The sequence below is a fragment of the Osmerus mordax genome, chromosome 15 (assembly GCF_038355195.1).
Source record: "Osmerus mordax isolate fOsmMor3 chromosome 15, fOsmMor3.pri, whole genome shotgun sequence".
Lineage (NCBI taxonomy): Eukaryota > Metazoa > Chordata > Actinopteri > Osmeriformes > Osmeridae > Osmerus > Osmerus mordax.
Genome location: NC_090064.1, coordinates 2177892 through 2466249, shown reverse-complemented (window position 1 = coordinate 2466249; position 288358 = coordinate 2177892). Strand labels below are relative to the sequence as shown.

Sequence of the window (288358 nt, the reverse complement as noted above, 5' to 3'; positions counted from 1 at the left end):
ATAAAGTTTGACTAATCTGATTTGTTGATTTCTGTTGCTATGAAAACCAGTTTAGCCAAGCTATCTAACATTGTTTTTAGCTAGCTTGTATTACCATTCAATTGCTAACAAAACATTAGTAAAAATAGCTTGCTAATCGGGCAGAAGTTGAACTCGGGCAGGAGACTCTGAGACCTCAGCGCGCCACTAGCATCTCGTCATATCACGCAGTTGGAGCACAGCTAGATAATCAGCGTCAGCGCTCTTGGGTACCCAGCATGCAGTGCGGCATTTAAAAAAACAACAGCTACGCAAGGGATTTCAGTTGTTGTGTTCGTTCAGTTAGATGTTTGTAATGTTATTGTTTGTTAGTTAATATAATCTTGTTGGTCACCTTGAGTGTGCATGCTGTGTAGTTTAATGGGAACAGAGAGTCGGCCATTTTACTATCACAGGCTATACTTGCAAGGAGCTGAACGTGGGCTGTGCCCTAGACCAGACCAATTGCCTATGAGGCTAATCTTGATTCTGGATTGACTGAGATTCTGGAAAGAGATCTACTCAAGAAGAGAGTCAATATCTGTGGTTTTCAAGCCATCTTTGAGAAAATTTGAAAACAATGTTGCGGTTAATATGTTTTGATTGTGGGAGGCAACTTTTGGACTACACCTAAACCTCATGCGGCCACCGCACCACATGCACTGGGAAAGAGGGAAACGGCATGGATGGGGAAAGTGTGTGGGCAGAGCAAGCAGTAGTAGTACATAAACTACACACTTCCTTTACTAAAGTGTATTCTGACTTTCATAAAGTTATTGTTGTAATCAAAGCTTTTAAAGAATGGATCTCTGCATGATGGGCCTGACCAGAGCACAGGTGGCCTGACAGAACACGCTTCAAAGTTGTCACTTTCAAAAGGGTGGCATTTTAACCCTGTCAGTCCAAAATGTCTAAAAGTTGGTACGCATGCCATATTTACATTTACATTTAGCAGACGCTCTTATCCAGAGCGACTTACAGTAAGTACAGGGACATTCTCCCCGAGGCAAGTAGGGTGAAGTGCCTTGCCCAAGGACACAACGTCATCTGGCACGGCCGGGAATCGAACTGGCAACCTTCTGATTACAAGCCCGCTTCCCTAACCGCTCAGCCACCTGACTCCCATATTGCCAATGGGGAACAAAGAAGTCTCAAGAAACCATAATGTCGGCAGCATGGATATTTCTCTACAGTGACAATTTGTGAAGAATTTCAAAAAATGACTTCAAATCAGCCATTGATCCAATTGTCTTGAAATGTTGTGTACATGTATGAAATACATGTCTGTGTCATGTCAATTTTGTAATGGTTTGCAATGCTGAGGAGGAACCCGCCATTGCTGCCTGCAGCTATATTTATTATTATTATTATACATCCTCAATGGGAGTCTATGGCAGCCCCTAGAACCACATGGTCAGAAGTTGTGAAATTTGGCACACTCTTTGGGACTTGTCCCCTCATCACTTTCACCAAGTTTCATGTCTCCCATTTCAACCCTCTAACGCCACCAATGGGTCAAAGTTGAAGGTGTGTTTACACACGTTACCTTTGAACCACATGCCGCATTTTCCAAAATGAGGTATCATTGGATTCCCTGGATCAAGACAAGTTCAACGCACACTATGACGTCATACCTAGTCATATAGATTCTCCGCCATTTTGAATGTTAAGGAGAAACGTTTTTTCACTACTCCTCCTACAATTCTTAAAGAATCTTCTTCAAAATTTCCACAGATGATCTTCAGACCAAGCCTCACAAAAGTTATCCCCTGGAGCTTTGATTTTCGCAACCGTTTGTTAGAGACAGCCAATCAAATTCAGCAGCTGATCCGGAAAAAGGGAAGTGAGGTCATATCTTAGTGAATCTTTGATGCATTGACTCCAAACTTGGTGTATGGATTCATGACCCTGTTATTAAGAGGTCCGAAAAAGGTAGGGTAATTTGAGCTCTAGGGTGCGCTACAATAGGCAAAACTGTTTTGACCAATAACTGTTGATTTGTTTGTTGTATTTCAGTGATTCCTATGTCTCGTGATATCTTAGGAGATCCCATGTCTGACGCATGTTAATGCCTGATACCAGACGAATTGATGAGGCCGCCATTTTGAATGAATGAATAAAAATAAAAATTCCCTACTCCTACACAATGTATCCAATATTCACCAGATTTGGCACAGATTATCTTCAGACCACAATCACCTTGACATGTCAAAATAGGACTGAATTACAGCTGTTGGGGCAACAATTTGGGCCAAATCTGACCACGCGTGCCACAGGAGAAAGGGCTTACTTTTTGTATACAGTAACTGTACACAGCAATGCCCAGCGCTGAAAATGGCTCACTGGGATAAGACGGGCTCCTTTGAAGTGCAAGGTTGTAGGTTCGAATCCAGCCGAAGTCTCAAGCATGTCATGATACTGGTTTATCTGTTTAGTGATGCCAGGTATGCGACAGTAGCTGTCGAACAGTATAATCATAATGGTCACGATAATGTTTCATTCTCACAGGATTTATACTCAGAGTCAGATTTATTGTGCTTTGTCGATATAGTGATGCTACATCTAGCCAGTGCATCGGATTTCTTGCATCATAACTTCTGAACATATTTGTCATAAATCACAAGATTGGTCTCTTCTGATTCTAAGTGGCATACTAAGTCGAAATATATCACACTGTCCCGTGTCTGCCATTTTGGGTGTCAGCCATTTGGAATTTTCATAAAAACAAACTCCTCGTTCGCCATTGCTCCTATTTTCATGGACATCATTTTCAGACCACAATCACCTTGACATGTCAAAATAGGACTGAATTACAGCTTTTTATACTTGGGTCAAATCCAGAGGCGGACAGAGTACACAGATTCCTTACTTGAGTAAAAGTACAGATACCCCTTGCTAAATTTTAGTCAAGTACAAGTAGAAGTACTACAGTCAGATGTCTACTTAAGTAAAAGTACTACAGTACTTGTTTTTAAAAGTACTTGAGTATCATGAGTACAAGAGTACATTTTCTAAATATTGCATTACTACTGCCACGGTGCTTACAGTACATTTATGTATAGAAATGTCCTACATGGAGTTATGAAAATTTTTATGTTAATACCTTGGAGAATGTAAAAGGAATTGAAAGTAAAATCAAGTCATTTTCATCTTTTTACCATGTTGCTTTATTTAACATCTCACTTGCCTAACAAGTGCGTAACACATGGCTTCACATGTTGTGACAAAGGATAATGCGTGGTGTCTACTCGCACTATATTTCATCGGACACAATAATTGGCTCACCACATGGGAAAGACACTCATTTCAAACACAGCAACTCATGACTCAATGACTCATGCTACAGTGTCAACATATCAAAGATATACAGCACAGTACTGCATTCAACATACCTCTCAAGTACTGCTCACTGAAAAATAACCATGTTACTTACCCAAGAAACAATACCAAAACAATGTAATTAAGTAAATGATTTCAGTTATGAGAACAGCATGGGCATATTTATATAACACTGTACACTGATATATGAAAAGTAATATATAAATAATTGGTATGAAAACTAATTAGGCTGAAAATTAGGCAAACAGCTGTCATTCAAATCAAATAATGTACAACACCAGTATAATTATTATTTGTATTATTATTTGTGTGTGTGGTTGGGTATGTGGGTGTGTGTGTGTAAGTAGCACAGGACATTTTGTGTGTGTGTGTGTGTATGTGTGGAAGTAGCACAGGACATTTTGTGTGTGTGTGTGTGTGGTTGTGTATGTGTGGAAGTAGCACAGGACTTTGGGTATGTGGGTGTGTGTGTGTGTGGAAGTAGCACAGGACATTTTGTGTGTATGTGTGGAAGTAGCACAGGACATTTTGTGTGTGTGTGTGTGTATGTGTGGAAGTAGCACAGGATTTGGGTATGTGGGTGTGTGTGTGTGGAAGTAGCACAGGACATTTTGTGTGTGTGTGTGTGCGTGTACTGTACTTCAGTTCAATCAAATGTCATGAAGTCCTTGTTCAACTTGAGGAGAAGTTGGTTCTCAAAATTCTGTGAATGAATTGATCCCCTTCTTGGGGTGAAGAGCAAACTGGCAATGCTAAAAAGCCTTTCACACGCTGCTGAAGCTGGCAGGGCTGTGTTGAGCTTTAGTAAGGGGTTACGCACAGCTGGATAGGGGGCCAGTGTATTCACTCCATCAGCTGTAGCGGCTAGGTATCCATCAAGTTGCTTACTTATCTCATGGGAATGTGTCTGCTTGACATTGGAGAAGAAGTCATCATCTTCATCAGAAGAGGATACTGTGGTACCAGGAGACCGAAGACCTTCATCGTGTTCTGGCAGATGTGTCTTGATGTAACTAAGGCCTTGATTAGAAACAGCAGAATCACACCAACAAACACACCTTTTCGTTATTATTACTCTGTAAGTAAGCAACGGCATAGAATCATTGTTGGATGTAAAGGTTTTTGAAAAAACAAGCAAACAAACAAAAAATGTTTTCCTTACCAAGCTGTAGGACTGTGTCATTGCTGGTCCAGGAGGTTTTGAACCTTGGAACAAGTATGGCTGCTTCAATTAGCACTGGCTCTGACATCATGCTCTCAAACCGCTTCCTCAAACCTTCAAGAAGAGCATCAACAAGTGGCTTGCAAAATCTGAGTGACGGTCTGTACTTTTCAAGCTTGGTTGTGAGGGTGGTGATTGTCGGGAGCAGCCAGCCCATCTGAACGTTGACTTCACCTTGTAGTATGTTCAAGGACTTCGCAACTGGACTCATGGTGGTGACATATTCCCCTAAAAAGGCTATGTCAGCCGGACTGTACCTAATAGAAACAGAAGAAAATAAACAAACACATATTTCAACAAAATGTATACAGAACCACTGTGCAATGCTGGACATTTATTAATTTGTTTATGTACCTACAGCAGATAATGTGGTAAGCATTATTCTAACAAATTAAGAACACAATTATACATTAACATAAGCTACTTACATTGGAACATTGAGTGCAGCACAGACCGTTCTCAGAGACCCCAGTCCTTGGTCTCTAATGATTCTGACCACACATTCCACGGCCATGAAAGACGAGTTCCATCGAGTTGAATTAGGCTGTACCAAGTGAAGCTTACAGTGTTCCTCTATAAGCTCTGCATTTTGAGGAGACTTCGATGCTTTATTCCAGAGTGCCTGACACTTAGAAAAGGCTGATCTGGACAATTTCTTGTAAGCTTCTGTCGTATTAGCCCGATCAACATCGACTGTGGAAACTAAATTTAGTAAGTGACATGCACACCGATGATGTTTTGGCAGCTGATACTGAAGCCCATCATCTTCCTCCAGAATGGCTTCCACATCAATGAGTTCACCTCTTCTTCACCATCAGATGCATCACAATCTTCTCCTACTTCTTCTTCGATTGTGCCTTCTGCAACTAACTCTTCATTGTTATTTTCGTCCTGCTGACCAAAGACGCAGAACGCTTTGACGAAATTCGACCCGGTGTCTGTTGTAGTTCTAACAACCTTTAGACTTATTTCATACTCTGCATGAATGTCGGTCAAAACAGCTGCCAAGGCATCGAATGTGTGGGAGCCCCTCAGTTGACGGCAAGCAAGGGCAGCTGAACGGCGTTCAAAACTGCAAGGATCGAGCCAGTGGGCTGTTACACCTATAAAGCTCCTTCTCCTGGCCGTCCAACAATCAGTAGTGGTGGCAATGTATGGTACCTTTTTCATTTCTTTCTTGAGACTTTCTTTCATTTTAGATGTAGCTGAATCAATCTTACGCCGCACAGTTGTGCGGGACATGACAGGACTTCTAGGTTGCAATTCTACAATAAGGTCTTGAAAGGATGGTTTCTCAAGCAGGGAGAAGGGCTGGAGACCTTGAACGATGAAGCGGAGGATAGCCGATCAACCGTCTTCTGAGACACCTGCTTGGTCTCCAACAGCTTCAGTTGCTTCGCCTTGAAGCCTGTTCCACCTTCTGATGGCCTCTTGCAGGCTGTTGAAGTCAGTTGACAGTATTCCTCCAGATGTGTCTCATGCCTTCTCTGTAAAACACAGTATAATATTTCAGTTTACACTATAAAAAACTCATAGATATTAGAAAAGATACCCATCATGTAGTCTACATAGCAGTATTATTAATTATGAAGTGCTGGTTGTTCATAATTTTCCAATGGCTCCAGTCTAACTTTTTAATTGGTTTTACTGGTGCAACTAACTTTAATTTACGGGGACCAGCAAACAGGGATGCAAACACATGTATAGTCAAAAAAGAGAGAGGTAATTGAAGCCCTCGCCCCGCGGCAAATATCCATATAATCAGGATGCTACTGAGGCACACATGCACACTGCCTCACACACGCGCAGTCTGTAGGTACCTCTCCCTCTCTGTCGTGCGCGCGCTACACAGATGCTAACGCGGTTTGGAGCACGTGTGTTTCGTGTGTGCGGTCTTGCTAGCTCGCTGTAGATTCCGGTAGAGCAAAGTATTTAGGTGCTTCTGTCTTTCTAACAAGTCCTGCAATATTAGGTCAGGCAAATACAAGACTTTGGGTAGCATATATCTCATGTATTCAAACACTATTGTAATTCTGTCTAGGCCAGCTGAACTGTTACTTTTTTTAAAGCCAAATAGCCCCTTAGACTAAACTGTAGGGCTAGCTTTAGTTATTCACTCCGGTGAAACAAGAGAGCTGAAATGCCCTGCTTGCAACTAGCATAGTCTACGACTGAACTAATTAGGCTTTTACTTTTGTATGGTAAAAAAGACGTTTCATACTCGATCTTAGACTAGAAAAGATACACTGTATGTTCTTTCTATTTGTCAGGGGCATGTCAAAACATGAAGCTGAAAGGACTTCAGTTGATTATCTGTGTTACACGATTAGCTTGCCTCGGCTTATGCTAACTTTTGTCAGGCTAAAGTTAGCTATCTGAATGGCTAGCTACAGGTGGCAAATTGGCGGGTGCATGTGGCTTCGACTACTCAAACGTAACCGAGAATGGCTAGATGCGATAATGTAGCTTTTTACAATCATTTAGTGCACTTTCCTGTAGCTAGAATCTAGCTTAGAAATGTAAGGAAGTTGAATGTACGTACCTTGACATGCTTCCGCAAGTTGGAGGATGAATTTTTGTAGGCGGTGATGAAGTTCTGTTTTGGTAAACAGAGCAAACACTTAAAAAACGAAAACTATCATTCACTTGTTCGGAAAATTTAAATAGGCTGGCGAGGTGGGGCCACGGGTTAACACATTCCCGGGATGGACCTGCTTCGTCTTCTTCCATTGTTTCGTCCATGGTTAACGTCTCTCATCTAATCTGACAGTTGACTTTGGCGGAAAACTGAAGGTGATTGCTGATTGGCTGTCCCAATCAGTGGTGCCTGCACAATCCAATCACGTTTGAGAGGGAAACGACAAATTGAGGATTTAAAAAAATAATAATATTTGAAGTAACGGCTTCTCACGGTTATGGATAGAAATGTAGCGGAGTAAAGAGTACAATATTTGCCTCTCAAATGTACTTGAGTAAAGTCGTGAGTACTCCCCAAGAATGATACTCGAGTAAAGTACAGATCCCTCAAAATTGTACTTAAGTACTGTACTCAAGTAAATGTACTCCGTTACTGTCCGGCTTTGGTCAAATCTGACAACGCTTCCCACAGGAGAAACTGCTTACTTTTTTTTATACAGTAACTGAACACAAGCATTTCCCTGCAGTGAGTATAGCTCACAGGAATAACACGGGTTCCTCTGAAGTGCAAGGTCATAGGTTCGAACCCAGCCACAGTCATCAAGCATGTCATGATACTGGTTTATCTGTTTAGTGAAGCCAGGTATGCCACAGTAGCTGTCTAACAGTATAATGGTAATGATAATGTTCCATTCTCAGGGGATCTATACTCAAGAAGAGTCAGATTTATTGTGCTTTGTAGATATGTGTCCTCTAACCTCTAGGGGGACGATCTCAGCAAATCTTTGATGGATTCACGCCAAACTTGCTGCGTGTACTCGGAACACTCTTCTGAGGATGTCGAAAGTTTCTTCTGGGTCATCTGACCTGCTTGGCCACCCCATTGCTGCTTGCAGCTATATTTATTATTATGTTTGTTTTTATTGTGTGCGGATGTAAAGTCCTTATGAAAAGTGCTGCTTACTTTGTTTTATACAGTAACTGAACACAGCATTTCCCTGCAGTGAGTATAGCTCACAGGAATAACACGGGTTCCTCTGAAGTGCAAGGTCATAGGTTCGAACCCAGCCACAGTCATCAAGCATGTCATGATACTGGTTTATCTGTTTAGTGAAGCCAGGTATGCCACAGTAGCTGTCTAACAGTATAATGGTAATGATAATGTTCCATTCTCAGGGGATCTATACTCAAGAAGAGTCAGATTTATTGTGCTTTGTAGATATGTGTCCTCTAACCTCTAGGGGGACGATCTCAGCAAATCTTTGATGGATTCACGCCAAACTTGCTGCGTGTACTCGGAACACTCTTCTGAGGATGTCGAAAGTTTCTTCTGGGTCATCTGACCTGCTTGGCCACCCCATTGCTGCTTGCAGCTATATTTATTATTATGTTTGTTTTTATTGTGTGCGGATGTAAAGTCCTTATGAAAAGTGCTGCTTACTTTGTTTTATACAGTAACTGAACACAGCATTTCCCTGCAGTGAGTATAGCTCACAGGAATAACACGGGTTCCTCTGAAGTGCAAGGTCATAGGTTCGAACCCAGCCACAGTCATCAAGCATGTCATGATACTGGTTTATCTGTTTAGTGAAGCCAGGTATGCCACAGTAGCTGTCTAACAGTATAACGGTAATGATAATGTTCCATTCTCAGGGGATCTATACTCAAGAAGAGTCAGATTTATTGTGCTTTGTAGATATGTGTCCTCTAACCTCTAGGGGGACGATCTCAGCAAATCTTTGATGGATTCACCCCAAACTTGCTGCGTGTACTCGGAACACTCTTCTGAGGATGTCGAAAGTTTCTTCTGGGTCATCTGACCTGCTTGGCCACCCCATTGCTGCTTGCAGCTATATTTATTATTATGTTTGTTTTTATTGTGTGCGGATGTAAAGTCCTTATGAAAAGTCTGTATTAAAGGTACTACAGAAATAGTGTAATATTGTTATAAAAATGGGCCATTGTTAGAAAGCAGCACACTTAAGCAACATGTTTAAATATATATTCAAATGCTGAAATTCAAGAAAATGCTGTAATGAATTTGCTCTGTATCATTCTTGTTATGAATTGTATATTAACAGTAGGTCATATTCTAAAACTAAATAAAAGGTCTGTATTAAAGGTGCTACAGAAATAATTTAATATTGTTATAAAAATGGGCCATTGTTAGAAAGCAGCACACTTAAGCAACATGTTTAAATATATATTCAAATGCTGAAATTCAAGAAAATGCTGTAATGAATTTGCTCTGTATCATTGTTGTTATGAATTGTATATTAACAGTAGGTCATATTCTAAAACTAAATAAACAGTTATAACACTTGTTGGCTTGAATAATTTTGACCCTGGAGAAGAACAAGATAAAGACTTTCAGCAGGCATCAATTAAGAATGCGTGGTTGCGGAAAGGTTTGTTTTCTACAAATTGCATGGCAAATAATATTGTACAGATTTTTTTAAGTTATGCCACCAATAACATTTTATTGGGTTTGTTAGACCAGTTAACCAATTGTATTCATTTAAATTGGTTAACTGGCCAGTTACATCCTATTGGTTTCAACTGGACGGAACTGGTGAATCAGGTGCCACCCATAGCTCAATTGGTTTAAATGTGTTTTGATTGGTTTTAACTGGTATTCTTAACTGGTTTAAACCAGTAGATTTTTAAAACCCAGTTGGATCCAGTTGAATCCAGTACAAACCATTTGAGACCAGTTCATTCCAATAGACTAGCTACTGGATTTTCACCTGGAATTTCCACTACGACGGAGGATCACTTGTTACCGGGGTAGATCGCCATGGTAACACATGCTGAACGGCTAATGGCCGATTTATACTTCTCCGTTTTTACGGAGACGGACACAGGGAACGCCCTCTCCGACGAGGAACTCCCTCTCCGAGCCCCTCGGAGAGCTCTACGTGCACCTCCTTATTTTCCTGACTATCCGTCTGTCATTTTACGGATACCCCTTGGCTGTGATTGGTCCGTATTAAGAACCGCTTGGGTCAGGGGCGGGGTTGCCGTGACCAACAAGACGGAACAGAATCCTTTGACCGCCATTGCTGTAAGTTTACAACATATTTCAGCTAAACAGTACTGTAAATCAACATCTGAATTAAAATGTGAATAGAAATGGGCAGTGTAGTTGCTGAAAATGTGCTTATTTTATTGACGAAACGGCTAATTTGTACATTTGCTCCGACTTTTCGATAAACTAGCTAGCATCGCAGTGCAGTGCCACCTACTCTTCTGGCAGTGAAGTGTTTTCAGCACCCACAGCCTTCGGAGTACTATAAATTCAACCAATCCGTCCGACTCCGTCCGTCTGTCCGTCACAGAGTCGGAGAAGTATAATTCGGCCTTCAAATTGGAGATCAACCGGTATAAAATCCCCGCCCACTAACTCTTGAGGATAATGCCGTCACCGTTCATAGAAGATCCCGTGGAGCTTAGTGCGCGGATATTGACAGGTGCGCTCCGCTCAGAAGAGTCAGAACATTTAGAGACCGTCAAAACCCTTTCGCATTCCCTCATGAGTATCTTTATGAAAGATATAGATTCTCAGCAGAGGGAATTACGTATCTTTGCCAGCTTCAGCCGTATGTTGCCAATGCGACACATCGAAGCCGTCCGCTCACAGTTCCACAGACTATATATACACCGTTTCGTTATTTTGCTACCTACTTTTATAGTGTGGGTGATGGAGAACCTGAGCAAGAACACTGCCTGCCGCGCAATTTGCAAAGGATTTTCTTCAACGGCTGTTGCCACCATAATCTGATTAATGGAGTGATGAAAAATAAATAGAAAAATACAAAGTTCCCTTTGTTTGGACTCTTAATATGTTGACAAAATGAAACAAGGATTTTCATTCTGTCTTCATGCAATGTTCTGATTTCCGTTCTGGAAATGTATGCACATTATATCATATTTTACAACTTCATGCATCATTTGCTCATTTAAACATACATTTACAGGAAACTAGTAATGAAAACAATATTTGACCTAATATTAGTTATCAACTGGGGAGGTTTCATGTTGATATGTTATCCCTATTCACTGGGGTGTCTCCCCTTAACCCATTCTGTTGTCCGTGGGTTGCTTTGCGCCTTTTCCTAATCCTTTCCATATCCGAAATGTGTGTTTCTTTCAACCAAAACATTTCAAACCAAAAATAACAATGTGTATGGTACCATACAATGCTCTTCAAAAGTTAAATAAATGATCATTTCACTACTTTCATTGAATTTGGATGTTTCATTCACTTTTAGAGCATTTTTCAAAAAGAATAAATAGGACATTGAAAGAAAGAAATGGTGTAAACCCCCACAAAAGACTCAAAATGCACAACAAAAAAGCCACAAAAAGGTATAAAAAGACCAAAACATAGAAAAAAGTTTAACAAATACATCCTTATGTGTTCTCCCTTCCTATAGGAAGACCAGACCAAAAAGCCAGCCTTGTTGTTTTAATTAAAAGCCTCTTATACTCTATATCGAGCTACAGGGTTCTTTTATACAGGGCCCTCGCATTGTCTGCTCCAACCTGAAACAAATAAATAACATTGTCCCTTTGCAAGGCACACTTGGAGAAAGTTGAAGGTGTCCATTTGACTTTGTTTCAAGGTTCATTGCTTATAATTTGTGTCTTTGTCTTGGCCTTGAAGTGGAGGCCCTAGGCTCAGGGCTGAGTTTAACACCATATACATTTAATCATTTGAGTCATATTTGAAATGAGCACTGTAAGGACTTGTTTCTCATGTTCAGACCACCACCATTAGCAAGTCATTACAGACACTTCAATCACAGCCACACGTTCACACACTCACCATCTGTGTTGCAAGTGGTAAATAAAACTCAAAAGTGTACCCCCAAAATGCTCTCTGAGCAGGCAGACACAGTTTCCTGATCATCTAGGACCTCCACTTGAGAAAGTAAATGGCATATTTGATCAATATTCAGCAACCACATATGGCATACATACTGGCGTATGACTATTAGTTTCACTGTTACCTCTGTATGGCACAGTGGGACGACAGTGGGTGGTGGCAGCAACACCACCGTATTTCCTGTCACTGCAGAGAACAGTAATACATTTCACTCCTACAATATTCATCAATAATTGTTGAATGAACATGGTCACATAGATTAATTGAAACATACATATGCTTGGGTTTCCGAGCTGCTGCAACCAGGGTCTGAAGAAATGTCCCCTTCCACTCCTTCCATCATGGGGCGACCCTGATAGCTGGAGAGGGCCAGCTCCTCAGCAGGAGTGAAGTCCTGTGGAGGAGGGTCCCCCCAGTTTTCTTCGCTTTATGTTTCTTCCTATGGGCTGCAAGCAATTTCATTGTTCTATAGGCCCTTTGTAGCTATACCAATATCCTACAAAAGGGACTGACACAGGCAATTCAACCTTGTACTTGTTAGCCTTAAAATATGTGCAAGTATTGCCTACTGCTACTTACCGTTTTGAATTATGGTTATATATTTTTTATTTTATTTGCTCCCACGATCGTTTGCCACTGCCAGGGTTGCAAGTAAAATAATACAGCAACAAAAGTTTAACGTTATGGAATGCACACGTGTAATTATGGTCACATCTTGTGCCTCCACATCTTTTGCTCCGACTTCTCGATAACCTAGGTAAATAAACACTCGACAACGACTTACAAAAACCCGTTGCGCCACCTACTCTTCTGGCGGTGAATTGTTTTCAGCGCCCACAGCCTACGGAGAACCATAAACGCAGTCTATCCGTCCGAATCCGTAACCCCGCCCATCCGTTAACGGAGTCAGAGAAGCATATTGCGGCCTTTACTCTCATTATTCTACTCATTCTGCTTAACCATTTTGTACTCTATTGTTCCTCTGAAGTTGAAACAAGCTAAAACAATGAAATCCTACCATTGGCTAGATGATAATTCCCGATCTCTGCTATCTGCTATCCTGTCCTATAGCTGAGAGGAGATGGAAGAAGGACCGACTTACCGTCTCTTATGAGATTTTTAATGACTGTTTGAGGAGCTTTCAGAGTGCATGATTTAAGATTTAATGAATACACACTAATAGACCTAAGATTTTATTTGCTACATTTAATTCTGCAATTAATCCGAGCTGTCATTATAAAGTAGCTCCTTCTGGTTTAATCTGTGACAAATTTATGTATTTTTTCCTGGACAAAATTAAAACCATTCGCTCTTCTCTTGATAAATCCCCTGTGGTTAATGTTCTGCCTTTGGATGCTGTTTTTAATGTTCTTTCTAGTTTCCAACACGTTTCCCTTCCTGCTCTTAGTGACATGGTTAGTGGTATGAGGCCGTCGTCCTGTCCTCATGACATTGTCCCAGCGATTATTCTGAAATCTTTTACATCACTTGGACTTAGTGTCCAGTCAATTATAAATGTGTCCCTGGATCATGGTGTTGTCCCAGCTTGTTTTAAACATGCTGCTGTTCAACCTCTACTTAAGAAACCATATTTGGATCAAGCCAGCCTGAACAATTACCGACCTGTGTCTACACTGCCTTTTCTGTCTAAATTATTAGAGAAAGTTGTGTTTTCTCAAATATGCATTGTGCCAGGTTCCAGCAAATTGCTATTTTCCACCTGCAGTCCCTGGGCAGGTTAATGGAATGGTACATAGAAACATTTGTATAAGAAAAAAATAATAATACATTATTAAGTAAAATAACAGAACAAGGCCAATAATGATATAAAATAGATAAATACAATCATGGAAGCTGATTCAACAAGACAGGTCAAGCTGCCCCCAACACACACACACTGTCACAAATTCAACAATTCATAAATGTGTACACTTGTCTTGAATGTAGCCAATACTTTGCGAGATGTGAGAAAGCATGGGGAGTTCTACATGAAATAATGCCGGTTGGCAGAGTATTCCATTGAGTCATGGCAGTGCAAGAAAATGATGACTTCCCAAATGCAGTTTTGCGTCGGGGTATACTACATTCACTCCTTGTAACAGATCTTGTTGTTCTTGATGACTTCTCAGAGCCGAGTACAACATATTTTTTCAAGGGGGGAGCTACAGCATTGTGAATCATTTTAAAAAGTAAGCAGACCTTTGAGTGCTTTATCAGATTCTCAAAGTTTTAAATTTTATATTTATTGAGTATATGACAATGATGGTAGCGCCGTGGCTTTTTATCATGGATTTTGAGGGCACTTTTTTATAATGATTCATGTGGTTTTAGAACTGTTTTGTTGGACTGGGACCAGCTTGTAATACAATATAAAAAATGTGGTATAATCATAGCATTCAGATACATACTGGAAACCTCAACTGTTAGTGAATTCCTTATGTATCTAAAGTTAGCCAAGTTAAATTTCAGTGTTTCTCAGTTTTTTAACGTGGTATTTAAAGCTAAGAGTTCGGTCAAGGGTAACGCCCAAGTACTTGAATTTATCCACATTGTTGAGTGTTTGCCCATTTACTGAGACATCGGGCCATTCTTTCAGTGTGAGCCTGTTGGTGAAAAACATGGTTACAAGTTTAGGGTAAGGCAAGAGTTGTGTAGCCAGAAAGCAACCTTTTGCATTGCCTTTGTTAATGTCTTGAGATAGCACCAACCACTCCTCCTTGGTCTAAGTTGGTTTTAAATTCCTCAAGGAAGTAGCAGCAGGCCGTGTCAGTGGAGTGTTTTTTCTTGAATCCAAACTGCAGAGGGTGTAAAAGTGCCTTGGATTCAAGGTGGGCAATGAGTTGTTCTGCCAGTACCTTTTCCAAGACCTTTGAGGCTGCTTGGAGTATACTAATGGGGCGGTAGTTACTGACCTCCTGATCGTCACCAGATTTATGAACTGGAGTTACTATAGCTGTTTTAAAAGTACTGGGAAAGATGCCCTCATTTATAGATTTGTTTATAATTGTAGTAAGTGATGAAGAGACAGACTCTTTATGTAGCTTTAAAAATGCTGTGTCCACGCAGTGTATATCCTTGGCCTTGCTGTTTGACAAGTTTGATCAAATTGTATCCACTTTAGCCTCATTTATTGTGCTCAGGTCAAATACAGGCCCTTCACAAGTAAATGGTTGCGGAGGGTCTATTGCCGGAAATTTCTGACTAAGTTGCTACACAGAATTAAAAAAATAATCATTAAAATGAATAGAAATAGCATGGCTATCATTTAGGATAGAGCCATTGACCGGAATGCTCTCATTTGTGTGTTTTTCCTTCCCAAGTAATTTATCAATGCTATTCCATAATTTATTACTAAGGGAGTCAGTTGGCTGAGCGGTTAGGGAATCGGGCTAGTAATCAGAAGGTTGCTGGTTCGATCCCCGGCTCTGCCAATTGACGTTGTGTACTTGGGCAAGGCACTTCACCCTACTTGCCTCGGGGGAATGTCCCTGTACTTACTGTAAGTCGCTCTGGATAAGAGCGTCTGCTAAATGACTAAATGTAAAATGTTATTGTTTGATTTTAATAGACAGGCCCCTTCATATATCTCGGACCTCTTAAAATTGCACGCACCCATTAGGTCACTGAAGTCTGCGGACAAGCCGCTTTTGTATACTCCCCGATCACGTTGTATACGCACAGGTGATAGAGCCTTTTCAGTTGCCGGTCCTAGGCTGTGGAATCAGCTTCCCCTGTCTATTAGGCAGGCTCCTTCATTGTCTGTTTTTAAATCCAGGCTTAAGACCCACTTATATGTTCTGGCGTTTCCCACTAGAGTTGTGATGTTACTTGTTTTGCTGTTGTTGACTGTTTTTACTATGTATTTTATAGTGTCTTTTAAATGTATTTGTATTATTTTTGTGCTTTTGTTCGGCACCTCGGTCAGCCTTGCTTTGTTGAGTGTGCTTTATAAATAAAATGTACATACTTACTTACTAGGGACAACACTTTCGGCGCTGATTGGACGCACAGTAACTAACAGGAAATAAGAAATTGATCGACAGAAGTACGAAATGCCATAATGACAGAGTGGACCAGGATAGTTGTTTGGCTATCGATTTTTACGTGTAACACACTTGCTACATGCTTTGATGGCCAAAAAACTGTCCTGGTGCACGTAACTCATTATTGCATTTCGTACTTCTGTCGATCAATGGGGAGTGTTTTTATTTGGGGGATGTACTCATATTAGTGGGTGTGTTTTGCACTTCAGGGCAACCATATAAAATAGCTAGCTTGTGTGATGGAATTTTAGGACATAGTTACAATGTGTGTGTTTTAAGTAGACAGTGAAGTGTAAGAGGCTGAAGCTCTGTAGGGTACTCTATTCTGTAGAATGGATGTAACAGATTGTCATAAGGTATTTATGACCTATATCTAACTAAGAGCCAGAGGCCTGGAGGTAGGGGGGATTGTTGCATTCTCGTGACCTCAGTTGACCCAGCTGACCTGACCTTTTGGCCAAGGAGATGGCCAAGTCAGACATCCTGTTTGTGTATCATTAACCATCTTCTCATTTAAAGAGAGAGCTGCTACATCAAAGGACTGTGGGACACAGTTCATTGTCTTAGACTGTCACTGACCAGTGCTAGCCAATCATGGAGACCGCTGTATTGATTGACTATGACCATCTGTTCTCAGTTCATTATAAGGCAGTGTTTTATGAATGTTCTCCATCATTCTACCGAACGACCTGTAGTACGTCCTTCGGTCATGACTGATCAGAGTGCTCTGTTAAACTTAAGTTTTACAAACCAAATAAATTGTATTGAAACCGCCATTCTTGACTATTCAGATCTACAAAGTGCCACTAGAATTTTCTTTCACACTTGGCAAAATTTGCCTACACCAGCTTTAAGAATTGTCGTTATTTTAGATTTAACTTATTTCTTTATAATGAGACTTGAATCAAATAAATGTTAGATTGTCAAAACTTGTACACAATGCCCAAGGCAGATAATTAGTTGAATCCTCTAGACAAAATTTCTAAGAGATCAAACTGGTCAACCTGCAAGAATCACTTTAATAACATGGTTACGAGCAAGATAAAATTGACAGGCTATGTCTAGTAAGAGCTGGTTCAGTTTAATAAACTGAATGAAAATGCTTTCATATTTTCCCTTCAGCGTGCCCATAGACTGGAATTTTCATCTTCCACACTTTACAACCACATTTTCCTCCACTTTTAAGCATGTTTTGGAGCTTTTTGAACTTACCTCCAGCACATCGGTAAATGTGTCTATAAAAGGTAATCTATCTTTAAATCATAATTATTATTATATTGCGAAATTCATGCACAAATTAGTGGCAATATCATTGTTCCTATGGATGAAAATGTAAAAACGTCTGGATTTCCTAGGAGCAAATGGCAGACAAAGTAAGGGGTTTAATCCTCGACTGTGTCCTTCTTGCTGGTCTCCTGACCCTCAAAAATAGGATACTTGCTTTCCACTTCTGCCCAGGTTTTAGTATTGTTGGCCAGGTCACGCACAATGCCTGGTAATTGATTGACCTAGGAGGCAGAGAAATTCATTTTTAATAAATTACATTCAATCCGCTTCTTGTATTTCAATGTGTGGATTATAGAAACTTTAAAAATTGGTAATTGGAAGTTTATATTTGTTGTCAGAGATTGTATTATACCTCTGCTCTTATCTGTCTCATTGAATCCCGGTCCCTCAGAGTGGCGGTATGAGGAGTTTTATTCACTGTGTCAAAATCAATGGTGATGCCAAAAGCTACTCCAATTTCGTCTGTCCTGGCGTAACGCCTACCGATGGATCCTGATGAGTCATCCACTTTGTAGGACACAGCGTTTTTTGTCATGGCTTCAGCTTCAGAAAGAGACAGAGACAGTGGGCACATGCCGTCAACTCATATATAACATTAGTCTGCCAAAAATAGAATGTGTATACTGACTGCAAACACTTTTTACTTTAAAGACTACACTACACATTCCTCTTCCCACTGGCCTAACGTGACTAGCTTCGACTAGCAGTTAAGTATGCAAAAGTTGTAAATTAATTTCATTGACTTTTTCCCCGATTTTATTTTTCATGTTTTAATCTCCCACTTTCCTTGACCCCCAAAAAGTATTTTGTACAATTTTGTCTAGTACGTACATAGTTCACGAACAAAAGGCATGAATTCCGGGTTTTGGCTCAAAGGAAGGATGGAGCATTTGTATGGAGCTACAGTAGCAGGGAAGCTGAAAAACTGAAGGAGAGTACAAGGAGGTAAATAGAAAGACATACTCATGATTATAACTACTTCAGCTTCTTATTGGCCATACTCCTACCGTTCTCTGTTCGTCTCCCTCTCTGACTTTGAATGTGTGTTCAAAGATGGAGTACATGATTCTTCCGATGCCAAAAGAGGGCTCAATTACATTGGGAACGACTTCTTCAACTGTTATGAGACAAGCAAACTTCAGTACAGCCCAACGGATGATGGATCTATCATCACATAAAGATCAGGCTACATTCTCACCATGCAGGGTCTTCTGGAACCTCTTTACACTGACCATGTCCTTGGTGAGTTTGAAAGACTTGCCATCTGTCTCAATGGTGAACTCTCTATAGAGAAGTAGATGGTTACATTCCATTAGCATTCCTGTATATGTTACACAGTGGATTTACTATTACACATAAAATATACCCCCACTTCATGCAGACCAACATTCACCCATTTTCTGTGAGCAACTGCTCCTGCTCTGTGATGTAGCACTCATCACAAATAGCCAGGTATTCCATAGCTAGCTTAGCATCTTTCTTGTAGGCCTTGCCAATGGCCCCTTTGTTTGTCTCGAACTGGACCACATTTATAACCTTGTGCAAAATGGTTAAGGAGAAGGACTGCAAACGTTTAACAACAGTTGACCTAAAAAGACCACCATTTTCATCGGCAAAGACATAAAAATGTCACAGCTACATTTCCCTGGTAGTTAAATCGGTTTCTATTCTATTCTCGCTGATTCTAACACCGTTTTCACTGGCGGTATCTCAGCTGGAATCCCTAATCCAACATTACCATCTGCAAACTGAAAATATGCCTCCAAAAACGTAAATAAGCTTGAAATGTATTTTTGTAAAACTGGTTAATATAAGTTTACTGGAAGCGATACTTGACAGCAACAACATCCCTGATCTGAAGACTTGGCGCTCATGTGATCGGCTATCCACGTTTTAAGTAGGGAAAAGCGCATTCAAATTTATCAACTTCTCTCATACTCCCTCTACATCAGCCTCTCTCAATCCTGGTCCTTGGGTCTACTGTAACCCTGCAGGTTTTTAGATGTTTATCTGCTCCAAATGACTGGGTTGTGAAAACAAAAGAAGGAAGCAAAATAGATAGCCTACAACTAATAAGCCCTACAAATCCCCCCACCTGTCACTAGTCAGTCACTGTTGGGGATTGTTTGAATGCGCCGGACATGAAAAATGTTTCTTTATGTATATTTGAGTCCACACATTCACAGATATAGATATATGTTTCAACTATATGGAAACGGATTATGAGGTCGATCGGTTTTAATGAGCGAAAACAAGGCACAATTTTCCCTCATCTGTCCATATCTTTTTAGTGCTGCAGATGGGAGAGAAATTCCTGTGGCAAGCTAACTAGCTAGATAGAGCGAAGGGCAGTTTTGTAATACTCAGAATGCACTAGCTACTCTAAAAAGTGCACTCGTAAGACATAAATCCCTACCTACAGTACTGGGAAATGTTAGCCGTTTTCACAGCCCTGTAGAGAAGACATTCATGAACAGGCTGTGGCATTGAAGTTCAGGTTAGTAGTCAGATAGTTTCACCAATTGTAAAACGAATCTGGGACTTAAAACCACAGGTAATGATCCTTTCACAAACTAATTGTTTACTTGTAATCTGATGTCATAATAAATCCTAAAACGAACATTTATTTGTGAGGAAATAGGATTTCCGCTGCTAAACTAATGTTCTACTATAGGTAGTCACGCGTGTGTTTGTGACGTTAGTAAAGTTTCTGAATGTGGCTAGCTAGTACGCCTCCATTAGCTTCACTTTTCTCCACAAAAACTGAAACAAAACCTTAACTGTCAAACGGAATGTTCGCGCGAATTGAAGGAGAGTGATGCTAACAGACTGGATAAGCTGGTGAGGAAAGTCCGCTGTATTCTTGGTGACCAGATAGACAATAACTGGGAATAGGACTGCAGAATAAACTGCTGTCCATCAGCTCTTCAGATATTGCTTGTGAAAAGGGCTATTCAAAAGGTTTGATTTTAATCTTACTATGATATTATTAGGTGTGCTTGCCCTCGGCAGCACAACCTATTGTAATCTCACATATATATTATTAATATTATTTATTTTTCCCACCCCCTAATGATCTCTCAATATTTGGACTACATAGACAGCGTCAGTGTCAAAAGGTTCATCTTGGTAGCAATTGCATTGCTTGTATTTTTATTTACGTTCCGTTGCACGGTTTAACGTTTTAGTGGCAAAAAGTGCCTTGTGTGCACCAAGGGACCTCAGTGCTAGCCTAACGTCACAACGTCAGCACACGTTGGAAACGACGCATTGATACGCTCTTCTAGTAAGACAGACAGCGATATTAGTGAGCCCTCAGCATTAGTACCGTAGCTAAAAGTCTAGGAAAGTTGAGGCTACTTTTCGCTAGGTACCTACGAACATGTCTTAATCTGCTAGACAAGTGGGTTCCCCTTCGTTCTTTTGGTGAGCAGTCTCACAAGCCCTACTTACCCGGCATCATGGAGCCGACTTGCTAAATAGTTATTTAGCACTAGCGTTGCTACCTGCATATACCTACAGCTGGCAGCTGTGCTTCATTTTGCTCCTAGATTCAGTCAAGCTAGCTAGTGACTGACTAGTGACAGGTGGGGGGATTTGTAGGGCTTATTAGTTGTAGGCTATCTATTTTGCTTCCAACTTTTGTTTTCACAACCCAGTCATTTGGAGCAGATAAACATCTAACTACTAAAGTTCTTCTGTGTGGAAATCGCAGGAGCTAACCAGTCGAAAGGCGTACAAAAATAAAGGGTGTTGATATTCACAGCCTTCTACGCTGGAAGCTACCCTCTCCTCTGCTTGCTCTCTCGTTTATCCTGCTCTCCCTGAACAATAAATTGGACTATGGCTTGTGTCTTTATATCAATGAAATGTACCGTATTTCTTTGATTAAACGCCGCCCTCAAATAAACGGCGCACCAAAAATGAACATTGTGTAATAAATGCCGCCCTCAATTAAACGCTGCACCCAAAACAAATCAGAAAACGGTTATTTAACTAGTTAAATTAAAACACAGTATTTATTACACAAGTAAATCACAAGTGTACTATAATTCCCTCGAAGCACTGGCAGACACTGGCTTTTTTTATAACTGGATCTAATTAGACCATTGAATGTTTATGATGTCCCAGTGTGTTTGTTTATACTTTTGACTGGGGACAACAACGCAACCTTGTCAGCTAACTATAAAATGTTTATGTCGGGCTACAAGACCAACTGCCGTCTAGCCTAACCCGCAACGTGTTTGACATTCTGAAGCCAATAAATTACATATTTGCTGAATGATTGAAGGGATAAACACTCTAATGAAATAATCACAGACTAACACAGAAATAAATGAAAGATTGACGAAGACACTTTCATTTTAAAACCGTGCCTTTGCTTTGCGCAACAAGCGCCATCTAGCGATCATTACATGTCAGTAACATCGCCACTGTCTAGAACTATGGGTCAATTTGACCCCTAACTGCGCTATAAGTGGGGGGAAATTGCTCAGCGCTTCTAGTGTTAAATAATTATATTTGGTCACATTCTTTTTCAGTAACCATTCTATAATTTGGATGAAAGGAATGTATTTTGTTTAGTATTGGCCAATACAATTTAATGTAACACTATACAGAAGGCATGACAATTATCTCCTTGGAAAATGCATTTGCACTTATTGCACGGTATATCTGCCAATCATAATTCATAAATGTGGATGTATTTGGAGGATGAAGGAAAACTTGAGAACCTTGACATCACCTTTTTTCCCCTGTGGCAGTTTCTGAATTGCATGTACATTATTTCTCCTGAAATAGCGAAGAGGAAACAATGATCTTGTACAACTTGTGTAGTAAAAGTTCGAAAGGATATGGGTTCTTTGAGGGGTTTCTCTGCAGCTAGAGGGACCTTGGTAGCCCGTGCATGGCATTTAAGATCATAGCATGAGCGATCAGCACAGCCCACAATCTCAATCCAGCCCTGCAATTAACACAGTTATGGGAGAATAGGTCAACATCTTACCACAAGGTCAACACAAGAGCTAAATACTGGACTTCTACAGAGTGACCTACGTAAGAAGTTTTTGTCTCTGCATCCCAGCAATCACAAGCATAATGGGCCATCTCGTTGTCCATATGCTGGCGGAAGCGAAGCTTGTCTTTTGCCACGCCAACTTTTATCAGGTAGAGGTAGATCCTGCCAATGAAGTATCCCAGGACGGAGTTATTGATGATTCCCTAAAATAGATGAAGAAAATACTTTAGAGAGACTTGCTGCACAATGACATAGACCTCGCTTAAATAGTGTTTTAAATCCTTTCAAAACACTTTCAGCATTTTTTGAAGTCTACTTTGTGCTCTGAGGTTTAAATTGTGCCAGATCTCTGTAAAAACATGCATTATTGTGTTTCAACATTGAGCTCTGTGGTTGTAAGGCAAAACATTATAATTCAATGATCAGTGTACCATGAGCAGCGCTTGACTAACTCCTTTGCTCTCCAGCCACTGTTTTGCTCTTTCAGTGTTTCCGCTATGTTGATGATGTGATTTGGCGGCTCTCCAGCCACTGTTTTGCTCTTTCAGTGTTTCCGCTATGTTGATGATGTGATTTGGTGGCGGCCCGCCACGGCAACATTTCTGCCGCCACGGTATCATTTAAATTTTACATTTAGTCATTTAGCAGACGCTCTTATCCAGAGCGACTTACAGTAAGTACAGGGACATTCCCCCGAGGCAAGTAGGGTGAAGTGCCTTGCCCAAGGACACAACGTCAGTTGGCTCGGCCGGGAATCGAACCAGCGGCCTTCTGATTACTAGCCTGATGCTCTAACCGCTCAACCACCTGACTCCCTTCAGTTTTAAATATGTGAAGGCTCACATGCTATTTTACTCATCATCTATAACTACTTCACCTATCATTCTAACTTGAATTGATGAGATGTGCAGCTTTTATCAGGTAAACAGAACAGAACACAGTTAACCTTTTCATAATCCTGTTAAATTTGCCTGAAAACGCCTAAACAGCATACCCAAAGTAAATTGAAAGCTGTTCTTGAACCATTTGGAGTACATGCATGTAAATGATCTCTTTTGAAAGCTGACACTCTCAAGTTATTTCCCCTGTTGTCAGGACCCCTGTCAGTCCTACTGGTGTTGAGTAATAGAAGCTTGAACACAAGGAAAGTGAAAGTTTCTATTTCCGCCTAGATTTTGTTTTGAAAACAGAGGCCTAGATGTGGTAGGTATTAGCTGGAAGACTAAATTGGACCACAGGTTGAAGCCTTATCCAATTCAAATCAAAAGTCAAACATAATACCACAATATATTCATATTTGACACATGTTTTTATAAGAGTATATCCAGGTGTTTTCTAAAAGGGCCTTTTGGAGACTCCAAAATGACCCTTTGTAACCAAGGTCAAATACTTAGGATAAAAAGGTATTATTTTTCATAATTGTTATCTCTAATGAAAGGTGGTACTTAGAACTATCATATATAATAGCTAAATCCCTAATTAGTATTACTGAAACACAAAAACTGAAGCATGAACACATTGGAGTGCTTTATCTGATTCCTAGGATTGGCGCACAAAGAACACCGATTCTGTCAACCATATTGCGCAATCGACTTTTATTTTGACGGCTCCACAGACACATACAAATGAGGTATTGGCATTTTCAGCTAGCTGTCAGCTACAAGGCTAACGAGCTAATTTCAGAGCCAGTCGAAGCCAGTTCGAGAAATTAGTTTAGAACGAGTGTGTGTGAGGGGGGGGGGGGGGCGGGGGGGGGCAGGACGCACAGACCTAGTTGGCTTTAGAGGGCTGTCAACGGGGCATGGAAGCTCCTATTGGGTCAAACAAGGTGTCAATCAAAAGGGGAGGGTTCAACAGCCATTTTGATGCCTTCATATCGTAAATACTCCGTTGCTAACCGGAGAAAAGAACACTTTTATGTGAACAAGTTGTTTCTTCCGTCGGCTAACTTGAATAATGAAACAAAGGATAATGGCTATTCATGAATGTAAAACATTGTATTTGGACGAATTACTTTACATGGTTAGATACTTTGAACCCTTGGGAATGTACGCAGATCAAGTTTTGATGTGTTGTTTGCATACCTGGACGACACGGAACCTTTGAGGGTAAGTAGAGACGTTTGGCTTTGTAAACAACACCAAAGTGGTGACTGGACAAAGACGTTGACTAAACTTGTTGTTGTGACTCGATCTTGAAATGGTTTACATATCTACAAGCACAAGAATCGTAGCTTTCCAATGATGTATAACATGTGTAGTAGTCAAAAAAATATATTTATTAACATTTAGTGCGTAGTAACGGGGGGGGGGTAGGGGGCAGTGTTTTCGGTCCCGCGGGCGGGCCCGGACGAAAAACAGGTTAAGGGACAGTGGTATGCAGTACAAAATGTATTCTTCTGTTGAAGTAGCTCATTATGGCTGCCCTAATGTCTGCCCCTTCCAGCTCACTATGCTCAGGCAATGCCTGACCTGGAGGCTGAATGTTGAACTGCCCGTCGTGCTCCTCAATGAAATTGTCACAAGTACACAGCAGGTCAAGGTCATCATCTTGCTCAGCTCCAGCTTGCAGTCATTTCTTTTGAGGAGACATCTCTATCGCCACTTTAGTCTCCCAAAAGCCATCTCTTCAACTGACCGCGCACTGCTCAGTCTGTAGTTGTACGTATGTTGCTCTGCTGACAGTCTGCCCGTGTCGGAGAAGGGCTTCATAAGCCAGTTCTGCATGGGGTAAGCCGGGTCACCAATTAAATAGTGTCCAGCGTTAATGCCAGAGATGGCCATTTTGTTCTTTCGAAGTAATTCCCCATCATTTAGTAGCTCCCATAGATGGGACTGCCTTAGCACTCTAGTATCATGCACACTCCCTGCATAGCCCACACACACACACACTCCAAAACAGGCCTTTCCCATCCACAACTCCTTGTAACACGATCGAGTGCCACCCTTTCCTGTTAACCCTATCTAGCCGGCCCATTCAAATATGGGTCGAAAAAGACCCATAAGACCCGCCTTAATATCTTTGCCGTCCAATCACCGATTTTATTTCTGAAAACTGCCAGATACTCATGACAAGTTAAGCTCAAAGTACATATCATTGGTTAAGGGGTTACTGGGAGGGGGAAATAAATGTATCGTCTGCAACGGCAGCCATTGTTTTTCGAGGCGGAGCCAGAGCGGAGACCATGGGAGATTGCCTACAGTGTTAGATTTACAGCTTCGAATTGAAATCTGAGACGATATTCTGAGTAAAGACAAGTTTATTAATATGTGTTGTCAATATTGTCAATTAAAAGTCTAAACTTTTTACATACGAAGAATTTGTTTGTGGGAGTGATGCGAGTTTTTTCCAGAAAAAAACTCGCGTTCTGCCGTGTCCGGCAGGACAGGCAGTAATGACGTTAGTAGCACTGTTTAGCCTCGATTTGAGCAGATTTCTAAAAAACTTAGAAAAACAACATTAACTAGCTAGATTATATACACTGTAAGCTAAATGTACATGCCTTGTTTGGCCAATTCGGTCGATTGTGGAAGAAACTCCAACGTTTTTTAGTTATCGAGAGGAGTATCCAGCCATAGCGCTAGCTACTTTTGGGGCAGAGAAATGTAGGTTTCCCCCATGTTTCCACGTGTTTCCATGTAGTCACTAGAATGGTCATAACTTTTAATCAAAATATGATATTTCTAATCTGTCTTCTGTTCCACATTGCCCACAGATGTGTGGATATTCCACCTGCTCAAAGTTTTCCTCCATCTTGTAATTAAAGTGGTTAAAAATGAAGTTGTCTGATGAGGTATGGTGGATGGAGAAGTTTTTGTAAAAAATGGCTGCCTGAAATCACCTTGATAAAATATGATTTGCCTTAAGTAATCATATATTTATTCACATCATAAAAATCCCCTAGTTCTGTTCTTCAATATGGTGTCAACAGTTAAGGTGTATGATTTAATATGAAAATTCATAAAATTTGCATATTAATATGAATATCATATTTCAACAGCATATGGAATGTTTGGAATGTTGGCTTAGGCAGCAAAAGGTTAAAGTAGTCCCGGGGATACTCCTCAGGTGCAATGATAGGGATGTGGCTTCCGTCTATTGCGCCAACATACTGTGGTATTCTCCAGCGGTTATGGAAGAATGTGGCCATTTCAATGATCTTGGCAGCATCCGGAGTATTGATATGTTGAGGAAGCAGGACACTTATGACAGCATCGCAGAAATCCTCAACACAGTTGAACACTGTGCTTAGACCAACACCAAAAAGGTGTCTAATGGACCTATATTCGCTGCCGGTGGCCAGCTTCCAGAGAGCAATTGCTACACGTTTTCTCACAGGAATAGCCAGAAGGTAATTTGTGTTCACTCTGCCCATGAGATGCCTGACCTGATCGCAAATGTATTCAAAAGAATGGGCAAGGGCACAACCTTTGTTCTCTCACATATATTTATTATTATTTTTATTTTCCCACCCCTAAAAAAAACGTGAATATTTGCACTACATACATAACGTCGGTGTCAAAATGTTCGTCTTGGTCCCGATTGAGTTGCTTGTATTCGCGCGAACGTTCCGTTGCATGGTTTAAGTTGATTGTTTCAACCCCCCCCCCCCCACGCATTGACCGTGAGAAACACGCATTTCAGCCCCTTCACAGTGGCTTGAGAAGCCTGTTTATTCATTCATTTTTATGTTTCATTAGGCTATTTTATTTGGATGGAACCGGTAAGGTTGGCTTGTATCTAATGCGCCAATGTCCTTGTCTAATGCGCCACCTGGCTTGAGAAACCCGTTCTCAAAGACTTTTAAGTCATTATTTGGGTAGCACACATATTCTGAATGCCTTTGGCGGAATTCAAATGAGCCATTTTAATCTAGATTAACGCCAATATTACAGTGAGATTATTCTAGATTAAAAAAATCTATGCCCACCACTAGTTCCAACACAGGAATCAGCTCACAAAGTACAGAGATCCAAAAGAATGACTCTCCGATATCTATAACGATATATCAACCAATCATCCTTGTGGGCCAATAAATATGCACAATCCCTGAACTCCTGCTCGCCTTAATCTCCCATTGGCAATGTCCTCCAAAAGCATTGCGCACAAATTGTATAATATTTAGGCTATCACAATTGGCATAACTCATCTGTGATCCAAATTCACAAAAAATGTTCTGGCCTCATAGCCCAATGCATAATTGGCATCATTTGTAGAATGATGCTTACATAATTTACTCCCATTGTAGATCACGCTGTCGCTGTGTCACATCTCTAAACATAGCGTATGCATGGGTTCTAAAGTGCAGGGGATAAGCAGATTCTCACGCCAAGTGTTTTAATAAATCTGAAACTGTGTAGAAACACCAGTACACGTTTCTGCGCACATTTTCATGCGTACACGCTTGTGTACATTTAGCCCCAGGAGTTACATTATATGTAACTTACGGACAGCTTGTGTTCTATTCATCTTCTGTTATCCATTGTATTTGGTGTTGTTGGGTGTCACAAAACGGAATATAATACGAAAAAGTAGCTACTTTTTGCAATGATTCTTCTTTCCCCACAATGCATAGCATTACGTCCCGTTGGGGAGACGACAGACCAAAGCCGCTTTGAGACCCTTGAAATCGATTAGAAATAAACACTTGGCTAGTACCAGAGAATGTCTAATATGGGCTCTGCTAGTACCATCAAAACGTGGGACATCTAATCGGAAATGTGTTTACAACATCAGGGAAAAGATTTAATTAGGGATGATCTTGGGGGGGATTTTACAGGTGGGACTGGCAAGCAGCCCATAGCTAGCCCATAGCTAGCATGATGTCTTCTATTTCTATATATAGATAAGTTTACCGGGAGTACTAGTCTACTTATCTGAACTAGAGCTAACAAAGTGGATTTTTTTTGTAGGGCAAGTGGAAGACAAATGTACTTGCCCCACAGGACAAGTTAAAACAAAAACAAAAAAGCCATGTTACTTGCACTGGCCAGCTTGCAAATACTGAGGATAGCCTACCGAAGTTGAATTAGCCAATGTCGTTAGCGATGCTAGCTAACATTAGTTTGCTAGCTGTATATAACATTTCACTGGGTCTTGCAGCTGTTTTATTGACTGAAATTATTATGAAATGTTATGTTCTACTAGCCATTTGCCTACTATAGCAAGTCACAGTATTTCCAAGCCCCGATAGTGTAACTGAGACGACACAGTAATTAATTCATGTTTCAAGTAATAAGCCCCCGTGTTGAAGTGTTGAGCATTAAATTAGCTGCACGGTCTGTAGACATCTTGGGACGAAGCTGCAATACAGTACATAACATAAAGTGTTTCATTCTGCAGAAATTGTGTAAATGTTATGTAACAAATACAAATGTTAATAACACCTCAATTGTTATCATTTGTATAATATTACAGCTCATCTTCGTTGGTCAAAGGCACAATCTTTACCCGGACGTGACATTAGTGCATGGAAAAGTGAAACGCAAATGTAGGCTACTTGTCCAAAGGACAAGTGCTTCAAAAAGTTAATTTCAGGCCCTGAATGATCACTGTCACTAGATATAAAGAAAACGTTGACTCACTCGGTGCTATCCACCGACAGTAAAAACAAATTGTATATGTGCACTGCTGTTCGTAGACTAGCTCCAGCGCTCGTTGATGCGTTGCTAAATGAGAGCAACTCATCAGGGGTCTCATTTATAAAACTGTGCGTAGGATTCTTACTAAAAGTGTACGTACGCCCAAAAGCCTAAAATGGCGTACGCACACAATTCAGATTTATAAAACCGTGCCTATGCAGACCTGTACGCAATGTTCCCTTTATAAATCACAGATTACCCACAAGTGTGCGTACGTGAATCAGCATTGTACCCCGCCCTGAACAGGCCAATTTTTTACGATAAATAGTCAATGCCAAGCACCTCATGAATGCTAATCTAGTATCTCATCATGACCCTGGCATGCGATTGTTCTTTACGGTGAATCATGACAACCTCTCAGACACTGTTAGCCTATTGGTGGAGCCCGAAAACTCAGAAAATGTGGTGGCCGGTAGATCACCAATTACAAAAACTGTGCGAGTGGCGTCAACTGTGCCAGTGATACCGCGAGTCGAGATACAATTTGAAAACAAAAGCGTTTTGTTATGAACAGTAATCTATTAAAGTCTGGACTGATGATGTGGAGTGTAGCGATTGCACGGGAGCTTAACGACTATTTCCAGTTTTTGACATATGATGATATATGCACAGTATTAAATAAATATATTTAGTTATACACTGTATTCTGCAGTTATTTAAAGGTAGGATATGTGATGTTATCTGCATTCCATGCAGTCGGGCATTTCCCCCTCCTGCACTCCGGTAGTGGACAATATGATGGTGAGACAGCGCTGAATTTTCATTTAAAATTTGAGTTGATTGTACAAGGTGTTTATGGAACAATTATCACTCAGTACAAGTTAAAATAATACTGCTGGATTAAACCTTCATGATAATGATGAAATCGAGTGAAAAAAGTGTGTGAGGAAAACAAAATATATAATTATTACGAGTAATTGTTTTTTTCAGTCATTTACTTTCTGCAGTCTGACTACAGTACGGTCATCTGCGTCGCCAATTCCAACTGTTTCCAAAATGTGCGTAGGCCTACGGGAGGGTCAGAGTTTGCGTGGAGGACCGCACATTCTCCCGTCAAGTTAATTTTTTATAAATCACAACCTTTGCGTGGAAAGTGGCGTACGCACATTTTCAGCCCCGTTTTGTGCGTACTCAAGCTTTATAAATGAGACCCCAGGACACTTCACCAACTCTCAACTCATTCTCTTCGCACCACCCATTTAATTGGCTTTGACGGCCATCAGGTCACGGCAATTCCTCATTTGCCCTGTCACGTCTACTTGGTTTGAAATTATCCGGCTGCGGACCATCATACATATTAGTAGTTCTTGCCACCTCTTCCTCATCCCAGTCAGTCGCCATAGTTCTAGTACTAGGCTGAGGCTACTCTCCTCCACGACTCCTCAACGTGACGTCATCACCAAATTGCACTAATATGCTAATGCTAACACCAAAAACGACAAAAACTGGTCTTTAACACCATTTGGAGACACCATTTGGAGATATTTTAAATTATATACATACCTTGTGTGCTTCATGTACCCATTAATCAACAGTGGTGTTTAACCTGCAATATGGCCTTTAAGGTTATGTAGAACATTGGACCGGTCACCATCAGCTCACAGTAGGCACTTACTGTGTAGTGATTAGCGAGCGTTTTGTAGAGAAACGAAAAAGGGTTGCATCACAACAATTATTTGCACTCGCTCAAATGCTGCCAGATGTATTGAGGTCGCACAGAATACGTTTCAGGAGAATGAGACTGGTTGCAATTTTGAGCCTTGACAAAAGATACATTTTTCAAGTAGCCTATATAATAAAAATGTAATAAGAAATTGGCCTCTCCATGTAGTCCTTTTATACAGACTATTTGTTCATTGAATTTACAGAAATGTGCTATATCGTGATATGTATCGTTATTGGGATATGAAAGGACCTATATCAGAATATGAGACTTGTCATATTGCACAGCCTTAGATTACAGCCACCTAAGCTATGACTGCTACCGGAGCATCCAGGCACCACTCAGGTTTCTTACCCCATGCCGTCAGGCTTCTCAATCAACAATATTAAACTAAGTGAAAATTGATTTCATGATTACCTTAACGGTTACTGTATTCACTTTAACTTGTTTAAATATCCACCAGCACTCAACACTTTATTGTAATATTTGCTATTTTTACTGTTATATTCCTTTTTGCAATTTACTGCCATTTCACTGCCCTCTGTTGGTTGGCTGTGGCAAACTTTGACATACCGACAGTGACACTGACTTTTCATCCCATTGTCTGTGTATAGTAACATGACAGTTATTAATAGTTTACTGACCTGCTCTACAGCATCCCCCAGTTTCATGATGTGGGCAGACTGGCCGCTGGTCTGGGCCTTCGAAGAGTATAGCATTATGTCAAGGTCGGCCACATTGGGGAACTTCGGGTGTATCTTCTCAGTTGGGTCCACAAAGTGCTCAATCTCAGCCATGGTAAACTCTCTGTGTGTAGCAAAAGCAAGCAACATTTATTTATAAAGCACTTTAAGATCCAAAGTGAAACACAAAGTGCTGTACAGTAAAACAATAAAATACATAAAAGCCCTAAATACAAAGACTCACCCGTCTCATACAATACAAAAACAAAAAAACTGTAACACACCATACAAAGACCCAATACCATCAATATAACCAGACACCAATTTCATTTCAGTTTTCAAAGGCCAAAGCATAGAGGTGGGTCTTAAGAAGAGACTTAAAAACAGGTAGTGAGGCTGCCTGTCTACGGTGTAAGGGTAAAACATTCCACAGTTTAGGAGCTGCTACCGCAAAAGCCCGATCCCCTTTTAGCTTGTACTTTGTTTTGGGCACACTTAGGAGCATTTTATCTTGGTGTGTAAGATGTTATAGGATCAGCTGGTTACTTCCGCAATCTTTAACCTTTACATAATATTCCCGATTATTATCAACTTCCAAAACTACACACCAAGACACATCAAGCAGAGAAATGACACTTAAATTGGTTAGGTTTGAGTCATTGAATCCCTCACCTGACACGTATGAGTCCAGAACGGGGTGAGATCTCGTTCCTAAATGAGTTTCCAATCTGAGCAGCAGCAAATGGAAGCTTGCCCTGGTTGAACTCCAAAAGTCGCTTGAAGTTGAGGAAAATTCCCTGTGCAGTTTCAGGCCTCAGATAGCTGCAAGTATTCAGTCACATTTAGAGAAAAACTAAAGGTACTGAAAGGTGTAAAGTTATGCAGCATCAAACTTGCACCTTACCCAGTCATGTTCCCTCCAGGCCCAATAGATGTCTGGAACATGAGGTTAAAGGAGATGGGGGGGGTTAGGTCATTTCCTGTGGTGGGGGACTTGACATTGTACTTCACAAAGAGGTCTGTCAATTCTAGTTGGGTGTAGTTGTCCATCTGAAAAGAGAAATGTACTTCTTGGTCAATAAATTGGACTTCCTAAACACACACACGTACAGTCTGTTGTATATTTGCAGGCGATATTGATGTTAATTGCAAACCTGAGTGATGACATCTTCCATTTCAGCCTTTTTTGAATCTTGACACTTTTTGTCAGACATCAGTTTCTGTATATGGGCTGAGTTTGGTGATGAAAAAAAATGAAAAAAAGACTTGATTAGATTTAAATCTACCTTTTAACGCTCCACTGGGAACTGGTGGCAGATATGGAAGAATCAACTTTGATTATATTCAAATGAACAGTGACAAGCCCCTGCCAATCCTTAAAATTGGTTGGGTTTTTTTTGTAAAGGAGAAGGAGCTTTTTGACGAGGCTTTCCATGCGAAAGAAAAGGCGGATTTCTGAAAAGATTTTGGACTTTCTGGAACGGCGCTGGGCGTATAATTTAGTAGGGTGAAACAATGTTTGTAATACATATAGCTCAAAAAAATAATATTTCCGCTCTAGTTAACTATTGATGTCCCTAGCAAAGCTCAGATCAAACCTATGCCCTTGTTTCATATCACCACAATTTTTTATGCATCAAGGGCACTGCACCATCTATAATTCTAGATATTTGTGTGCGTCACTGACATAATTGCGGGCACTGTGCCCCTAGCCTGGTCCTAACCAGACTCTCGTACATTGCATTTGTACATAGAGTCTGGGCTCGATCCATTGACAAGCGTTAACTTCCTTGAAGGCGGGTACTCTATTGAAGTTTAAAACTATTGGATCTGCCCAGAGCCACTCTGGATCTGGCATAACCAATCGCTAGCGTTCGCCTTAGCCAACTCCTTCACCACTAACGGAGCTGGCTGTAAAATCAAACGAACCCTGTGGGGATCAAAGATTGTTCTTGCTCCGGCTTTAACTTCTGGACATTCGGCAGGGTTGCCACAACGGACCGAAAGGCTTCGCTCGCATCTTTCTCCTCCGCCATTACGTAACTACAACTCAAACTACCGCACGACATCAACGTCGTTCTAAGCCACTCCCTCTGTTCACTGATGGACCGGTAAAATGTTTACCGGAGACATCTGACCAATGCCTCAAGCCCAGACGCAGTACAGAAGCACAATGAAAATTGATCGGAAGTACGTAGGAGGGCAGAGCCAGGCTACTGTGCCCCATGTATAATTCCAGGAATCTGTGTGCGCCACCAATTTTATCATGGGCATTATGCACTGTAGTGCAAGTGATCTGTATTTGTGTGTTTCATTGACATCTTAATCACTGACTGCATCATGGGCACTGTACACTAGTTGACATAATTTTTATGACCTTCTCAAGACGACGGACAATGTGTGATGACGGACAATGACACGTTGAGAAAGAGGGGGCTTGTTTGTTCCAACTGCAGAGGCTGACCTGTGTCAGCCAGGACAATACCAAAAATGTATTTATTCTACATACATCCAATTATTTATCAGTTTAAAAATAGCTTACCTTTGAGAAGGTGGTCAGCTCGGAAGCACTCTCCATTTTTGACATCTTTTACCATGTAGTCAGCAAACTTATCCACATGCCCTGAAGTCCTGTAATAAAACATTTACACACTGTTTTTTACAATAAATAGGCTGCTGAGATGCCACTGGGCTATGAAATTAAAGTTCCCATGTCTTAATTGCAGTTTAATATGTGTGTCAATTAAACCCATAGATCAGGGCTGCGTTTCCCGATAACGATGGATCGTAGCAACGATCGAGCAAAAAACGAAACCATCAATATTTCTTACGTGCGTTTCCCAAACATGCTCGTAAGGAGTAGGCTAATCTATGCACTTTCAAGAGTTACGAATTTTCAAGAGACACTTTAGCTACGATGTCTTTAGGAACGGCCCGTAAAACTAAGATTCGTCCTACGATCAACTTAGGCTTACGACGCTTTCAGGAAACGCACCCCAGGCCAGTCCAGCTGTCTCCCGGAACCACTAGGAATTCCCAACCCATTTCAGAACAATGTAATTACCATGTCCTCTAACAACATTAACCAGCATTTGACTCTAGCATGAATCATAATATAATTATAAATCAACATAATCCCTGCAATTCACACATCCTGGAAAAAAGGAGACAACCTTTTGTGGTACGATCCACAGAACACATCTGATGTTTTTGTGGTTTAAGTGGCTAGAAGGGTGTTTATGAAGAGTGGTCAGATGTGTGCATGACGCAAGATTAAACCCAGGAGAGGGCAAATGACAGACGAAGCAAGACAAAGCAATACAAAAAAGTGAAATTAATTACACAAATGACACTGGGTGAGCTACAGTGCATCCGGAAAGTGTTCACTTGTTTACACGTTATGTTACAGCCGTATTTCATAATTGATTAAATTCAATATTTTCCTAAATTTTACACAACAACCTATAAAGATATTGTGAAAAAAGTGTTGAAAATTTAGCTAATCTATTAAAAACAAAAATATAGCTGCAAGCAGCAATGAGGTGGCCAAACCGGTAAAGCAGGTAAAATGAACAAAAAAACATTTTAGACATTCTCAGAACAGGGTTAAGTAAATGCAGCTTTTAATCCATTAAAGATTTGCTGAGATACGACCCAACTTCCTGTTTGCCGGCTTTGCCGCAGATTTTGATTGGCTGTACCGATCAAACCGTTTCGAAAATCTAAAATTATTTTGATAGTTTGTGTGAGGATTGCCATGACTATATACAGCTAGACTACAGGTAGCTAGCGACTGTGTTGTACCTAGGGATGAGTATTGATAAGATTTTAACAATTCTGATTCCATCAATTCCTGCTTATCGATTCGATTCCTTATCGATTCTCTTATTGATTCTTATTGGCAAGGGGGGGAAAAAAGAGCACAAACGGGTTAATAAACATACATTTTCTTTTATATAATTTTCTATAATGCTACACACCATATACAGTATGTATGCATACACATTTACATTATGTCGTTGCTCTTCACTTCTATTTGACCTTGCCTGAAAATGGAAGATTCTATAGCTAAGCTATGTCGGTTATAGCTACGCTAGCTTAGCTATAGAATCGTCCATTTTCAGCCAAGGTCAAATCATATAATATGACAGTGTCGCTCAGTTTAGCTAATATTGGGTTAACACGACAACGCAAACGTTTGCTGATAACACACGTCCTCCGATAATTAACGTGAAGTGATCAATAAAGGGAGACGAATGTCGGAGCAAAAATGTATGCTTCAAACAACGGGACAGAAGATAACTTGATCGACTACACAAAATAAAGGCAAATTGCTTCACACAGTGGCAAGTGGTTGTGATCACTTTTGAGGAGTTTAGCTCACCTTTATGAAGCGCGAACGTTAGCTGCGCTGCTGTGTGCATCTAACACATGACATTCCAGTAAATTCATTCCATGCTGTGTGTTCAAATGCTTCTTCATATTTGTGGCATTTCCTCCCTTCGACGAAATAGACTTTTTACACGCGTTACAAGTGGCGTTGTTGTCATTTTGTTGTGTGAAATACAACCAAACTTTAGAACACTTCTGCCTAGTTGCCATGTTTGCTGCAGTCTGAATAAACTATAAAAGTTTGCGCATGCGCAACGGCACACAGAACCGTTAGGTGAATCGTTAGAATTTGGCTGATTCCAAGGAATCGGTTCACTGGGAACCGGTTTCTAAACAAGAACCGGTTCTCGATACCCATCCCTAGTTGTACCTGGCTTCCTTTGCAGTGGCTTACAGTCTCGCTAAACAAAAATCAGAATGGGATTTATTCGCCATGAAAGTTTGCACAGACAAGGAATTTGCTTTGGCAGGAAGGTGCAAACAATAAACATATAGGGACCTAAAATGTAAATATGTGGACTATCTATACTAAGGGTACATAAACTAGCAGTACTAGTGGGATTAAAATTAAATTAAATATACAATAAAATAAAATATAAGTTGCCGTAAATTACAATATAAAAATACAAATATTACAAAAAATACAAATGTACAAGATACAATTTTGTAATGCAGTGCAAAAAGCTGTGTGTTTTAAGCAGGAAGTCATTAGAGTCAGTGTGGTCCCTTGGCCTTGTTGAAGAGGCCAACAGCGGAAGGGAAGAAACAGTTTTTGTGGCGTGAGGTATTGGTCCTGATGGACAGCAGCCTTCTGCCGGACGGGAGTGACTGAAACAGGGAGTGTCCAGGGTGGGAGGAGTCTGCCACAATCTTCCTCGCTTGCCTCAGGGTCCTCGAGGTGTGCAGGTCCTCAAGGGCAGGCAGATTGCAGCCAATCACCTTCTCAGCAGTGCGGATGATATGCTGCAGCCTGCTCTTGTCCTTGGCAGTGGCAGCAGCGTACCAGACGGTGATGGAGGAGGTGAGGATGGACTCAATGATGGCTGAGTAGAAGTGCACCATCATCGTCTTTGGCAGGTTGAACTTCTTCAGCTGCCGAAGGAAGTACATCCTCTGTTGTGCTTTCTTGATGAGGGAGCTGATGTTCAGTTCCCACTTGAGGTCCTGGGAGAGGATAGTGCCCAGGAAGCGGAAGGACTCCACAGTGTTGACTGGGGAGTCACATAGGGTGATGGGGGTGAGTGGGGCTGTGTTCTTCCTGAAGTCCACAACCATCTCCACTGTCTTAAGAGCATTGAGCTCTAAGTTGTTCTGGCTGCACCAGGTTGGCCGCTTCCCACCTATAATCAGACTCGTCTCCACCAGAGATGAGCCCAATAAGGGTGGTGTCGTCCGCAAACTTCAGGAGTTTGACGGACGGATGACTGGAGGTGCAGCTGTTGGTGTACAGGGAGAAGAGCAGAGGGGAAAGGACGCAGCCCTGAGGAGATCCGGTGCTGATGGACCGGGAGTCAGAGACTTGTGTTCCCAGCTTAACGCACTGCTTCCTGTCAGACAGGAAGTCTGTGATCCACCTGCAGGTGGAATCAGGCACGTTCAGCTGGGAGAGCTTGTCCTGAAGCAGGGCGGGGATGATGGTATTGAAGGCAGAGCTGAAGTCCACAAACAGGATCCTGGCATAGGATGCTGTGACATGACAACCAGTGACATGGCAGGCTCGTTGGCTTTGGCTGGATTTGAACTTCTTACGTTGCCCTATCCTGAGGGGGACAGGGGGAGAGGAGGAGAGACCTATCCTCGTGAGCTATTCTCAGTGCTGGAAATTACTGTATTCAGTTACTGTGTAAAAATATAAGCAGTTTTTCAACTGGCAAGCAGTTGTCAGATTTGGCCCAAGTTTAAACAGCTGTAATTCAGTCCTATTTTGACATGTCAATGTGATTGTGGTCTGAAGATAATCTGTGCCAAATTTGGTGAATATTGGAAAATTTTTGTTGGAGGAATAGGGAAAACACTTTAGAAAACGTAAAATGGCGGTCGCATCAATTCATCTGTTATCACAAGTTAACATGTGTCAGACAAGGGATCGCCCCCTAGCGGTTAGATGACAACCTTTTGTGGTCCTCTTTGGAACAGGGTCCCGAGCACCTGTACCAAGTTTGATGTCAATTCAGCAAATATTTCCTGAGATATGATCTCACTTCCTGTTTTGGCGGCTTCATCGCCGACTTTGATCAGCTTTACCGGAAAAAGAGTTTTGACAATCAAAAACCATGTGAAAACGTTTGTAAGGCTTGATTTGAAGATAATTGGTGCCAGATTTTTGCTTATTGCAGCGCCACCTAGAGGTGAAATGGCATGACCTATTGGACCTCTTTAGAACAGGGTCCCTAGTCCTTATACCAAATTTGGTGTCAATGCAGTAAAGAGGTGCTGAGATATGACCTCACTTCTTTTATGGTGGCTTGGTTGACGACTGATTGGCTGTTCCAGTCAAAAGGTTTAGAAAATCAAATGTCTTTTGTGAGGCTTGGTCTGAAGAGGATCTGTGCCAAATTTGGTGAAGATTGGACCACTTTATAGGAGTGGTAGCGAAAAAACGTTATATTAATTCGAAATGGCGGCCACATCAATTTGGCTGGTATCACAAATTAACGTGTCAGACACGGGATCTACTAAGATATCACGAGACAAAGGAATCACTTAAATATGACAAAACAAATCAACAGTTATTGGTCAACACACAATCCTGCCTGTTGTACTGCCCCCTAGATGTCAAATGTCACTACCTGTCTCAGACTTCTTAATAAGAGGGTCCTGAGTCCATACACCAAGTTTGGAGTCAATGCATCAAAGACTGACTAAGATATGACCTCACTTCCGTTTTTCCAGATCAGTTGCTCAATTTGATTGGCTGTAACTAACAAACAATTTCGAAAATTCATACGATAACATTTGTGGGGCTTGGTCTGAAGATGATCTGTGCCAAATTTGGTGAAGATTGGACAAACTTTATAGGAGAGTTAGCGAAAAAACGCTATATTCAAATGGCGGCCACATCAATTCGATTGGCTGTAACTAACAAACGATTTCGAAAATAAAAAATCCATACGATAACTTTTGTGAGGCTTGGTCTGAAGATCATCTGTGGCAATTTTGAAGAAGATTCGACAAAAATTGTAAGAGGAGACACGAAAAAACGCTTTTCCTTAACATTCAAAATGGCGGAGAATCTATATAACTGGGTATGACATCATAGAGTGCGTTGGACTCGTCTTGATCCAGGGAATACAACGATACCTCATTTTTGAAAACGAGACATGTGGTTAAAAATTTAAGTGTGTAAACACCTTCAACTTTGACCCATTGGTGGCGCTAGAGGGTTTGAAATTGAGACATGAAACTTTGTGAAATTGATGAGGGGACTGGCCCCAAAGTGTGCCAAATTTCACAACTTCTGACAATACGGTTCTAGGGGCTGCCAGACTGCCATGGCAGAAGAAGATGTATAATAATAATAATAATAATAACTAGAGGGTGCAATTTCTGGGGAAATTGTAGGGTGTGCTTGCTTGCGTCGGTTGCACAGGGGTACGTTTTTTAATGCCATTTTTACAACTGATATTTCTGTATATTTTATATAAAAATGCATACTTATTATTTATAAAGATTACATATATTTAAAAGCATCTTTTTTTTGCTGCTCATTTACAACTCAAAGTACAAGTGAAGTGTAGAATAAAATAGATGTCTTCTCATTTCCCCTGCAAGAGGCAGCCTCATCGTTGAATCAAAACAAATACATTTGGCAGACCGGTGTAAAAAATGACCTAATCTCTATGACTTAAACGTCCTTTTAAGTTTTTCCCTTATCGTGATATTTTCAGGCATTTAGCCTACTCATATTGCATTCATTCATGAATAAAGAACCCCCTTTGAAGATTATTCTACGACGTTACCGGCAGTAGAAGATGGAATCGCGATTCAAACAGTACCATCTGCTAACTGAAAATATGCCCCCCAAAACGTTAATAAACTTGACATTTATTTAGTGGAAAATCGCTCATTCATAAAAAGTTCACTGGTAGCGATCATTGTCAGTAACAACGCAAAATGCGATATAGCCCTGTGTGTAGAAGCTGCCCCGGTAAATTGTACTACTACGGTACAGTACTAGACTACTGCTGTGTTCGTCTTGGTAGCGATTGCGTTGGTTGAATTGGATTTAACGTTCCGTTGTACGGTTTAGGCTGCAATTAATTATTTTCATGAACAGATTGACAAAGTTTAGGCTGTGGCAATGAAGTTCAGGTTAGTAGTTAGATAGACTTTTGATTTAAGTAAGGGGAGTGCCGAACATGTTCTGTCGCCGTTTGACTTCCTAAACAGCTGTGTAGATGTTTTTGTAGTGTGTCTCGCGTAGGCTACAGCGTTGCAGTGAGCAACACTGGTTTGAAACCACAGGTAATGATAATTTCACCAACAAATCGTTTACTTGTAATGTACTGTCATAATAAATCGAAATACAACGAAAATGTATTTGTGAGGAATGTTTATTTTAACGATTACATTTACATTTATTCATTTAGCAGACGCTTTTATCCAAAGCGACTTCCAAGAGAGAGCTTTACAAAGTGCATAGGTCACTGATCATAACAACAAGATAGCCAAAAAACATCGCGAGTAGCCAAAATATGAAGCACACATTGTGAACAACCAAAGTAAGTGCCAAAGGGAAGAACCATAAGAGCATGTAGTTAACCCTTGTGTTATCTTCGGGTCTTTCTGACCCATCAGTCATTGTGACCCACCTTCGTATTGCGACAAATTTACCTCATACAAAAACAAAGTGAAGCATTTTCTTTTAACTGTCGGGCTGTCTCAGACCCCCCACATTGGAATGGTTAAAAGAAAATTATTTTTATTTGTTTTTGTATTGGGTAAAATTGGGTAAACACAACGATGGTTCGTTATGAACCTTTGGGTCATGTGACCCGAAGGCAGCACGAGGGTTAAACAAGTTACAATTAAACAACATGAACAGCTATAAGTGCAAGTGTACCTGAGGAAAAAAAGCAAGCAACAGTAATAAAACAATATATCACAGCGAGAACAAAAATTTAAATCAGTTACCACTAACCACAAGAGCAACAAGTCTCTAAGCAAGAGTCATTGTGATCCTTGAGGAAACTAACATCGGGTCAAGCGAACCGTTCCTAAGTACCGTTGTACTCCCGGAACAAGTGCGTCTTGAGCCTTTTCTTGAAGGTGGAGAGACAGTCAGTGTCTCTGATGATTAAAAACAGATGCATCATAGACCACTGTAGTATGTGTTGCCCGGGCAACAGAGGCTAATGTCATGATGCTAATACTTCAGTGAAATAGTAGACTACTGTTTCCGAAAGTAGATGTACTTCCTTAATAATATCAGCTTATATTGTACATTACACATCACAATTGTTTGTCATATAACAAAGTAAAATTAGTAAATAGTTATCACCCTGGCCTCTTTGCTTGTGGCGTTTCTGCAGCTGCCTTGCAGTAAAGCAGATAGCTTAGCTATCTCCCAGAAGTTAACGAGCTGCTAAACTAATGTTCTGCTAGACGTAGTCACGCGAGTTTTCGTGACGTTAGTGACGTAAGTAGCGTCATTGACTGTGGCTAGCAAGTTAGCCACCGTTAGCTTCACTTTTCACCACAAAAACTTAATTTCTACTTAAACCATGCAACGGAACGTAAATCCCAATAGAAGCAACTCAATCGCTACCAAGACGAAACTTTTGACACCTAGGTTGTCTATGTAGGCCAAATATTGATTGAGTTTTAGGAGGGCAAAAAGAATAATAATAATAATAATAATATATATGTGAGAGAACAAAGGTTGTGCCCTTGCCGAAGGCAAAGCACACCCAATAACTAGAGAGGGTACAATTTCTGGGGAAATTGTAGGGTGTGCTTGCTTGCGTCGGTTGCAGGTGGGTCCGTCCTCTAAGTTTTTCCCTTCCAGTGATATTTTCAAGCATTTAGCCCATTGCATATTTCATTAAGAACACCCTTTGAAACAGCTGCGAACCCCCTTTGAAACAAGCTACTGTAACAACGTTGTCACTGGAAGTATATTTCAGATGGAATCGCGATTCAAACAGTACCGTCTGCTACTGAAAATATGCCCCCCAAAACGTAAATAAGAAGTTTGACCTTAATTTAGAGGGAAATGGCTAATTCAAAATAAGTTTGCTAGAGGCAAGCTAGCTGCTGTTACTCCACATTTCACTGATTGTTTGAAAGCGCCGGAAATGAGTATGTTTCTTTTGACATGAAGTTTAGCTGTGGCATTGAAGACAGTACTACACACTCGTGGGCGAGGCGAGTCTGACTGAGGCTAACGTCAAAACAAGCCGCGGTGTCACTCAAATTCCAGGTTTTACACAAATCACAAAAATATGCTGACCCGCTGGCCATCTTCGCAATCGCCATATCTTTAAAACACTGCCCTCCTGATTTTTGATGTAGAATTGACCCTGGTACGAAATTAAGAAAACACTCATCCAAGATCGACAGCTGACGCAATCGTCAACGGAGGCTGACGGGGCTCTCACGTAGCAAACCAATCAGTTTTTACAGCAACCTACATTGAAATCTCACCATCTGGCTGTCTTCACAATAGTCATATCGTCATAAAATTGCCCTCCTTCTGTCAGTGAGTTAATCTGTCCTAATTGCGCAGGGACAGGCCTTAAAATTAATATATATAATAATATATATATTAATATATAATTATAATATATAATAATATAATTAATATAGATCCGCAGAATCATGGGTTCTGCAGCAGTTTACTACTTGAGTGTAGTCTGTGTGAGAGAGAGGTACCGCAAAAGTGTCTACACATGTACGCGTCTTCAAGACGGAACCAGGAACGACATCGCGTTTGATGTGAATGTGCGAATGGTGCTCTTAGGGCATGAGTTAGGGATGGGGTATGCTGCTCTAAAGAAAATAGGTAAAGTGTTAGGGATACCTGACCTGATAACTTCATCTGAAAACCTATCAGAGACATGACAAGAGAGTGACAGGTATGGAAACAGGGTTTAGATAAAGAAAACCTTAAGTTATGGTGGAGCAATAAATGCATCTCTCTCACTCAAGCTGTAAAATTGGTGGCACTATTGAAAACTTATGAAGTGTGGCATTGTTGTGTTTCTTCTCCCCCCTCCCCTATATTACTGATGGCTCCACTGTAGCCTCAATCTATTTGGTTACAAAATAATAAAGTAATATTTCATTCATAAAAGCATTATGTGGTCAGTTTTACTTTTATAGGACAGACTTTTCCTTTCGATGTCAAAGTGAAGGAAGATGAAACATATTTAAATAATGTGGCCTACCAGTACACATTTATTTTTCCTTTTGTGGCAGAAACATAACACACAATTAGTATGTGATTTGGATAGGACATGGAGGCAGCTTACAAAGGATGCGAGGGAGAGAGGTTATTCTTATTGTGTGTCATACTTCTCCCACAAAGTAAAAATACATGTATACTGTATCAACAAAACTTAACCAGGTGAACAGTTTGTGATACACTATACATTTCATTTTAGTGGCAGAAATTGTGAGAGGGCTGGAGTCACTTCACAAGACCAGGGAGCAGATCAGGCAGGCTTACGCAGATGTTGACCCAGAAGTGGCAGAGTTGCTGAGGGAGGATGCAGACGCAGTAACCAACATCAGCGTGTCTTTTGACGGCACCTAGCAGAAAAGAGGCTTCACCTCTCACTATGGGATTGGTGTGTGCATTGACCTCCTTTCAGGACTGGTGATAGACTATGAGGTCCTATCCTCTTATTGTCATGCTTGTGCTCTGAAGGACAATGCCAAGCGAGAGAATAAAATAACAGAGCAGGAGTTTGACAGCTGGAGAGAGACACACAATGACTGTGCTAAAAACTTTCAGCAAAGAGGATGTGGGCCAGGTCTGTGACTCGCCACCAGGTGCGGTACACTGAGATGCTGTCAGATGGGGATAGTGCAGCATTTAGGCAGGTAGTTGCACTGAACCCATACCCTGGGCATGAAATTGTCAAATTGGAGTGCATCAATCATGCTCACAAGCGAATGGGAACAGCATTGAGAAAACTTAGTGCACAGGCGAAGTTAGGAGGAAAGGGTGTGGGAAAGCTGACTGCAAGTAAATGTAAAACATTACAGAATTATTACAGGGGGGCAATACTGAACAACCAGGGTTCAATAGATGGGATGAAGGCAGCAATATGGGCAAGTCTCCTCCACTGTATGTCCACTGATGACAACCCCTTGCACACCAGGTGCAATCCCTCCTGGTGTTGGTACAGGAAGGCAGAGGAGAATGAGGAAACACCAGGTAGCCATACACACCATGCTGGAAACTTTTTAACACGAGAGGTGGGGAAGCAGCTTATTCCAGTATACCACCGCATGTCGAGTGACAGCCTGCTGCAGCGAATGCAGCATGGAGGCACTCAGAATACAAACGAGTGCCTCAACTCCGTTATATGGGCGCGGTGTCCAAAAACAGTCTTTGTAGGGAAAAGCAGGGTTGAGGCAGCAGCCAGTATGGCCATCTCTACTTTTAATGAAGGTGCCTCTGCCATGCTCGCTGTGACGGAGAGGTTGTGGCTTCAGAGCACTAATGTTACTGTGGATGCAATGAGGGAAACTGATCGTTTCAGAATTGCAAAAGCTGAGGCTGTTACCGCCAGCATGAAACATAGGCGCAAGTGTCTGAGCACAGAAAAAAAACTGAAAAGACAAGCAGGAAGTGGATGAGGGGGTTACATATGGAGCAGGCATGGAGAACTAGGCTGCAAACACAATGATTAGGCTAACTAGGTTAAGTTAAGCAGGATGGACAACCACCAAATCAGTGTGGCAGTTCTAGTAGCAGTGTGTGTCTGTGCGGGTGTATTTTACTACAGTTCTGTTCAGTTAAAGGCCAATGCTGGTTCAGTTTTCAGTTTTAATGTGTTTGGGATGTTGTCTGTTGTTGCTAAGATCTTGATGAGATAGTATGTCTGTAAATACTGCTTTCAAATACATTTGTATAAAATCTTACAACACATTTTTCAAAGGCCGTTTTCTCAAAATGAGGTTTTTCTCATGCTCTGAGCGTGAAATCTCCACTTATGTAGTACTTACATAAACTTTATATTTATATTCCTATTTACTTTGTCTAGGGATTTACAGAGGGGTTTGTTAATAAATATTTCAGAGCCTGATTTATTGGGAGTTTTATTCAAAAAAAGTGGCGAAAATCTTTTTTTTGAGTGTTGACAGTATTTTCTGATTTCTGAAGTGATAAAAAGAGATATAAAAAATATCCTCAGTAAAAAACGTCATATTCAAAGTATCAACAAAAGGACACAAAAAGTTTTTACCTAGCTTTAACCAATAATCAGATTTCAGTTATGGAAAAGTACGCATATTTAATTAGATTATGCCGCATTTGCATACAATTTGCATATCCAAATAAAATATTCAGAAAACTTGTAATGCAAAAAAACATTGTCTTGATATAAGTAATCAACTGGGGAAGTTTAGTGGTGATATCTTTTAGTTACATTTTTTACCCTATTAACCTGTGGCGTCTGGCCTTAAATGTACATGTGCTGCTAGTACACCACAGCACAATACTCGCTGTGCAACTGCACATCAATCTATGCGTCGTTGCTAACGTGTGCTGACGTGGTGACGTAGCTAGCACTGAGTACCCTTTGTTGACTAAAGGCACTTTTTGCCACAAAAACATTGTAACCTCCTAAACCGTGCAACGGAACATAAATAAAAATACAAGCAACGCAATCGAGACCAAGACGAACATTTTGACACAGGCGTTGTCTATGTAGTCCAAATATTGACTGATCCTTAGGGGGGCGAAAATAAACAATAAAAATAAATAATAAATATATATGTGAGAGAACAATGGTTGTGCTCGCCGAAGGCGTGAGCACACCCAATAATGAGAATACGTAGAAACACTTAAGGTGGCTTCGCGGCTTGGCCACCAATCACAAGTATTCACAGCATTTGCCATGATGCTCAAAATTTAGCTCAGGTGCATCCTGTTTCCACTGATCATCCTTGAGATGCTTCTACAACTTGAAATCCACCTGTGGTAAATTCAGTTGATTGGACATGATTTGGAAAGGCACACATCGATCTAAATAAAGTTGCACAGTTGACAGTGCATGTCAGAGCACAGGCACAGATCTGGGGAAGGGTACAGAAAAATGTCTGCAGCACTCTGAAGGTCCCAAGGAGCACAGTAGCCTCCATCATCCTTAAATGGAAGAAGTTTGGAATCACCAGGACTCTTCCTCGAGTTAGCCGTCCGGCCAAACTGAGCGATTGGGGGAGAAGGGCCTTTGTAAGGGAGGTGACCAAGAACCCCATGGTCAATCTGACAGAGCTCCAGCATTGCTCTGTGAAGAGAGAACCTTCCAGAAGGACAACCATCTCTGCAGCAATAAACCAATCTGGCCGGTATGGTAGAGTGGCCAGACGGAAGCCTCTCTTTAGTAAAAGGCACGACAGCCTGCCTGGAGTTTTCCAAAAGGCACCTGAAGGACTCTCAGACCATGAGAAACAAAATTCTCTGGTCTGATGAAACAAAGATTAAAACTCTTTGGCCTGAATGCCAAGCGTCATGTCTGGAGGAAACCAGGCATCGCTCATCACCTGGCCAATACCATCCCTACAGTGAAGCATGGTGGTGGCAGCATCATGCTGTGGGATGTTTTTCAGCGGCAGGAACTGTGAGACTAGCAGGGCTCCAGACTAACTTGTTGCCTTGGTTGCACTGGTGTACCTAACATTTTTATTTAGGTGCACCAGCACAAAATTTAGGTGCACCCAAATTTTTCCTTGCGTCGCCACAATTTCAAGGTCACCTTTTTATCACGCTCCATATACATTCATATATATTATGTAAATGATCTTAAACAAGAATAAGGTGTAGGTAAATATTTTTTTAATTTGAAGCACAATCATACTGTATATATATAAAAAAAATCTTTTAAGTGCTTCACTGAGCTACCAAACTAAAACATTTTAAGCAAAATAAAACATTTCAAAATAGAAAGTGCTACAGTTTAAAAGTGCTTCCCTGAACTGAGACCTAACATTTCATGGCTCAAAGTCTTATAGCGGGTCCCACCTTGCTGTCCCATGCCCTTCAGATGGCCAACACCTGTAATTTGGCCTTCTTGCCCTATGGCCTTGGCTAAATCATCTTGCCACACTCTCCCTAGCATCAAAATCCTAGCTCCATGGGTTAGCTCCATGGCCCAGCTTCGTAACTCAGGGGTCCGCAATTCATTTTTACAAGGGGCCACATGAGAAACCTGAAATGTGTTGGAGGGCCTCATCAATTTGCTCACTATTCATTTTCTCCCATTGTAAAAAGCAGTAAAGTATATATTTTGATTAGCTGCTACTGATTATCAGAAGAATAAGGATATTCTGTAAATATTTATATAAATTTACATTTACATTTAGTCATTTATCAGACGCTCTTATCCAGAGCGACTTACAGTAAGTACAGGGACATTCTCCCCGAGGCAAGTAGGGTGAAGTGCCTTGCCCAAGGGCACCACTGGCACGTCATCTGGCACGGCCAGGAATCGAACTGGCAACCTTCTGATTACTAGCCCGCTTCCCTAACCGCTCATCCATCTGACTCTAAATATTTTAGATTTTGGTGTAGGTCAAATAGGAAAGATATTTTTGCAGTATGTTAAAGATGTGGAATTGATCAACTTTATACAAAAAGCAATACGTTTTTTCAGTTAATTTTGTTCTGTGAGAGAAATCCACTGGGCTTGAACAAGTGCATGGAAATCTGCCTGAATGTCTGAGGTGGATATGCGAAGGACAGCTGACAGGTAATGATCAGGGTCTGCAGTTCAACTAGCAAACCATCAGCCCGCGCCCACTGAATCAGTCAAGTTCTTATTATGTTCGCGTTAGTTTTTTTTCTTCACAGCTTTCACTTTGACCTCAGTAAACAGATACTTAGAAGTCCATGTCTTGTTAAAAGTTAATCAGTGGCAAAGTTTTTCATTTTCGAGGGCTAACCAACAGCTAACTCTCCTGTCGGTGAGGTTGCGCAAGCGCACATATGTAAATCGCCTGATCACTGTAGTCTTTCAGGACTACATATTTACTACCGCTCAACACATTTATTTATTTTAAATTTTTGATTTACCTCACGTGGGCCGGATTGAGACAGCCTGTGGCCGGTTATGGCCTGCGGGCCATACAATGCCCAGGTCTGCTAAACTGACTCTGGTGCTCAGGTCGTAATTTCAATCACACAGCACGGAGCTACAGGAATATCTGGACCACAGCCAATCAGAGGCAAAGACCAGCCCCATCTCTGTCTCTGATTGGTTTAGACCACGATATGATCCAACCATGAGTGTCAGTTCCGTCTTAGGATAAAAAACGCTTCGTTTGTGTAGAGACAGCGGATGCGAGGAGGTTAGGTGCACCGGTGCGACCTAGGAAAAAATGTTGTCGCACCCGCACACATTTTGGTCGCATAGTGCGACCAAATTGGTCGCACTCTAGAGCCCTGACTAGTCAGGATCGAGGGAAAGATGAATGCAGCAATGTACAGAGACATCCTTGATAAATCTGCTCTGAAGCACTCTGGACCTTAGACTGGGGCAAAGGTTCATGTTCCAATGACCCTAAGCACACAGCCAAGATGACAAAGGAGTGGCTTCGGGACAACTCTGTAAATGTCTGAGTGGCCCAGCCAGAGCCCAGACTTGAACCTGATTGAACACCTCTGTAGAGATCTGAAAATGGTTGTGCACTGACACTTCCCATCCAACCTGATGGAGCTTAATAGGTCCTGCAAAGAAGATGAGAGAAACTGACCAAAAATAGGTGTGCCAAGCTTGTAGCATTCTAATTAAAAAGACTTGGTAAGACAAAAGGTACTTCAACAAAGTATTGAGTAAAGGCTGTGAATACTTAAGTATATGTTGGCGGTCGCCTCCGTAAATTTTGGTGCTGCCTCCAGCTCTCAACAACTCCAACGGGTGTCTTCTTAGAAAACCCTATTTTCAAACGAGCATCGCTCTCGGTGAATTTCTGCAATTAAGGCATCACGCCATTTGGTGGCACTTTAACGAAATTAGCAGTCTTCCGGGAAAGGCTCTGCTTAAACTGCCAATGAGGAAGAAAAGAGCAGCGATTTTCAACAAGGGATTTCCCCCAACAGTCTTTTATCCCTACTGTAGAAAAGGAGTTTGTCAAGCAGGACCCTGATATTTTGTGGCTGTGCAACAGGTTAAATATGCTTTATTTTGCATCCAAGCATGTCCAATGTCTTAAGGTGTCCTAAATAAACAATACATCCCATCAGTGAATACAGTTTTGTTTTACATCTTAGTTTTAGTTACCAATGCTGGTGAGCTAGATAGCTAAGTTTTTAGCCAAGTTTAAGCTTCGCTGATATTGCTCGTCGAATAAGTGATTTCTTTACAAGATGAGTTTGCGAGGAAGATGGTAATGAAAGCAAGTGAAACAGTGCAGATATCATCTTGCGGCAACTTTGTCACAGGGCTCTCAAGTCTCATGCATTCACCGGGATACTAATTTCAGCCATTTCTCAGGTTCTCACCCAACACCTAGTATTTCTCACGCATTTCAACCATTTCTCATGCTGGGTAATAAGGGAGGACTTGTCCCGCTATATAGCCTACAATTAATGAGGGGCAGATTCTGCTGAGTTGATAGATGCCTCCATTTATACAGAGTTAAAAACCAGCCCATCAGAAACATCACCACCAGCTTGGATGTGTTGAAAGGTGGCCATTGATGGACCAGACCAGACAAGGAATGCATGAAAAGGTTTTCCCTAATGAAAAACTGTTTAAATGTTCTGCCTCTGGTTGTGAACTGCGTAGATAAAAACAATGGCTTTCATGTCATTTATGTTGAAATTATTAAAACAATGCTTTAGCAAGTCATTTTCTTCAATCATCAATACTAGAACAAATGTTGCTTGTGATAAGTGCTTGCTTAACCCTTCTGCTGCCTTCGGGTCACATGACCCAAAGGTTCATAACGAACCATCGTTGGGTTTACTAAAGAATATATTGTGCTTATTAAAGTTATGCATTGTGATTATTAAAGTTATGAACTTAGAAGTGTGCTCAGGCTTAAACATTGGGCAGGCAGGCTGTTCTTTGTGTCTCTATCTCTTCATTTTCAGAAACAACCTTGAAACCGGGTGGAGACGGCACCCGAGCAGGTGGGACGCGTAGGCAAGAACAACTTCCTGATGCATGAGAGAACAAGCTCAACCCTTTTTTGATACTTGTGTTTCAATTGCACTGTATAAATATATGCTGGGGAGGGACAGATAGCCAGTTGGACTTCGTGAACCAGCCAAAACTCTATTGCGGGTAGGGAAACTTAGACAACCCCAGAGCTCTGTACTTGTTGATTTCCAACTGCTGCATTAAAGCTGATATTATCGGACCTCTGCGACTCCAGACCACTCTTTCTAGAACACAGATTTGTGTAATTGAATACCATCATTACATATTGGAATAGACACACAGATTATGAATCCTTCATTACCCAATTTTAACCAATACAAAAACAAATGAAAATAATTGTATTTTAACCTTTGCAATGTGGGGGGTCTGAGACAGCCCAACGGTTAAAAGAAAATGCTTCACTTTGTTTTTGTATGCGGTAAAGTTGTCGCAATACGATGGTGGGTCACATTGACTGATGGGTCAGAATGACCCGAAGATAACACAAGGGTTAAGCCAGTTGAAGACACAGTACACATGCTTGTGTGTGCACATGATCAGGATGGTACAACCTCCTCCTCCTCATTTTGAGCCAGGAAAAGCCATGGTATTGTGTGTATAATAAAAAAAAAATGAATTGAATCAATTTTGGAATAAGGCTGTAACATAACAATATGTGGAAAAAGTGAACAGCTGTGAATACTTTCCGGATGCACTGTACATACATTCTAGTCTTGAAACTCAAATTCCAACTAGAATATTCAGTGGGTCATCACAATATATTCCTTTACACACTAGAATTATGCTTGATGTACCTATGATTGTGTAGATATATTTAACTGTGTAGCTGAGAGGATTTTAGAAATACTTTGGGTGAAATGATTCATATCTAAAATGGCAGAGTAATGCAAGATGTGGGCTGAGAAACACCCACTTGAGGACCGGCTCTGGGGTCAACATGGTGCAGTCAATCTCTAGGATCTGCTCCTCCTGGATGAAGTGTTGCCTCCAAGCCTGCAGGATGTTATTCTTCAGAGCACAGCCCACAGGGCCAAAGTCATACAGTCCACTAACACCTGATCAGGATCATTGTTGTGTCACTGAATTACTCTGCTTTATAAATATAATATGAATATAATTTATCATTAATTATACTAATGACATTAATCAGTCTGTTCAGATTCCTTATCGTTTGTTGGCTCCTACCTCCATAGATAGCAAATGCCTGATCATAGAAAAATCGCCTCTTCAAGGTATCTTCCATCTTGGTTCTGTCTACTATGTCATCGTTGGGCTGCAAGGCCAGTTCCTGTAAAATGAACGATAAAGCATGCTTAGAAATGCAGTAAAGGTCAGCCGTTTTCAAGGTATTACTGTGACGTGTGAAGTGACGGCACAAGACATACCTTAGCCTCCAGAGTTTTCTTCCTTGCTTTTAATTCAGACACAGCTTTTGTGACATCTACGTCAGGGGCATTCTCCTGTTTCATTTTCCGCACCAATTCACCCTAAAAGACACGAAGTAAGCCGAACAAGCAACGGCTCAGCAGTGAGAAGCATTTTAAGGCATCTGATTTACATACCATTACATCAACTTGGTCAGATTCATCTTCTTAAGTCTGCTAATATTGCAGTAAAATGAAATGCACCGTGATTGTCTTGTTAGCCAGGCCAGACACTTCAAATGACAAAGAGAATCTGCAAGCGTTGCTAGTGAAACGTGGCAAATAATTCGAAACAGCTAGCTCTACAGTAGCTGTTAGACGTTCAGACCTTTCTAGCAAACTTAGCCAGGTAGCAGGCTGCGTAGCGCTTAGCTTGTGTAGTGACAGCCATTCATTCATTCGTGGTCAAAACTGAATTTGATAAAGCCTTACCCATTTTCATCGTGAAGAAGTTTACTATAGTAGTGCGTTTCAGACCTTTAGTTCCTTTTAGGCGTGCAGCACAGGACAGTCCTTGCTGACTACTATACTCGACAAATAATGCGATGTAGCTTGCTAGAGCTAGCTAGCTACTGTAGTTAGCGTACCGGCTGCAAGCCAGGCTAGATGTGATGATTAAAAACATTTAAGGATTGAGAATGTTTGAGGAAATCTGTGAAACATAGCAAACCAGGATAACTTAAGTAGACAGGAGAAAGACAATTCAGCCACATAACTTTTAAAACTACCAGTGAAGTTGTACACGTCCGCAAGACTGCAGTGGTATTAGCTAGGTTACCTGTTCTTTGACTGCAAGCCTCAGTGGGGCAAGCACTTCTTCAATATTGCCATCCATGTTTTGTCCTTCAAAGTGTTGCAACCAAAGACTTTTCTTTTTCTTACACAAGCAACCCGACAAGGAGAAATCCCTGTATGGGACTTGAGAACGACAGGTGAGCGGTAAAACCTGGACCCTCGGCACCAAGAACAAGGTAGTTATCTCAGTGCTGGTCCTCAGCAGTGCTAATGATCCGCTACGAAGCATGGACAGTGAGACTGGGTGGTGATTGAAGAGAATGATGAAATCAAAGGAAATAAGTAAATGTCACTCCCGCCACTGGTCGGCACTTTCACTATTCTTGCCAAAACACTCAAACCGCAGATTCGTTATTCGAATATTGATTGTGACTAGAGACTGGATTATGCATTAATCAAAACATCTAAAATCTATTACTATAATTCCAGGAATCTGGCTGTCAACATTTCTGTGTAAAAATTTTTTTTTTCATAATTGGCAAAACGTAATGCATTCTATTATTGTGAAGCTTTTGTATCTTTTTTTGTTGTTGCACTTCGCAAATTTGAAACAGAATTCTTTTAGCATTAGATTTTTTTTAGCGTTTGAAAGTTTTTGTTTAATTTGATTGATTGAAACAATAGTTCTTCGTTTGCACTTTCAACCCCACAACTTTGGGGGGGCTTTAGTCAAGCCCCCACCCTCTCGCTCCTCGGTCTTGAAGCAAATGCCCAAATGGATCTTGGCGGTATTGCATTTCTTATTTGGTACCCGGCCAGCGGCGTAAGGGAGTTACGACCAAACCCGCACCCCTCGCTCCTCGGCTTAAGGCAAAGGCCACAAGAAGGATCTAACTGCAGACCTCTCTCCTCAGGGCCCTCGGACCGGACCTCTCTCCCATGGCTGCCGCCGTCAGTATTTCCAGTATCGCCATGGCAATACTACTTCTCAATCAAGTAGTACTCTTTTGCAGACCTTCTGGCGTTTATTTCATTTAGAAGACTAAAGTAAACTGTATGAAAACCTAATTTCATGTAGTGAAGAATGTAATAAAATCTGCTGCGATAAATGAAAACATTTGACTTTTGAAGGCATTAGATTGGCTCCTGCACGTTGTGTTAGCGTTCTCTATGGTATCTCTATGTTCTCTATGGTGTGATTTTGAAAAAAAAAAATACTGGGTGATAAAACACACATATCTAGGAGAAGTCAAGAAAGCAAGGTTCTGGAATTTCATACAGTGCGAAGATACCATTTATTTTCTCTTCACTGGGGTCAAATGACGCATGCTCTGCACTTCCAGTGTTAATAACTTACGTTGATTTTTGGTTCGGTTTTATCATGAATCAATAGTGTTTAACATGACTAAAATTAGCATTGTAGCTAGCGTTACAAACATTATCACAATTTTATTTTTTATGATTAAAGTAGCTGGCTAGACCCACATTTATGCCATAAATATAGTGTGTGAAAATCAAGGGGTAGATAATGTTTTGGTTTCGTTTAGCGGACTTTGAGAGGTTTTTAGCATAGATTTCAGCTTCCTGTGTAGCTGCAGGCAGTGATTGTAGGACTAATCCAAACACAGTGGGTTGTTAATAGTTGCAAACAACTGTATTAACGTAATTTTTAGGATTCCTCCGTTAGGAGGAACCCTATTGTAATTGTTGGTATTATTATTAGGGTTCCTCCGGTAGGAGGACACCTATTGTTTTTGTTAGTATTCTTATTAGGGTTCCTCCGGTAGGAGGGAACCTATTGTTTTTGTTAGTATTTTTGTTAGTATTCCTATTATTATTATTTCCTCTTCTCCGCTAAATGGCTCAATAGCTCAAAAAGTCCTTGACCCGATTTTTTTCAAATTTGGCCCAATGATACAACAGGTCACTCACTACTCCCAGACGGCTAGTGGCCCATGTACGCCCATAGGTGGCGCTATAAGCCACGCCCAAAGTCTACGTGATTTCCCCAGCGCCCCATTACTCCAAAATGGCTGAAAATTGGTATACTTGCCTTTATTGGGAACCAAAAAGCCTCAAGGACCCATAAGGTCCGCCATGATAGATTTTGCTGTACTGTCCCAATTTGGTACAACCTTCAAAACCCTTCTCCTCATGAACCATAGATCCAATCGACTTGAAATTTGTTACAGATTTGTAGAATACATGTCTTTCTATAGGGTCAAATTGAATAAGGAATGTAATACAAAATGGCTGAAAGAAGTGTATTTATGTAAATGTCCACATTGCCACAATATCTTTGTGTTAATAAATCAAATATAATTTAGACTGATGGTTTTTCAAACGTTAGTGCCTTCAAGTTGACATCATTCTGAAGTACCATATGCAATTTCACCTTGATATGTCAATATATGATTGAATTCAATTGAATGGCTCCACACTCATCCTGCCCCTTGACACACGAGCGAGCATGGCGATACACACACACATGCTTTCTGAAAATTGTGTGCTGACCAAGCCCCAGTAGCGGTTAGAACCGAAACTGTACTGTACTGTAGCGAGTGGTACATGACAGTGGAGCGAGTGGTACGTGACAGTGGCTAGTGGTACATGCCAGTGCCTCCACTGGCACGTGACAGTGGCTAGTGGTACGTGCCAGTGCCTCCACTGGTACGTGACAGTAGCTAGTGGTACATGCCAGTGTCTCTACTGGCACCTAGTGGTACGTGCCAGTGGAGCTAGTGGTACGTGACAGTAGCTAGTGGTACATGCCAGTGCCTCCGCTGGTACATGACAGTAGCTAGTGGTACGTGACAGCGCCACCACTGGTACATGACAGTTACTGTTCTGTTGATAGTGGTATGCAAGTGTGTCGTGGCAGTTGCATTGGGTGTCTTGCAGCTTTTGTTTACTGTCATGTAACTGCCCCACGGCCATTTTAGAATAGGAGAACAGGCTATAAACGTTTATTAAAAAAAAATAAGTTAAACAGTTCGTGCTAACAGACTCCAAACCATACTTTTGATGTCTCACTACAAGCTCACCATACAAAGTAGTCGATTTAAACATTATATTGCATATAGTGTAATGGTGTGACTGTAATGTAAAGCAGACTTGTACACACGTAATGAATTAGCAACAAATTATTTTACTCAGAGTAACTGAATTTAAGCGTGCACATGAGCTACCGTTGTAGACTCTCGTCTCTAATGCACATCGTTGTGTTGTTATCAGCGCCTCCTAGTGGCGGATATCATTAATTGTAATAACTGAAGTCAATATAGGTAGCCTACATTTGCATTTCGATACTCTGAGTAAATATAGTTGTTAATAATAGTTCATTATTTTCATATGAAGAACCTTGTCAATTAATGACACCCTATGATTGCAAATGTACTTTCTGGGTATTATACATATTGGAAACTACAAACTCTCCTGGATACAAATCTGTTTAAATCACTCAGATATCTTTATCACAACTTAAGTTACATCATTTTAAAGTCGACCTGTGTCAAAAAGTGATATGGGAGAAAATTCTTTTGTTCGTAATGACGTTGTAAATGTAAATGTCAGTTTAAGTATAGGCTACATTAATAACTTCTCAGCAAGTTATTTCATTGATCAGTTGTTATGGGCTGCTGCAGCACTCAAAAGAGCAGGCAAACTAAGCATTTGATTTGACATGGCTTGAAAATCTTGCTAGCTGACATGTCCAAAAAACGTTGAAATTAATAGTTTTTCATAAGTAATCATATACTTTTTGTACATTACAGTGAATTTTAGGGTGTTAACGATACAAAACATCAAAAATCTCAATTTTGACAGAAAACGATTTTCGATCTTTTATGGCTTATAGTCAACAATGAGCGGCCACTACATCCATGGGTTTCCGCAGGCCGCCACACATACTTAAACAATTCTATTCTAAAATGGCCGCGGGGCAGTTAGGCTACATGACAGTAAACAAAAGCTGCAAGACACCCGATGAAACTGCCACGAGACACTTGCATACCACTATCAACAGAACAGTAACTGTCATGTACCAGTGGAGGCGCTATCACGTACCACTAGCTACTGTCATGTACCAGCGGAGGCACCGGCATGTACCACTATGGGGGGTGATTAGTGCCCTCACACACTCGGACAACATACACTGCGTACTAGCTTTGCCCACAATGTGCGTGTCGTCTCAGCCTTTTTATCATTGGTTCTCAATGGGGGTGATGGCGGTGATGTGGCGACGTAGTACGTGAGGGAACTTTGATAGCGGCGACATATATGGCGATGTTTTCTTTGTAAACTATGGCAGGCCTAGTGGGCAAGTATTAAGACGCCCCCGTGTGTCAACCACACGGCCTGCCATTAATTAACGCCGACTTTGCATGCAAAGACGGCGTCCATTACGCCGACTTCCATATAAAGTCGGCGTCTTTTTTGTCTCAAATTGAACCGTGTCATGTGACACGTTCAAAGCACGCGTCTAAATAAACGCGTGCTTTTTTAAGACGTGTCTAGCAAACCACACAAAAATAACGCCTGGTTTGGCTCAATTAGCGTCTGCTTTTCCAAAATTAAAGTCTGCTTGCTTGAATCTCCGATGGGAAGTTATGACAACAATTGTACCATCTAATACGTACGTAAAGTAGGTCTTAGGATGCTCGTGCGAGCTAGGCTACTATCAAATACAACGTTGGTTAGCTAGTTAGCTATTAGTATGAAGTTGGTGGTCACAATTGCAATACTCTATGATATAACAAGGGGTGCAAAGACAAATAAATGCAGTAATATCAGGCTGTCTGTCTGGCTTGGAGCTTTGTGAACTTCCCTTGCACTGCGATTGCGTTGCCTCAGTATTGTGCGCAAATGCGCAAACTTAGTTGGTGGCAATATACAACTGTTGTTAGGCTAATCTTCAAGTCAAGTGTATTTTATTGTCATTTTCAATTGCATATGGTAGTACATAATAAAAACGAAACAGAGTTTCAAGTTCAAGTCTTTTAATGTCAGATGCACAGACCAACACAGGGTCAGACTGTGCACTGAAATTCTTAGGACAAGACAACGCAAAGCAACCTGGCATAACATGACATATAAGTACTCAGAACAAGTCTAAACCTATGACAAGCTAACATATAATAAACCTCCTAAATAAATACAAAATAAACACTAAACCTATTCCCCCAGGACCATGATGCCACATAAAACAACATATAACAGTAATTGGTGCCAGTGCAAACGTATGTATCCTACAGTTACAGGACAGTATGTTCAGTGACAGGACAATATATACAGTGATTGGAGGTAGCAGTTATGAAGTGATAGGTTCTCGTGCCAATATATTGTGATGCCAATTTGTTGAGCGGTCATCTTCCTTGTACAGACCTAGAAAAGTGAAATACACAGCCAAGGTGACAGAAATAAAGGTTCATCGGCAGTCCTTCACATTCACACACTGTTGTCTTTATACTTAACAGATCATATACTGGACTGGGGGTCAGATGGCTGAGCGGTTAGGGAGTCGGGCTATTAATCAGGTTGTTGGTTCGATTCCCGGCCATGCCAAATGACGTTGTGTCCTTGGGCAAGGCACTTCACCCTACTTGCCTCGGGGAGAATATCCCTGTACTTACTGTAAGTTGCTCTGGATAAGAGCGTCTGCTAAATGACTAAATGTAAATGTAAACATACAATGTCCCAAAGGCCCAACTCCTTCTCAGGTCACCTTCTGGCAGCAACCTTGCAGCTGGGTTTCACTGTGCAACCAGGGGGGTATTCCAGGTAGCGGGTTTAACAAACTCTGAGCCTAACCCTCAACTCTGAGTTGAGTTACTTTAAAATTGGAAACTCTGAAAACTCGGTTCCAGAAAAGCTGATTTGAATTTGTTAACTCAACTCGGAGTACGTCAACTCTGAGTTAAGCGCGCGCATGAGAACTATTAAAAGCCAACATCAATGGAGCTCCGATACTGGGATCAACCATGGCACCCAGCAACAAAAAACCTTGTCGTACTTCACCACACTTCAGATATAAGTTTTATTTCGTGTTCAATCTGAGCACATATTACGGAGAAAAAGCAACACGGCTGTAGCAGCGTATACAATTGTCGTGGGAGACAAACTGCCAAGTCAATGCATACATTTGATGTAATAGCCAGTACATACCGTTAATATTACAGAAGACAGTGGGAGACTTAATAAAATAGCATGTTCAATGTTATATTAAATATAAAAACATACTACAAACAGGTAAGACATATTTTGCTTAAGCTATACGCTTGTGATTGTAGCCTCGAAGTCACCTTGGTTTTAATCATATATCGACATGATACAAAGTAAATATCAATTGGTGCCTATTTCAACTTGTAATAGCAGTTTCCCCCAACAGAAAGCTTTTCAAATCAAATCAAAATGTATTTGTATAGCCCTTTTTACACGCAAGCATGTCGAGGGGTTCACATACGCCCATTGTGTGGAATTGTCAGTTACACTGACATTATGAGAGTAATGAATATAAAAAACGATTTGCACATTCTGATCCTGTTGAACAGAGCATGGATGCAGTATACAGTGATATGTTCATTTAATGGCAGGTGAATTCTGCATGTGGAACTGTGAAATGTAATGCAATCCCATGTATTCCCAGTTACAAGTAAATGAGTTGTACAAATTGCACCTCATGAAGAATTGCCAAAAACTGACCAAGAGATGGTGTAGGCCTACTTAGGGTAGAAGAATAAAGGATAATCTTGAAAAAGATTTACTGGAACACCAGTTACAGGAGGATGCATGTAACAGGTGATGTTAATTGTAGAAACAATAATCTATATCAATATTAATTGTTGAATTTGCTGAATTTCTATTTTGACCAAGAGATGGTGTACTTAGGGCAGAAGAATAAAGGATGATCTTGTAAGGCTATCAACCTGCCCCCACCTCTCATATGGTTAAATCTGGAGTTACTCGATGGAGTCTCAACTTGATGGCTCTCACACATCATTGTGTAACTTACTGTGGCATTGCTAGTCATGTTGATAAGTAAGGGTCAAGATTGTGGTGTTATTAGTTGTTTTGGGTATAAAAAGAATTGTGAAGCATCTGTGGATTCTTGATCTCCTGAGACCTTCTCCTCAGCTCTGGCTTGTCCTACTCCTTCTTCCTCACCTCTTGCTTTCTATTTCTAGTTTACAATAATCATGGTAGAGTAGGTAAGAGTTAACCTTCATTGATTTCATTCATTTGCAATATGATTAAATTATTATATTATTTAACCTTACTTTGACCATTCTTGCTCTGATTTAACCCATAGAGTCGAATAACTGTAATTCCATTGGTATTGGCATTATTTGGTTATTGTTAATACACTGTTTAGTTTCCCATCTTCCTTCAAGCCATAGGGGAATTAGTTTCAGTTGTTTGGCCAATATTGACCCCCTACAATGTTGAAATAGATTTGCTGAAACACCAGTTACAGGATGGTACATGGTCACAGGTGAATCATGTAAATTATAGGAACAATAGCCAATAAACATACTCATTGTTAGATTTCTATTTGTAGGCAATGAAGAAGACCAAATACAATTTCAATTATTTGTCTTTATTTCAGTGCCAAAAAGCATTTGGTCAGTTCTGAGTGCACGTCCACGGCGAGTAACATTAGCGATGTTGGCCTAAGGGCTGACAATGTTGCTAAAATACATTACAGATTGTGACGGGAAACGGTAACGTTAACCTAGGTATTCATCAGGGAATTAAAGCACATCGAATCGCAGTCTTAAAATCCTCTCCCGGCGTATAACTAAGCGAATTACATTTTATTCGAGATCGGTTGGCTGAACCAGGAAAGGATATCCCTAGTCTGCCAACGCTATCAGGCTCAGAAAGAGGGAGGGGATAGATAAAAACGCAGAGTTTGGCATGGAAAACCTTCTAGCGAGCAGGTTAGTTTCACGGAGTAAGTTACCATGGAAACTTACCAAAAGGTTTCGTTACCTCTTTTTCTGGAACGGAAACCTCGGAGTAAGCCTCTTTTCAGGGTTAAACAACTCAAAGTTTTCACTAAACCTGCTACCTGGAATACCCCCCAGGTCTACCAAGCTGCTGTTGGGCCAAGGGCTGATTGTAATGGCACACTGGGACTTGAAGATTACCTGAAATAAATATTTGTCTTTCTGCTGTGTAAGATGGAGGCCTACTGCTTTTAACTTGAGTTTAACGCTGTTAAACACTGCCATGGTCAGCAAACACTTGCCATGTCTACTTCAGAAAGGATACTGTTCACAGCTGTATGAGTCAATAGGACATTACCATTACCTGAATGACTTGTAGTGATCGGGAGGTTATGCCTGTTCTGATGATGGCATAAACCATGTTAGATTGTTGGCTCTATGTGCATTGTTTGGGTCTCCTCTCTCTGTGTTCTGCTTCTGTGTCTTTGGTTCTGTTGCAGGATGGCAGGCAGGTAGAGGAGCTGTGAAAGAAAAATATGTATTTCAGGTCATTTGCAAGTCCCAGTGTGCCATTACAATCAACCCTGGACCCAGCAGCAGCTTGGGTAGGCCAGGTTGCACAATGAAATCCAGCTGCATGGTTGCTGCCAGAAGGTGACCTGAGAAGGAGTTGGGCCTTTGGGACATCATGATCTGTTAAGTATAAAGACAACAGTGTGTGAATGTGAAGGACAGCCGATGAACCTTTATTTCACGAGTTCAGTAATCACACCATAGATTGAATAGATAGCTTTTATTGAAGCAGAGCTGGTAGCAGAGCCAAGCCCGATGGTGGAGGAGGCCGGTAGCAGAGCCGGGCCTGGTGTCCGGGCGTGGACTCGGGGTGTGGCGGAGAGTCCTAATGAGTCACGGCCGAGCAGCAGCTCAAGCAGATCCCCTGGGAAGCCTGGATAGATGACAGGGAGAAGCAGAGAAGAAAGGGAAGGGTGGGAGGGTGACAACAACATGCTAGCACAGGGACCAGAGGAATGGAAGATACTTTATACAGAACTCTTAATTGACCAAAGGGAGTTTGGTTGCATTCTTCCGTGCTTTACTGGGCTGATGCGTATTAGTTTGATTGGAGAAGGAGGAGTCTTGGTGTGCCACCTTCCTCCCGAACTTTAGTTAACCCTTTCAGGCCTAACTCCATTTCACGAGTTCAGTAATCACACCATAGATTGAATAGATGGCTTTTATTGAAGCAGAGCTGGTAGCAGAGCCAAGCCCGATGGTGGAGGAGGCCGGTAGCAGAGCCGGGCCTGGTGTCCGGGTATGGACTCGGGGTGTGGCGGAGAGTCCTAATGGGTCACGGCCGAGCAGCAGCTCAAGCAGATCCCCAAAAGGAACAGACTCACCTACGGGCTGCAGCGAGGCTGATGCAAGCATGACTGTGGTGAAGGTCGGGGATGTTGGTCCTGACGTATGAGCGGTATGCCTGGGGAGGACCAGCGACCCAGGAGCTTGATGGTGTGGTCAGCAACGCCCTGGCTGGAAGCAGAGGAGGCCGTACCGATCCTGAATGAATGTGCGGAATAGTGTGAAGGGTCAATACCTGATTTGGCGAGGATGATGGTGGAACCAGAAGCGGGAGGCGACATGTCCTGATTCCGTGAGGAATGGTGGGCTGGAGGGGAGGGCATGGCTTCTTGGTTTGGATAGAGCCAGATTATCCAGGGACTCATAGGTGCTGAGGGGAGAGTTAAGGCAGAAGAGGAAGATCGGAACAGCTGGCCTGTTCTGATTTGCTGCTTTTTAGGGTGAAGATGAATTTGTCTGGGGAATGTAGCGTGATGCCAGAGACACATGGGTGAGCGTAGGGGTTGAAGGTGGACGTGAACTCAAGCACCTCAGGGAGCCAAAGAAGGCCAGGAGGAGCATGGCCTCTTGGGTGGAATCGGTGGAAGGGGAGGAGTAGCCAGTGCGCGGTGTGTATGCAGGCGGCTAGCAGGTCGGCAGTGAGGGGGAGCCGTGCAGAGGGAGAGCAACTTGCAGAAGAAGTTGATGAAGCCGATGCTGCCAAGGTACAGGATAGTGGAAGTGCGGATGGAGAGGTGTATGTGTGCGTGGAATGAAGCTTGGAGGATGGCCTCTTGGGTGTGGAGTGAAGGGGTGCCATCATGGGAAGATGGTACAGGAAAACGGAGGATCCGGAAATAGGAAGTGGTCCGTCTCTTGTGCCAAGAGGCAATTTCTGGATGGAGAGACGGGAGGGGGAGTTAGTGTAATAGCGAGGAGGGGCTGGTAGAGAACAGAGCCTGATGTGGTTGGTGTAGGCGGTTGGTGGAGGCTGGTAGCAGGCCAAGCCTGATGGTGGAGGAAGCTGGTAGCAGACCCGAACATGATGCAGTGTGGTAGAGGCTGGTAGCAGAGCCAAGCCTGTTGCGGTTCATCAAGGCTGGTAGCAGAGCCAAGCCTGATGCAGTGTGGTAGAGGCTGGAAGCAGAGCCGAGCCCAATGCAGTGAGGTAGAGGCTGGTAGCAGAGCCAAGCCTAATCCAGTGTGGAGGCTGGTAGCAGAGCCAAGCCTGTTGTGGTTCATAAAGGCTGGTAGCAGAGCCAAGCCTGTTGCGGTTCATAAAGGCTGGTAGCAGAGCCAAGCCTGTTGTGGTTCATAAAGGCTGGTAGCAGAGCCAAGCCTGATGCGGTGTGGTAGAGGCTGGTAGCAGAGCCAAGCCTGATGCAGTGTAGAGGCTGGTAGCAGAGCCAAGCCTGATGCGGTGTGGTAGAGGCTGGTAGCAGAGCCAAACCTAATGCGGTGTGAAGGAGGCTGGTAGCGGAACCAAGCCTGTTGTGGTTCGTGGAGGCTGGTTGCAGAGTCAAGCCTGAGGCTGGTAGCAGAGCCAAGCCTGTTGTGGTTCGTGGAGGCTGGTAGCAGAGTCAAGCCTGAGGCTAGTAGCATAGCCAAGCCTGAGGCTGGTAGCAGAGCCAAGCCTAATTCAGTGTGGTGGAGGCCGGTAGCAGAGCCGAGCCTGATGTGGTTGGTGGAGGCTGGTAGCAGAGCCAAACCTGATGGTGTGGGGGCCCTTGCACCAGTGGAGATGAAGGGGGGCCGGACGGGAGGAGAGCGGGTGAAGGGCGGACAGCGAAACCCGACAACAGAGGACAGGGCCACGGCGCACGGCATTGGTGCGGGGGGCAGCAACCCGGGACGGGAGGAGAAGGACGCCAGGACCACGTAATCACCCTGGGGGATGGCCACCCGGAGGGAGGCAGACACGGGGGTGGGGGGTGGGAGGGGAGGAGGCCCGGAGGCAGAGGGGTCCACGGAGCGGGCAGCGCAGGGGTGACAGGGCCCCATCAGGAAAGGCAGCAGCCGGGGCGGGCATGATGGCCGGAGCGGAGCCACCTGCAGGAGGGAAGGCACAGGGCAAGGGCAGAGGGGCGCAGCCCGGAGGAGGCAGGGCCAGTCCAGAGCAAGCAGGGGCTGGGCCAGGCGCAGGGCAGAGGGGTGGTGGGGAGCCCATGGAGGCGACAAACACCGCAAACAGGGCAGGAAGGTCAACGAGGGCAAGAGCCGGCCCAGGGGAACAGGGGCCGGGGGTGAGGCAATCCGCCAGGCACAGCCCAGCAGCGGGAGAGGCGGGGCGGGAGCAGGAGGCGGGAGCAGGCAGGGAGCCGACGGGAACGGCAGCGGCCGGAGCGGGCGGGTGGCCCGGAGCCACCTGCAGGAAGGAGGCACAGGGAAAGGTTAGAGGGTCGCAGCCCTGAGGGGGCAGGGTCAGACCGGAGCTAGCAGGGGCAGGGCCGGGGTCGGAGCGCCCCGGGAGGCGACGAACGCCGCAACGGCAGGAAGAACGGCAAGGGCAGTAGCCGGGGCAGGAGAACAGTGGGCATGGGCTAGGCAAGAGGCAGGAACCTGCCAGGCGCGGCCCGGCGCCCAGCAGCGGGAGAGGCAGGCCAGGAGCGGGCAGGGCACCGACGGGATGGGCAGCAGCCGGAAGGGGCGGGCGGTCCAGAGCGGAGCCGCCCATGAGGATAGCGGCCCAGAGGGAGGGAGACACGGGGAAAGGCCAGGAGGCAGGAGCGAGTGGGGGGAGGCGCATGGCCAGCGTGAAGGCGGAGGCAGGAGCGGGCAGGGACCCAATGGGAAAAGGGCAGCCGCCAGGGCAGGGGGGGCATCAGGGGGGGAGCCACCGGCATGGGAAAAAGCACAGGACACGGACAGGGAGGCATGGCCCGTAGGCGAGGAACGCCGGGAACACGGCAGGAAATCAGGGAGGGCGGGAGCCCGAGGCCGGGGCAGGGAGAGGCGGGCGAGGCAGGGTGCAGGAACCCGTGGGGCGCGGCCCAGCGCTCGGCAGCAGTAGAGGGGCAGTGCGGGGGGGAGCGGGGAGGTACGCCTGCCCCCAGACTCCCCAAAACGGAGGGAGAACAGCCGGCCAGGCTGTTCCGTGAAACGGATCCCGAGCCCAGAGGAGGTGCTGCAGGCCAGCGACGGTCCAATCTGAAGGCAGCGCCGGGAGGCCCGAGGTGTACAGGGGGCCACGGAGCAGGAGATGGGGGGCCATCCGGAACAGCAGCCAGGGCGGGGGAGAAAAGCACAGGACACGGTCAGGGGTGGCACGGCCCGGAGCAGGCGGGGCCGGAACAGAGAACGCAGGTGCGGGGCAGGGGGGCACCAAGAAGCCGAGGAACGCCGCGAACAGGGCCAAGAGGACAGTGAGGGCGAGAGCCAAAGCTGGGGCAAGAGAGGCAGGCGAGGTAGGGGGCGGGAACCCACGGGGCGCGGCTCAGCGCCCGGTAGCAGGAGAGGGCGGAGCGGCGAGTGGGTAGGCGTGCCGCCCCCCCGGACTCCCCGGAGCAGAGGGCGAACAGCCTGGCCGTCAGACAGACCGGCGGAATGGATCCCCCGAGCCCGGAGGAGGCGCCGCAGGCCGGCGACGGTCCAAACCGAAGGCAGCACCGGGAGGCGTGGAGCGGGCGGAGTCAGTCGCCGCGAAGCAGAAGACAGGGAGCAGCGTGAAGAGCCGGCGGAGGAGGCGAGGACGGGAACACCGAGTAGAGGAGAATCCGGGGCCAGCACGGGCAGCCGACCGGCCGAGGAGCGACACCCGGAGCGATTCCAGGTAGAAGGCCTGGTAGGCGGAGACCATGGGGGACGGCCAGGCCGAGGCCCGGGACCCGGAGGTGGAACCGTGGGACCCAAGGAAGCAGAGGAGCCCGGAGCAGCACCACTCGGGGACGCAGCCAGAACGCCGTGGGCAGGACCGTCTCACCAGCCAGGAGGGAAACACGTGGTCGGCCGGGTGGAGGTCCAGGACGTCCAGCCCCCACCGCAGAAGACGAGGCCTGGAGGCGAACAGCGGGAGCGAGCAGAACAGCAGCGGAGCAAAGCGGGCAGGCAGGCAGGGTGATAGCAACAACAGGGTGCACGGAAGGTCGAAGTGACAACAACATGCTAGCACAGGGACCAGAGGAATGGAAGATACTTTATACAGAACTCTTAATTGACCAAAGGGAGTTTGGTCGCATTCTTCCGTGCTTTACTGGGCTGATGCGTATTAGTTTGATTGGAGAAGGAGGAGTCTTGGTGTGCCACCTTCCTCCCGAACTTTAGTTAACCCTTTCAGGCCTAACTCCATTTCTGTCACCTTGGCTGTGTATTTAATTTTTCTAGGTCTATACAAGGAAGATGACCGCTCAACAAATTGGCATCACAATATATTGGCACGAGAACCTATCACTTCATAACTGCTACCTCCAATCACTGTACATATTGTCCTGTCACTGAACATACTGTCCTGTAACTGTAGGCTACATACGTTTGCACTGGCACCAATTACTGTTATATGTTGTTTTATATGGCATCATGGTCCTGGGGGAATAGGTTTAGTGTTTATTTTGTATTTATTTAGGAGGTTTATTATATGTTAGCTTGTCATAGGTGTAGACTTGTTCTGAGTACTTATATGTCATGTTATGCCAGGTTGCTTTGCGTTGTCTTGTCTTAAGAATTTCAGTGCACAGTCTGACCCTGTGTTGGTCTGTGCATCTGACATTAAAAGACGAAACTCTGTTTCGTTTTTATTATGTACAACCATATGCAATTGAAAATGACAATAAAATACACTTGACTTGAAGATTAGCCTAACAACAGTTGTATATTGCCACCAACTAAGTTTGCGCATTTGCGCACAATACTGAGGCAACGCAATCGCAGTGCAAGGGAAGTTCACAAAGCTCCAAGCCAGACAGACAGCCAGCCAGCCTGATATTACTGCATTTATTTGTCTCTGCACCAATTGTTATATCATAGAGTATTGCAATTGTGACCACCAACTTCATACTAATAGCTAACTAACTAACCAACATTGTATTTGATAGTAGCCTAGCTCGCACGAGCATCCTAAGACCTACTTTACTCACGTATTAGATGTTACAATTGTTGTCGTAATTTCCCATCGGAGATTCAAGCAAGCAGACTTTAATTTTGGAAAACCAGACGCTGATTGAGCCAAACCAGGCGTTAATTTTGTGTGGTTTGATAGACACGTCTCAAAAAAGCACACGTTTATTTAGACGCGTGCTTTGTGACACGTTAAAAGCACGCGTCTAAATAAACGCGTGCTTTGAACGTGTCACGTGACACGGTTCAATTTGAGGCGACTTTGTATGGAAGTCGGCGTAATGGACGCCGTCTTTGTATGGAAGTCAGCGTAATGGACGCCGTCTTTGCATGCAAAGTCGGCGTCAATTACGCGTGGTTGACACACGGGGGCGTCTTAATACTTGCCCACTAGGCCTGCCATACTAGTTTCGTCTTGGTAGCGATTGAGTTGCTTCTATTGGGATTTACGTTCCGTTGCATGGTTTAGGCTCAAGTTTAGTTTTTGTGGCGAAAAGTGAAGCTAACGGTGGCTAATTTGCTAGCCACAGTCACTGACGTTACTAACGTCACGAAAACACGCGTGACCATATGCGCGTAACTACCTGTAGCAGAACAGTCGTTTCGCATCTGTTAACTTGGGGGATAGCTAGGCTAACTATAGCTTTACTGCAAGGCAGCTGCAGAAACGCCACAGGTAAAGAGGCCAGGGTGATAACTATTTACTCATTTTACTTTGTGATGTGAAACACAATTGTGAAATGTAATGTACAATATTAGCTGATATTATTAAGGAAGTAGGCCCACATCTACTTTCGGAAACGGTAGTCTACTATTTCACTGAAGCATTAGCATCATGACATTAGCCTCTGTTGCCCGGGCAACACATACTACAGTGGTCTATGATGCATCTGTTTTCAATCGTTAAAATAAACACTCCTCACAAATACATTTTCGTTGTAGGATTTATTATGACATTACATTAAAAGTAAACGATTTGTTGGTGACATTATCATTACCTGTGGTTTCAAACCAGTGTTGCTCACTGCAATGCTGTAGCCTACGCGAGACACACTACAAAAACATCTACACAGCTGTTTAGGAAGTCAAACGGCGACAGAACGTGTTCGGCACTCCCCTTACTTAAATCAAAAGTCTTTCAATAGGTGAAACTATCTGACTACTGATGAAGAAAGTGTTTGTCCGTCTCTTCATAAACGGAGTGACTAAGTTCAGTTGAGTTCTGGATTTTAATACGTATTTATCAATCTGCAGATTGGGAGAGAAAACCAGTCTTCTGACCATAAATGACAACACAACACCAAGCTTAGGTCTCAACCAGGTCTTTCTCAGCTCCGAAAGCCGGAGGACCATCTTTTATAGGGCACAGGAATGTAAACATAGATAGTGACAGTCAGGCAGTAATGACGTTACAACAGTCTCAGAGAAAAAGATTCACTGCTCCCAACACATGACAACTCTCACACTAGAGAGTTCATAGTTGGAGCTCTCCTTGTAGTCATGACAAGGACCATTTAGCCAGTACTTTCTCCTGACCCCGAACATCTATTAACCTGACACATAGACACAATATACTGTTATTAATAGCAAGCTTACATGATAAACGTACTAACTAGTATCCAATGACTAGTTCTATTGATTAGTGATTAATGTAAGCACACAGGAAATCCCAATTTCTTCCACACTACTAACATGAACTTCATTGCCACAGCCTAAACTTTGTCAATCTGTTCATGAAAATAATTAATTTCAGCCTAAACTGTACAACGGAACGTTGAATCGAATTCAACCAACGCAATCGCTACCAAGACGAACACAGCAGTAGTCTAGTACTGTACTGTAGTAGTACAATGTACCGGGGCAGCTTTTCCACACAGGGCTATATCGCATTTTGCGTTGTTACTGACAATGATCGCTACCAGTGAGCTTTTTATGAATGAGCGATTTTCCACTGAATAAATGTCAAACTTATTTACGTTTTTGGGGGCATATTTTCAGTTAGCAGATGGTAGGCTACTGTTTGAATTGCGATTCCATCTTCTACTGCCGGTAACGTCATAGAATAATCTTCAAAGGGGGTTCTTTATTAATGAATGAATGCGGTAGGCTAAATGCCTGGAAATATCACGAGAAGGGAAAACTTAAAAGGACGTTTAAGTCATAGAGATTAGGTCAATTTTTACACCGGTCTGCCAAATTTGTTCGTTTTGATTCAGCTGAGGCTGCCTCTTGCAGGGGAAATGAGAAGACATCATATTTCATTCTACACTTCACTCGTATTTTGAGTTGTAAATGAGCAGCAAAAAAAAGATGCTTTTAAATCTATGTAATCTTTATAAATAATAAGTAGGCCCTATGCATTTTTATATAAAATATACAGAAATATCAGTTGTAAAAATGTCATTACAAAACGGACACCTGTGCAACCGACGCAAGCAAGCACACCCTACAATTTCCCCAGAAATTGTACCCTCTCTAGTTATTATTATTATTATTCCTTTTGCCCCCCTAAAACTCAATATTTGGCCTACATAGACAACCTAGGTATCAAAAGTTTCGTCTTGGTAGCGATTGAGTTGCTTCTATTGGGATTTACGTTCCGTTGCATGGTTTAGGCTCAAGTTATGTTTTTGTGGTGAAAAGTGAAGCTAACGGTGGCTAATTTGCTAGCCACAGTCACTGACGTTACTGACGCCACGAAAACACGCGTGACTACCTGTAGCAGAATATTCGTTTAGCATCTGTTAACTTGGGGGATAGCTAGGTTAACTATAGCTTTACTGCAAGGCAGCTGCAGAAACAAGCAAAGAGGCCAGGGTGATAACTATTTACTCATTTTACTTTGTGATGTGAAACACAATTGTGAAATGTAATGTACAATATTAGCTGATATTATTAAGGAAGTAGGCCCACATCTACTTTCGGAAACGGTAGTCTACTATTTTACTGAAGCATTAGCATGACATTATCCTCTGTTGCCCGGGCAACACATACTACAGTGGTCTATGATGCATCTGTTTTCAATCGTTAAAATAAACATTCCTCACAAATACATTTTCGTTGTAGGATTTATTATGACATTACATTACAACGCAAACGATTTGTTGGTGAAATTATCATTACCCGTGGTTTCAAACCAGTGTTGCTCACTGCAACGCTGTAGCCTACGCGAGACACAGTTGTTTAGGAAGTCAAACGGCGACAGAACATGTTCGGCACTCCCCTTACTTAAATCAAAAGTCTTTCAATAGGTGAAACTATCTGACTACTAACCTGAACTTCATTGCCACAGCCTAAACTTTGTCAATCTGTTCATGATAATAATTAATTTCAGCCTAAACCGTACAACAGAACGTGAAATCGAATTCAACCAACGCAATCGCCAAGACGAACACAGCAGTAGTCTAATACTGTACTGTAGTAGTACAATTTACCGGGGCAGCTTCTCCACACAGGGCTATATCGCATTTTGCGTTGTTACTGACAACGATTGCTACCAGTGAGCTTTTTATGAATGAGCGATTTTCCACTAAATAAATGTGAAGCTTATTTACGTTTTTGGGGGCATATTTTCAGTTAGCAGATGGTACTGTTTGAATCGCGATTCCATCTTCTACTGCCGGTAACGTCGTAGAATAATCTTCAAAGGGGTTAATGAATGAATGCAATATGAGTAGCTAGGCTAAATGCCTGAAAATATCACGAGAAGGGAAAACTTAAAAGGACGTTTAAGTCATACAGATTAGGTCAATTTTTACACCGGTCTGCCAAAGGTATTCGTTTTGATTCAGCTATGAGGCTACCTCTTGCAGGGGAAATGAGAAGATATCATATTTCATTCTACACTTCACTCGTATTTTGAGTTGTAGGCTAAATGAGCAGCAAAAAAAAGATGCTTTTAAATCTATGTCATCTTTATAAATAATGAGTAGGCCCTATGCATTTTTATATAAAATATACAGAAATATCAGTTGTAAAAATGTCATTAAAAAACTGACCTCTGTGCAACCGAAGCAAGCAAGCACACCCTACAATTTCCCCAGAAATTGTACCCTCTCTAGTTTTGCTTCCAATCGCAGCTCGCCATTACGAATATGAATTCTTTTTCGGCGGCCATTGTTGTTTTCAACTGGAGTCGCCTGATAGCCGTGTTGGAGGCAGCCACGTTGTAAGTCCTATTTTTACACATTTGAAGATAGAATCAATGATTGGGTTTGTGAAAGTATACTACTCTTGAATTATGGTGAAGGTTTGAGCACTTTTAGACCTTTAGATCGTGAGTCTGAAGTAACGGAAAACCAAACTCGAAAAGTAGCTCTAGCTTTTTTCCTTTGTGTTTATGATTAATGAATCATTTTGCATCTCGGCGAATTCTTCACCCAAAAGGTTGAGGAGGGCAGCCTTTTCGGAGAAAGGCGATTCCCCACAGACCTGTAGGCTCAGAATTTTGATTTGGGTCGTGAAAGTCTTTGTAATTGGAGTGAGTTCGGATGCCAGGGAGACCGCATAGGCTTAGGCGGCAGCCATGTTTTGGTTGCATCATGTTCACCATTTTATTTACAGTTCGGTAAATTCTACCCCCGAAAAGGGCAGGGCAGCCTCAAGAGATGTGGGAATTGTGCTTTTAGCCAGATGGTCCTATTATTTTTGTGATTTGTGGAAAACTTGCAATTTGAGTGACAGTGCATTGTTTTGACGTTAGCCTCAGAGTTAGACTTGGTTCGCTCACTGGCAGTGACTGTATTTGACTCAATTCTACTCCAAAAACGTCAGGGAGTACTGCTTTTTGTAGACAAGAGCCTGCTGAAGATAGCCAGTATCTAGGATTTTTCAAAGCAATCCTGTTTCCTTCGTCATTTGCCTGAGAAAGCGACCTACGTTAGCCATGCTAGTTTCACTCGTCAGCCTATTTAAAGGTCTCTGGCAGTCAGAATCACTGATTACAGGCAAAGGTCGAGCTGGTCTTTGGTCTAGGGTTGCCAACTGTCCCGAATTGTCCGGGACATCCCGAATTATGGGTGATTTTGATTTGTCCCGTCAGGGACAGCTCCTGTCCCGTATTCCAATCACAGCCTCACCGAACAATAATAGGCTACTGTAAACGTGCCAAAACTCACGCAAACGTTGCTATGGGACACGGTTGTTGCTTGTTGGTGACAGTGTGTGTGAACTGGCCACTGGTGAGGTGAGCGTTATTGTGTGTCAAAAGGAAAAACTTGTAATAATTGTCTTGACTATTACTATGAACAATACATCCAAGCGAGTAGCTATTAGCGGTTTGCCAAAATTACTCTGAAATGAGTAGGTTTATGGTATGGCTAATGAAAGCTTGCGATTTCCGTTATTGTTGGTCAGCTGTTGGTGCGCGCGCATGTGCGTGTGCGCACCTGGAAGAAAGTGTCCCTCATTTGGGGTTGAAAAGTTGGCAACCCTACTTTGGTCAGATGTGTATATTGACCAGTTTAGAGCTAAATACTCTTTCCAGAGCCTGGAATCAAACCCGTGTTTTGAGTGACTTTGCATGGGTCTCCATCAGGTCAACACATTTGGATTCAAGTTCAAGTAATGCCACTGCATTTCACAGTCAAAACTGTAGTTTATGTCAAGTGTAGATGGAAAAAGCTTCGTTTTTCACAACTGAACTAACATGGATCCTTTCTTCACTTTTACAGGTCTGGAGGGTCATGCAGAGGTCTGCTCAACAGAGTTCAATAGAGGATGCTGAGAGCAACAACGGAGAATGTTGAGAGCAACACAGACCCCTTGCTGGACTATCCCTCTCTAGCTGGACAGCTTCATTCAGCTGGCCTGCCCTGCTTGCCCCGCCCTGCCCGCCTGCCTGCCTGCCCTCCAGAGACAGACAGTCACCCCACAGACACAGTAGCTCTGCAGACTGCTTTTTTGAGGACATTGATGAAAAAGGACAAACCAGCATTTCTTACTTTGATGTTTTTTTGTTATTATAGTGTTTATACATAAAACATATTAAAAAATATCTAAAATTTAATTTACATATATGATATTTCATTTGTATCACATTTGATACATCAGGCATATTCGTCAATGTATTTATCACAAAACTATAAATATATATAAATATTTAAACAATAACAAATGATTTTCACTGCTTTTGGAACATTTGAGGTGGTTTGGTTCTTATTTTTTCCCAAACAGGAACCTTTTTACAGTCTTTGTAATATACATATACCATCAGAAGCTGAACTTGTAAAGTGCAGATAGTATATCTGGGAGGTCAACACCTCCCATGAACTTGTTTTATGTCTCAACAATGGCTGGTCTGGGAACTATTATGTGAGTTTTGGATTTTCAATCACAGTGTTTCACACTTCCCAGGGGTTTAATGCCAAAAAATGAAGAAAATAGGTCCACAGATTTGTTTTTGTATATAAAAAACACATAAATTCCAATCTAAATATGTCTTACTATGACATCCTTACTTTTAATTAGTTTAAAATATAACAAAATAGTGTATCTGGCATTGTGATATGACAAAATCCAGATTGCGTCATGAAATACAATATATTGGCTCTGCGGGAAACTTGGTAAAATATTACTTTACAAACCTGCTGTATCATATTTGATACATACATTTTCAACACGATTTTACTATAAAACAATGAATGAAACATTAAGCAATTATAGGCTGCTTAAACACAGTAAATATTCATATTGAAAAATCAGAAACACTATAAATGTTATTCTTACTGTAACCTTTTCAAAATTAGCAACGATCGTCCCTACCGAACACGAACGAGTCACTTTGTGACGGCGGCCATTTTGGAAATTGTATTTAAATGCCTGATACTGCCTGTAGTGCATTGAAAATCTACCAATTGGCAGAAGACATATCTAGGATTGTATGCAACAGTTTTTTTTAGGAAAGTATTGCTCATGATAATGCTGTAGAGGTCTCTGAAACTCATGTATCAAATATGATACAAATGGCGCTACAGGGTTAACCTTTGTCCCAAAGCTGACCAAAGCTCTTACTCTGCCCTTTCTACTCATACAATCTCAACAGTTGGTGTGTAGCAGAGAGGATAGAGAGACTGACTTGTGACCTTATGCTCATGAGTTCAAATCCCCATTCAGCCTATTGTTGTTGGCCACACATGAAGTAGTTTTGCTCTCTTGTTGTCCAACTCTCCATCTTCAACAGTGTACATGTTTATAATATTTTGCCATTTTGCGGAGGAACCTGCATCGCTGCTTGCAGCTATATTTAGGGTTCCTCCGGTAGGAGGAAACCTATTGTTTTTGTTAGTATTCCTATTATTATTCTTTTTCCTCTTCTCCGCTAAATGGCTCAATAGCTCAAAAGGTCCTTGACCCGATTTTTTCAAATTTGGCCCAATGATACACCAGGTCACTCACTACTCCCAGACCGCTAATGGCCCATGTACGCCCATAGGTGGCGCTATAAGCAATTTTAAATCCATAAGTCTAAGTGATTTCCCCAGCGCCCCATTTTTCCAAAATGCCTGAAAATTTGATGCCTATACATGCCTTATTTCTCATGGCGAACAAAAAAGCCTCAAGAACCCATAAGGTCCGCCATGATATATTTTGCTGTACTGTCCAAATTTGGTACAACCTTCAAAACCCTTCTCATCATGAAATATAGATCCAATCGACTTGAAAATTGTTACAGATTTGTAGAATACATGTCTTTCTATAGGGTGAAATTGAATAAGGAATGCAATACAAAATGGCTGAAAGAAGTTTATTTATGTAAATGTCCACATTGCCACAATATCTTTGTGTTAATAAATCAAATATAATTTTGACTAATGGTTTTTCAAAACTTTGTGCCTTCAAGATGACATCATTCTTAAGTACCATACGCAATTTCATCTTGATATGTCAATATATGATTGAATTCAATTGAATTGCTCCACAACGCGCGTGCTCCAAATTCTCAGACTCATCCTGCCCCTTGACACTAGGGTGACCACCTGTCGCGCTTTGCGTTGTGTCGCACAGCATTTTCACCCCTTGTCCCGCACGTCCCATATTGAAAATGCTGTGCGATACAGCGCAAAGCAGGACAGCTGGTCACCCTATTTGACACGCGCGAGCTTGGCGAGACGCACACACATCCTTTCTGGAAATTGTGTGCTGACCAAGCCCCCACCCTCGGTTTTTAGCCCCTGTTTCATTTCACTTCCAATCGCAGCTCGCCTTTACGAATATAAATTATTTTTCGGCGGCCATTGTTGTTTTCAACTGGAATCGCTTGATGTGTTGGAGGCAGCCACGTTAGGTAAGTCCTATTTTTACACATTTTAAGATAGAATCAATGATTGGGTTCGTGAAAGTTCGGAAAACCGAACTCGAAAAGTAGCTACTGTAGCTCTAGCTTTTTTCCTCTGTGTTTTTAATGAGTGAATCATTTTGCATCTCGGCGAATTGTTCATCAAAAAGGTCGAGGAGGGCAGCCTTTAGGAGAAAAAGCAATTCCCCACAGACCTGTCGGCTCAGAATTTTTATTTGGGGCGTGAAAGTCTTTGTAATAAGCTTGTGCGGCAGGGAGACCGCATAGGTGCTTAGGCGGCAGCCTTGCTTTCGTCGCGTCATGTTCATAAGTTCACCATTTTACAGTTAGGTCTACACAAAAAATGTCGAGGAGGGCAGCCTTTAGGAGATGTGGGAATTGTGCTTTTAGCCAGATGCTCCGTTTTTGTGATTTGTGGACTTGCAATTGGAGAGATACTGCGTCCCGGGGGTACATTGTTTTGACTTTAGCCTCAGAGTCAGACTCGGCTCGCCCACTTGCAGTGTGTAAAAATTTTGTATTTCACTCAATTCTACTCCAAAAACGTCAGGGAGGACTGCTTTTTGTAGACAAGGGCCTGCTAAAGATAGTCAGTATATCTGATTTTTCAAGGCGAGCCTGTTTCATTCGTCATATGCCCTGAGAAAGCGACCTACGTTAGCCAGGCTAGTTTAGCCAATTTTGGTAAGTCAGGCTATTTAAAGGTCTCTGACAGTCAGAATCACTGTTTACAAGCAAAGGTCGAGCTGGTCTTTTGTCAGATGTGTATATATATTGACCAGTTTAGAGGTAAATACTCTTGTCAGAGCCTGGAATCGAACCCGTGTTTTGAGTGACTGCATGGGTCTCCATGAGGTCAACACATTTGGATTCAAGTTCAAGTAATGACACTGCATTTCACAGTCAAAACTGAAGTCTGTATCAAGTGTAGATGGGAAAAGCTTCATTTTTCACAGGTCTGGAGGGTCATGCAGAGGCCTGCTCAACAGAGTTCAACAGAGGATGCAACAGACTCGAGGATGGTGAGATCCACACAGACCCCTTGCTGGACTACCCCTCTCTAGCTGGACAGCTTCTCTTCAGCCCTGACCCCAGGACAGCTTCATCCAGCTGGCCTGCCTGCAGGCCCTGCTTGCCCCTGCCTGCCAGCCCTCCAGAGACAGTCACCCCACAGACACAGTAGCTCTGCAGCCTGCTTTTTTGAGGACATTGATGAAAAAGGACAAGCCAGCATTACTTTGATGAAAGTCTAAATGTTTAATCCTTTCCATGTGCCAGTATGCCAAGCTGCTGACTTTGTGTCTTAAGTGATGAAACTAGTTCAAGTGATAGACTTTTGACCTGAATCCAATGATTATTCATCTGAATAAAAACCACTCAAGAGAAGTACTGCTTCTTGGATCATTTGTGCTCCACATCAGTACATCTCACACATTTGCCTTTGTTTCCATGGGATTCATGGAATTGTTAGTTTCTGCTCCACCATTTCCACCCTAGTGTAATAATAAGTATAATTTAGGACAGCAATTACATTTTTGTGTTATCCTTTCGCATTACACACATTTAGTCAATGTTCTTAAACTCAACCGATTATTGTCATTTTACCATACTGTTCATATTGAACAGACATCAGTGTTTACTTGGAAAGATGACTGTATATTTCCACTTTTGATTTGTATTTCCATCGTAAGTTTGGTCTTTAATTTCATTTGGAAGTGGTATTAAAAGGTCTTACATTTAACTTGTTTATACCTGTAGACACCCTGTGAAGCCCCCAACCCCCACTCCAGAGACAGTTGGTGACAGAGAGGTGCAGACATTAAGTTAAACATGCCTTAAGAGTAGAGTAACAAATAGAGACTAAATGTGTAAATGGCTGTTGAAACTCAGTTCTCTGAGTTGGTGCATGTCAGTTTAGGTAGCCTTTTAAACCTCTAGGTTCAAAACTAATTCAGATTTGATTGGAACTCTCTCTTTTATACATTTATAGTTGGATTTGACATTTAACAGACATTTAATTCATTTAGCGAGTTGTTTAACTCAAACAACCATAACACGGTACATATGGTATACAAAGCTGCAGTCAGATTTGGCGAAATTGTTAGCTTGGATGTTATCTTTACATATAGACAAGTTTATGACCCGTTTCCGCTCTACTTCCTAAACTCCTCCCTTCGATGCAATTCACTTCCGTTCTGGCGAGCTGGGTTTGTTTTGCTAGCTAGCTCCGTTGTGCCGACAAAGCACTGATATCGCAGTGACAAAGAGGATATACAATTTACAACATGAAGAAAAGTGGTTCGGGAACGACGTGTGCGGTAGTTGGTTGCAAACACTCGAGAAAGCACCTGAACGAGTGGTTAGATAGAGTGCTACGACCACCAGTTTTAAAACCTAGAATCGCCTCTAGCCTGTTACAGTTATACTACAGTAGTATGGTTATTGTTTGTAGGCTATTCACATTTTGTTGGTGTTCCTTTGTAGTGGATTTAATAATTATACATTGATATGTGGATATAATAATTCAAACCTTTCAAAGTGCCAATACACACATCTGTAAAAGCCCGGCATGAGGTGTGTAGCCAACCGGTGCTTGTTTAAAGCAGTCATAACCGGTTCATAGGAAGAATAGATAGATAAGTAGGCACTTCAGGCAGTGACAAGCCACTTAAATAAGGATAACAGTGTACTGCCTGTCTTGTCCTTCTGAAGTTGTTAATAGGCTGAACATCAACATGTAACATCAATAGCCTAGAAATTCCAAACGAATTAGCTTTCAATGTTATGTATACCTAGGCTACTTGGACCGTGTCCTGGCAATAAATAAAGAACATTATGCTACATGTTTTGCCAGGATAACTGGCAAGACCATTGAATGTTCATGATGTTCCTGTGTGTTTATTCCTTTGACTGGGTACAACAACGCGATCAGTCAACCGACTATAAATGTTTTTAACAAATTTATAGAACAACTTCTGTCTGATACGTGTGGCATCCTTTAGCCAAATAATTAGCCTACATTTTGCTGAGAGATTGAAGAGCTAGACAACAAATGTTCTAATGAATCACCGACTAAAGTCATCTTCTGACACTGCCTTTTCTCCATGTTAAAAGCTACAAAATGATGGACTGGCAAAAGCTTTCTAACTATAAATCTACTCTAAAATGTACTTAAAAGTATGGCGACGACGTTGGCAACTTATCCAGTAGTAAATGTCAAACGACAAGTATGTCAAAGTAGTAGAACCGTGATCCCAAGCTAGCATCAACATCGCTGTGTTTACACCGGCAGACGCTTTGCAAACCACTTCCGGCGGAAATGAAATGCATTTGTGTAGAGTTATGGCGGCCCCTTGGGATTTGGCGCGTAAACTTGTCTATAGATGGGGTCTTGTTGATGCGCACGCAGCTTCAAGGCAGAAAGACGCGTTCCATTTCACTTTTACTGTACCTACACCTTTAATGTTCCCGCCATCCCCCCATTTCTGAATAAAGTTCGACTGATCTGATTTGTTGATTTCTGTTGCTATGAAAACCAGTTTAGCCAAGCTAACTAACATTGTTTTTAGCTAGCTTGCATTACCATTCAATTGCTAACAAAACATTAGTAAAAATAGCTTGCTAATCGGGCAGAAGTTGAACTCGGGCAGGAGACTCTGAGACCTCAGCGCGCCACTAGCATCTCGTCATATCACGCAGTCGGAGCACAGCTAGATAATCAGCGTCAGCGCTCTTGGGTACCCAGCATGCAGTGCGGCATGTACAAAAACAACAGCTACGCAAGGGATTTCAGTTGTTGTGTTCGTTCAGTTAGATGTTTGTAATGTTATTGTTTGTTAGTTAATATAATCTTGTTGGTCACCTTGAGTGTGCATGCTGTGTAGTTTAATGGGAACAGAGAGTCGGCCATTTTACTATCACAGGCTATACTTGCAAGGAGCTGAACGTGGGCTGTGCCCTAGACCAGACCAATTGCCTATGAGGCTAATCTTGATTCTGGATTGACTGAGATTCTGGAAAGAGATCTACTCAAGAAGAGAGTCAATATCTGTGGTTTTCAAGCCATCTTTGAGAAAGTTTGAAAACAATGTTGCGGTTAATATGTTTTGATTGTGGGAGGCAACTTTTGGACTACACCTAAACCTCATGCGGCCACCGCACCACCTGCACTGGGAAAGAGGGAAACAGCATGGATGGGGAAAGTGTGTGGGCAGAGCAAGCAGTAGTAGTACATAAACTACACACGTCCTTTACTAAAGTGTATTCTGACTTTCATAAAGTTATTGTTGTAATCAAAGCTTTTAAAGAATGGATCTCTGCATGATGGGCCTGACCAGAGCACAGGTGGCCTGACAGAACACGTTTCAAAGTTGACACTTTCAAAAGGGTGGCATTTTAACCCTGTCAGTCCAAAATGTCTAAAAGTTGATACGCATGCCTTATTGCCAATGGGGAACAAAGAAGTCTCAAGAAACCATAATGTTGGCAGCATGGATATTTCTCTACAGTGACAATTTGTGAAGAATTTCAAAAAATGACTTCAAATCAGCCATTGATCCAATTGTCTTGAAACGTTGTGTACATGTATGAACTACATGTCTGTGTCATGTCAATTTTGTAATGGTTTGCAATGCTGAGGAGGAACCCGCCATTGCTGCCTGCAGCTATATTTATAAGGATTCCTCCGTAAGGAGGAAACCTATTGTTATTGTTAGTTATTGTTAGTTTTATTATTATTATTATTATTATTCTAGTTCCATGGGAGTCAATGGCAGCCCCTAGAACCCTTGGATAACTTTTTGTTAAATTTGGCACACTCATTAAGGACAGTTCCTTCTATACCTACACCAAGTTTCATGTATCCCATTAGACCACTCTAGCACCACCAATGGGTCAAAGTTGGACTTGTGTTTACACACGCAACTTTTGAACCGTATGACTTATCTTCAAAAATGAGGTACCATTGGATTCCCTGGATCAAGACGAGTTCAATGCACCCTATATCCGGTTATATAGATTTTCCGCAATTTCCGGTTTTATCAAAAACCTTTGAAAGCCTACTCCTCCTACAATTTTTGTCATATCTTCTTCAAAATGACCAGAGATGATCTTCAGACCAAGCCTCACAAAAGTTATCCCATGGCGTTTTGATTTTCTAAACCGTTTGTCCGGCACACCCAATCAAAATCAGCAATAAAAGAAACCAAACAGGAAGTTGGGTCAAATCTCAGCAAATCTTTGAGATATCAACACGTAACTTGGTATGTCACAAGGAAGACACTACAAGATGTTACCATGTGCAAAAGCTATTTCATATCTCCAAAAATGGTTGATATTTATCGCTGACGCTAAAATAATTTCTTACACATCCGCCGGTCAAAAACTGATACTTTGATTCAATCACAAGTTCATATGAAGACTCTTGAGATTGTTTAGTACACAAATCTGAGTAAAAGTTGATTGTAACATGAAAAGTCGATTTGTGGTGAATATTTGAAAAATGCATGCTTGGCTAATTGCTAACGAAATTTCCAATGAAATGTCTCCCCTGCTCTTCAGCGCGCGCGTGCTCCACATTCTCACACACTCAGCCTTTCCCTTGACACACACGCGGGCTTGGCAAGACGCATACACAACATTTCAGGCAATTGTGGGCTGACCAAGCCCCCACTCATTCCTTGGCTTGAAGTGAAGGCCCTTGTGGATCTTGATGGTAATGCATTTTAGAAAAAGTTCTCAAAATCCTGAAACATTGATAGTATAGGCCAGGAGTAACTACCACACCACAAATGACGCACCATTATCCATAGGTGGCGCTACGGCCAAGCCCCAATTTTCCATTTACAAAGTGATGCCATTCGCATCCCATTTGTCCCAAAAATCTGAAATTCATTAGATATGCCTTATTTCTCATGAGGAACAAAAAAGCCTCAATAACCTATAACGGCCGCCATATTGGATTTTTTTGGACAGTAAAGATTTAGGAAACACGTTTTTTTGCTACTTCTCCTACAATTTTTGTCCAATCTTCCCCAGAATTGGCATGTATCATCGTCAGAGCAACACTCACTGAATTCTTCAACAGATTTTTGAGTTTCAAAACCGTTTGTCCGGTACAGCCAATCAAAATCGTCAACAAAGCAACCAAACAGGAAGTTGGATCACATCTCAGCAAATCTTTGAAATATCAACACCAAACTTGGTGTGTCACGTGAAAGACACTACATCATGTTCCCATGTGAGAAGGCAAATTAATATCTTAAAAAATGATTGAAATAAAGTAAATCTAATTTATTTTTAACGTTAAAATAATGCTTTACACAAAGTTGACTGTAAGATGAAAAGTTGAATTTTGGTGAATATTTGAAAATTGCATGCTTGGCTAATTGTTACGGAAATTTCCAATGAAACGTCTCCCCTGCTCCTCAGCGCGCTCGTGCTCCACATTCTCACACACTCAGCCTTTCCCTTGACACACGCGCGGGCTTGGCAAGACGCATACACAACATTTCAGGAGAGTGTGGGCTGACCAAGCCCCCACTCAATCCTTGGTCTTTAGCAAAGGCCTTGTGGATCTTGATGGTATTGCATTTCCGATTGTGTATGCAATGGTAAAAAGTTCTCAAAATCTTGGGACATTGATAGTATAGGTTAACAGTAACTACCACACCACAAATGGCCCAACATCACCCATAGGTGACGCTACTGGCCACGCCCTGATGCACAAAGATACAAGGCTTTCTGGAATGGGTAGGCTCACTAACCCCCTCCCTTCACTTCTTGGGTTGAAATAAAGGCCCTTGTGGATCTTGATGGTATTGCATTTCAGATTTGGTATCCCATTGGTAAGTCTGCAGCATGGATTTTTATATACAGTGACAATTTGTAAAGAATATACATTTTTCAATGGTTTGCAATGTTTGGAGGAATCCGCCATTGCTGCTTGCAGCTATATTTATTATTATTATTATTATTCTTAAGACTGGGTGTCTATGGCAGGCCCTAGAAGCGCTTGGTCGAAAGTTGTGAAATTTGGCACACTCATTGGGGACAGTCCCCTGGTCCAATTCACAAAGTTTCATGTCCCATACTTTGGCACTCTAGCGCCACCAATGGGTCAAAGTTGGAGTTGTGTGTACACACGCAACTTTTGAACCGTATGACCCATTTTCAAAAATGAGGTACCATTGGATTCCCTGGATCAAGCCGAATTCAATGCACACCATGGCGTCAATTTCCGTTTTATAGATTTTCCGGTTTTATCAAAAACCTTTGAAAGCCTACTCCTCCTAGAAATGTTGTCAAATCTTCTTCAAAATTACCAGATATGATCTTCAGACCAAGCCTCACAAAAGTTATCGAAAATAATTTTGATCCTCACAACCGTTTTTCCGGTACAGCCAATCAAATTCTGCAGAAAAGCCGCCAAACAGGAAGTGAAACCATATCTCAGCAGTTCTTTGAGGCAGTGACACCAAAGTTGGTACGCCTACTCGGAACTTTATTCTAAGGATGTCCTCCAAGAATTGTGTCATGTGACTAAAAGGGGGCGTGGCCGGAAGCATAAACGTGTTTTAGCTAATAACTGTTGAAGTTTTTACCTTAATAAAGTAATTTATTTGTCTGTTGATGTCTTGTGAGATATCAAGCCTGACTATTAATAACTTTTCATAAACTTCGAATGGACGTGGCCGCCATTTTGGATTTTATGGAAAAGTGTAAAAACCTTTTGCACGCCCCAATTTTTGTCCAATGTTTACCAAATTTGGCAAAGATGATCTTTAGACCTAGTTTCACAAAAGGAATGAGATGAATTTTCAATTTTCAAAAACGTTTGTTCGGTAGAGACGATCAAAAGCGGTGGCAAAGCCGCCAAACGAGGCGCAAGAGCATATCTCAGCAACCATTTGCGCGATTGTCACGAGACTTGGGTTCCATTGTTCCCATGAGGAGCAGAGGAGGCCTGCAGTGTTATACCAGAAAAATAACTTTGAACTCTCAGTACTCTTGAACGCAAACATATATTTCAACCAAACGTGGTGTGTTGCATGAGTGCAACAGGTTGTTGTGACTTAATTGTTGCACAAGTGCTATGGAGGCCATGTCCTGCTCTGGACTGCTTGGCCCCTCCATTGCTGCTTGCAGGTATATTTATTGAGTGTGCTTTGCCTTCGGCAAGGGCACAACCTTTGTTCTCTCACATATATATTATTATTATTATTATTATTCTTTTTGCCCCCCTAAAACTCAGTCAATATTTGGCCTACATAGACAACGTAGGTGTCAAAAGTTTCGTCTTGGTAGCGATTGAGTTGCTTCTATTGGAATTTACGTTCCGTTGCATGGTTTGGGCTTAAGTTAAGTTTTTGTGGCGAAAAGTGAAGCTAACGGTGGCTAATTTGCTAGCCACAGTCACTGACGTTACTAACGTCACTACGTCACTAACGTCACAAAAACACGCGTGACTACCTTTGGCAGAACATTCGTTTCGCATCTGTTAACTTGGGCGATAGCTAGGCTAACTATAGCTTTACTGCAAGGCAGATGCAGAAACGCCACAAGCAAAGAGGCCAGGGTGATAAATATTTACTCATTTTACTTTGTGATATGACACACAATTGTGATGTGTAATGTACAATATAAGCTGATATTATTAAGGAAGTACATCTACTTTCGGAAACAGTAGTCTACTATTTCACTGAAATATTAGCATCATGACATTAGCCTGTGTTGCCCGGGCAACACATACTACAGTGGTCTATGATGTAGCGTTATCTGTTTTCAATCTTTAAAATAAACATTCCTCACATATACATTTTCGTTGTAGGATTTATTCTGACATTAGAAAACGATTTGTTGGTGAAATTACCGTTATCTGTGGTTTCAAACCAGTGTAGCTCACTGCAACGCTGTAGCTTACGCGAGACACACTACAAAAACATCTAGCTACAGTACACAGCTGTTTAGGAAGTCAAACGGCGACAGAAAATGTTCGGCACTCCCCTTACTTAAATCAAAAGTCTAACTACTAACCTGAACTTCATTGCCACAGCCTAAACGTTGTCAATCTGTTCATGAAAATAATTAATTTCAGCTTAAACCGTACAACGGAACGTTAAATCCAATTCAACCAACGCAATTGCTACCAAGACGAACACAGCAGTAGTCTAGTACTGTACCGTAGTAGTACAATTTACCGGGGCAGCTTCTCCACACAGGGCTATATCGCATTTTGCATTGTTACTGACAATGATCGCTACCAGTGAGCTTTTTATGAATGAGCGATTTTCCACTAAATAAATGTCAAGCTTATTTACGTTTTGGGGGGAATATTTTCAGTTAGCAGATGGTACTGTTTGAATCGCAATTCCATCTTCTACTACCGGGTAACGTCGTAGAATAATCTTCAAAGGGGGTTCTTTATTAATGAATGAATGCAATGAGTAGGCTAAATGCCTGAAAATATCATGAGAAGGGAAAAACTTAAGATGACGTTTAAGTCATAGAGATTAGGTCAATTTTTACACCGGTCTGCCAAATGTATTCGTTTTGATTCAACGTTGAGGCTGCCTCTTGCAGGGGAAATGAGAAGACATCTATTTCATTCTACACTTCACTCGTATTTTCAGTTGTAAATGAGCAGCAAAAAAAATGCTTTTAAATCTATGTAATCTTTATAAATAATAAGTATTCATTTTTATATAAAATATACAGAAATATCAGTTGTAAAAATGTCATTCAAAAACGGCCCCCTGTGCAACCGACGCAAGCAAGCACACCCTACAATTTCCCCAGAAATTGTACCCTCTCTAGTTATTATTATTATTTTACTTCTGCTATGGGAGTCTATGGCAGCCCCTAGAACCACATGGTCAGAAGTTGTGAAATTTGGCACACTCTTTGGGACCTGTCCCCTCATCACTTTCACCAAGTTTCATGTCTCCCATTCCAACCCTCTAGCGCCACTAATGGGTCAAAGTTGAAGGTGTGTTTACACACGTTACCTTTGAACCATATGCTGCATTTTCCAAAATGAGGTATCATTGGATTCCCTGGATAAAGACAAGTTCAACGCACTCTATGACGTCATACCCAGTCATATAGATTCTCCGCCATTTTGAATGTTAACGAAAAGCGTTTTTTCGCTACTCCTCCTACAATTCTTGACGAATCTTCTTCAAAATTGCCACAGATGATCTTCAGACCAAGCCTCACAAAGGTTACCCCCTGGAGCTTTGATCTTCGCAACCGTTTGTCAGTTACAGCCAATCAAATTCAGCAACTGATCCGGAAGAAGGGAAGTGAGGTCATATCTTAGTGAATCTTTGATGCATTGACTCCAAACTAGGTGTATGGATTCATGACCCTGTTTAAGAAGAGGTCCGAAAAAGGTAGGGTCATTTGAGCTCTAGGGGGCGCTAGAATAGGAAAAACTGTGTTTTGACCAATAACTGTTGATTTGTTTGTCGTATTTAAGTGAGTCCTATGTCTCGTGATATCTTACGAGATCCCGTGTCTGACGCATGTTAACGCATGATACCAGACGAATTGATGAGGCCGCCATTTTGAATGAATTAAACTTTTTTTCCTATTCCTACACAATGTATCCAATATTCACCAGATTTGGCACAGATTATCTTCAGACCACAATCACCTTGACATGTCAAAATAGGACTGAATTACAGCTGTTTAAACTTGGGACAAATCTGACCATGCGTGCCACAGGAGAAACGGCTTACTTTTTGTATACAGTAACTGTACACAGCTATTCCCAATGGCTCACTGGGATAAGAAGGGCTCCTTTGAAGTGCAAGGTTGTAGGTTCGAATCCAGCCAAAGTCTCAAGCATGTCATGATACTGGTTTATCTGTTTAGTGAAGCCAGGTATGCGACAGTAGCTGTCGAGCAGTATAATCATAATGGTCACGATAATGTTTCATGCTTAGGGGATTTATACTCATGAAGAGTCAGATTTATTGTGCTTTGTATATACAGTGATGCTACATCTAGCCAGTGCATCGGATTTCTTGCATCATAACTTCTGAACAGATTTGTCATAAATCACAAGATTGGTCTCTTATGAGTCTACGTGGCATACTAAGTCGAAATATATCACACTGTCTCGTGTCCGCCATTTTGGGTGTCGGCCATTTGGAATTTTCATAAAAACAAACTCCTCGTTCGCCGTTGCTCCTATTTTCACGGACATATAATCAAATCATTTTCAGACCACAATCACCTTGACATGTCAAAATAGGACTGAATTACAGCTTTTTATACTTGGGTCAAATCTGACAACGCTTCCCACAGGAGAAACTGCTTACTTTTTTTATACAGTAACTGAACACAGCGTTTCCCTGCACTGAGAGTAGCTCACTGGGATAAGATGGGTTCCTCTGAAGTGCAAGGTCATAGGTTCGAACCCAGCCACAGTCATCAAGCATGTCATGATACTGGTTTATCTGTTTAGTGAAGCCAGGTATGCCACAGTAGCTGTCTAACAGTATGATGGTAATGATGTTTCATTCTCAGGGGATCTATACTCAAGAAGAGTCAGATTTATTGTGCTTTGTAGATATGTGTCCTCTAACCTCTAGGGGGGCGATCCCGTGTCTGACACATGTTAACTTGTGATACCAGCCGAATTGATGCCGCCATTTTGAATGAATTAATAAAACGTTTTTGTTCACTCCTCCTACAAAATGTATCAAATATTCACCAAATTTGGGACAGATTATCTTCAGACCACAATCACCTTGACATGTCAAAATAGTACTGAATTACAGCTGTTTCAACTTTGGCCAAATCGGACAACTGCTTGCCACAGGAAAAACTGCTTATATTTTTACCCAGTAACTGAACTGTGATTTGCAGCACTGAGAATCGCTCACTAGGATAAGTTGGTGTCCTGGCAATGGCAATGTCAGAGGTTTGAATCCACCCAAAGCCGACAAGCTTGTCATGTCTCTGATTATCTGTTTATCAAGACTGTAAGCCACTGCAAAGGAAGCCAGGTACACCGCAGTCGCTAGTTACCTGTAGTCAAGCTACAAGCTATAGTCAACGCAATCCTCACACAAACTATCAAAATGATTTTAGATTTTCGAAGCCGTTTGTCCGGTACAGCCAATCGAAATCGGCAGCAGAGCCGCCAAACAGAAAGTTGTGTCGTATGTCAGCAAATCTTTGATGGATTCACGTCAAACTTGCTGCATGTACTTGGAACACTCTTCTGAGGATGTCGAAAGTTTCTTCAGGGTCATCTGACCTGCTTGGCCACCCCATTGCTGCTTGCAGCTATATTTATTATTATTTTTATTATTTATTTTAGCCCCCCTAAGCCTCAGTCAATATTTGGACTAAATAGACAACCTAGATGTCAAAAGTTTCGTCTTGGTAGCGACTGAGTTGCTTGTATTTTTATTTACACTAAAGGATGTTACAACGTTTTTGTGGCAAAAAGTGTCTTCTGTCAACGAAGGGTACCAGTGCTAGCCTACATCACTACGTCAGCACACGTTAACAACGACGCATGGATACAACGTGATAGAGACGTTCTAGCACGCAAATTGGAGCTTGGATTATGAGTGAAAAATGCCAACCCCCCAAATTACCAACCATTGGGTTTTGTTGAGAAAGCAATTTCAAGTGGAACTGCAATCTCAGATTTTTTATTTAGGTCGTGAAAGTCTTTGTAATTTGAGCGAGTGCGGGTCGCCCGTGAGACTGCCTAGGCGGCAGCCATGCAAGCGTCATAGTAGTTTAGTATTTTCGTAATTTTATAGTTCGGTCGAATTCTACACCAAAAAACAGAAGGAGGGCAATGTTATGACGATATGACTATTGTGAAGACAGCCAGATGGTGAGATTTTAATGTAGGTTGCTGTAAAAACTTTGATTGGTTTGCTACGTGAGAGCCCTGTCAGCCTCCGTTGACGATTGTGTCAGCTGTTGTCGATCTCTGATGAGTGTTTTCTTAATTTCGTACCAGGGTCAATTCTACACCAAAAATCAGAAGGAGAGCAGTGTTTTAAAGATATGGCGATTGCGAAGATAGCCAGCGGGTCAGCATATTTTTGTGATTTGTGTAAAACTTGGAATTTGAGTGACACCGCGGCTTGTTTTGACGTTAGCCTCAGTCCGACTCGGCTCGCCCACTGGCAGTGTGTAGTACTGTCTTCAATGCCACAGCTAAACTTTACATCAAAAGATACGTTCTCATTTCTGGCGCTTTCAAACAATCAGTGAAATGTGGAGCAACAGCAGCTAGCTTGCCTCTAGCAAACTTATTTTGAATTAGCGATTTACCCCTACATTAATGTCAAACTTATTTACGTTTTGGGGGGCATATTTTCAGTTAGCAGACGATACTGTTTGAATCGCGATTCCATACTGCCAGTGACAACGTTGTTACAGTAGCTTGTTTCAAAGGGGGTTCGCAGCTGTTTCAAAGGGTGTTCTTAATGAAATATGCAATATGAGTAGGCTAAATGCTTGAAAATATCACTAGAAGGGAAAAACTTAGAGGACGGAACCACCTGCAACCGACGCAAGCAAGCACACCCTACAATTTCCCCAGAAATTGTACCCTCTCTAGTTAGTATTATTATACTGCCTGGGAAAATAAGTTCTGTGTTTAGATAAAATAAATGTTTTATTTTTCCAGTTAAGGAAATCTGGTCTGCGAGTTCTCAGGAAGGGACGGGGTTGTTAGGGTGAATACATAGTTATTTAGGTTAACACATCACTGACCTGAACCCCTATTCCTTTGAGATATCTGACGGGGAATTCTCACCCGTTACAGTACTCTTAGAAAAACATGTGTAAAACATGAATATATTGTGGTATTATATTAGATTTTTGACTTGAATTAGGTAAGGCTTCATGCTGTGGTCCAATTGTGTCTTGCAGCTAATACCTACAACCTCTAGGCCTCTTCAGGCATGTGTTTTCAAAACAAAATCCAGGCAGAAATAGAAACTGTCAATTTCCTTGTGTTTAAGCTTCTATTACTCAACACCGGTAGGACTGACAGGGTTCCTGACGACAGTGGAAATAACTTCAGTGTCACCTTTCAAAATAGACCACAGTCATGCATGTACTCCAAATGGTTCAAGAACAGCTTTCTATTTACTTTGGGTATGCTGTATAGGCGTTTTCAGGAACATTTAACAGGAGTCTATCCTCACTTTTTTTTTTTTCTTCTCCCGAGTCTGCTGAGTTTGCTTGCCTACTAGTGATGGGGGAAACGAAGCAACAAGTTATTTGAATCAATTGTGTCAAAAAGGTATTGCTTTTTCGAAGCGTTTGATACATCTTCTCCATAGGGACATCTGCTGGTCAGTTCATGGTATGGCGACTGTATCCAGCGATTGAAGGAATCGAGTGACGTCAAGTCCTCGAGACGTTAGCAGAGAATGTCTAGTCTCACAATCGTCATCAATTTGATAAATAAAGGTTAAGTGACAAATGTTTCGATGTGCAAGTGTCAAAAATAAGATATGGACAAGATATAATCATATATCTTGTACATACTTTACATTCATAACATTTAATTTTAGGTTCTGATAGCATTAATCACATTTACAGCTAGGTTGAGTATGGCCTCGTGGTAAGAGCGCTGCCCCTCAGTCCGAGATAGAGAGATCGGAACCTTGGACCTTGTTTTAGTGGAAGTATATGCTAAATGAATACATTATTATTTGATAATGTAGGCTAGCGGCTAAGGTTTTGGAACATGCTTTTGCAACCGGGAAAGGGATGGCCACATTTGAAGGCTGGCAAAACTAGAGAAAGATGTATGTGCTTGTGTACACCTACTCTCTCACATCTGTATATATCTCTGTCTATCTAGCTCTGGCAATCTGTCTGTATATCTGGCTCTGTCAATGAATGTATTCTATAGCGTCCGTAAATATGTCTCCTCTATAACCTACGAATATTACAGTTTTTCTCAGTCGCTTTGGTGCAATTTGATCACATCACTATTTACATTTGCACAACAGTTAGTTCAACATTTGTGCACATCATAGTAGCAGTTTCTCATTCCTTCCAACAAATTGCAAGTGCGTTTGGACATGCATCAATTGCTTTCATACAACTCTCTGCTGTTTTATAACATTATCATTTGCTTATGTCATGTCAGTCAAAATTAACTATACTTGTGAATGCTGAATAGTCATTCCATATAAAACTAATAGTCCTCATTTCATTGTTTGAGTCATTATATACAAAAATGTTGAACTAGTTGTCAAAATCTGTCAAGCTAATTTTACAAAGTTTTTTTAAATCTTTTTTTTCCTGAAAATGTCTCCTAAATTGAACCATTTCTCTCAGGTGAATCTCAGCTTTCACTGATGAGAAGGGGTGTGTGAAGTATCAGTTGCAACCAATGATAAGCCACTTCTCTACAATCACTGTCAGAGCTGAGTCCCATAAACCCCCCCTTTACAAGCATATATGAACCAAGCAGGACATACTGTGTACCATTTCTACAATACTGTGACACAGAAATGGAAAGTCAGCTTTGAGGAAGAGGGGTGAGGGTGAGGATGAGGGTGCGGGGAGTAAGGGGACAAAACAGTGGAATAAGGAAGAAGAGGCCAAGTACATAGGCGGATCCCTGATGTTGTTGTTGCATGTTGTACTGCAATATTGTTTACCGTTGTGCACAGCTGTACCCAAAGGGAGTTTATATTTGTTATAAATAAGGGTGTATTTTTTCGTTTGCACAATGCTGTGAACAAATTAGAATTGCAAAGAGCATATGCAGTAAAAATGTGAAACATACATATTCAGTGTCTTGTACTCATTTACCTCCCTAAATACAGTAATGTGTAACTTTACTGTATTTTTCAAATGGCTGTGCAAATAGTATATAGTGCTGTCTTGAGCATTTTCAGGTAGTGTCACCAAAATATTACTTTTTTGCATTGGAAAACATTTACAGAGTAAACTGTCATAATGAAAACATGACAAAGCCATTTGACTATCTTGTTCATAAACAATGGTGTCGGGACTTTTCATCTTGATGACACTGACACTTTCATTGAAATGAATACTTGCTTTTGAGGAATGAGTTATCCATTTTGAGCAAGTGACACGCTTTTGCAGGTTATCAACTAGGTTTTGCAGTTTGTACTAATTGTTTTGACAACTGCATTAACTGTTGTGCAAATGTAAATAGAGATGTGAGAAATGCACCAAAGCGACTGAGAAAAACTGTAGTGATTTCTGATGTCTTTTAAGCGTTTGAATAAAACGCTGTTTGTCTCAGATCCTATTAGACTGTCGTAGGACACTGTCAGCTGCTCGTGTGACGTCCGAAGCTTCGACGGGTGATCACGTGTTGTTTGCCAATTTAAAGCCACGCTCGACACTTTTGTATCGGTACCCATTGCTTCGAAAGGTCGATACCGCTTCGTGAGCACGGCTTCGAGCGTAACATCACTATTTCCTACCACCTTCCTGGACATTTGAGCTACACTACCTCACAGGCATACAAATAATTCAGATATGATATATTCAACAGAAAAATATTTAAGTTTTATGAAATTCGACATACAAATATTTCAGATCTTTCATATTCAAATTCAGATACTTTTGTCAGCTTTCTAGCTCGATAAGGCAGCTGTAGCCATCAATGCCTCATGGATGACTATCCTCCTGAAATCACAAAAAACATAACATTGGACTTTGTGTTCATATAAGCATGAATATTTCAAGGTGCAACTACTGTATCAATAACAGAAGTAGCAGCAACAACATAAAACTATTCGTATCCACATATCCATGTCCGTTCTTGCTCTAGTTGATAAACAAGTGAGCTACCTGAAAGCATTTGAGATGTTACAACCTACGGTTTCAATAACAAAGATATACCAATATAGTGAGTGAGTGTGCCATAAAGAATTCAGACCAGCAACACTGTACCTTCTGTGCAGCGTCTGCAACATTGATCAGAAGGCAGCTGCCCTCAGGTTAATGCAAAGTGCCTGACAAGACAGAAAGAGTGACAATGCCCAGGTGAGATAATGTATCACTAGAGTACTTGATTATTGACAATCAATTCATATCTAAATTGTGGAAATCATGCATTTAAAAGATTTGCATTTCATAGCAGTTAACCCCAAGCACAATTGACCTTAGACATGGTTTGCGTGTAGAATGGAACACTGTTTGGTCCGGATTTTACCATTAGCGGAACTGAAGGTGTCAGAATAAACACGCAACACACATGATGGTTGTTGTTTGTGTGTGGCCAATCATGAAATAGCTGTGTCGTCATGAGAACGCGTGCAGTTGCTCTCGAGAAAATGCGCTCGGTTACACAGCCGGCAGTTCTCGAATTGATCTCACGGTACTTTGATGGCATACGTCACAGTGACCTAGCCGCTGGCGCTGCGTGAAGTTGAACATACCTTTTGGATAATTTTTCTCATGATCTGCATAGGCTCAGAAGAGGAACAGAAAGGATTTGTTTACCTCATTCACTTTCACATGACTGCCAGACTTAGTATAGTAAGACATGAATGAGATTTGTTCATAAGTGATAATTACAGGTTTTGTTATTTTAACTTTTTTTTACTTCCAGGCAGTGTTGTAGTCAAGACCACCTAAAACGAGACCAAGTCATGACCAAGACCAGAGTGTATCGAGACCGAGACAAGACCAAGACTTTGAGGGGTCGAGACCGAGTCAAGACCAAGACCAAGGCAGGGCGAGACTGGGTCAAGACCAGACCACTCAAAATACACAAGCAGTACTGGTTTTACTAGGTAATAAGTTAGATTTGATTTGTAACTGTCGCACTGTAGCACTCTTAAAGTAGTGCCGTGTGCTTATGGCCAGGCAAAACACGTTTAACTTAACATTATGAAGTCGGGAGAGGTATGCAGCTGACATGAGTAAACTTTGATGTAACATAACTTTATATTCATCATTAGCTAAATAGCTTTATGTAGCCTGGCTCGTTATCACAAACAAAATCTGGCAAGCAACTGAAACTAACACCCGTCGCCCTGAAACATACAGTATGTTACATAGCTAATACTAGCTAAATCTCTTTGCGTAAGCACATTGCAAACATTAGTCAGCTAGCTTTGCTAGCATCACTTACGCCTAGCTTACCTTTTTTAATGTTTTTTTTTCTAAATGCTGTTAAAGGTTTGATGTTGGCCTAGTGCCAGCCGTCTCAGTGAGCGTCTTGTTGCAGAATTTACACAAACGTGTAATTATAGCTGCCCTGCAAACACGTCCAGTTGGGGCCCACATGGGCCTCACTTGGGCTAGTTGGGCTTCGGCTGGGCATGGGCTGTGTTGCCACAGGGGCCAACTGCTTGATACTCCTCATCCACTATCCACACCACTGAGACTGGAAGGGCAAGTAGTGGAACAGGTTGAAAGTTTCAAGTACCTTGGTACTTTGATTGACTGCTGTCACACCTTCACCCTGCATGTTGACACAATTTGCAAAAAGGCCCAACAGCGCATGTGTCTTCTCAGAAGGCTTAAAGGATTTGAAGCGAGACAGGTCATTCTATCCAGAGTATACCAGTCACTGATAGTCTGTCATCGCTTTCAACATCACATCTTGATATAGCTTCCTACCAAACAAATGCAAGAGAAAGCTGGATCGGATAGCCAGGCAAGCCGTTAAGATCATAGGCATTCCACAAAAACAGCCATCTGATCTTTATACACAAGCAGTGGAAAGAAAATCCAACTTCATCATCCAGGATGCCTCCCACCCCCTCCACCAAAGCTTTGAGCTATTACCATCAGGAAGAAGGTTCAGAGTGCCTCTGGCTAAAAAGTCATTATACAACAAATCCTTCATTACCAATGCAATTGTAAGGCTGGGTGTCAAACCTGCCCCCACCTCTCATATGCTAAAGTCTGGAGTTTCTGGACGGTCTCAACTTGATGGCCCTCACACCCCATTCAAGATTTGGACTGATTGGTTGGTCTTGTGTATAAAGGGAATTGTAATGCATTGTTCTGTGGATTCTTCATCTCCTGAGACTTCTCCTCAGTTCTGGCTTGTCCTACTGTCCTACTCCTTGCTCACCTCTTTCTTTCTCTCTGATTTGCAATGATCATGGTAGAGTAGGTAAGATTTAAAGCTTTCATATTGTAACATGTTTGCCTTGTAATTGATTTCATTCATTTGCAATGTCATTAAATGCGTATTTAATTTAACCGTACTTTGACCATTCTTGCTCTGATTTAACCCATAGAGTCAAATACCTGGAATTCTATTTGTATTGGCATTATTTGGTTCATGTTAATACACTATTCAGTTTCCCATCTTCCTTTAAACCATAGGGGAATTCGTTTTGGTTGTTTGGACAATATTTAACCCCCTACACAATACATATACAAAACTCATGCTACTGATACATCACACACACTCTGCCTTCAATCAAAAAAAAATGTTCTAACATGGCAACATATTAGACAATAAAGCTTTTTTTGAATTTTGATTTATATTTTTGTTGGGCCCCACATGGGCAGTAGATGGGCAAACTAAGTGGGCTCCAGCTGGGCTCCACTCCTAAGATATTCAAAATGGATTATGTCAGACATGGATGCTATTTTTAACAATAGCCACTGGGCTTGGTCCACTTTTTATACACATTTTATTAGGCTATTAAGTTATTTAGAAGGGTAGCGAAAGCAATTTAATAGTGGTCTTAAGCACTATACTACTTTCAACAGACAAGTTTGATAAGTTTTGTCTGTTAATTCAGTGTTCTGCCAAGATTTCCGGGGTTCTCTAACTAGAGAAGTACTTCTAAACATCAGGACTACAACTCCTGTGGATTTATTTCCCACTTTTCTGCTTCCAGCGGCAGAATTAGTCAGAATTATAGTCAAAGCCACCCTCGGCTTTGTTCTAGCAGCGAAGCGCCGTAGGAGAGGCAAACGAGCCGGTGCTCTGGTGCGACTCCGTCGGCGTGGGGCACGCACAGCGTTACCGGGGATATTTCTCTCCAACGTGCGTTCACTGAGCAACAAACTGGATGAACTTCAGCTACTGGTGTGGAAAAACAGAGACTTTCATTCATCTTCCGTTTTGTGCTTTACGGAGACATGGCTGAGTGAACTGATCCCAGACTCTGCGCTACAGCTAGCAGGTTTCAAACTGCTGAGAGCGGATTGTGACCCTGTGCTCTCTGGCAAAACGAAAGGCGGTGGTATTTGTTTTTACATTAACAGTGGCTGGTGTGAAGATGTGACAGTGATTCTGCAGCACTGTTCTCCTGATCTGGAATAATTTTTAATTAACTGTAGATCTTTTTACTCGCCACGAGAGTTTGCATCATTCATTCTGGTTGGCGTCTACATGCCTCCGCAGGCTAGCGTCAACGAGGCTCAACGTGTGCTCGCCAGCCAGATACTGAGTGTGGAGCATGAAAATCCGGATTCCTTGGTTATTGTGCTAGGCGACTTTAACAAAGGCAATCTCACTCAAGAACTCCCAAAATATAGACAATTCATCAAATGCCCTACCAGAGAAGGAAACACCTTGGATCACTGCTACTCTACAATCAGCAAAGCATACCATGCGGTCCCCCAAGCAGCACTGGGTCACTCTGACCACGCCATGGTCCACCTGATTCCTGCATACAGGCAGAAGCTAAAGCGCTGTAAGCCTGCTGTGAGGACATCAAAACAGTGGACCAGTGAAGCTATGTTCACGACTGCCACCAATAGTCTGGATGAGCTCACAGAGGCTGTGACATCATACATCAGCTTCTGTGAGGACTGCTGTATACCAACACGCACCAGGGTAAGCTACAACAACGACAAACCCTGGTTTACAGCTAAACTCAGAAGGTTGAGGTCAGAGAAAGAGGCCGCGTTTAGGAGTGGGGACAAAGACAGTTTCAAGGAGTCGAAGAACAGGTTTAGCAAGGCGGTGAGGGAGGCTAAACGACTGTACTCAGAGAGACTAAAACACCAATTCTCTGCAAACGACTCTGCTTCTGTCTGGAGAGGGCTTAGGCAGATTATCAACTACAAGCCCAGAGCCCCCCACTCCACTAACGACTCCCGCCTGGCCAACGACCTGAATGAGTTCTACTGCAGATTTGAAAGACAATTGGACAGTCCTGAACTACCCCTTCCCACCCAGGAGGCCTCCCACCTCCCCCCCTCTACAGTGACGACTTTCTCCATTCAGGAGGGTGAAGTTAACAGACTTTTCAGGCAGAATCCCCGCAAAGCAGCTGGGCCGGACTCTGTCTCTCCAGCCACCCTCAAGCACTGCGCTGACCAGCTGTCTCCGGTGTTTACCTACATCTTTAACACCTCCCTTGAGACATGCCATGTGCCAGCCTGTCTCAAGTCCTCCACCATCATCCCTGTGCCCAAAAAGCCAAGGCCAACAGGATATAATGACTACGGACCCGTCGCCCTGACCTCTGTGGTAATGAAGTCTTTTGAGCGCCTGGTTCTGGCACACCTTAAATCCATCTCTGACCCTCTACTGGACCCCCTGCAGTTTGCCTACAGAGCCAACAGGTCTGTGGACGATGCAGTTAACATGGCCCTCCACTTCACCCTACGGCACCTGGACTCCCCAGCATCCTATGCCAGGATCCTGTTTGTGGACTTCAGCTCTGCCTTCAATACCATCATCCCCGCCCTGCTTCAGGACAAGCTCTCCCAGCTGAACGTGCCTGATTCCACCTGCAGGTGGATCACAGACTTCCTGTCTGAAAGGAAGCAGTGCGTTAAGCTGGGAACACAAGTCTCTGACTCCCGGTCCATCAGCACCGGATCACCTCAGGGCTGCGTCCTTTCTCCTCTGCTCTTCTCCCTGTACACCAACAGTGGCACCTCCAGTCATCCGTCCGTCAAACTCCTGAAGTTTGCGGACGACACCACCCTTATTGGGCTCATCTCTGGTGGAGACGAGTCTGATTATAGGTGGGATGCGGCCAACCTGGTGACCTGGTGCAGCCAGAACAACTTAGAGCTCAATGCTCTTAAGACAGTGGAGATGGTTGTGGACTTCAGGAGGAACACAGCCCCACTCACCCCCATCACCCTGTGTGACTCCCCAGTCAACACTGTGGAGTCCTTCCGCTTCCTGGGCCCTATCCTCTCCCAGGACCTCAAGTGGGAACTGAACATCAGCTCCCTCATCAAGAAAGCACAACAGAGGATGTACTTCCTTCGGCAGCTGAAGAAGTTCAACCTGCCAAAGACAATGATGGTGCACTTCTACTCAGCCATCATTGAGTCCATCCTCACTTCCTCCATCACCGTCTGGTACGCTGCTGCCACTGCCAAGGACAAGAGCAGACTGCAGCGTATCATCCGCACTGCTGAGAAGGTGATTGGCTGCAATCTGCCTACCCTCGAGGACCTGCACACCTCGAGGACCCTGAGGCGAGCGAGAAAGATTGTGGCCGACTCCTCCCACCCTGGACACTCCCTGTTTCAGTCACTCCCCTCCGGCAGAAGGCTGCGGTCCATCAGGACCAATACCTCACGCCACAAAAACAGTTTCTTCCCTTCCGCTGTTGGCCTCTTCAACAAGGCCAAGGGACCACACTGACTCTAATGACTTCTTGCTTAAAACACACTGCTTTTTGCACTGCATTACAATAATGGTATCTTGTACATTTGTATTTTTTGTAATATTTGTATTTTTATATTATAATTTACGGCAACTTATATTTTATTTTATTGTATATTTAACTCTATTCTAATCCCACTTAGTACTGCTAGTTTATGTACCCTTAGTATAGATATAGTATAGTCCACATATTTAAATTTTAGGTATATGTTTATTGTATGCACCTTCCTGCCAAAGCAAATTCCTTGTCTGTGCAAACTTTCATGGCGAATAAATCCCATTCCGATTCTGATAACGGTTTCTCCACAAAATGTTCAAACCGTAAAATAAGGAGTGCGCACTCCACTGTGCCGCGCACATCTGGAAAGCTCCGCCCACATCACCGAGCTCAAGAAAGAAGTCTGCCCAGCAACAACTTTGCCGCCTTTGAGAAGTACTCTACTTTCCGTTGGATCCTCAAGTTCAAGACGGTGTCGTGTGGACAAAAGGCAGGTAAGAATCTGCCTCTATGTATAATAAACAGGGGATGATTTTATTTATTTTTACCGCATGATGTTAACCAAAAGTTTTTTTGCAGAGTATTAGCTAGTTAAGAGGACAGGAATTAGCTAGTTTTTAGCGAATGCGAACAAGTGAGGTAGCTAGCTGTGTAGCTAGCTAGCTGTTGAGGTTGTTTTAGGCCTAGGAATGAGCGGGCTGGTAGGTCCATTCTGGAGAAGGGGTGCTAGTGCAAAGCAATAGGCCTTAACAGAGACTAATGCTATCTTTCAAATAGTGTACTGATCACATTGAAGGCTACTAGAAGAACAGTTGGTAAAATCAGCCACATTAATACCAGCTTCAACAAACTATATTATTTGCAATTGTACTCTAGAGTTAGCTAAAAACTAAAATGCTTTAAAAAAAAAAATTATAATGGAGTGCTAAAAGGAGGAAAATATCAGCGAAGGTGGATGTAAGGCAGAGTTTCTGGGTACATGTACAGCGTGTGTCTCTGTAAGGTCAAGAGGTCATACAGCAAGGCTCCCTCTGAGCAGAATATAGCATGCAGTCCAGACAGTGGGGAGACAGTGAGGAAAATCATGTACAAATAAGGCTTATGTGATTAACGACCACTTCACCTGCTGAACGTTCTAGTGTATCAGTGTACTGACCACTGAAGACCCGTTAAGGAAGCGATTCTGTGCATTCTATGTTTGAACATGTCCAGATACTGTATTTAAGCACTCTTGTAAGAGAGAGTCTTCACTCATGCTAGCCACTCTGTTGTGGATTGGTGGCATGATCCGACGTCGAGCTAATAAAACCGAGTCAACCCTTTTTATAATTGTTGTGACTCCTTCCGGCCTGCCTTCTCCAGAATTTACATCTTATCAGTGGAGGAACACTTGCGTCTCCTTGAAAAGGAGTCTATGATTGCTGATTTGTTGGCACAGGATTCTGAAAAGGAATACCCACTGGATTTGTTAGAGCATACTGAAAGCGAAGATTCCACTGACACTTTCTACGATGCTTGTGATCAGAACTGTTTTGAGAATTCATCAAATGATTTAAAAGATGAAAATTCCTCATATTTCTTTTAATGATTTTAACATTTCCTCATTTGATGATTTGGATTCTGAAAACGGTGTTAAGGAAATTCCAGGGTGTAGTGTGTTTGTAATTGGAGTGTACTCAGGTGCATCCAAACCCGCAAACGTGCAGGAGTATTTACAAGAATTCATTGTAGATATGAAAGCCATTTCTCAGAGTGGTATTGTGTACAATGGTGTACGTTTCAGAGTTGCATTACCCAATGCTTTTATTTGTGATGCACCTGTTCGTGCCTTTCTTAAATGCTCCAAAGGCCATACTAGCTATTATGGGTGTGAGAGGTGCACTCAAAAAGGCCAGTACATGAATGGGAAGGTGGTTTATCCTGAAATATCAGCAGAGCTCAGAACAGATGAGCAATTTGGTAGGCAAGGCTATCAACAGCACCAATGGTCAGCCTCCCCCCTAAATGATCTGGGTTTAGTTACCAGTTTTGTGTTAGATTATATGCACCTTATGTGCTTGGAGGCAATGTGAAGTTAATATTTCTTTGGTTGAAGGGAGCGCTGAAATGCAGTCTATGAAGTTTTTTGTTGTAATGTCAGCATATATGGTTTCTATCAATTTACTTAGCAATTTTGCAAGGAAACCACGATCCTTGTTTGAATTCAGCACATGGAAAGCTACAGAGCTTCGGCAATTTTTACTTTACTCTGGCCCTGTTGTACTCCTGAATAATATACCCACTTGAATGTACAGAAACATTTTACTTCTATCTGTATCTATGAGAATTCTTCTGAGTCCTGCCTTATGTTCTCCTGACAATTGTGACTATGCTGAGGAGATTTTGAAACTCTTTGTCACAGATTTTGCAGCAATTTATGGCACTGTTTTTTTCAGCTATAACATACATTCATTGATCCACCTAGCTCAAGATGCATGAAAATTTGTCCCTTTGGATAGTGTTTCAGGTTTTCCCTTTGAGACATTTTTAGGTAAACTGAAAAAACTTGTCTGTCAGCCTCAAAACCCTGTCAGGCGGATCCACGAGAAGCAGAAAGTGGCAAGCCAACAGACCACATCAGTTTTCAGCCCACTTAAACAGCTCCACTTTTCTGGACCAATGATTAATTCAATTGCAACATGGGAACAATACAGCTGTTACAATGATGGACAGACACTGATCTCCTCCTCTCGTGGCGATGACTGTTTTTCTGTAGGAGGAAGGATTCTTATTGTGCGGAACATTTTGTCACATTCTGGAACTGTTCTGTATAATTTCTTTGAAACTGCCCTGCAATGCTTTTTCACCAATCCAATGGATTCATCATGTCTTGGGATTATTTTTGTTTTAAGCATGTTACCTTTCGCGATAGTTGAATTTATAAATGGTGGATGATTGGCAGTTGTACCGACCAAATGGTTTATCGTGCATGAGGAGTATGAATGCAACTGGCCACCAGCAAGGATGAACATGGCAAAGGCGGTCATAGAGCAACAGGACCCTCACACTGACTGGGTGACATACAAGTTGACTGTCAAGAGAAAAATCGGTAATGTGTCCATGTGTATGATATTATCTGACATGATGAGTTCACTGTTGATTTGGTTTAAATTTGCTCTGAATGAAACTAATTGCCACTCATTTGTCTGTTATGTCGAGTATAAACAACACAGATGTACCAACCGCATCCGATTCTACAGAGAATATGGGAAAGGGGAAGTGCAAAAACAGGTCAGGCTATTTGAATTATGGAATGGGAGATACTAAATGGAAATGTGTACAAACCCTGTGTATAGTATTTACACCCTGTGTCGCTGGTCTCCCAGCATGCGCAACCTGCCCTCTCCAGAGGATTCAGAACACGGCGGCCCGTCTGGTCTTCAATCTACCCAGACGCTCCCATGTTACCCCGCTCCTCATATCCCTCCACTGGCTTCCCATCACGGCCCTTATCAGATTCAAGACTCTGGTACTGACCTTCCGAGCGGTCAGCGGGACTGCACCCAACTACATCAAGTCTCTCCTCCAGCCTTACACCCTCCCCCCGCCACCTACGGTCTTCTTCTGACAACCGTCTGGTGGTCCCACCGCTCAAGAGCGCCCGGTCCCAACACAAGCTCTTCTCCTGTCTGGCACCCCAATTGTGGAATCAACTCCCCACCTCCATCAGCAACACTGACTGTCTCCCCACCTTCAAGAAAAGGCTCAAGACACTTGTTCCGGGAGTACAACGGCACTTAGGAATGCTTGGCTGGACCTGATGTTAGTTTCCTCCAGGATCACAATGACTCGTATTGAGAGACTTGTTGCTCTTGTTGGTTAGTTGTAACGGTTTCAAATTCTTGTACTCGCTGTGAAATATTTTTACTGTTGATAGTTTTTTTTTTCTACAGGTACACTCTTGTGGGGAGTTTCATGTTGTTCAATTGTAACTTGTTTAACTGCATGCTCTTATGGTTCTTCCCTTTGGCACTTATTTGGTTTTCCACAATGTATGCTTCATGTTTTGGCTGCTCGCAATGTTTGGGGCTATCTCGTTGTTATGATCAGTGACCTATGCTCTTTTGTAAAGCTCTCTCTTGGAAGTCGCTTTGGATAAAAGCGTCTGCTAAATGCATAAATGTAATGTAATGTAATAGTGGTGTCACCTGTTGTCCAAAATGTATATTTTTTAACCAATCGTTTTTAAAATGCTATAATTCATTGATTGTGCTTTTATATTATACATTTATAGGCGAGAGATATTGTCCAGTGAGGATGAGGATGATGACAATTGGTCTGGCAGCCCCATCAGGCCTACACCTCAATCCACCCTCAGCTCATCACCTTAACCGGCTCCATCCATCCTCAGATCTGTGCTGACACCTCCACTTGCTCCATCCAACCTCAGATCTACGCAGACACTTCCACCGCCTCCATCCACCCTCAGATCTGTGCTGATACCTCTACTTGCTCCATCCAACCTCAGATCTACGCTGACACTTCCACCGCCTCCATCCACCCTCAGGTCTTCACCTTCACTGCCTCCATCTACTAGGCTTACACTTCCACCACCTCTGGGTAACCTTAGATGGCCCGATGTTTCAACCCGTCACCACGTCACCAGAAACCCCTCGAAGACCAATCAGAGACAACATGTTTGTTCGCATCTTAACCCCCCTTGAGGAGATGAAAGAGACACCAAAAATCCAAAGGAGGATGCTACAAACGCTTCTACAACAGCGTGGCAACATTGGCACCGTTGTCTCTTCTACCCCAGAGGGGTTCCCCCTAAAAAGAGTTAGGAAAAGGAAAAAATGGAAGAAAAACTGGAAAACCCAAACTTCATGTCCGAACTGGTATGTATTTTAAGTCTAGGATAGTGCAACTCAATTCAAATTTATTGGGGGGCTAGCAGTGAATTTTATCTGAAACTTCCCAAGTGTGCTCACACCCATGCTTCTGGCAGTTCTTTCATGTTGAGTGGTTTACTCCAGTGAGCAATATAGATACATTTGCTTTGTATTGCCTTTGTTCCCCCTCAGGTTGCAGCTGTGACTGACATAGGGGGGGGAACTGTTGACGAGGCCACAAGAAGGATGATGACCTTCCTCCTAGACCATAGCCTATCCAGGCAGTACAACTTTGTGGGCCAAAACGGGAAGAGAGAGTTCAAGGCCTTAAAACTGTATGAAGTAAATATATGGTAGGTGTGCATGTGGATAATGTTTTAAGTTGTACCAATACAAGAAAGGTTTTAAATATGGTGTATGGAGCGTTTGTTGTCCTGGCTGGGCAGTGTGTTCGCACGTCTCTCAGTTGCCTAACTTGTGTGTTCAAGAGTATGTGTGTAGTTCTAATAATAATCTTAATTTATATAGTGCTTTTCTTAACATAGTTGCCTTTACAGTCCTGGCTGAGAGTTTCGTTGGCACATATGAAGTAAGTGACCGTTATATTTGTTTCTTGCAGGAGGCTTAAAAAAAACTGCTACCACTCCTGCTACATTGTTGTTTGTGTCGCTGAGTGGTAGGTCTATGTATATACACGTGACGTGACCCTCGTGCTGAAAACGTGACTTAATGTCACATAGGCTTAACTCCCAGAGACGCAAGAAAAAATCAAATATATATTTTACTATTAATGACAAAATAGTAACGCACAGTGACTTGGACAAGTAACTTTAATCTGATTACTGGTTTGGAAATAGTAATGCATTAGATTACTCGTTACTGAAAAAAGTGGTCAGATTACCGGCATCACTGGACATGGGTGTGTTGATAGGGTGATTTGGCCAACATCTTCAGATAGCCACTGTTTCGCCAATCTTCCTCATTGGGTGTGCTTTGCCTTCGGCAAGGGCACAACCTTTGTTCTCTCACATATATATTTATTTTGTTTTCCTGTTTCTCTTTATTATTGTGAGAATGCTGTTAAGCATTCTCACTATTGTTTTCCTGTTTCTCTTTATTATTAAGTTCCTCCGGTAGGAGGGAACCTATTGTTATTGTTGGTATTCTTATTAGGTTCCTCCGGTAGGAGGGAACCTATTGTTATTGTTGGTATTCTTTTTAGGTTCCTCCGGTAGGAGGGAACCTATTGTTATTGTTGGTATTCTTATTCTTATTCTTATTATTTTTCTTCTCCTTGCGCCCCAATATCTCAAAAAGTCCCTGGTCATAAATTTTCTAATTTGGCACATTGATACTACATCCAAGTGGGTACCCCCACACCAAATATGGGCCACATCGAACCATAGGGGGCGCCACAGGCCACGCCCAAAAGTACGATTTTCAAAGTGATGGCATTTCCACCCCATTACTCCAATTCTTCTGAAACTTGGTGTGCATGCCTCATTTTTCATGAGGAACAAAAAAGCCTCAAGGGTCCATAAGGTCCGCCATGATGGATTTTCCTGTACTGTGATAATTTGGGAAAACCTTCAAAATTCCTCTTGAAGTAAATTGATTGTTCAGGTGGATCCCTTGCCTGTTGCACAAATTCATTTCAGTAACCTAAGCCAGGACACATTCCCACTAATGCTAGGCATGATTTAAAATTCCCTTCCATGACAAGTTATGGCACTCCAAACAACCTGTTTAAAAAAACGATGAGAAAGTTATTCTTTACAGCAGCAACCAGTCATCCCGTTGTCCGTTTTTATAGGAAATGTACAAGCAGTTTCAACTTAGGCTGAATCTAACAACGCTTACCACAGGAGAAACAGCTTACTTTTTTATACAGTAACTGAACATGACAATATTCAACACTGAGAATAGCTCAATGGGCTGGCATGGTGACCTTTAAAGTATAAGGTAGTTGGTTGGATTCCAGCCATTATCTTTTGGCCTGTCATAATTTTGATTATCTGTTTAGTTAAACAGGATGACATCATTCTGAAATACCATGCACAATTTCATGCAATTTCACCTTGAAATGTCAACCGTTTCTTAACCTTTGTCCCAAAGCTGACCAAAGCTAATACTCTGCCCTTTTACTTCATACAATCTCAACAGTTGGTGTGTAGCAGAGAGGATAGAGAGACTGACTTTTGACCTTATGCTCATGAGTTCAAATCCCCATTCAGCTTGTTGTTGGCCAAACATGAAGTAGTTTTGCTCCCTTGTTGTCCAACTCCCGATCTTATACAGTGTACATGTTTATATTATTTTGCCATTTTGCAGAGGAACCCGCATCGCTGCTTGCAGCTATATTTATTATTATTATTATATCAACTTCTTAGTTCTTCCGCCGTTTTTTGGCCTTTAACTAGTTCTGCATACTTTCACCGATTCCTACAATTTTTGTATCAAAACGTTCAGCTCCTTCAGGAGATGTTGGCTATGACTTTTGGTATTTCTCACTTTTATACTTTTTAAGACATTAAGGTTTTTGTGCAAATTATTCTCCCATTAAAAGTAATGGTAAATCCTTTCAAATCATTAAAAAGCTTCCTCCTCTTTCAAACGTAACTACTTCAGCATACTTTCAGCTAGAGACACCATTCAACCTTTAAAATGTTCACAAGACATTCAGCTATTCCCAAATGATTCAAATTTGTCAAATATTCAGCCAATTTTGAATTATGACAGTTTGAAATACATTAAAATGTTTGCTCCTTCATGATTTTTATGAATGAGCAGCAAGCAGAGTGGCACACTCTGCTGGCTGCTCTTTTTCTGATATTCAACTAAATTGTCAAACAAATTCCTCTAACGTTCATATAGTTTAACTTACAGAAACAAGTTATACCTTAAAATGTAGGAAGAATTGTCCTCTTTCAGCCAATGTAACTACTAAAGAGCTCACGTTGACAGATTTTCAGCTATGAACCTTGAAGCGAGAGCAGCCTTTCAAATTCTCTCACTAACTTCAATGGAGAGGTGGGTAAAATCCGTCAGAGAAAGCAAGAAGGAAGACGATTTCGAAACTGCCGGTAGAGACATATTTCTGACCGCACAGACATATAAAGGACATCTCTAGTTTCGGCAGAGTCTTGGGTCTCGGAAAATATCCTCATTTTATTGATTTGACGTGTAGTTTTGCGTCTAGGTCAACTTGTTTGAGGTGTGGATGCTAGGTAAATGTTCGTTTTTCTCTCTGCCTAGCTCGTTAGCTATCACAGCTGCGCCATCACCGTGGCAACCAAACAGACACGCAACATGAAAGCAGAGTTGGGTACACGTTTTCGAAACTGCCAAGAGTTGTATTTCTGACTGCGCAGACATATAAAGGATATCTCTGGTTTCGGCAGTCTTGGGTCACGGAAAATATCATTATTTTTTGCATTGGACGTACAGTTTTGCGTCTAGGTTAACTTGTTTGAGGTATGGATTCTAGCTACATTTCTGTTATTCTCTCTTATAATCAAGCTAGCGCGATGGCTCTCCATAACTAAAAACGGGTTGACTTTTTTTCCACAATCGACCAAATTGGCCAAACAAGGTATGTAGCTACATTGAGCTTAAAGTGTACATAATCTAGCCTCCATTCTAGTGACGCTACGACTGTCATCATATGGCGAAACCAGGTCACATAGCTAGCTACGTTTTTCCAGACATAATATTCGATACTTAGCTACAAATGCTTCGTAACTGAACAGTATTTACTTTGTATTGGCGATATTGACAACAGAGGTTAAGGAACTTGTCTTTAATTGGGTGTGCTCAAGCCTTCGGCGAGAGCACAACCTTTGTTCTGTCACATATATATTATTATTATTATTATTTTTATTTTTATTTCTTTTTGCCCCCCTAAAACTCAGTCAATATTTGGCCTACATAGACAACGTAGGTGTCAAAAGTTTCGTCTTGGTAGCGATTGAGTTGCTTCTATTGGAATTTACGTTCCGTTGCATGGTTTAAGCTTCAGTTAAGTTTTTGTGGCGAAAAGTGAAGCTAACGGTGGCTAATTTGCTAACCACAGTCACTGACGTTACTAACGTCACTGCGTCACTAACGTCACGAAAACACGCGTGACTACCTTTGCCAGAACATTCGTTTAGCATCTGTTAACTTGGGGGATAGCTAGGCTAACTATAGCTTTACTGCAAGGCAGCTGCAGAAACGCCACAAGAAAAGAGGCCAGGGTGATAACTATTTACTCATTTTACTTTTTGATATGACACACAATTGTGATGTGTAATGTACAATATAAGCTGATATTATTAAGGAAGTACATCTACTTTCGGAAACAGTAGTCTACTATTTCACTGAAGTATTAGCATCATGACATTAGCCTGTGTTTCCCGGGAAACACATACTACAGTGGTCTATGATGTAGCGTTATCTGTTTTCAATCCTTAAAATAAACATTCCTCACATATACATTTTCGTTGTAGGATTTATTCTGACATTAGAAAACGATTTGTTGGTGAAATTACCATTACCTGTGGTTTCAAACCAGTGTAGCTCACTGCAACGCTGTAGCTTACGCGAGACACACTACAAAAACATCTAGCTACAGTACACAGCTGTTTAGGAAGTCAAACGGCGACAGAAAATGTTCGGCACTCCCCTTACTTAAATCAAAAGTCTAACTACTAACCTGAACTTCATTGCCACAGCCTAAACGTTGTCAATCTGTTCATGAAAATAATTAATTTCAGCCTAAACCGTACAACGGAACGTTAAATCCAATTCAACCAACGCAATCGCTACCAAGACGAACACAGCGGTAGTCTAGTACTGTACCGTAGTAGTACAATTTACCGGGGCAGCTTCTCCACACAGGGCTATATCGCATTTTGCGTTGTTACTGACAATGATCGCTACCAGTGAGCTTTTTTTGAATGAGCAATTTTCCACTAAATAAATGTCAAGCTTATTTACGTTTTGGGGGGCATATTTTCAGTTAGCAGATGGTACCGTTTGAATCGCGATTCCATCTTCTACTGCCGGGTAACGTCGTAGAATAATCTTCAAAGGGGTTGTTTATTCATGAATGAATGCAATATGAGTAGGCTAAATGCCTGAAAATATCATGAGAAGGGAAAAACTTAAAATGACGTTTAAATCATAGAGATTAGGTCAATTTTTACACCGGTCTGCCAAATGTATTCGTTTTGATTCAACGTTGAGGCTGCCTCTTGCAGGGGAAATGAGAAGACATCTATTTCATTCTACACTTCACTCGTATTTTCAGTTGTAAATGAGCAGCAAAAAAAATGCTTTTAAATCTATGTAATCTTTATAAATAATAAGTATTCATTTTTATATAAAATATACAGAAATATCAGTTGTAAAAATGTCATTCAAAAACGGCCCCCTGTGCAACCGACGCAAGCAAGCACACCCTACAATTTCCCCAGAAATTGTACCCTCTCTAGTTATTATTATTATTTTACTTCTGCTATGGGAGTCTATGGCAGCCCCTAGAACCACATGGTCAGAAGTTGTGAAATTTGGCACACTCTTTGGGACCTGTCCCCTCATCACTTTCACCAAGTTTCATGTCTCCCATTCCAACCCTCTAGCGCCACTAATGGGTCAAAGTTGAAGGTGTGTTTACACACGTTACCTTTGAACCATATGCTGCATTTTCCAAAATGAGGTATCATTGGATTCCCTGGATAAAGACAAGTTCAACGCACTCTATGACGTCATACCCAGTCATATAGATTCTCCGCCATTTTGAATGTTAACGAAAAGCGTTTTTTCGCTACTCCTCCTACAATTCTTGACGAATCTTCTTCAAAATTGCCACAGATGATCTTCAGACCAAGCCTCACAAAGGTTACCCCCTGGAGCTTTGATCTTCGCAACCGTTTGTCAGTTACAGCCAATCAAATTCAGCAACTGATCCGGAAGAAGGGAAGTGAGGTCATATCTTAGTGAATCTTTGATGCATTGACTCCAAACTAGGTGTATGGATTCATGACCCTGTTTAAGAAGAGGTCCGAAAAAGGTAGGGTCATTTGAGCTCTAGGGGGCGCTACAATAGGAAAAACTGTGTTTTGACCAATAACTGTTGATTTGTTTGTCGTATTTAAGTGAGTCCTATGTCTCGTGATATCTTACGAGATCCCGTGTCTGACGCATGTTAACGCATGATACCAGACGAATTGATGAGGCCGCCATTTTGAATGAATTAAACTTTTTTTCCTATTCCTACACAATGTATCCAATATTCACCAGATTTGGCACAGATTATCTTCAGACCACAATCACCTTGACATGTCAAAATAGGACTGAATTACAGCTGTTTAAACTTGGGACAAATCTGACCATGCGTGCCACAGGAGAAACGGCTTACTTTTTGTATACAGTAACTGTACACAGCTATTCCCAATGGCTCACTGGGATAAGAAGGGCTCCTTTGAAGTGCAAGGTTGTAGGTTCGAATCCAGCCAAAGTCTCAAGCATGTCATGATACTGGTTTATCTGTTTAGTGAAGCCAGGTATGCGACAGTAGCTGTCGAGCAGTATAATCATAATGGTCACGATAATGTTTCATGCTTAGGGGATTTATACTCATGAAGAGTCAGATTTATTGTGCTTTGTATATACAGTGATGCTACATCTAGCCAGTGCATCGGATTTCTTGCATCATAACTTCTGAACAGATTTGTCATAAATCACAAGATTGGTCTCTTATGAGTCTACGTGGCATACTAAGTCGAAATATATCACACTGTCTCGTGTCCGCCATTTTGGGTGTCGGCCATTTGGAATTTTCATAAAAACAAACTCCTCGTTCGCCGTTGCTCCTATTTTCACGGACATATAATCAAATCATTTTCAGACCACAATCACCTTGACATGTCAAAATAGGACTGAATTACAGCTTTTTATACTTGGGTCAAATCTGACAACGCTTCCCACAGGAGAAACTGCTTACTTTTTTTATACAGTAACTGAACACAGCGTTTCCCTGCACTGAGAGTAGCTCACTGGGATAAGATGGGTTCCTCTGAAGTGCAAGGTCATAGGTTCGAACCCAGCCACAGTCATCAAGCATGTCATGATACTGGTTTATCTGTTTAGTGAAGCCAGGTATGCCACAGTAGCTGTCTAACAGTATGATGGTAATGATGTTTCATTCTCAGGGGATCTATACTCAAGAAGAGTCAGATTTATTGTGCTTTGTAGATATGTGTCCTCTAACCTCTAGGGGGGCGATCCCGTGTCTGACACATGTTAACTTGTGATACCAGCCGAATTGATGCCGCCATTTTGAATGAATTAATAAAACGTTTTTGTTCACTCCTCCTACAAAATGTATCAAATATTCACCAAATTTGGGACAGATTATCTTCAGACCACAATCACCTTGACATGTCAAAATAGTACTGAATTACAGCTGTTTCAACTTTGGCCAAATCGGACAACTGCTTGCCACAGGAAAAACTGCTTATATTTTTACCCAGTAACTGAACTGTGATTTGCAGCACTGAGAATCGCTCACTAGGATAAGTTGGTGTCCTGGCAATGGCAATGTCAGAGGTTTGAATCCACCCAAAGCCGACAAGCTTGTCATGTCTCTGATTATCTGTTTATCAAGACTGTAAGCCACTGCAAAGGAAGCCAGGTACACCGCAGTCGCTAGTTACCTGTAGTCAAGCTACAAGCTATAGTCAACGCAATCCTCACACAAACTATCAAAATGATTTTAGATTTTCGAAGCCGTTTGTCCGGTACAGCCAATCGAAATCGGCAGCAGAGCCGCCAAACAGAAAGTTGTGTCGTATGTCAGCAAATCTTTGATGGATTCACGTCAAACTTGCTGCATGTACTTGGAACACTCTTCTGAGGATGTCGAAAGTTTCTTCAGGGTCATCTGACCTGCTTGGCCACCCCATTGCTGCTTGCAGCTATATTTATTATTATTTTTATTATTTATTTTAGCCCCCCTAAGCCTCAGTCAATATTTGGACTAAATAGACAACCTAGATGTCAAAAGTTTCGTCTTGGTAGCGACTGAGTTGCTTGTATTTTTATTTACACTAAAGGATGTTACAACGTTTTTGTGGCAAAAAGTGTCTTCTGTCAACGAAGGGTACCAGTGCTAGCCTACATCACTACGTCAGCACACGTTAACAACGACGCATGGATACAACGTGATAGAGACGTTCTAGCACGCAAATTGGAGCTTGGATTATGAGTGAAAAATGCCAACCCCCCAAATTACCAACCATTGGGTTTTGTTGAGAAAGCAATTTCAAGTGGAACTGCAATCTCAGATTTTTTATTTAGGTCGTGAAAGTCTTTGTAATTTGAGCGAGTGCGGGTCGCCCGTGAGACTGCCTAGGCGGCAGCCATGCAAGCGTCATAGTAGTTTAGTATTTTCGTAATTTTATAGTTCGGTCGAATTCTACACCAAAAAACAGAAGGAGGGCAATGTTATGACGATATGACTATTGTGAAGACAGCCAGATGGTGAGATTTTAATGTAGGTTGCTGTAAAAACTTTGATTGGTTTGCTACGTGAGAGCCCTGTCAGCCTCCGTTGACGATTGTGTCAGCTGTTGTCGATCTCTGATGAGTGTTTTCTTAATTTCGTACCAGGGTCAATTCTACACCAAAAATCAGAAGGAGAGCAGTGTTTTAAAGATATGGCGATTGCGAAGATAGCCAGCGGGTCAGCATATTTTTGTGATTTGTGTAAAACTTGGAATTTGAGTGACACCGCGGCTTGTTTTGACGTTAGCCTCAGTCCGACTCGGCTCGCCCACTGGCAGTGTGTAGTACTGTCTTCAATGCCACAGCTAAACTTTACATCAAAAGATACGTTCTCATTTCTGGCGCTTTCAAACAATCAGTGAAATGTGGAGCAACAGCAGCTAGCTTGCCTCTAGCAAACTTATTTTGAATTAGCGATTTACCCCTACATTAATGTCAAACTTATTTACGTTTTGGGGGGCATATTTTCAGTTAGCAGACGATACTGTTTGAATCGCGATTCCATACTGCCAGTGACAACGTTGTTACAGTAGCTTGTTTCAAAGGGGGTTCGCAGCTGTTTCAAAGGGTGTTCTTAATGAAATATGCAATATGAGTAGGCTAAATGCTTGAAAATATCACTAGAAGGGAAAAACTTAGAGGACGGAACCACCTGCAACCGACGCAAGCAAGCACACCCTACAATTTCCCCAGAAATTGTACCCTCTCTAGTTAGTATTATTATACTGCCTGGGAAAATAAGTTCTGTGTTTAGATAAAATAAATGTTTTATTTTTCCAGTTAAGGAAATCTGGTCTGCGAGTTCTCAGGAAGGGACGGGGTTGTTAGGGTGAATACATAGTTATTTAGGTTAACACATCACTGACCTGAACCCCTATTCCTTTGAGATATCTGACGGGGAATTCTCACCCGTTACAGTACTCTTAGAAAAACATGTGTAAAACATGAATATATTGTGGTATTATATTAGATTTTTGACTTGAATTAGGTAAGGCTTCATGCTGTGGTCCAATTGTGTCTTGCAGCTAATACCTACAACCTCTAGGCCTCTTCAGGCATGTGTTTTCAAAACAAAATCCAGGCAGAAATAGAAACTGTCAATTTCCTTGTGTTTAAGCTTCTATTACTCAACACCGGTAGGACTGACAGGGTTCCTGACGACAGTGGAAATAACTTCAGTGTCACCTTTCAAAATAGACCACAGTCATGCATGTACTCCAAATGGTTCAAGAACAGCTTTCTATTTACTTTGGGTATGCTGTATAGGCGTTTTCAGGAACATTTAACAGGAGTCTATCCTCACTTTTTTTTTTTTCTTCTCCCGAGTCTGCTGAGTTTGCTTGCCTACTAGTGATGGGGGAAACGAAGCAACAAGTTATTTGAATCAATTGTGTCAAAAAGGTATTGCTTTTTCGAAGCGTTTGATACATCTTCTCCATAGGGACATCTGCTGGTCAGTTCATGGTATGGCGACTGTATCCAGCGATTGAAGGAATCGAGTGACGTCAAGTCCTCGAGACGTTAGCAGAGAATGTCTAGTCTCACAATCGTCATCAATTTGATAAATAAAGGTTAAGTGACAAATGTTTCGATGTGCAAGTGTCAAAAATAAGATATGGACAAGATATAATCATATATCTTGTACATACTTTACATTCATAACATTTAATTTTAGGTTCTGATAGCATTAATCACATTTACAGCTAGGTTGAGTATGGCCTCGTGGTAAGAGCGCTGCCCCTCAGTCCGAGATAGAGAGATCGGAACCTTGGACCTTGTTTTAGTGGAAGTATATGCTAAATGAATACATTATTATTTGATAATGTAGGCTAGCGGCTAAGGTTTTGGAACATGCTTTTGCAACCGGGAAAGGGATGGCCACATTTGAAGGCTGGCAAAACTAGAGAAAGATGTATGTGCTTGTGTACACCTACTCTCTCACATCTGTATATATCTCTGTCTATCTAGCTCTGGCAATCTGTCTGTATATCTGGCTCTGTCAATGAATGTATTCTATAGCGTCCGTAAATATGTCTCCTCTATAACCTACGAATATTACAGTTTTTCTCAGTCGCTTTGGTGCAATTTGATCACATCACTATTTACATTTGCACAACAGTTAGTTCAACATTTGTGCACATCATAGTAGCAGTTTCTCATTCCTTCCAACAAATTGCAAGTGCGTTTGGACATGCATCAATTGCTTTCATACAACTCTCTGCTGTTTTATAACATTATCATTTGCTTATGTCATGTCAGTCAAAATTAACTATACTTGTGAATGCTGAATAGTCATTCCATATAAAACTAATAGTCCTCATTTCATTGTTTGAGTCATTATATACAAAAATGTTGAACTAGTTGTCAAAATCTGTCAAGCTAATTTTACAAAGTTTTTTTAAATCTTTTTTTTCCTGAAAATGTCTCCTAAATTGAACCATTTCTCTCAGGTGAATCTCAGCTTTCACTGATGAGAAGGGGTGTGTGAAGTATCAGTTGCAACCAATGATAAGCCACTTCTCTACAATCACTGTCAGAGCTGAGTCCCATAAACCCCCCCTTTACAAGCATATATGAACCAAGCAGGACATACTGTGTACCATTTCTACAATACTGTGACACAGAAATGGAAAGTCAGCTTTGAGGAAGAGGGGTGAGGGTGAGGATGAGGGTGCGGGGAGTAAGGGGACAAAACAGTGGAATAAGGAAGAAGAGGCCAAGTACATAGGCGGATCCCTGATGTTGTTGTTGCATGTTGTACTGCAATATTGTTTACCGTTGTGCACAGCTGTACCCAAAGGGAGTTTATATTTGTTATAAATAAGGGTGTATTTTTTCGTTTGCACAATGCTGTGAACAAATTAGAATTGCAAAGAGCATATGCAGTAAAAATGTGAAACATACATATTCAGTGTCTTGTACTCATTTACCTCCCTAAATACAGTAATGTGTAACTTTACTGTATTTTTCAAATGGCTGTGCAAATAGTATATAGTGCTGTCTTGAGCATTTTCAGGTAGTGTCACCAAAATATTACTTTTTTGCATTGGAAAACATTTACAGAGTAAACTGTCATAATGAAAACATGACAAAGCCATTTGACTATCTTGTTCATAAACAATGGTGTCGGGACTTTTCATCTTGATGACACTGACACTTTCATTGAAATGAATACTTGCTTTTGAGGAATGAGTTATCCATTTTGAGCAAGTGACACGCTTTTGCAGGTTATCAACTAGGTTTTGCAGTTTGTACTAATTGTTTTGACAACTGCATTAACTGTTGTGCAAATGTAAATAGAGATGTGAGAAATGCACCAAAGCGACTGAGAAAAACTGTAGTGATTTCTGATGTCTTTTAAGCGTTTGAATAAAACGCTGTTTGTCTCAGATCCTATTAGACTGTCGTAGGACACTGTCAGCTGCTCGTGTGACGTCCGAAGCTTCGACGGGTGATCACGTGTTGTTTGCCAATTTAAAGCCACGCTCGACACTTTTGTATCGGTACCCATTGCTTCGAAAGGTCGATACCGCTTCGTGAGCACGGCTTCGAGCGTAACATCACTATTTCCTACCACCTTCCTGGACATTTGAGCTACACTACCTCACAGGCATACAAATAATTCAGATATGATATATTCAACAGAAAAATATTTAAGTTTTATGAAATTCGACATACAAATATTTCAGATCTTTCATATTCAAATTCAGATACTTTTGTCAGCTTTCTAGCTCGATAAGGCAGCTGTAGCCATCAATGCCTCATGGATGACTATCCTCCTGAAATCACAAAAAACATAACATTGGACTTTGTGTTCATATAAGCATGAATATTTCAAGGTGCAACTACTGTATCAATAACAGAAGTAGCAGCAACAACATAAAACTATTCGTATCCACATATCCATGTCCGTTCTTGCTCTAGTTGATAAACAAGTGAGCTACCTGAAAGCATTTGAGATGTTACAACCTACGGTTTCAATAACAAAGATATACCAATATAGTGAGTGAGTGTGCCATAAAGAATTCAGACCAGCAACACTGTACCTTCTGTGCAGCGTCTGCAACATTGATCAGAAGGCAGCTGCCCTCAGGTTAATGCAAAGTGCCTGACAAGACAGAAAGAGTGACAATGCCCAGGTGAGATAATGTATCACTAGAGTACTTGATTATTGACAATCAATTCATATCTAAATTGTGGAAATCATGCATTTAAAAGATTTGCATTTCATAGCAGTTAACCCCAAGCACAATTGACCTTAGACATGGTTTGCGTGTAGAATGGAACACTGTTTGGTCCGGATTTTACCATTAGCGGAACTGAAGGTGTCAGAATAAACACGCAACACACATGATGGTTGTTGTTTGTGTGTGGCCAATCATGAAATAGCTGTGTCGTCATGAGAACGCGTGCAGTTGCTCTCGAGAAAATGCGCTCGGTTACACAGCCGGCAGTTCTCGAATTGATCTCACGGTACTTTGATGGCATACGTCACAGTGACCTAGCCGCTGGCGCTGCGTGAAGTTGAACATACCTTTTGGATAATTTTTCTCATGATCTGCATAGGCTCAGAAGAGGAACAGAAAGGATTTGTTTACCTCATTCACTTTCACATGACTGCCAGACTTAGTATAGTAAGACATGAATGAGATTTGTTCATAAGTGATAATTACAGGTTTTGTTATTTTAACTTTTTTTTACTTCCAGGCAGTGTTGTAGTCAAGACCACCTAAAACGAGACCAAGTCATGACCAAGACCAGAGTGTATCGAGACCGAGACAAGACCAAGACTTTGAGGGGTCGAGACCGAGTCAAGACCAAGACCAAGGCAGGGCGAGACTGGGTCAAGACCAGACCACTCAAAATACACAAGCAGTACTGGTTTTACTAGGTAATAAGTTAGATTTGATTTGTAACTGTCGCACTGTAGCACTCTTAAAGTAGTGCCGTGTGCTTATGGCCAGGCAAAACACGTTTAACTTAACATTATGAAGTCGGGAGAGGTATGCAGCTGACATGAGTAAACTTTGATGTAACATAACTTTATATTCATCATTAGCTAAATAGCTTTATGTAGCCTGGCTCGTTATCACAAACAAAATCTGGCAAGCAACTGAAACTAACACCCGTCGCCCTGAAACATACAGTATGTTACATAGCTAATACTAGCTAAATCTCTTTGCGTAAGCACATTGCAAACATTAGTCAGCTAGCTTTGCTAGCATCACTTACGCCTAGCTTACCTTTTTTAATGTTTTTTTTTCTAAATGCTGTTAAAGGTTTGATGTTGGCCTAGTGCCAGCCGTCTCAGTGAGCGTCTTGTTGCAGAATTTACACAAACGTGTAATTATAGCTGCCCTGCAAACACGTCCAGTTGGGGCCCACATGGGCCTCACTTGGGCTAGTTGGGCTTCGGCTGGGCATGGGCTGTGTTGCCACAGGGGCCAACTGCTTGATACTCCTCATCCACTATCCACACCACTGAGACTGGAAGGGCAAGTAGTGGAACAGGTTGAAAGTTTCAAGTACCTTGGTACTTTGATTGACTGCTGTCACACCTTCACCCTGCATGTTGACACAATTTGCAAAAAGGCCCAACAGCGCATGTGTCTTCTCAGAAGGCTTAAAGGATTTGAAGCGAGACAGGTCATTCTATCCAGAGTATACCAGTCACTGATAGTCTGTCATCGCTTTCAACATCACATCTTGATATAGCTTCCTACCAAACAAATGCAAGAGAAAGCTGGATCGGATAGCCAGGCAAGCCGTTAAGATCATAGGCATTCCACAAAAACAGCCATCTGATCTTTATACACAAGCAGTGGAAAGAAAATCCAACTTCATCATCCAGGATGCCTCCCACCCCCTCCACCAAAGCTTTGAGCTATTACCATCAGGAAGAAGGTTCAGAGTGCCTCTGGCTAAAAAGTCATTATACAACAAATCCTTCATTACCAATGCAATTGTAAGGCTGGGTGTCAAACCTGCCCCCACCTCTCATATGCTAAAGTCTGGAGTTTCTGGACGGTCTCAACTTGATGGCCCTCACACCCCATTCAAGATTTGGACTGATTGGTTGGTCTTGTGTATAAAGGGAATTGTAATGCATTGTTCTGTGGATTCTTCATCTCCTGAGACTTCTCCTCAGTTCTGGCTTGTCCTACTGTCCTACTCCTTGCTCACCTCTTTCTTTCTCTCTGATTTGCAATGATCATGGTAGAGTAGGTAAGATTTAAAGCTTTCATATTGTAACATGTTTGCCTTGTAATTGATTTCATTCATTTGCAATGTCATTAAATGCGTATTTAATTTAACCGTACTTTGACCATTCTTGCTCTGATTTAACCCATAGAGTCAAATACCTGGAATTCTATTTGTATTGGCATTATTTGGTTCATGTTAATACACTATTCAGTTTCCCATCTTCCTTTAAACCATAGGGGAATTCGTTTTGGTTGTTTGGACAATATTTAACCCCCTACACAATACATATACAAAACTCATGCTACTGATACATCACACACACTCTGCCTTCAATCAAAAAAAAATGTTCTAACATGGCAACATATTAGACAATAAAGCTTTTTTTGAATTTTGATTTATATTTTTGTTGGGCCCCACATGGGCAGTAGATGGGCAAACTAAGTGGGCTCCAGCTGGGCTCCACTCCTAAGATATTCAAAATGGATTATGTCAGACATGGATGCTATTTTTAACAATAGCCACTGGGCTTGGTCCACTTTTTATACACATTTTATTAGGCTATTAAGTTATTTAGAAGGGTAGCGAAAGCAATTTAATAGTGGTCTTAAGCACTATACTACTTTCAACAGACAAGTTTGATAAGTTTTGTCTGTTAATTCAGTGTTCTGCCAAGATTTCCGGGGTTCTCTAACTAGAGAAGTACTTCTAAACATCAGGACTACAACTCCTGTGGATTTATTTCCCACTTTTCTGCTTCCAGCGGCAGAATTAGTCAGAATTATAGTCAAAGCCACCCTCGGCTTTGTTCTAGCAGCGAAGCGCCGTAGGAGAGGCAAACGAGCCGGTGCTCTGGTGCGACTCCGTCGGCGTGGGGCACGCACAGCGTTACCGGGGATATTTCTCTCCAACGTGCGTTCACTGAGCAACAAACTGGATGAACTTCAGCTACTGGTGTGGAAAAACAGAGACTTTCATTCATCTTCCGTTTTGTGCTTTACGGAGACATGGCTGAGTGAACTGATCCCAGACTCTGCGCTACAGCTAGCAGGTTTCAAACTGCTGAGAGCGGATTGTGACCCTGTGCTCTCTGGCAAAACGAAAGGCGGTGGTATTTGTTTTTACATTAACAGTGGCTGGTGTGAAGATGTGACAGTGATTCTGCAGCACTGTTCTCCTGATCTGGAATAATTTTTAATTAACTGTAGATCTTTTTACTCGCCACGAGAGTTTGCATCATTCATTCTGGTTGGCGTCTACATGCCTCCGCAGGCTAGCGTCAACGAGGCTCAACGTGTGCTCGCCAGCCAGATACTGAGTGTGGAGCATGAAAATCCGGATTCCTTGGTTATTGTGCTAGGCGACTTTAACAAAGGCAATCTCACTCAAGAACTCCCAAAATATAGACAATTCATCAAATGCCCTACCAGAGAAGGAAACACCTTGGATCACTGCTACTCTACAATCAGCAAAGCATACCATGCGGTCCCCCAAGCAGCACTGGGTCACTCTGACCACGCCATGGTCCACCTGATTCCTGCATACAGGCAGAAGCTAAAGCGCTGTAAGCCTGCTGTGAGGACATCAAAACAGTGGACCAGTGAAGCTATGTTCACGACTGCCACCAATAGTCTGGATGAGCTCACAGAGGCTGTGACATCATACATCAGCTTCTGTGAGGACTGCTGTATACCAACACGCACCAGGGTAAGCTACAACAACGACAAACCCTGGTTTACAGCTAAACTCAGAAGGTTGAGGTCAGAGAAAGAGGCCGCGTTTAGGAGTGGGGACAAAGACAGTTTCAAGGAGTCGAAGAACAGGTTTAGCAAGGCGGTGAGGGAGGCTAAACGACTGTACTCAGAGAGACTAAAACACCAATTCTCTGCAAACGACTCTGCTTCTGTCTGGAGAGGGCTTAGGCAGATTATCAACTACAAGCCCAGAGCCCCCCACTCCACTAACGACTCCCGCCTGGCCAACGACCTGAATGAGTTCTACTGCAGATTTGAAAGACAATTGGACAGTCCTGAACTACCCCTTCCCACCCAGGAGGCCTCCCACCTCCCCCCCTCTACAGTGACGACTTTCTCCATTCAGGAGGGTGAAGTTAACAGACTTTTCAGGCAGAATCCCCGCAAAGCAGCTGGGCCGGACTCTGTCTCTCCAGCCACCCTCAAGCACTGCGCTGACCAGCTGTCTCCGGTGTTTACCTACATCTTTAACACCTCCCTTGAGACATGCCATGTGCCAGCCTGTCTCAAGTCCTCCACCATCATCCCTGTGCCCAAAAAGCCAAGGCCAACAGGATATAATGACTACGGACCCGTCGCCCTGACCTCTGTGGTAATGAAGTCTTTTGAGCGCCTGGTTCTGGCACACCTTAAATCCATCTCTGACCCTCTACTGGACCCCCTGCAGTTTGCCTACAGAGCCAACAGGTCTGTGGACGATGCAGTTAACATGGCCCTCCACTTCACCCTACGGCACCTGGACTCCCCAGCATCCTATGCCAGGATCCTGTTTGTGGACTTCAGCTCTGCCTTCAATACCATCATCCCCGCCCTGCTTCAGGACAAGCTCTCCCAGCTGAACGTGCCTGATTCCACCTGCAGGTGGATCACAGACTTCCTGTCTGAAAGGAAGCAGTGCGTTAAGCTGGGAACACAAGTCTCTGACTCCCGGTCCATCAGCACCGGATCACCTCAGGGCTGCGTCCTTTCTCCTCTGCTCTTCTCCCTGTACACCAACAGTGGCACCTCCAGTCATCCGTCCGTCAAACTCCTGAAGTTTGCGGACGACACCACCCTTATTGGGCTCATCTCTGGTGGAGACGAGTCTGATTATAGGTGGGATGCGGCCAACCTGGTGACCTGGTGCAGCCAGAACAACTTAGAGCTCAATGCTCTTAAGACAGTGGAGATGGTTGTGGACTTCAGGAGGAACACAGCCCCACTCACCCCCATCACCCTGTGTGACTCCCCAGTCAACACTGTGGAGTCCTTCCGCTTCCTGGGCCCTATCCTCTCCCAGGACCTCAAGTGGGAACTGAACATCAGCTCCCTCATCAAGAAAGCACAACAGAGGATGTACTTCCTTCGGCAGCTGAAGAAGTTCAACCTGCCAAAGACAATGATGGTGCACTTCTACTCAGCCATCATTGAGTCCATCCTCACTTCCTCCATCACCGTCTGGTACGCTGCTGCCACTGCCAAGGACAAGAGCAGACTGCAGCGTATCATCCGCACTGCTGAGAAGGTGATTGGCTGCAATCTGCCTACCCTCGAGGACCTGCACACCTCGAGGACCCTGAGGCGAGCGAGAAAGATTGTGGCCGACTCCTCCCACCCTGGACACTCCCTGTTTCAGTCACTCCCCTCCGGCAGAAGGCTGCGGTCCATCAGGACCAATACCTCACGCCACAAAAACAGTTTCTTCCCTTCCGCTGTTGGCCTCTTCAACAAGGCCAAGGGACCACACTGACTCTAATGACTTCTTGCTTAAAACACACTGCTTTTTGCACTGCATTACAATAATGGTATCTTGTACATTTGTATTTTTTGTAATATTTGTATTTTTATATTATAATTTACGGCAACTTATATTTTATTTTATTGTATATTTAACTCTATTCTAATCCCACTTAGTACTGCTAGTTTATGTACCCTTAGTATAGATATAGTATAGTCCACATATTTAAATTTTAGGTATATGTTTATTGTATGCACCTTCCTGCCAAAGCAAATTCCTTGTCTGTGCAAACTTTCATGGCGAATAAATCCCATTCCGATTCTGATAACGGTTTCTCCACAAAATGTTCAAACCGTAAAATAAGGAGTGCGCACTCCACTGTGCCGCGCACATCTGGAAAGCTCCGCCCACATCACCGAGCTCAAGAAAGAAGTCTGCCCAGCAACAACTTTGCCGCCTTTGAGAAGTACTCTACTTTCCGTTGGATCCTCAAGTTCAAGACGGTGTCGTGTGGACAAAAGGCAGGTAAGAATCTGCCTCTATGTATAATAAACAGGGGATGATTTTATTTATTTTTACCGCATGATGTTAACCAAAAGTTTTTTTGCAGAGTATTAGCTAGTTAAGAGGACAGGAATTAGCTAGTTTTTAGCGAATGCGAACAAGTGAGGTAGCTAGCTGTGTAGCTAGCTAGCTGTTGAGGTTGTTTTAGGCCTAGGAATGAGCGGGCTGGTAGGTCCATTCTGGAGAAGGGGTGCTAGTGCAAAGCAATAGGCCTTAACAGAGACTAATGCTATCTTTCAAATAGTGTACTGATCACATTGAAGGCTACTAGAAGAACAGTTGGTAAAATCAGCCACATTAATACCAGCTTCAACAAACTATATTATTTGCAATTGTACTCTAGAGTTAGCTAAAAACTAAAATGCTTTAAAAAAAAAAATTATAATGGAGTGCTAAAAGGAGGAAAATATCAGCGAAGGTGGATGTAAGGCAGAGTTTCTGGGTACATGTACAGCGTGTGTCTCTGTAAGGTCAAGAGGTCATACAGCAAGGCTCCCTCTGAGCAGAATATAGCATGCAGTCCAGACAGTGGGGAGACAGTGAGGAAAATCATGTACAAATAAGGCTTATGTGATTAACGACCACTTCACCTGCTGAACGTTCTAGTGTATCAGTGTACTGACCACTGAAGACCCGTTAAGGAAGCGATTCTGTGCATTCTATGTTTGAACATGTCCAGATACTGTATTTAAGCACTCTTGTAAGAGAGAGTCTTCACTCATGCTAGCCACTCTGTTGTGGATTGGTGGCATGATCCGACGTCGAGCTAATAAAACCGAGTCAACCCTTTTTATAATTGTTGTGACTCCTTCCGGCCTGCCTTCTCCAGAATTTACATCTTATCAGTGGAGGAACACTTGCGTCTCCTTGAAAAGGAGTCTATGATTGCTGATTTGTTGGCACAGGATTCTGAAAAGGAATACCCACTGGATTTGTTAGAGCATACTGAAAGCGAAGATTCCACTGACACTTTCTACGATGCTTGTGATCAGAACTGTTTTGAGAATTCATCAAATGATTTAAAAGATGAAAATTCCTCATATTTCTTTTAATGATTTTAACATTTCCTCATTTGATGATTTGGATTCTGAAAACGGTGTTAAGGAAATTCCAGGGTGTAGTGTGTTTGTAATTGGAGTGTACTCAGGTGCATCCAAACCCGCAAACGTGCAGGAGTATTTACAAGAATTCATTGTAGATATGAAAGCCATTTCTCAGAGTGGTATTGTGTACAATGGTGTACGTTTCAGAGTTGCATTACCCAATGCTTTTATTTGTGATGCACCTGTTCGTGCCTTTCTTAAATGCTCCAAAGGCCATACTAGCTATTATGGGTGTGAGAGGTGCACTCAAAAAGGCCAGTACATGAATGGGAAGGTGGTTTATCCTGAAATATCAGCAGAGCTCAGAACAGATGAGCAATTTGGTAGGCAAGGCTATCAACAGCACCAATGGTCAGCCTCCCCCCTAAATGATCTGGGTTTAGTTACCAGTTTTGTGTTAGATTATATGCACCTTATGTGCTTGGAGGCAATGTGAAGTTAATATTTCTTTGGTTGAAGGGAGCGCTGAAATGCAGTCTATGAAGTTTTTTGTTGTAATGTCAGCATATATGGTTTCTATCAATTTACTTAGCAATTTTGCAAGGAAACCACGATCCTTGTTTGAATTCAGCACATGGAAAGCTACAGAGCTTCGGCAATTTTTACTTTACTCTGGCCCTGTTGTACTCCTGAATAATATACCCACTTGAATGTACAGAAACATTTTACTTCTATCTGTATCTATGAGAATTCTTCTGAGTCCTGCCTTATGTTCTCCTGACAATTGTGACTATGCTGAGGAGATTTTGAAACTCTTTGTCACAGATTTTGCAGCAATTTATGGCACTGTTTTTTTCAGCTATAACATACATTCATTGATCCACCTAGCTCAAGATGCATGAAAATTTGTCCCTTTGGATAGTGTTTCAGGTTTTCCCTTTGAGACATTTTTAGGTAAACTGAAAAAACTTGTCTGTCAGCCTCAAAACCCTGTCAGGCGGATCCACGAGAAGCAGAAAGTGGCAAGCCAACAGACCACATCAGTTTTCAGCCCACTTAAACAGCTCCACTTTTCTGGACCAATGATTAATTCAATTGCAACATGGGAACAATACAGCTGTTACAATGATGGACAGACACTGATCTCCTCCTCTCGTGGCGATGACTGTTTTTCTGTAGGAGGAAGGATTCTTATTGTGCGGAACATTTTGTCACATTCTGGAACTGTTCTGTATAATTTCTTTGAAACTGCCCTGCAATGCTTTTTCACCAATCCAATGGATTCATCATGTCTTGGGATTATTTTTGTTTTAAGCATGTTACCTTTCGCGATAGTTGAATTTATAAATGGTGGATGATTGGCAGTTGTACCGACCAAATGGTTTATCGTGCATGAGGAGTATGAATGCAACTGGCCACCAGCAAGGATGAACATGGCAAAGGCGGTCATAGAGCAACAGGACCCTCACACTGACTGGGTGACATACAAGTTGACTGTCAAGAGAAAAATCGGTAATGTGTCCATGTGTATGATATTATCTGACATGATGAGTTCACTGTTGATTTGGTTTAAATTTGCTCTGAATGAAACTAATTGCCACTCATTTGTCTGTTATGTCGAGTATAAACAACACAGATGTACCAACCGCATCCGATTCTACAGAGAATATGGGAAAGGGGAAGTGCAAAAACAGGTCAGGCTATTTGAATTATGGAATGGGAGATACTAAATGGAAATGTGTACAAACCCTGTGTATAGTATTTACACCCTGTGTCGCTGGTCTCCCAGCATGCGCAACCTGCCCTCTCCAGAGGATTCAGAACACGGCGGCCCGTCTGGTCTTCAATCTACCCAGACGCTCCCATGTTACCCCGCTCCTCATATCCCTCCACTGGCTTCCCATCACGGCCCTTATCAGATTCAAGACTCTGGTACTGACCTTCCGAGCGGTCAGCGGGACTGCACCCAACTACATCAAGTCTCTCCTCCAGCCTTACACCCTCCCCCCGCCACCTACGGTCTTCTTCTGACAACCGTCTGGTGGTCCCACCGCTCAAGAGCGCCCGGTCCCAACACAAGCTCTTCTCCTGTCTGGCACCCCAATTGTGGAATCAACTCCCCACCTCCATCAGCAACACTGACTGTCTCCCCACCTTCAAGAAAAGGCTCAAGACACTTGTTCCGGGAGTACAACGGCACTTAGGAATGCTTGGCTGGACCTGATGTTAGTTTCCTCCAGGATCACAATGACTCGTATTGAGAGACTTGTTGCTCTTGTTGGTTAGTTGTAACGGTTTCAAATTCTTGTACTCGCTGTGAAATATTTTTACTGTTGATAGTTTTTTTTTTCTACAGGTACACTCTTGTGGGGAGTTTCATGTTGTTCAATTGTAACTTGTTTAACTGCATGCTCTTATGGTTCTTCCCTTTGGCACTTATTTGGTTTTCCACAATGTATGCTTCATGTTTTGGCTGCTCGCAATGTTTGGGGCTATCTCGTTGTTATGATCAGTGACCTATGCTCTTTTGTAAAGCTCTCTCTTGGAAGTCGCTTTGGATAAAAGCGTCTGCTAAATGCATAAATGTAATGTAATGTAATAGTGGTGTCACCTGTTGTCCAAAATGTATATTTTTTAACCAATCGTTTTTAAAATGCTATAATTCATTGATTGTGCTTTTATATTATACATTTATAGGCGAGAGATATTGTCCAGTGAGGATGAGGATGATGACAATTGGTCTGGCAGCCCCATCAGGCCTACACCTCAATCCACCCTCAGCTCATCACCTTAACCGGCTCCATCCATCCTCAGATCTGTGCTGACACCTCCACTTGCTCCATCCAACCTCAGATCTACGCAGACACTTCCACCGCCTCCATCCACCCTCAGATCTGTGCTGATACCTCTACTTGCTCCATCCAACCTCAGATCTACGCTGACACTTCCACCGCCTCCATCCACCCTCAGGTCTTCACCTTCACTGCCTCCATCTACTAGGCTTACACTTCCACCACCTCTGGGTAACCTTAGATGGCCCGATGTTTCAACCCGTCACCACGTCACCAGAAACCCCTCGAAGACCAATCAGAGACAACATGTTTGTTCGCATCTTAACCCCCCTTGAGGAGATGAAAGAGACACCAAAAATCCAAAGGAGGATGCTACAAACGCTTCTACAACAGCGTGGCAACATTGGCACCGTTGTCTCTTCTACCCCAGAGGGGTTCCCCCTAAAAAGAGTTAGGAAAAGGAAAAAATGGAAGAAAAACTGGAAAACCCAAACTTCATGTCCGAACTGGTATGTATTTTAAGTCTAGGATAGTGCAACTCAATTCAAATTTATTGGGGGGCTAGCAGTGAATTTTATCTGAAACTTCCCAAGTGTGCTCACACCCATGCTTCTGGCAGTTCTTTCATGTTGAGTGGTTTACTCCAGTGAGCAATATAGATACATTTGCTTTGTATTGCCTTTGTTCCCCCTCAGGTTGCAGCTGTGACTGACATAGGGGGGGGAACTGTTGACGAGGCCACAAGAAGGATGATGACCTTCCTCCTAGACCATAGCCTATCCAGGCAGTACAACTTTGTGGGCCAAAACGGGAAGAGAGAGTTCAAGGCCTTAAAACTGTATGAAGTAAATATATGGTAGGTGTGCATGTGGATAATGTTTTAAGTTGTACCAATACAAGAAAGGTTTTAAATATGGTGTATGGAGCGTTTGTTGTCCTGGCTGGGCAGTGTGTTCGCACGTCTCTCAGTTGCCTAACTTGTGTGTTCAAGAGTATGTGTGTAGTTCTAATAATAATCTTAATTTATATAGTGCTTTTCTTAACATAGTTGCCTTTACAGTCCTGGCTGAGAGTTTCGTTGGCACATATGAAGTAAGTGACCGTTATATTTGTTTCTTGCAGGAGGCTTAAAAAAAACTGCTACCACTCCTGCTACATTGTTGTTTGTGTCGCTGAGTGGTAGGTCTATGTATATACACGTGACGTGACCCTCGTGCTGAAAACGTGACTTAATGTCACATAGGCTTAACTCCCAGAGACGCAAGAAAAAATCAAATATATATTTTACTATTAATGACAAAATAGTAACGCACAGTGACTTGGACAAGTAACTTTAATCTGATTACTGGTTTGGAAATAGTAATGCATTAGATTACTCGTTACTGAAAAAAGTGGTCAGATTACCGGCATCACTGGACATGGGTGTGTTGATAGGGTGATTTGGCCAACATCTTCAGATAGCCACTGTTTCGCCAATCTTCCTCATTGGGTGTGCTTTGCCTTCGGCAAGGGCACAACCTTTGTTCTCTCACATATATATTTATTTTGTTTTCCTGTTTCTCTTTATTATTGTGAGAATGCTGTTAAGCATTCTCACTATTGTTTTCCTGTTTCTCTTTATTATTAAGTTCCTCCGGTAGGAGGGAACCTATTGTTATTGTTGGTATTCTTATTAGGTTCCTCCGGTAGGAGGGAACCTATTGTTATTGTTGGTATTCTTTTTAGGTTCCTCCGGTAGGAGGGAACCTATTGTTATTGTTGGTATTCTTATTCTTATTCTTATTATTTTTCTTCTCCTTGCGCCCCAATATCTCAAAAAGTCCCTGGTCATAAATTTTCTAATTTGGCACATTGATACTACATCCAAGTGGGTACCCCCACACCAAATATGGGCCACATCGAACCATAGGGGGCGCCACAGGCCACGCCCAAAAGTACGATTTTCAAAGTGATGGCATTTCCACCCCATTACTCCAATTCTTCTGAAACTTGGTGTGCATGCCTCATTTTTCATGAGGAACAAAAAAGCCTCAAGGGTCCATAAGGTCCGCCATGATGGATTTTCCTGTACTGTGATAATTTGGGAAAACCTTCAAAATTCCTCTTGAAGTAAATTGATTGTTCAGGTGGATCCCTTGCCTGTTGCACAAATTCATTTCAGTAACCTAAGCCAGGACACATTCCCACTAATGCTAGGCATGATTTAAAATTCCCTTCCATGACAAGTTATGGCACTCCAAACAACCTGTTTAAAAAAACGATGAGAAAGTTATTCTTTACAGCAGCAACCAGTCATCCCGTTGTCCGTTTTTATAGGAAATGTACAAGCAGTTTCAACTTAGGCTGAATCTAACAACGCTTACCACAGGAGAAACAGCTTACTTTTTTATACAGTAACTGAACATGACAATATTCAACACTGAGAATAGCTCAATGGGCTGGCATGGTGACCTTTAAAGTATAAGGTAGTTGGTTGGATTCCAGCCATTATCTTTTGGCCTGTCATAATTTTGATTATCTGTTTAGTTAAACAGGATGACATCATTCTGAAATACCATGCACAATTTCATGCAATTTCACCTTGAAATGTCAACCGTTTCTTAACCTTTGTCCCAAAGCTGACCAAAGCTAATACTCTGCCCTTTTACTTCATACAATCTCAACAGTTGGTGTGTAGCAGAGAGGATAGAGAGACTGACTTTTGACCTTATGCTCATGAGTTCAAATCCCCATTCAGCTTGTTGTTGGCCAAACATGAAGTAGTTTTGCTCCCTTGTTGTCCAACTCCCGATCTTATACAGTGTACATGTTTATATTATTTTGCCATTTTGCAGAGGAACCCGCATCGCTGCTTGCAGCTATATTTATTATTATTATTATATCAACTTCTTAGTTCTTCCGCCGTTTTTTGGCCTTTAACTAGTTCTGCATACTTTCACCGATTCCTACAATTTTTGTATCAAAACGTTCAGCTCCTTCAGGAGATGTTGGCTATGACTTTTGGTATTTCTCACTTTTATACTTTTTAAGACATTAAGGTTTTTGTGCAAATTATTCTCCCATTAAAAGTAATGGTAAATCCTTTCAAATCATTAAAAAGCTTCCTCCTCTTTCAAACGTAACTACTTCAGCATACTTTCAGCTAGAGACACCATTCAACCTTTAAAATGTTCACAAGACATTCAGCTATTCCCAAATGATTCAAATTTGTCAAATATTCAGCCAATTTTGAATTATGACAGTTTGAAATACATTAAAATGTTTGCTCCTTCATGATTTTTATGAATGAGCAGCAAGCAGAGTGGCACACTCTGCTGGCTGCTCTTTTTCTGATATTCAACTAAATTGTCAAACAAATTCCTCTAACGTTCATATAGTTTAACTTACAGAAACAAGTTATACCTTAAAATGTAGGAAGAATTGTCCTCTTTCAGCCAATGTAACTACTAAAGAGCTCACGTTGACAGATTTTCAGCTATGAACCTTGAAGCGAGAGCAGCCTTTCAAATTCTCTCACTAACTTCAATGGAGAGGTGGGTAAAATCCGTCAGAGAAAGCAAGAAGGAAGACGATTTCGAAACTGCCGGTAGAGACATATTTCTGACCGCACAGACATATAAAGGACATCTCTAGTTTCGGCAGAGTCTTGGGTCTCGGAAAATATCCTCATTTTATTGATTTGACGTGTAGTTTTGCGTCTAGGTCAACTTGTTTGAGGTGTGGATGCTAGGTAAATGTTCGTTTTTCTCTCTGCCTAGCTCGTTAGCTATCACAGCTGCGCCATCACCGTGGCAACCAAACAGACACGCAACATGAAAGCAGAGTTGGGTACACGTTTTCGAAACTGCCAAGAGTTGTATTTCTGACTGCGCAGACATATAAAGGATATCTCTGGTTTCGGCAGTCTTGGGTCACGGAAAATATCATTATTTTTTGCATTGGACGTACAGTTTTGCGTCTAGGTTAACTTGTTTGAGGTATGGATTCTAGCTACATTTCTGTTATTCTCTCTTATAATCAAGCTAGCGCGATGGCTCTCCATAACTAAAAACGGGTTGACTTTTTTTCCACAATCGACCAAATTGGCCAAACAAGGTATGTAGCTACATTGAGCTTAAAGTGTACATAATCTAGCCTCCATTCTAGTGACGCTACGACTGTCATCATATGGCGAAACCAGGTCACATAGCTAGCTACGTTTTTCCAGACATAATATTCGATACTTAGCTACAAATGCTTCGTAACTGAACAGTATTTACTTTGTATTGGCGATATTGACAACAGAGGTTAAGGAACTTGTCTTTAATTGGGTGTGCTCAAGCCTTCGGCGAGAGCACAACCTTTGTTCTGTCACATATATATTATTATTATTATTATTTTTATTTTTATTTCTTTTTGCCCCCCTAAAACTCAGTCAATATTTGGCCTACATAGACAACGTAGGTGTCAAAAGTTTCGTCTTGGTAGCGATTGAGTTGCTTCTATTGGAATTTACGTTCCGTTGCATGGTTTAAGCTTCAGTTAAGTTTTTGTGGCGAAAAGTGAAGCTAACGGTGGCTAATTTGCTAACCACAGTCACTGACGTTACTAACGTCACTGCGTCACTAACGTCACGAAAACACGCGTGACTACCTTTGCCAGAACATTCGTTTAGCATCTGTTAACTTGGGGGATAGCTAGGCTAACTATAGCTTTACTGCAAGGCAGCTGCAGAAACGCCACAAGAAAAGAGGCCAGGGTGATAACTATTTACTCATTTTACTTTTTGATATGACACACAATTGTGATGTGTAATGTACAATATAAGCTGATATTATTAAGGAAGTACATCTACTTTCGGAAACAGTAGTCTACTATTTCACTGAAGTATTAGCATCATGACATTAGCCTGTGTTTCCCGGGAAACACATACTACAGTGGTCTATGATGTAGCGTTATCTGTTTTCAATCCTTAAAATAAACATTCCTCACATATACATTTTCGTTGTAGGATTTATTCTGACATTAGAAAACGATTTGTTGGTGAAATTACCATTACCTGTGGTTTCAAACCAGTGTAGCTCACTGCAACGCTGTAGCTTACGCGAGACACACTACAAAAACATCTAGCTACAGTACACAGCTGTTTAGGAAGTCAAACGGCGACAGAAAATGTTCGGCACTCCCCTTACTTAAATCAAAAGTCTAACTACTAACCTGAACTTCATTGCCACAGCCTAAACGTTGTCAATCTGTTCATGAAAATAATTAATTTCAGCCTAAACCGTACAACGGAACGTTAAATCCAATTCAACCAACGCAATCGCTACCAAGACGAACACAGCGGTAGTCTAGTACTGTACCGTAGTAGTACAATTTACCGGGGCAGCTTCTCCACACAGGGCTATATCGCATTTTGCGTTGTTACTGACAATGATCGCTACCAGTGAGCTTTTTATGAATGAGCAATTTTCCACTAAATAAATGTCAAGCTTATTTACGTTTTGGGGGGCATATTTTCAGTTAGCAGATGGTACCGTTTGAATCGCGATTCCATCTTCTACTGCCGGGTAACGTCGTAGAATAATCTTCAAAGGGGTTGTTTATTCATGAATGAATGCAATATGAGTAGGCTAAATGCCTGAAAATATCATGAGAAGGGAAAAACTTAAAATGACGTTTAAATCATAGAGATTAGGTCAATTTTTACACCGTTCTGCACTAATGTCACGAAAACACGCGTGACTACCTTTGGCAGAACATTCGTTTCGCATCTGTTAACTTGGGGGATAGCTAGGCTAACTATAGCTTTACTGCAAGGCAGCTGCAGAAACGCCACAAGAAAAGAGGCCAGGGTGATAACTATTTACTCATTTTACTTTGTGATATGACACACAATTGTGATGTGTAATGTACAATATAAGCTGATATTATTAAGGAAGTACATCTACTTTCGGAAACAGTAGTCTACTATTTCACTGAAGTATTAGCATCATGACATTAGCCTGTGTTGCCCGGGCAACACATACTACAGTGGTCTATGATGTATCTGTTTTCAATCGTTAAAATAAACATTCCTCACATATACATTTTCGTTATATGATTTATTCTGACATTAGTAAACGATTTGTTGGTGAAATTACCATTACCTGTGGTTTCAAACCAGTGTAGCTCACTGCAACGCTGTAGCCTACCCGAGACACTAGTGTGAGTAGCTAACAAAAACTCCTCAGCTGTTCAAGTCAAACGGTGACAAAACATGTTCGGCACTCCCCTTACTCAAAAGTCTTTCAATAGTTGAAACAATCTGACTACTAACCTGAACTTCATTGCCACAACCTAAACTTTGTCAATCTGTTCATGAAAATAATTAATTTCAGCCTAAACCGTACAACGGAACGTTAAATCGAATTCAACCAACGCAATCGCTACCAAGACGAACACAGCAGTAGTCTAGTACTGTACTGTAGTAGTAGAATTTACCGGGGCAGCTTCTCCACACAGGGCTATATCGCATTTTGCGTTGTTACTGACAATGATCGCTACCAGTGAGATTTTTATGAATGAGCGATTTTCCACTAAATAAATGTCAAGCTTATTTACGTTTTTGGGGGCATATTTTCAGTTAGCAGATGGTACTGTTTGAATCGCCATTCTATCTTCTGCCGGTAAAGTCGTAGAATAATCTTCAAAGGGGGTTCTTTATTAATGAATGAATGCAATATGAGTAGGCTAAATGACTGAAAATATCACGAGAAGGGACAACTTAAAAGGACGTTTAAATCATAGAGATTAGGTCAATTTTTACACCGGTCTGCCAAATGTATTCGTTTTGATTCAGCCTGTCAGCTGCCTCTTGCAGGGGAAATGAGAAGACATCATATTTCATTCGACACTTCACTCGTATTTTGAGTTGTAAATGAGCAGCAAAAAAAAGATGCTTTTAAATCTATGTAATCTTTATAAATAATAAGTAGGCCCGATGCATTTTTATATAAAATATATAGACCCCTGTGCAACCGACGCAAGCAAGCACACCCTACAATTTCCCCAGAAATTGTATCCTCTCTAGTTAAAATATGGTCTCCGTTTTCAATTTGAAGCAGTAGATGTAGCTTATGTAGGAAATGTTCCATTGCATCCTCTCTCTAGCTTAGCTTCGGCTACAGATGGACGACAATCACGATGCATGCATTATTCACGCCTACGGTGATAATACAGTCTGTAAAAATACCACTTTGACACACTTGCAAGATGATCCGCTGGTTAGATGTAGCATGATCTTATTTACTACCCACAATAGTTTTAATCAGTTAGCTCCAGGTCATCTCTAAAATACAATTCAGACCTTTTGAAACCTGAGCAAATGACTTTCTACTAAATTTTCAAATTCTTCTGAATTATTTCTCTTTTTGCATTGTTCTTCTCTTTTCTGTAGTTTTATGCCTTCGTCCAGCTCCTGCCCCTTTCAAAAATACCTTTCAGGCGCTTTGAAGCTTCAGCTTATAACTTTCTACAAAATTGTCACTATTTTCAGCTTTTTTAGCATGGTCAGCTATCCCCATTCAGGTTTTCAGCATTCTCACTGCTGTTTCGCAGGAACAGCCTTTTCTAGTTATTATTATTATTATTATTATTATATCAACTTCTTAGTTCTTCCGCCGTTTTTTGGCCTTCAACTAGTTCTGCATACTTTCACCGATTCCTACAGTTTCTGTATCAAAACGTTCAGCTCCTTCGGGAGATGTTGGCTATGACTTTTGGTATTTCTCACTTTTATACTTTTTAAGACATTAAGGTTTTTGTGCAAATTATTCTCCCATTAAAAGTAATGGTAAATCCTTTCAAATCATTAAAAAGCTTCCTCCTCTTTCAAACGTAACTACTTCAGCATACTTTCAGCTAGAGACACCATTCAACCTTTAAAATGTTCACAAGACATTCAGCTATTCCCAAATGATTCAGCTTTTTCAAATATTCAGCCAATTTTGAATTATGACAGTTTGAAATACATTAAAATGTTTGCTCCTTCTTGATTTTTATGAATGAGAAGCAAGCAGAGTGGCACACTCTGCTGGCTGCTCTTTTTCTGATATTCAACTAAATTGTCAAACAAATTCCTCTAACGTTCATATAGTTTAACTTACAGAAACAAGTTATACCTTAAAATGTAGGAAGAATTGTCCTCTTTCAGCGAATGTAACTACTAAAGAGCTCACACTTACATATTTTCAGCTATGAGCCTTGAAGCGAGAGCAGCCTTTCAAATTCTCTCACTAACTTCAATGGAGAGGTGGGTAAAATCCGTCAGAGAAAGCAAGAAGGAAGACGATTTCGAAACTGCCGGTAGAGAGAGATTTCTGACCGCACAGACATATAAAGGACATCTCTAGTTTCGGCAGAGTCTTGGGTCTCGGAAAATATCCTCATTTTGTTGATTGGACGTGTAGTTTTGCGTCTAGGTCAATTTGTTTGAGGTGTGGATGCTAGGTAAATGCTCGTTTTTCTCTCTGCCTATTTCGTTAGCTATCACAGCTGCACCATCACCGTGGCAACCAAACAGACACGCACCATGAAAGCAGAGTTGGGTACACGTTTTCGAAACTGCCAAGAGTTGTATTTCTGACCGCACAGACATATAAAGGATATCTCTGGTTTCGGCAGAGTCTTGGGTCACGGAAAATATCATTATTTTTTGTATTGGACGTACAGTTTTGCGTCTAGGTTAACTTGTTTGAGGTGTGGATTCTAGCTACATTTCTGTTATTAGGTTCCTCCGGTAGGAGGGAACCTATTGTTATTGTTGGTATTCTTATTATTAATTTTCTTCTCCTTGCGCCCCAATATCTCAAAAAGTCCCTGGTCATAAATTTTCTAATTTGGCACATTGATACTACATCCAAGTGGGTACCCCCACACCAGATATGGGCCACATCGGACCATAGGGGGCGCCACAGGCCACGCCCAAAAGTCCGATTTTCAAAGTGATGGCATTTCCACCCCATTGCTCCAATTCTTCTGAAACTTGGTGTGCATGCCTCATTTTTCATGAGGAACAAAAAAGCCTCAAGGACCCATAAGGTCCGCCATGATGGACTTTCCTGTACTGTGATAATTTGGGAAAACCTTCAAAATTCCTCTTCTCTTGAACCAAAGGTGAAATTGACTTGAAATTTGGTACAGATATGTATCATTGACGTATTTAAAAACGTTACTTAAGGCAATTGAATCAAGTACAAAATGGCTGAAATGGGTGTATTTATGTAAATGTCCACATTGCCTCAATATGTTTGTGTCACTAAATCAAATGTATTTTTGAAGGATGGTTCAAACCTAATAAGCTTTAAGGTGACATGCCTCTGAAGTACCATGCAAAGTTTCACCTTGATATGTCAAAATATGACTGAATTACAGCTGTTTGAACTTGGACCAAATCTGACAATGCTCGCCATTGGAGAAACAGCTTTTTTTAATTATCCAGTTATTGAACTTTGTGTATTCCATGCCTGGAAATGGCTCAATTGGCTGAGATGTTGTGCTGGTAATCAAGGTTCAATACCAGTCAGAGGCATAGTTTTTAATGTTTTATTCTGACCAAACGGTTTCTAGTCTCCCGATAAATCCTCCGGTTGTAAAACATAGCAATGCGTGTTTATTTGAGCCCATCACAACACTCTGATCATCTGTTTAGCGAGACTGTGTAAACCACTGCAAAACAAGCCAGGTTCACCACAGTAGCTAGATACTTGTAGTCTATGCATGGTAGAGATAACTCTAATGGTTATCTCTAATGAAGTAAATTGATTGTTCAGGTGAATCCCTTGCCTGTTGCACAAATTCATTTCAGTAACCCGGAAGTCAGGTGGCTGAGCGGTTAGGGAGTTGGGCTAGTAATCTGAAGGTTACCGGTTCGATTCCTGGCTCTGCCAAATGACGGTGTGTCCTTGGGCAAGGCACTTCACCCTACTTGCCTCAGGGGGAATGTCCCTGTACTTACTGTAAGTCGCTCTGGATAAGAGCGTCTGCTAAATGTAAATGTAAAATGTAACCTAAGCCAGGACACATTCCCACTGATGCTAGGCATGATTTAAAATTCCCTTCCATGACAAGTTATGGCACTCCAAACAACCTGTTTAAAAAACCATGAGAAAGTTATTCTTTACAGCAGCAACCCAGTCATCGCCGTTGTCCCGTTTTTATAGGAAATGTACAAGCAGTTTTAACTTAGGCTGAATCTAACAACGCTTACCACAGGAGAAACAGCTTACTTTTTTATACAGTAGCTGAACATGACAATATTCAACACTGAGAATAGCTCAATGGGCTGGGGTGGTGACCTGTAAAGTATCAGGTTGTAGGTTGGAATCCAGCCATAGTCTTTTGGCCTGTCATAATTTTGATTATCTGTTTAGTTCAACAGGATGACATCTTTCTGAAGTACCACAAACAATTTCACCTTGGTATGTCAAAATATGATTGAATTAAAGCTGTTTCAACGTTGGCTGAATCTAACAACGCTTAACACAGGAGAAACACCTTACTTTTTTATACAGTAACTGAACATGATAATATTCAACACTGAGAATAGCTCAATGGGCTGGCATGGTGACCTGTAAAGTATAAGGTAGTTGGTTGGAATCCAGCCATTATCTTTTGGCCTGTCATAATTTTGATCTGTTTAGTTAAACAGGATGACATCATTCTGAAATACCATGCACAATTTCATGCAATTTCACCTTGAAATGTCAACCATTTCTTAACCTTTGTCCCAAAGCTGACCAAAGCTAATACTCTGCCCTTTCTATTCATACAATCTCAACAGTTGGTGTGTAGCAGAGAGGATAGAGGGACTGACTTTTGTAACCTTATGCTCATGAGTTCAAATCCCCATTCAGCCTGTTGTTGGCCAAATATTAAGTAGTTTTGCTCCCATGTTGTCCAACTCTCGATCTTCTACAGCGTACATGTTTATAATATTTTGCTATTTTGCGGAGGAACCTGCATCGCTGCTTGCAGCTATATTTCTCTTTTATAATCAAGCTAGCGCGATGGCTCTCCATAACAAAAAACGGTTCGACTTTTTTCCACAATCGACCAAATTGGCCAAACAAGGTATGTAGCGTCACTGTGTCCAATCCCGACCGGTTTTTAGCTAACATTCTGATAAAATGCCACTTCAAATATTGATAAAATAATCGTATCACGTTTTCAGCTGATTTACTGATTTCACGTTAAGCTTTAACTTCTTACCTTTCGAGCTAAATTTTGTTTAAAAATGTATAGTTAGCTTAGCCTTTACTAGAGCCGGTCAAAAGACGCTGGCGCCGGTAAATTAGCCGTGCGCTACCCTTGTCCAAACCCGACCGCACTTCTAAACACTGGCCGCTGCTGTTTTTCTGGGGATATTAACTTGATCCAGGGTCACCAAACTGACCATCAATGCTGTCAACATATCCGGGGACGTAGTTATGTCCTCCACAATAACATATCACGCTTCAACATCTCCAAACTATGCGATAAAATCTCAATTTGACTGTATACCACCACCTGCTGGATGTTTTGTTGAACTCTTCTTAAAGTTTGCTAGCCCTTCCTCCCCTCGACTACAGATCACGTCACACATGATCGTGTATTTTCATTGGCAAGACAAAGTAGTGTTAAGCTAGCATTGAAATACACTCATATGCTAACCCATAGTAGCAGTACGATGACAACACAGACACACTTGTCAGAGTAAAGATCGTCGCCCAAGCGTCGCCCGAGTGTCGCCAAGTGGTCTTTCGGCCAAAGTAACTTTCCTATATTATTTAGACATGTAGACGTCCATATATGTTCATGAAATTTTACATGTAGATTGGTTGGTATGCCTAAAATAATACTACTTACAATTTACTGGCGATAGAAAAAGAAAATGCTGGCAAAAAGACCGGAAACTGAGTGTCCAAACCCCGTTCGGGTTTGGACAATAGTAGTTTACAGCGGTCGGGATTGGACACAGTGACGTTAGCTACATTGACCTTAAAGTGTACATAATCTAGCCTCCATTCTAGTGACGCTACGACTGTCATCATACGGCGAAAAAACATAGCTAGCTACGTTTTTCCAGACATAATATTTGGTCTCCGTTTTCAATTTACATTTACATTTATTCATTTAGCAGATGCTTTTATCCAAAGCGACTTCCAAGAGAGAGCTTTACAAAATGCATAGGTCACTGATCATAACAACAAGATAGCCAAAAAACATCGCAAGTAGCCAAAACATGAAGCACACATTGTGAACAACCAAAGTAAGTGCCAAAGGGAAGAACCATAAGAGCATGTAGTTAAACAAGTTACAATTAAACAACATGAACAGCTATAAGTGCAAGTGTACCTGTGGAAAAAAGTTTAATAGTGAGTGGACAGGCTCTCCGTAGACGGGCTCTGGTTGTAGGCTAACCTTTTTGTTATAGCGGTATTTGACCAGTGCCGCCGCTCCCACAACGCGCATTACGTGCTGTGCATAGGGCACCAAGTGCTGAGGGGGCACCAAAAATAGCCTAATGAAAAATCATCATAGTCTTAATAATTATAATGCAGATAGTATTTCTGTATATAAATATTAGGAACTTTTTAGGCATGTATATCACAATACAGGCAGAACACGAGATATTTAATTGCTCAAGAAAGTAACGATGGAGACCGCCCCCCCCGCCCCCCCCCCACACACACACACACACACTTAACTTCCCAAGCTCCCCATGGGTGCCCTTCCGTATGGTCTGTTGGATTGCACCTGACGAAGTTTGACAATAGGCTTACATTTACATTTATGCATTTAGTAGACGCTTTTATCCAAAGCGACTTCCAAGAGAGAGCTTTACAAAATGCATAGGTCACTGATCATAACAACAAGATAGCCAAAAAACATCGCAAGTAGCCAAAACATGAAGCACACATTGTGAACAACCAAAGTAAGTGCCAAAGGGAAGAACCATAAGAGCATGTAGTTAAACAAGTTACAATTAAACAACATGAACAGCTATAAGTGCAAGTGTACCTGTGGAAAAAAGCAAGCAACAGTAATAGAACAATATATCACAGCGAGAACAAAAATGTAAATCAGTTACCACTAACCACAAGAGCAACAAGTCTCTAAGCAAGAGTCATTGTGATCCTTGAGGAAACTAACATCGGGTCAAGCGAACCGTTCCTAAGTACCGTTGTACTCCCGGAACAAGTGCGTCTTGAGCCTTTTCTTGAAGGTGGAGAGACAGTCAGTGTCTCTGATGGAGGTGGGGAGTTGATTCCACCACTGGGGGGCCAGACAGGAGAAGAGCTTGTGTTGGGACCGGGCGGTCTTGAGCGGTGGGACCACCAGGCGGTTGTCTGAAAAAGACCTTAGGTGACGGGTGGGGGTGTAAGGCTGCAGGAGAGACTTGATGTAGACGGGTGCAGTCCCGTTCACTGCTCGGAAGGTCAATACCAGGGTCTTGAATCTGATACGGGCCATGATAGGTAGCCAGTGGAGAGAGATGAGGAGCGGGGTACCATGGGAGCGTCTGGGTAGATTGTAGACCAGACGGGCCGCCGCGTTCTGAATCCTCTGAAGAGGGCGGGTTGCACATGCTGGGAGACCAGCGAGCAGCGAGTTGCAATAGTCCAACTTGGAGAGGACGAGTGCTTGGACTAGCAGCTGGGTGGAGTGCTCAGACAGGTATCTCCTGATCTTCCGGATGTTGTAAAGGGTGAATCTACACGACCGGGAGACCGCAGCAATGTGGGCCGTGAGGGAGAGCTCGTCGTCCATGGTAACCCCAAGGTTCCTGGCAGAGGATGAAGGGGTCACCGTCGCAGATCCCAGGGTGATTGAGAGATCGTGGGAGATGGAGGGTTTAGCCGGGATTTGAAGCAGTAGATGTAGCTTATGTAGGAAATGTTCCATTGCATCCTCTCTCTAGCTTAGCTTCGGCTACAGATGGACGACAATCACGATGCATGCATTATTCACGCCTACGGTGTTAATACAGTCTGTAAAAATACCACTTTGACACACTTGCAAGATGATCCGCTGGTTAGATGTAGCATGATCTTACTTACTACCCACAATAGTTCAACTTTTTTTGCTGCAGCATTTTAATCAGTTAGTTCCAGGTCCTCTCTAAAATACATTTCAGACCTTTTGAAAGCTGAGCAAATGACTCTACTACATTTTCAAATTCTTCTGAATTATTTCTCTTTTTGCATTGTTCTTCTCTTTTCTGTAGTTTTATGCCTTCGTCCAGCTCCTGCCCCTTTCAAAAATACCTTTCGGGCGCTTTGAAGCTTCAGCTTATAACTTTCTACTAAATTTTCACTATTTTCAGCTTTTTTAGCATGGTCAGCTATCCCCATTCAGGTTTTCAGCATTCTCACTGCTGTTTCGCAGGAACAGCCTTTTCTAGTTATTATTTATTTTTGCCCCCCTAAATCTTTGTCAATATTTGGCCTACATAGACAACCTAGGTGTCAAAAGTTTCGTCTTGGTAGCGATTGAGTTGCTTGTATTTACGTTCCGTTGCATGGTTTAGGCTCAAGTTAAGTTTTTGTGGCGAAAAGTGAAGCTAACGGTGGCTAATTTGCTAGCCACAGTCACTGACGTTACTAACGTCACTACGTCACGAAAACACGCGTGACTACCTGTAGCAGAATATTCGTTTCGCATCTATTAACTTGGGGGATAGCTAGGCTAACTATAGCTTTACTGCAAGGCAGCTGCAGAAACGCCACAAGCAAAGAGGCCAGGGTGATAACTATTTACTCATTTTACTTTGTGATGTGAAACACAATTGTGAAATGTAACGTACAATATTAGCTGATATTATTAAGGAAGTAGGCCCACATCTACTTTCGGAAACGGTAGTCTACTATTTCACTGAAGCATTAGCATCATGACATTAGCCTCTGTTGCCCGGGCAACACATACTACAGTGGTCTATGATGCATCTGTTTTCAATCGTTAAAATAAACATTCCTCAAAAATACATTTTTGTTGTAGGATTTATTATGATATTACATTACAAGTAAACGATTTGTTGGTGAAATTATCATTACCTGTGGTTTCAAACCAGTGTTGCTCACTGCAACGCTGTAGCCTAGGCGAGGCACACTACAAAAACATCTACACAGCTGTTTAGGAAGTCAAACGGCGACAGAACATGTTCGGCACTCCCCTTACTTAAATCAAAAGTCTTTCAATAGGTGAAACTATCTGACTACTAACCTGAACTTCATTGCCACAGCCTAAACTTTGTCAATCTGTTCATGAAAATAATTAATTTCAGCCTAAACCGTCCAACGGAACGTTGAATCGAATTCAACCAACACAATCGCTACCAAGACGAACACAGCAGTAGTCTAGTACTGTACTGTAGTAGTAGAATTTACGGAGCAGCTTCTCCACACAGGGCTATATCGCATTTTGCGTTGTTACTGACAATGATCGCTACCAGTGAGCTTTTTATGAATGAGCGATTTTCCACTAAATAAATGTCGAGCTTATTTATGTTTTTGGGGGCATATTTTCAGTTAGCAGATGGTACTGTTTGAATCACGATTCCATATTCTACTGCCGGTAACGTCGTAGAATAATCTTCAAAGGGGGTTCTTTATTCATGAATGAATGCAATATGAGTAGGCTAAATGCCTGAAAATATCACGAGAAGGGAAAAACTTAAAAGGACGTTTAAGTCATAGAGATTAGGTACATTTTTACACCGGTCTGCCAAATTTATTCGTTTTGATTCAACGTTGAGGCTGCCTCTTGCAGGGGAAATGAGAAGACATCTATTTCATTCTACACTTCACTCGTATTTTGAGTTGTAAATGAGCAGCAAAAAAAAAATGCTTTTAAATCTACGTAATCTTTAAAAATAATAAGTATGTATTTTTATATAAAATATACAGAAATATCAGTTGTAAAAATGTCATTAAAAAACTGACCCCTGTGCAACCGACGCAAGCAAGCACACCCTACAATTTCCCCAGAAATTGTACCCTCTCTAGTTCACTTTTGGGGTGCGAGGAGGGGTGATGGGTAATTTCAAATTAGAAATGAGTCAAGTTATTGGTTGCATTTGAAGCGTGACGTTTTACATCCAATAACAGTAATGATATTAACAAATAAATTAAACAATGTACAGGCAATTTAGTGATATTCCTGCAGTTGTGGTCTTGACCAGTATTGAAATAAAATCCAGAGTCCTCTTTGTCCGAGACAAGGTTGAGTAAAAATGCGGTCGATTCCAAGACAAGACAGAGACCTTCAAAATGTGGTCTTGAGAGACCAAGACTGGTCTCGAGTACTACAACACTGCTTCCAGTTCAGAGCAGTGTAATTGTTTGCCGTGATAATGAAACAGTCCCGTTGCATTGCCACGAGAAAATGAACGAATCACTCTGAGACTACTGGTTACTCCCGAATCATACTAAAGATTTGTTCAAAACGAACAACACATCACTAGTGTGAATCATTTGTTTGAACATCTTAAGACAACGAGAGGTGGTAGGACATGGGGCTGCACTCAACTCATACTACTGTAACTGTTGTCCTAAATAACTGTAGGCTCAGGCCTATACAGTAGTTACAGGCTATACAGGCTTATGGGTAACAAACATGTAGCCTGTCTTGTCTCTATCTAGTTGTTTGATTGACACGCTCTTGTTATATAACTCCGCCCCTCTCTGACAACTTCAAAATATAAATACTTCCCATGATCACCTCTAACAACTCCCACTACAGGAGTAGGGTCCCGCTGTACCTCCCACACGATCAACTTTGTAGATATAGAGCAAGCGCTTCAGCCTAGTTACTTGGCAATGTTTATTTTCTAATACAAAAAGAGGAACAGTTTTGGCTGTGTTTTTAATTTAATTTTTAAACTTGTTTTCCCGTTTACCACTGCATTGCTGCACTCAAGGTCAGTACCATAACAGGTGTGCCAAACTATTTGAAGTGTAGACAACATGACATTTAGACAGCTCATAGCTTGCAAAATTATTTTGAGAATATATTGTCTTTATTACAAAGCAGTACATTGTTGATTTAAATTCACATAAAGCAGAGGTGTACATAAAAGTTCACTGTAGATATGAAATGCAATAAAAGAAAGTTAAAAAAAATCACCATCTCTTATTCAACTTAAACAATTATAGAGAGGAACCGATCATCTGAATGTGTGTTTTACAATTCAAATTATATGTGAGCTGACAATTGAGGCACAAACCTAAATCCTAGCTGCATGTAGTACTAGTCTATTTTTAGCCACTACTTAAATTGTATTGCATTTGACATTGAAACAGTAACATTAGACAAGCCACTTACACTGTGAGTGGTTGCAAATAAACTGATGTCTTTACAGATAGTCAGAGAAAGTGTTCCGTTTCACTTAGAACAAATTATTAGATTTTAAACATTTTAGTGGTGTAATGCAGTCTGAGCAAATGTGAAGTCGAAGTATTTCAACACAATCAGAAAAGAAAACTATTGATTATTTCAATAATCCATCAAAATGTATTTGAAAGTTCACAATTAAACCTTTCTGTTGTCCCTCCTGAGCTGTAGGTGTGTACATCATGGGAATCAAGGCAGCCCTCCCTAAGTATGAACTCTACTTCTACAACACGGTGCTGTATCTTGCCATGTTCTGGGCTGCCAGCTGGATCTTTGAGGTGTCCAACTGTGAGTCTACCTCCACCCCCACTCCCACCTACCCCAAGACACACACACACACACAGTGGTAGTTTTAATTTAGTGTCACATAGACTGTCTATAAATCCTAAAATGGATTTCTTTCTTTCTTTGTTTCTGAACATGAACACATTTACAATATGTGACTTTCTTACCTTACCACGGTCACACGTAGTAAATGTACCAATCGCATTCAGATCTGTCTAAAATGCTCTGGCCTTGACACTAATCTGTAATTTTTCTAATTCCTGTCTTTGTTACCCTAAGGTGTGCGAGTAGCTAGTCACAGTGTGTTTTGCACATGTGTTTGCCCCCTGCCCTCATAATCGTACAGGAAGCATAAATCAGATGCAAAATATGCGCTTGGAGATGGAAAGAAGCATGGACAAGCCTTCCATCTCCCATAGATCTGTCCAGCCAATGGCTGTCCATCCAATGCACCCGAGGAACAATCATGAGATGTATTTTATAATTATAAATAATGAATCGTTGTACTTTGAATTGTCAACATGAAGAGAATTCTAGCAGCAGTCATTGTTGAAGATTTGATGCATAATTCCCAAGTGGAGTGGTAAAACCTTCTTTCCGAAATAGGTTATACTTAATATGGCCTTTAATTTGTAATAATACATCATAGTTTGTTAGGATGTTAGCTTCTTCACTTTTTAGAGATATTTGTTATATTATTAGTGTTTACCAAAAAGGCTGTGATTAATCTTCATGGTAATTCACATCAAGTCAATGGCATTAACACAAAGATATTTACATCTGACAATTCATCTTGTCAAATTCATGTTTAGTTTATTCCCCAATGCAAGTATAAATATTAGAACGTTGATCAGACTGCTTCTCTCAATAGTTTCTTATCTGCCTACCCTAAATACCTAGGACCAGTAAGAAAGTAATGAGAGCTAAGCACTATGTCCGCATCTTCAATGGCGACTTTGTTACTCTTTCCTGCTCTGTTACTTGCTCTCTCTTGTACCCTGTTGCATCTGCGGTACTAAGATAGGGCCAATTACATTTTGTGCTGGTACGGTAGTTACATATGCACAGCATACATCATAATCTTTGATACATTTACACATGTCCAGTAAAGGAGGCCCACTGGAGAGAGGAATACAGTATTGTCTTTGGGTAAGGGTGGCGTGCAAGACATTCCACTGGGCACAGACCCAGAATGTGAACTTCCCAGACCATGCATGGCAGAACAGGTGTCTGTATTTATACCACAGAAAGAGAGGAAGAAAATAGGTGTGAGACCTTATTTATCACCTTGGGTTCTGTCACCGGTAACAAAAGGCCAGCTAAGCTTGCGCTCAAGGACAACAGGAAGAAAAAAGGGGTTTGGTTGGAAATAATGTGAAATCTTGCAGTATATGTCTGTAGTTTAATTGTCTTAACTGTTTAATTGTAACATATTGTACAATTGTTGAACTTGTAACTGATTTAGCTGATTCTTCACTCTTAATTCAGCAAATGCAAATAGAAAGACCTTCAAAACCAGTGTGAAGCCAGGATGGTACTACTTTGGGAAAAAAATGGTGAGAATGTTGACCGTGTCCGTTGTTGATTAAAATTGGTTTGTCACTCCCACTGAATTTGAACCATTGCATACTATACTACCTCAGACTGATGATGTCTTCTGCAAATACATTTATTTTATTATGTTTGCTCTGCAGGAAACAGCTGATTTTGAGTGGGTCATGTGGTTTTCTACATTTCGAGAGCACATCCTCTTTGCCCTGTCTGGTCATGTGATCTTTGCCAAGATATGCTCCATGCTGGCTCCACAGGTAAGTCTACTCTGGGATCAGGCCTCTTTCAAAGAGGTTTGTACATTATGTTAAGAATAACTGTGAAAATGTTTAAAAGTTAGTAAAATCATCTTTAAAAATCTTTACATTTAAGTTAGTGTATGTCTTGTGATTGGCTTTACTGGTCATAGTTTCTACAATAACAGCATGTTTCAAGTCAAATTAGGTCAAAAGGCTATTTAAACAACTTGGCAGAAAGTATTTACAAAACACATACATTTTTCATGATGAGGTACTGTACCAAATCTGAAATAGATAATTTATATTTACATTATTACATACCTCTTAGCTGTCTTTACATGAGCAAATCAATGTTACGTCAAAGGCAAAAGATGCCATAATTATTTAAACTAGAGAGGGTACAATTTCTGGGGAAATTGTAGGGTGTGCTTGCTTGCGTCGGTTGCAGGTGAGTCCGTCCTCTAAGTTTTTCCCTTCTAGTGATATTTTCAAGCATTTAGCCTACTCATATTGCATATTTCATTAAGAACACCCTTTGAAACAGCTGCGAACCCCCTTTGAAACAAGCTACTGTAACAACGTTGTCACTGGCAGTATGGAATCGCGATTCAAACAGTACCGTCTGCAAACTGAAAATATGCCCCCCAAAACGTAAGTAAGTTTGACATTAATGTAGGGGGAAATCGCTAATTCAAAATAAGTTTGCTAGAGGCAAGCTAGCTGCTGTTGCTCCACATTTCACTGATTGTTTGAAAGCGCCGGAAATGAGAATGTATCTTTTGACGTAAAGTTTAGCTGTGGCATTGAAGACAGTACTACACAATGCCAGCCGAGTCTGACTGAGGCTAACGTCAAAACCAGCCGCGGTGTCACTCAAATTCCAAGTTTTACACAAATCACAAAAATATGCTGACCCGCTGGCTATCTTCGCAATCACCATATCTTTAAAACACTGCCCTCCTTCTGATTTTTGATGTAGAATTGACCCTGGTACGAAATTAAGAAAATACTCATCAGAGATCGACAACAGCTGACGCAATCGTCAACGGAGGCTGACGGGGCTCTCACGTAGCAAACCAATCAAAGTTTTTACAGCAAACTACATTAAAATCTCACCATCTGGCTGTCTTCACAATAGTCATATCGTCATAACATTGCCCTCCTTCTGTTTTTTGGTGTAGAATTGACCGAACTATAAAATCAGGGCTCTCAAGTTTTGAAGACAGGCAAGAGTGACATTCTCCCCCCCCTTCAGGGGTTCAAAATTAATTAATTAATTAATTGCTTTTTACCTGACATATTTGAAAGGCAGCAATGATTAATGCATCCATGGCCAGGATATAATGATAAAATCTGACATTATTTTAAAAGTGACCTATAACATCGACTATGCAAAACACTTAAATGTATTTAGTGCTAATAAAATTATTACGCCTATTTGGAAAGAGATGTTTATAATGTGACAATATGTCAGTCATTGTGTGATGACAAAAATAATACTAGGCCAATTATATATAACCGACGAAGTATTGCAAGCTCCGTCAGAGGTATCGGGCCTATGTTCGTCCCGCACTGGGTTCGAACTTGCCACCTCTGACATCCCAAGCGCCACCACTACCAACTACGCCAACGAAAAGCTAGCAATCCGTTGATGCGGGTGGCCTGTTACATACCTGAGGAGTGAGTTTCACCGATACACACTGGCTACATCTATGAACGACTTGTTCTGAGCAGGTGTTGTCAGTGAACAGGCTGTAAAACTGTTGGTTAAGACACTCATGAAAAACTGATGCTAATTATCTGGTAAACATTTTTCTAACAGCAGTCAAGTTGTCATTGTTTGTGTCAAACAACTTGTGAATATGTTGTAACAGTAAAACAGGAGATCATGACTGTGCTCAAAGTGATGCTCGAGCTCCAGTGGTTTGGTTTGTAGGTGAACAAAACTTTCAGAAGACGTTGTAGCAGAATCACAAACAATTACAGGATATGCTTTTTTCCCATTGGTTGTTGCATTAAATCTTACCCAGATACAATGGTGCTATTTTACTTTTGGCTATTGTATAGACTATTTCTTTTTTTTCTTTTTTTATATATTATAAATATTTTTTCTGCGTGAGAAATACAATGTGTGGCGGGAGGGCGTGACAAAATACCGAAATGAGTGACTGTCACGCTCAATGCGTGACACTTGAGAGCCCTGTATAAAATTACGAAAATACTAAACTACTATGACGCTTGCATGGCTGCCGCCTAGGCAGTCTCAAGGGCGACCCGCACTCGCTCAAATTACAAAGACGTTCACAACCTAAATAAAAAAATCTGAGATGGCAGTTCAACTCGAAATTGCTTACTCAACAAAACCCAATGGTTGGTCATTTTGGGGGTTGTTTTTTTTTCACTCATAATCCAAGCTCCAATTTGCGTGCTAGAACGTCTCTATCACGTTGTATCCATGTGTCGTTGTTAACGTGTGCTGATGTAGTGACGTAGGATAGCACTGGTACCCTTCGTTGACAGAAGACACTTTTTGCCACAAAACGTTGTAACCTCCTAAACTGTGCAACGGAGTGTAAATAAAAATACAAGCAACTCAATCGCTACCAAGACGAAACTTTTGACATCTAGGTTGTCTATGTAGTCCAAATATTGACTGAGGCTTAGGGGGGCAAAAATAAATAATAACTAGAAAAGGCTGTTCCTGCGAAACAGCAGTGAGAATGCTGAAAACCTGAATGGGGATAGCTGACCATGCTAAAAAAGCTGAAAATAGTGAAAATTTAGTAGAAAGTTATAAGCTGAAGCTTCAAAGCAACCGAAAGGTATTTTTGAAAGGGGCTGGAGCAGCATTCCAACAATGATTTGAAAGGATTTACCATTACTTTTAAAAGGAGAATAATTTGCACAAAAACCTTAATATTTTAAAAAGTATAAAAGTGAGAAATGAGAAAATACCCGCAAGCTGAAAGCTGAAATACATTTAAAAAATGTGTGAGTCACACAAAAGAGGCAGTGTGGAAGCTGAACTGCATCATCTAACAAAGCTAAGTGCTTAAATACAATGAGGGAGAATAAGTTTGAACGTTGTGAAGCAATCGAAGAACTAGAGAGGGTACAATTTCTGGGGAAATTGTAGGGTGTGCTTGCTTGCGTCGGTTGCACAGGGGTCCGTTTTTGAATGACATTTTTACAACTGATTTCTGTATATTTTATATGAAAATGCATACTTATTATTTATAAAGATTAAATAGATTTAAAAGCATTTTTTTTTTTGCTGCTCATTTACAACTGAAAATACGAGTGAAGTGTAGAATGAAATAGATGTCTTCTCATTTCCCCTGCAAGAGGCAGCCTCAACGTTGAATCAAAACGAATAAATTTGGCAGACCGGTGTAAAAATGTACCTAATCTCTATGACTTAAACATCATCTTAAGTTTTTCCCTTCTCATGATATTTTCAGGCATTTAGCCTACTCATTGCATTCATTCATTAATAAAGAACCCCCTTTGGAGATTATTCTACGACGTTACCCGGCAGTAGAAGATGGAATCGCGATTCAAACAGTACCATCTGCTAACTGAAAATATGCCCCCCAAAACGTAAATAAGCTTGACATTTATTTAGTGGAAAATCGCTCATTCATAAAAAGCTCACTGGTAGCAATCATTGTCAGTAACAACGCAAAATGCGATATAGCCCAGTGTGGAGAAGCTGCCCCGGTAAATTGTACTACTACGGTAAAGTACTAGACTACTGTTCGTCTTGGTAGCGATTGCGTTGGTTGAATTGGATTTAACGTTCCGTTGTACGGTTTAAGCTGAAATTAATTATTTTCATGAATAGATTGACAACGTTTAGGCTGTGGCAATGAAGTTCAGGTTAGTAGTTAGATAGACTTTTGATTTAAGTAAGGGGAGTGCCGAACATGTTCTGTCGCCGTTTGACTTCCTAAACAGCTGTGTAGTGTAGATGTTTTTGTAGTGTGTCTCGCGTAAGCTACAGCGTTGCAGTGAGCTACACTGGTTTGAAACCACAGGAAATGGTCATTTCACCAACAAATCGTTTACTAATGTCAGAATAAATCCTACAACGAAAATGTATATGTGAGGAATGTTTATTTTAACGATTGAAAACAGATAACGCTACATCATAGACCACTGTAGTATGTGTTGCCCGGGCAACACAGGCTAATGTCATGATGCTAATACTTCAGTGAAATAGTAGACTACTGTTTCCGAAAGTAGATGTACTTCCTTAATAATATCAGCTTATACTGTACATTACACATCACAATTGTGTGTCATATCACAAAGTAAAATGAGTAAATAGTTATCACCCTGGCCTCTTTGCTTGTGGCGTTTCTGCAGCTGCCTTGCAGTAAAGCTATAGTTAGCCTAGCTATCCCCCAAGTTAACAGATGCGAAACAAATGTTCTGCCAAAGGTAGTCACGCGTGTTTTCGTGACGTAAGTAACGTCAGTGACTGTGGCTAGCAAATTAGCCACCGTTAGCTTCACTTTTCGCCACAAAAACTTAACTTGAGCATAAACCATGCAACGGAACGTAAATTCCAATAGAAGCAACTCAATCGCTACCAAGACGAAACTTTTGACACCTACGTTGTCTATGTAGGCCAAATATTGACTGAGTTTTAGGGGGGCAAAAAAATAAAATAATAATAATAATATATATGTGAGAGAACAAAGGTTGTGCCCTTGCCGAAGGTAAAGCACACCCAAATAGTAGAATTTCAAGAGGCAGTGTGGAAGCTGAACTGCATCATCTAACAAAGCTAAGAGCTTAAATAGCCTACAATGCGGGAGAAGCTGAAAGCTGAACTGTTAAACTGTAGAAGTAGTAGAAGTAGTATATTCGTTTTAGTAGCTGAAATTATAGTGCTCTTAGTCTTTTAATGAGACGAGTTGACTGAATAGCTCTGTCTTGTGACTCCACTAATCAGCTAATACAAATCACCTGGGTGAGAGACTGAGTGGTGCGTGTCTGTCGTTGCCACGGTGATGGTGCAGCTATGATTGCTAACGCGCTGAGGGCAGAGAATAACAGAAATGTAGCTAGAATCCACACCTCAAATAAGTTAACCTAGACGCAAAACTATACGTCCAATCCAAAAAATAAGGATATTTTCCGAGACCCAAGACTCTGCCGAAACCAGAGATGTCCTTTATATTTCTGTGCGGTCAGAAATACGACTCTACCAGCGGTTTCAAAATCTTGTTCTTTTTGCTTTCTCTGACGATTTTGTCAACAGATTTGCATTGGTCTCTATGGGGCGAGAGTTGGACTTTGTCTCGCTTTCGTGGGGCTCTGAACAAATGTGTACGTCTGTTGGATTCAAAAGACAACTGTCTACGACCAGCACAAAATTCGCTATCTATTGATCCAAAAATGAAGCATGAAGAGCGAAAATTGTGGCAATGCTGGCAAACTAGAAATATTTGTTCAACGACATCCGAAGCTCAGGCCTCCACTCTAAGCGTTTCAGTCTGCACGCTAGGGTTTCACTTACACACCCATGTAAATCTCAGAAACGGCTTGAAAAAGTCATGAAACATAATCAGTGATATTGAAAAAGGTTGAATAGATATCAAAAAGCTGAATTATTAAAAAATAGTTTAGGGTTTTGTCAACATTTTAAAGTTTAAATGGTGGCTCTAGCTGAAAGATTGAGGAAGAATAAGGATTTGGAAGTTGAAGAAGTTTAAAGAAGTTTGAGAGGATTTGAAAGAAAACTCCATTGGAAACACGTTACAAATATTATGAATATTGATTTATATTAATTCAAGCATAAGAGTTACAAAGCTGAAAAGTCTCAGCACCCATGGCCTGAAACTGCCGAATTTTTTGATAGCTGAAGATTTGAAGGCGCTGAAAGGTGCCATGGAAGAAATAGAAGATAAATATTAAGAAGTTGAATAAAGATTCAAAGAACAATACTTGCAATGCGGAAGCATTCCAACAATAAGTTGAATAAAGATTCAAAGAATAATACTTGGAATGCTGAAGTAGCATTCCAACAATAAAGAGAAACAGGAAAACAATAGCTGTGAGAATGCTTAACAGCATTCTCACAATAATAATATATATGTGAGAGAACAATGGTTGTGATCGCCGAAGGCGTGACACACCCAATTAACTAAAACAGTCAGAAATGCGTTAAAAAGGTATATATTATTTCAGTTCACAATAATCACATTGAACCTTATGTATACCTAGCACACAGACAGACTGCTTGTCCTAGGCTAAAGAGTCTCTGATTTTTTTAAACCCTTGTGCTGCCTTCGGGTCACATGACCCAAAGGTTCACAACGAACCATCGTTGTGTTTACCCAATTTTACCCAATACAAAAACAAATACAAATAATTTTCTTTTAACCTTTGCAATGTGGGGGGTCTGAGAAAGACCAACGGTTAAAAGATAAGGCTTCACTTTGTTTTTGTATGCGGTAAAGTTGTCGCAATACGACGGTGGGTCACAATGACTGATGGGTCAGAATGACCCGAAGATAACACAAGGGTTAAGGCGGCTCAAAAAAAATAAAAAGGCAAAAAGTTAAAATCTTCTGCAAAAAAGGGCCTCTTCGTTGCTAATCAACCAAAACTAGTCTTCAGCGACACTGCAATCAATGCACGCAACAAATCAGACAGCATTCATTAATGTTACACAGCTAACTGTTACCATGCAAACTGTTCCAACTAGCTTTTAAAAAAACTCCTTTGTTGGACTCCAAACATGCAAGGTGGATATTTCTGGAGTTTTGGTCTTCTCGGACCATCCTGAGCGTCCATGCTAATGTCACTGATGCTGCTATAGCACCATGCACCCTCAGTCGTGGTGGAGGGTTGACCTCCTTGACCACAACGTTCCTCTCCTTAAAAATCCACACCAGGTGGGTGTTCCATCAACATCGATTAAAGAAAAGCTAGACTTATCTCGCCAAGTCTCACTTACTTTAGCGAGAGTTCCGTTCCATTAAGGTGGCTTATTTTAGTCCTAGCTACGTAACCAAGGTAACTTATACTTCGGAACTAGCCTGATCCGTGTCAGGCTAAAAGTCAAGCTAAACTAAAATATGTTGCAAATAATTTCAAACAGGCGGAAACAGAATCTCAAAAGACAGTTCCGTCGAGTAAATTCCTGCGCGCAAACCACTTTAGTCCGTGTTCGGAAACGTAAATTCAGACCTTTTGAAGTGCAGACATTAATGATTTAGCTACATGTTTACTTAATCTCCAAAAAATATATTAATTTAAATAAACAAGTTAAGAAATAATGTCACTTTTGTTTTCAAAAGCCATTGGTTAATTGACATAAAATAAGGACTTAGAAACTAAGCAGAGCGTCTAGACAAGTTACAATCAATTATGGCGTATCCGTTCTTTGACAACCCTGTGGTGGATGAAGGTGCTCAGATTATACAAAGAACGTTTATCCCACCAGCCCCAAGGGTCTTCAGAGACAGAAGTAATGGTTCCCTGACCAGTATCTGTGGAAGAAGTATAGGTTCAGCAGGCCCAGCATAGTTTATCTAGATAAATGTAATTGTCATTCTTAAAAAAAAAAATACATAAATATATATATATATATATGAAATAACACTTTAGCAACTCTTAAGGATGGCAATGAACACATAAGAGCAGCCTACCATCCTTTGTAAAAAGTAATAGAAAGGAGAGTAGACTATAATAGTAGAAAGGAGGGTAGTAGACTGCAGTCTATGTAGGTAGGCCTAAACTATGTAGTCTGCTGGAATCACACACAAGGAAGCAAACCCACTGTAGCCAAGCCTTGACACTGTTCAGTCTGTCTGCATCTGTCTATGTCTTTGCATGTGGGACATTCTTGAACGGGCAACTATGCCAGGAAATATGAAGGGTATACCTTGCTTCAAAGCAGTACCTGAATACTATCATCAGTTTTTCAGGTAATCTTGAAACACAAAGAATCAAGGAGGACTTTGTATTCAATTGTATAAAGTATTTTCATTGTTTAAAGTAGTCTATATGTTGACAAGCCTGTATATTACCTCTCCTCTGGCTTCCCCAATATTATAGGTGCAATATACTGTCCCCATGGGTATATCCAGGCCCATTGGAAGACTCGGGGTGACTGCCTGGTGCCCCCATGGTTGAAAGCGTTTCTAAAATGCCCAGAGTGGCAAAAATTAGACCAAGTGCCCTACTGTCTGCCATTCACATTGTGAAATATGCTTGAGTGCACAGGATGCCCCATGCAATAAATGACAGTGTGCCCTCTATAAATGTAAAAAGAGTTCCTTTATAGTATAGAAAATGTGATGCAGTACCCTATAAGGTGCCCTTACAATGGCCTAAATTGGACTGTTCCCATGCCCTTACTTCCAATGGAAAAAGGTGCTGTTATGAAGTGCCCTTTATGCTGCCCCTACATGACAGTGTCCCAAATGTTGCCCTTTCCAAAGAAGACAATTAGATTCTGTGCCCAACAGTCTCCCCTAATGTTCCCAGTAGGGCATGCTTTCCCAAAGTGAGGCTGTGACAACACTTGGCACAGCCACAGTCTGTCACTGTCCAAGCCCCCTCTGGATCTGTGGAGGCAGACTATGTTCATTGGAAATACTCGTAATATAGCAATACTAGTCATTTCAGTGAATCCCCATTTAAGTCATGGTTATCTTTCCCTTTTATCTTAAAGCTCAGCATTTAGCCTATCAGTTAATAAATGTGTGTGGCAAAGTTATTTTGAAGTATTTTTTTATTTTGTTCAAGATGTGAAGACAAAAACATTATTAGCCCACATCAAGTGCAATTAACCATGGCCTTCTTCAGTGTTTTGAATTTTATCCTACAATTTTCAATTGCTGCCACGTTCTTTTTTGGGCTATTATTCTCAATCTCCTGTTGAGAATATCGACCATAGGCTAGCCTGCCAGAACGGTTTCAGACAGCTCATCAAATTACGCTAATTATCAGTAGGCCTAAATGCATATATATATATATATATATGTTAAGTAGATTTGGTAGGTCTACAATTTACGCATTTTAACGGTCGTGATGGTTTGACAAGTTGTCTCCCTTGCCATGTTAATTGCGGCAACATTGCCCTTTTAGGGAACAAAAAAACTCAAAAATTCAATTTACGCTGCTGAAACAACACACCTCTGCTGCTTTACGCTATACTTTTTGCGACATAACTCCTCTTTTCGACGATCGCCTGATCTGGGCTGCACAGTCTAAGCTTATTGAGGTCGAGCTTGAATTAGCGTTTCCTATTAGTGGAACGGAACGTTAGTGGAACGGCTTGAGGCTTAAGTCTAAGTTGACGTTTACCCAAGTGAGACTTATTCGTGTTAGCGCGACTTGCGTTAGCGACGTTGATGGAATACCCCTGCCATTTCTTCTTCTTCTACGTCACTCTCGTTTCTTAATCGTTCTTCCAACCGTTGACATTTAGTTAGCAAAAACCGATGCATTGTTGATGTTAACTTGAAACTATCATGCACTAGCTCGCTTTCTCCTTCAACCGTCCGGTAACGTCAACGTTTATGCGTGCAATGTGAAAATCGGGTCATAGGGTATGACAGAAATATTCCTCTGTGTCTAAAACAATCTGTTAATTTCAATAATTATAATTTCAATAGTTATAATTTTATTTTGTGAGTTAAATATTATTATCACACAATAAATAACGCAGAATGACGTTGATCTTAAAATGATACTACAACACACAGAAAAAGTAATTAGCGCGCTGAAAAAGGTCTGTTACTGTCTGAGCAGTATGGAGCTGGCATTGATTTTCTGGACATTCTAAAGACAATCACCAACAACTGCCAACTTTAGAATGTTGGGATTTGTTGGAGTTTGTTGGGACAGTGTGCAAGCTGCTTAACAAAGAAGACAATCACTGCCACCGCTACATTGCTCTGCTATTATGTGGATAGCTAGCTCGATAAGGCACCTAGCTATAACTATCTAGCCTCATCATTATGCCATGCCGGTATTACCATTTAGTGAGACGAGACCTGAAGTGAAGCCAGACCATTCAAGACATTACCCATACCTTTGGATTTACAGTACTGCTTCAAATTGAAGTCAAGTTTCTTAACGCTTTGTTATTATTGGCAATTTGAAGTTGCAACTAACCAAGATGTGTCCAGACCAAGACCCATTCAACACGGTACACAATACCCAAACCCAGATATTATAATTTATGTAATTATTCAATATTAAATCAAACCACTACCACTAGACTCGTTTTGATGACCAGTCAGTGACAAAATGGGTTTGGTTGTTCAGGTCTGTGCCAATACAGCACAACACTAGCTCTACAGTAGCTAGCTCTAGCTGAAATGGCCACACTGACGTCGTCCTTTTATTATTTCGCCGGCTAGACAGCCACTTGGCCTACAGTTGCCGACTTCGAGACCGGTGATAGCCAACATACTAGTGATGTGTCGTTCATGAACGATTCGTTCATTTTGAATGAATCCTTACAAGGACTCGGGAGTAACGAGTCCTCTCAAAGAGTGATTTGTTAATTTTCTCGTGGCCGCGCATCGGGACTGTTGCATAGGCTTGTCCAAGTAAACATAAATGATTCGTTCATTTCCCGACTCGGTCTTCGGGTACGAGTATTTGGATCATTTTTCATGTGACCTGCATAGGCTCTGTAGTGGTAGCTAGAGGAAACGCTAGAGGGAACGATTCGTTCATTTCCCGACTCGGTCTTTCTACGAGTCTTTGGATCATTTTTCACGTGACCTGCATAGGCTCTGTAGTTGTAGCTAGAGGAAACTAACGATTCATTCATTTCCCGACTCGGTCTTTCTACGAGTCTTTGGATCCTTTTTTCACGTGACCTGCATAGGCTCTGTAGTGGTAGCTAGAGGAAACAAACGATTCGTTAATTTCCCGACTCAGTCTTTCTACGAGTCTTTGGATCCTTTTTTCACGTGACCTGCATAGGCTCTGTACTGGAGGAAACAAACGATTTGTTCATTTCCCGACTCGGTCTTTCTACGAGTCTTTGGATCCTTTTTTCACGTGACCCGCATTGTATTTTTTTGTAGAGGAAACAGTTTCCTCATTCCCTTTCCGCTGTTTTAGTAAGACGTGAATGATATTCGCTCCAGTCATCATACTGACTGGTTTTGTTATTTTCACTTTACATTTACACTTACAGTTTAGTGCAGTGTAATTGTTCTTTAAAAATGAATGTTAATATGCAAATGAGCTAATAGCCAAATAGGCTTAATTTTTTCCTTTACTCCTACCACAATAAAACTTAACATAGTAAAAGTATACATGAAAAGAAACTTTTTTTGTATTACAAGTTTCTTTTGAAATTAATTTGAATATGCACATGAGCTCCACACTTATTGAATATGCTGTAATTTGAATAGGCAGAAACACCATTCATATGATAAATACATCAGCCCAATCTTCATCCAATCATCCTTCTGCCAATGACCTGATGGTCATTATTGGCATAAATCACCCATCCAAAACATGCCACCCCCAGTCTTTTGGTCCATATGTTCACTTCCCCCTTTCCGCTCCATCATTTGGTAAAAGCTGTTGACGTTGGAGGGATAGTTACATTTATGCATTTAGCAGACGCTTTTATCCAAAGCGACTTCCAAGAGAGAGCTTTACAAAAGTGCATAGGTCACTGATCATAACAACGAGATAGCCCCAAACATTGCGGATAGCCAAAACATGAAGCATACATTGTGAAAAACCAAATAAGTCCCAAAGGGAAGAACCATAACAGCATGTTTAGACAAGTTACAATTAAACAACATGAACTTCAGAAGTGCAAGAGTGTACCTGTATAAAAAGCAAGCAACAATAATATAATTCACAGCGAGTACAATAACTTTAAGTCAGTTACAACTAACCAACAAGAGCAACAAGTCTCTCAATAAGAGTCATTGTGATCCTGGAGGAAACTAACATCAGGTCCAGCCAATCATTCCTAAGTACCGGAACAATTGCGTCTTGAGCCTTTTCTTGAACGTGGGGAGACAGTCAGTGTCTCTGATGGAGGTGGGGAATTGATTCCACCATTGGGGGGCCAGACAGGAGAAGAGCTTGTGTTGGGACCGGGCACTCTTGAGCGGTGGGACCACCAGACGGTTGTCAGAAGAAGACCATAGTTGGCGGGTGGGGGTGTAAGGCTGGAGGAGAGACTTGATGTAGTCGGGTGCAGTCCCAGGGCTCAACATTAACATTTTTTGGCACTGGCCCCACCGGGCCAGTGGGTTTGAAACTTACTGGCCCCAAGACAATTTTTACTGGCCCCCCCTCCAAAAGTTGTAATTTATCATTGTTACAACAAAACCAAAGACTTATAAGTTGTGTTATTCTGTTAACATGTTTAACCATTTATTAAACACATCCTGGATATAAAAAGAACAAAAATTGAATCACATTTCTAGTGATAAAAAATAAAAAGGTAATAGTCAGCAAAACAATTGACTTTTAACCTCAAACGTGACGTGCTCTCTTCCCTGCTGACAGCCATCTCTCTGCACAACTGAAACCTCTGGTCCCTCAATGCTAATATATAAAAGCTTCCATAGCATTTCATCAGTATGATACTAAGTACCCAAGTCGACACCATTCTTCTGCTGCAGTTCAATAGCCTGGGGGAACGAGGCGAACGGCTGGCCCGTCTTAATTACGTGATATGCCGTTGTTATAAATCGTGCAATAACACGATGGGCATCTACATTTAAATTCCTGACCAGCATAGTCAACGGCCTGGAAGATGGATTGTCAACCATCCACTTAGCTGTCATGCAAACCAGGTGCTGTCTGCTACTGCTAGCATGGCTGGTCAGGTATTGTTTTCGAAAATTGTCGGTGCCTCTGTAAAATGTAAAAATATCCACTTTTGTCTGCTTTAGACGGGAACATACGACAAACGACACAGTGCATCTTCGTTCCATAAAAAAGTTGCTTCCGTTTGAGCTCGTAGCTCTACTTTGCTGCCATCTTCACTTTATTGTCTCGTGCCAGTCTCGCGCCAGTTGTTAAAAAATTTATCGAGATTAGAGAATTACAATTTGACAACCACTCGTCACTCCTCAACTCTTGATTTGCCAACTGTGCGCCCCACGAGCTGCAAAGTTATTTATGCATTTAGCAGAGTGCAAAACATATGAAGGATGTTAACTTTTACAATGCAATTTTTTTTTTCAATCAATAATTTGCAGTGGCCCGATCGGGCCAGTGAGTTGCTAGTTTAACGGTCCCGACGTTACTTTTTACTGGCCCCGGGCCATCGTTATTGTCGAGCCCTGAGTCCCATTTACCGCTGGAAAATAAACTGAGTCTCCACTATATTACGCTGCACCTCAAAATGCTTCTGACCTTAGATCACAATACTTTCTTTTAGTAATTTACAATTTTTATTGCTGCATACATAGCCTAACTCTTACATACATATACAGTACATTTGCCTCAACCCTTACTGTAGTTCTGGGCTTGTGCTATAGTTGTTCAGTTTCTGTGCAGGCATGAACAGGGGGGACAACCTGGATATTGAGCTCTGAGTAATGAGCTGTCTGAAAGAGCAGTGCAGCAGTGTCATTACACACTGCTGTGCCAGCTTTGCACGAACACTGACTGGAGGTCATGACGACAGGTTCTGAATCACGTAGCACTATCTGTGTAAAATACACAAAGAGACAATTAGACAAACATTGATACTGATGTATCCTTTGAAGTGTTTTTGAAGTGAATTTTGCTACTATTCAGATACCGCTGAATTAAGAATTGGCCAAGTAAAGTTGCTGGGGTAGGTTTGTTGACAAGGGGTTTCCTACAAGTCTATTACAATATGAGGTGAGGTATACCATACCAAATATGTTGCAATAGAAAGATTTACTGTCAATCAACTTTGCCCCAATTACCTTCTCCACTAACAGGTAGACTATAGCCATTTATCAAGTGTCTCAGAAGAATGTTTACATAGTCGAGAACATGCTCATGGTCAAATGAAAGCAGTTGTAATGTATGCATGATGAACGCATGCTATGCTGCAGTCATTGAACTGGAATAGACTGCAAAATTGAACAGAATACCCAAACCCATCCCTAAACATTAGCCTACTCTCAAGCTGTGTGGTTTTTTATTCTTCTGCATGGACCTGTGACAAGCTGCTCTGACACTGATAGTACCGGTCAACCTGTCTTTGTTTGAAACTGGTGGACAAGAAGATACAGCATTCATCCATTCAGTACTTTTATCATAATTCTAACAATATTTTAGAAATCTGAAACACCTGCCAGAACAGCAGTCTACATTAGACCTACAGTCGACACATTAGACCTACAGTCAGATGGATTACATAACGGTTGACCAGCATAAACACACAGGACATCGTAGTAATTATACTGTTGGTACTATAACCCCATCGCTAAAATGCAGTCTTCGTTTGACTGTTTTAATCGTCTACTGATAGCATACAAGTCTAAACTAACTACTGATAGTTAGCTAGGCTAACACTATCGCTATATCCGATGCCATTAGCAAAAGCTACATATATTACATACCTTTATAATTATGAATAAATGAGGAGGCGTAAAACTTAAATACCTTGTCTAACAGAGTACTCAGGGCTCTGGACGTCCGTTTGGCAATACGGTGTACATCGGAAATTGTAATTAAGGGTAGCTCCTGTAAACACCAAAGGTGGCCATTACTACGCTGTGTTTACCTCAGTAGCGGACGGCCGGAAGTAGTTACATCTGTTTTGTAGAACCCGGAAGAATGTTGCGCATAACCCATAGAGTTAATATAACTAGAGGAAGCAACTTTTGTCTTCCAAGATGGCGTCCCCATTCATTTCTATGAAAAGTGCTCAGTGGCAAGCGAGAGTACGAAACTGGACCGCGCCATCTTTCCACTTCCGACTTTTCCGGTCTAGCTTTAAACAGTGGCTCTTTTTTTCCCAAGCTCCGAGACCTCGTGCACGCTTGCAACTAGCTGTACACGTCATACTTTGCGACAACCAGTCATGAGCATAGATTTATATGGTTGCGAGCGTGTGAGCTAAGGCATTGCAGTGGCAGAATGGGGTACAAGTCCGATAAGAATCAGAGACATGATGCAAACTTTACGGAAATGTATGCTGTCACTGTATAGTATTCCTTTCACTTGTTTTTTAGAAATAGGCTATAGGGCTATTCTAGATGGAACTCATCACATATGTTGTTTTTTTTCTTCGTGATTTGAGTATGATTTCCAACGCATTGTATCGGATTAAATAAACTGTTAACATGAAAACTTAGCTCCGTTGTTGTTCTCGCCAGGCAAAGAAAGCTTAATAGTTGTACTTTAATAGTACTTTGTTCTCTCACATATATATTATTGGGTGTGCTCAAGCCTTCGGCGAGAGCACAACCTTTGTTCTCTCACATATATATTTATTATTGTGAGAATGCTGTTAAGCATTCTCACTATTGTTTTCCTGTTTCTCTTTATTATTGTGAGAATGCTGTTAAGCATTCTCACTATTGTTTTCCTGTTTCTCTTTATTATTATTATTGTGAGAATGCTGTTAAGCATTCTCACTATTGTTTTCCTGTTTCTCTTTATTATTATTATTATTATTATTATATCAACTTCTTAGTTCTTCCACCGTTTTTTGGCCTTTAACTAGTTCTGCATACTTTCACCGATTCCTACAATTTTTGTATCAAAACATTCAGCTCCTTCAGGAGATGTTGGCTATGACTTTTGGTATTTCTCACTTTTATACTTTTTAAGACATTAAAGTTTTTGTGCAAATTATTCTCCCATTAAAAGTAATGGTAAATCCTTTCAAGTCATTAAAAAGCTTCCTCCTCTTTCAAACGTAACTACTTCAGCATACTTTCAGCTAGAGACACCATTCAACCTTTAAAATGTTCACAAGACATTCAGCTATTCCCAAATGATTCAGCTTTTTCAAATATTCAGCCAATTTTGAATTATGACAGTTTGAAATACATTAAAATGTTTGCTCCTTCTTGACTTTTATGAATGAGCAGCAAGCAGAGTGGCACACTGCTGGCTGCTCTTTTTCTGATATTCAACTAAATTGTCAAACAAATTCCTCTAACGTTCATATAGTTTAACGTACAGAAACAAGTTATACCTTAAAATGTAGGAAGAATTGTCCTCTTTCAGCCAATGTAACTACTAAAGAGCTCACATTTACAGATTTTCAGCTATGGGCCTTGAAGCGAGAGCAGCCTTTCAAATTCTCTCACTAACTTCAATGGAGAGGTGGGTAAAATCCGTCAGAGAAAGCAGGAAGGAAGACGATTTCGAAACTGCCGGTAGAGACATATTTCTGACCGCACATACATATAAAGGACATCTCTAGTTTCGGCAGAGTCTTGGGTCTCGGAAAATATCCTCATTTTATTGATTGGACGTGTAGTTTTGTGTCTAGGTCAACTCGTTTGAGGTGTGGATGCTAGGTAAATGTTCGTTTTTCTCTCTGCCTAGCTCGTCAGCGATCACAGCTGCTCCATCGCCGTGGCAACCAAACAAACACGCACCAGGAAAGCAAAAGGAACACGTTTTTGAAACTGCAGGTAGAGTCGTATTTCTGACTGCACAGACATATAAAGAATATCTCTGGTTTCGGCAGAGTCTTGGGTCTCGGAAAATATCCTTATTTTGGATTGGACGTACAGTTTTGCGTCTAGGTTATCTTGTTTGAGGTGTGGATTCTAGCTACATTTCTCTTATTCTCTGCCCTCAGAGCGTTAGCAATCATAGCTGCACCATCACCGTAACGACAGACACGCACCACTCAGTCTCTCACACAGGTGATTGGTACGTTTACTTGACCATGAGAAACCCGATTACTAGCAATTGTCGGTTTATACCAATAATACGATTACTCCGTTTACATGTGTAATTAGTTATGCGATTACTCAATGAACACGTCTACATGATTCTTTTTTATTAATCGTTGTGTGCTCCACGGCCAAAACTTGCACCATCATCCTTCTGCAACAAAGTGTCGCCGTGTCTTCCTGTATCGGCTCTACTGCTGTATGTTTCATTCCATCAACACATTGAATCCTACTAAGAAAGCCGAGTAAACACACTCAATGGTAGGCTACATCTGCTACTGCTATTACTATCCCAACTATAATTTCAGCTGTTAAAACGATAATATTCTTGTTACGACTAGCTAGCCTACTTCTTCTGTTTAACAGTTCAGCTTTCAGCTTGCGGGTATTTTCTCATTTATCACTTTTATACTTTTTTAAATATGAAGGTTTTTGTGCAAATTATTCTCCCTTTAAAAGTAATGGTAAATCCTTTCAAATCATTGTTGGAATGCTGCTCCAGCCCCTTTCAAAAATACCTTTCGGTTGCTTTGAAGCTTCAGCTTATAACTTTCTACTAAAGTTTCACAATGTTCCGCTTTTTTAGCATGGTCAGTTATCCCCATTCAGGTTTTCAGCATTCTCACTGCTGTTTCGCAGGAACAGCCGTTTCTAGTTATTATTGTGAGAATGCTGTTAAGCATTCTCACTATTGTTTTTCAACTTCTTAGTTCTTCCGCCGTTTTTTGGCCTTTAACTAGTTCTGCATACTTTCACCGATTCCTACAATTATTGTATCAAAACGTTCAGCTCCTTCAGGAGATGTTGGCTATGACTTTTGGTATTTCTCACTTTTATACTCTTTAAGACATTAAGGTTTTTGTGCAAATTGTTCTCCCATTAAAAGTAATGGTAAATACTTTCAAATCATTAAAAAGCTTCCTCCTCTTTCAAACGTAACTACTTCAGCATACTTTCAGCTACAGACACCATTCAACCTTTAAAATGTTCACAAGACATTCAGCTATTCCCAAATGATTCAGCTTTTTCAAATATTCAGCCAATTTTGAATTATGACAGTTTGAAATACATTAAAATGTTTGCTCCTTCTTGATTTTTATGAATGAGCAGCAAGCAGAGTGGCACACTGCTGGCTGCTCTTTCTGATATTCAACTAAATTGTCAAACAAATTCCTCTAACGTTCATATAGTTTAACGTACAGAAACAAGTTATACCTTAAAATGTAGGAAAAATTGTCCTCTTTCAGCCAATGTAACTACTAAAGAGCTCACATTTACAGATTTTCAGCTATGGGCCTTGAAGCGAGAGCAGCCTTTCAAATTCTCTCACTAACTTCAATGGAGAGGTGGGTAAAATCCGTCAGAGAAAGCAGGAAGGAAGACGATTTCGAAACTGCCGGTAGAGACATATTTCTGACCGCACATACATATAAAAGACATCTCTAGTTTCGGCAGAGTCTTGGGTCTCGGAAAATATCCTCATTTTATTGATTGGACGTGTAGTTTTGCGTCTAGGTCAACTTGTTTGAGGTGTGGATGCTAGGTAAATGTTCGTTTTTCTCTCTGCCTAGCTCGTTAGCGATCACAGCTGCTCCATCGCCGTGGCAACCAAACAAACACGCACCAGGAAAGCAGAGTTGGGTACACGTTTTCGAAACTGCCAAGAGTTGTATTTCTGACCGCACAGACATATAAAGGACATCTCTGGTTTCGGCAGTCTTGGGTCTCGGAAAATATCATTATTTTTTGTATTGGACGTACAGTTTTGCGTCTAGGTTAACTTGTTTGAGGGGTGGATTCTAGCTAAGTTAGTTATTCTCTCTGCCCAGCTCGTTAGCGATCACAGCTGCTCCATCGCCGTGGCAACCAAACAAACACGCACCAGGAAAGCAGAAGGAACACGTTTTTGAAACTGCAGGTAGAGTCGTATTTCTGACTGCACAGACATATAAAGAATATCTCTGGTTTCGGCAGAGTCTTGGGTCTCAGAAAATATCCTTATATTTTGGATTGGACGTACAGTTTTGCGTCTAGGTTATCTTGTTTGAGGTGTGGATTCTAGCTACATTTCTCTTATTCTCTGCCCTCAGCGCGTTAGCAATCATAGCTGCACCATCACCGTAACGACAGACACGCACCACTCAGTCTCTCACACAGGTGATTGGTACGTTTACTAGTGATGGGTCGTTCGTGAACGATCCGGCTCTAAGAGCCGGCTCTTGAAGGTGAACGCTGGGAGCTGGCTCGCATATCTGAAGAGCCGACTCTATTTTTAATAGATTAATACAGCCTATAAAAACTAAATGATTATGAAATAACTAATTTTAATTGTATTTAAAATAATTGACTAATTCAAAAAACAACAAAAAAATAATTGTAGGCTTAAAGGCGCACACGATCATCCTCACATTCTGTTCCTGTCAATCCTGCATGATGGAGGGCCGAGCCAACTCACACAGAGAGTAGTCAAAACTCGGAGGAGAGCCATGACAAATCAATGCATTTTTAAAGATATGTGGTTACAGTCGAGTATGATTTCATTTCATAATTTAATTCAAATTGTTTTCACACCCATCATAGTCAAATTCATAGTTAAAACATGTATTTTTTAAAGAGCCGTTCGGGAGCCAAAAGAGCCGGCTCTTTTTGGTGAGCTGAGCCATACGAGCCGGCTCACGAAAAAGAGCCGGAATGCCCATCACTAACGTTTACTTGACCATGAGAAACCCGATTACTAGCAATTGTCGGTTTATGCCAATAATACAATTACTCCGTTTACATGTGTAATTAGTTATGCGATTACTAAATAAACGCGTCTACATGATTCTTTTTTATTAATCGTTGTATGCTCCACGGACAAAACTTGCACCATCATCCTTCTGCAACAAAGTGTCGCCGTGTCTTCCTGTATCGGCTCTACTGCTGTATGTTTCATTCCATCAACACATTGAATCCTACTAAGAAAGCCGAGTAAACGCATAGGCTACATCTGCTACTGCTAATACTATCCCAACTATAATTTCATCTGTTAAAACGATAATATTCTTGTTACGACTAGCTAGCCTACTTCTACTGTTTAACAGTTCAGCTTTCAGCTTCTCCCACATTGTAGGCTATTTTAGCTCTTAGCTTTGTTAAGATGATGCAGTTCAGCTTCCACACTGCCTCTTTTGTGTGACTCACACATTTTTGAAATTCATTTCAGCTTTCAGCTTGTGGGTATTTTCTCATTTCTCCCTTTTATACTTTTTTAAATATTAAGGTTTTTGTGCAAATTATTCTCCCTTTAAAAGTAATGGTAAATCCTTTCAAATCACTGTTGGAATGCTGCTCCAGCCCCTTTCAAAAATACCTTTCGGTTGCTTTGAAGCTTCAGCTCATAACGTTCTACAAAATTTTAACTTTTCAGCTTTTTTAGCATGGTCAGCTATCCCCATTCAGGTTTTCAGCATTCTCACTGCTGTTTCGCAGGAACAGCCTTTTCTAGTTATTATTTATTTTTGCCCTCCTAAATCTTTGTCAATATTTGGCCTACATAGACAACCTAGGTGTCAAAAGTTTCGTCTTGGTAGCGATTGAGTTGCTTGTATTTTTATTTACGTTCCGTTGCACAGTTTAGGCTCAAGTTAAGTTTTTGTGGCGAAAAGTGAAGCTAACGGTGGCTAATTTGCTAGCCACAGTCACTGACGTTACTAACGTCACTACGTCACTAACGTCACGAAAACACGCGTGACTACCTGTAGCAGAACATTCGTTTTGCATCTGTTAACTTGGGGGATAGCTAGGCTAACTATAGCTTTACTGCAAGGCAGCTGCAGAAATGCCACAAGCAAAGAGGCCAGGGTGAACTATTTTGTGATGTGAAACACAATTGTGAAATGTAATGTACAATATTAGCTGATATTATTAAGGAAGTCTACTATTTCACTGAAGCATTAGCATGACATTAGCCTCTGTTGCCCGGGCAACACATAGCTACTACAGTGGTCTATGCATCTGTTTTCAATCGTTAAAATAAACATTCCTCACAAATACATTTTCGTTGTAGGATTTATTATGACATTACATTACAAGTAAACGATTTGTTGGTGAAATTATCATTACCTGTGGTTTCAAACCAGTGTTGCTCACTGCAACGCTGTCGCTTACGCGAGACACACTACAAAAACATCTACACAGCTGTTTAGGAAGTCAAACGGCGACAGAACATGTTCGGCACTCCCCTTACTTAAATCAAAAGTCTTTCAATAGGTGAAACTATCTGACTACTAACCTGAACTTCATTGCCACAGCCTAAACTTTGTCAATCTGTTCATGAAAATAATTAATTTCGGCCTAAACCGTACAACGGAACGTTCAATCGAATTCAACCAACGCAATCGCTACCAAGACGAACACAGCAGTAGTCTAGTGTACTGTAGTAGAATTTACAGGGGCAGCTTCTCCACACAGGGCTATATCGCATTTTGCGTTGTTACTGACAATGATCGCTACCAGTGAGCTTTTTATGAAAAGCGATTTTCCACTAAATAAATGTCAAGCTTATTTACGTTTTGGGGGGCATATTTTCAGTTAGCAGATTGTACTGTTTGAATCGCGATTCCATCTTCTACTGCCGGGTAACGTCGTAGAATAATCTTCAAAGGGGGTTCTTTGTTAATGAATGAATGCAATGAGTAGGCTAAATGCCTGAAAATATCATGAAAAGGGAAAAACTTAAAATGACATTTAAGTCATAGAGATTAGGTCAATTTTTACACCGGTCTGCCAAATGTATTCGTTTTGATTCAACGATGAGGCTGCCTCTTGCAGGGGAAATGAGAAGACATCTATTTCATTCTACACTTCACTGGTATTTTCAGTTGTAAATGAGCAGCAAAAAAAAAGCTTTTCAATCTATGTAATCTTTATAAATAATAAGTATGCATTTTTATATACAATATACAGAAATATCAGTTGTAAAAATGTCATTCAAAAACGGACCCCTGTGCAACCGACGCAAGCAAGCACACCCTACAATTTCCCCAGAAATTGTACCCTCTCTAGTTATTTTTGTAACAGAAATATTTCATAATGCAGACTTACCATAGATTAATGTCAACTTTATATTCAAACGAAATGCCACGAAAATCACACTGCCTTCAATTTAACATCAGTGTAGAAATGTGGCGTGTGTCTTATATGTTCAACCTACAAAACCAATTGGTTTTGTAGGTTGAACCCTAACCCAAAACCAATTGGTTTTGTAGGGTTAACCCTAACCCAAACGCCTATTAATGGATATAACGTGATCTAACAAGACTTGGTAATAATGTAATAAATTGAGAAGTGTGTCTAAAATCTAATCTATTTTATTGAACGTGCCTTAAGGGGCATATTAACAGAACTATACAAGACGTTTCCATCAGATATAAATGGGGGTGAAACATAGAGTCACTGAGGACCTTCATTGTTCCACAAAAGCAGTCTGGCTTTGACACGATCAATAAAAGAATAATGAGTGTGTTTAACAAAAGCTTCTGAAGGCAAGACTAATATTATTTAAATATATATATCATTTCCTATTGTGGTTATCAGTTAAAGTACTATTAATCTTCGTCTTTGCTCCAGATAGACATGTCAACAATATGCTCACGCTTAACATAATATAATATTTGCCATCATGTCATGAACGTTTTTACGAAAAATCAAATCTTTTTTGAAATAACGGGAATAAACTATATTAACAACATTTCATGTATGTGTGACAACCATTTGCTAAACTTGCTACAACAAGGCAGGCAACTCAAGCCATTTCTTTCAGCTCCAGGTAAATCGGCTATCGGCCAATGTGAACTTTTGTGCTTGTGCCCTGTTAGTATCCGTGAGCACATTTGCAGGCAACTTTTATTGACGTAATCAAATAAATGGGGTGCTAGTTTACCCATTTCGGATTGGTTTCAAACTTAGCAAAAATCAGGAAAAATTATTCTATGAAAAAGCTAGTAGTATGAGCCAGGTTCGAGAATCGAACAAAAATTATTGGGGGAGATAGTTTTGTAAATGTTGACTGGAGTTAATAGAATAAAAACGACCTGAAGAGTCGGAAGTCAAACACGAAATGCAATACCACCTACATCCACCAGGGCCGTTGCTTCAAGCCGAGGGGCGAGGGGTGGGGGCTTGGCATAACATAATAAGAAATTAAAGTAAGTTAACTAACGCTATATCATTTTGTAGCTTTACTGTATATGGTTACCTAGCTTGCTACCCTTAGAATGTGGCTGTAACATTAGCTCTGCAGCTAACAACTGAGTTACTGTCGCTAATGGAAAGGTAGATAGCATCAAGTATGTGTGTGAATACACATGCTGTAACGTGAGTGTTGTACACTTCTTTGTTATTTGGATAACCGTTCTACTGTAGGTGTTATGGCGCGCGCGATATCCGCCTTTCCCCTCATTGAAATGAGTGAGTGTGTACGTCTGCAAACCAGGGTTATCAGATGAGAATGGGAAAATTTGAGGCATCTTACAGCAACAGGGCTACAGCCATTGCAATACATCCATTGTAAACATTAGCGCATGGTGCCGCCCCTCCGTTCCTCATTAGCATTTAAAGCTCCAGACACCAAAACAGCGCGTTCTGAGGAAAGCTCCTTGTGGGACTGCTAGTAGTGGCTGTAATTCAGCATCAAGGCTGAATTTCGGGGAAAGAGACTTCTGATACAGTACTAGGGGACCACTAAGGCCTATATAAAAGCATCCAAAAACAGCATGTCATGTCTCCTTTAACTTTACTTACAGTTCAGTGTGGTGTATTTGTGTGGCGTGATAATGAAATGCTAGCGTGATAACGAATGATTTCAAATCATACAAAGTGTCATGATGCTTAGTTTTAATGCGGTAATTTTTATTCATTTTATTTGTATCCCCCCCATTTTTATAAATGTTTTGGTGACATATATTTAGTATAGTTTTATCTAAAATGTGTAACTTTTTAAAAGTAAAAAAATTAAATAAAATCATTGCAGAGGATGATCCTCCACTACATTAACATTTAGTCATTTAGCAGACGCTCTTAAACAGAGCGACTTACAGTAAGTACAGGTACAACACTGCTTGTCTCTCCCACAGCACAGGTCCTTGGTTTACATGGTATATGGCGTGTTGGCTGTGTGGACCACTATGGGCTGGACCTATGTCACTCTCATCCTGTCCCACTGCATCCTGCTCTACAGCATTTCCTTAGTGAAAATCAGGTGGCTCTGCTTTGTGATGGGCCTCACCACCCTGGCAACTTTCAAGTGTGAGCCCTTTGTGTCGTGGCAGGTGTGTTATGCTTGGGAGAACATCTCAGAGCAGTTCTGCACAGCACAGCAAGCACATACAAAATATGACCTTACATATTTGCATGAACGTATACATGTATGTTGATCATTTCAAATGTTAACCTTTGTGTAATGTAATTTACTCATATTGACTATTAATAAGTCCCCTTTTCTTTCTTCTGCAGGCTGGCTTTGTGACTGGCTCGTTTGAGCTGAGGCCTGTATTGTTCTATGGTGGCTGTGGATTTACTATACTGCGCTGTATGAGCTTTGCCCTGGAGAACTGTGAGCGGAGAGAGGGGAACTATAGCATCTTGGAGTTGCTCAAGTTTAACTTCTATCTGCCGTTCTTCTACTTTGGACCCATCATAACCTTTGACAAGTATTACATTCAGGTAAATAGGATTTACAGTACCTTTCTGTGAGATACAGAGTGTTCCTAAACAAAATTCACTCAGTTATAATACAGACATGCATAGTTGACTAGCTTATGGGAACCCATTATCAACTGGCTAGCTCTCAACACTCGTCAATATTTTTTTTTAAATGTTTTATATAATACAAATAGAAAATGTTATGTCACAGCATTGTACTTTAATATGTAGATACACACCTAGGTCAAAACATTGCGTTTTGCTTCAGTCAATATTTAACAAGTACAGTTTGTTCTTGATCTCTATCCAGGTTGACATGGGTGTTGTGAATGATAGTCAGATTGGGCCAGGCTAAGCAGAGGGCGCAGTCTGGAACCTGACTCCCACACCTAATAGGTGTGTTCATCTTCATGCGGCTCTGGCGCCAATAGGCAGCTGATTTGAACCAGTGCATGCCGGTTCTAATTTTTGTCTGACTTGAGACGGCGCCAACGCCATGTCACTGTGACATATGTCATCAACATACCGCAGAGCGATTCGAGAGCAGCTGGCTGGGTCAGCCAGCGCATTTTCTCCAGAGCAACTGCAGGAGCTCTTATGACGACACAGCTATTTCATGATTGGCCAGACTCATACACGACAACGTTGATGTGTGTTTTGTGTTTATTCTGACACCTTCAGTTTCGCTAATGCTCAAATCTGGCCCAAACAGTACAATTGAATTAAAAACAACTTTATTGACAGACTGAAATACTATTGTTGAAGAAAATGTTGCAGTCCGCCTCTTCACTAACGGAAAGACTAAGTTTAGTTGAGTTCTGGTTGTATTATCAATCTGCAGATTGGAGAGAGAGTTATAGCCCAATACATAAAATGACCAATTTCAGTGCACTGGTCGTGCAAGTTCTAATGCGAAAACAATTACATTTGCGACCATGCAGTTCGTCAGCGAAACAGAAAGCAAACAGCGCTTGATCAGCCATGATGAATTCAACTGTAACCCTTGATAGAAAAGTCACCCTAAAAATCACTACATCTTATACAATACATAAAAACATTAAGTAGACTAATTAAAAAAGGTACAACGTAATTGATTGATATCAAGCACACTACATCATTTAAATACATTATATACAGTCAGGAAAATAAGTATTTGAACACCCTGCTATTTTGCAAGTTCTTCCACTTAGAAATCATGGAGGGGTCTGAAATTGTCATCGTAGGTGCATGTCCACTGTGAGAGACATAATCTAAAAAAAAAATCCAGAAATCACGATTTTTTTAATATTTATTTGTATGATACAGCTGCAAATAAGTATTTTTAACACCTGTCTATCAGCTAGAATTCTGACCCTCAAAGACCTGTTAGTCTGCCTTTAGAATGTCCACCTCCACTACATTTATTATCCTAAATTAGATGCACCTGTTTGAGGTCTTTAGCTGCATAAAGCCACCTGTCCACCCCATACAATCAGTAAGAATCCAACTACTAACGTGGCCAAGACCAAAGAGCTGTCCAAAGACACTAGAGACAAAATTGTACACCTCCACAAGGCTGGAAAGGGCTACGGGGAAATTGCCAAGTAGCTTGGTGAGAAAAGGTCCACTGTTGGAGCAATCATTAGAAAATGGAAGAAGCTAAACATGACTGTCAATCTCCCTCGGACTGGGGCTCCATGCAAGATCTCACCTCGTGGGGTTTCAATGATCCTAAGGAAGGTGAGAAATCAGCCCAGAACTACACGGGAGGAGCTGGTCAATGACCTGAAAAGAGCTGGGACCACAGTTTCCAAGGTTACTGTTGGTAATACACTGAGACGTCATGGTTTGAAATCATGCATGGCACGGAAGGTTCCCCTGCTTAAACCAGCACATGTCCAGGCACGTCTTAAGTTTGCCAATGACCATTTGGATGATCCAGAGGAGTCATGGGAGAAAGTCATGTGGTCAGATGAGACCAAAATAGAACTTTGGGGTCATAATTCCACTAAACGTGTTTGGAGGAAGAAGAATGATGAGTACCATCCCAAGAACACCATCCCTACTGTGAAGCATGGGGGTGGTAGCATCATGCTTTGGGGGTGTTTTTCTGCACATGGGACAGGGCGACTGCACTGTATTAAGGAGAGGATGACCGGGGCCATGTATTGCGAGATTTTGGGGAACAACCTCCTTCCCTCAGTTAGAGCATTAAAGATGGGTCGAGGCTGGGTCTTCCAACATGACAATGACCCGAAGCACACAGCCAGGATAACCAAGGAGTGGCTCTGTAAGAAGCATATCAAGGTTCTGGCGTGGCCTAGCCAGTCTCCAGACCTAAACCCAATAGAGAATCTTTGGAGGGAGCTCAAACTCCGTGTTTCTCAGCGACAGGCCGGAAACCTGACTGATCTAGAGAAGATCTGTGTGGAGGAGTGGGCCAAAATCCCTCCTGCAGTGTGTGCAAACCTGGTAAAAAACTACAGGAAACATTTGACCTCTGTAATTGCAAACAAAGGCTACTGTACCAAATATTAACATTGACTTTCTCAGGTGTTCAAATACTTATTTGCAGCTGTATCATACAAATAAATAGTAAAAAAAATCATACATTGTGATTTCTGGATTTTTTTTTTAGATTATGTCTCTCACAGTGGACATGCACCTACGATGACAATTTCAGACCCCTCCATGATTTCTAAGTGGGAGAACTTGCAAAATAGCAGGGTGTTCAAATACTTATTTTCCTCACTGTAAGTAGGACATTTTATCTAAACTCACATGACTGACGTAAATGCAGCAAACCACGGGAAGCAGAAAACATCCGACTTGACGGTTCCTTTTTCAACTCCCCCTTGACTGCAAGCAGCAACTCTCACAGATTGGTGCAGCCAGCCGCAGCCGATGTCGAACACAGCTAATGACTCCTTCCGAGAAATCTACATCTGGGAATAGATACTCATATTACACAGGATCTCCTGAAAAACACTCCTTGGCACTATATTAGAGACTTACACCACTTATCCTAATGAGTCTGGCAGGAAGGAGGTCGAGAAGGCAGCTAGTGGGCTTACCCCCTATTCACACAGGACGTGTCTGCGGCGCGTTATGGCTGCAACACGAGTTTGACGCAACCTCAAATCACACCGGATGTGTTACGGCTGCAACGCGACCAGGCTAGTTGTCCTTACAACAGAATAGAACCTGCGAAGCAGCTGTATTGGTGAGTTCATGAAATACAAATATGTGCAGGCTATTTCTGGATTTGTGGTGTCATACAACTAGTGTTACATTTACATTAACATTAAGTCATTTAGCAGACGCTCTTATCCAGAGCGACTTACAGTAAGTACATTTAGCAGACGCTCTTATCCAGAGCGACTTAAAATAAGTACAGGGACATTCCCCCTGAGGCAAGTAGGGTGTAGTGCCTTGCCCAAGGACACAACGTCAATTGCACAGCCGAGAATTGAACTGGCAACCTTCAGATTACTAGCCCGATTCCCTAACCGCTCAGCCACCTGACTCCCTAGTGTTGCTCAACTTCTAGGATGAATCACTCGTCGTCCATTATATAAAATCCTTAGATTTCTGGCCTCTTGCCACCGAAGTAGAATCAGAATCAGAATTTGGTTTATTTGCCATGTATGTTACACAAACACATAATGTACTGTAGCAGGAAGGCAAACAATAAACATATACAGATCTTAAATTAAGTAAAAGTACAATAATTTAACTAATTCTAAGAACTAAACAGTCTAAAAATAAAACAATTTAAAATATATATAAAAATAAGAATAGAATAAAAGAGTGAGCAGCATGAGTGGGCAACATAGTGCAAATGAGATACTGAGATAAAGGTAGCTTGTGCGTAGTGCAATAGGTGTCAGATGGACTTATAATAGTTAAATAAATGTCAGTGGGTGTCCTTGGCCTTGTTGAATAGGCCAGTAGCAGATGGAAAGAAAGGTTTCCATGAGGTTGAGGTTTTGGTCCTGATGGACCGCAGCCTTCTGCCGGAGGGGAGTAGCTGGAACAGGGAGTGTCCAGGGTGGGAGGGGTCGGCCACAATCTTCCTCGCTCACCTCAGGGTCCTCAAGGTGTGCAGGTCCTCGAGGGTAGGCATATTGCAGCCGATCACCTTCTCAGCAGTGCGGATGATACGCTGCAGCCTGCTCTTGTCCTTGGCAGCGGCAGCAGCGTACCAGATGGTGATGGAAGAGGTGAGGATGGACTCAATGATGGCTGTGTAGAAGTGCACCATCATTGTCTTTGGCAGGTTGAATTTCTTCAGCTGCCGTAGGAAGTACATCCTCTGTTGTGCTTTCTTGGTGAAGGAGCTGATGTTCAGTTCCCACTTGAGGTCCTGGGAGAAGTCCTTCCTGGGAGGTGCCCAGGAAGGACTCAACAGTGTTGACTGGGGTGTCGCACAGGGTGATGGGGGTGAGTGGGGCTGTATTCTTCCTCAAGTCCACAACCATCTCCACTGTCTTAAGAGCATTGAGCTCTAAGTTGTTCTGGCTGCACCAGTTCACCAGGTTGTCAGCTTCCCACCTATAGTCAGACTCGTCCCCGTCAGAGATGAGCCCAATGAGGGTGGTGTTGTCCGCAAACGTTAGTTTGACAGACGGATGACTGGAGGTGCAGCTGTTGGTGTATAGGGAGAAGAGCAGAGGGGAAAGGACGCAGCCCTGAGGAGATCCGGTGCTGATTGACCGGAAGTCAGAGACTTGTGTTCCCAGCTTAACGCACTGCTTCCTGTCAGACAGGAAGTATGTGATCCACCTGCAGGTGGAGTCGGGCACGTTCAGCTGGGAGAGCTTGTCCTGAAGCAGGGCGGGGATGATGGCAGAGCTGAAATCCACAAACAGGATCCTGGCGTAGGATGCTGGGGAGTCCAGGTGCTGTAGGGTGAAGTGGAGGGCCATGTTAACTGCGTCGTCCACAGACCTGTTGGCTCTGTAGGAAAACTGCAGGGGATCCAGGAAAGGGTCTGTGGTGGATTTGAAGTGTGCCAGCACCAGGCGCTCAAAAGACTTCATTACCACAGAGGTCAGGGCGACGGGTCTGTAGTCATTCAGTTCTGTTGGCCTTGGCTTTTTGGGCACAGGGATGATGGTGGAGGACTTGAGACAGGCTGGCACATGGCATGTCTCCAGGGAGGTGTTAAAGATGTTGGTAAACACCGGAGACAGCTTGTCAACGCAGTGCTTGAGGGTGGCAGAAGAGACAGAGTCTGGCCCCGCTGCTTTGCGGGGGTTTTGCCTCTTGAAAGGTCTGTTAACTTCACCCTCCTGAATGGAGAGAGTAGTCACTGTAAAGGGGGAGGGGGGAGGCCTCATGGGTGGGAACAGGTAGTTCAGGACAGTCCAATTGTAGCAAGAGTTTGATGGATGGATGACTGGAGGTGCAGCTGTTGCTATATAGGGAGAAGTGCAGAGGGGAAAGGATGCAGCCCTGAGGAGATCCGGTGCTGATGGACCGGGTCTCAGAGACGTGTGTTCCCAGCTTAACACACTGCTTCCTGTCAGACAGGAAGTCTGTAATCCACCTGCAGATGGAGTCGGGCACGTTCACCTGGGAGAGCTTGTCTGGAGCAGGGTGGAGATGATGGTATTGAAGGCAGAGTTAAAGTCCACAAACAGGATCCTGACATAGGATGCTGGGGAGTCCAGGTGATGTACGGTGAAGTGGAGGGCCATGTTAACTGTGTCGTCCACAGACCTGTTGGCTCTGTAGGCAAACTGCAGGGGGTCCAGGAGAGGGTCCGTGATGGCTTTGAGGAGTCTTTGAAGACTTCATTACCACAGAGGTCAGTGCGACGGGTCTGTAGTCATTATGTCCTGTTGGCCTTGGCTTTTTGGGCACAGGGATGATGGATCTGCCTCTTTAAAAGTCTGTTAACTTCTCTCTCCTGAATGGAGACAGTCGTCACTGTGGTGGCGGGGAGGCCTCTTAGGTGGGGAGGTGCAGTTCAGGACAGTCCAATTGTCTTTCAAATCTGCAGTGGAACTCTTTCAGGTCGTTTCAGGTTGACCAAAAAGCTATTGAAGTTTCAAACTTTCAGAAATTCACTGACAATTCACTGACAATAGTTTGAGGTGAAAATGGTAAAACCAAAGGCTGTGCAACATGTATGCATAGTCAATAACATTTACATTTAGTCATTTAGCAGACGCTCTTATCCAGAGCGACTTACAGTAAGTACAGGGACATTCCCCCGAGGCAAGTAGGGTGAAGTGCCTTGCCCAAGGAAACAACATCATTTGGCACGGCCGGGAATCGAACTAGAGATTACTTCAGATTACTAGCCCGATTCCCTAACCACTCAGCCATCTGATTCCCGTCGCCAATAAACACTCTGAAACTAATTTGATGATGATGATGATAGGTCACATGACCAAAAAGCTATTGAAGTTTCGAACTTTCAGAAATTCACTGAAAATAGTTTGGGGGTAAAAATTAAAAAAGAAAAGGCGGTGCAACATGTATGCATAGTCAATGAACACTCTGAAATAGATTTGAGGGTGACATGACCAAAAAGCTATTGAAGTTTGAAGATTTATTTTGAATTAAAAAACATTTTGTTAAAACCTGATATGAAAATAAACAAAATAAAGGCTGTGCAATGTGTATGCATACATTTTGAACAGTTAAACATAATTTTTATGTTCCTAGTTCATGTTGTTGAAAAGCTATTGCTATCCCGGCAGTGCAAAAATTACGTTGTGTCCTTGGGCAAGGCACTTCACCCTACTTGCCTCGGGGGAATGTCCCTGTACTTACTGTAAGTCGCTCTGGATAAGAGCGTCTGCTAAATGACAAAATGTAAATGTAAAATGTAAATGTATTGACTTTTGAAATTTTAAATGTGTAATTTGTTGATGGTCCCTAAACATACGCGTTGTTTCGGCAGCCAAACACATACCCCCCTATTTTGACGATCTGAAACGCAAGTACCAAACTGCAAAGCGAAAGTAACTTTGTGGGCGGGACTACGGCTCGGTTGCTATTTTGCTGGCGGGACAAATGACTTTGCGCCTGGCGCAAATCTAAAATGGGTAGGTCCGAAGTAGCTACATTACTAATGGGTTTGGTTTGGGCGTAACGTGCAAAAAAACATGGCGAATAAACCGAATTCTGATTCTGATGGAGATGGGAGAAGAAACCCACCCAAATTAGCTTCGGTTAAACAGGCGTGGGAGAAAATTGGCACAATTGTTACAAATCATGTTCACATACATAGAGATTTCTCATGAAAATCTTTTTATAATCATTGAAGAAATGTAACACGCCATAAATCAAAACAATGTAACGTAGCTTCGCAGAAAGAAGACCCTGGCCTCGCCAGCAGTGTGAACGGACCAAGCTTGCCCCCTTAAAATAGCATCTGAATAATGCGCCATTGACTTTAGACCACGTTTTTCCTGGTCAGTGGCGTAATTGTTTTTCGGAAACTGCAAAATAGCACCAGGGAACGTTTGCGCCGGAACACGCCTCCTTTTTCGCTGAACCGCCCACGGGAGCGCAAGGTAATTTCGACGTGCGTCTGTGGAGGGAAAAGTCAGTTTTGCGTCGAGTGCAAACTAGGAATGATACTTGCGTCGTTGACAAAGTCAATTGCGCTGGGTGCAAGATCGGGCCCATAGGCTTAGCGGCCGGTCTTAGCGGCGCTAAACCCCGGCTAAATTAGCACAATACTGGGCGTCCGAATATCTGTTGAATATCGAACTTCCAACCAACTTCACAACGGTTTTAATGCTCCGATAAAAGTTTAAGGTTGTTATAGCGGATGTTAGTGATCCTCTATTCCCTTGTGTACAGCATGCAGCCAACGAGGCATGTTGTGTTGTGTCTGTATTTTACTTAGGTGAACGTTGTTTACATGCTGCGCATGTCATTGTATGTTCATATTAAGCTAATGTGGTCTTTATTTTCTCGTTATACTGGGGTATATTGAGTTTAGTTTTCACGGTGGATTTGGAGAAGAAGCTTCAAATAAACCTGTAGCAAGAAAGCCACTGTCTGCCAGTGCTTCGAGGGAATTATAGTACACTTGTGATTTACTTGTGTAATAAATACTGTGTTTTAGTTTTACCAATTAAACAACCCGTTGCACTCCAGCCTGCTGCTAACTCTTTACAACCTCATTTAAGACTCATCACTTTGGCACACATCCTGAAATCTCATTACATGTTCTCAATTTCTGTTTCCTTTCAAATTAACATAAACTTTCTGTAGTACAAACAGGTTTCTCAAAAACAAAACATTAAGCTTTAATGCAACTCCCAAATAATACTTCACATGAATGAAACAGTATTGTTATCACCTCTTCCGATAGTCTATAACTGGTCTCAAAACATTCAAACTTCTGCCCTGGAACTTTAGAAATCAACACATCTTTACGTAACTGGTAGAACATGATAGGAGTGTTTGTACCTACATTTTATTCCACAGAAAACGTTGTCAACTTATACCAAGATTAAAACTTCACTGTTCAACATTTGCATTGTTACCAATGAAACAGTTAAATCATTACATTCAGAGTCATAGCACCATTTAGAATTGTAGGGCTGTCCCCGACTAAGATTTTCTTTGGTCGACCAAGACTCGACTAAACACTTCTGAAAATCGACTAATCAAAATTTGAAACGTTTTATTTTCTATAAATGTCACAATGTTTTTCATCAAACCCTTTTGTGTGATGTTTTCCCTCACTGTTTTAAGAGATAATATGAAAGAAATACATACGTAAGAAGGGAGATTGATAACTAGACAAACATAAATGTACAAACATTTTCCCAATCTGACTCAATGTAGCTGCTGGACATTCCAGATTCAGCCACTATAAAATAAGCTAATTACTAATAATAAGTCTCGTGTCACCAGTCCTGTTGTTACAGAATGCCGATATAATACAAAATGCCTGATTGGTTATTATGTAATATCTCTTACAATGTACTACAAATTACAAATATTGTTTGTTTAACATGCAAATCGTCATAGCGCGCTTATCACTGCCTGAAAACTTGCAGCATGCGAACTTACATAGAAGCTGAGTGGGGAACGGTGCAACAGAAAAATATTTTGTTGTCTTGGTCGGAGAAGATAATGTAATTAGATTTGGATCTGATTCTTATAATAGGCATATTCATTTTTCAACCCAGCGCGTTAGCATGAGCGAAGTAGGGCTAGGCCAACTTACGTTTTTCAGGTGGTAGGCTACATCATATTCGATGTCGAACTATGAAAAATAAACCGTTGTTGGCAGAGTTTGCATTCAACGTTTTTTGAGTCACCCGGTACTTTGTAAATGTAAATATTATATTAAGGAAATGCTGCTATACCACAGATATATTTGCCATTTTGACTAATAACACAGACAAAGTAGGCTATGGCAGAGTTTGTAGGTCGGCAGCCAATTGTGCTCGTGCCGTGTGCAAAATACCAAACCAAAACAAAGCGCAGATTAACGAAAGGGAAAACAGTAAAGGCCGCAATATGCTTCTCCGACTCCGTTTACGGATGGGCGGGCTTACGGATACGAACGGATACGGATGGATAGACTGCGTTTATGGTTCTCCGTAAGCTGTGGTTGCTGAAAACAATACACCGCCATAAGAGTAGGTGGCGCAACAGTTTTCTGTAAGTCGTCGTCGAGTGTTTATTTACCTAGGTTATCGAGAAGTCGGAGCAAATTTACAAATTAGCCGCTTCATCAATAAAATACGCACATTCAGCAACTACACTGCCCATTTCTCGTCACATTTTAATTCAGATGCTGATTTACATGTACTGTTTAGCTGGAATATGAATTGTAAAAACTTACAGCGGTCAAAGGATTCTGTTCTTCCTGTTTATCACAGCAACCCCGCCCCTGACCCAAGCGGTTCTTTATACTGACCAATCACAGCCAAGGGGGTATCCGTAACTATCCGAAATTACGACGGATAGTAGAAAATTCAGGAGGTGCACGTCGAGCTCTCTGAGAGCCCTCGGAGAGCTCGGAGAGGGCGTTCCCCGTAGAGGAGGGTGTTCCCATGTGTCCGTTCTTTGGAAAACGGAGAGGCATATAATCGGCCTTAACACCTTTTCTTTTAAATTATATATTTTTAGTTGCTTTATTTGTCTTAAATAGTATAATCTACAATTTCTTTAGAACATTTCGTTAATCCAGCAATGATGACACAAGCGGGAATCAGATCTCACACTGCCATACAGCAGCTCGACTAAAAAAATCTTAGTCGACCAAGAGCATATCGACCAGAAAATCGACTAGTGGACTGAGTGGGGACAGCCCTATAGAATTGTTCATATGTTTTTCAACAAACAAAACGGAACCTCATTCCCAAGACAATTCTCAGTGGGCCTCATTCACCAATATCTTCCTAAGTTATTTCTTACATTTGTTCTTAAGAAAGTTCCTAAGAAAAGTCTACGTGTGATTCATGGCGTGTTCCTAAACAGCAGACTTGTTCTCAGGTGTGGTCTTAGAATGATGAATCCCAATATGTCGTAAGTTGAAAGCTTGTGCCCCGTTGCTCCTATTTGGCATAGGTAAATGCCCCGTTAATTCCCATAAAAGGGCATGAGATGGCAGGGCCGTGTAGCCTGGCTATGCCCTCCTACGTACTTCCGCTCAATTAAGATTTTGCTTCTGTTCTAGGTCTCGCCATGAGGTAAGTAGGTCAGATGTCTCCAGTTAATTTTCTACCGGCCAATCAGCGAACAGAGGGAGTGGCTGAGAACAATGACATTGATGTCGTGTGCTAGTTTGTGTTGAAGTTCAGTAATGGCGGCGGAGAAAGATGCGAGCGAAGCCATTCGTTCCGTTGTGGCAATGCTGCCGAATATCCATAAGCTAAAGCCAGAGCAAGAACAAGTTTTGCTGAGTTTTATTGGTGGCCAATATGTTGGGGCCCTCCTCCCCACGGGGTTCGGGAACAGTTTGATTTTCCAGCTACGGCAGCTAGCTCTGTTACAGTAGTGGTGAAGGAATTGGCGAACGCTAGCGATTGGTTATGGCAGATCAGAGTGGCTCTGGGCAGAATCAATAGTTTTAAACTTCAACAGAGTACCCGCCTACAAGGAAGTCAACGCTTGTCAATGGAGCGAGGCCAGACTCTGTACAAATGAAATGTACGAGAGTCTGGTTAGGACCAGGCTAAGGGCCGTGTGCACACAGAGAAATGTAAAGAAGATGTGGTAAAGACGGTGGAGGCCTCGACAAAAGACAGAAAAACTTTAGTAATTCTGAAGTCGAGGAAGTTAGCGACAAACGACACATCATATTTAATAGCGTCAGCGGTGGATACAAAGCAGTAAATAAAACCGATGCATGGAATGCAATTACTCATGCAGTGAAGGCTGTATCTGGAGAAGTGCGCAGAACTGATGAAGTGAAAAATAAATGGTTTAACCTTGAATTCTGAAGCAAAATAATTCTAAACATAGCCTTGAAGACAGTTGACTGTTACAAATATCCATGAGGACTGCTCTTGTGTCCCAACAGGTACTCGTCACTCTCTGCAAATAAATCGGTATGGTCATGGAAGATGTGTTCCCTCCTCAGGGCACGATCTGCAAAATTTTGCAGCAGCAATAAATACGCCATTGTGTGGTGTTGTCCTAGTGTGCAGAATAAGCCTACATTGGGCCTATAAATACCATGACAAGTCACTTATGATTGGATGGCAAGGTTCCCCGTTAACATAATTTATGTGAATTGAAGGCAAGACACGGCTAGTTTATTGATATAGGCCTAGCAGCGTAAATTGATTTTTTGAGTTTTTTTTGAGTTGTCCCCAAAAGGACAATGTTGCCGCAATTCACACGGCAAGGGATACAACTTGTCAAACCATTACGACAATTTAAAAGCGTAAATTGTAAGCCTACCAAATCTACTTAACATAACTATATGCAGTTAGGCCTACTGATAATTAGCGAAATTTGATGAGCTGTCTGAAACCGCTCTGGCAGTAGCCTATGGCCAATATTCTCAACAGGAGATTGAGAGTAATAGCCCAAAAAAGAACGTGGCAGCAATTGAAAATTGAAGGATAGAATTCAAAACACTGAAGAAGGCCATGGTTAATTGCACTTGATGTGGGCTAATAATGTTTTTGTCTTCACATCATTAACAAAATTAATAAATTACTTCAAAATAACTTTGCCACAATCATTTATTAATTGATAGGCTAAATGCTCAGCTTTAAGATAAAAGGCAAAGATAACCATGACTAAAATGGGGATTCACTGAAATAAGTATTATTGCACAGATCCAGCACAAACTTTCAGATCAGAAGGTGACCCAAACTGTAGCACACTTTGCTTGGCAGAACAGTCATTTAAAATTGCTCAGCATGCCTAAAAATATATAATTATTATATTACGCGTGCATATTTAATCCAAATCCAATTATTACTATTCTGGCTGACAGTATATGGACAGTTGCCCCATATTTCCAGATTTCCAATTAACATAGTCTGCCTCCACAGATCCAGAGGGGGCTTGGACAGTGGCAGACTGTGGCTGTTTGTAGGGTAGGGGTGGAAAGATTTAAAGTGCTGCTACTGCACGACATGGGCTCTCACCAGTGTAACAATGGGAAGTGCTCGTCACAGCCTCACTTTGGGAAACCATGCCCTAGTGGGCACATTCTAGGGGAGACTGTTGGACACAGCATCTAATCGTCTTCTTTGGAAAGGGCACCATTTGGGACACTGTCATGTAGGGGCAGCATAAAGGGCACTTCATAACAGCACCCTTTTCCACTGGAAGTAAGGGCAGGGAACGGGAACAGTCTAATTTAGACCATTGTAAGGGCACCTTATACGGTACTGCATTACATTTTCTCTACTATAAAGGAACTCATGAAGACATGTTTTGAAATGTATAGAGGGCACACTATCATGTATTGCGTTAAGGGGCACTCAAGCAGCTTTCACAATGAGAATGGTAGACAGTAGGGCACTTGGTCTCATTTTTGCCACTCTAAAGAGCATTTTAAAAACGCTTTTTCAACCCTGGGGGCACCAGGCAGTCACCCCCTGAGTCTTCCAGTGGGCCTGGATACAGGGCATGGGGACAGTGTATTGCACCTATAATATTGGGGAAGCCAGAAGGAGAGGATGAAGTAATATAGAGGCTTGTCAACACATAGGGGGTCAGGTGGCTGAGCGGTTAGAGAATCGGGCTAGTAATCAGAAGGTCGCTGGTTCGATTCCCGGCCGTGTCAAATGACGTTGTGTCCTTGGGCAAGGCACTTCACCCTACTTGCCTCGGGGGAATGTCCCTGTACTTACTGTAAGTCGCTCTGGATAAGAGTGTCTGCTAAATGTAAATGTAAATGTAAATATAGGCTACTTTTAACAATGAACATGCTTTATACAATTGAATAAAAAGTCTCCTTGATTCTTTGTGTTTCAAGATGACCTGGAAAACTGATGATAATATTCAGGTACTGCTTTGGAGCAAGGTATAACCTTCATATTTCCCGGCATAGTTGCCTTTGTTAAACCTTTTTAAGTCACCAATCATTTTCAAGAATGTCCCACATGTAAAGACACACAGAGATGCAGACAGACTGAACAGTGGTCAAGGCTTGGCTACAGTGAGTTTGCTTCCTTGTCAGTGATTCCAGCAGACTACATATTCTAGGCCTACCTACTTACATACACTGCAGTCTACTAGGCTACCCTCATTTCTATTATAGTCTACTACTCTCCTTTCTACTACTTTCTACGAAGGATGATAGGCTGCTCTTATGTGTTCACTGCCATCCTTAAGAGTTGCTTAAGTGTTTTTCTATGTATATATTTTTAAAGAATGATAATAACATTTATCTAGATAAACTATGCTGGGCCTGCTGAACTCTTCCACAGATACTGGTTAGGGAAGCATTACTTTTGTCTCTGAAGACCCTTGGGGCTGGTGGGATAAACACTCTTTGTATAATCTGAGCACCTTCATCCACCACAGGGTTGTCAAAGAACGGATACGCCATAATTGATTGTAACTTGTCTAGACGCTCTGCTTAGTTTCTAAGGCCTTATTTTATGTCAATTAACAAATGGCTTTTGAAAACAGCTAAAGTGACATTATTTCTTAACTTGTTTATTTAAATTAATATATGTTTTGGAGATGAAGTAAACACATAAATCAGTCATGTTTGCACTTCAAAAAGTCTGAATTTACATTTCCGAACACGGACTAAAGTGCTTTGTGCGCAGGAATTTACTCGCCGGAACTGTATTTTGAGATTCTGTTTCCGCCTGTTTGAAATTGTTTGAAATTTTTGTTTAGCTTGACTTTTAGCCTGACACGGATCAGGCTAGTTCCGAAGTATAAGTTACATTGGTTACGTAGCTAGAACTAAAATAAGCCACCTTAATGGAACAGAACTCTCGTTAAAGTAATCAACATTGATGGAACACCCCCCAGAAGTGTAAGTGTAGTGTGTATTTATTAAAACAAACAAACATATAATTATGTGTAAAATAATGAAAATTATTAGTTGCAAAATTATAAAGGACAGAAACTTTCATTTTTAATTAGAACGGATGAAAACGGTATAATTACTTATTTTGCCCAAACATGTCAGCTCTCAATTGTATGTAAGAATGCTCTTGGGTGTACGTAAATTCTGTTCTTACCTAAGAACAAATCCCAAATAAGAAAACATTGGTGAATGCCAGAATCTTCGTGAAAACTGCGTAAGTCCAATTTTCTGAAACGGATGCCATGATTGTGTGTGCATGGTGATTGTGTAATCTTCTTGTGAATTTACATAATTGTGGTGACACTTCCTGCATATCTCTCAAGACAGTCTCATCCACATAATACCTTTCCTTATGTTAAGACATCTAGCATGGCTGCCTCTTTTGCTGCCACATCTGCTTTAAATCAATGTTATCAGTATGAACTTCTAGTAGAGCAAACAAATTCTTTATAATTGATATCTTCCCTTGTAGAGGTGATCATCCCCTTATTTATTAATTGTTGAGCAAACGCATGTATAACAAGACAATACATCATCATTTGATATTCAACTCCTATTAGACATGCTTAGAAATCAGTTTCTTTGTTCCCTTATTTAAACTAAATCAACTGTTAGTCTAATTTCTTTCACTCCAAAAAAACAATTTTCTGTCTTTTAAAACTGTTAAGATTAAGACCTATATTGTTTCAGATTCCTCTATTTTACCAAGTCATACCTCTTTTTGTCAAAGATATGATAAAAACCATTGTCATTATCCCAAACCAGAATAGAATCGGTATGCTTCTTAAATGAAATATAGACCAAATAATTTTCTTAATGTAGCTATTAACCAAACATTTTTCCAACTATATTTTCTATATAGGTGAGATAGGTAGAACTTCATGAGTTTTTTGCTGCACTTCAAAACAGTCAGTTAGCTCCAACTTTATCATAACCACAATTTATCAGACTTGATGAGTCTTCCCAAATTATTTCAGAACAAATGTTATAATAACCCTCTTTATGCACTAATACCATCTATTAATACAACCGTATCACAGACTAACTATTTATACCAAACATTGTGCCAGGCTTTGATAAAACTCTCAAACAAAACCTAAAATCAAATTACCATCAAAATCCAAATTAAAGTACATTTTAGTTATTTTCTCTTTCTCATTCTTAACCAAATTGCATCTAATACCTTTATCAAAGTTCTTAAAAACCCCATATTTGACTATTTTAACTTCAAATGTTAGCCCATATACCTTCAAAGTAGCCTATATGCATAGTTCCCTTTTCAGAACATCAAAGTGTCAATCATCTCTGTTCTCTTGCATTATTTCATAAACGTTCATGATCCACTCTAAACCAATCTTTCATGTAACTTTCTAATAACTTCCTCATAACTTTTCACGTACATTTCCTCAAACCAAAATAAAACATTTGTGAAAAACACAGCGCTTTAAAATAACCCAAACTGGAAAAATGACATAAATTGATTCCATGTCAATGGATATTTGATGTGCACGTGGTTATTAAAATCAGATGTAGATGGTTATAAAGTTACATTTTCAAATGTCTAGATGTTACTGCATTTATATCCTCGGAATCATCTTCAGTGATTTCCACATACTCTCCTTTCCAACATGGAAAACAATTACCCATGGTTAAATTCACAATAGGAATTTATATATTTTATATATTTCGCGGTTTATATTTCAACGCTAGCTTAACACTACTTTGTCTAGCCAATGAAAATACACGATCATGTGTGACGTGATCTGTAGTCGAGGGGAGGAAGGGATGGGAGCTAGCAAACTTTGAGAAGAGTTCAACAAAACATCCAGCAGGTGGTGGTATACAGTCAAATTGAGATTTTATCGCATAGTTTGGAGATGTTGAAGCGTGATATCTTATTGTGGAGGACATAACTACGTCCCCGGATATGTTGACAGCATTGATGGTCAGTTTGGTGACCCTGGATCAAGTTAATATTCCCGTAAAAACAGCAGCGGCGAGTGTTTACTACGAGGATAGAAGTGCGGCCCCATAAGTTCCCATAACACACAAGGTTGGAGATGTTGAAGCGTGATATCTTTAACATGTATAGATTACAATTCCCAATTCATCAGCAATAACAATCAGTTATTATGTCAATTTCAACCAATATACACTTACAGGACAGGATCCATTGTGACTTTAGTGCACAACTTCACACCAGAGTTTTTCATCCGACTATATATTAACCAGTGATTAGTCTTTAACGACCTCACTGCGCTAGTTTTTCTCTATTTAGAACATATTAGTAAAAATAACGTGCAGGTTGAGGGGGTACATGCGTCCGGATTGCGTCCCGAGGGGGGGGGGGGGGGGGGATCCGGCTCAAAGGACCAATTTGGTAGGATCATTTCTTTATCAAGTAATGCACAGAGTCGTCGGATTCAAAGAAAGTACAATAGTTTAATGCTTGCCGGCAAGGATACAAAATCTGATCACAATACAAAGTTTGTCTGCTAGCATTTTGTGCTAGCTACCTATTTAAACAGACACGCTCTTGACAGTCACTGGTTAAAACAATGCATGCAAGTGTTCCATGGCTCTTCTTTCATTTGCTCCCTTGCATAGACCTGGCGCGCGTGTGTATGCGTGTTTACGTGTGTGCGTCCCTTGCAATGGACATTTACAACATCAACCCTAACCCTACCCCCACTAGGTGACAAGCAAATGGTCACCAGACCTCAGTCCTCCTTCTAGCTCTGTCAAAAAGTATCTCCTTTAAACAAACAATCCCCCCTCTTCTTAGTCCTTAGCCCCAAGATAATGGTCTTGTATGTTTACCCAGAGTTCAGATTTGGGGGTAGGCCTCCTCGCTCACAAGCTAAACACAGTATCATTTAATACAGAATAAAAGTGTTACACCTTCAATTTTTCCAACAGTCATATGAGTTTAGATAAAATGTCCAATTTATATAATCTAATGATTTAGTGTGCTTGGAATAAATCAATGAAGTAATTTTTTTTTTTTTTTACTAATGTGTTTTTGTAATAATATAAGATGTATTGTTTTTTATGGTGACTTTTTAACATTCTGTCAAGGGTCTACACATTAAGTATAGCCATATTGGATAATTCTGGCACAATTACATTTATGATATTCAATAATGTGCACTGCCCCTGTAAATAAATACAATTATAATTCATCATGGCCGATCAAGCGCTGTTTGCTCACTTTATTGCTGACAAACTGGTCTTGAATTGTTTTTGCATTAGAACTGAAATTTGTCATTTTATGTAGTCTGTCAATAAAGGCGAATAATAAATTGGTAATTTTATGTCTTGGGCTGTAACTCTCTCTCCAAAGTGCAGATTGATTGAAGAGGCGGACAAAAACACTTTCTTCAACAATAGTATTGCAGTCTGTCAATGAAGGCAATTATTTAATTAATTGGTACTGTTTGGTCCGATATTGAGTATTAGCAAAACTGAAGGTGTCAGAATAAACACAAAACATACGTCAGGTTGTCGTGTGTGAGTCTGGCCAATCATGAAATAGCTGTGTTGTCCTCAGAGCTTGTGCATTTGCTTTGGAGAAGATTGGCTGGCTGACCCAGCCGGCTAATCTCAAATCTCTCTTGCGGTACTTTGATGACATACATCACAGTGACGTGACGTTGGCACCATCTCAAGTCGAACAACATTTCTAACTGGAATGCACTGCTTCAAGTCAGCCACCTATCTGTGCCGCCGGCACTGCATGAAGTCGAACACACCTATTGATGCATTCATGGTTTACTAGCTCAAAAGATTAAGAAATCCTGTGCACAATGCAATACCCTAGATTACCCTTAGGCTACTCTATTTAGTTCCTACATACACAACAAAAAGGAGGCTATTCTAATCATCTTTCAGGCTAGATATGCCGCCTACTTGATTTATCATGCGCTACTGCCCTTGCGTAACCCGCCATTCACACTGGAAACTAGAGTCCCAATGTTACAATAATAGCCTACATAAAACCAAAATACACATTTGGGTTGATGTAAGCATCAACATGTAAGCTAACATCAAGTAAGCCTATAGCCTAGAATTTCCAAACAAATTACACATGGCTTTCATTTTTGCAATACTTGATAATACAAAAAATGAAGAACATTACATGTTCTGCCAGTATAACTGGATTTAATTATATCATTGAATGTTTATGATGTCCCTGTTTCTTTATACTTTTGACTGGGGACAACAACGCAATCTTTTCATCCGACTATCGACCAACTGCAGTCTAACGCTGCGTGTCCACTACAGCGACGCAAATCGCCTGCCATCGCTTGCCTTCCCACAGTCTGACCCACTCGGGGGCGTGTCAGACAGATGAATGCAGAGTTGTAGTTCCCTAAGGTCACTCAGTTTGTATAACGTCATGGCCAAGTGTACAGACTTGGGTTTACGTACTCACAATGTCAATCAAAATACACCTTTTACATACATGTAAAAGGTGTATTGCATCTAGCCAGCAAAAAATGTATTTGCTGGCATTTACATAAAGTTGAGAATATCTCAGATTGAATCACGTCACTACCCACAATGCACCACGCAAGCCATTCACCTGGCTCCATTAAAAATAAATGGAAAGCATTGCGTCGCTCGCATCGCGTTACTGTAGTGGACACGCACTGTAACACGCAATGTGTTTGACATCCTTTAGCCAATAAATTACATTTTGCTGAATGATTGAAGGGCTAGACAACAAACACTCTAATTAAATAATCACAATCACATAAATACAACACAGAAATAAATGACAGATCGACAAAGGCATGTTTATTTTCCAACCGTGCCTTTGCTCCGTGCAAGAAGCGGCATCTAGTGACCATTACGTGTCAGTAACAACATCCCTGTCTGAAGACTCAGCCTAACCGCGCTTCTAGTAGGTAAAACCGTCTTGGCGCTTCTAGTGTTAATGCAATGTCTCCATTATATAGTACATTTGACCCTGGGAATGTCAAAGTAACCTCAAACGTGTTTACGTTTTTGCTATTATTAATATTAAAAACAAACATGACATTTGGGGGGTATTAAACTGTCTCAAATGCAGAAACGTACAGAGGAATGGATCAAATCCTGTGCAAACAGCCTTGTCATAAAGTGGGGATTTTAGGTATTTTGGCTCAATATTTCTGCTTGGACACCTAATGATCCAATTAAAAACAAAGCTTCTTAGATCCCTAATCATTAATAAGACTGACAAATACGATAGGGATCCACTGCAAAGCTGCTTGAACCCTTAAACACACACACACCTGCAAACACACATCCGCACACACACAAAAAGAGAAGACTGCTGCTGCAACACTGGTCTATAGTTTTTGTATCCTGCCCTCTACAGGCCAACAGGTCTGACCTGACCAGGAAGGAGAGAGAGATGTGGAACATCAGTCTGCAGGGCCTGATTCACTTGGGTGCAATAATCCTGGTGGATGTCCTTTTCCACTTCATGTACATCTTGACCATACCCACTGACATGAAGCTGCTCAAGCACCTCTCAGACTGGGCATTAGGTGTGTGGAAGATTCTGCTCCCATGGGACAGATTCATTTGACTGTTTTGATAAATGTGTGTATGCACAGGTCTTTCTCATTTAATCTGCAGACCATATGACATCACACAATGTAACAAAGCAATGTATGTTTGTTAACGGGGGCATGTTTCTTTTTCTCATTTCACTGGAACATAGAAGGCACCAGGGCTGGAGTGGGTAATCGGGAGAATTCCCGGTGGGCCACTTCACTTTTGGGCCGGTCAAGGATTTTTTTCTTCTATTTGTCACGTTAGTCTATCTTCTCCTAAAGTATGCTACACACGTTTCGCATTCTGACACCACAGAATGGGTTGAACCATGTGAGGGAGTTCTCAACTCCCAAATAGAGTTGGTTGGGTCCTTAGCCCGTCTTTTCCTAAAAGTTTTCTTAGGCTACCGATAGCTGGGCCGGGCGGCCCTACCGTAATGATACGCGTCAGGGAGGATGGATGGGAGGAAGAGGCCAAGAGGGGCTGAAAAAGCCAGGTTGAAAAAAACAAAAACATTGGAGGAGGATTCTGCCAAATGTGCCAAGCTTACTGATTCATTTTCAAGAGGACAAACACAAGTGACAAGTGGTATTGAGACATAGACCTAATGATTAGCATTAGCAACGTAATTGTGTGGCGACCTGGGGAAACCCTTCACATGGTGAAAATTGGACTCTCTGGGTGGTAAACATCTTTGGAATCCATAAACTTTCCTGAATACAAATCTGTTTAGATCAATCGGATATCTTTATCACAACTGAAGTTACATCATTTTAATGTTGACCTGTGTCAAAAAGTGATAAGGGAGAAAACTGCATTCAAAGATTCCACTCCATTTAATTCTAATTCTATTGTGATGCATGAGGGAAACACCAACACTCAACTCGACTGTTTCAAACAGATTGTCAATCTGTTTACCTTAATAACTTCTCAGCAAGTTATTTTTAAGTTTAACAGCCTGACTTCATTGATTGTTGTTTGGGGCTGCTGCAGCACTCAAAAGAGCAGACAAACTGAGCATTTGATTTGACATGGCTTGAAACTCTTGCTAGCTAACATGTCCAAAAAACGTTGAAATTAACTGTAAGTAATCATATATTTTTTGTACATTACAATTAAGTTTAGGGTGTTAACTATACAAAACATAAAAAATCTCAATTTTGACAGAAAACAGATTTTTGATATTTTTTGGCTTATAGCCAACAATGAGCGGCCACAACGTCCAATGGGTTCTTGCATACCGCCACACAATTATTCGGCTAATATCGTTGTAGCGTTGTCAACCTATTCGCCAGCAAAATATTAAATTTTATTAAAATATTAGCCTTTTGGTATACAAAAAAAAGTGGGCCGGTCTTGGGCCTGAAAGATCAATATTAAATGTAATAAAAATATTAGCCTTTTTGCATCATCCAATATATGATTAAAAAAAAGTCGCCTGAAAAGTGGCCCCACTACGGGCCTGGAAGGCACTATGCACTATACACTTGGTGCAGGTGTAAAACTTGATTCAATTCATGTGCTTTTTTATCAGCTCCAAACGTTTAAATTCCAAAATAATGATAAGCCTTGAATGGTCCGCCAAGTATGAGGTTTTATTGTGCATTCGATTATCTTGATCAAGCAGGGCAAACATTTTATTCAAAGCCTTATATTACATACACGGACGCAGTATGTTCGAAGAGAGCATTAACAGAATTGGTCATAATAAAAACATTTTGTACTGCTGGTGTGTTGAATCTTGTATGTTGAAGTTAGTAGTAAGTAACAAAAGTAGGTATCAATATAACATTTACAAAAGCGCATTCATCAATAATCAGTGTTGCCACAGTTACTTTGAAAAAGTAACTTAGTTACGTTACAGTTACTTGATTTTAAAAGTAACTTAGTTACTTTACAAGTTACTTGATTTTAAAAGTAACTAAGTTAGATTACAATTTACTTTATTAGTTACATTCAGCAGCTGCCGACAACACCCCCGCCACCTCAACATAAAAATAGGTGCGTTATGAACTCGAACACACCTATTGACAACCGTCTCTATAATTTTGACTGTGCAGTGCTGCGACTCCAAATGTTTCTTCAAATTTGACGTTGTGTTTTTGTAGCTTGATAGCACTTTGTCGCCACCAGCACAGAGTGTACAACGAACCTTGATATTTCCATCTTTAGCTGACAAATACTCAAAATAGTGATTGTATTTCCAACTCGAAAATGCGCATCTCTCTCTCTCCTGCTACATTGTTGTTTGTGTCGCTGAGTGGTAGGTCTATGTATATACACGTGACTTGACCCTCGTGCTGAAAACGTTACCGGCATCACTGTCAATAACGATGAACAGCATTCATATTAATTGTAATCAAAATATATGGTCACACATTATACCAATAGTTGAATCTATTCTTAGTTATTTCTTTACTTAAGTATAGGTTTCTAGACTAAGAGAAGACTAAGACAATTCAACAAAGATCTCCATTTAAATTTGGGGTGGGGTCTAGGACTTTGCTTAATTAATGTCTGGGAAACTGAGCTTTAAAGCGAAACTGAACAACTAAGCCTCATGAGGTGACATTTTATGTGGTAAATTAAGGTTTGCGAAGCCTTGAAAGAAAGGAAATTGAAATGACCACCATAATCCTAACTCAACCGATGCACGAACCAGGTATTTTGTGATGTATGCTGTTTGAAGTACAAACCAACCACAGCGATTGTGCTATAAGGAGTCCAAAAGCTGTGTACTGGAATAAAACTTGTTCTTGCATCCGTTGAGAACAGAGACTCGGAGGTGACATGTACAAAAAATAATAATTGTGCACGTTTTAGTAATTGTTCCCTTGTTTTAGTTCAATCTTGCCCATGTTTAAGTAATTCATTCCCTCGTTTTAGTTCAATCGTGCGCACGTTTTACTAATTCTTTTCCCTTGTTTTATGTCTATGTTACTACGAACAGTAGTTCATAGCAGTTCAAGTCGGCTTGAGCAAATTACCGGAAATTATTGGAAAATCACCTTTCATGCACTTGTCTGTGAATTACAGTCCCTGTAAAGTGACAATACAATTGTTTGTCACACCACAGAAAAACGTCTTCCTAACCACACAGCCAAATTTGAATGATAACAAAAATCACCAAGTAACAAAACTGTATTGAAAATCAAAGTCAAAATATTGAAAATAATTTGCAGTTTTCTTGGATCGCAAACCCTGAGGTCTCTGAAACCACACCCACTCGCGGGAAATGATGTGTGCCTGAACTGCTTGTAGATGGTTGCTCGTCATTTGTATCTTCCTCTTGGCCACGTGCTCCTCCTTGTACGTAGTTCTTAGAAATACAAAGAAACGCTTGAATCTAAGTTATGACACATTTGAGTTTGCTAACATTAGCAATAATGTCAGCTAGTTCGAGGTGTATGCGTTGGCTAACTATTACATTAGCGCACATTTCCCGTATTTAAGAATGATTAAACATGGACTTTCCTGCAAGTGATGGACATCTCGCAGTTTCTTCTTCTTTCTTTTCTCTGCTCTTGACTCCTGCTGTCTTTTCGAGGCTATTTCTAAAAAAGTTGACTTAGCCTGAGCATCTGAGCATTCCACCCAGCTGCTAGTCCAAGCACTTGTCCTCTCAAAGTTGGAACGCGGGGGCCTGTCTGGTCTACAATCTACCCAGACGCTCCCATGTTACCCCGCTCCTCATCTCCCTCCACTGGCTTCCCATCATGGCCCGTATCAGATTCAAGACTCTAGTACTGACCTTCCGAGCGGTGAACGGGACTGCACCCGACTACATCAAGTCTCTCCTCCAGCCTTGCACCCCCCCCCCCCCGCCACCTACGGTCTTCTTCTGACAACCATCTGGTGGTCCCACCGCTCAAGAGCACCCGGTCCCAACACAAGCTCTTCTCCTGTCTGGCCCCCCAATGGTGGAATCAACTCCCCACCTCCGTCAGGGACACTGACTGTCTCCCCACCTTCAAGAAAAGGCTCAAGACGCACTTGTTCCGGGAGTACAACGGCACTTAGGAATGCTTGGCTGGACCTGATGTTAGTTTCCTCCAGGTTCACAATGACTCGTATTGAGAGACTTGTTGCTCTTGATGGTTAGTTGTAACGGTTTCAAATTCTTGTACTCGCTGTGAAATATTTTTACTGTTGATTGTTTTTTTTCTACAGGTACACTCTTGTGGGGAGTTTCATGTTGTTCAATTGTAACTTGTTTAACTGCATGCTCTTATGGTTCTTCCCTTTGGCACTTATTTGGTTTTCCACAATGTATGCTTCATGTTTTGGCTGCTCGCAATGTTTGGGGCTATCTCGTTGTTATGATCATTGACCTATGCTCTTTTGTAAAGCTCTCTCTTGGAAGTTGCTTTGGATAAAAGCGTCTACTAAATGCATAAATGTAAATGTAAGCCTATTGTCAAACTTCGTCAGGTGCAATCCAACAGACCATACGGAAGGGCACCCATGGGGAGCTTGGGAAGTTAAGTGTGTGTGTGTGTGTGTGGGGGGGGGCGGGGGGGGCGGTCTCCATCGTTACTTTCTTGAGCAATTAAATATCTCGTGTTCTGCCTGTATTGTGATATACATGCCTAAAAAGTTCCTAATATTTATATACAGAAATACTATCTGCATTATAATTATTAAGACTATGATGATTTTTCATTAGGCTATTTTTGGTGCCCCCTCAGCACTTGGTGCCCTATGCACAGCACGTAATGCGCGTTGTGGGAGCGGCGGCACTGGTCAAATACCGCTATAACAAAAAGGTTAGCCTACAACCAGAGCCCGTCTACGGAGAGCCTGTCCACTCACTATTAAACCCCATTGTACCGAACTTGGTTGCAGTTCCACCAGAGTTCCACCGGGGGTAATCGCCGGCATGAGGCAATGAGTGCAAAATGATTGGGAGTCTATGGAGCAAGACGGCTAAATTTGTCTCTTTCTCCTGATTGTCGTTGAGAAATCTCAGATTTGATTGTAGTTTTTGCAAGTTCAACATGGATTATAGGTCGAAAGTTGAATGAACGAGGACTTATGTCCAGTGGTGTAGGCTAGTGGTAAAATTAGAGGTGGGTAAACTATGAATTTTATTATTTATTTATTATTACGTTTCATTAGGCCTATTTAGATGGAACCGGGAAGGTTGGCTTGTACCTGCATCATCGTATTTGAAAGCACGTTATTAATAGTAGGCTAGCGTTTGTCCCTGTCTTAATGTGATGTTGTGCGAACCAAAACAACGTTTAAAAACGTGAATTGATCGTACTCTGTACTTGAGGCCTTTTGCGGGAATCTGTGGGAGTGGGAGCACTTGATGGCACTCGCCTGATATCCATGGCTAACAAATCCATTCCGAACAGGTAGGCAGGCAGGCTAATCCACAACGCAAGGCTGTAGCCATGGAGTCAATATTTGGGGGGACGAATTACATTTTTAATGATAATTTCGGACAGCGTGCGTGTTGTAGCGTAGCACATAGCACAAATTTTTATATAAATATATTGGGGGTGACATTTTGACCAGATTTGAATATTGGAATTTGAATATTATGATTACGGCCTTGCCACAACGTGTATGTGTTTACATACTTAGTGGATCCTGAGGCCTGTTCCATAAAGGCCGCTCAAAAAAGTTAGACTTAAAGTCCCAAACCTGACTTGCATTAGACTAATTAGTCAAGCGGGGCTAAAGCGGTTCCATAAAGGCCAATTTCAGCTCACGCACTCTTACTAATTCAAGTCAGATTTAAGTAGTCAAGATAATTGCACGTGCACCCTATTCTTAAGCAACCCGAGAGGTAAAACATGGACCATACATCCACCACGGCAAAAGCAATGCACAAGGCCACGTGACTTCTTCCAGAAACAATGTTCCCTTTAAATCGTGTACAATAGAAGCTCCCTCATCCACCGCTTCATCAAAATAAAATGACTCGCTATGATTGACGTGAACGATAGGCTACGTAGGTCGCATAACTTTGTAACATGGTTTTTGTGTCGGGGAAATGAAAGGTATGGATTTAGGTTTGTTTTGCAATTGTAGGCTACTGTTAACAATATATAGCTATGATAATTATACTTGGATAATTTAGATTGAGATATAGGCCTATGCCTGATGCCTAAACATTTTAAATCACAAACTACCATAGCCATACATTTAACGGCTATGGTGTATAGCCTATATCAAAGCATTGTTCATCATTGTTTAATGCATTAAGCTAAATGTTGTAGCCTATGCTATTTAAGTTGATTTTCTATAAATGTAGCCTACATATTGAACTGATGAGAATAAGAAAATGAGAATGTCCGTGGTAAATCATCGTTTTCCCGTTGGGTCAGTGTTACAGGAACGTCTGGTTAAGCAAGAACACGGTCTAGACAGTTAGCCTGACCCGGACCAGGCTAGTTTCGAAGCACAAGTTACCATAGTAACCGAGTTCGAACTACGTTGAGCTAGCTTTATGGAACCGAATGAACTAGAAATTAGTCAGACTAACTGACATAAGTCTGGCTTATTCGGTAAACTCGCTTTATGGAACAGAACTCTGATTGGTGTCGCTGCCGCAGCCGCCACGCATTGATTGGAGGGTCACAGACCATATACAGCGCAGATGAAATGATTCAGACTACAGCGTTTATATGTTCATCAATATGAAAATTAGGCTTTGGTGTTTTAAAATGACACCAAATTTATTTCGGATTCTTCTAACGGCAGAATACAAGGCGCAGGGAACTTAGAGGTGCGTAAACGCGCATAAACGCTTTATAGAGTTAGATAAACGCACTTTGGAGGTGGGTAAACGCCATTTCCGAATTTCGGGAGGTGCGTAAATGGCGTTTACGTGCGTTTAGCCTCCACTACATCCCTGCTTGTGTCCTTTCGATTTCTTACAGGGTGAGGCGTTGTTGCCCCTAACATGCTAGAATTCTGATAATGAATGCTGATTGTATGACGTCATTGACATTTTAACCCTTGTGCTGCCTTCGGGGCACATGACCCAAAGGTTCATAACGAACCATCGTTGTGTTTACCCAATTTTACCCAATACAAAAACAAATAAAAATAATTTTCTTTTAACTATTGCAATGTGGGGGGTCTGAGACAGCCCGACAGTTAAAAGAAAATGCTTCACCTTGTTTTTGTAGGAGGTAAATTTGTCGCAATACGACGGTGGGTCACAATGACTGATGGGTCAGAATGACCCGAAGATAACACAAGGGTTAAAAGGCTTTTTACATTTACATTTTAGCAGACGCTCTTATCCAGAGCGACTTACAGTAAGTACAGGGACATTCCCCCGAGGCAAGCAGGGTGAAGTGCCTTGCCCAAGGACACAATGTCAGTTGGCATGACCGGGAATCGAACTGGCAACCTTCGGATTACTAGTCCGACTCCCTCACCGCTCAGCCACCTGACTTTTTAGAACAAAAAAGCTACTTTTAACAAATCTAACACCCAGCAGTGTGTGTTTTCTTGGCCTCCTCTTTCGAATGCAACATTCAAATTACTAGACAAAAAATTATATCCTGAGAAAAGTGGATTTTGAGGGTATAGCTCCATAGACCTCCATTCATTCTGCACTCACTGGTGAGCGCCCTCATATGGAACCAGAGTGGAACTGCAACCAGTTCAGAAGCCGGAAGTTTCCTGAGAGTGGCAGTTCTCCCCATATTAGACATTCTCTGACTACAACAAAAACTTCAACCAAAATGGATGCTCCTAGCAGGATTGGCTTTACACGGACATATAAATGTGAGCTTACAGAGCCAGAATCAAATTCAGAGGACATTGACCGGCTACCCGGGAATCAATCTCGTCCTCGGTCTGCAACCAAATGGTATTTTCTTACCTCTGTTTTAGGCAAATTAGCAAGCTAGAGTAGCATGTTATCGATATGTAACTAGCCAAATAACGTTAGGCTATCAATAAATAACAGTTCATTAGTTTAAATAAAAGCTTATGCTCAAATTTCACTAATTCATTTTTCAAGAGTTTACTAGTAAACTATGGATTGAACATATGTTTGATAACACATTGAAACATGCTAGATTGTAAGAATAAAGTTTGTGTTCTTACATTTAGTCATTTAGCAGACGCTCTTATCCAGAGAGGCTTAGTACAGGGACATTCCCCCCGAGGCAAGTAGGGTGAAGTGCCTTGCCCAAGGACACAATTGATATTTGTATTACAACTCCTTTACAATGGTTAGCCTCGGTCGGCCCATGGACCCTAAATTTAGCATTAGCCTAATAAAGACACAGCCTAATATCGATCCATTTCTAGTTTAACACACTCCAACTTCTGTTGTGAACACACATCAACATGTCCACTTTATAGTCATGCCACCAAGAGCTAATAATGACAGAGGAATTACAGTGAATAACTTAATTTACAAGTTTCAAGCTGTACCTAGTTAACAATACAAAGTTTGTATTTGTTGGCCTCTGTGTTGTCATCTATAGTCTCGCCATAGTGCAATTGAAGATGGTAAGATGCACACAACACGGGGAGGTATTGAAGAGGGATTCATCAAATGTATAGACATAAAACAAGGGTATTTAACTTAAACGAGGGAACAAATACCAAAACTATTACTAAAACGAATACTATTTTTTAATTCCATGTCACCTCTGGGACTCCATCGTTGAGTTCGGGTTTCGGTGATGTGGTGATCATTTGAATCTCCATTCTTTTACTGGCTGTTCACAAATTTAATGCGTAAAACTTGGTTTCAATATATTTATTTTGATATTTTCTTAGGCTTTTTTATATAATATTTTATTAAAGAATGAGTACCAGAAACAACAGGCATGTATTGACTCAAATAAGAATGCTCCCTCCAGGTGAAGAAATCATGTTTCACCTGGGATTAATGGGGTTGTACAAAATCTGGTATTTTATGCAGCTGGCACTCTTGTGAAAGTGGGAGGCAAGGTGCATCAAATCTACGGATGTCGCATGGTTATTTATCATTGCTTTAAAGAACATAAACAACATATCTAAATAACTAGTTAATCTAGCTAATTTAACTAGCTCTAAAAGTTGTAAATGCTAGCTGTCTGGATATGCCCCCGCCTACCCTTTAATTCAACAAAGGCCTAACAATGGAAGGAAGTATCTCTGGAAAAATTGGCAAAAAAGCATTCCTCAAATCACTTTTAGCATTTGAGGAAGACCCAAAATGTATATTAATGAAAAGTCTCCCCCATCCACAACTTTTCACCATTTTGTTTAGAAAATAGGGGCAAGTTAAAGCTAAAATTGGGGTGGTTAGGTACTATAAATTGTTACCACAGACTGACTCAAATGATCTGCAGATTGACTGAGAAACACTTGTATCTAAGTATATATTTTTTTAAGGTGGTAATATTTGGTGTAATTCATCCCTGTTTTATTGTTTCTCTTTTTGTTTGATTGGCTGTGTCCCATTAGTTGGCTTGGCGTATTATAACCTGGTGTACGATTGGGTCAAAGCTGCTGTCATGTTTGGGGTCATCAACACAGTGTCCAGACTGGACCACCTTGACCCACCTCAACCCCCAAAATGCATCACCATGCTATATGTGTTTGCTGAAACGTGTGTACACAGTAATACATCTCCTAACATTAATAAATAATCTTAATGTTCATTTATGTGATATTAAGTTCTCCCATATTTTGTCTCCCTTGTAGTCACTTTGACAGAGGAATCAATGACTGGCTCTGCAAGTAAGTGTTTTAATCAGAAAAACTAATGTTTCAGATGCTAAATACTACACTGTTCCTCTACTAAAAGTGTGCAGATATTTAAAATTAACTGTACACAAAAGTATTCAGATAAAAACTTGGGGCCTCGTGTATAAAAGATTGCACAGCTTACATACCAGAAGATGGCGTACGGCCAAAACTTGAAAAGTACCTACACACAGAAATATTCACATGTATAAAACCGGTCATACGCCAGGTCCTGCACACGTTTCCTTTATAAATCACAATCAATGTGAGATTGATTGCATGTGAACAAGCCACTGACCCCGCCTTGCCTCCTCCCATAAATGAATATGCAGGTGGCCTATAAATGCACCCCTGAGGTAATTTCTTTGTCTGAATTAAAATGGCTAAACACGCGACAAAAAAACTTTTCACAGAGATTTCTGTGAGATTGAGGTTCTAACAACAGAGGTGTTTGGCGGCCTGTCATCAGGTATTAGCAACAAAAGAAAGTCGTCAGAGTGGAAAACTATCACTAGGGCCATAAATGCTGTGCGTTCAGAGAACCGGACCATGGCAGAAATTAAGAAGAAATGGTCCGATGTAAAACTCGACATTAAGAAACATGCCTCCTGTGCGTCATGGATATTGACATGCATTTTCGGAGTGATTTTGTCGTTCGTTTTCAACATAGACTTATATATTAATAGACACAGCTAGATTTTTCTATGAAAAGTGCTCAGTGGCGCAGTGAGGCAAGCGAGAGCGCGAAATGGACCACGCCATCTTTCCAGACTGACTCGTCCGGTCTTGCGCAGAAGCTTGTTCCTAGCTCCGAAACTCGTGCATGCTTGCAACTAGCTGTACACGTCATACTTTGCGACAACCAGTCGCGAGCTTGTGAGCTGGAGCTAAAGGCCGAATTATACTACTCCGTTACGGACGGACGGAGTCGGACGGATTGATTGAATTTATTGTACTCCGAAGGCTGTGGGTGCTGAAAACAATTCACCGGCAGAAGAGTAGGTGGCGCAACGTTTTTTTGTAAGTCATCATCGAGTGTTTATTTACCTAGGTTATCGAGAAGTCGGAGCAAATGTACAAATTAGCCATTTCATCAATAAAATACGCACATTTTCAGCAACTACGCTGCCCATTTCTCGTCACATTTTAATTCAGATGCTGATTCACATGTACTGTTTAGCTGAAATATGAATTGTAAAAACTTACAGCAATGGCGGTCAAAGGATTCTGTTTGTCCTGTTTATCACGGCAACCCCGCCCCTGACGCAAGCGGTTCTTAATACGGACCAATCACAGCCAAGGGGTATCCGTAAAATGACGGACGGACGGATAGTCAGGAAAATCAGGAGGTGCACGTAGAGCTCTCCGAGGGGCTCGGAGAGGGCGTTCATTGACGGAGAAGGCGTTCCCTGTCTCCGTCAAAACGCAGAAGTATAAATCGGCTTTAAGGCATTGCAGAAAACTGTCAGAATGTGGTACGAGTCCGAAGAAGCAGATACATGTGAACTTTACAAAAATCAATACTATTAGTACTGTAGTATTATACGTGCAGGGCCTATACGTTCTTCTTTTTGCTTCATGTTTTTAGTTTGACTGCTTAAGTATTGTGTCGGATTAAAGAAACTGTAAACTTGAATATCTGGCTCAGTCGTTGTTCTAGCTCAGCAAAGCAAGCTAAACTATAGAGGGTACAATTTCTGGGGAAATTGTAGGGTGTGCTTGCTTGCGTCGGTTGCGGGTGGGTCCGTCCCCTTAAGTTTTTCCTTCTAGTGATATTTTCAAGCATTTAGCCTAACGTTACTCATATTGCATAATTCATTACTAGTAAGAACACCCTTTGAAACAAGCGAACCCCCTTTGAAACAAGCTACTGTAACAACAATGTCACTGGCAATAGTTCAGATGGAATCGCAATTCAAACAGTACCGTCTGCAAACTGAAAATATGCCCCCCAAAACGTAAGTTTGACATGGAAATGACTAATTCAAAAGAAGGTTGCTAGAGGCAAGCTGGCTGCTGTTGCCACACTTCACTGATTGTTTGAAAGCGCCGGAAATGAGGACAGTAGGCTACTACACATTGTCTATGCTACACACTGCCAGTGGGCGACCGAGTCTGACTCTGAGGCTAAAACAAAACGCTCTCAAACCAAACAACATCATTCTCAGACAAAACGCTCTCAAACTAAACAGCGTCATTCTCAGACAAAACGCTCTCAAACCAAACGCCATCATTCTCAGACAAAAGGCTCTCAAACCAAACGGCGTCATTCTCAGACAAAACGCTCTCAAACTAAACGGCGTCATTCTCAGACAAAACGCTCTCAAACTAAATGGCGTCATTCTCAGACAAAACGCTCTCAAACCAAACGACATAATTCTCAGACAAAACGCTCTCAAACTAAACGGCGTCATTCCCAGACAAAACACTCTCAAACTAAACGACGTCATTCTCAGACAAAACGCTCTCAAACCAAACGACATCATTCTCAGACAAAACGCTCTCAAACTAAACGGCGTCATTCTCAGACAAAACGCTCTCAAACTAAACGGCGTCACTCTCAGACAAAACGCTCTCAAACTAAACGGCGTCATTCCCAGACAAAACACTCTCAAACTAAACGGCGTCATTCTCAGACAAAACGCTCTCAAACCAAACGACATAATTCTCAGACAAAACGCCCTCAAACTAAACTTTGTCAGAATTTTTTTTGGTCAAAGCTAGCTAGATGAGGGAGCTGTTGACTAGCTTTCTGAATTAGCTCAAGTAACAGCTTTTAAAGTGAATACCATGGTGTTGTTTCTGTTAACTGGTACAGCAAGAAAACTTACTTTTGATATAATACGAAATAGTTGTTTTCTGCAAGCTAGTTCACTCGTGTAAACCCATGTGTAGTCCTCTGGTTCCCATGGATACTACAAACAAACTTTGCTAAAGAATCATAAACGTCATCAACATGAGGACAGTAGGCTACTACACATTGTCTATGCTACACACTGCCAGTGGGCGACCGAGTCTGACTCTGAGGCTAACGTCAAAACAAGATGCGGTCTCACTCAAATTAAAAATGATATTATAAAACTTACGTTTTACACAAATCACAAAAATATGCTGACCCGCTGGCTGTCTTCGCAATCGCCATATCTTTAGCTAAAGGATTTGAGTGAGGCTGCGTCTTGTTTTGACGTTAGCCTCCGAGTCAGACTCGGTCACCCACTGGCAGTGTGTACTGTCTTCAAAGGGGTCATTGATTGCAGAACCGAATTTACCTTGTCACAGAGAATGATGGCATTTGGTTTGAGAGCGTTTTGTCTGAGAATGACAGAGGTTTTTCTGAGACTGAAGCCGTTTCGCCTGAGTCTGACGACTTTTGGTATGAGACTTGACGCCTTTTCGTTTGAGTCTGACACTTGAGTCTGAGATCTGAGGATGTCCTAAAATGAACACCGTACCTTGGTAAAATGGTTTGCGCAAATGTGTCGAGGGTTGAACTGCACATGGATCTTCTACGCTACGGTATAGACCAGTGGTTCTCAACCTTTTTTGCTCCATGACCCAACAACAAATAATAATCAGCATGAATCATCAGGCCAATAATTTAACAATTGTATTATTATAATTACTACCACTACTACTAGGCTTAATACTATACCACTGTTTTACTGTGAAAACACATGCAACTGTTTAACAGTCAGGATCAGTAATGCAATCATGGACTTAGGCCTATATGCTCAACTTCTTTGAGAAATCATGGACTTAAGCCATACATTTTCAACTTTCTTAATAGGAAATTATGAATTTACATGTTCAACTTCTTAAGGAGAATCCATGGACTTACACATTCACCTTTTTAGTCAGAGATGGACTTACATGTTCCACTTATCACAGGACATTTTCTAAATGAGAAATCATAGACTTATATGTACAACTTTTTATTGAGAAAGCATTAACAACATGTTGGCTTGACTTTTTTAAATCTGTTTATTAGGTTTTACAGGTTTCTTCTCTTCTTCTTCATAAAGTTCATAACATTCATAGATAAATATAAATATTAGGCTTGACTTTTTAATGAGAAATCTGGGGCTGTTTCTTTTTTACAAGTCTGTCAACATTTGGGGTGATTGAAGACAGTGCAATTCGAAGATCATGTTCAACGTTCAGTTTGTTTCTGCTTTTGTTCTTAAGCAGTGTGAGAGCAGAAAATCCAACTTTGCATAAAAAAGTGGTGCTGAAAGGCAAAAGAACTCTGATTGCATGGTGAGCAAGGGTAGGATACTCATGCGCAACACTGCACCAAAACTGAGGGAGAGTCAACTCTAAGAACTTATTTTGCAGGCCACGATCACACGATAGGTCCACCAGTTGAGATTCCTCTTCTGATGATAAAGTCACCGTCTCCACGTCAATTCCAAAAGGTTCCCTTATCCAATATTTGTCCGGCACCTTCTGCTCTGGAAAATAATCACAAAAGCGCACATGCAGCTTTTCCAAATGCGCTTGCATGACCCTTTTCAGCTCCGATCTGTCAGTAGGCCTATCCGTCAGGTTTTCTACCTCTTGACTCACGTTCGTGAACATGTCCAATCTGTCGCTGGAAACATGCTTGGTCCACAGACTCAACTTTTTCTTGAAGGAGTCGATTTTGTCCATCTGTTCAAATCTGTTATGCCCCCTGCCTTGTAATGACACATTCAAAGTGTTCAAATGATCAAAAATGTCAGCAAGATATGAGAGACGTGTAATCCACTGGTCATCGTTAAAAAAGTCCGCCAGTTGTGCGTTTCTTAGCTAGAAATGCTGCCAGTTCGTTTCTGAGTTCGTAAACTCTGGATAACACTTTGCCCCTGGATAACCAGCGGACCTCGGCATGATACAGCAATTGTTCGTAATCGCTCCCCATCTCTTTGCAGAAGGCTTGAAAACACCTTGCATTCTTTGCGCTAAGCTTGATGTAATTCACAACTCTCACAACCTCTTTCAATGTTCCGTGAAGCTCCGGTAACATGTCTTTAGCAGCTAATGCTTCCCTATGTAAAAAGCAGTGATTCCACATAGTGTTTGGTGCAGCTACATCCAAAATTCTTTTGACAACCCCTGAATGTTTTCCTGTCATCGAGGCTGCCCCATCCGTTGTCACACCAACACACTTTGACCAGGAGAGCCCCACTGAGTTTAGGTATGTGTCCATTGCAGAAAAAATTTCTGCTGCAGTTGTTGATGTTGGCAAATCTGCATTAAATAAGAACTGCTCTTCAAAGTCACCATTCTGCACATACCGCACACAAACCAAGAGAATGGAACGGCTTGCCACGTCTGTGGATTCATCCAGTTGTAAGGCGAAATAGTCACAAGCGCAGAGACGTTCAGTGAGCTGCTGCTCAACATCATTGGACATGTCACATATCCTCCTATGAACAGTGTCATTTGACAGGGGAATTGTCTTCAATTTTGCTGCTTCTTTTTCACCTATGAGTGCAGTGCACATATCGATGGCACAGGGGAGGATAAGCTCTTCTGCAACCGTATGGGCCTTTTTGCATTTAGCTAGCCGGTAGGAGAACAGATAGGATGCACGTAGTGCCTGCTCCTGAACAGTGATGGCACGTTCAAATGTTTTTTGGGAAGGTTTTGGCTCATTGAAAAAATCAAAATCTTTGTATTTATAACTGGCGTGCTTTGTTATCAAATGTCTCTGTAATTTAGAAGGCTTCAGGCTTTCGTTAGCTAGCAGCTCGTTGCATAGCACACACAACGGTTTTTGCTCACCATTCTTCAAGCAATATGTGAAACCATATTTAAGAAATGCCGGGTCGTACACCCGTATATATTTCTTCTTCGGTTCTCCAAAAGAAGACGTATCTGAGCTGGTACTAGGTTTACACTCTGATTTTGTTTTGCCTGTTAGAAATTTCTCCATTTTATTTTGTCTATTCTACTTCTACTTTTCTCCGGTCATGTCAGTGTCATCTGCAAAATCATTGCGCAGTCCAGTGACGTTTTGCATGTTGCTACATTTGAAATATCTGCATTAAAATTGGATTGGCTGAATGTTCGAACATGTTATTGTTAGATAGGCCTACATACAGAACCAGTGCCGGCTTATGTAATTTAATGTCGCGACCCTTTCAGAAACTCCCCAAATTTGGGTCGCGACCCAAGGGTTGAGAGCCGCTGGTATAGACAAACATCATGCCTGTCTAGTCAATGTTAGCTAGACTGTAGCTCATCTGCTTTTTATTAACGCTGATTTACAAGGACTGCAAGAACAGCTAGATAGCGAAAACACTGTAAACTAGTTTAGCTTGCTAACGCAAGAGCATAGGTAGAATGTGTGATGATTTAGCCTAGTTTATTGGCAATGGGGCTAACGTTATTTCATGTTCCTGACTGTTTCATTCAAATAAATAAAACGTGTTGTCATGTAATACTACAATTCTGCATGTTTGTCCAGATGTATTTTTCAGTAAGAGTTGAATCATACAGTAGTTTGTTTGCTAAGCTGTAGTGCTAACGTTACACACCTGGCGATCCTGTTGGCTTCGACAACAGAGGTGGAAACAAGTAACGTAATAATTTCAAATGATATCTAGTCAATCTGTTGAAAACAGTGTTGTGTAGACACAATAGATTTATTTGTACGTTTATATTTCAAGTTTCCACCTTGTTTCAGTGAGTGTTGGTAGTGTTGAGTCTTTGCTCCGCAGCTTCATTCTTGGTAAACCAACCAATCAGCGTGCAGCTCATGTATAGACCTTTTTTGGAACGTAAACAATAACAGATCAGTTTAGAACGTTACGGTGCGTTTACACTGCAGCGACGCGATGCGAGTGACGACATGTTTTCCATCCATTTTCAATGGAGCCAGGCGAATCGCTTGTGTGGTGCATTGTGGGTAGCGACACGACGGAGTTGAGATTTTCTCAACTTTATGCAAATGAGGAGCGATTTTCGCTAGCGATGGCCAATTGCAGTGTTTTCTTGTTTCTCGTAACGTAGCAACCATGGTAAACATTTCTAGCTTTCAGTTTTTAAGATGGAGGAGAAACTAATCGCCTGTGTGGCTGCATGTCCAGTCCTTTACGATACGTCTCTGTATTTGTACAAAGACATTAATAAAAAGAATGAGGCCAGGCGCAGGTTTGCCGACGTTGTCGGTGCTCCTGGTGGGATTTTTGTACTTTCAAATTCAGTCTCTCGTCACATTAGTTACGTAACTTTGCTCTGGTAACTAGCTAGTTACAGTAGTGAAAGACGCCATGAAGTCACGGCAACGTCACAAAATCACGTTGCCAGTCCGTAACCGCGACGTTGTGGCAACGTTATTTTCCAATGTTGCCAGTCTGTAACCGCGACCTCCTAGCAAAGTTGTTTTGTGACGTTGCCAGTCCTTAACTGCAATGTTAATTAAGTAACCTATATTTCTCAATTCTACTGCTTATATTGGGGCGGTTCATATGCAGACCTCATTTGCCCAAAATGCTACTTGTTCTTGTATAATAGGCTACATGGTAGCCAACTTTAGGAGGACTATGTTTGTGTGATGTGTAGCCTAACTCAAGCTAATCATAAACAAGGCAGCATTTCCATGTAACATTCAGTCATTTTATTTCAAACATAGTACCAAACAGTGAATTAAAATCTTCTGCAGTCCCCGCTACAGGTCCTGTCTGTTGGCCCTGACAATGAAGCACAAAATAAGTTAGTGTTCTATCAACATAATTGCACGTGTGAAAGGGGCTATACAAGTCAAAAATCACATCTAAAATAATATACATAATTTTAAAAAAATTATGGGATTCTATTTTTTTGTCACATAGCCATGTGAAAGGTTGGATATGGAAGCTGCAATCATGATTCATTCACCTGGCTTGTTTTGAATGGGCTGCCGGGGCGTGTTTGAGTGTCTCCGCTATGAGGAGCTCCACAGCCTTCTCTCCCAGTCCCGTCTTCCACTTCATCACAGCGTCTGCAATTAGAAGTCATGAACTTATTGTCAGCACCAATTTGAACATTGAACTTTGCGTATAAGCCATAGTTCATGACATCTCCAACCACCTACCACTCTCTTTCGGAACTCCAGCACCTTAAGGCGCTCCTCAAGGTCTTGTTCAGCCTGTGTTTGGGCCACCTGTAGGTCCATCACTGGCACCTCTTCAGTGTGTCTGCCCTGTAGTTGCCTGAATAGGAGAGCCTCTCGCTGGTTCTCCTACAATGTCTCCATCTTCCGGAGCATAGCCTGTAATGTGTCTGTAATTAAGGACAAGTAAAAGAAAGTTTACAAGAGTTTGCATGATTGGTATACACTATGGTTCTTCTATATTAGCTGTAACATTGATGTACATGACAAATGTTACCTTGAATGGTCTTTGCCCAAGATGGTACAGCTGAATGGGGTATACAAAGCATTAGTATGACAACATTTGTTGTTTTGACAAATATGTTTCCCCCCACGATCAGAACAACTTAGGTATGCCTTACAATGAGTTGGCAATGGTTTGAGTATTTTTTTTTTGAGTGTCTTATATTTGCACTTGCCTGGCTGCCAGCTGTTTTCTGGGCCCCTTATGGGTTCTCCTCCACCAGACCACAGTTGACACCTAGGGGTATGGCATCTGGTGATGCAAAAGTTTTAAGTCATGCTTTTGCTTCATAACATAGCCTTTAGGGTTGCCATGGCTCATACAATTATTGTCACTGTTATAAACGGTCATTCATTACTTTACCATAATTTCCAAGGGACACAGTGCTAGTGATGGTGGTAGGATCAGTTGCGCCGCACATATGTGATCGTTCGAAAGCACGGCCCCACAGCATAGCGTCGCACATGTGTGATTCTGAACATTCCAACCGACTATTTTCCGATAGACAAAAACTATATGACAAACGCTGTAGTATGGCTTCAAAATGTACAATTAGTAGGCTAACAAGTAACACTAGCAAGTAGTAACATTGGTTCGAGTATTATGCTAGGTTGCTAGGTAACAGAAGCTAATTAAAGCTACCTAGCTTCCGTTTTGGAAAAATAACTTGTGGAAGCGTCGTAAATATTTAGAACTCACGTATCTAAAGGTTAAAACGAATAAACTTACCCAAAAACAGATCTCATGTACAAATTGGAAGAATTAGTGACATGATACTTTTATAGACGCCATTGCTGTGCATGCCATGACCGACTGCCACGCGCTAGCTCCACAGTCTTGGAAAATTCTGGGCTAAATAAACTATTTTGGGACAAGGTTTTCTAACAGTTTAACCCTCGACCATACACTGGGTTCGTGTATGGTCGAGGGTTAAAAAAACAGGTGGATATGAGAGTTAGCCATAGCCTAGGACTACGCATGCAGTGTCAGATCCACAACCGAGTTCTCTACTGAAGTATATGTATTGTTCAGGTGAGGTCCCAATTGCCTGTTGCGCAAATTCATTTCAGTAACATAGGCCTGAGCCAGGACGCATCGCTACTGATGCTAGGCATGATTGGAAATACCCTTCCATGATAAGTTATGGCACCCCAAACCACATTTTTAAGGGACTGACCCAGATAGCAAACTTAATTGAAACTACGCTTTATCAACATTTCGCTTTCAACGCTAATTTCATTGAACCAACGTCAGACTCTGATGTTGACCTATCATCATTTTGCACCCTTATTGGGTGTGCTTTGCCTTCGGCAAGGGCACAACCTTTGTTCTCTCACATATATATTATTGGCTGTGCTCAAGCCTTCGGCGAGAGCACAACCTTTGTTCTCTCACATATATATTATTATTATTATTATTCTTTTTGCCCCCCTAAAACTCAGTCAATATTTGGCCTACATAGACAACGTAGGTGTCAAAAGTTTCGTCTTGGTAGCGATTGAGTTGCTTCTATTGGAATTTACGTTCCGTTGCATGGTTTAGGCTTAAGTTACGTTTTTGTGGCGAAAAGTGAAGCTAACGGTGGCTAATTTGCTAGCCACAGTCACTGACGTTACTAACGTCACTGCGTCACTAACGTCACGAAAACACGCGTGACTACCTTTGGCAGAACATTCGTTTCGCATCTGTTAACTTGGGGGATAGCTAGGCTAACTATAGCTTTACTGCAAGGCAGCTGCAGAAACGCCACAAGAAAAGAGGCCAGGGTGATAACTATTTACTCATTTTACTTTGTGATATGACACACAATTGTGATGTGAAATGTACAATATAAGCTGATATTATTAAGGAAGTACATCTACTTTCGGAAACAGTAGTCTACTATTTCACTGAAGTATTAGCATCATGACATTAGCCTGTGTTGCCTGGGCAACACATACTACAGTGGTCTATGATGTATCTGTTTTCAATCGTTAAAATAAACATTCCTCACATATACATTTTCGTTGTATGATTTATTCTGACATTAGTAAACGATTTGTTGGTGAAATTACCATGACCTGTGGTTTCAAACCAGTGTAGCTCACTGCAACGCTGTAGCCTACCCGAGACACTAGTGTGAGTAGCTAACAAAAACTCCTCAGCTGTTCAAGTCAAACGGCGACAGAACATGTTCGGCACTCCCCTTACTCAAAAGTCTTTCAATAGTTGAAACAATCTGACTACTAACCCTATCTAGCCGGACCATTCAAATATGGGTCGAAAAAGACCCATAAGACCCGTCTTAACATCTTTGCCGTCCAATCACCGATTTTATTTCTGAAAACTGCCAGATACTCATGGCAAGTTAAGCTCAAAGTACATATCATTGGTTAAGGGGTTACTGGGAGGGGAAAATAAATGTATCGTCTGCAACGGCAGCCATTGTTTTTCGAGGCGGAGCCAGAGCGGAGACCATGGGAGATTGCCTACAGTGTTAGATTTACAGCTTCGAATTGAAATCTGAGACGATATTCTGAGTAAAGACAAGTTTATTAATATGTGTTGTCAATATTGTCAATTAAAAGTCTAAACTTTTTACTTACGAAGAATTTGTTTGTGGGAGTGACGCGAGTTTTTTCAGGAAAAAACTCGCGTCCTGCCGTGTCCGGCAGGACAGGCAGTAATGACGTTAGTAGCACTGTTTAGCCTCGATTTGAGCAGATTTCTAAAAAACTTAGAAAAACAACATTAACTAGCTAGATTATATACACTGTAAGCTAAATGTACATGCCTTGTTTGGCCAATTCGGTCGATTGTGGAAGAAACTCCAACGTTTTTTAGTTATCGAGAGGAGTATCCAGCCATAGCGCTAGCTACTTTTGGGGCAGAGAAATTTCGGTTTCCCCATGTTTCCACGTGTTTCCATGTAGTCACTAGAATGGTCATAACTTTTAATCAAAATATGATATTTCTAATCTGTCTTCTGTTCTACATTGCCCACAGATTTGTGGATATTCCACCTGCTCAAAGTTTTCCTCCATCTTGTAATTAAAGTGGTTAAAAATGAAGTTGTCTGATGAGGTATGGTGGATGGAGAAGTTTTTGTAAAAAATGGTAACCTTGATAAAATATGATTTGCCTTAAGTAATCATATATTTATTCACATCATAAAAGTCCCCTAGTTCTGTTCTTCAATATGGTGTCAACAGTTAAGGTGTATGATTTAATATGAAAATTCATAAAATTTGCATATTAATATGAATATCATATTTCAACAGCATATGGAATGTTTGGAATGTTGGCTTAGGCAGGAAAAGGCTAACCTGAACTTCATTGCCACAGCCTAAACTTTGTCAATCTGTTCATGAAAATAATTAATTTCAGCCTAAACCGTACAACGGAACGTTAAATCGAATTCAACCAACGCAATCGCTACCAAGACGAACACAGCAGTAGTCTAGTACTGTACTGTAGTAGTAGAATTTACCGGGGCAGCTTCTCCACACAGGGCTATATCGCATTTTGCGTTGTTACTGACAATGATCGCTACCAGTGAGCTTTTTATGAATGAGCGATTTTCCACTAAATAAATGTCAAGTTTATTTACGTTTTTGGGGGCATATTTTCAGTTAGCAGATGGTACTGTTTGAATCGCGATTCTATCTTCTGCCGGTAAAGTCGTAGAATAATCTTCAAAGGGGGTTCTTTATTAATGAATGAATGCAATATGAGTAGGCTAAATGCCTGAAAATATCACGAGAAGGGACAACTTAAAAGGACGTTTAAGTCATCCAGATTAGGTCAATTTTTACACCGGTCTGCCAAATGTATTCGTTTTGATTCAGCCTGTCAGCTGCCTCTTGCAGGGGAAATGAGAAGACATCATATTTCATTCTACACTTCACTCGTATTTTGAGTTGTAAATGAGCAGCAAAAAAAAGATGCTTTTAAATCTATGTAATCTTTATAAATAATAAGTAGGCCCGATGCATTTTTATATAAAATATACAGACCCCTGTGCAACCGACGCAAGCAAGCACACCCTACAATTTCCCCAGAAATTGTATCCTCTCTAGTTTAATATTGAAACAACGTTGAAAAACCAACGCGACTCTAACGGTATTTCCACCAATATTACTATTGAAACAACGTTGAAAAACCAACCAAAATCAACGCTATTCTAACGGTATTTCCACCAATATTACTATTGAAACAACGTTAAAAGATCAACAAGCTATTCTTTACAGCAGCAACCCAGTCATCTCGTCAGTAGCGGTTAGAACCAAAACTGTACTGTACTGTAGCGAGTGGTACGTGACAGTGGAGCGAGTGGTACGTGACAGTAGCTAGTGGTACATGCCAGTGCCTCCACTGGCACGTGACAGTGGCTAGTGGTACGTGCCAGTGCCTCCACTGGTACGTGACAGTAGCTAGTGATACATGCCAGTGCCTCAACTGGCACCTAGTGGTACGTGCCAGTGGAGCTAGTGGTACGTGACAGAAGCTAGTGGTACATGCCAGTGCCTCCGCTGGTACATGACAGTAGCTAGTGGTACGTGACAGCGCCTCCACTGGTACATGACAATTACTGTTCTGTTGATAGTGGTATGCAAGTGTGTCGTGGCAGTTGCATTGGGTGTCTTGCAGCTTTTGTTTACTGTCGTGTAACTGCCCCGCGGCCGTTTGAAATCCAAATTGGTCACGTACCACTCGCTCCACTGGCACGTACCACTAGCCACTGTCACGTACCACTCGCTCCACTGGCACGTACCACTAGCTACAGTACAGTACAGTTTCGGTTCTAATTGCCTCTCCATCTCGTTGTCCCGTTTTTATAGGAAATGTAAACTTGTTGACAACTTGTTCTTCCCCAATCTCGACGAACAGCCAAACACAGCAACAATTGACATTGTTTAAAAAAACAACGTTTTTTTGCCACAGTAACTTGCTCACTTATGCTTCTAAATTAGCTGACTTCCATCAAAACAATCATTCGCGTGTCTGAAACCGGAAGCTTTCAAGGGCCAAACTTGACCAATGAAAATTCTAGAATGTTCATCAAAAAATGTCTATATATTCATGAGCACACCATAAAAGGAGAAAACCAAGCGTTTTTTCCTGGGAAAATTTCACTGAATGTATAAGGGGGCATAGAACAGCACCCGGGCCATTTTCAGCCCAACCAATGTTACATACCCTATTCGGAGACCTTAAGGAACAGTGTGAAATACCCCCAAAACCCAGTCAATCACCCCTTTCAATGCCACAGCTAAACTATGTCAAAAGAAACGTTCTCATTTCCGGCGCTAATGTCAAACTTATTTACGTTTTTGGGGGCATATTTTTGTATCCACCACCTGGCTGTCTTCACAATAGTCATATCGTCATAACATTGCCCTCCTTCTCTTTTTTGGTTTAGAATTGACCGAACTATAAAATTACGAAAATACTACTATGACGCTTTCTAGCATGGCTGCCGCCTAAGACTAGGCGGTCTCACGGGCGACCCGCAATGCTCAAATTACAAAGATTTTCACGACCTAAATTAAAAATCCGAGATGGCAGTTCCACTCAATCGCTTTCTCAACAAAGTCTAATGGTTGGAATTTTTGGGGGTGGTGCTTTTCACTCTTAATCTAAGCTCCAACTTGCGTGCTAGAACGTCTATCACGTTGTATCCATGCGTCATTGCTAACGTGTTCTGACGTTGTGACGTAGGCTAGCACTGAGTACCCTTTGTTGACAGAAGGCATTTTTTGATAGCCTGGCTCTGCCCTTCTTTGACTTCCGCTCAATTTGGATTTTGCTTCTGTACTAGGTCTGGGATTTCAGTGCATCAGAAAAAAAAAAATTGTAGGTCCAATCAGCGAACAGAGGGAGTGGCTGAGAACGATGACGTTGATGTCGTACACTAGTTTGAGTTGTAGTTCAGTAATGGCGGCGGAGAAAGATACGAGCGAAGCTATTCTGCGGTTGTGGCAACGCTGCCGAATATCCATAAGTTAAAGCCGGAGCAAGAACAATCCTTGCTGAGTTTTGTTGGTGGTCATGATGTTGTGGCCCTCCTCCCCACAGGGTTGGGTAAAGTTTGATTTTCCAGCTACGGCAGCTAACTCCGTGGTGAAGGACTTGGCTAAGGCGAACGCTAGAGATTGGTTATGGCAGATCAGAGTGGCTCTGGGCAGATCCAATAGTTTTAAACTTTAACAGAGTACCCGCCTTCAAGGAAGTTAACGCTTGTCAATGGAGCGATCCCAGACCCTCAGTAGTACTTTAGGAAGTATACTTCATAAACTAAAAGTGCGCTACACAGGCTACTTTACAGTATTCAAAAGTAAACTTCAAATACACTATAAGTGTACTTTAAAGTGTACTAAATGACCTAAAAAGTGGGCCAATTCAGTTTACTTAGTACAAAAATAGTATAGAAATAAGTACACTGCTAGTATAGTTTCGGTACCATGACAATAGTATACTTATTATACTTACAAATTAAACTTGAAGTATACTTATCTTTTGTAAGGGACATCTAGCCAGCGGATCATGTATGTCAAAGTGGTATTTGTACAGAACACCGTACTGTAGGCGTGAATAATGCATGCATGGTCATCATCGTCGTCCATCTTTAGTTGAAGCGAAGCTAGAGAGAGGACGGGATCATCATCGTTTCCCCAACGGGTAACCGAGGATTTACCACGGATAGTCTAATTTTCTTATTCTCATCAGTTCAATATGTTCAACATTGATAGAAAATCAACTTAAAAGCCTACATAGGCTACAACATTTAGCCTAATGTATTAAACGATGATGAACAATGATTTGATACACGCCACATTAAACGTAGCCTATGGCTAGCCTAGTTTGTGATTTCAAATGTTTAGGCATCAGGGATAGGCCTATCTCAATCTAAATTATCCGAGTATAATTATCATAGCTATATAGTTGTTAACAGTAGTCTACAATTTCAAAACAAACCTAAATCCATAGGCTACATCTACAGTTAGGTCCATAAGTATTTGGACATTGACACAATTTTCAGCATTTTGGCTCTGTATACCACCACAATGGATTTGAAATGAAACAATCAAGATGTGCTTTAAGTGCAGACTTTCAGCTTTAATTTCAGGGTATTTACATCCAAATCAGGTGAACGGTGTAGGAATTACAACACATTTTATATGTGGCCCCCCCCTTTTTAAGGGACCAAAAATAATTGGACAAACTAACATAATCATAAATCTAATTGTCACTTTTAATACTTGGTTGCAAATCCTTTGCAGTCAATGACAGCCTGAAGTCTGGAACCCATAGACATCACCAGACGCTGGGTTTCGTCCCTGGTGATGCTCTGCCAGGCCTCTACTGCAACTGTCTTCAGTTCCTGCTTGTTCTTGGGGCATTTTACCTTCAGTTTTGTCTTTAGCAAGTGAAATGCATGCTCAATTGGATTTAGGTCAGGTGATTGACTTGGCCATTGCAGAACATTCCACTTCTTTGCCTTAAAAAAGTCTTTGGTTGCTTTCGCAGTATGCTTCGGGTCATTGTCCATCTGCACTGTGAAGCGCCGTCCTATGAGTTCTGAAGCATTTGGCTGAATCTGAGCAGATAAAATTGACCGAAACACTTCAGAATTCATCCTACTGCTTTTGTCAGCAGTCATATCATCGATAAATACAAGGGAACCAGTTCCATTGGCAGCCATACATGCCCACGCCATAACACTACCTCCACCATGCTTCACTGATGAGGTGGTATGCTTTGGATCATGAGTTCCTTCCCTTCTCCATACTCTTCTCTTCCCATCATTCTGGTACAAGTTGATCTTGGTCTCATCTGTCCATAGGATTTTGTTCCAGAACTGTACAGGCTCTTTTAGATGTTTTTTGGCAAACTCTAATCTGGTCTTCCTGTTTTTGAGACTCACCAATGGTTTACATGTTGTGGTGAACCCTCTGTATTTACTCTGGTGAAGTCTTCTCTTAATTGTTGACTTTGACACAGATACGCCTACCTCCTGGAGAGTGTTCTTGATCTGGCCAACTTGTGAAGGGGTTTTTCTTCACCAGGGAAAGAATTCTTCTGTCATCCACCACAGTTGTTTTCTGTGGTCTTCCGGGTCTTTTGGTGTTGCTGAGCTCACCAGTGCGTTCTTTCTTTTTAAGAATGTACCAAACAGTTGATTTGGCCACACCTAATGTTTTTGCTATCTCTCTGATAGGTTTGTTTTGATTTTTCAGCCTAACGATGGCTTGCTTCACTGATGGTGACAGCTCTTTGGACTTCATAGTGAGAGTTGACAGCAACAGATTCCAAACACAAATACCATACTTGAAATGAACTCTAGACCTTTTATCTGCTCCTTGTCAATGAAATAACGAACTCCCTTTATGAGAGAATAACATACACCTGGCCATGGAACAGCTGAGCAGCCAATTGTCCAATTACTTTTGGTCCCTTAAAAAGGGGGGGGCCACATATAAAATGTATTGTAATTCCTACACCGTTCATCTGATTTGGATGTAAATACCCTGAAATTAAAGCTGAAAGTCTGCACTTAAAGCAAATCTTGATTGTTTCATTTCAAATCCATTGTGGTGGTATACAGAGCCAAAATGATGAAAATTGTGTCAATGTCCAAATACTTATGGACCTAACTGTATATCCTCCATTTTCCCGACACAACCATGTTAAAAAGTTAGGCTACTGGGTAATGTATTGATTGATTGTAGGCTATATATTTAAAAAAATGTAAAAAAAAAGTACATTTACATGTGTTTAGAGGTTGTCTGTTTTTTAATCAACGAAGGAAAGGTCAAAAAAAGGACCTCGACCTACGTAGCCTATCTTTCACGTCAATAATGGCGTGTCGTTTCATTTTGATGAAGCGGTGGATGAGGGAGCTGTCATCGTACAAGGCTTAAAGGGAACGTTCTTTCTGGAAGAAGTCACGTGGCCGTGTGCATTGCTTTTGCCGTGGTGGATTGTATGATCCATGTTTTACCTCTGTTCAGACACTTAATTTAAGATGACATCAAAATAATAATTCATAGTGCAGGGTTGCCAATGTTGTCGTTGTCCCTGGTGAGTTTTTTATACTTAAATAATAAGATCATGCTACATCTAACCAGCGGATCATTTCTTGCAAGTGTGTCAAAGTGGTATTTTTACAGACTGTATTAACACCGTAGGCTTGAATAATAACCGAAGGCGTGAAGCTAGAGAGAGGATGCAATGGGAAATTTCCAACATAAGCTAGATCTACTGCTTCAAATTGAAAACGGTGACCAGATTTTGATTAAAGACAAGTTCCTTAACCTCTGTTGTCAATATCGCCAATAAAAAGTAAATATTCTTCAGTTACAAAGCATTTGTTTGTAGCTAGGTACTGATAGTTATTAGACCGTATGTGACCTGGTTTTGCCGTTCTATTAGCAGCCATGACAGTAGTCACTAGAATGGCCATAACTAACAAAAGATCAAATATCGAATCTGTCCGCTGTTCTACATTGCCCACATAATTACGTATATTTCATTCCAAGACTCTGCCGAAACCATAGATATCCTTTATGTTATGGAGGACTAAAAGTGCCACAATGAATTAAATAAATACACCATTAAATAAATAAATACACCATTAAATAATTACTTAAATGTGTCATTAATTAATTAAAATAGACATTAAATACATAAATGTGTTCTTAAATGTGTCATGAACTAATTAAAATAACAATTACTTTAATGTAAAATACATATATAATTATTTCACTATTTAAGTATTTCATGCTACATTTCATGCTACATTTCACAACGAGTTGTGTTGCAGTGCTTCATTAATTGTGTTATCTGTCAAACTCGCCCATCAAAGTCAGTGGGTGGGGCTAGCGCGAATCTAGTCTGATCCATTGCGTTGGTCTGAAGTATAGTGCCTGGATAGAGACGATGGAGGATCTTCATGAACTTTCTAGGGAGTTGGTGAGAGACATTTTAGACATAGCTGACAATGTGGAAGCAGGACCTGCTGACCCAGAGCATGTAGCAAGTAAAGCAGAGGAACTTCTTGAAGTTATTGGGTGTGCTCACGGCTTCGGCGAGCACAACCATTGTTCTCTCACATATATATTTGGGTGTGCTTTGCCTTCGGCAAGGGCACAACCTTTGTTCTCTCACATATATATTATTATTGGGTGTGCTTTGCCTTCGGCAAGGGCACAACCTTTGTTCTCTCACATATATATTTATTTATTATTATTTATTTTCGCCCCGCTAAGGATCACTCAATATTTGGACTACATATACAACGGCGGTGTCAAAAGTTTCGTCTTGGTAGCGATTGAGTTGCTTGTATTTTTATTTACGTTCCGTTGCATGGTTTAGGCTCAAGTTAAGTTTTTGTGGCGAAAAGTGAAGCTAACGGTGGCTAATTTGCTAGCCACAGTCACTGACGTTACTAACGTCACGAAAACACGCGTGACTACCTGTAGCAGAACATTCGTTTCGCATCTATTAACTTGGGGGATAGCTAGGCTAACTATAGCTTTACTGCAAGGCAGCTGCAGAAACGCCACAAGCAAAGAGGCCAGGGTGATAACTATTTACTCATTTTACTTTGTGATGTGAAACACAATTATGAAATGTAATGTACAATATTAGCTGATAGTATTAAGGAAGTAGGCCCACATCTACTTTTGGAAACGGTAGTCTACTATTTCACTGAAGCATTAGCATCATGACATTAGCCTCTGTTGCCCGGGCAACACATACTACAGTGGTCTATGATGCATCTGTTTTCAATCTTTAAAATAAACATTCCTCACAAATACATTTTCGTTGTAGGATTTATTATGACATTACATTACAAGTAAACGATTTGTGGGTGAAATTATCATTACCTGTGGTTTCAAACCAGTGTTGCTCACTGCAACGCTGTAACCTACACGAGACACTACAAAAACATCTACACAGCTGTAGGAAGTCAAACGGCGACAGAACATGTTCGGCACTCCCCTTACTTAAATCAAAAGTCTATCTAACTACTAACCTGAACTTCATTGCCACAGCCTAAACGTTGTCAATCTGTTCATGAAAATAATTAATTTCAGCCTAAACCGTACAACGGAACGTTAAATCCAATTCAACCAACGCAATCGCTACCAAGACGAACACAGCAGTAGTCTACTAGTACTGTACCGTAGTAGTACAATTTACCGGGGCAGCTTCTCCACACAGGGCTATATCGCATTTTGCGTTGTTACTGACAATGATCGCTACCAGTGAGCTTTTTATGAATGAGCGATTTTCCACTAAATAAATGTCAAGCTTATTTACGTTTTGGGGGGCATATTTTCAGTTAGCAGATGGGACTGTTTGAATCGCGATTCCATCTTCTACTGCCGGGTAACGTCGTAGAATAATCTTCAAAGGGGGTTCTTTATTAATGAATGAATGCAATGAGTAGGCTACATGCCTGAAAATATCACGAGAAGGGAAAAACTTAAAATGATGTTTAAGTCATAGAGATTAGGTCCATTTTTACACCGGTCTGCCAAATTTATTCGTTTTGATTCAACGATGAGGCTGCCTCTTGCAGGGGAAATGAGAAGACATCTTTTTCATTCTACACTTCACTCGTATTTTCAGTTGTAAATGAGCAGCAAAAAAAAATGCTTTTAAATCTATTTAATCTTTATAAATAATAAGTATGCATTTTCATATAAAATATACAGAAATCAGTTGTAAAAATGTCATTCAAAAACGGACCCCTGTGCAACCGACGCAAGCAAGCACACCCTACAATTTCCCCAGAAATTGTACCCTCTCTAGTTGGGTGTGCTCAAGCCTTCGGCGAGAGCACAACCTTTGTTCTCTCACATATATATTTATTTATTTATTATTTATTTTCGCCCCCCTAAAACTCAGTCAATATTTGGACTACATACACAACGGCGGTGTCAAAAGTTTCGTCTTGGTAGCGATTGAGTTGCTTCTATTGGAATTTACGTTCCGTTGCATGGTTTAGGCTTCAGTTAAGTTTTTGTGGCGAAAAGTGAAGCTAACGGTGGCTAATTTGCTAGCCACAGTCACTGACGTTACTAACGTCACTGCGTCACGACAACACGCGTGACTACCTGTAGCAGAACATTTGTTTCACATCTGTTAACTTGGGGGATAGCTAGGCTAACTATAGCTTTACTGTAAGGCAGCTGCAGAAACGCCACAAGCAAAGAGGCCAGGGTGATAACTATTTACTCATTTTACTTTGTGATGTGAAACACAATTATGAAATGTAATGTACAATATTAGCTGATATTATTAAGGAAGTAGGCCCACATCTACTTTTGGAAACGGTAGTCTACTATTTCACTGAAGCATTAGCATCATGACATTAGCCTCTGTTGCCCGGGCAACACATACTACAGTGGTCTATGATGCATCTGTTTTCAATCTTTAAAATAAACATTCCTCACAAATACATTTTCGTTGTAGGATTTATTATGACATTACATTACAACTAAACGATTTGTGGGTGAAATTATCATTACCTGTGGTTTCAAACCAATGTTGCTCACTGCAATGCTGTAGCCTACGCGAGACACTACAAAAACATCTACACAGCTGTAGGAAGTCAAACGGCGACAGAACATGTTCGGCACTCCCCTTACTTAATCAAAAGTCTATCTAACTACTAACCTGAACTTCATTGCCACAGCCTAAACGTTGCCAATCTGTTCATGAAAATAATTAATTTCAGCCTAAACCGTACAACGGAACGTTAAATCCAATTCAACCAACGCAATCGCTACCAAGACTAACACAGCAGTAGTCTACTACTGTACCGTAGTAGTACAATTTACCGGGGCAGCTTCTCCACACAGGGCTATATCGCATTTTGCGTTGTTACTGACAATGATCGCTACCAGTGAGCTTTTTATGAATGAGCGATTTTCCACTAAATAAATGTCAAGCTTATTTACGTTTTTGGGGGCATATTTTCAGTTAGCAGATGGTACTGTTTGAATCGCGATTCCATCTTCTATTGCCGGGTAACGTCGTACAATAATCTTCAAAGGGGGTTCTTTATTCATGAATGAATGCAATATGAGTAGGCTAAATGCCTTAAAATATCACGAGAAGGGAAAAACTTAAAAGGACGTTTAAGTCATAGAGATTAGGTCAATTTTTACACCGGTCTGCCAAATTTATTCGTTTTGATTCAACGATGAGGCTGCCTCTTGCAGGGGAAATGAGAAGACATCTATTTCATTCTACACTTCACTCGTATTTTCAGTTGTAAATGAGCAGCAAAAAAAATCTTTTAAATCTATGTAATCTTTATAAATAACAAGTATGCATTTTTATATAAAATATACAGAAATATCAGTTGTAAAAATGTCATCCAAAAACGGACCCCTGTGCAACCGACGCAAGCAAGCACACCCTACAATTTCCCCAGAAATTGTACCCTCTCTAGTTATTATTATTATTATTCTTTTTATTCTTTTTGCCCCCCTAAAACTCAGTCAATATTTGGCCTACATAGACAACGTAGGTGTCAAAAGTTTCGTCTTGGTAGAGATTGAGTTGCTTATATTGGAATTTACGTTCCATTGCATGGTTTGGGCTTAAGTTAAGTTTTTGTGGCGAAAAGTGAAGCTAACAGTGGCTAATTTGCAAGCCACAGTCACTGACGTTACTAACGTCACGAAAACACGCGTGACTACCTTTGGCAGAACATTCGTTTCGCATCTGTTAACTTGGGGGATAGCTAGGCTAACTATAGCTTTACTGCAAGGCAGCTGCAGAAACGCCACAAGCAAAGAGGCCAGGGTGATAAATATTTACTCATTTTACTTTGTGATATGACACACAATTGTGATGTGTAATGTACAATATAAGCTGATATTATTAAGGAAGTACATCTACTTTCGGAAACAGTAGTCTACTATTTCACTGAAATATTAGCATCATGACATTAGCCTGTGTTGCCCGGGCAACACATACTACAGTGGTCTATGATGTATCTGTTTTCAATCGTTAAAATAAACATTCCTCACATATACATTTTCGTTGTAGGATTTATTCTGACATTAGTAAACGATGTGTTGGTGAAATTACCATTACCTGTGGTTTCAAACCAGTGTAGCTCACTGCAACACTGTAGCTTACGCGAGACACACTACAAAAACATCTAGCTACAGTACACAGCTGTTTAGGAAGTCAAACGGCGACAGAAAATGTTCGGCACTCCCCTTACTTAAATCAAAAGTCTAACTACTAACCTGAACTTCATTGCCACAGCCTAAACGTTGTCAATCTGTTCATGAAAATAATTAATTTCAGCCTAAACCGTACAACGGAACGTTAAATCCAATTCAACCAACGCAATCGCTACCAAGACGAACACAGCAGTAGTCTACTACTGTACCGTAGTAGTACAATTTACCGGGGCAGCTTCTCCACACAGGGCTTGAAGGATTCTAATTCTTTGTGTCTATTCCAATATGTAATGATGGTATTCTATGACACAAATATGTGTTCTAGAAAGAGTGGTCTGGAGTCGCAGAGGTCTGATAATATCAGCTTTAATGCAGCAGTTGGAAATCAACAAGTACAGAGCTCTGGGGTTGTCTACGTTTCCCTACCCGCAACAGAGTTTGGGTTGGTTCACGAAGTCCAACTTGCTATCTTTCCCTGCCCCAGCATATAATATACAGTGCAATTAAAACAGAAAGATGAAAAGAGGGTTGAGCTTGTTCTCTCGTGCATCAGGGAGTTGTTCTTGCCTCCGCGTCCCACCTGCTCGGGTGCCATCTCCACCCAGATTCAAGGTTGTTTCTGAAAATGAAAAGATAGAGACACAAAGAACAGCCTGCTTCCCACGCTCAGTGTGAGACCCAATGTTTAAGCCTGAGCACACTTCTAAGTTTCATAACTTTAATAAGCACAATGCATAACTTTAATAAGCACAATACATAACTTTAAGACATGCCTCCTTCATAAATCCTGTTGTTATATTCACTCGTGCACAGTGCCCGTGATGCATTCAGTGATTAAAATGCCACACATATTAATAACTGGGATCATAGTTAGTGCCGTGCCTGATATGCAGCTGGTGATTACAGTTCTAGAATATGTGTTGTAATGTATTATACATTCTTTAATCCCTCTTTTGATCTCTGAAAACACCAGAGATCAATCAACATAGCCCGGACCAACCACCGCCTCCTCGTCCTGGTCAGCCAGCCCCAGCAACGGCATTTGGAACCCCTTCATCGGGTTATCCTCAGCCGAGACAATGATCCTGTTACACAGGGACCTGATACAGTCATGTTGATATTGATATAGCACACTCTTAAGTAAAATAGCGGAAACCTTCTTAGTCCAGTACAATTCTAGTGTGGTCAAGCAGTATCACTCTTGGCCTAGTCGTAACCCTCTTTTCCGGACTCTCACATTCGTAGCAATAGCAAAAGGTTCACTGGCCCTTCTCCACCAACTCCTGCAACGTACAACTGGATTCTGGAGCAGCACAACACATGCTCCACTGGTACCACGTACTTCCTTTCCCCAGCACCCTTAGGGCGTGCAAGGTTCTCTCGATGACCTTGAATGGTCCTGTCCATAAATGTACAACAGGCTTTCCCGAACATCTGATGATGTATTGGGGCAGGTGGGACAGGGTCTTCAAGGGGAAGGGGTAGATCATCCAGTGAGAAAGGGGGGGACATGGTCTCCAGGGGAATGCGGCCTTAGAACAGGGGTTAGGTAGTCAGACCCGCCGGTCTGACTCGTCCTGAAGCAGAAAAGAATTACAGTCCCAGCATCACCTTATCTCCCATGATCAAGCAGTAACTGAGTCAAATGAGATGCGAACAGTCGAACACCAATGATTAAACACAGATATTGAAATCAATAACCCATTTAAGGATTTAAAGTGGATATTTTTTTAAGTTCAAATAAATCCCTCCTTTCACACCCTTTTAGGGTGTGACAACAAACACAAATTTAAAAATATCCCATTACTGATTACACAATGTTGGCATACAAATCAACAATAATGATGAGACTATGCAGCGTTATGGCCAAGTGGTGAGGACACACTGGACACAGTGGGAAAACCCTAATGATGTTATAGGGGAAAACCCACCGTCACTCCACAGAGTGGACATTCGACATCCATGTATCCACGGCAGACCTGGACATGCTCACAGGCCCCCTTCACCACATACATACAACTTCAGCCAAGCTTTTAGAATTGTAATAAAATAAACTAAATTCGAAACAAATAGAAAAAACAGAAATTAGACAGGATATTTTAAAGTTTTCATAAGATCCCTCCTTTCATTGATAACTTTAATCAATACCCAATCTCCTCGTTTGACTCCTCCACTCTTTGGTTTACTGCTTCACCTGGAACAGAATTTTGCAGAAGACATCTCTTTTCTAGTTAGCATTTTTTATAAAATTGGTTAACCATTTGATTTGCCTCTTCATCATGCTATGTGAAAGGTTTAAGTTGTGGTATTACATATGATCTCCAATAAATCAATTCAAATGGTGTTATGCATCTGGTATAGGACTGGGAAAGACTTCAATTCACATAGTAAACATACTGTATCTATAATTACCAGGCAGTATTGACCCTTCAGTTTTCTTATTGTTGAGCAAACACATGTAACAGCATCTAATAAGACAATACATCATCATTTGATATTCAACTCCTATTAGTCATGCCTAGAAATGACAATCTGTTTCTTTGTTCCCTTCTTTAGAAAATCAACTGTTAGTCTAATTTCTTTCACTCCAAAAAACCTTTTCTGTCTTTTAAAACAGTTAAGTTTAAGACCTATATTGTTTTAGATTCTCTATTTTACCAAATCACACCTCTTTTTATAAAAGATATGATAAAAGCAATTTTCATTATGCCAAACCAGAATCCGTATGCTTCTTAAATGAAATATAAACCAAATAATGTTCTTAATGTAGCTATTAACCAAACATTTTTCCCAACTATATTTTCTATAAAGGTCAGATAGGTAGAACTTCATAACTCGTTTTGCTGCAGTTCAAAACGAGCCAATTAGCTCAAACCATCATAACCACAATTTATCAGACTTGATGAGTCTTCCCAAATTATTTCAGAACTGAATGTGATAATAACCCTCTTCATAATACAACATTATCACAGCCTAACTGTTTATCCCAAACAGTTTGCCAGGCTCTTATAAAACTCAAATAAAACTTAAAACCAAATTATAATTAAACTCCAAATAAAAGTACATTGAGTTATTTTCTCTTACTCATTTTTAACCAAATTACATCTAATACCTTTATCAAAACTCTTAAAAACCCTAGATTTTACTATTTTGACTTAAAATGTTATCCCATATACCTTCAAAGTATATTCATAGTTTCCTCTTCAAAACATCAGTGTTTAAACCAATCATCTCTTCACATCCACAAAACGTTCTTGTTTTATTTCATAACCTTCCATGATCCTCTCTAAACCAATCCTTTATGTAACTTTCCAATTGCTTCCTCATAATTTTTCACATACATTTCCTCAACCCATTCTTTGACCAACACAGCTGTTTAGCGTTTACCGTCTATTCACTTAATTTTGCTCTAGTATAACTCTTCCAATTGTATTAGAACCAATTTATAAACCAGGGGTATACCCTCTGGGATCAACTTTGTAAGATCTCGACGTAACTGACTCTTTTAGCCCCCACCTTTCTCCAACTCTCCTCGGGATTTCTTTAACTTCTTGGTCAAAGGAAAAAACACACCACACTCCTCTCTATTTTTATTAAACTCAATCTGACTCCACACAAATAGACAGTGTTCAGGGATTCTAACCCTTGGAGAGGACTCTAACCTCCCTCTGGACAAAGACAACGAGTTTAGGGACTCTAACCCCTGGAGAGGACTCTAACCTCCCCTTGGACAAGACAACGAGTTTAGGGACTCTAACCCCTGGAGAGGACTCTAACCTCCCCTTGGACAAGACAACGAATTTAGGGACTCTAACCCCTGGAGAGGACTCTAACCTCCCCTTGGACAAGACAACGAATTTAGGGACTCTAACCCCTGGAGAGGACTCTAACCTCCCCTTGGACAAGACAACGAGTTTAGGGACTCTAACCCCTGGAGAGGACTCTAACCTCCCCTTGGACAAGACAACGAATTTAGGGACTCTAACCCCTGGAGAGGACTCTAACCTCCCCTTGGACAAGACAACGAGTTTAGGGACTCTAACCCCTGGAGAGGACTCTAACCCCCCCTTGGACAAGGACAACGAGTTTAGGGACTCTAACCTCCCCTTGGACAAGGACAACGAATTTAGGGACTCTAACCCCTGGAGAGGACTCTAACCTCCCCTTGGACAAGGACAACGAGTTTAGGGACTCTAACCCCTGGAGAGGACTCTAACCTCCCCTTGGACAAGACAACGAGTTTAGGGACTCTAACCCCTGGAGAGGACTCTAACCTCCCCTTGGACAAGGACAAAACACAAAAACGGTTACTTTGAATTAACAGGTGTCTGCTTACCTTTTTTTATGTTGAGGCCTCTGACGATTACGTCTGTCTCCTCGCACCGGTGTATGGGTCTCTCCCCCGATCCGTCGGTCGGGCCGGAACCCTCTGGACTCCCTCTTTTCAGCGTTGGGGTCACCAGTTGAAGGATTCTAATTCTTTGTGTCTATTCCAATATGTAATGATGGTATTCTATGACACAAATATGTGTTCTAGAAAGAGTGGTCTGGAGTCGCAGAGGTCCGATAATATCAGCTTTAATGCAGCAGTTGGAAATCAACAAGTACAGAGCTCTGGGGTTGTCTACGTTTCCCTACCCGCAACAGAGTTTGGGTTGGTTCACGAAGTCCAACTGGCTATCTTTCCCTGCCCCAGCATATAATATACAGTGCAATTAAAACAGAAAGATGAAAAGAGGGTTGAGCTTGTTCTCTCGTGCATCAGGGAGTTGTTCTTGCCTCCGCGTCCCACCTGCTCGGGTGCCATCTCCACCCAGATTCAAGGTTGTTTCTGAAAATGAAAAGATAGAGACACAAAGAACAGCCTGCTTCCCACACTCAGTGTGAGACCCAATGTTTAATCCTGAGCACACTTCTAAGTTTCATAACTTTAATAAGCACAATGCATAACTTTAATAAGCACAATACATAACTTTAAGACATGCCTCCTTCATAAATCCTGTTGTTATATTCACTCGTGCACAGTGCCCGTGATGCATTCAGTGATTAAAATGCCACACATATTAATAACTGGGATCATAGTTAGTGCCGTGCCTGATATGCAGCTGGTGATTACAGTTCTAGAATATGTGTTGTAATGTATTATACATTCTTTAGGCTATATCGCATTTTGCGTTGTTACTGACAATGATCGCTACCAGTGAGCTTTTTATGAATGAGCGATTTTCCACTAAATAAATGTCAAGCTTATTTACGTTTTGGGGGGCATATTTTCAGTTAGCAGATGGTACTGTTTGAATCGCGATTCCATCTTCTACTGCCGGGTAACGTCGTAGAATAATCTTCAAAGGGGTTGTTTATTCATGAATGAATGCAATATGAGTAGGCTAAATGCCTGAAAATATCATGAGAAGGGAAAAACTTAAAATGCCGTTTAAGTCATAGAGATTTGGTCCATTTTTACACCGGTCTGCCAAATGTATTCGTTTTGATTCAACGATGAGGCTGCCTCTTGCAGGGGAAATGAGAAGACATCTATTTCATTCTACACTTCACTCGTATTTTCAGTTGTAAATGAGCATGTGCATTTTTATATAAAATATACAGAAATATCAGTTGTAAAAATGTCATTCAAAAACGGACCCCTGTGCAATCGACGCAAGCAAGCACACCCTACAATTTCCCCAGAAATTGTACCCTCTCTAGTATTGTTTATTTTCGCCCCCCTAAGGATCAGTCAATTTGGACTACATAGACAACGCCTGTGTCAAAATGATGTCTTGGTCTCGATTGCGTTGCTTGTATTTTTATTTACGTTCCGTTGCACGGTTTAGGAGGTTACAAAGTTTTTGTGGCAAAAAGTGCCTTTAGTCAACGAAGGGTAATCAGTGCTAGCTACGTCAGCACACGTTAGCAACGATACATGGATTGATGTGCTGTTGCACAGCGAGTATCGTATCGTGCCGTGGTGTACTACTACTATTAGCATACATGTACATTTAAGCAAATCAAGACTTGCATGTACAGTAAGTAATGTCACATTAAAGAATGTATTTAAACTCAAGCTTGTGTGGTGCGTCGTTGGCTTCTGTGCCACAGCCTAAACTTTATGTCAAAAGAAACATTCTCATTTCCGGCGCTTAAAAACAATCCCCTCACTCAGTCAAGTTTGGCTAGCCTTCTTTTGAATTAGCCATTTCTCCCTAAATAGACGTAAAGGTTATTTACGTTTTGGGGGGCATATTTTCAGTTAGCAGATGGTACTGTTTGAATCGCGATTCCATCGGAAATACTGCCGGTGACAACGTTGTTACAGTAGCTTGTTTCAAAGGGGGTTCTTGAGTAGGCTAAATGCTTGAAAATATCACTAGCTGGGAAAAACTTAAGGGGACGGACCAACCTGCAACAGACGCAAGCGAGCACACCCTACAATTTCCCCAGAAATTGTACCCTCTCTAGTTGGAGTTATTTCCGCACTTTGCAATACTACGGCTAATATTAATCGAGGGGAAGACTCGGTCCTGCTAGCCCCCATGTTGAGACAGCGTGCGAGGTGCAGGACCAAATGTCTAAAACTTGCCCGGAGCTGCTGAGAGAAGCAGCGAATTTGATGGAGGAAGATGCTGATGCACCCTGGTACCAGAGTCTAAATTTGCAGTCACTGTGGTCACTATCTTGGTCGGAAAGTGCGGAAATAACTCCAAACTTCAAGAAGTTCCTCTGCTTTACTCGCTACATGCTCTGGGTCAGCAGGTCCTGCTTCCACATCGTCAGCTAAGTCTAAAATGTCTCTCACCAACTCCCTAGAAAGTTCATGAAGATCCTCCATCGTCTCTATCCAGGCACTCTACTTCAGACCAACGCAATGGATCAGACTAGATTCGCTTATTTATTTATTTATTTATTTAATGGTGTATTTATTTAATTAATTGTGGCACTTTTAGTCCTCCATATTATGTGTCTGTGCGGTCAGAAATACAACTCCTTTGGCAGTTTCAAAAACGTTCATGGTGCGTGTCTGTTTGGTTGCCACGGTGATGGCGCAGCTGTGATATCTAACGAGCTAGGCAGAGAGAAAAACGAACATTTACCTAGCATCCACACCTCAAACAAGTTGACCTAGACGCAAAACTACAAGTCCAATATATAAAATGAGGATATTTTCTGAGACCCAAGACTGCCCAAACTAGATATGTCCTTTATATGTCTGTGCGGTCAGAAATATGTCTCTACCGGCAGTTTCGAAATCGTCTTCCTTCTTGCTTTCTCTGACGGATTTTACCCACCTCTCCATTGAAGTTAGTGAGAGAATTTGAAAGGCTGCTCTCGCTTCAAGGCTCATAGCTGAAAATCGGTAAATGTGAGCTCTTTAGTAGTGACATTGGCTGAAAGAGGACATTTCTTCCTACATTTTAAGGTATAACTTGTTTCTGTAAGTTAAACTATATGAAAGTTAGAGGAATTTGACAATTTAGTTGAATATCAGAAAAAGAACAGGCAGCAGAGTGGCACACTCTGCTGCCTGTTCTGCTGCTCATTCATAAAAATCAAGAAGGAGCAAACATTTTAATGTATTTCAAACTGTCATAATTCAAAATTGGCTGAATCATTTGGGAATAGCTGAATGTCTTGTGAACATTTTAAAGGTTGAATGGTGTCTCTAGCTGAAAGTATGCTGAAGTAGTTACGTTTGAAAGAGGAGGTAGCTTTTTAATGATGTGAAAGGATTTATCATTACTTTTAATGGGAGAATAGTTTGCACAAAAACCTTAACGTCTTACAAAGTATAAAAGTGAGAAATACCAAAAGTCATAGTCAACATCTACTGAAGGAGCTGAACGTTTTGATACAAAAATTTTAGGAATCGGTGAAAGTATGCAGGACTAGTTAAAGGACAAAAAACGGCGGAAGAACTAAGAAGTTGGAAAAACACACAATAATAATAACTAGAAAGTGCATTTCCTGCAGAAAATGCGTTGGAATACTGAAAGATGAAATTATATTTTTTAAATTGCAGAAAATACAGAAATGAGAAAATACTCGCAAGCTGAAATGAATTAAAATGTGTGAGTCACACAAAAGAGGCAGTGTGGAAACTGAACTGCATCATCTAACAATGCTAAGAGCTGAAATACAATGTGGGAGAAGCTTAAAGCTGAACTGTTAAACAGAAGAAGTAGGCCTAGGCTAGCTAGTCATAAAAAGAATATTATAGTCTTAACAGCTGAAATTATAGTTGGGATAGTAATAGCAGTAGCAGATGTAGCCTATCATTCAGTGCGTTTACTCTGCTTTCTTAGTAGGATTCAATGTGTTGATTGAATGAAATATACAGCAGTAGGGCCGATACAGGAAGACACGGCGACACTGTTGCTGAAGGATGATGGTGCAAGTTTTGTCCGTGGAGCATACAACGATTAATAAAAAGAATCATGTAGACGCGCTTATTGAGTAATCGCATAACTAATTACACATGTAAACGGAGTAATCGTATGGCATAAACCGACAATTGCTAGTAGAAGTAGTATATTCGTCTTAGTAGCTGAAATTATAGTGCTCGTAGTCTTTTAATGAGACGAGTTGACTGAATTGCTCTGTCTTATGACTCCACTAATCAGCTAATACCACTAATAATCACTTGTGTAAGAGACTGAGTGGCGTGTCTGTGTGGTTGCCACGGTTATGGTGCAGCTATGATTGCTAACGCGCTGAGGGTGAGAGAATAACAGAAATTTACCTAGAATCCTCAAACAAGTTAACCTAGACGCAAAACTATACGTCCAATCCCAAAAATAATTATATTTTCCGAGACCCAAATGTGTCACCAGATTTGCATTGGTCTCTATGGGGCGAGAGTTGGACTTTGTCTTGCTTTCGTGGGGCTCTGAACAAATGTGTAAGTCTGTTGGATTCCACAAACAACTGTCTACGACCAACACAAAATTAGCTATCTATTGATCCAAAAATGAAGCATTAAGAGTGAAAATTGTGGCAATGCTGGCAAACTAGAAATACTTTTTGAAACTGATTTCGAAGCTCCCTCCACTCTAAGTGTTTCAGTCAGCATTCTAGGATCTCACATACACACCCATGTACATCTCAGAAACGGTTTGAAAAACTCATGAAACATAATCAGTGATATTAAAAAAAGTTGAATAGATATCAAAAAGCTGAATAAAAAAAAATAGTTTAGGGGTTTTTCAACATTTTAAAATGTAAATGGTGGCTGTAGCTGAAGGATTGAGGAAGAAGAAGGATTTGAAAGTTGAAGAAGTTTAAGAGGATTGAGAGGATTTGAAAAAAAACTCAATTGGAAAAACATGTAAAGAATATTATGAATATTGATTTATATTAATTCAAGCATATGAGGTACAAAGCTGAAAAGTCATAGCACCCATGGCCTGAAACTGCTGAAATTTTTGATAGCTGAACGGTTTTAATAGCTGAAGATTTGAAGGCGCTGAAAGGTGTCGCAGAAGAAATAGAATATTAATATGTAGAAGTTGAATAAAGATTCAAAGAACAATATTTGGAATGCTGAAGCAGCATTCCAACAATAAGTATGCAGAATAACAATAGTGTTTTTGCTTGCAGCAAACACACTAATAAGTATGCAGAATAACAATAGTGTTTTTGCTTGCAGCAAACACACTAATTATATTAGGCTATAATTACGTTCGTCATGCCATGAGCATAATAGCGTTCATTACAAAATTGTTAAATATGCTTTAAAATAACGGAAATAAACTCTACAAACAACCGTCATGTATTTGTGCAACCATTTGTAAAACCTGCTATAAAGGCAGGCAACTGTAGATTATCAAGCCCTTTCTCCTTGTTCTCATTCAGCTCAGGTAAATCAGCGATTTGCTGATGTTCCCTTTTGTGCTCGTCCCCTGTTCGTATCCGTGAGCACGTTTACAGGCAACTTTTCTTGACATAAGCAAGTAAACGGGGTGCTAGTTTACCCATTTTGGATTGGTTTCGAACTTAGCAAAAATCAGGAAAAATTATTGTATTAAAAAGCTAGTAGAATGAGCCAGGTTCAAGAATCAAACAAAAATTATTGGGGGAGATAGTTTTAGATATGTCGACTGGAGATAATAGAATAAAAACGACCGGACGAGTCAGGTAGCAAATCGGAAATGCAATACCACCTACATCCACCGAGGCCGTTGCCTCAAATCGAGGGGTGGGGGTCTGGCTTGACACCCTCAAGTTTAACAGAAGTTATTAAGTGGTGGCAGAGTAAAGAGTTAATAGCATTTCCCGTTTGGGTTTTGGCATTTTGATGTGAATCATCCACATCAATGATCAAACTTTTATTAGCGGAGGTAATTATGTTTTTTGAATAGTCAATGTCATTGACGCATGACAGTAACTGTAGTGAAAACTTTATTTTGTAATGTTTGGTGAGTTTCGGCACTTTTCAGGTAGAATTTGCCATGTTACAGAGCCAGACAAGACTTTGCGGACAGCCGGCACATTCTCACGTCTGCTCAAAAGTTTGTGTGACGGCCCGCACATTCTCACGTCAAGTTAGGCCCCTGAAGTTTACTGGCCTTATTCATGAAAATGTGACTGTGCTGGGGGGGGGGGGGGGGGTTGGTAGGGGAAACACTGGGGCCAAGCAGCGAAGCCACCTATTGGATTTCTACCTTTTTTATTATAGGGTGTACTTCCCTCTGTTAACCCTTGTGTTATCTTCGGGTCATTCTGACCCATCAGTCATTATGACCCACCGTCGTATTGCGACAACTTTACCGCATACAAAAACAAAGTGAAGCATTTTCTTTTAACCGTTGGGCTGTCTCAGACCACCCACATTGCGAAGGTTAAAAGAAAATTATTTTGATTTGTTTTTGTATTGGGTGATGGTTCGTTATGAACCTTTGGGTCATGTGACAACAAGGCAGCACAAGGGTTAAAGCACAACCTGTATTCTCTCATTTATATTTTTTGTTGGGTGTGCTTGCCTTTGGCAAGAGCACAACCTATATTCTCTCATATATAATCTTTATTGGGTGTGACTGCCCCTGACAAGGCTCAACCTACACTCACTGGCCACTTGATTAGGGGCACCTCGCTAGTAAGGCAAGGCAAGCTCATTTCAATAACAAGGCAATTCAATGTGCTTCACATAAAACCATTAAAAGCATCAAAACATCATGCAAAAAAACAAGATTTAAAAACAATTCAAGAACATTCAATAAAACATTGCAGTGCAGTTTAAGAAATAAAATGCAGGAGAGAGATGCAGAAATTGATTGATATCCTTGAATCTGGTTCAATTAAAGGCAACAGCAAACAGAAAAAGTCTTCAATCTGGATTTAAAGGAAATGAGGGTCTCAGCAGACCTGCAGCTTTCAGGGACCTTGTTCCAGATATGTGGAGCAGAAAAAACTGAACGCTGCTTCTCCATGTTTAGTTCTGACTCTTGGAACACAAAGTGGACCAGTCCCAGATGACCTGAGGGGTCGGGATGGTTCATAAGGTAGCAGCACATCATAAATGTATTTAGGCCCTAAACCATTCAGTGCTTTATAAACAAACAGCAGGATTTTAAAGTCAATTCTCTGTTGGACAGGAAGCCAATGCAAAGACCTCAGAACTGGAGTGATATGATCCACTTTCTTGGTCTTAGTGAGGACTCGAGCTGCAGTGTTCTGAACCAGCTGCAGCGTTCTGATTGACTTTTTACAGAGACCTGTGAACACACCGTTACAGTAGTCGAGTCTACTGAAGATAAATGCATGGACAAGTTTCGCCAAATCCTGTTGAGACATAAGTCCTCTAACCCTTGATAAATTCTTCAGGTGATAGTAGGCTGATTTTGTAATTGTCTTGATATGGCTGTTCAGGTTGAGATCTGAATCCATAACTAAACCTAGATTTCTGGCTTGGTTTGTGGTTTTTAACATCAGCGATTGAAGCTGAGCGCTGACTTTCAATCGTTCGTCCTTGGGACCAAAAACAGTTACTTCTGTTTTATCTTTATTTAATTGAAGAAAATTCAGGCACATCCAGTTGTTTGATTTTTCTTCAATACATTTACCTAGCCCTTGTATGAAATTATAGTCCCCAGGTGATAAAGTTACGTAGATTTGTGTGTTGGCTGCATAATTATGATGACACACTTTGTTGTTTTTCATAATCTGAGCCAGTGGAAGCATTTAGATGTTGAACAGAAGAGTATTGAACCTTGGGGAACACCACATGTCATCCTTGTCAGCTTTGATCTGTAATTGGCTACAGAACACAAAGTATTGTCGATCCTTCAAGTAAGATTCAAACCAGTTAAGTGCTGCGCCAGAGTCCTACCCAGACTATTAGTCTGTCTAGTAGAATGTCATGATCGACTGTGTCGAATAGCACTAAGATCCAGTAATACTAAAACTGAAGTTCTGCCACTGTCTGTGTTTAAGTGGATGTCGTTGAAGACCTTAACAAGAGCAGTTTCAGTACTGTGGTGCTGACGAAAACCGGACTGGAAGACATCAAAACAGTTATTTTCGGCCAAGAAGTTGTTCAGCTGTTGAAAAACAAAATGTTTCCATTATTTTACTTAAAAATGGGAGGTTTGATATTGGCCTATAATTTTTCATTATTTCGGGGTCTAAACTAGCCTTTTTAGGAGCCCTAAAAACTGCAGTTTTTAGGGCTTGTGGGAAGACACCTGAGAGAAGGGATGTGTTTATAATTTGTAAAAGATCAGTGGTCATGGTGTGAATTATATATTTTTAAGTGTGTTGGTAGAATATCCAAGCTGCAGGAGGATGTTTTCAGATGTTGTATAATGTCTTCTAGGATATTTGGTTGCTTGAATGAAATTGTGTCATGATATTTGACTGGATGTTATTTAAAGATGGGGACAGCACATATCCTGTGGTTGGTGTGGAGGCACCGACTGCTTTTCTAATTTTATGAATTTTGTCAGAAAGAAAGGAGGCAAATTGATTGCATACCCAGGTGGATTGGAGCGTAGCAGTTACTGACACCAGAGGGTTTGTTAGTCTGTCAACGGTAGCAAATAAGGCACGTGTATTGTTATTGTTTTTGGTTATGATGTCAGAGAAGAAGGACTGCCTTGCATTTTTAAGTTCCAAATTATAATTGCAAAGTCTCTCTTTATAGATATCACAGTGAACCTGGAGATTAGTTCCAGTTCCGCTCAGCTTTCCAAAACTCTCTTTTCTCTATTCTGACCAGCGTGGCATTTCTCTAAGCCTATAGCAATTTATCTTTAAACCAGTGGAAATATGGCAATAGCCTGTTAAATCAAAACATAAATAGAGTACCAGGGATTTTTAAGTGTCCAGGAGCTGCTGCTCTAAGATTCTCACAGAAGAAAAACATGGATTTAAGAAGGTATTAGCAGATAAAATGCAAACATAGGCGAGAGCAAGCAGCAAAGCGTCTGCACTCAGCGTAGGAGATAGATGGAGAGTACCGGGTTGGACCCCCTTTTGCCTTCAGAACTGCCTTAATTCATCGTGGTATACTTTGAACAAGGTGTTGGAAACATTCCTCAGAGATTTTGGTCCATATTGACATGATAGCATCACGCAGTTGCTGCAGATTTGTCGGCTGCACATCCTTGATGCAAATCTCCCATTCCACCACATCCCAAAGTTGCTCTATTAGATTGAGATCTGGTGACTGTGGAGGCCATTGGAGTACAGTGAACTCATTACCATGTTCAAGAAACCAGTTTGAGATGATTTGAGCTTTGTGACATGGTGCATTATTCTGCTGGAAGTAGCCATCAGAAGATGGGTACACTGTGGTCATAAAGGGATGGTCAGCAACAATACTTAGGTAGGCTGTTGCGTTTAAACAATGTTAGTACTAAGGGGCCCAAAGTGTGCCAAGGATATATCCCCCACACCGTTACACCACCACCACCAGCCTGAACCGTTGATACAGGCAGGATGGATCCATGCTTTCATGTTGTTTACGCCAAATTCTGACCCTACCATCTGAATGTCGCAGCTGAAATCGAGACTCATCAGACCAGGCAACTTTTTTCCAATCTTCTATTGTCCAATTTTGGTGAGCCTGTGCAAATTGTAGCCTTAGTTTCCTGTTCTTAGCTGTCAGGATTGGCACCCGGTGTGGTCTTCTGCTGCTGTAGCCCATCAGCTTCAAGGTTTGACGTGTTGTAAGTAGTAAATAAGTAAGTAAAGTTTATTTGTATAGCACCTCTCGCAGATAAAATCACAAAGTGCTTCACAACAAAATGCAATATAACACTACAAATAAAGAATACAGAACATTTCAATAGAAATAGAAACATGACAAACAACCATAAAAACCCCTCAACTAACTAAAAGCCTGCTTGAATAGCAAAGTCTTGAGTTGCTTTTTAAAAGCTTCAACAGAAGTTGCACACCGTAGAAAGGGAGGCAAGGCATTGCACAACCTAGGGGCCACTGCTGGAAATGATCGATCCCCTCTAGTTTTAAAATGGGTACAGGGAACCACTAAAAGCTTCTGACCCAATGACCTCAAATTACGGGTGGGGATATGAAGCTGTATTAAATCAGAAATGTAGTGAGGAACTTCTCTATTCAGGGCTCTGAAGGTGAGGACCAGGATTTTAAATTGAATTCTGTACTGGACTGGTAACCAGTGAAGTGATGCAAAAACAGGTGTAATGTGTGCTCTGTTGTTAATGTGCGTTAAAAGCCTTGCAGCAGAGTTCTGAACGGCCTGGAGACGGTCGAGCTCCTTCTTGTTCAAACAGGTAAAAAGACTATTACAATAATCTAAACGAGAAGAAATAAAAGCATGAATAATCATTTCCAGTTCACCCTTGGACACTACTTTTCTTAATTTGGAAATATTCCTCAGTTGGAATAAACAGTTTCTAACTAATTGTTTGAGTGATGCCCCAAGGACATAGCTGAATCAAACACTACACCTGTCCACCCTCCTGAGGCTCGGCTGGACAGATGAGCCTAAGTCACCAATATGCTGCTTTATCTGTGGGATTTTACATTCAGGGGCAATAATTAGAGTTTCTGTTTTATCTGAGTTTAAAAGCAAAAAGTTGTCCCCCAAAAGTTGTGCTTTCAGAGATGGTATTCTGCATACCTTGGTTGTAACAAGTGGTTATTGGAGTTACTGTTGCCTTTCTATCATCTCGAACCAGTCAGCCCATTCTCCTCTGAATAGCTTCACTCGCATCTTTCTCCGCCGCCATTACTGAACTACAACTCAAACTAATGCACGACACCAACGTCATCGTTCTCAGCCACTCCCTCTGTTCGCTGATTGGACCTACAGAAAAATTGTTTCTGAAAACCGACTAATACACCGAAATCCCAGACCTAGTACAGAAGCAAAATCAAAATTGAGCGGAAGTACATAGGAGGGCAGAGCTAGGCTAATTTGCATCCTATTTGACCAAAAATTCTGAAATTCATTACATATGCCTTATTTTTGCACACATGATCTTCAGATCAAGCTTCTTACATGCACATAATTGGGCATGTCAAAATGTCACTTAAAGCATTTAATCTACCCCAAAAGTGATTATCTGTGAGAAAATCCTTATTCCACAACTTCTTGAAAATAGGAATGGGCAGGCTAAGGCTAAAATGGGCATGTACGGCTTCATTTTGAAAGTATATCAAATGATCATTGGAATAAGCTGGTCTTGACTGATTCTGTTCTAGCCCAGCAAAATGGGTAAGATTATTCTTTTTTAATTGGCCTACCGACTTGGTTAACATCTGTTTCTAATGCGTTCCATGTGTTCAACCGAATAATGTATTGGGCTTCAAATACATCCTTATTATCTGCAATGTAATTGAAAATATGTTGTTTCTCTTCTCAAAAAAAATTATTGTTTTACATTTTTTTAATGATGAACTTAAATGCAGAATCCTCCTAACTCTACTTGTCTATGCATTGAATCAAATCAATCAGTCGCTGTAACGATCCTGGACCCCTTCTGTCTCTATCTCTCTTCAGATATGTGTACGACTACCTGGGAGGGAAGCATGAGAATGTTTTGGATGAGTTAATTGCAACAGTATGCACATTTGGTGTCACCATCATGTGGCTAGGACCTTGCCAGGTAGTCTTCATCTGGGCTTTCTTCAACTGTTTTGGCCTCAACTTTGAACTTTGGACCACCAAATTCTTCTCCATGGAACCGTTGGCCTCCCTAGAGGTAAGTCAAAGTTTTGAAAAGGTAAAAAAAAAATGGGGGAAAAGTTCTCAGGGTGTGGTTGAAGGGGATTGACCCAATAGCAGGGAGAGGCAAGACAGGCAAAAACAAAAGTATTTATTCTCAAAAACAGGAACACTGAGGGAATACTTACACAAACCACAACAAAGCGACAAGGACAGTCAAATGGAGCAGACGTATATAACCTTTACACAGGTCAGTGATCACACAATGGACAGTGTTGGGAAGGATACTTTCAAAACGTATTTTGTTACAGAATACATTCCCAAAAATGTAATTTGTGACGTAGTCCGTTACATTACTCAATCTGAGTAACGTATTCTGAATACTTGGATTACTTCCACATTGAATTTTATAAGTGTAGGAATGCGGCCATCAATTCCTGCTTACCAAACAGGCCTATTCTGGTGTCCCTTACAAAAAAGAAGTATATTAAAGTATACTAAAATATGGATAGTACACTTTTAGTTCACTTTTGATATACTTTTAAGAAGTATGCTTAAAAAATAGTTCACTTTTGATATACTTTTAAGAAGTATGCTTTTGTAACAAAAAATGGTATACATTTCTTCTGGAGTAGGATGTAGATTTTCTATTATTACACAGCAAAAACAGTCAAAATACTTTTAAAGTACTTTACAGGTAAAACATTTTAGATCCATCTTGTATATTCTAATTATTCATGTCTAGGAAAATCTATTATGCATTACACACTGAATCTTTGGTAACCCTTCCTTTTTACATAGAAAGTAAAGGGTATGTTGTGTGTTTTATTGGGTATTACCGATTGGTACCAAGGTGGTAAATATCTAGATAATTCGAAGTATTTACCCATTAACTAAATACTAACGTGCTGGTTTTTACTGGGTATTTTTCACTGGCCCTAATTAGGTAAAATCAGAAGACAAAACTTAGTATTTACCTGAAACTTATAAATATTACTATTTAAATACCGCTGGTAGTAAGTTGGTAACTACGGGAGATATATATGGTAAATTATAACGTGTTATTGGGTAAATACCACTGCTACTAAGTAGGTAAAGACGGCCAAGCTCCAGCAGAATTGCGAACAAAATACTCTACTATTACCCTGCAGTTACCTAAGGTTTATGTCGGTAACAGTCCACGTCTAATGAGAATATAAGATAGTACTTTACAATAAAATACCTTTTCAGATACATTTATCGATGATGGCCTCATTTACTTGGCTGGTATACCTACCTCCGCGGGAAGAGTTTTCCTCTACTGTCATGGTAAATCTTCTTGGATACTGGGTATGTTCTTGCACATGTTTGGACTATTTACTCAAGGCCAATATATGCCTCCTAAACTATCCGTCGTAATTTCGGAGAGCGACGGAGAGCTACGGAGACCCCCTTGGCTGTGATTGGTCAGTATTAACAACCGCTTGCGTCAGGGGCAGTTGCCGTGATAAACAGGACGAACAGAATCCTTTGACCGCCATTGCTGTAAGTTTTTACAATTCATATTTCAGCTAAACAGTAAATGTAAATCAGCATCTGAATAAAAATGTGACGAGAAACGGGCAGTGTAGTTGCCGAAAATGTGAGTATTTTCTTGCTGAAACAGCTAATTTGTAAATTTGCTCCGACTTCTCGATAACCTAGGTAAATAAACACTCGACGACGACTTACAAAAAACCGTTGCGCCACCTACTCTTCTGGCGGTGAATTGTTTTCAGCAGCCACAGCCTACGGAGAACCATTAACGAAGTCTATCCGTCCGTATCCGTGCGTATCCGTGTGCCCGCCCATCTGTAAACGGAGACGAAGAAGCATATTTCGGCCTTGATAGCTGGGCCTTGTAGTTTTCTATGAAAGAAGCATATACACGTCTCTCAAGCTCAGACCCTAATTATCCAGATTTTCACATTTCGGGCTTAATATCTTCTACATATTATTGGTGATACTCATCAGTCAACAGCTTTGCATCTGGTTTTCAGTAATATAGCATATGCTAAAAAAGGTGATTAAAAGGTTCATTTTCAATCATATACAGTTAGGTCCATAAGTATTTGGACATTGACACAATTTTCATCATTTTGGCTCTGTATACCACCACAATGGATTTGAAATGAAACAATCAAGATGTGCTTCAAGTGCAGACTTTCAGCTTTAATTTCAGGGTATTTACATCCAAATCAGGTGAACGGTGTAGGAATTACAACACATTTTATATGTGGCCCCCCCCCTTTTTAAGGGACCAAAAACTATTGGACAAACTAACATAATCATAAATCTAATTGTCACTTTTAATACTTGGTTGCAAATCCTTTGCAGTCAATGACAGCCTGAAGTCTGGAACCCATAGACATCACCAGACGCTGGGTTTCGTCCCTGGTGATGCTCTGCCAGGCCTCTACTGCAACTGTCTTCAGTTCCTGCTTGTTCTTGGGGCATTTTCCCTTCAGTTTTGTCTTTAGCAAGTGAAATGCATGCTCAATTGGATTTAGGTCAGGTGATTGACTTGGCCATTGCAGAACATTCCACTTCTTTACATTAAAAAACTCTTTGGTTGCTTTCGCAGTATGCTTCGGGTCATTGTCCATCTGCACTGTGAAGCGCCGTCCTATGAGTTCTGAAGCATTTGGCTGAATCTGAGCAGATAATATTGCCCGAAACACTTCAGAATTCATCCTACTGCTTTTGTCAGCAGTCACATCATCGATAAATACAAGGGAACCAGTTCCATTGGCAGCCATACATGCCCACGCCATAACACTACCTCCACCATGCTTCACTGATGAGGTGGTATGCTTTGTATCATGAGCAGTTCCTTCCCTTCTCCATACTCTTCTCTTCCCATCATTCTGGTACAAGTTGATCTTGGTCTCATCTGTCCATAGGATGTTGTTCCAGAACTGTACAGGCTCTTTTAGATGTTTTTTGGCAAACTCTAATCTGGTCTTCCTGTTTTTGAGACTCACCAATGGTTTACATCTTGTGGTGAACCCTCTGTATTTACTCTGGTGAAGTCTTCTCTTAATTGTTGACTTTGACACAGATACGCCTACCTCCTGGAGAGTGTTCTTGATCTGGCCAACTGTTGTGAAGGGGTTTTTCTTCACCAGGGAAAGAATTCTTCTGTCATCCACCACAGTTGTTTTCCGTGGTCTTCCGGGTCTTTTGGTGTTGCTGAGCTCACCAGTGCATTCTTTCTTTTTAAGAATGTACCAAACAGTTGATTTGGCCACACCTAATGTTTTTGCTATCTCTCTGATAGGTTTGTTTTGATTTTTCAGCCTAACGATGGCTTGCTTCACTGATGGTGACAGCTCTTTGGACTTCATATTGAGAGTTGACAGCAACAGATTCCAAACACAAATACCATACTTGAAATGAACTCTACACCTTTTATCTGCTCCTTGTCAATGAAATAACGAACTCCCTTTATGAGAGAATAACATACACCTGGCCATGGAACAGCTGAGCAGCCAATTGTCCAATTACTTTTGGTCCCTTAAAAAGGGGGGGCCCACATATAAAATGTATTGTAATTCCTACACCGTTCACCTGATTTGGATGTAAATACCCTAAAATTAAAGCTGAAAGTCTGCACTTAAAGCACATCTTGATTGTTTCATTTCAAATCCATTGTGGTGGCATACAGAGCCAAAATGATGAAAATGTCCAAATACTTATGGACCTAACTGTAAATCCATAATCATTACCCATCCTTATAATTACAACAGTGTGATGTTTTTTACACCAAGGTCACAAGGGCCTATGCTATAAAACCAAGGGGTCTGGGCAGGCGCGGATTAATGCACAGGCTTGCCTAGGCTGCAGCCACAGCAGGACTGCCAGCTAGCATCATCGGCTAACATCGTTCACGTTATCAGTGACAGCACTCCGGCTATTTATGACTTTGCCTGTAACCAACGCCAGCGGGGAGCGCTCTCGAAACTGGGACTAATTAAAAATAGACTCAGATCCACGATGGGCCAAAACCGACTCAATCACCTGTCTCTGATGTGCATTGAAAATGATGTTCTGCGCAAATTGGATTTTACCAGCCTCATTAAGGACTTCTCTGCCAGAAAATCAAGAAAGAACACATTGTAAAGGTAGGACTAGAGATACAATGTGTGTGTGGGGGGGGGCTCACACAAAGAGCAGCCTAAGGGGCCCCTGACCAACTTAATCCGCCCCTGGGTCTGGGTGGGGGCATGGTCAGCCCACCCTTTTCAGAAAAGCTTGGATGTGCGTGTGTCAAGGGAACAGAATGTGTGTGTGAGAATTTGGAGCATGTGCGCTGAGGAGCATAGGGACAAAGGGTTTGGGGAAAAAGCCCTAGCAATTAGCCAAGCATGCGTATTTCACAATAAATCTACTTTTCGTCTTACATTCAACTTGTTCTCAGATTTGTGTATTAAACATTCTCAAGTCTTCATATGAACTGGTGATTGAATCAGAGTATCAGTTTTTTACCGGCGAATGTCTAAATCATTATTTTAGCATTAGCAATAAATTAAATTTCCTTTATTTCAATCCATTTTGAAGATATTAAGTTGCCTTTGCACATGGTAACATGTTGTAATGTTTTCCTTGTGACACACCAAGTTTGGTGTTGATATCTCAAAGATTTGGTGAGATATGACTCAACTTCCTGTTTGGTTGCTTTGCTGCCAATTTTGATTGGCTCTACCGGACAAACAGTTTTGAAAATCAAGATTCCATTAATAACTTCAGTAAGGGTTGCCGATTCTGGGGAAGATTGGACAAACATTGTAGGAGGAGAAGCGAAAAAAATTGTTTCCTTAATCTGTATTGTACATAAAAATCCAATATGGCGGCCGTTATAGGTTCTTGAAGCTTTTTTGTTCCTCATGAGCAATAAGGCATATATACAAAATGTCAGAATTTTGGGACAAATGGGATGCAACTGGCATCACTTTGAAAATTGTCAAATTGGGGCTTGGCCTGTAGCTCCACCTTCCGTCTAAAGTGACCCATGTTTGGTATGGTAGGTACGAATGTGCTGCAGTTTCAACATGCCAAATTGCTCAACTTTTTACAGTTCTGGTCTAGGGGCTGCCATTGACTCCCATGGAACCAGCATTGTAATAATAATACCACCAATAACAATAGGGTTCTCCTACCGGAGGAACCCTAATAATAATAAAAGGTAACTTTGTAACTTTATTGTAACTTGTTTAACTACATGCTCTTATGGTTCTTCCCTTTGGCACTTACTTTGGTTGTTCACAATGTGTGCTTCATGTTTTGGCTACTCGCAATGTTTTGTGGCTATCTCGTTGTTATGATCAGTGACCTATGCACTTTGTAAAGCTCTCTCTTGGAAGTCGCTTTGGATAAAAGCGTCTGCTAAATGAATAAATGTAAACACTTAAGGCAGCTTCGCTGCTCGGCCCCCAATTAACACATAAAACACTCAGAGACTGCAGGTAGGTCTGTTCTGATATCTGCAATTGATTTAGCTAGTGTTGCTGTTGTTGCTAAATTCAATAAATACCCCCCAGTCTCAAGCAGAGAAGACTGCTGATTTTCTCACGATTTCAAAGCCTAATTTAACATACTTGTGAATGTTCTTTTTTCATTCGAACTTGGATGGGTAACACATTCTTCTGTGGTGTGATGAACTTAAAACTAATTTTCAATTCCACTTTACAGCATCTTTAACACAATTTAACACAAATGTTCAGTACATTTAAGATGTGGTAGCCTGGTTTGTAGTACTCGAGACCCGTCTCAAGACCACTTTTTGAAGGTCTCGTCTTGGAATCGACCGCATTTTTACTCGTTTTGTCTCGGTCTTGGACAAAGAGGACTCTTTGCCCAAGGAGGATTTTATTTCGAGAATGGTCAAGAACAAGATTGTTTAACACTAGAACTACAACAGATTAGCAAAGGCACTCAAGACTGCTAGCAATTTTTTGGACAGACAATTAAAGTTGCTAAGCAACAATCAAACATGGGAAAGATTTACCACATTAAGTCCTGTGCAGTCAATATGACCGTGCATGGTAGTTATAGGTGTAGTATAAATAATTATATTTTCTTTGTCATTTGTGTAATTTATATTATAAGACATTATAAATGACAAGGCAATTTTAGTAAAAGTCAGGAACCAGCAGGATTGTATTATTTATTCTACAACATGTATTGAACATTTACATTTCAAAACTGTCAAAATGAGCCCTGGTCTTGGTCTTGACTTGGTCTCTGGACCTCTCAAAGTCTTGGTCTTGTCTCTGTCTCGATACACCTTTTGGTCTTGGTCTCGGTGAAGGTGGTCTTGACTACAACACTAGTGGTAGCACCAATAATTGTGAAGGATAAGGCGTCTTCCCAGTCTTTTCTAGTTCTTTCCGCCCCAGCTATCAGTGCATTAAATTCAATCAATAAGTCCCACCGCTCATTTGCATCACAGTAAGTGAACACGAAATGTTGTAAGGCTAACAGAGCAAGTCTCATTTTTGATAGTGGAGTAGCCTAGGCCTATAGGCTATGGTTATTTAATAATCCCCCTCCAAAAATACAAAAGAAAGATCCAAAACAAATAAAACAATATTAGGCTATATGGCCTTATTTTGCGGTAGTCAGTAGAAGACCTAATGTAAACCTTCCAACTGTTCGTCTGGTCCAATGCTTGTGTACAGGCCTTTAGTGACCAAGTCTCTCCACTCCAGCCACTCCAAACGTTGTCGCCCTTTTAAATTGGAGGTGGACGCGAGCAGGGTGGGCGCAGGTGCGGCGCTTTTTCAGAAGGATGGGGCTGGTCTTGATCATCCCGTTTCCTATTACTCCCCAAAGTTCAACAAGCACCAGTTGAACTAGGCCGAACACAAACGAGCCATTAATCGTTTGTTTGATTATTATTTTTAATTAATGCTGGTACCTGAACGGAGATATTGGGTTGTAGGCCTCTTAGGCCTACTGTTTTGTCCATTTTAGGTGTAAGGACCAGAATAAGGTAAAATGCTCAGTTTTCATTGTTTTATGTCTTTTGGAATAATGAAATAGCCTAATGGTATTACAGATACACAGGCCCTTATCCTTTACATTTAGTGGTGCTACCACATCTTAAATGTGCTCAACATTTGTGTTAAATTTGTTTTACATTTATTAAGCAAATTAACAATTTAGAGACTCTGACTCAGTGGTGCGCTTCAGGCTAAAGCCCTATTTGCAAATCTTTATTGCATTATTTTACTGAATCCCGTAGAAAATTTCTTGCAACTATGTAGTTGAAAACTACATAAAACTTGAAGGCAAATACAAATGTTATTCGCAATACTTCTGACCTCGTTTTGAGCCCATAAAACCTCTAGTGACAAAAAATGTCAGTGCAGGGTCTTTAAGAATAACCAGAGCCATAGAAAAAGAGAGTTGCGACACTTCCATAGACTCCCATTGTTATCGAGGAATGCGGAAGTAAAGCGTGTCACATGCGACCTATAGATCAAAACATTGTATTTTCCATCGTTCAACCCCATTCATTGTCAGTGTCTCCGAAGCAAGTTAGCTGCTAAATTGATGATAATCCTGCATTTTTTCATATTTCAACCACCACATATCAATTGTTATTAGTAGTATTATATATAGCCAGCTTTAGCTAAAGTTTATCGTAAGATATAGCTTGTTAGATTATAAATTCAGTTAGAGGTAGACTGTAGGTCTAGTATCTAACGCAGTGGTTCTCAAACTTTTTACCATGAGTACCACCTTAGAAATTATGTGGCTCTCCAAGTACCACCAGAATTAAAATAAAGTAGCGTAGGCCTTTAACAAGTATAAATTGTACTGCATCAAAACATGAATATTCAAATACTGGAGTCAAACAAAATAAGCAATTGCCTTGCATTAATCATTCACAGAGATAAATTGAACATTAAAATTATGAAAAGTAGACGCTACTGTGATATTCTCAAGTAATGCATTCAAATGGAATGTAGGCTACTTATAAGAAGAATAAAAATAGAATAAGGTAATGACGACTCTGGGCCTATCATGTTTAGTGAGAGGGGTGTGCGTGGCTCTATGAACAGAGTGCTACGGTGTCTGGGTCGATTGCGGTTAGCTTTAGCCTCAGACTTGGTCCCGCATCCAACCTGCTTCTACATTTAGTCTTAATGGAGGCGAGAGAAGAGAAGCCTTTCTCGCGTAAATAAGTGGTGGTGAATGGATTTGGGAAAGCTAACGGCGTTGTCCGAAAGCGCCAGATATTCGCTGCGTCGCTGCTTCCAAAAGTCCAACAATGTCTGGCCTCTGAAGGTTGACTTCAATGTGTCGTCACAGGACAGTTCAATTAAAAGCTCCTGCTCAAGAGCCGATAGTTTCTCCTCCAGCAAGCCTTAAGCCAGAAGCCTTAAGAACAAACAGATTCGCGCATCCATGTATTCCCCTGCGCAATTGCAGGGAAATATTCAGCAAACTGTTGTCGGAGACATTTCAGGTGCTCAGCAATGTTGTCCCTGACTTGATCAGCGAGCCTGAGGTCATTGTCAGAGAGAAAAGTATCCAGATTAAGGAACGCTGACACATCACCAGTCCTTATTGGGTGTGAGATTGCTGTTAAGCATTCTCACTATTTTTTTTCCTGTTTCTCTCTATTGTGAGAATGCTGTTAATGCTGTTAAGCATTCTCACTATTGTTTTCCTGTTTCTCTTTATTATTGTGAGAATGATGTTAAGGTTTTTTGACCTTTAACTAGTCCTGCATACTTTCACCGATTCCTACAATTTTTGTATCAAAACATTCAGCTCCTTCAGGAGATGTTGGCTATGACTTTTGGTATTTCTCACTTTTATACTTCTTAAGACATTAAGGTTTTTGTGCAAATTATTCCACCATTAAAAGTAATGGTAAATCCTTTCAAATCATTAAAAAGCTTCCTCCTCTTTCAAACGTAGCTACTTCAGCATACTTTCAGCTAGAGACACCATTCAACCTTTAAAGATCCTGTAAAGTGGACCTGGAAACGAGTTTTAAGTTCGCCACACCACAGAATAATGTGTTATTAACTAAATCAGCAGTCTTCTCTGCTTGAGACTGGGGGGGCGTGTCGCCTGAAGGAGCTGAAGCTCCGCCCCTCGCTGCCGAGTGCCTACCTCCGACCCAGATAATGGACGCTATGTCAAGCCGAACAAAACCGTATAGAATTAGAATTTATTTGTTCAATGAGTGAAACATACAGATGCATATAAATGAAATGTTCCCCTGAGCTGTAACAGTAAAAATGGACACCAGAGACAGCAGACAGTGAGCTCTCCAACTAGGCTACTTCTAACACATTAGCTACCATTTCACCAAAATACCATCATTTTAAACCGAGTAGCCTAATATCAATTTAGCGGTTTGCACTACCTCATAGCAGAGATACCTCTAGAAAAAATATCTAGTATAATTATAACAAGCACACAGAACTGAGTGATGAACTGCTGGCGGCGGTGTATGGTCCAGGTGCAACCGGAGGATGAACGGCTGGAGGGGCAATGCTCGGTACGGCTCAGCGCTGCAAGAGAAGCTGTGTGTTGGTGAACCCCGTCTGTCTCTGGTCCATGTTAAAACTGTCCGCCGTGAAATGGTCAGTGCAGAGGCGGCTGTTGGAGTTTATCCGAAGCTTTCCATGAGCGTGCCTCTTCACAAAATCTATCCACCTATTTTTCCTTTCATTATCAATAGGGAACTTAAATGGCGTTGCAACGCAGCTGGAGTTATTGCATCCAGGGAAGATGCAGTGGTGGGAGACATCCGGAAGCTAGCTAGCTAGCTGATGTAGGCTACAATAACAGTACAGCAGGAGGAGCCATTCAGTGATCTGACGTAGATAGGGCGAAATGACGTAGATAGGGCATTTTTTGGCTCCGCCCATTAAAACCTGATCTGAAAACGGAAGAGAAACAGTTCTTCGGTTTAACTCCACATTTCAGTGTGACAAAGTTTTAGCGCTTTGCACATGCTTTCAGGAACTCATTTCACACGTATATAATGTACTTAGAATCAAAACATGGAATTTACTTTACAGGATCTTTAAAATGTTCACAAGACATTCAGCTATTCCCAAATGATTCAGCTTTTTCAAATATTCAGCCAATTTTGAATTATGACAGTTTGAAATACATTAAAATGTTTGCTCCTTCTTGATTTTTATGAATGAGCAGCCAGCAGTAGCACACTTTTTGAACGCACACTGCCTTCCTAGCGTTTTGCTAGTTGTAGTTTGACGATCCGAGGCGATTTTTACAAGCCTAGATTGGCGATTTTTACAAGCCTAGGTTCCCTCGTCTTAGGCTTTGAGGAAACTGTCATTAGGCTATTTAATTCATGTTTCATCAAAATATCTGTTATGTTGTGCTGCACTTTAGAGCCTATACGATTAGTATGTCGTGCTTCTCGTAAAATCCGAATGATTGTCTCAAGAAAATAGACGTACTTTGGAGCTGCACTTGAAAAACGATGTTGATGTCGATGTTGTGCTACACTGTCCTATTATCGGAATGAGGGTAATATGTGAATTATGTTGTAGTTGCGACTGCTGTTGTCACTGTCTGGTAAAAGCGAGCATCGTTCTTTGTATTCATTTGTACGAATCACTTTTAGTAGAACCATTCACTTCTGATTCTTGATTACGTTTTACTTGCTGTTATAGGTATACTTACTAAATGCACTATATGCCAATTCATTGGCATATAATTGTCTGGTAAATGAGTATAGCTACATTATTTTACAAATGTAGGCTATATAAAAAGGCCCCTCCTCACAGGTCCCTCCTACCAGAATTCTACTTCTATTTTCCTCTCAGTAAACTACTTGCCACACAACTGTTTTGTGTTTACAATCATATCCATTTTATAGATCCTGCTTCCCACTGCCTAGTTTGTGTCTTCTAACTTGCAATGTACAATGCTTGGTTTTAGTAGCCTTCCCTTTGTGAATGGCTAGTGAAAAACATCTAATAAATGATGACATTTTGATTGGTTCCATCAACAAAAAACTATAATGATATATTTAACAAAAGGTAGAAAAAAAGAAAGAAAGTGATCATTTAAATAAGAGTTTTAACAAGTTTGAGGCTTGATCATGAAAACAGGTCAGGGATGTTTACAGCAGGCAGCATTTTGGGTAAACATTAAGATTAATTTGTGGAATGATAATAAATGATCAAACATTAGGAATGGCAAAAACTGTCACTGTCACTTATAATAACATTACCACTTATACAAAGAAATACCAATGCTTCATTATAAATGTGTCTAGTAGTGAAAACAGTATTGTATTCAGTACCAGTTGACAAGCTATTACCCAGTTAGTGTCGCCATCCAGATTGTCCACATCCCCGCATAGTTGGGGTGTGTCAGATCCTATAGCCCCAAGATATGGGGAGGGGGGGTGGATTTTGGCAGGTATGAAAAACTGTGTTGCCAAAATCCTACTCCACTTCTAACTTTTGCAACTAGTATCAAAAACCTTTTATGGCACACTCTACAGGGCATGAGGAGCCACCAAAATAATTTTTTGGGGGGGTGTCAGATCTTATAGTCCCAAGATATGAGGGGGGGAGGATTTCGGCAGGTATGAAAAAAAGTGTTGCCAAAATATTACTCCCCTTCTAACTTTTACATTTATGCAACTAGTATCAATAGTGCTCGGTCATGCAGGCGGAGAGGCCTGCCTCACAGACATCTCCGCCTGGATGACCGAGCACCACCTCCAGCTGAACCTCGCCAAAACAGAACTTCTCATCATCCCGGCTAAACCCTCCATCTCCCACGATCTCTCAATCACCCTGGGATCTGCGACGGTGACCCCTTCATCCGCTGCCAGGAACCTTGGGGTTACCATGGACGACGAGCTCTCCCTCACGGCCCACATTGCTGCGGTCTCCCGGTCGTGTAGATTCACCCTCTACAACATCCGGAAGATCAGGAGATACTTGTCTGAGCACTCCACCCAGCTGCTAGTCCAAGCACTTGTCCTCTCCAAGTTGGACTATTGCAACTCGCTGCTCGCTGGTCTCCCAGCATGTGCAACCCACCCTCTTCAGAGGATTCAGAACGCAGCGGCCCGCCTGGTCTACAATCTACCCAGACGCTCCCATGTTACCCCGCTCCTCATCTCTCCACTCGCTACCTATCATGGCCCGTATCAGATTCAAGACCCTGGTATTGACCTTCCGAGCAGTGAACGGGACTGCACCCGTCTACATCAAGTCTCTCCTGCAGCCTTACACCCCCACCCGTCACCTACGGTCTTCTTCAGACAACCGCCTGGTGGTCCCACCGCTCAAGACCGCCCGGTCCCAACACAAGCTCTTCTCCTGTCTAACCCTAACCTCCATCAGAAATACTAACTGTCTCTCCACCTTCAAGAAAAGGCTCAAGACGCACTTGTTCCGGGAGTACAACGGTACTTAGGAATGGTTCGCTTGACCCGATGTTAGTTTCCTCAAGGATCACAATGACTCTTGCTTAGAGACTTGTTGCTCTTGTGGTTGTAACTGTTAAAAAATGTTGTTCTCGCTGTGATATATTGTTTTTATTACTGTTGCTAGTTTTTTTCCACAGGTACACTTGCACTTATAGCGGTTCATGTTGTTTAATTGTAACTTGTTTAACTACATGCTCTTATGGTTCTTCCCTTTGGGGGGGGGGGGATGTCGGCAGGTATGATGAACAGTGTTGTCAAAATCCTACTCCCCCAGTAAGTTAAAAAGAAATACTGAATTGCTGCCTCATTAAATAGTTGATTCAAATAGCAGTTGGTTTTTAGGATTGTTAAATTGGTGAGGTAGCGTGCGAGACAAAGAGAACTCATACACATTAGCCTACTGCAATGCATACAAGGTGAAAATAATGGGGCATTTAGTTGTATTAAACATGGCTAAACACAGCTCTATTTGAACATTTCGGGGAATTCAGTTTTATTATACTGTTTCTAAAATGCATTGTGAAATGCATTGTAGTGCAAATGCGACGTTTCACAACTGATTACGTAGGATAATGTCTGCGGATTGAAAAACATCTGATTGCTGTTCTGCTACAGGGCAAACTGTTAACTCCTTAATGGAGAAAGTGTTTGTCATTTCACTAACAGAGTTACAAAATTAATCTGAGTTGTGGGTTTTATAAGAAGCCTATTATCAATCTGCAGATTAGAGAGAATTTTTAAATAACACAACAACTTAAAATGAAGTCTCTGAGGATAGGACGGTGTTGATAGTGAATAGAGAAAACAAATATTACATGATTTACAGCCAAATAGGGTTTGTCAGGAATCAGAGAGCAATCCTCTTTACAGAATCTCTCCAGATACGCCAGGGCCCTACTCTCTTGTGCACTCATCTTCAGCTCAGCCCACAGGTTTGCAATAGGGTTAAATAAATATTGCCTTTGTGTCACCGTATCTATATAGGCTACAATATTTTACTGCTCGTGAATTCCTAAATATTACTGTGTATTTGTATTTTTTTTTAACACATCGTTCACTTATATTTGCCAATGTGTTGCCAGTAATTCTGGAGTTGGCTGTATGAACAGGTGATAAGGAAATGGCTATTGTGATCAGCATAAGCACATAGGAAATGTATTTTCTTCCACCCCCTATATACCTGAAATGTTCAAATAGAGCTGTGTTCATGTATGTTTAATACAACTTAATGCCCCATTATTTTCACCTTGTATGCATTGCAGTAGGCTACTGTGTATGAGTTCTCTTTATCTCACACGCTACCTCACCAATTTAACAATCCTAAAGACCAACTGCTACTCTAATCAACTATTTAATGATGCAGCAATTCAGTATTTATTTTCAACTTACTGGGGGAGTAGGATTTTGGCAACACTGTTTTTCATCAGAATCAGAAAGGGTTTTAATTGCCATGAAAGTTTGCACAGACAAGGAATTTACTTTGGCAGGAAGGTGCATACATTAAACATATAGGAAACATATAGGAAAACTTAAATATGTGGTCTAACTATACAAAAGGTACAAAGTCTACCTAATACTAAGGGGATTTAGAATAAAATATAAAGTAGCCATAATTTACAATATGAAAATACAAATAGTACAAAAGATATAAATAGTGTAATATAGTGCAAATTGCAATGTGGCAAGGTGTCATTGTGCAGATTGTGATTGAAGTCATTTAAGTCAGTGTGAGCCCCTTGTTGAAGAGGCCAACAGCGGATGGGAAGAAACTGTTTTTGTGGCGTGTGGTATTGGTCCTGATGGACTGCAGGCTTCTGCCGGAGGGGAGTGGCTGAAACAGATCACAATCTTCCTTGCTCGCCTCAGGGTCCTCTAGGTGTGCAGGTCTTTGAGGGTAGGCAGATTGCAGCCGATCACCTTCTCAGCAGTGCGGATGATACACTGCAGTCTGCTCTTGTCCTTGGCAGCAGCGTACCAGATGGTGATGGAGGAGGTGAGGATGGACTCAATGATGGCTGTGTAGAAGTGCACCATCATTGTCTTTGGCAGGTTGAATTTCTTCAGCTGCCGTAGGAAGTACATCCTCTGTTGTGCTTTCTTGGTGAGGGAGCTGATGTTCAGTTCCCACTTGAGGTCCTGGGAGAGGATAGTGCCCAGGAAGCAGAAGGACTCCACAGTGTTGACTGGGGAGTCGCACAGGGTGATGGGGGTGAATGGGGCTGTATTCTTCCTGAAGTCCACAACCATCTCCACTGTCTTAAGAGCATTGAGCTCTAAGTTGTTCTGGCTGCACCAGGTCACCAGGTTGTCAGCTTCCCAGCTGTAATCAGACTCGTCCCCGTCAGAGATGAGCCCAATGAGGGTGGTGTCGTCCACCAACTTCGAGTTTGACGGATGGATGACTGGAAGTGCAGCTGTTGGTGTACATTTACATTTAGTCATTTAGCAGACGCTCTTATCCAGAGCGACTTACAGTAAGTACAGGGACATTCTCCCCGAAGCAAGTAGGGTGAAGTGCCTTGCCCAAGGACACAACGTCATTTTGCACGGCTGGGAATCGAACTGGCAACCTTCAGATTACTAGCCCGACTCCCTCACCAGGAGAAGAGCAGAGGGGAAAGGACGCAGCCCTGAGGAGATCTGGTGCTGATGGACCGGGAGTCAGAGACGTGTTCCCAGCTTAACACACTGCTTCCTTTCAGACAGGAAGTCTGTGATCCACCTGCAGGTGGAATCAGGCACGTTCAGCTGGGAGAGATTGTCCTGAAGCAGGGCGGGGATGATGGTGTTGAAGGCAGAGCTGAAGTCCACAAACAGGATCCTGGCGTAGGATGCTGGGGAGTCCAGGTGCTGTAGGGTGAAGTGGAGGGCCATGTTAACTGCGTCGTCCACAGACCTGTTGGCTCTGTAGGCAAACTGCAGGGGGTCCAGGAGGGGGTCTGTGATGGATTTGAGGTGTGCCAGCACCAGGCGTTCAAAATACTTCATTACCACAGAGGTCACGGCGACGATTCTGTAGTCATTGTGTCCTGTTGGTCTTGGCTTTTTGGGCACAGGGATGATGGTGGATAACATCCTACCTAACGAAATCCTCCCCCCCTCATATCTTGGGACTATAAGATCTGACACCCCCCCAAATTATTTTGGTGGCTCCTCATGACCTGTAGAGTGTGCCATAAAAAGCTTTTGATACTAATTGCATAAATGTAAAAGTTAGAAGGGGAGTAGGATTTTGGCAACACTGTTTTTCATACCTGCCGAAATCCACCCCCCCCTCCCCATATCTTGGGGCTATAGGATCTGACACACCCCAACTATGCGGGGATGTGGACAATCTGGATGGCGACACTAACTGGGTAATAGCTTGTCAACTGGTATTGAATACAATACTGTTTTCACTACTAGACACAATTTATAATGAAGCATTGGTATTTCTTTGTATAAGTGGTAATGTTATTATAAGTGACAGTGACAGTTTTTGCCATTCCTAATGTTTGATCATTTATTATCATTCCACAAATTAATCTTAATGTTTACCAAAAATGCTGCCTGCCGTAAACATCCCTGACCTGTTTTCATGATCAAGCCTCAAACTTGTTAAAACTCTTATTTAAATGATCACTTTCTTTCTTTTTTTCTACCTTTTGTTAAATATATCATTATTAGTTTTTTGTTTAAAATAATTGTGATGGAACCAATCAAAATGTCATCAGTTATTAGATGTTTTTCACTAGCCATTCACAAAGGGAAGGCTACTAAAACCAAGCACTGTACATTGCAAGTTAGAAGACACAAACTAGGCAGTGGGAAGCAGGATCTATAAAATGGATATGATTGTAAACACAAAACAGTTGTGTGGCAAGTAGTTTACTGAGAGGGAAATAGAAGTAGATTTCTGGTAGGAGGGACCTGTGAGGAGGGGCCTTTTTATATAGCCTACATTTGTAAATAATGTAGCTATACTCATTTACCAGACGATTATATGCCAATGAATTGGCATATAGTGCATTTAGTAAGTATACCTATAACAGCAAGTACAACGTAATCAAGAATCAGAAGTGAATGGTTCTACTAAAAGTGATTCGTACAAATGAATTCAAAGAACGATGCTCGCTTTTACCAGACAGTGACAACAGCAGTCGCAACTACAACATAATTCACATATTACCCTCATTCCGATAATAGGACAGTGTAGCACAACATCGACATCAACATCGTTTTTCAAGTGCAGCTCCAAAGTACGTCTATTTTCTTGAGACAATCATTCGGATTTTACGAGTAGCACGACATACTACTCGTATAGGCTCTAAAGTGCAGCACAACATAACTGATATTTTGATGAAACATGAATTAAATAGCCTAATGACAGTTTCCTCAAAGCCTAAGACGAGGGAACCCAGGCTTTTAAAAATCGCCAACCTAGGCTTGTAAAAATCGCCTTGGTTCGTCAAACTACAACTAGCAATACGCTAGGAAGGCAGTGCGTGTTCACGCGTAGGGGAGTGGGATTCTGCGGGGCCTTTCTTTGAGCGCAAAATAGTTTTTTGAGTAAAATAAACTTTTTACAAGCCGTTTTTCAATTGGTAAAATCTTGTCTAGAGAAGGTGATGTCTTTTTGTCTCAATTTTTCAGCCCTACGTAGCTACCTTGCGTTTCTTAGCCTGGTTTAGCCAAGGAGCTCTCCACCTTACTCATTTTAAAACTATTTGATAAATCGAATATAAAAGCATCATAGAATGTAAAGTAACAGCTAGCTGGCGTCAGTTACTTGTAAGCTAACATTAGCAATAACGTCAGCTAGTTTGAGGTGTATGCATAGGCTAACCATTAAATTAGCAGCACATTTCCCGTATTTAATAATGATTAAACATGGGCTTACCTGAAAGTGATGCACGGGCACCATCTCGCAGTCTCTTTCTTTCTTCCCCTGACTCCTGTTATCTTTTTAAGCCAATTTTAGAAAAGTTGACCTAGCCTGCTGTCAAAGTTCGTCAGGCCACTGAGATAGGGAAGGGCACCCACAGCGAGCTTGGGAAGTTGAGTGTGTATTTGTTTGTTTTTTTTGGGGGGGGGGGCACCATCGTAACTTTTTTTGAGCATTTAAATAGGCTATATCTCTTGTTCTTCCTTTTTTGTAATATACGTGACTAATATTTATATACTACAATAATAATGGCATTATAAGTATTATAACTATGATGATTTTTCAGTTGGCAAATTTTTGGTGCCCCCCCTTGGTAGACTACACAAACACTGTTTTTGACGTGATTTAACATTGTATTTTGATTGAACAAGTTGCAATAAAGTACTCACATTAAGGAAAGTTAGGACTGCGTTCATAAAGTGATATAACATTTTAGTTGACATTGTCCAGGGCCCCTTAGATGTCATGTGCCCCTGGGCAAGTGCCCAGTTGCCCTAATGGTTAATCCGGCCTTGTGCCGGTAGAGACATATTTCTGACCGCACAGACATATAAAGGATATCACTGGTTTCGGCAGAGTCTTGGGTCTCGGAAAATATCCTTATTTTTTGGATTGGACGTATACTTTTGCGTCTAGGTTAACTTGTTTGAGGTGTGGATTCAAGCTACATTTCTGTTATTCGAGCTATATAATCTAGAGAGCCATCGAGCTAGCGCGATGGCTCTCCATAACTAAAAACGGTTAGACTTCTTTTCCACAATCGACCAAATTGGCCAAACAAGGTATGTACATTGAGCTTAAAGTGTACATAATCTAGCCTGATCGTTTTTATTTTAGCAAGTTTCACAGAAATCTGCAAAAATCGAGGCTCAAGACTGTCATAGCTGACCGTCACGAACAGCCAAACCGGGGCTGGGGTAAGTGTTTGCTGCAGCTGGCGTTAATCTTACGAACAAACGCTTCGTAACTGGAAAGTTTTTACTTTTAATTGATGATATTGAACACAGATGTTAAGTAAATTGTCTTTACTCTAAATATCTTCTCCGTTTTCAATTTGAAGCAGTAAATCTAACACAGTAGGAATTCTCCCATGACATCCGCTTGCTCTGCTTTGACAAAAAATATGTTCTCAGTCCACCATACATTAGACAAGCTAATTTTCGAGCACTTTCGATACAAGATACAGGCCATGTTAGAGTTGATAAATATATATATATATATAATTGTGTGGGCAATGTAGAACAGCAGACAGATTTGAAATATGATCTTTTGTTATGGCCATTCTAGTGACACTACGACTGTCATCATACGGCGAAACCAGGGGCCCGTTCTCCGTACGTCGCTAACTCAGTTAGCTGGATTTGATTGTTGACGATTTGTCATTATCTTGGATTGTTCGGTTCTTCGAAGCTCATCCTGGACTTGCTGTCATAGCAACAGGTCCGTAAGTTTAAACCTGCTCGGGAGCAGGTTTATTTTATGTAAACACGATTAGATTGAGGCTTTACAAGCAGAGGTGATACAGGAAGTCTGTCACAGACATGTCTTGTCCGTTTTTACAACAGGAACCTGTTGCAGAAGGTGCAAGAATAATTAGCAGAATTTAACCTTAAAACCAAATTAATTGCGTGAGGCTCCTTAACCCTTGTGTTCTCTTCGGGTCATTCTGACCCATCAGTCATTGTGACCCACCGTCGTATTGAGACAAATTTACCTCATACAAAAACAAAGTGAAGCATTTTCTTTTATCTGTCGGGCTGTCTCAGACCCCCCACATTGGAATGGTTAAAAGAAAATTATTTTTATTTGTTTTTGTATTGGGTAAAATTGGGTAAACACAACAATGGTTCGTTATGAACCTTTGGGTCATGTGACCCGAAGGCAGCACGAGGGTTAAGCACAGCGCAATATTCTAGCCTATACTTTTTGAGAGGATAGCCTATCGTTTTTTTGTGAGGGTGTCATTTACATAATACATTTGTTGAAACCACATCATATGACATTAAAGATGATAAATGAAAATATGAAAGTATGAAAATTAAAAAAACATAGGCCTATAGCTTACTGTAATAAGCGATAAAACGCGTCACTCCTCTACATTTAATTTGGTCTGATACTTTTTGCCAGCCCTCCTTCTTGGATTTTGCAGACTTTGAGGTGTTCCCTGGCGTTCTGATAAAATCTTCAAATTCGGAGTAACCTTCGAGCAAGCTGTTGCTCTGTTGCGGAAAAAACAGGGCGCTCATTTTGGCCACGGTGAGCAGCCATAGACTTATGTGAGCAGCCAATAGCAGCGTTGCTGATCAAGGTTTCTACTATCGATACATACCCCCTTTTAGACCAACGTATAACTCAATCCAGCTATACTAATCTTAAACAACAAGTGTGTTCGAAGAACCGAATTAGCCAGATCATGATAAGCAAGATGATGTCATCTTGGATGTGTCATTTGATCTCGGATGTAATAAGCGACGTACGGAGAACGGGCCCCAGGTCACATAGCTAGCTACGTTTTTCCAGACATAATACTCGTTATCTAGCTACAAACAAATGCTTCGTAACTGAAGAGTATTTACTTTTTATTGGCGATATTGACAACAGAGGTTAAGGAACTTGTCTTTAATCAAAAGATGGTCTCCGTTTTCAATTTGAAGCAGTAGATATGGCTTACTGTAGAAAGTCTCCCATTGCATCCTCTCTCTAGCTTAGCTTCGGCTACAGATGGACGACAATCACGATGCATGCACTATTCACGCCTACGGTGTTAATACAGTCTGTAAAAATACCACTTTGACACACTTGCAAGATGATCCGCTGGTTAGATGTAGCATGATCTTATTTACTACCCACAATAGTTCAACTTTGTTTTCAGCATTTTAATCAGTTAGCTCCAGGTCCTCTCTAAAATACATTTCAGACCTTTTGAAACCTGAGCAAATGACTTTCTACTACATTTTCAAATTCTTCTGAATTATTTCTCTTTTTGCATTGTTCTTCTCTTTTCTGTAGTTTTATGCCTTCGTCCAGCTCCTGCCCCTTTCAAAAATACCTTTAGGGTGCTTTGAAGCGTCAGCTTATAACTTTCTACAAAATTTTCACTATTTTCATATTTTTAGCATGGTCAGCTATCCAGGGTTCCCGCGGGGTCTTAAAAAGTCTAAAATTCGGAACTTGAAATTTAAGGCCTTAAAACGTCTTAAAAACTGCCATATTTTCATCCGAGGTCTTAACCCTATCTAGCCGGCCCATTCAAATATGGGTCAAAAAAGACCCATAAGACCCGCCTTAATATCTTTGCCGTCCAATCACCGATTTTATTTCTGAAAACTGCCAGATACTCATGACAAGTTAAGCTCAAAGTACATATCATTGGTTAAGGGGTTACTGGGAGGGGGAAATAAATGTATCGTCTGCAACGGCAGCCATTGTTTTTCGAGGCGGAGCCAGAGCGGAGACCATGGGAGATTGCCTACAGTGTTAGATTTACAGCTTCGAATTGAAATCTGAGACGATATTCTGAGTAAAGACAAGTTTATTAATATGTGTTGTCAATATTGTCAATTAAAAGTCTAAACTTTTTACATACGAAGAATTTGTTTGTGGGAGTGATGCGAGTTTTTTCCAGAAAAAAACTCGCGTTCTGCCGTGTCCGGCAGGACAGGCAGTAATGACGTTAGTAGCACTGTTTAGCCTCGATTTGAGCAGATTTCTAAAAAACTTAGAAAAACAACATTAACTAGCTAGATTATATACACTGTAAGCTAAATGTACATGCCTTGTTTGGCCAATTCGGTCGATTGTGGAAGAAACTCCAACGTTTTTTAGTTATCGAGAGGAGTATCCAGCCATAGCGCTAGCTACTTTTGGGGCAGAGAAATGTAGGTTTCCCCCATGTTTCCACGTGTTTCATGTAGTCACTAGAATGGTCATAACTTTTAATCAAAATATGATATTTCTAATCTGTCTTCTGTTCCACATTGCCCACAGATGTGTGGATATTCCACCTGCTCAAAGTTTTCCTCCATCTTGTAATTAAAGTGGTTAAAAATGAAGTTGTCTGATGAGGTATGGTGGATGGAGAAGTTTTTGTAAAAAATGGCTGCCTGAAATCACCTTGATAAAATATGATTTGCCTTAAGTAATCATATATTTATTCACATCATAAAAATCCCCTAGTTCTGTTCTTCAATATGGTGTCAACAGTTAAGGTGTATGATTTAATATGAAAATTCATAAAATTTGCATATTAATATGAATATCATATTTCAACAGCATATGGAATGTTTGGAATGTTGGCTTAGGCAGCAAAAGGTTAAATTTCATTTAGTCAGGTCTAAAAAAGGTTTTACCCTCGTTCATTTCCAGAACCGCTGGCAGCAGAAAGTTACGACAAAGTAGCAAAAAAGTATTGAGTCGCAGCCTACAAAGCGGAGCTCTACAAACGAAACCAGTAGAACGCTGCCCTCAGAACGTTGGTTCGCTGTGTTGTAGTTATTTCTGGGGGATATTGGTGTTGGTATGTACACAGTGATAAAACTACAAATCCTGTTATAAACACCTGCCCGCGAAATACGTCTGCGCTTCCTCAGAGTTTGTTAAAGTTCGGCTACGTGTGGAAAATGGGAAAGTGTACTTTCAACGAGACATGGCTAGATCACAGCGATTTCCGCTGTTGGTTACAAGCGGTATACCCAGCTCCAGGTACAAGGCTCGCTGCAAACTTTTCCAAAAAAATTGTCAAAAATTACTAATGTGATTGTTTTATCTGTAAATTACATTTATGCTTTTTCAATGCATTCATTGAAATAAAATGTTTTTTTTTAGAATTTCTTTGATTTGAATATTTTTGGGGGTAATGCGTCGTGTAGGTCTTAAATTTCAATCTTTATGGTCTTAAAATTTCTTAACCCTTGTGCTGCCTTCGGGTCAAATGACCCAAAGGTTCATAATGAACCATCGTTGTGTTTACCCAATTTTACCCAATACAAAAACAAATAAAAATAATTTTCTTTTAACCGTCGCAATGTGGGGGGTCTGAGACAGCCGAACGGTTAAAAGAAAATGCTTCACTTTGTTTTTGTATGCGGTAAAGTTGTCGCAATACGATGGTGGGTCACAATGACTGATGGGTCAGAATGACCCGAAGATAACACAAGGGTTAAAAAGGTCTTAAATTTGACTTGCTGAAACCTGCAAGAACCCTGGCTATCCCCATTCAGGTTTTCAGCATTCTCACTGCTGTTTCGCAGGAACAGCTTTATCTAGTTTGTTGGAATGCTGAAGCAGCATTCCAAGTATTGTTCTTTGAATCTTTATTCAACTTATTATTTTTATTATTCATCTTGTATTTCTTCCGTGGCACCTTTCAGCGCCTTCAAATCTTCAGCTATTAAAACCGTTCAGCTATCAATTTTTTTTGCAGTTTCAGGCCATGGGTGCTATGACTTCAGCTTTGTACCTCTTATGCTTGAATTAATATAAATCAATATTCATAATGTTTTTTACATGGGTTTCCAATGGAGTTTTCTTTCAAATCCTTTCAAACTTCTTTAAACTTCTTCAACTTCCAAATCCTTCTTCTTCCTCAATCTTTCAGCTAGAGCCACAATTTAAACTTTAAAATGTTGACAAAACACTAAACTATTTTTAAATAATTCAGCTTTTTGATATCTATTCAACTTTTTTCAATATCACTGATTATGTTTCATGACTTTTTCAAGCCGTTTCTGAGATTTACATGGGTGTGTACGTGAAACCCTAGAGTGCAGACTGAAACGCTTAGAGTGGAGGCCTGAGCTTCGGATGTCGTTGAAAAACTATTTATAGTTTTCCAGCATTATCAATTTTCGCTCTTCATGCTTCGTTTTTGGATCAATAGATAGCAAATTTTGTGCTGGTCGTAGACAGTTGTCTGTTGAATCCAACAGACATACACATTTGTTCAGAGCCCCACGAAAGCGAGACAAAGTCCAACTCTCGCCCCATAGAGACCAATGCAAATCTGGTGACAAAATCGTCAGAGAAAGCAAAAAGAACAAGATTTTGAAACTGCCGGTAGAGTCGTATTTCTGACCGCACAGAAATATAAATGACATCTCTGGTTTTGGCAGAGTCTTGGGTCTCGGAAAATATCCTTATTTTTTGGATTGGCTGTATAGTTTTGCGTCGAGGTTAACTTGTTTGAGGTGTGGATTCTAGCTACATTTCTGTTATTCTCTGCCCTCAGCGCGTTAGCAATCATAGCTGCACCATCACCGTGGCAACGACAGACACGCACCACTCAGTCTCTCACACAGGTGATTGGTATTAGCTGATTAGTGGAGTCACAAGACAGAGTTTGATAGTATTTCAACCTAATACAATTTACAAGAGGTGACTGCAAAGTGCTGCTAATATCTCTTTTACTACTATTGCTAATGGAACTGTTTTATTCTATTATTTACGTCACTGAGTGCCTTTACTTGACCATGAGAAACCCGATTACTAGCAATTGTCGGTTTATGCCAATAATACGATTACTCCGTTTACATGTGTAATTGGGTGTGCTTTGCCTTCGGCAAGGGCACAACCTTTGTTCTCTCACATATATAATATTATTATTGGGTGTGCTTTGCCTACGGCAAGGGTACAACCTTTGTTCTCTCACATATATATTATTCTTTTTGCCCCCCTAAAACTCAGTCAATATTTGGCCTACATAGACAACCTAGGTGTCAAAAGTTTCGTCTTGGTAGCGATTGAGTTGCTTCTATTGAGATTTACGTTCCGATGCATGGTTTAAGTGGAAATTAAGTTTTTGTGGCGAAAAGTGAAGCTAACGGTGGCTAACTTGCTAGCCACAGTCAATGACACTACTAACGTCACGAAAACTCGCGTGACTACCTCTAGCAGAACATTAGTTTAGCAGCTCGTTAACTTCTGGGAGATAGCTAAGCTAACTGCTTTACTGCAAGGCAGCTGCAGAAACGCCACAAGCAAAGAGGCCAGGGTGATAACTATTTACTAATTTTACTTTGTGATATGACACACAATTGTGACGTGTAATGTACAATATAAGCTGATTTTATTAAGGAAGTGCATCTACTTTCGGAAACAGTAGTCTACTATGTCACTGAAGTATTAGCATCATGACATTAGCCTCTGTTGCCCGGGTAACACATACTACAGTGGTCTATGATGCATCTGTTTTCAATCGTTAAAATAAACATTCCTCTCAAATACATTTTCGTTGTAGGATTTATTATGACATTACATTACAAGTAAACGATTTGTTGGTGAAATTATCATTACCTGTGGTTTCAAACCAGTGTTGCTATCTGCAACGCTGTAGCCTACGCGAGACACTACAAAAACATCTACACAGCTGTATGAAGTCAAACGGCGACAGAACATGTTCGGCACTCCCCTTACTTAAATAAAAAATCTATCTAACTACTAACCTTAACTTCATTGCCACAGCCTAAACTTTGTCAATCTGTTCATGAAAATAATTAATTTCAGCCTAAACCGTACAACGGAACGTTAAATCAAATTCAACCAACGCAATCGCTACCAAGACGAACACAGCAGTCTAGTACTGTACCGTAGTAGTACAATTTACCGGGGCAGCTTCCCCACACAGGGCTATATCGCACTTGGCGTTGTTACTGACAATGATCGCTACCAGTGAGCTTTTTATGAAAGCGATTTTCCACTAAATAAATGTCAAGCTTATTTACGTTTTTGGGGGCATATTTTCAGTTAGCAGATGGTACTGTTTGAATCGCGATTCCATCTTCTACTGCCGGTAACGTCGTACAATAATCTTCAAAGGGGGTTCTTTATTCATGAATGAATGCAATATGAGAATGTGAGATAAGGGAAAAACTTAAAAGGACGTTTAAGTCATAGAGATTAGGTCCATTTTTACACCGGTCTGCCAAATTTATTTGTTTTGATTCAACGATGAGGCTGCCTCTTGCAGGTGAAATTAGAAGACATCTATTTCATTCTACACTTCACTCGTATTTTCAGTTGTAAATGAGCAGCAAAAAAAAATGCTTTTAAATCTATGTAATCTTTATAAATAATAAGTATGCATTTTTATATAAAATATACAGAAATATCAGTTGTAAAAATGTCTGCCATGGTCCGGTTCTCTGAATCCACATTATTTATGGCCCTATAATAATAATAGTGATTTTATTTGTAATACACTTCACATTTAGCTTAATCTCAAAGTGCTACAGGTTAAATACAAGAACGGGCGCAAATAGTGACAGTTTTCCACTCCGCCGACTTTCTTTTGTCACTAATAGCCTACCTGATGATAGGCCGCAAACAGGACACACTCTGTTGTCAGAACTTGCATCTCACAGTCACCGTATTTCTTCGAATAAACGCCGCAGCGTTTATTAAATAACGTTCATTTTTGGTGCAGCGTTTATTCGAGGGCAGCGTTTATTCGAAGAAATACGGTAATTCAGACAACGAAATGACCTCAGGAGCGCATTTATAGTCCATCTGCATATTCATTTATGGGAGGAGGCAAGGCGGGGTCAGTGGCTCGTTCACGTGCGGTCAATCTCACGTTGATTGTGATATATAAAGGAAAGGTGCGCAGGACCTGGCGTACGACCGGTTTTATACATGTGAATATTTCTGTGCGTAGGTACTTTTCGAGTTTTGGCCGTACGCCATCTTCTGGTATGAAAGCTGCGCAATCCTTTAAACATGAGGCCCCAGATGCGGGGAAGTTTTTGTCCTGTAAGAACACTTGGACCTCTCTGTGCAATTCGAAAAGCCTGGACAGCACCTTCCCTCTTGAGAGCCATCTTACTTCTGTATGCAACAGAAGTTGGACATGCTCGCTGCCCATCTCATCACAGAGAACATTGAATAGGCGAGAATGCATCGGTCTGGCTTTGATAAAATGTACAGCTTTTACAGCTGTGTCTAAGACAGCCTTAAATTCTACGGGCATTTTCTTCACTGTGAGAGCTTCGCGATGAATGCTGCAGTGAGTCCATTGTACATCAGGTGCCACCTTGGGGATTCGGGCCACCACTCCGCTGTGGCGACCTGTCATGGCCCTTGCACCGTCTGTGCAGACTCCGACGCACTTTTTCCAGTCTAGCCCAGTCTCTTGGAAAAAGGCATTCACGAGCTGAAAGATGTGTTCCGCTGTAGTTCTTGTCTGAAGTGACTGACAGAAAAGAAAGTCCTCATGAGTTGTGCTTTGATATTCGTATCTGACGTATACAAGCAAATTAGCCAAATCTGCAACATTGGTGGTCTCGTCAAGTTGTATGGAAAAGTAAGGACTGCATTTAATTTGTACCACTAGTATGTGTTTAACATTATTTGCCATTGCTTGTATCCTACGTGACACTGTGTCGTTACAGAGCGGCACCAACCTCAACTGTTTCGCAGCTTCCTCCCCACACATAATGCCCGTCATCTCTTTGGCCAAAGGTAAACATAGTTCTTCTCCAATCGTGTGCGGCTTACCAGCTTTTGCTATACAAAGGCTGGAACGACAGGAAGCTTCTTGAGCTTTGGTAATGGGTGTAGCGCTGTGCTAAAGTGTTGTGTAGCGTCATGAGAAGAGCTCACTAGAGCAGGCAAGAGTGAGGCAGTGCAACAGGGTGGGAAGGACCACGCAAAAACAGGTTTCACAAGAAGAGGGCACTTAATATTCCAGGAGCAGACCAAAAACAAACTCAGGCAGGTTCCTTCTTCAAACTTCCACAGTCCAACAAAAATCCACAAAAGTTAAACAACTTTCCCCTTCAAAGCCGTCCTTCACTCACCCAACAGGGCTTAGTATGCCACCTGCTTCTCTCTGGTCCAAACTAACCAGCCATGTGGCCTTTGTCTCTCTGGTTTCTCTACCTGCTCTTTCCCCTCCCCCCTTTTCTAGTCAGTTAGGTGGCTCAGACATCTACACCTGTCCACTTGGTGAGGGATTCTGGGAGATGTAGTGTGGGCCATTGCCACCATTTTGGGGTGTTGCCACCTCTCTGGTCCAGGGATGTAACATCCCTCCACTACCTCATCGTGTTTTCTGAGAAAAAAGTCAACTGGCTTATCTTTCAGTGATGGATGATTAGTGGAAAGATGCCGTCTGAGATGTGATGGCTTCATACTTTCATTGCTGAGAACATCTCCACACACAACACACTGTGGTCTTGGTTCATCCTCAGCCCCACTCCAAGTAAATCCAAGATTCATGTAAGTCGAGTTCTTATTTCCTTACAGTTTTGCGTCGTTTGCTAGCCGGTGCTGAATTACAATGCTCAATACACTGCAAGCCCTATTAGCACTAGCGCTAGGATCGCCTTGACTGTTGGCAACTTCATTTTGTGTTGTGCTGCTTGACACATTCACATCATTTCTCCTCTTAATATTCCCTTGGAGCCAGGATTGCAACGAGTTGGCACTATTTTTGCTTCCCCCACTCATCATCACAGCAGTTATAACTAGGGATGGGTATCGTTAATTTTTATCGATACCATTTTCGAGACTGCTTAACGATCTGAGTCTTTATCGATACCACTATCGATACTTTTCTGGGGTGAGCTTGAGCTAACCACCATCTAAATGAATGAATTTGGCAAATGTTCAACATATAGCAGCACCCACACAACCCACGCCACACTTCATGTAAGCAATATTACTGAACAACATTTATAACAATAACTTAAGTAAAACAGATGTCAAATAGAACAAGGGGAACGTTTTGCTCTCAGGAGGAGGCTGGATAAAAGGAGCACATATTGGGACAATGGATCCTGGCTCTGGCTAAATCTACAATTGTCCACTACAGATGTACTATCCACAACCTGGATGAGTAACTAGTATAAATGACTGTGATTGGTTGGTTGACAAAAAGTGACATTGACAAGCCGTCATTGTTCAAGACATTATGAAAAGTTTAACACGTTTCAACAAAAGGCACCTGATATAGCTAAATGGCCAGCTAACCAAACCCAACCCTTCCTTATCTCATCCCTGTTATTGTTTAACAAGATGCTTAAGCAGCCCTCGGTGACTATGTTTTGAATGATCAGCAGGGGGGCGGGGGAGGCTAGTCTTTACTCACACACTGACTGTGCACGTAAAAACAAAAATCTGGTTCGCGCACGCATCAAATTTCAGGGGCATATGCGAGTGTCACGACTCAACACGCAGCGTTCCCTCCAGGACAGCAGAGGGCACTAAGGAGTCGGAGCAAGGCCGGCTCAGCCAAGCTGTGAGGAAGTATTGACCATGCTTAAAAGGGACCCTGAATTGGTTGTCTGTGCTCATTCATGGTTTGCGTACTACGGGCGCTACTTCACTTGGAAACTCTTTCGATACGGAAACTCTTTGTCTGTGCTTGACCCTGCTTGCCTCGACTGTGGATTTTTGATTACGATTTGGACTGCTCACCTGGACTCTCTGTTTCACGGTATTGAACCCCGCTTGTCTCTGAACTCCCCTTTTGTCTTGCCCTACCTGGAAACCTCGACTGTGCTGGCTGCTCTGTGTACCTTGACCCTGGACCCTTGACCTCGATTGTGGATAAACCTCAAACCAACCGTCTCGATGAACTTTAAGTTTGCCTTTGCCTCAAGTATGATTTGATCCAGTGTGTGGTCGTGCCTTACAATCCTGCTTTATGTTATTCCTTTGTTGACCACGTTCAGTTATTGATGTAACTCGGAACTATTAAAAACTCTGAACTGCATCTGCGACTGTGCTTTTCATTCCAACCTGACAGAGTGAAATAGTTTCACTGTAGAGCCCTGGCTCTTATTTTTGAGGCTTATTATTGTCAACGATGGATACTTGCTACGAAGTTGGGGTGCGCTGACTGCGCTCACCATGCATACCTTGGGTGGAGGAGGAGGGTTGTGCTGCAACGGCAAGCTGGAGTTGGCACCGTTGCTTCTCGAAGACAGTCAAATGTACTGCATTTTACCTTTAGCTGATGCACAACGTTGGTGCTTATTCATTGCAACAGTGTTCCTTACAATAAATTATCTTTGAACATATATTACACGTTGCTTCGTCCTTATTTTTGGCTTTATTAAAATGTAGCCAAGCCTTTGACCGCTTAGTACGTTCAGCCATCGTAGCTAGTAACAAAATGGGAAATGTAACTAGCGAAGTAGGGCGTGAGCCAATTAAATTCTTCTTCTTTTAGTTTAAAGGCGGTTGGCAGGCCATCCAATTTAATTTAGTAATTTTATTAGACAATCGATGTATGTTTGTGCACCAGTGATTTGATTTAAATGACCTGACTTATCTCTCGAGACATAAGTTACATTATATTACCTAGTCTTGACAGCGGTATCGATAAACTCGGACCTTATTGATCTTCGGGTTTTGAGAAATTTGGAACGGGGTCCTTACAGAACCGGGTATCGATCCCCATCCCTAGTTATAACTATATAGCTATTGACTATTAACATCATAGCATAATAGCTAATGCTCCAAAGAAGAGGCTCGCATTAAACGTCTCTATTGGCTGCACACGAAAAACAACATAAGTACAGAAAGATTAAAGCCTAGTTTAATTTTAATTCCATTTACAAACCTTGTGGCTTATGTGTTTAGTGTGTGTGTGTGTGTGGACATGAACGTTTATGTTTCAACGATTGCTTCAACTTTTTTTGTTTTGTTTTTTATGCATACTCCACGTACCACTAGAAGGGTGCTGTGGTACGTGTACCACAGATTGAGAACCACTGATCTAACGTAAGCAACACTTTAACTGTAGCTATCTAGAGAGTACGTGTACCATAGCCAGAAGATCACCAGATAACTACAAACAAAAGGAGTGGAAGAACACTGGACATATTGTACAATAAAATGTTTTATTGAATGCAATTGGTTGCCTTGTATATTCTGTTCTATTTACCAAACTCCTTTCTTGTCTTAAATTGAGCAGTTGCTGGTGATAATGTTAAGATTCAACTTGCATCAAGTACTACAAATATAAGTGTTGTTAATGTGGTAAATTGTAAGTCGGCTGATGAATAAAAAAACGTTTAACAAGTCCCATTTACTTCAACAGTCGAAGGTTAAAGGTTAAGTGGAACAATATAGTCCTCATTCGTTTATAGGAAAGGTAACCTTAAATGACTTATTTTGTGATCGGGCACAATATACAATAAGACCAATACACAGTGTTACGTACGCCTCTTGGAGGAGGGAACGCAGAACCCCGATACCAGTAAGCTCTCCCCGTGGAGTCAGAAAAAAGGTATGGGGTCATAGATGTGAGGAAGGGAGACAGAGGCAGTTGTATCGTTCACAATGGGTATTTATTTGACCCAAACACGGTAATATGGGGAAAGGGGCTGGACGGAACCAAAGCAAAGAAAGTAAATTACACCCCTATATCCAGTGTTGTGCATGAACGAGTTCAAAAGAACGCGTTCATTTTTATGAGAACGATGAACTTAACGCAATGTTTTTTTTACTTGACCCTCCAGGGGGGGGCGGGGGGGTGGGGCGCCCCCCTAATATAATGGTAGGGGAAACACTGCATAGCCATTTCAAGCTCTGCTTCACAATATTGCGTTATGTATTATAAGTTAATGTAATATACATAAATGTTAATAAAGTATCAGACATATACTTGATACAACACACCAGTAACCAATTGATATTATGTGTTAATATACCGAAAATGTCTGTGAATCGAGATGGTGCTGCTGTCTGTCCCGTCGAAAACCATTCAAACAGGTTGACAGCAGTGGGGTTTTTGGAACTACAGCAAGCTACCGGAACCACTTGAAAAAAAGCTCTAGCTTTTTTCCTCTGTGTTTCACTGGCAGTGAGTGTTCACAATGTTGTATTTCACTCCATTCTACACCAAAAAGTCAGGGAGGACTGCTTTTTGTAGATACGAGTCTGCTGAAGATAGCCAGAATCTTGGATTTCTTTAACCGAGCCTGTTTCATTTGTCATTTGCCTGAGAAAGCGACTTCCGTTAGCCAGCTGCATTGAAAACCATTCAAACAGGTTGACGGCAGTGGGGTTTTTGGAACTACAGTGAGCTACTTGAACCACGTGATCACGTGTCGGCGAGATCAAAGCGTGTCGCAACTCTGTTTTTCTATGGCTCTGAGAATAACCAGGGTACAGCCATGGCAGTGACAAAGTGCAGTTTAGGAAATTCTGAATGCTTCTCTGCATATCTAATTTGGTGATTAGGTTGTAGAATGACTTGTAGAGTAGAGTCAGGAGTGTAGCTTGTGGAGAAGGATTTGGACTTTGGTCTGAGGAGGGACCCGAACAGATGCTTGCTTTTCTTAATATTTCAATTCCCTTTCAGATGGCCATGTCGGAGGCCATGTCTCGTCGAATCAGAGCTATCTTCAACACATTCAACTTCTGGACAATTGTGCTGTATAATGTCTTGGCCCTAAACAGCCTGGACTTTGCCAAGTTAGTGGCCAAGAGATTGCTGCTCAAAGGTGATCAGTTATTATACAAAATGGAAGACCATTAAGTGAATATTTAATTACTAAATATTAGTTACTAAAGCTCACCTGTACAGTGTGAATAAAGTATAACTAGAGGCTGTAGTATTTACAACAGTGTTGAGTCTGAAATGACATGCTCTGATCTCTCCAGGTTTCCCCATAACCACCATCTTGGTGATGTTTTTGACGTACTGCTTGGTGCAGCTAATAAAGGAGAGAGAGAGGAAACAGGCCCTGATTGATGATCCTGATCCCTCCCCTCCTCCTGCCCCAGCACCTCCTCCTACCCTTTCTACCACTACCACTACAGCAACAACCACAGCCACAACCACAGCAGCCCAGCCAGTGATGGAGCCCGGAAAGGAGATAGCAGAGTAGGCAAGATTGTATTTGAGTCCTTGTTTCCAAATCTGATTACATCAATTGTGTATATCAAGGTGTTGATACAGTGCACTGTGAAGATCCCTTATTTGCATGGCTCACCAAACAAGTGTTATCATGGATACAGATTATACAATGTTTATTAGTGATGTTTGTGTTGTTTCTGCATTACATAAAGGTGCTTTTACACAAACCGAAGATGTCCTAAGATTCAAACCTTTTGGTAGGAATCAAATGTATTTAAACTGAGTGCAAATACAGTGTAAGATATACAATTTGCTGAAACTGATTCCCATATATTTTGTGAATCATTTAGCTAAATTCTAATGTGTGTCAATGTCCTTGTATTTAAACAACCCCTAAATGAAATTATAGAAAATATTTCTTTCTTTTTCTAAACATCAAATAAAATATTGTATAGACCCATCTTCCCAAGATTGTCTTTAAGCCAATGTTTCTTTGAGTCAATGTGAGTGTCTTTACGTCACTATGACAGCCTTGTTGTCATTAAGAGCTATTTGGTGTCACTTTGAAAATATATTATGTTACTGGAATGCATCCCAATACTTCCTATTCAATAATTTACCCACACAGACCAACTGTTCTTGGGAATGGTTGCCATTTGTGTGCCACGTTTTTCCAAGGGCCCGTTCTTCATACGACGCTAACTCAGTTAGCTGGATTTGATTGTTGACGATTTGTCATTATCTTGGCTTGTTCGGTTCTTCGAAGCTCATTCTGGACTTGCTGTCATAGCAACAAGTCATTTAGCTTAAACCTGCTTGGGAGCAGGCTTATTTTATGTAAACAAGATTTGAGGCGCCGATAATGGCTGCCTCGGTCGGTATCTTTCGGCCAAAGTAAATTCCTTGTCTGTGCAAACTTTCATGGCGAATAAAAAACCCATTCTGATTCATTGCGGCTTTATAAGCAGAGGTGATACAGGAAGTCTGTCACAGTATTGTTTTTCCATTTTTACTTCAACAACCTGTTGCAGAAGGTGCAAGAAGCAGAATTTAATATGAACCCGAATTAATCGCCCATTGCGTGATAGACAGATCCTTTAGCACAGCGAGACAGTGTCATTTACATAATTAATTTGAAGGAACCACATTAAATTATATGACATTAAAGATGATAAACAAAGTAATTATTAAAATAAGAACATACAAAAAGGCCTAGCCTACTGTAGCCTAATAAGCGATAAAACATCTACCGTAGTCACTACTATAAATGTAATTTGTTTGCTACTTTTTGCCAGCCCTCTCTCCTGGATTTGGCAGACTAAGGTGTTCCCTGCCGTTCCGATTAAATCTTAAAATTCAGAGTAACCTTCAAGCGAGCTCTTGCTGTTGGCTCTGTTGCGGAAAAACGGGGTGCTCTTTTTGGCCATGGTGTATGCAGGACCAAACCTGCCATATTTACAAATGAATGAATGAATAAATAAATGTCCACATCCATGCATTTAGACAGAAATAAACGAATATATGTATTAATTAATGCACAATTGTCAATCAATAGTTACATATATTTTACATTTATGTATGTATTTATTTTTGTATTCATTTATTGATTGATTTATTGATTTATTCATTCATTTATATATTTATTCATTTATTTATTCAGTCATTCATTGTTCCCAATATGATAATGAGAGGAGGCCAGTTGGCGTGGAAACTGACGTTCAGACATTACAATCAATCTAGAGCCATAGATTTCAATCTAGCTAACGCCTGGGACACACTGGCTGCGAAGCGCCCTGAAGCGCCACAATCTGCTACGAATGGCGTGATGCTGTTCACACTAGACGCGCATTTCTCCACGCCGGTCACCAAGCCTTTCACCTTCTCTGAGCTTTACTTTTATACATGTAAAGCTGACATGGTACATAAACATGGCATAGGCTACAGGCTAATTAGGCAACTTGTTGCTCCAACAACCGTCGCAACAGCATCCCATTCCCAACATAACGTGGCAACGTTTGGCTTTTGTTGCCGTAGTCTTTGTAAAATACGTGCTGTGGGGCATACAACGTGTATCGGATATCGTTTTTATGGACAACATAGCCTACATGGCCAGGCTGGCCGACCTCGTTGAAAACAAAGATTTAATTCACCATATGATATTTGGATAAACAAACATGTTATAAAGATTGGACTACGTTAGTTGTGGGCTATCACTTAACACCCAACTTCACTACGCTGACCGGCCAACCATGTGTTTACCCCGCTAAAAACGATATCCGATCAATTCTCAAAATGTAAATATTTAAAAATAAAAAATCCTGATTGTTGATTGTCAAACCAACATTTTTGTCCTGTGTGTAAGAGCGAGATAGACAATCTGTCATAGCCCCCAATCAAGCAGAAGAGAAATTTGTGAAGATTGACGACACAAAGTTAATCATCGAAGATGAAATGTAGCTTAGTCCTACATGGAGTTGTATGCCCCACAGCACGTATTTTACAAAGACTACGGCAACAAAAGCCAAACGTTGCCACGTTATGTTGGGATGCTGTTGCAACGGTTGTTGGAGCAACACGTTGCCTAATTAGCCTGTAGCCTATGCCATGTTTATGTACCATGTCAGCTTTACATGTATAAAAGTAAAGCTCAGAGAAGGTGAAAGGATTGGTGACCGGCGTGGAGAAATGCGCGTCTAGTGTGAACAGCATCACGCCATTCGTAGCAGATTGTGGCGCTTCAGGGCGCTTCGCAGCCAGTGTGTCCCAGGCGTTAGCTAGATTGAAATCTATGGCTCTAGATTGATTGCAATGTCTGAACGTCAGTTTCCACGCCAACTGGCCTCCTCTCATTATCATATTGGGAACAATGAATGAATGAATAAATAAATAAATGAATGAATAAATATATAAATGAATGAATAAATGAATAAATCAATCAATAAATGAATAAATACATGAATACAAAAATAAATACATACATAAATGTAAAATATATGTAACTATTGGTTGACAATTGTGCATGAATTAATACATATATTCGTTTATTTCTGTCTAAATGCATGGATGTGGACATTTATTTATTCATTCATTCATTTGTAAATATGGCAGGTTTGGTCCTCCATAATGGTGAGCAGCCAATAGCAGCGTTGCTGATCAAGGTTTATACTATCAATACATACCCCCTTTTATACCAACGCATAACTCGATCCAGCTATACTAATCATAAACAACAAGGGTGTTAGCCAGATCATGATTAGCAAGATGATGTCATCTTGGATGTGTCATTTGATCTCGGATGTAATAAGCGACGTACGAAGAACGGACCCCTGGACTCAGTGACTACTCATGGTATAAATAGCCATATAAAAGCAATAAATGAATAAATCAATGAATGTATAATTGAGCAGTTGTCACTAGGGTTGCAAAGGGGCGGAAAGTTCCGGTAAATTTCCGTAAAGTTTCCACGGGAATTTTGGCTCGGGAATTTGGGGAATAAAAAAAAATTAAAAACGTGCCAAAGTTTTTTTGCCAAAGCATATAACAGGGAACTTCAATGTAGTTGAGAACAAGACTATGCACGCCTAGCTCAGCTGGACCCTGAGTGCAGCTGGTTTGGAACATTGTCTGCGAGAAACATAAACCTAAACGTAAAACGTTCTGTTGTTTTTGAACGTCTTTGTCATCAGTGTTGAGTCTGAACTTTTCAGCCCTATGCCTGGCAAGTGTGAGAGCGCCGAATTGCGTAGAGGCCAAGAGCAGTATTGCAGACAGAGAGATTTCAATTATAGCTGGCAACATATTGAAAGACATTTTTGGAGCTGTGAACTTAGTTAAACATCTTGAGTTATGAACTATGAACTGAACTAGTTCATGTTGAAAGTGAACTTTCCCAACACTGCTTGTCATTACCTAGCCTATTGATTACTTGGTAAACTGAAGCCATGTTCATTTTATTACCAAGTTTATTTGTATACAGTAGACTAACTTTTTACAGCAGTGAGAGTAGGATGTATGTATGTCCACACAAAAGTTGTATTATAAATGTTTGCATGCATGTCTGCTTATGACAAGGTAAATACAGTTAAATTACCCCAACATTTCCAGTTAATTCCTGTTAATTCCCGTTAATTCCTGTATATTCCCCAGTGGTGGAATCAACTCCCCACCTCCATCAGAGATACTGACTGTCTCTCCACCTTCAAGAAAAGGCTCAAGACGCACTTGTTCCGGGAGTACAACGGTACTTAGGAATGGTTCGCTTGACCCGATGTTAGTTTCCTCAAGGATCACAATGACTCTTGCTTAGAGACTTGTTGCTCTTGTGGTTAGTGGTAACTGTTTTAAATTTTTGTTCTCGCTGTGATATATTGTTTTTATTACTGTTGCTTGCTTTTTTTTCCCCACAGGTACACTTGCACTTATAGCGGTTCATGTTGTTTAATTGTAACTTGTTTAACTACATGCTCTTATGGTTCTTCCCTTTGGCACTTACTTTGGTTGTTCACAATGTGTGCATGCCATGTTTTGGCTACTCGCGATGTTTTTTGGCTATCTTGTTGTTATGATCAGTGACCTATGCACTTTGTAAAGCTCTCTCTTGGAAGTCGCTTTGGATAAAAGCGTCTGCTAAATGAATGAATGTAAATGTAATGTATATTCCCGTGGAAAGTTTCCAACTTTGAATATTCCCGTAATTTTGCAACCCTAGTTGTCACTGTGTTTCAATGTTTAGTATTAGCCATATGAGCCAACAGTGTCCTTAGCATTCAGTTGTACACAATGACCTTAGTTCAGAGATCTGTCATCAGACTCTTTGCACTACTCGAGGTCTCTGTCCTTCTTGAGGTGGGAAAAAGACCAATACACAGTGTTACGTACGCCTCTTGGAGGAGGGAACGCAGAACCCCGATACCAGTAAGCTCTCCCCGTGGAGTCAGAAAAAAGGTATGGGGTCATAGCGGTGAGGAAGGGAGACAGAGGCAGTTGTATCGTTCACAATGGTTATTTATTTGACCCAAACACGGTAATATGGGGAAAGGGGCTGGACGGAACCAAAGCAAAGAAAGTAAATTACACCCCTATATCCAGTGTTGTGCATGAACGAGTTCAAAAGAACGCGTTCATTTTTATGAGAACGATGAACTTAACGCAACTTAATGACAAATAATTAATTGGAACGGTGAACACGTTCATATTATTGGAGGTCTACCTAAAACGTTATGGAATGTTTTCCTTCTCCTGAGGAGAGAAGCTGTCTAAATCGAATGTTTGCACCATGTCGTTGCTCAGTGCCCGTAAAATTTTCCCTATGTAGCCTAACCTAAACCAACTAACTCGACTTCGCACTACGTTTCCCATGATTCATCGCACACACGTAGACCAAACAAGCAACGTATTCCAAGACAACAGCTCTCCGTCTCATAAAAATGGCAAGTGAAAGCAGAGACGCAGACTCAGCTTTCTGATCTGATGCACCTTATAAATTTTTGCGGGATTTTTACACATACCTTAAAACTATTAAATGAACTGAACTATGAACTAGTTCAGAATTTAAATGGTGAACTATGAACGTGAACGATTCATATTTAGCTACTTGTATGAACTGAACTTTGAACTAGTTCATGAGTAAGTAAGTAAGACTTTATTTATATAGCACATTTCATACAAGAATTGTAGCTCAGGGTGCTTTACATAAAATCAATAAAAACAATAATACAAGTGATAAACAATTCAAACAAAAATAAAAATCCCAATAGGATCTCTGTTCAAGAGAGAAAACAACTTTAAAAGTAGGAAAACCCTTTTGAGATAAAATTGAAGCTGTAGTCTTTCAGTGGTTTTCTTGGGAAGACCAGTGAAAAGTGCGTTACAGTAGTCCAGCCGGCTGGATATAAAAGCATAAATTAACTTCTCTGCATCATTTTGGTTTATGAATGGTCGTACCTTTGCTATATTCCTCAGGTGAAAGAAAGCTGTTTTGGTCACTTTATTAATGTAAGAGTTGAAATTCAAATCTGAGTCCAGGACTACACCGAGACTCGTCACCTCTGGTTTAAGACAGGGGGTTAAGCCTCCAAGATTCTTAATAAGCATCTCTCTTTTGGATTTGGGGCAGCATAGTAGGACTTCGGTTTTGTCTTCATTTAATTTAAGAAAGTTATCATTCATCCATTTGTTTATTGCCAACAGGCAGTTGGTAATGGAATTGATGGCCGTTGCATCGTTGGGTTCAGTGGATATATATAGTTGTGTGTCATCCGCATAGCTATGGAAATCTATGTTATGTTCTCTATGTCGCCGAGTGGTTACATATAAAGAGAAAAAAGTAATGGACCTAAGCAGCTTCCTTGAGCAACCCCGTAGCAGTTCTCATGTTTCTTGGACCTATGGTCACCTAAACTAACATAAAACTTCCTTCCTGTGATATATGATTTCAGCCAGTTCAATACACTATCCGTGAACCCAATAAGCTTTTCCAGTCTATTGATTAGGATGTCGTGATCAATTGTATCAAATGCTGCACTGAGATCTAACAGGATAAGGATAGAGACATTATTTGCATCAGAGTTTAGTCTGAGGTCGCTAATTATTTTGGTGAGAGCAGTTTCAGTACTGTGATATTTCCTGAAACCTGACTGCGAGACTTCCAAGATGTTATTTTCTTCAAGAAAATAATTTAATTGGACTAAAACTATCTTTTCCAGTACTTTACTAATAAATGGAAGGTTTGATATTGGTCTGTAATTTGCAAGTAGACTGTTATCCAATTTGGGTTTCTTTAATAGGGGCTTTACAACAGCTGTTTTGAAGGCATCTGGGAAGACGCCAGTTCTAAGGGATGTGTTTATAATCTCTAGCACCGGACCTGAGACACTATCAAACACTCGCTTAAAGAATGTTGTGGGTATAGGATCAATATCTGAGGTTGTGGAGTTAGATTCGCTGACAATTTTGGAAAGTTCACTAAGTGTGATACAGGTAAATGTGCTCATGGTTATGTTACAGAATCTACTGATGTCAGTTTCGACCCCACTATTAATAATACTCGCTCTGATCAAAGTTATTTTGTTCTTGAAGAACAAAGCAAGCTCTTCACATTTAACTGCTGAGGATGGAGGTGGGGCAGGGACAGTGTTTAGCAGCTGATCAATGGTGGAGAAAAGAACTCTGGAATTTCTGGCATTTTCTGTAATAATGTTGGAGAAATATTCTCTCCTTGCTAGACGGATGGTTTTGTTATAGGTGGTTAGTGTATCTTTGTAGATATTGTAGTGGATAGCGATCTTTGTTTTCCTCCATTTTCTCTCTGCTGCACGGCATTTTCTTTTCGTTTCACTAAAATTTTTATTTTTCAGCCATGGGGAGGTTCTGCTTGTGCACTTCTTTTTGGTTTTCAGTGGTGCAACAGAGTCTAAGACAGATAATAGTGCATCATTGAGGTTCTCTACCATTTCATTCAGAGAGCAATCATGGTTAGTCGGCTCATATAGAGCAAATTGTTCAGAAAATGTCATCATAGCTGTATCGTCTAAATATCTTCTATGGACTAAGAATTCTTTTTTGTTTTTTGTTAGGATAATTTCCACATTAAAAAGTATATAATGATGGTCTGAGAGGGGTAGATCAGTTATGGAAATATTATTGATATTTAGTCCAGTTGTTATCACTAGATCTAGTGTGTTTCCGTGCCGGTGTGTTGGGGCTGTTATGTGTTGAGTTAGATTGAAACTGTCAAGGAGATGTAAGAGCTCAATAGTTCTTGGGTCTGCTTTTTTATTTACTTGGATATTTAAGTCTCCGTTTAAAACTACTTTGTCATATCTAGTGACACATAGTGATAATAGTTCAGAGAATTCTTGTATGAATATTGGCGAGTGCTTGGGTGGCCGATATATAATAACAAAAAGTATTGATTCGGTTTTGAGCTCTATAGCAAGATATTCATATGATGTGAATTCACCTAGCTCAGTGATTTTGAACAACAGTTTAGAGGAGAAAATAGCTGCGACTCCGCCACCTTTTTTTGATGTCCTTGAAACTTGGTGAAAGCTGTAATCAGGCGGACACGCTTCTATCAAAGTTGCTGTTGCCGTGTCATTGTTTAGCCAGGTTTCTGTTAGACAGATGCAGTCTAAGTTGTTTTCTTTGACCAGATCATTAACTAGGAATGTTTTGTTATTTAGTGATCTAACATTTAGAAGGGCCAGTTTTATCTGTGGGGTATTAACAGATAAAACAGGGGTAGATAAATCTGTTGGAAGAATATGGATAGTTCTGTGACTTCTAACACTAGTTTCAGGTTTGTAACCATGCATTTTACCATGCCATTTTCTGTTTGTGATGATGACCGGTATGTCCAATGAAATAGCATGGTGGCTGTCTTAGCGTAGCTTTTCTTTGGGAAAGTCTCTGTCACTGAGCTGTTCCATCACAAGGGAATTCATCCGGGGGGTGCAGATCTGTGCAGGGCCCATGTCCTTGCAGGAGGCTGTTTGAATGTTCTGTTCTGTTCCATGGGAGGTTGTTTGGGATGCGTCAGTCAGCTTAGACACAACAGGGATAGGGAGAGAAGCTTGATTTGTGGTCAGGAGCACGTGATTGATGTTTGCTGTTAGTAGTCGAGATCCTCTACGGTTTGGGTGGAGTCCGTCAGCTTGAAAACGGTCTGCACAGTTCCAGAACACATTGAAGTCATCGATAAATCTCAGTTTGTGTGTCAGACAGACAGATGCCAACCATGTGTTGAAAGATAGTAGTCGACTGAAGCCTTCTTTTCCTCTGCGAAAGCATGCAATCGGTCCACTGATGAATATATCTTGATATCTGTTAAGTGTGTTTAGTAGCTGGGTGAAATGTTTTTTAAGTATCTCAGTGCCAGTTTTCTTGTGTAGGATATCAAACGAGCCAGTGTGGATGATAATCTTAGGGTTGTTTGGTTTATTGTTGAGGATTTTTTGTACCTCTGAGGACAGTTCCTCGACAGATGTGTTGCTAATATTTTCTGTCTTTGCCAGTTTAACATGTGCTGTCATGGCATCTCCAATCAAGATAGTGGCCATATGTGGTGTTGTGTTTGCATTTCTAACGTTTGCCTTATCAGTAGCTGCGGGGCCAGTTCTTATCTTATTTGGGTTAGCAATGATAGGACCTTGTGCTAGACCAAGGTTAGACACTGAGTTAGTGCTAGCAGTAGATTCTATAGTGCTAGCAGTGTTAGCTCCTCTAAGTGTTGATGGGCTGTGGGTAGTCTTAGCATACCTTGGATCTTGATAATCCTGTGATATTGTTGTCTGATTAGGCTTGATAGGGGGTCGAACAGCGCCCCGAGTGGTCCGGAGTGAAATGGGGGACTCCCGGTCGCAGCAGACGATGATGTGTTGGATTTGCATGTGTGTAGTAGCTACCATCATGGTGTGTCGGCGATCTGGGCCCTTCATGTTTGTTAGCTGCGTGGCTAGCACTCCTGTGCCTCTTCGCCTTGGATTCCACACACAAGGGAGAGAAAGTTCCCAGTGGTTCGAAACTGTTTCTGAGTGTGACAGGAGGAGAGTTGATGCGGGAAGAGTTTCTGCCTCGCTTTTTTTGCTGTTTATCCTTGGTGACAGTCCCATCTCTGATGAAGGTAGAAGCGGCGCTAGGCCTCTTTGGTTTAGCGCCGAGAGCAGGCCATGACTCATCCGGTACAACGGCCGGTGGAGAGAAAGCTGGTTCCAAGGGTGGCTCATTGGCAGGTAGCTTAGCCTGCGGGCTAGGTAGCATGGAATCTATGAAGTCTTCAGTCTCTCTGATATCTAAGAGGGTTCTGACTCTTAGCTCCAGTTCGACTATCCTCTGAGTAAGTTGTTTGCAGTCATTACAAGCCATAGTTCTACAGGGAACAAGCTTTAGTTTGCTTGCCTGTGGTCAGTCTTGGAGGGCAGCCCAAAATACTTCTGTTGTCCTTGGGCTTCAGTCCTCTCAGGTTGTTCCTTTTTGTAGTATTTGATTTTGAGTAATATCTTCAAAAACTATCCAACTTCAGAGCATTTCTCCGTGAATAACTAGACAATACGATAGAAGCCAAGCAGGGAAGCAATCAGGGAAGGTCAGGGGGAGGAGAGGGAAAGAAAATGCGACTGCCTTCGTTGAGAGCGTACTACTACTACTATGAGAGGTATGAACGTGCACAACACTGCCTATATCCTACCTTATCTGCCTTCCACAAACTAAGCTAAACTGATACGGCAATCGGCGCACTAACCAAAAATACAGGCGGTGGTCTGCCCAGGTCTTACCTAGTGTGCATAGACAAGGTTAAAGCTACGGGTAAAGTATGCCGACAGGTAAGGATGGGACGTCTGGCACTGACGCATCGATGCTTGTGTCGCAAAACCAATACGCAGTTTCGAAAAAGTGGTTTGGAGCTTGTGTCAAATTACGATGCCATGTGATTGATGACGTTCAATGCTTCAGACGTCACGAACTGGTTCAAAGTTGTGGCGCACTTCTAAACAACAACAAACAAGTAACAAATCCTGTTCCTGAATAAGAACTTATAAATGTTATCAAATAAGACTGTTGCACAAACACATTCCCCCGAACCCCGTTATGGTACACTGCCTTTTCATATTGCACAAGCACATCCCCACTGTCCCAAGTATTCCCCTGATTCACAATACATATCACAAATGTAAGGAAAGAGACAGCTATATAAGCAGAGTGGTCGTGTAGGCTACTACTCTGTATCAGCGGTCATTTAATACTTCCATACACTTAAGCATTCTACCGCCCTTATACTGTTTGCTGAACATTACAAAGTGTGGTGTAGACTAGTTGAACATCACAGTAAAACATATTCATTGTATGAAAATTACACAGTTCTCAAATACACATGTATGGTTTTAATGAATGAACACGAATATTAGACCATCATGTAGCCTTACAAAAATGAAAAACATTGAATAATTAACAGGCGAAGTACCGTCAGAAACTACTGGTACATCTCATTCAGTTAGTTTAAACGGCTGCTATAATTTTAGCTGACCACTAGATATCACTGTGCTCTCCAATTTCAATGCGCCAATAGTTCGGCTCTTTGGTTCGGCACAATCCGGAAGAAACCACCAAAGCTTCACAAGGCATCGTTTGCCCATCCCTACCGACAGGCGTCTTGCCAACTCTCAAGGCGCTTCCCCCTGGGAACAGATAAAGTACACGTTAATGGTGTCAAACAGACTAATCACAAATTGAAAATATAGCTGCAAGCAGCAATGGCAGATTCCTCCAAACATTGCAAACCATTGAAAAATGTATATTCTTTACAAATTGTCACTGTATATAAAAATCCATGCTGCAGACTTACCAATGGCTACCAAATCTGAAATGCAATACCATCAAGATCCACAAGGGCCTTTATTTCAACCCAAGGAGTGAAGGGAGGGGGCTTAGTGAGCCTACCCATTCCAGAAAGCCTTGTATTTTGTGCATCAGGGCGTGGCCAGTAGCGTCACCTATGGGTGATGTTGGGCCATTTGTGGTGTGGTAGTTACTGTTAACCTATACTATCAATGTCTCAGGATTTGAAGAACTTTTTACCATTGCATACAAAATCGGAAATGCAATACCATCAAGATCCACATGAGCCTTTGCTAAAGACCAAGCAATGAGTGGGGGCTCGGTCAGCCCACAATTGCCTGAAATGTTGTGTATGCGTCTCGCCAAGCTTGCGCGTGTGTCAAGGGAAAGGCTGAGTGTGTGAGAATGTGGAGCGCGCGCGCTGAGGAGCAGGGAAGACATTTCATTGGAAATTTCCTTAACAATTAGCCAAGCATGCATTTTTCAAATATTCACCTAAATTAAGCTTTTCATCTTACAGTCAACTTTTTCTGAGATTTGTGTACTAAACATTCTCAAGACTCTTCATGAACTTGTGATTGAATCAGAGTTTTTTGACTGGCGGATGTGTAAAGCATTATTTTAGTGTTAGAAATAAATTAGATTTCCTTTATTTCAATCATTTTTGAAGATATTAATTTGCCTTCTCACATGGGAACATGATGTAGTGTCTTTCACGTGACACACCAAGTTTGGTGGTGATATTTCAAAGATTTGCTGAGATTTGATCCAACTTCCTGTTTGGTTGCTTTGTTGACGATTTTGATTGGCTGTACCGGACAAACGGTTTTGAAATTCAAAAATCTGTTGAAGAATTCAGTGAGGGTTGCTCTGACGATACCTGCCAATTCTGGGGAAGATTGGACAAAAATTGTAGGAGAAGTAGCAAAAACACGTGTTTCCTAAATCTTTATTGTACAAAAAAATCCAATATGGCGGCCGTTATAGGTTATTGAGGCTTTTTTGTTCCTCATGAGAAATAAGGCATATCTAATGAATTTCAGAATTTTGGGACAAATGGGATGCAAATGGCATCACTTTGTAAATGGACAATTGGGGCCTGGCCGTAGCGCCACCTATGGATAATGGTGCGTCATTTGTGGTGTGGTAGTTACTCCTGGCCTATACTATCAATGTTTCAGGATTTTGAGAACTTTTTCTAAAATGCATTACCATCAAGATCCACAAGGGCCTTCACTTCAAGCCAAGGAATGAGTGGGGGCTTGGTCAGCCCACAATTGCCTGAAATGTTGTGTATGCGTCTCGCCAAGCCCGCGCGTGTGTCAAGGGAAAGGCTGAGTGTGTGAGAATGTGGAGCACGCACGCGCTGAAGAACAGGGGAGACATTTCATTGAAAATTTCGTTAGCAATTAGCCAAGCATGCATGTTTCAAATATTCACCACAAATCGACTTTTCATGTTACAGTCAACTTTTCCTCAGATTTGTGTACTAAACATTCTCAAGAGTCTTCATATGAACTTGTGATTGAATCAAAGTATCAGTTTTTGACCGGCGGATGTGTAAAGCATTATTTTAGCGTTAGCGATAAATTCGATTTGCTTTATATCAACCATTTTTGGAGATATGAAATAGCCTTTGCACATGGTAACATGTTGTAGTGTCTTCCTTGTGACATACCAAGTTACGTGTTGATATCTCAAAGATTTGCTGAGATTTGACCCAACTTCCTGTTTGGTTGCTTTTTTGCTGATTTTGATTTGGCTGTGCCGGACAAACGGTTTAGAAAATCAAAACGCCATGGGATAACTTTTGTGAGGCTTGGTCTGAAGATCATCTCTGGTCATTTTGAAGAAGATATGACAAACATTGTAGGAGGAGTAGGCTTTCAAAGGTTTTTGATAAAACCGGAAATGGCGTAAAATCTATATAACCGGAAATGGACGTCATTGAACTCGTCTTGATCCAGGGAATCCAATGGTCGCTTTTGAAAATCAGTCATACGGTTCAAAAGTTGCGTGTGTAAACACAAGTCCAACTTTGACCCATTGATGGCGCTAGAGTGGTCTAATGGGATACATGAAACTTTCACAAATTGTCACTGTAGAGAAAAATCCATGCTGTTGACATTATGGGTTCTTGAGACTTTTTTGTTCCCCATGAGCAATAAGGCATGCGTACCAACTTTCAGACATGTTGGCCTGACAGGGTCAAAATGCCACCAAGTGTGTTCTGTGCTCTGGTCAGGCACACCATGCAGAGATCCATCCTTTAAAAGCTTTGACTACAACAATAACTTAATGAAAGTGAGGATACACTTTACAAAAAACATACCACACGCGGCAATACGGTTTTCAAAGTTTCCCGGGACTGGTTTGAAAACCATGGATATTGGAACTCATCCTGAATTGACCTCTCTCTAGAATCTCAGTTAAACACAACTGACAAGAGTCATGCGGGCAACTGGACCACGGTAGAGCTAATGTCTATCTATATGTAAAGATAACATCAACTCTGGAGTTGGGGGTGGGGGCTTCTTATCCAACAAATTACACCCCTGAACATATTAATGGCCTACTACAATTGTAAATATCCTTTGGACATCTTTTGCAATTGGGCCTTGATACAATCTAATGTAAAATCTAATATTTTCTGGCCATTCTGCAGTTTGTGGGGACTTTCCACACCAGCACACTTTTCCCATTTCCTGTATTCTGCATTATTACACTTTTTCTTTGAAACTTTCATGTAGGCCCATACTATAGCAGTTACGGATATACATAGAGGAAACTCAGGAGAGTGAATTTGAGATAATGGTAGTGGGAGGATGTTGTACCTTTGTGCTTCTCTTTTTCGCCAGTCCTATGAAACATATCTGGGCACCACTGCTTTTGCCTGTTAGTGTTTGCAATGCTGGGAAGAAAACTACAGTTTTTATTTGATTATAAATTGCCCTGGAATAAACGCTGCACCAAAAATGAACATTGTGTAATAAATGGCACCCCCGATTAAACGCCTCCCCCAAAAATCAGAAAACGGTTATTTAATTGGTTTAAATTAAAACACAGTATTTATTACACAAGTAATTCACATGTGTAGCGTACTATAATTCCCATGAAGCACTGGCAGGCACAAGTGTCTTACTTGCTACAGGTTTATTTGAAGCTTCTTCTCCAAATCCAACGTTAAAACTAAACTCACGCTGTAATGAGAAAATAAAGACCACGTTAGCTTAATATGAACATACAATGACATGTGCAGCATGTAAATAACGTTCACCAAAGTAAAATACAGACACAAAACAACATACTTTGTTTGCTGGATGCTGTAGTGTACACAAGGGAATAGAGGTTTCCTTAGATTGCTAACAACCTCTATAACAACCTTAAACTTATCACTTAAGAGTGAATGTGCATAAAGCTCCAGGACCTGACAACATCCCTGGCTGTGTTCTCAAGGCCTGTGCTCCTGATCTGGCAGGGGTGTTCACTGACATCTTTAACCTCTCCCTGTCGCAGTATGTCGTCCCCAATAGCTTCAAGGGGGCCACCATCATCCCAGTCCCTAAGAAACCATCAGTGAGCTGTCTCAATGATTACCGCCCTGTTGTACTCACTTCTGTTGTTATGAAATGCTTTGAGAGGTTAGTCAAAGACCACATTACATCCTGCCTGTCACCTGCATTAGACCTACTCCAGTTTGCATATAGGCCGAACAGGTCTACAGATGATGCTGTAGCTTTGGCCTTGAACACTGCTCTCTTTCACCTGGATCAGAACAACATATACGTGCGGATGCTCTTCATCAACTTCAGCTCCGCCTTCAACACCATAGTACCATCCAGGCTCATCATGAAACTACAGGACCTGAACATCAGTCCTTCCATGTGCAGCTGGATATTGAACTTCCTGACAGACAGGCCACAGGCAGTACGGCTAGGTAACTTCACCTCAACCAGTCTAACACTAGTCTAGCACTGGTGCCCCACAGGGTTGTGTGTTAAGCCCACTGTTGTACTCTCTGTTCACCTATGATTGTGCAGCCACCAACAGCTCCAACACCATCATTAAGTTTGCTGATGACACCACCATTATCGGCTGCATCAAGAATGGTGATGAGTCTGCCTACAGAGCAGAGGTGGCAACAATGATATCCTGGTGTCAGCATAACAGCCTGTTGCTTAATGTAGCAAAAACCAAGGAGTTGATCGTGGACTACAGGCGGCTGCAGGGAGAACATGCACCCATTCACATCGAGGGCACAGCTGTAGAGAGAGTCAAAAGTTTCAGATTTTTTGGTATCAACTTCAGCGAGGATCTGAGCTGGACCACCATATTGGTGTGGTTACAAGGACAGCGAAACAGAGGCTCTTTTTTCTGCGGTGACAGCGGAAATTTGGCACGGACTGCACTATACTGACCAATTTTTACCGCCGGACCATTGAGAGCATACTGACTGGTGGCATTACAACATGGTTTTGCAACAGCACTGCCCAGGACAGGAAGACACTACAAGAGTGGTCAAATCTGCACGGCGTATTACAAGGACTGCATTCAGGACCTTTACAGCCAGCACTGCAGGAGAAAGGCCAAATGAAATTTTTTTTGACCCTAGTCATCCCTGCCACTCCCTCCTGCCTTCTGGAAGGCGATAGAAGAGCATAAATACTTGTACCAGCAGATACAGGGATCGTTTTTACCCACATGCCATCTGAATGCTGAACTGTCCTTGAAATATCTTTTTGCGCTACAACTTTTCTTATTTTTTCTACCCTTTTTCTCCATTCTCCAGTATTTATTTATTTTTTATTCTCTAAGTTGAACGGACATTGAGCACAAAGAATTTCATTACTTATAAATGATGTTTATGAGTATATGATAATAAACTTGAACTTGAAACTTTTATCAGAGCATTAAATTGTCTGTGCTTCGCTTGCTGTTGGGTTGTCGACTCTCTCACTCATGAGCGTCCCAAAAGGCCTTCAAAATAAAGTCACGTAATAATACTGAGTACAATGATATAATTCAAAATGAAGACATTACTTGAAAAAAAATTATACATTATTGTAATGCAATTGCGACAATTGCTTTCAGGCCTATAGATATAGTTAAACATATTGTGTACAATATAGCGAGGTAGCTGACTTAACCATTCCTGAATGTGCATTTCATCAACACCAAGTTTGCGTGCTACAGATCTGTTGCTGGTGGTGAGTGCTTTCTGCACAGCTTTCTGTTTAAAAGCTAAAGTGTAAGAATGTTTCGGCATGCTGCGTCAGATGTGTACACAAAGTAGACACATGCGCGGCATACATTTTACACTGGGCTTTTGTTTGACCTCCTTGTCTATTCTGTGTTTGTCTATGGCCGCACTGCAGCTACAATTCACTGAATCTCTCTTACTAATTAAACGTTGCCCTTGAATAAACGCCACCCTTGAATAAACGCTGCACCACAAATGATCATTGCGTAATAAACGCTGCAGCGTTTAATCGAAGGAACATGGTATATGACAGCAATAATGTTTAATGTAACTGGCCTTTCTAACATTGCAAGTGGCCCCAGCATTGCCCCTTATGGTCTAGGTGCATTGCAAATGAAGACAAGAGCCTTTTCTTGAGGTTGTCAAATGTCCCATGCAAAGTCACTCAAAACACGGGTTCGATTCCAGGCTCTGGCAAGAGTATTTACCTCTAAACTGGTCAATATATACCCATATGACAAAAGACCAGCTCGACCTTTGCCTGTAAACAGTGATTCTGACTGTCAGAGACCTTTAAATAGCCTGACTTACTGAAATTGGCAAAACTAGCCTGGCTAACGTAGGTCGCTTTCTCAGGGCATATGACGAATGAAACAGGCTCGCCTTGAAAAATAAGATGTACTGGCTATCTTTAGCAGGCCCTTGTCTACAAAAAGCAGTCCTCCCTGACGTTTTTGGAGTAGAATTGAGTGAAATACAAAATTGTTTACACACTGCCAGTGGGCGAGCCGATCCTGACTCTGAGGCTAACGTCAAAACAATGTACCCCAGGGACGCAGTATAACTCCAATTGCAAGTCCACAAATCACAAAAATAATCGGAGCATCTGGCTAAAAGCACAATTCCCACATCTCCTAAAGGCTTCCCTCCTCGACCTTTTTCGTGTAGACGTAACTGTAAAAATGTTGAACTTATGAACATGACGCGCCCAAGGAATGGCTGCCGCCTAAGCACCTATGCGGTCTCCCTGCCGCATAGGCTTATTACAAAGACTTTCACGCCCCAAATCAAAATTATGAGCCGACAGGTCTGTGGGCAATTGCTTTTTCTCCTAAAGGATGCTCTCCTCGACGTTTTTGATGAACAATTCGCCGAGATTCAAAATGACTCTCTAATTAAAAACACAGAGGAAAAAAGCTAGAGCTACAGTAGCTACTTTTTGAGTTCGGTTTTCCATCACTTCAGAATCACGATCTAAAAGGTATAAAAGTGCTAAAACGTTCACCATAATTCATGAGTAGTGTACTTTCACAAACCCAAGCATTAATTCTAGCTTAAAATGTGTAAAAATAGGACTTACCGAAAGTGGCTGCCTCTAACACAGCTATCACCTGATTCCAGTTGAAAACAACAACGGCCGCCAAAAAAGAATTTATATTCGTAACGGCGAGCTGCGATTGGAAGCGAAATGAAACAGGGGTTAAAAAACGAGGGTGGGGGCTTGGTCAGCACACATTTTCAAGAAAGCATGTGTGTGTCAAGGGAAGGCTGAGCCTGAGTGTGTGAGAATTTGGAGCACGCGCGGGGAGCAATTAGCCAAGCATGCATGTTTCAAATATTCACTAAAAATCGACTTTTCATCTTACAGTCAACTTTTTCTCAGATCTGTATACTAAACATTCTCAAGAGTCTTCATATGAACTTGTGATTGGATCAGAGTATCAGTTTTTGGCCGGCGGATGTGTAAAGCATTATTTTAGCGTTAGCGATAAATTCGATTTGCTTTATATAAATAATTTTTTGAGGTATGAAGTTGCCTTTGCACATGGTAACATGTTGTAGTGTCTTCCACGTGACATACCAAGTTTGGTGTTGATATCTCAAAGATTTGCTGAGATTTGACCAAACGTCCTGTTTGGTTGCTTTGTTGCCGATTTTGATTGGCTGTGCCGGACAAACGGTTTAGAAAATCAAAACACCATGGGATAACTTTTGTGAGGCTTGGTCTGAAGATCATCTCTGGTTACTTTGAAGACGATATGACAAAAATTGTAGGAGGAGTAGGCTTTCAAAGGTGTTTGATACAACCGGAAATAAATAAATAAATAAAAATCTATATAACCGGAAATTGACGTCATAGGGTGCGTTG

The 288358-nt window shown here is 41.2% G+C and overlaps 2 protein-coding genes and 1 long non-coding RNA gene across 4 annotated transcripts; 1 reads left to right on the top strand and 2 right to left on the bottom strand.

The window, feature by feature from the left end:
- Nucleotides 1-17146: 17146 nt before the first annotated feature.
- On the bottom strand, nucleotides 17147-52610 carry gars1 (glycyl-tRNA synthetase 1). Of its 2 annotated transcripts, none has more exons than XM_067252170.1 (17): nucleotides 52369-52610; nucleotides 51552-51653; nucleotides 51352-51454; nucleotides 51080-51221; nucleotides 33981-34069; nucleotides 32593-32669; nucleotides 32343-32488; nucleotides 32111-32260; nucleotides 31400-31562; nucleotides 22490-22654; nucleotides 22263-22397; nucleotides 18828-18970; nucleotides 18633-18718; nucleotides 18442-18551; nucleotides 18266-18359; nucleotides 17787-17977; nucleotides 17147-17655 (listed from the first exon to the last, which is right to left on the bottom strand). In XM_067252170.1, the coding sequence occupies exons 1-17, from the start codon at nucleotides 52423-52425 to the stop codon at nucleotides 17530-17532; spliced, it is 2079 nt and encodes a 692-aa protein (XP_067108271.1). In that variant the 5' UTR covers nucleotides 52426-52610; the 3' UTR covers nucleotides 17147-17529. The 2 variants fall into 2 exon arrangements, with proteins under 2 accessions (XP_067108271.1, XP_067108272.1); XM_067252171.1 differs by having other exon boundaries at nucleotides 18828-18973; nucleotides 22290-22397.
- An 89193-nt stretch (nucleotides 52611-141803) lies between these two features.
- Nucleotides 141804-270153, top strand: hhatlb (hedgehog acyltransferase like, b). The gene is made up of 12 exons (XM_067251825.1): nucleotides 141804-141950; nucleotides 142595-142711; nucleotides 144197-144264; nucleotides 144403-144516; nucleotides 168470-168664; nucleotides 168849-169058; nucleotides 188882-189053; nucleotides 198496-198640; nucleotides 198736-198771; nucleotides 237312-237513; nucleotides 269178-269319; nucleotides 269480-270153. Exons 2-12 carry the CDS (start codon nucleotides 142606-142608, stop codon nucleotides 269704-269706), a joined length of 1617 nt encoding a protein of 538 aa, XP_067107926.1. The 5' UTR covers nucleotides 141804-141950; nucleotides 142595-142605; the 3' UTR covers nucleotides 269707-270153.
- On the bottom strand, nucleotides 206899-207416 carry LOC136958064 (uncharacterized). Its single transcript, XR_010878350.1, has 3 exons — nucleotides 207313-207416; nucleotides 207132-207161; nucleotides 206899-207024 (listed from the first exon to the last, which is right to left on the bottom strand). It is a non-coding gene; the product is annotated as an uncharacterized lncRNA (long non-coding RNA).
- Nucleotides 270154-288358: the final 18205 nt, after the last annotated feature.

Excerpts from the sequence above, each read along its gene's own strand:
- gars1 (XM_067252170.1), bottom strand. The coding sequence starts at position 52,425 with ATGGATGGCAATATTGAAGAAGTGCTTGCCCCACTGAGGCTTGCAGTC. Across the intron at positions 31,563-32,110 it reads TCTGGACTCATACGTGTCAG|AGAGTTTACCATGGCTGAGA; the intron begins GTGAGGGATTCA and ends TGCTACACACAG. Across the intron at positions 22,398-22,489 it reads CAGAGACAAAAACTTCTTAC|GGCTGGATTGAGATTGTGGG; the intron begins GTAGGTCACTCT and ends TGTTAATTGCAG.
- hhatlb (XM_067251825.1), top strand. The coding sequence starts at position 142,606 with ATGGGAATCAAGGCAGCCCTCCCTAAGTATGAACTCTACTTCTACAAC. Across the intron at positions 168,665-168,848 it reads AGCCCTTTGTGTCGTGGCAG|GCTGGCTTTGTGACTGGCTC; the intron begins GTGTGTTATGCT and ends TTTCTTCTGCAG. Across the intron at positions 198,641-198,735 it reads CTATATGTGTTTGCTGAAAC|TCACTTTGACAGAGGAATCA; the intron begins GTGTGTACACAG and ends TCTCCCTTGTAG.